We start from the raw sequence: 287,551 nt of genomic DNA on the forward strand, positions 1-287,551 counted from the left end.
GTAAAGTCATGACTTTTTTGTCTAATGACGTTTTCATTACTGATAACAGAGAATAAAATTTGTAGGCATATGTTACCATTGTCAACTACAAAAGGTTTTTATTGAGTCAATTATTAGGGAATATAGTTAACTGGAGACCCAAACTCTGAATCCATAATATTTAACTGTGACGATTTGCTACATTCATTAATAACACTTACGCTTTTGTGCAGAAAAAAGTTCAATTCAACCAAAGACACATTTTTACAGATTTATATTCTACAATCGTTTGTATCTAACTATGTAAATGACTTGAAAGCTTAAAATTGTCAATTTTCGTCATTTAGTGCTGTCAATGACGATTTTCTTTTATTCATCCATAACGAATTAAGATATCTCTTAACAGGTGTTAACTGACTACTCTGTATTAAAGGCGACGGATTATATCTGAAGCGTTCTTCAGATATCCTTATTTAATATGAAGTGGTAGTATTTCTATGATCTGAGAAACTTTTTGATCTAATCAATTATAACTTTGATAAAGGTACGTTCTATTAGTAGTTAAATTTAAGATCTTCAAGTAAATATGTCAACTAAATATCACACCAGAATATAAATGAATTAACAGAAAATGAGTGTTGTTAACAGATATGAAAGTAAAAGATAAAATACTGAATTTCGCGGAAAAGATAAAATTCAAAGTTTACATAACATAATGGAACATTTAAGTACAGAATATAATGTGTACTTGGAAAGTGGTAATCTATTCTGTTTATGTATAAATGAAATAGGCGACATATTTCACGTCATTTTCAACTTTATAAAGAAAGTTCATCAAAATATATTTAGTAAATCCAAAAAAACATTGAAAAAATCCAAAAAGATGCATATAGTAACATCACACTTCTAGTTTCCAATGGATTTTCACATGATAAAGATAGGAAGTGTAGTTTTTAACCTGGAATTCCCTCTTTCTATGTTAATTATTGGTGTTATATGAATCTATGGTATATATATAAGGTTTCTTCAGTGATTTCCAGTTTGTAACACAAGATTGATATTTAGAATAGAATCTGTATAATAGTTAGATGATTGTATCAAACTGCCAAGCCGGGTTCTTCCAGCATTCATAACGAAATTTTATATTTGACCTACAATGTAAATAAAATTTTCTCAAGAAATTGTTTTTTTTTCAACAATATAATTATTCAACGTATTTCCACTAATTCACGTGTGATGTAGCACACTTATTCAGTATGTTTAGAACTAGTATTTTGCGTCTTCTGAAAAAATGTCTCATTTATTATCAGGTGAACGGCATACATAGTGTTTATAAAAGTGTTATGGTACTAAGCTATTCAAATGTATGAAAACGAGTGTATAAATTCTAGGATGAATTGCATTGTCATTGAATTTTAATAGCTTGACAAGAAATCGGATTTTCAAAGTTCATAGTTTAAGTACAATCCACATAGTTTTTCATTCTTCATAACAAAATGAATATAAATGTTTATTTGATCATAAAACACTAATTGTTATCAACGAATAATGAACTAGAAAATTTTCACGTTGCCCATAACGTTGTCAGAAAATGGACTGTTTACACGTAATGAAAACCAGTAATGTCTATGACAATACTGAATGTATCCGGGGGCAATCGATTGATGCTTTTCATATTATTGAGATGAATCTAACTTATCTGCAATTATTTCTGACTGAAAGCTGTCAACTGATAAAACTATCAATTATTATTACTATTATTTACGTTTTGTTTTCCTTTGTACAGATTTCAGAATATTTTCAGTGGTATATTGTCAAATTTGTTGATAACATTTGTATGTCATTTTTTCATATTTAGAGAGAATAGTGATTTAGATAATTAACAAGTTTTTATGTCCTTTTTTCTTATTCCTCTTTTAACGTAAATAAACGTGTTGCGTAAATATCATTCATTCGCAGTTATGAATCAAGGGTTCATTTAAAGCTAGCATTTATGATCAAAGCAACCCTGTAATCCCGAAGGAAATGATGCTCTCCCATATGAATCTGACATTTTGCCTTGTATTATTTAGGTTGTTTTTACTAGTTGAATTTCATATTATAGGCACTTCTGTGGAATAACTATATTATTATCCTTTTTGGTAGGAATTATAATTATACTTTGTTCATGAAACCAGCATTCAATTTGTCCTACGATGTGATCAGAAAGAATGCACAAGTGATGTCATGACAAAAAATTTAATTTAATTCAAAATACTCTAACTACTGATCATTACTTACAGAAAAAATGTCTTATTTGAGAATCGGAATTTTTATTATGGAATGATAGAGGTTTATAGGATGAACTAAGATCTCGACTATACACAATGTTTATTATTTACTTATTTATTTATTTAAACACATAAACATTGGTATAAGCAGGTACCAAATAGATACGCATCACTTAAATCATTCGATTTGTGTGAGATACTTCCTGGGTGCCCAAACCGAAACAGGTGGTTTTCTTAGGGGCCACTCCTCTAGCCTTTGACCTAGAGGTCTAATTCACAAAACAGTGAAGCGACGTATGAAGATGCCGACCCTTGGTAGCCAGTGATCAACGACTAGTTCACTCGCCATTTGTTCCTTCAGGATACTGGAGCTCATGTGTACCATTGGTTTGGAATCAGGGTTTTCCAACTCCTCTAGGTGGACTCTCTGTGTCCACCAACCAGGTTAAAGAGCCGGACACTCGCTTTCCGTCCTCTCAATTTCGTAAACAATAGTAATGTCTTGAGAAGGCAGTGAGTAGGACTTCCCTGACGGTGGTTTTATGTACGTGGTTATGTGAGAGCATTTAGAGGAAGAGAGAGCTGACTGTCCCCACTCTAGGCCATATTAGAGCAGAATCTGTGAGTGAACCCAGGAACATTGTTACTTAGACTAGTTATCCATCTGTTCCCAGCACTTCCGGACCGCAGTTATACACTTGGAAGTACAAACATGATAATATGCTGGTCTTTCAAATGAATATGCTATCTAAATTCACTATTATTTTATATTACAACACTAAAAGTAACTCACTCGAATACCCTTGCAACACTATCAGTTTGTAATGACCACTTTAGTACACTGCTGTTGGTCGTTTATTGAGCCATTTCCATTAACTCATGTATTTACTGGGAAGACTACTTAGAGCAACCATCACTTATCGTTCGTGTATTTCTGGCTCATATCTCGACTGCCATGATACATCAGACTCCCAGTTATCTAGACTAATGTTCTCTGCAATTTTATTCAGTTTTTCGAATACAAAATAGATTCTGTTGGGACAAAACTAGGAAGTTGTAGAGATTATAAAACGTACAGATATGATTGTTTTGTTCCAAATTTAGCAAAATAAGGTTCACATGTCTTCAGGTTATATATGTATTGAACAGGGTGGTACATATATATATGTATGCATATTCCTGGTGAAACTGTTAGTTGATTAACAGCTGTCCAGTAATTCTTCGTTTGCACTGATGGCTCAGCTGAAGTTAGTTCGTGATTTAAACTATGAAAGTTGAATTTCAGGTCAGTGAGTTTAAAATTTAGTGATCTATGTATTCTCAACTCTAGTCAGCATATTTTATACGGAAGCGTAATAATCAGTAGGACATTGCATATTCAATTGTAAATAAGATATTATACAAAGCTTATTATTATGAGTTAATATAATACTTTTGTTTACCTTTGACCTATATATATATACATATATATATATATATATATATATATATATATATATATAGTATAAACTAGTCTGGACTTTAGTTTTACTTTTTCTTTATCCTCATTAACGTTGTTTGTTTGAATGTTTTCACCTCTTTCTGTGATTGTTATCAAAACTAGTTGTTTCTAAAGCTTTTCTGAAGAAAAAAGTTATGGTTTGACCTAACTTGTCTATTTTAATGACTAATGACCTGGAAAGAGAAGAATTAATGAGTAAACTAATCAACAATAATTTTACAATACACATAGATAGAAGCAAATTGTGGTAGTAATACAGGAAATCATAGTTCTGATTACTTTTCAAGAAGAGAAAAGGATATTGTAATCTAATCAGTTATATAAATAACTTTTCAACTTGTATCATTCATCACTGGGTTAATGGATGATAGATGTTTTGACATGCAGTGGAAATGATGATATATTATGTATTTTTACTACTCTGTTTATTATCAACAATTCATCTCTTACCGATAAACCGCTAAAATAAAACTTAAAAAAACATAGGTTAATTCACATAACAGATGCGCTGCATCTTGGATGGGATGAGTCACTTGAAGAGTTGAAACCTTATGGTTAAATTTAGTTAAATAGGAAAAAATCGATAGTTACTGTTAAAAAAACTAAACTATAACAAAATACTAGCCTAGAACTTTATGTTTATCCATTTGAAGTTAGTAAAATCAAACTAGAATCTGCTGATGTTTAATTTCATCCTGGAATTAAACACAATGAGCCAATTACTTATTCTGAAATGAAGGAAATATTTCTTTAAATCACCAAAATTTTAACTGGTCAGTCACAGGTTTGAATCTTCCTCCTCCAGCCTAGTAATATCACTATTCCTAACACAAACAGTATTGCTCAAGTTCAAATGCATCAAGCGTGTCCATTCCTAATTAGTATCATTTTTCTCAAAGCATCCCAAATGATTTTCATATACAAGGAGTACTTAAATCCACGACCTATTTATCTACAAATATTAAATTGACCTAACAGTGAAAATTTATTTTGAAAATAATTAGTATTGTTTGATGCAAGAAACTTTGAACATTAGAATAATTACGGGCTAGTAATTATTTCAAATATATGGTTCATTACAATACTTAATCATTTATGACCATAATAATAAATTAGTTTCTGTTACTTGATTCTTAAAAATCATAATTTGAATATTTTTAAACTTGTCAAAGAAACCATTTAGATTGCTTTATGTACATATGACTTCATGTATCATCATAAATAAAAAGAAAAATTGAAACAAGTGGCTATCAGTACTCAGTAGCTAAGTGGATAACGCGATAGCGCTTGAAGTGAATGGTACTTGGTTCGAGTCCCAGAGTGAATATCAACTCTGAGACGCAGGTACATCCAGCTGACGAGTCCCAAATAGAACAAAACGCGTGTCCCAGATTCCACTACTATCCATCTTTGCTTATGGAACAAAATACTTTGAATTCGTTTTATTTCGTTAGGTTCTCGCCATCTGCTTGAAGTCCATAGTATTCAGAAATTACAACTACAGAAATTGTTTATTTTACAAACAGTACACAGTATAAATACATATAAGATTTTTCATATATATATATATATCAACAAGTTTACTCCTAATAAGTGACTATAAGGTTTCTCGATTTCTAAATTTCATGAAATTAGTGACACAGAAGTGTGAATTACTGAAAATTTATTTAAATTATCATTCATAGTTATTTAATCCATCAAGGAATCAGTTCACTTAGTAATATCACTCACATTTGTATCTTAAAATTTCGTAAGTACCTAATTTAGAAAATAATAAGAAACAAATATATACATTTTAAAATATTCATTTGATATATTATAACCAATCAGTTACGATAAGGAATGATCTTGATGACATTCACAGTAGTAAAAATATTAAAAACCCCAATATTGATATTACTGTATATCATCTAATATATTCAGATATAGGCTTCTAAACGTTATAATTTATGTTTCCATACATACAGTCATCTCGAATGGACAGTCAAATGAATGACTAAATACTGAGATATATTCGCTCATTCATCGTTTGTAATTTTTGAACTCGAAAATTTCGTTAGAACATTATATTATGGACGATATGGTTATTTTTAAATAAGACATCTTAATAATTTGTAATCACTTATTACAATGGATAAACAGTGAACAGGTTTCAGAGTGGTTTTTGAGAAGAAAGATTTTCAATAGTTGACATCATGAGCCATTTCAAGCTAGACCACCATAGAAGATCTGGAAGCACTGGACGGCCGTTTCGTCCTGTTGTAGGACTCTTTAGCAGTTCTCATCCACGACCCAGCCTCACGGGATTCGAACCCAGGGCCTATCAGTCTCGCGTGCGACGGCTTAACTATTAGACCACTGAGATTTTGTTAGGAATAATTTTCAGCCGTTTTCAAAACATATATATATATACCACTCTGAAACCTGTTCACTGTTTATCCATTGTAATAAGTGATTACAAATTATTAAGATGTCTTATTTAAAAATAACCATATCGTCCATAATATAATGTTCTAACGAAATTTTCGAGTTCAAAAATTACAAACGATGAATGAGCGAATATATCTCAGTATTTAGTCATTCATTTGACTGTCCATTCGAGATGACTGTATGTATGGAAACATAAATTATAACGTTTAGAAGCCTATATCTGAATATATTAGATGATATACAGTAATATCAATATTGGGGTTTTTAATATTTTTACTACTGTGAATGTCATCAAGATCATTCCTTATCGTAACTGATTGGTTATAATATATCAAATGAATATTTTAAAATGTATATATTTGTTTCTTATTATTTTCTAAATTAGGTACTTACGAAATTTTAAGATACAAATGTGAGTGATATTACTAAGTGAACTGATTCCTTGATGGATTAAATAACTATGAATGATAATTTAAATAAATTTTCAGTAATTCACACTTCTGTGTCACTAATTTCATGAAATTTAGAAATCGAGAAACCTTATAGTCACTTATTAGGAGTAAACTTGTTGATATATATATATATATATATATATATATATATATATATATATATCGACGGATTGATAGATAAATCTAGTACAGCGGATGTTCATTTATTTTTGTAAACAATAAATTGATCTATTTATCAAACATTATTATTCTGGATATCAAAAATGTTACTCATAATTAATTTCCACTTTGATGAACATTATGATAAACAGTTAATATGAACATGTTGTTTAGAAAGAAATCATGTGAATTACACTCTGACTAGTTTTTATACATTGTAGTTTATTACTATTTTATTTCAGAACTAACAAAATTCGTTCATTATTTGTAAAAAAAAATTTTTTATGACAACAAATTTAACAGAGAAAAACCTTAAACAGTTAATAGAATTTATTTTTTATTTAATGTTCATTATAAGGTAATTAATAACTAAATTTATTGAACTGGCTTTTATTGAGATTGTTTAATTATAGAAAGTTATTGCTGAGGTTTATATGTATAGTGATTTGTTACATGAACTCCAATAGATATTCGTCAACAAACTTGATCAAATATTTCATAACAAAGTATATTGTTACTCTCTTGTTAATCAATATATGCAGTAAATGTTAAGAAAGTACTTTATGGTAGTTTGAATCTTTTCTAAAGTGTACACTTTGTTATTGCTTATGAAATCTGACTTAAAACATACTGACAGATCATCCATGCTTATGATGAACATATACAGTAAACTAATCTTAGTCGAACATAAAGCATGTTAATAGATTCAAAATCATTATGTAGTGATATTAATGCTGTATTGATCCGATAGTTTATACATCTAAAAATTCCAGAGTTAAAAATAGCCAGTAATCCGATTACATCATTTCCTACGGTTCAGAGACAAACAAGACGTGATGTACGACTGTTTTCCTTCAAGCATACAATATGAAATTATTTTGATAAGAAATTGTTTATGTTTAAGGTTTAAGATATTCATTAATCTGATTTACAAATCACACACTGTAATTATAGTGTGCGTTTAATCAAGACTAATTTGTTATGAGAATAACCATTCGAAACCTCAAAGTTCTGTGTGCAAAGCTGAGAACTATGACATGAAAAGCAAACCGAAATAATATTTAAAAGAAAACTGAAGAAATATTGTACGTTCATAAATAAATAAATCAACAAAAATGTACGGAAGTAATACTACTTACTCTCTCATACGTAGAAAAGACATTTTTATATGCAAGAATTCATGATAAATTAATTGTATGGTACAGTAAGTAAATAACGTTAACTTGACAATGATTGATTGGAATATAGTTTGATATTTCTATTTGATAATAAATTTGATGATATTAGTAATAAGAATCGATTCAATAAATGAAATTATAAAATAAAAGTTTTACATTTAAACATTAACACCATTGGATGCTGGCTCAATGGTTTAGAAGTTAACGTCCTGGATTCCACTGCTAGCCACCATCCATCTTTGCTTAGAATGCTTATGACTTAAGGCAATATCGAAGCAATCCTCACAGGATGTACACATGTCAATAAGAGACTGATCATCTGCATCCTAAACATCAATCGGAAGATTCAAACAAACAACACAAAATTAATTAAAACTTCACCCCATTGCACAGATTCGTGGTTATCTGGACTCAGAAGCTAAATGGATAATTCAATGGCGTTTGAAGGTAACGGTACTGGGTTTGAGTCTTGGAGTGAAAATCAACTCTGGAATGCAGGTACATCCAGCTGACGAGTCCCAAATTAGACGAGACGCGTGTCCTGGATTCCACTGCTAGACACCATCCGTCTTGGCTTATATTTCATAACAGGGTGATAGGTATAGAAATAAATAATTTTTCTATGAAACGTCTCATAAATTAGAATATTTAAGTGTTTGATTAATGTAATTGAAGTTACGTGATAAAGTATTACCGATTTGTGGGTGTAAAACAATTAAAAACATATCGATCCTTTCTTAGTTTTAAAACATTTCTATTAACTGGATTATTCATTCAAATGACTTCACATTAAATAATAAATGAATATTTTAAGTAAGCTTTAATCTATCTGAATGAAATATTAAATAGTAACAATATTACTTAATAATATATCTTACTAGTTATTGATAATCCATATAAAACTTTGATACATAATATCATGTTAACCAGCTTATTATTTAAAACCAAGGTACTTTATATTCATCCAGGACCGTTTACCGTTACTTTCTCATTGCATAACTAATATCTAAAATTATTTGATAATAAAATATCTTCGTTGACGCATTAAAGGGAATTTTTTTCAAAACTACCTCACTAATGGAATAAACTTTTCACCCTATCTTCTAATTCGTTTCAAAGTATAATACTTACCATTAAATATGAGAATTTGACCTTTTTGATCTCATGTTGGATTATAGCTACATACTGTTGGATAGTTCTTAAACTATAACTAAATAATTGTACAGTGTTCCCTGACGAAACGTTTTCTAATTAATATTAATTCACGAAAAAAAAATTTGATTATGATAACCAAAAAAAGCTCTTCACAAAATTGTCTAACTTGATAATTTATTCAGATCAATTTACTGATTGTATGGAATTTATTTTCTACCATCATAATATCATGACTTACTATACATTTTCTTTTTCTATATTTAATGCGTAATAAACAGTTATTAAGTAGACAGTGATAGAATGAGATTCATTTATATATTTTGTTTAAAATACCCAATTTTACTTATCATTTTGTTAATCTATTTATGTCTGTTATTTTATTTAGAAATGGACCCAACATTTTTTTAGCTGAAGTAACGTAATAAAACAGTATCAAACCAATGAAATCAAAGAAGCAGAATTTTATCTCAGTTCCCTCTAAATGACTAAAAATCATTTACGAGTATCCAATATGAATTAAATGTTTTACAAAGGCATCTAGCCATATACTTTCGAAAATGTTATAACTAAATAGGCTAATACAACGTCTGAACTGTATATATATATATATATATATATATATATATATATAACTCAGAGTTCCTTTTGTCACGGAGTCATTTACCTACAGATACTATACCCTCAAACATTTTACCGCAATCGCTGAAAATTTCTAAACAGTAACAAATTCACTTTATGTAGAGTGAATTTCTTTTTGAAAAACTAAACTTAGATACCTAAGTAATTGACCAATTTGAAGTTTGGTTATAAGTGGAAGACATAAACAGGCAGCTGTTATAAATACATTACAATCTTTTACATATCTGTCGTTTGTAGAACAACTAGTTACAATTCGTAATGGGAACAGTGACGTAATGACTTGATTAACAGCAGTTTCATTGTTAAATGTTCAACACTTAACAATCCTCGGAATGAGCTAGAATTTCATATATTTTCAAATAAATTTAGCATTGAGATTTATAGTATGAATTACTATAACCTTTTCAGTTTGAACATCTTTCATGAGTAGGGTTTTCATGAAAATCCACTGAAGTCTATGAATAACTTTACAGACGTTTTCTGGGTTTAGTGAGTAAGCAGGAGAAACCAAAGTATCTGAAATGCAATTATATACGTTTCGTTTCTTCATTGTAGATCACAATGGATATTTGTTAAATGAATAATTTTGAAAGCTAACGTTCAGTACAGACAATTTAAATTACGCTGCTTTTGCTTCTACAGTGAAGTTATTAGATACTTAGATACATATAAGATTAAACATAAATAGTGGGTACTCTACACCAAAACAATAACGAAAACTGGAGAAAATAATTTGGAATTTGATACTATAGGACGTTCTCTATAAGGAACGTGAAAAAAATTGGTATTTCTGCAAAAGAATTTTAGCTGAACGAGAAATTTACTATACTGCCTTATGAAGAACCACTGATAAAGTAGTTACCAGGATATTGTTTCATAGATTTTACGTGAAATCCCCTAGTTATTTACTAACAATTGAGTTATTCTTCCTCCTAGTATCAAGCGCTCACGTAATACTAATTTCAGGACAGAAGGAATAGGATTTATTTTCTTCTTTTAGTTTATCTAAACGTATTCGACCGTAAAAATTCCCAGTTTGTTTCTATAAGACAAATTAATTTGTTGATTTGAAATTGTCATTCAGATTTTGAATTGGAGTCGTTGGCTAACGTGAACGTGTTTGTATCAAGTGGTTATTATCGTGTTGTTGTATATTTTTCATGTTACTTTTCGATGATAAATAAATTGTTTAGACATTTCTTTCATAAAAATCAGAAAACTGATTTCGCCTTTTTATGAGATTTGTGTTTTTTAGTTTTGGCCTATAAGGATTTACGACAAAAAGTTATGATGATCAACCAATAATCAAATCTGATGGTCTATTTATTGTAAAGGATTTGAAACAGTGATAACCAAATAATTAACGACAATCAAACCAGGTATATAAAGTATCGTGTCGATCAATAGAATATCCACAAGAAGGGAAACCATAGTTATGAAAATAGACAAACAAACAGACATTGTCACAATTATTCACAATAATATTATACTAAACAAAATTTATAAGAATTATAAAGTGAGCAATAGGAAATCATTTTTATGATAAGTTTTATGAGTGTGGTAAACTATTGGAGGAAAGGATGTGATGAGTTCAATCAAGACGGATGTTTGACCATATTTTTCAATATATGTACTTTAGATTGCTTGTACAACCAGGATTGTCAATGCAGTTTGACTAATTCAAAATTCAAATGCAAGTCACACTTCAATTTATTTATAAGTTCTGTTAGTTATCAACTCCGCCTGCAGCTCTTCTAGAGTTACTGCCGGTCCCAAACCCTTGTAAAGGAGGAGGGTTGGGCATGGTGTCGGCAACCCCATCCCGTAGAAAAAAACTCGCTAAAAAACCGACCAGCTCAAACAAATTAAACCATTTAAACTGTGTCCTGGGAGTTGAAGGAAGAATTATAACGCGTCATGGTGAAAGCCGAGATTCTTCGGAAGAAAAATCATAAGGGTTCCTATAGTATGGACTCATTATTTATGAGAATGAAATTATTATTATTATTATGGTTGGACATCGATATATTCGCCATTTTACAATAAAAGTTCCTTCCATTCGTCTGCCAACACGCACGTTGAACTCACTTTCATATATTGAATATACTCATCATTTCAAAATTCATAGTGGTTGATTGATTGCATTTACACGAGGAACTAACATTTTAAAATAACTGTATATTTCAAAAAAGATTATTTGTAAAAATAGTTTCGTTTGATGACGTACCTATTTTCAATGCTCTGTAGACTTTATTAATTCTCTTATTCTGTAATGTTTCTTAACTTCAGTTTGTCATGGGTCCAGTCAATAGTTATAGTCTGGAAATGATCTAACGGTGTTAATTGAGATGAAATTGAATATTTCATTTTTTTGGTTAACTTGTTTACTTATACTTATTTGATCGCACGAGATATAGTTTTGATGTCCAGTGGTTATTCTATATCACGATACTGATGAACCTTTAGTAGTCATGATCAGTATACATCTTCTTGCAATTTTTCTGACGAAATGTCCAGCTGTCGTCAACTGGATGTATATGTTTTCATTTCATCTTTCATTATCTTTTAAGATCCAGATTCCTTTTAAAACTCATTTCCTATATGTACATTTTTTTTCTGAGGCGAAATCATCTAACAAATTTACAGAAACTAATTGATAATGCCCAGCGTGTTCAAGTTCGCTTTTGAACCTTCTTATCAGTTGATCTTGTTGACTTTTTACTGGATTTTAATAAATAATTTTCCGGATATTTGAAGAAATATATTAGTCTCAAGCAAGTATTATTCAATCCTATTGGAAATCGAAATCGAAAATACTACAGAAGTAGGTGAAAATATTATGAATATCATAGGATTAATCTTGAATAATTCTTTTTAATTATCTTTTAATATGATGTTTTGATTGATATCATGAATCCACTGATGTTAGACCACCATTGAAAACACGGAAGTACTGGATGGCCGTGCTTAATAGTGACTAGCTTGGTAAGGGAATTCTTGGAGTTCTAGTGAGTTGTGACCAGTGGAGCTAATCCATTTCAGGGGGAGATAGGTATCTATTTCAGTACAATGGAAGATGGTCGCGCAATTTTGTGAATCGGTCGAGGTTAAACGTTACCACCTTTAGATGCCGGCTCAATGGTCTAAGGATTAAGCGTTTGCACACGAGACCCAAGGTCCTGAGTTCGAATCCCGTCCCATAATAGGACGAAACGGCCGTCCAGTGCTTCCACGTTTTTAATGGTGGTCTAACATCAATCGATTCATGAACTCGATCAAAAACTTAATAATCTCCACAACCCCATACTGATGATGTTTTGACTTGAAGTATTATTTTATACGAGGCATATTACCACATCATGCAGAACAATAAAAGTTGTTGTTTTGTGGATTATACATATACTTTCTCTCCTTTAACATAATTTACACCAGTGTGCTTGTAAAAAATGATTTATTATTGTGCTGATTGCACATTTGGCATAATTTCAGTGGGGAAAATCAACCTCCAAAGTTTGGCTGTTTAATGATATAGGTATTTTTTTTATCGACATACCACAATGTGCCTATATGTATATATGGGATTGATGCGTCATGCTCGGCATAGACACACACTAAGAACACGTGCGAATGTTCTTGTGTGTGTTTATTTGTGTCTTTTATTTCTCACATACTAGAGGTCAAAGCTTACTGATATGTACAGCATTGGACATCAAAACAGACTATGTAAATAACATTGCTGATTGGTTAATACTAGTGGTCAAATTGAAACGGGAAAGAAATAATTCATCTTTATCTGGCACATTACCTTTAAAGGTTAAATAGCATTACTTGAAATATGCTTCATCTTAAGTGTAATGTTATGATGTAACGTACCTTCTCCATCATAATGTTCAAATGAGAATCTTCATGTAGAGACTGACTACTTTAATAAACTACTTTTCAGTGTATCAAATTCACCACTTAACAACTATGTTAAATTTACAATTATTGTATTTACTTATTTTTTTTACAAGTTATGCATTATCGTCATCTTACAAAGAGAATAAAATTGTTCAGGATTTATTATTATATCCACCGGATTCAGCCAGACTATATACACACATTAATCGTGGAAGTTATTTTGGTTATTCTGTAGCAACATACATTGGACAGTCACAACCATCATGTTTAGTTGGCGCACCGAAAGCAAGTCATGGTAGTAGTAGTAGTAATAGTATAAATGAATCAACTGGAGTTGTATATCGCCTTGATATGGATCTTACATTTCCATTTTGTTCAGTTGTACCAATTGCAACTACTGATGAATTAAGAAAAGAAGTCGGTACACCAACACCCGGAGGTAAGAATTACTAGCGTAAAAATGATTGTTCATATTCCATTGAACAGTTTATAACAGTTCATTTTATTATAGCTTGTAATTATAGATAAATGGCACTAATGATGATTCAGTATTAGAAATATACATATTTTTTTCCACACTAGCGAATAGTCACAGTTTTGAATATTGATTATCTCTACGATTAAATATCCATCGTTATTGTATGTTGCTGAGTGTTCACGATGATGAATCAAAGTAAAGATCCAAACACTAAGTATTTATTCCTCTTTTGTCAGCTCAATCACAATACCATGACAATAAGACTAGGCCAACGTGAACCCTATAAAACCGCTTGAACTGAAATTCTTCACTTAGAAAACGAAATTTATGCATGATATTTCGATTTATTATTGTTTTCTTAGTCTAACATTTTTAGATTTATTTTGCATACTTCTCAGTATCCTAGTTTACCGAATTTGTAGAAACTTATAAATGCCTATGTATAAGATATTGATAAAAATAAGACTGAAGAATGTCCAAACTGAACAATTACTTGGCCTTAGTTGTATAATTCGTTTATCATCTATAGTGATTGGTATAATCAAAACCTTTAACCTGGACAATGTGTTTTTTGACCAAATTGTTCACTGTTACTGATACGTAATCCAAATGATTACGCAATACCCGATTCATCTTTTACATCCATATCTTCAACTGTTCTTGAACCAACGCGGTTAATATTTTCAAAGATGGTTAATTAATAATAATTGTCCATTTATGATCAACCGTACTTGGTTTCTGACTCACCCTTGGATTAATTAGTGTTAATATTGATTTATCTAATCTTTCGATTCTGATATGCATGAATAATGATAAAATCATTACTAATCCCAGTTCCGTGATTAACATATAAAGTTGATAAACTTTTCTATTGATTATGGTCAGGTTTGGTACAAAAAATTAAACTTTGCTTGGACTGATAAAAAAATACCACATTTCTAAAAATACATTAGTTTCAATACTTCGAACTAATACTTATAAATTTCCAAATACATCAACAGACAGTGTATTTATGTAGTTTACAATTAGACTGTCGGTATGGAGTTGTGGAGGTTGTTTGACCTGTAGTGGAATCACGAAGCGATCTAAATTAGACGATCACTGAAGACCTGGAACCACTGGATGGCCTGCTCGTCCTTATATAGAATTCTTTATCAAATCGCATCCGGAAGTCGAACCCAGAATATTTGGTCATGTGCACGAATGCTTAATTTCTAGACCACTGAACTGCGATCCGGTGGTGTAAAAGCTAACCCCGATCAATCCACGATATTGCACAACCATCTTCCATGGTGTTCTATGGGTAAATTCCTCAAACCCGACACAGCTGAATTCTACTGATCACCGTTTCTTACAAGAATTCCAGAAATTTCCTCCAGAGTTTGTCACTGGAAAACAGATGATAATTGTCAGTGTAGAGTTATAGGGGCTGTTGAATTTTATTGAAATCACGAATCGATTTAAAGTAAAAGCCATTTCATTTATAAAAAAAAACCCACAGAGGTCTCTGACAATAAGTTCTATTCGTGCTAATAATTATTAATTTTGCTGTGTGAGATTTCAACTAATATTTCATAATACACAACAAAACATTTATGCAGACAACAGATGCAAATTAAAGTCTCGCTTACTCTCAGATATTTTGAAAGGATATGTCCTAATCAGGGAACTATATCCACTTTCTTGATTTGTACCGGTTAAGAGATCTTGTATTAGTGACAGTTTACATATTTTAGTAGATAAAATTTGTAGGCCGCCAACTGGAGTCATACGTAGCTAGGTCCTTTTATTTTAGACAGTTCTATGGGATTGTCATTCGAATTTATCAAGTCGGTGGATTCTTTTCTCAGGTAATGTAGTTTATGTATATGTGTTTAGACAAATTACCCATTCTACTGTTTATACCACTTGAGTAAGTTGGTCTTTATAAAAAATATTCTATTTCAAGTATATGTGTGGATCCAGTTCGTGATGCAAAAAGTGATAGATGAGACATTAGCCATACGAACATGACATCTACAAACTTAATCAATACACAGATTTCTAGTAAAATTCAACACTTTTAATGATAATCATTAATATTTTCTATTTTCAATGTGTTTCACTATTCTCTGCTGAATATGTGTGGTGTGACTTGGTTACCTGCAAATAATTATTGCATCCTCATTGACTTAGTCAAAAATAACTCAACATATCATTTCAAGACACGATAGATGAATGATCTCGAGTATGAGTTCATTCCACATCTGAAAAATGAAATTTATGTACAGCATAACAGGAAAGGCAATAAATTTTATGCAATTGGTTCGCTTTATGAATTTAAATAGAGCAAGAACAAACATTGATGCAGAATAGTATGAATTCATATTATTTCGAGGTTTCTCGTCAGCTGCTTACAAACCAAAATTGTGATAGAATTTTTTACATGGAGATAGTGTGAAACAATTGACATGAGTGTAAATAACTGGATTACAATAATAACTATATATATAGCATTTATCAATCTATATATTAGAATCATGTTTTGTTAGGGAAAAGAAAGATAATTCAACTGTGACATAAATTATACCATGCATAGAATTATTCAGAAATGTTTTCTTTCAATAAATTTATCATAGAACTATTTTTCTTTAACATTTATCCTACATAAGGAAATCACTTCTATCAGTTCTAATAAAAACGTTGGGAAATAAATAAGATATTAAAATTAGCAAGTAATCAATTGTGAAGTTAATTATTTTCCCAGATTTCATGTCATACGTTTTACAAATTTTACACTAGACCTTAATCGTACCAATATTGAGGACAATCAAATCTTATTTTATTTACACTGATAAGGAAATGTACACAGTTGAAAGTGGTATAGAAAAGTTCGTTTCTCACGATTTCAATACTGACGCCATATTCAGAAGATGAAGTTGTAATAATGTGGATAAAATTTGTTCTTGATCAACTTTTGACATTTAAACATAGTCTAACTTAATTTTTTTGGTTAAATTCCTGAACTACATTCATTCATTGTATATCAAAATTGTCTTGATGAAAGACATTTGAAAACTGTTTCATTAAATGTATTTAGTAGATACTATTATAATGGAATAAGTAGCTGACTAGTATTTGTACACTAGTTAACAAAGCTCGTATTGTTATGTAAGACTGATCAAATACACTTTGTATCCAGTCGAAATTACAGTGTCTAACCCAAAAAAGATGTTATATTCTTTGAAAAAATAATACGTATATAGCAATGGAATAGATTATTGAACTAATTGATAATTGGATTAATTCACTTGATATTGTTTTACTTGAATCTTCCCATTGATGTTTTTGGACTGAAATTGATCAGTCTCTTATTGACATATGTGCATACTGTGCGTATGCCTCGATATTGCCTTAATTTACAAGCATTATAAGCAAAGATGGATAGTGGCTAGCAGTGGAATCCAGGACGCGCGTTTCGTCCTGTTTGGGAGTCGTCAGCTGGATGTACCTGCATCTCAGAGTTGATGTTCACTCTGGGACTCGAACTCAGTACCGTTCGCTTCAAACGCCATCGCGTTATCCACTTAGCTACTGAGTCCTGATAGCCACTTGGATTGTTTAAAATCAAAATAAATTTTGGTTGACAATAAATGTTTTCTACTAAGAGCATACATGTTTAACATAATATTTCAATAATTCTTAGGTAATATGTTGTTTGTTTTTCCTTTACTAATTCAACTTAAATGTGTATGAAAAGTATTTATCCTTACAGGTGAGGGTGTTGTACCCCGTTTTTGTTATCTCGTAACATTTTTCACATTAAGATCCAAAGAAATAAAATAAATTAACATATTAACTCTACTGATTTTGTATTCATTCATTAAGTGTTACAACACTGTCCCGAAGTAGATGAAACCTGTATTCTGATTTTAAGGAAGTTATATAGTATAGAATGAGTATAGACTAGGGTGAAATTCACCTAGACGCGTTGTGATAATATATAGTTAAATAACTATAATTTTTTGAGAGCAGATTGCTTATTAATGGTTCAAATTATGTTTTGATCTCAGCATAAAGTTGTGTAATTTGTCAGATACAGTCACTCAAGTTTATCTCATATGTTCCCGTCAAATTATCTACAAGAGTGTTTTTAACTTGATTAGTAACGTTCAAATGTATGCTAACAGTTAGCTAATCCTAAATTTGTCGGATATATTATCAGCATTAATAATAGTTTTGTCATATCCAACTTGAAAAACCGGTGTGAGTTCGTAGTAATCGGGATATATTTAGAAAATGAAATATGCAACTGTGTACAAATTTACACCGGTCCGAGGATCTAAGATTTACAACGCACAAGGTGATAAAATTGGCATAAATAAAGAAGTGTGAAATAAATAAAAAGGAGTATAAGTAAATCAAAAGATGAACAAAAAAAACCAGTAAGTAACTGTTGCAAATTTAAATAAAGGTAAGTAATGATTACATATACATCATTCTCATAGATTTTGCATCTTAGATTCTTAACGCCTTTTGGTTTTTTGTACAACTAATTATAAAAATGCAATTATCCTCTTTACTCACTTTAAGTTTCACTCTGAAAAGTAACGATAGACACGGAATATTGATTACATGTTTACATACAGTATTTAATATTTGCTTGGAGTGTGTTAATAAAGGTTATTGATTGTTAGGTGTCTTATCCTATGGATAAGTATGTCACGTTAAATCAAGTCGTGGTTATCACTGCTATTGTTACTTTAGTCACTACTTGCTCGCGTGAATAACAATCACTCAGAGTTCGTAGATGATACATAATGACAACTAAGAGTATGAACGCATTTAAGATTAATTATTTAAGTTATCATAACATTTTGGAAATTTACGTGTAATTGATGCATTGTAACTACTTTCTATATATAATCTAACATAGTTCTTATTTTGTTTTATATACATTAACTAATTTGCATTGTTTTCAACTAATTTATCATTATATTATTCTTCAATAGTGGAAATCATGATTCAATTGAAGCAATTCAATTCAGCAAACTAGTTGTACGAGTTATTACTAATAACATCTTAAATGCAAGTTTAATCGTAAGTAAAATTAAGTCAACAACTAATTCATATTGACTAAGTTGATTTACTAAAGTATACCTCACGATCATATAACTCTCTGTGTTGTAGTTTCATAATTTAACGGACTGTGTGAAACTATGATATAATGCAAGATATACGTCAAAATTTGTATTATGCATGATCACAAGGATCAAGGATGTGGTTAAAGTGATCGACTCATTTTTATTGGCTAAATCACTACAATTTAAACGAAGACTAATATCAGAAGGAATTTTGTGGAGATTTTAGAAATTTCAATAGTTAAAATCATGGTCAATTAAAGCTAGACCACCATGGAAAACCTGGAAGCACTGGACGGCCGTCTCGTCCTGGTATGGGACTCCTCAACAGTACGCATCCACGATCCCGTCCCACCGCGAGGTTTGAAGAGAATGGTATACGGTGGCGCAATTTCGTTGATTGGTTGAAGTTAGATATCAACACCGTTGGATGCCGGCTCAGTGGTCTAATAGTTGAGTGCTCGTGCGCGATACTGATAGGTCCCGGGTTTGAATCTCACAGGGGGTGGGATCATGGATGCTCACTGTTGAGGAGTCCCATACCAGGACGAGACGGCCGTCCAGTGCTTCCAGGTTTTCCATGGTGGTCTAGCTTTAATTGACCATGATTTTAACTATTGAAATTTCTAAAATCTCCACAAAATTCCTTCTGATATTAGTCTTCGTTTAAATTGTAGTGATTTAGCCAATAAAAATGAGTCGATCACTTTAACCACATCCTTGATCCTTGTGATCATGCATAATACAAATTTTGACGTATATCTTGCATTATATCATAGTTTCACACAGTCCGTTAAATTATGAAACTACAACACAGAGAGTTATATGATCGTGAGGTATACTTTAGTAAATCAACTTAGTCAATATGAATTAGTTGTTGACTTAATTTTACTTACGATTAAACTTGCATTTAAGATGTTATTAGTAATAACTCGTACAACTGGTTTGCTGAATGATTGTAAAAATAATTTCGATTATACTCTCTTCACAAATATTGAATAAAACATTTTTTTTAAATGTTTGTTTATAGATTAACTAATCTTTAATCAAAATCTATCTCCTAGCTATTTCAGTGAACTAACAATAACTGTGATCATATTAATGATTATAATTGCTTGTAGGTTGCCTATTTCTAAATATCCTTTTTAATACCGATGTCCTTAACTAGTTCTGACTATTAGCTAATCATATATGTTGACCTTATATTGTTATTATCAATACATATATAACCGATTTAGAGCAAACCAAAATGAGATTTTTCGTTCGACTGTTTAGAAATCCACTCCTTCCAATGACATATAGTATACAAAAATAACAAAAGTGAAGAGTAGAAAGAATCGTTACAGCGATAAACAAATACGTCTTTTTTTAATAAATGTATCTATATACGGAAAAATAATTTTGAATAGTTAGATGAGATTTAATAAAAAAAGAAAACTAAAAGAAAACTCAAACTTCATGTTTATAAAATGTATGAATTAACGTTAGAAAAATGATGGTATCACTATATTTTCATTTCATTATGATTGTAATGTAGTTTTTAAAGCTAACCAAATGATCGATCATGATAATAACTAGGAATATTTGTAAATGAGTCTCATGGAGTATTAGTTCAAATATTAATATAATATTTTTGGAGTCTAACAACTCGACTCTTGATCATAATTACACTAAAATTTTGTTACACTAGAATTCGTGGATAAAAAAATTGAAAATACTCTCTCAAACTTGACATTTTGTAGTCAATTGAAACTGTATGTCTAGTAATCTTTAAAATTTTGAAAATTCACTCATTGAAAGGAGCAAATTGTTTTCATCCAACATATTTGATAGAATGTACAATTTTTCGACATCATTCATGAGAATCTTATTCGCTGTACCATACGGTGATTCAACTTTAAAAAGTTATATAAACAATAAAATTTGATGTCAGTCAGTCAGTCAGCTACAACGTAGGACCAGGCACATATATGCATCGATCCAAGTTGCCATACCTCATTAACACAAGAAGATGAACACCGGACTCATAAAAGTAGTTAATTCAGAGGTGGTAATATGTAAAAGAAAGATTGAATATAAGGATATAGTACAGGAAGAAAGAATTAGTTCGTAGAAAGAAAGGTATAAAGCAATTTTAATCTCACGGTCCCGACCGAAGCTGCTACCTTGACGCGGTGGTCGGGCTTGTCTATCGTGATGACCCAACCGAGCTATATTGGCTGGAACATATGTTCCTGTAGTTTCTACTACGCCAGGCAGGTCGATAGGAGGACGGTAAGACTAAAAGCAGCAGCTCAAGGTCTGGGGGCGAAGTCGTACTGCTGACTGTAGAGGGGTGTGACAGCAGCAAGGTGTTCCCCCAGACAACCAGCATCTGCAGCAATGCTGCCTTCCCACAAGGAGGGGTGGGGTTAGAAAAAGTCAACCCTAAAAGTGTCACACCTCACCTTACCTCACGGATTTCCGTCTCCGGCGGTAAGGCCCTTTGAAGAACGAAGCTAACACATTAAAAACCTTCCACAAAAGCCGTGCGCGACCGGCCTCAAACAGTTGCCCCTTGGGCTCTGTGGTCACGCTCACGGGTAGTCAAGACCAACACTAATCCAATTTCTTTTTCAGGTTCCTCAAGAAATACCCTTCCACGGTGTGAGAAGCCGGGAAGTGACATCAACCCTCATACCCGTAACAGCACACGAGACCAAGTTGGTCACATTCAAATCCTTCCTACACCTCCTAATACCTCTCTTATCTCCATGACTAACCCTCCTCACGTCTCTTTATCACCTCGCACCGCTAGGGCAAACGATTCGAGTGCGCGGAACTCTATTCCTGGTCTCCTGAAACCACATCTAAACTACACGTAGAAGCCTTTAACGTCCGAACACTGTGCCAAATAGGACAACAGGCTTCCTTAGCTAAGACTTTAGAATCCCGCGCCATCGATGTGTGCTGCGTCTCCGAAACGCGCATACAGGATTCGAGTAGCGTCATTCATTCGACATCACCATGCCAAAATAAATAACCGACTCGATTCACGCTTCGTGTAACTGGAAGCCCTGATTCTGCTTCCCATGGCCTCGCCGGCGTGGGTATAGCATTGAGTCTTAGGGCAGAAATAGCTCTCTTAGACTGGATCCCAGTAGACAGTCGTTTGTGCGCTGTCCGACTGAACGGAACAGTAAGGATCCGGAAAGATAGGGACACTCGTCGTTGGCTCTTCGTCGTCTCTGCCTATTCTCCCACTGACTGCAGCTCAGACGATGTAAAAGATGAGTTTTACAGAAAGCTCTCCGACCTTCTCCGAAAAGCTAAGCGCTCGGATGTAGTAATAGTGGCCGGTGACTTTAATGCTCAAGTAGGTAAACTAAGCGAAAGGGAAAGACACCTCGGTGGATCTTATGGTGTTGTGGCTCAAAGAACAGATAATGACGACCGTCTGTTGCAGCTATGCTCAGATAACCGCCTGTTCCTTGCAAATACTAACTTTAAGCATAAGGAAAAACATCTTTTAACATGGCGACCCCCTAATTCGTCCCAACGTTGGACCCAAATAGATCACATCGCTATCGACCACCGATGGAGGGGCTCGATAGAAGACTGTCGCTCATTCTGGAGCACATGCTTAGATTCAGATCATGCTCTAGTGAGAGCGCGTATTTGCCTGCGTTTTACTGGACGTAGGAAAGACGCCGCAAGGAAACCTCTTAGGGTCCTGTTTAATGATAGTCAAACTAAGAGTATATTTCAGGAACAACTAGGAAAACAGTTAGGCAGCCATGTATGTGATGCCCACCCCGAGGCAGCATGGAATGATATCCGAAAAGCTGTGGAAACAGCAGTGATATCTGCTAGTAAGGTAAACCAGAAGGTTAGGGAGCAACACTGGATCTCAGTAGCATCTATCGCACTGATAGATGCTCGAAAACTCATTCCATCTGGATCTGAACATAACGAAGAGCGGAGTTAGCTTAAGCGCAAGCTGACAAGAAGTCTACGCAATGATCGCGAACAGTGGTGGGTAGCGAAAGCAAGAGAGATGGAAAAGGCAGCGGCAATAGGTAATAGCAGACAATTGTTCAGACTTGTTAAGGAAACCGGTATTAGGAAACCGACTGTTAGCGAAACACTCTCAGAGAATGATGGACATATTATTCATTCCCAATCCAGGAGATTGGATCGATGAGCAGAACACTTTAGGGATCAGTTCAACTGGCCTTCATCCACACTTCGGTTTCCCACGATCTCCAGTCAACCTGAATGGCAAGTTAATGTAGGTCCTCCGTCCCTTTACGAAGTTGAAAAAGCCATAGGAAATCTGAAACGAGGGAGAGCAGCAGGCCCTGACAGGTTTACTCCTGAGATTTTTAAGGATGGTGGTTCAGTATTAGCAGTGAGATTAACTGAGGTCTTAGGTAGAATTTGGGAACTGGACGTAATCCCATCTGACTGGTCTCAATCACTGATTGTGCCAGTTTTTAAGAAAGGTCAAAAGTCCTCTTGTGACAATCACAGAGGAATCAGTTTGACTAATATGGTGTCTAAAATGTTAGCTTCAATAATACATCGACGCCTAACCAAGGCTCGTGAAGACCAGACGCCCCACAATGGTAGTATTTCTCGACATTAAGGTGGCATTCGACTCTGTTGATCGTGAGGTCTTATGGCAGTGTTTGTCACTGAAAGGAGTACCAAAGAAGTACACTAACCTTATAAAGGCTCTCTACTCGAACACAACTGGTCGAGTAAGAGCTTATGGCGAACTGTCATCAGAATAGATTACCTCAAGTGGTGTTCTTCAGGGCTGTCCACTCTCTCCATTCTTGTTTAACTTTGTCATTGACGTACTTTTAGAGATAACACTTTCCTCATCTAAATTTACAGGGGTTGAACTTCTACCAGGAGATTCACTTGTTGACTTGGAATATGCCGATGACATAGTTCTATTTGGTGAAAACGCTGACAAAATGCAGAGTCTTCTGATCACTCTAAGCAACAATACACGCATATTCGAGATGCGATTCTCCCCCTTGAAATGCAAAATGTTGCTTCAGGATTGGGTTGCATTGACACCCGAACTGATGATAGGGAGTGAAGTAGTTGAGCGTGTCGACCACTTCACTTATCTTGGAAGTCTGATCAGCCCTTGTGGTCTGGTGTGTGACGAAATCTCAGCACGGATACAGAAGGCTCGACTATCTTTTACCAACTTGTGTCATTTATGGCGTAGGCGAGATATCCGTCTATCAACCATTGGAAGGGTTTGCTGCGCAGCAGTTCGTTCCGTCCTACTTTATGGCAGTGAAACATGGCCGGTAAGAGTAGAGGATATTCGTAGGTTACTAGTATTCGATCATAGGTGTCTTCGAAACATTGCTCGTATATCCCGCGACCATCGAGTAAGTAATGCAGTTGTTAGGAAATGGGTATTGGGTAAGGATGGCAAATCGATTGATGAAGTGGTGAAAGTTCATCAGTTGAGATGGCTGGGACACGTGTTACGTATGCCCAACGACCGACTGCCTCGATGTGCGATGTTTTGTTGTATAGGAGTATGTTGGAAGAAAGCTAGGGGCGGCCAGGCCAAAACATGGCACAAGTCCATGAAGTCACTGACAAGTGGACTGAGTCATGTTGATAGGTGTAGACTACCTGGTTGGGGACCGCGAGATGATAGCGACCGATGGTTAGAGACCCTGAATGACATGGCTGAAAATCGTTTGCAATGGCGCAGGTGCATCCACTCTTTGTGTTCTCCCAAATTCTAATCTTCTGAATTCTTCATGTCTCTTTCTTTTTACTCTCTCCAAATTTATTTCACTGGATTATACTGCTTGAATCAACCACTGCATCTCTGTGCTAATGTAGTGTGGCAACTCGAACTGATGTACGTATGTACGAAGTTCTACGCTGTTACTGACTGACTGACTGAATCTCACGATTTAAGGGAAGACAAAGTGCGTATACACCGACGCCGTTGTGATCGATTCTTATCCATGTCACACCGAGTCTCCAACCATTGGTTACGATAGTTACGCGGACCCCAACCAAGTAGTCTGCCTCTCCCAACATAGCTCAGACTAGAAGTTAGTGACTTGGTATACGAAAACTTATTGAATTGTGGAAAATAAATTATCATGGTTCATTTTTGTTAAACAAATTATTTTGTTACTGTGATTACCGAGTAATTATATATATAAATATATACATAGTAGCTTAGTTTTTTTGATAGTCAGTCAGTAAAAATGTAATATAACAGTTTAATATCTACACGTTTACTTGGTGTTTGACTCAGTCATGAAAAAGTTCATATGTATCTGCATTATGAAACTATCATCATGACATGACTGTCAAAAAGAGACGATGTTAGCTAGATTTTTGTGATTTCATATTAATTCTTCCTTCAAAGGGTGATCTCAATGACATTATCCTAATTCCTATTTACTCAATAAAATCTGATGTTACATGAATGGTTGTTATCTACTTTGTGTGTCAAGGTCATAGACTATTACTATACAACACAGTTGTTGCTTTTCAAAATTCGACTTTCGTATAGAAAGCAAACTTATCCTGAAAGTCCCGCATCCCCTATCTCTATTGGCATGTAAATTGTTAACCTTAAAGTGTTGTCGTAGGACAGACATTCAGTTTATTCCAGTCCCCATTTATCGAGTCATATTATAATAAACCTCAATAATTAGTAAATGGTACACAGAAAATCCAATACCTTAATCGTTTTTATCAATATTTAACAATAACCGATTTTTTATTTTACTTCAATTTTTTTATATTTAACTGAAACCATTGAGTTTTTTAGCAAACGAATTTTTTATTAAAAACGTTTCTGTGTCACGAGTGCTGACATGAAAGTCTAGATTGCCATCGTAATAAAAATTAATTGAAGATATTTTGAGTACTTTGATACACTCATCACTGTCCCTCATGACTTCTGCAAAGATAACCAAATACATATTAGACTGTTTTTGAAAACTAAACAAAATTGTTGATGCATATTTTCACTGATAGATATTTCTTTGTTACAAGTCTCAAGAGAACTTATATCGTCCTATGGTGATTATCAACTGATATACTTTTGTATTCAAATCCCCAAGTATTATTACATTCGGGGGATGATAACCAGTTTATTGTTTAATACAAGGTTCCAGAGTGCCTTTGCAAACTATGAAAACTATACATTAAATACATTACTTGCACATCTTTCTTCAGTTGTCCTTTACATGCTTCAGGATTCCTTCGATTATATTATTATTACAATTTCTCTTTGTTAACATTCCTTTTCTCTTCAATTTAATCTTCTCAATCTTCTGCTGCTAGGCATTCAACTTCTGATAAGTGCTACATAGTACTTATATTTGTCAACATGAGTAGCATACGTTACAGGTATTTTGTTGTTTCAGCAGTTCTAGTTGAAAAGGTGTTTAAACAATATAATACAACATATCTCGGTCGGATAAATTCACACTGATCTGTTTTGATTTATTATATTTGCTCATTTGAAAATTTACAATTTGTGTTTCCCATTTGTCAAAGTTTAACTTCATTGGATCTCTTATCGATATGTAAACATGTATAAAGTAACTCGACTGCGTATTAAAAACTCCAAACAGTTATATACAAGACACTTCAGTGTTCATCTTAGGTTATACTATTCCAATATATCTTGTTTCATATATTACTGAATAAGACGGTTCATATTTGCCTGCTGAACAATGTAATTTTGAATTGCAGATACATTGTTATCACATTGAATATCTAAATATCCTATTCAAATTTCTATCAGCAAGCTAAAAATCTAAGGTTAAAGGGTATTATGCTGCATATCCCTAACCAAAAAATATCCAGTTATAACATATATAGATAACATATCTAGAACATAAGTATAATTCACATACTTTTTTAAATGGAAAGTACTAATAAGATCATTCGTTTTATAGCTTAAAATAAACTTATCAAACATTTAGTTATCTGGCTTTTTTGCACAGGCCAATGTTTCATCAATAAAATGTAACAAAACGTAAGCATCAGTTGAAAGAAATAAAATGTGTATTGAGAAAAAATAGTGTTAAATCAAAATGAAAGCAATAAACAGTGCAATATAATGATATGTATATTTCATTAGTTAGTTTTAATAGATTCCTAGTTGGAAGAAAAGTTAACTACTCCATCTGGTCAGTCATCAAAGAGAATAAATTCCGAATTTACTATGTGCTTATTGATTATTCAATAAATCTAGTAAAACATTTGACACTATCTTGATTCAGAATGTAAAAACAATAATACACTATATAAATGACGATAGAGAAACTATTATGCATACAGATTTTCTCCCATAAAAGATTACTTTTGTACTAAAAAAAGAAAAAAACAACACTATGTTAATTTACATTTCCAGTTGTAACTGAAAATATTATTCAGTTTATCCTGTCTATATGATTACGGATAACTATGATAACCGGTAAAAGTGATGCTTAGAAAGTTGCCGAATAAATAATTAGTAAGACAATTACAGAGTGAAAATAGATCTGGTCAGAAATGAAAATTGTTTTATTTACATAGTATTATTCACTAAAATTATACTCATCTCATGGAAAAAAAATAACATTTCAATTTGTAGACAATAATATCATATAACAAATGATTTGTAAAATTCATCTTGATAATTATGTTGTAGGCAGTTAGTTATTATAGTTTATATAACGTGATAGAGAATACATTGTCTTCCTGATTATTAGATTTATATACTATGAATGAATTTTATCACCTTTAAATATGTATAGAGCGACTAATTTTACAACGTACATTTAAAATACACGAACAATAATTTGATTTATTGTAATATGTTACTAAGTAACATGTGCATTATAAACTAATCATACGAAACTCTTTGTCTAACGAAGCAAGCATAAGCCTGAGCAACGAAAATTAAACATTTCAGTGGTCAATCTTTTATATAAGCATCACTGGTATTCTTTCACGACCATGTTGTCTTACAATATCATACACAGTAAAGAGCACGTATACATTAAACTCGACTGAGATATCAGAAATTTCAATACATCCTGATGATAGAACTTATCGAATTTCAGCATCAACACTGCTTAGTTTTGGTAGTTAAATCAATAATATAACATCTGCTGAGAACACTTTTTGTTCATTTAGTACTTTTCAATGTCAGCTAGATTGATATACACACAATTTAGTTTAATAGTTGGGCAGGTAAGGAATTACCAAAGGCTTACTGATCACAGCGAATGAGTTCCCTTATTCATCAATTTTAAACTTTTCAGTTATAACGTTATTTTATATATTTCATAATTTCTTTTGCGACCAACTGTTCAAGGGTTTGGTGCTTGTTACTATTAGTGCAATTTTTATGAGTTAAAAAATTCCATGCTATTGTGCTGATGTAAAGGCATGACAGTTTAAACAAATACAATTTTATTATCATGTCCTGGTTTGTTTATGAATTACCAGCTGAAAACAAGGTCAACGAACAGGGATAAGTTCATGGACTTACGCTAATTTTTGTATCACAGCACCCTAACCAGAAAGAGATAGATCAAAAGGATAAATATATAAAATATCTGTTATTCAAATATTGAATTAAGTTAAAAAATGACTAGTAGCATTATTTTTTTCGTTATCACCTAAACTGATTTACTTTTTACTGTGAAGTAGAAAGCATGTTACTGATACAGGTAAAAAATTTACTAGTGAATGCGTTAAGAATGGAAAGTATAAGAAAAACTGTGACTGACATTGTGAAATACCTCTTTTGATGAATTTCTCCATAATCTGCAGTTTAACATACCTATCTTATTCATCTCTAGTACCATTAGTATCCATAGCCTTGAACGTGATATAAGATTCACTCAAATTTGAAGAACAATTTCCCTGGTAAATGGAAAAGGACTCCTGTTTTATCAGCACTGTGCATGAAACATTCAAATCTACCCATTTAGTACTTTATATTTTACTGTGGTTTAATGTATGTTCATCAATCCACCTCAACACTTGTGCTCATCATTTATACATGGATGTGCGAATGCACAAAACAAATGTATGAATATTAATTATTGCTATACAAAAACTTTAAAATACGTTAAAGCCGTAATATCAGACAATATCGGAAAAAATCTTGAAAAACTTGGGCTAATAAGAGGGTTACAGTGGAATCAAATATATGAGAATATAACACACACTAAGATGTTATTTATTTCAATAAGATTATCTATTTGGGTCTGACATTTTATTGGTAGATTTAATTACCAGTACACTGAAAGATATAAAATTAGAAATTAGTCTGAATAACACTTACCAATATGTCAGTAGGATCTACATTCAAGAGGACAACTTCACTTTTCTTACTCATGTATCATTAGAGATTTCGTTATAAAACTTAAGGATTAATTGTATTGATGAATTAATTAACTAGTAGAGTTGTAACAGTATACTTGGTAGTTTCAAATGACATGGTTAAAATTGTGAAATCCGCATAATTAACCTAGTGTTTTGCTAGAGGGAGTAATTAAAATATTCTTTTGATAGGTAAATTCAAGTGATATGATAATAGTATTTTGTATAAATGAATTATTCTTAGTTGAAGAATAATTTGATATCTAGTTATAAATAGAATCGTTTGTCCAATTAAATGCAACATTTATTTATTCTGTAAGTAAAGCAATAATAAGAAAATAGATTATGGTAGTAGCATTAATTAAAACAAAATAATTTTAATGAGTTTTAAAAAAAATAATAATAACAATACTAAATAAAGAGACTAAGTGGTACAAAATAACTAACATTGTCAGATTTAATTAAATATGTTCAGTTGTCAAAAGCTTTAAGTAGAGAATGGTTGATACGGTTGTTGCTTAATATTTACAGTTTAACATTTATTCTCTTACGAATATATATAGACTTAATACGTGGTGATTCATTTTCCGCATAAAAAAAACATTTACAATAAAGTCGTCGTATACTTTGACGAGATTGCAATAGAACCTCGTTTAACTTACTTTAAGAACACAATGAAGAAACTATTTAACAGTTTTGTATGTAAACAATAAAAAGTGAGATTTGACAGAGTGAATTGTACAGTTGTCAGTGGATAACATAAGAGTTGAAAATTTAGGTTTAGATTGCGGATAGTTTCAGGTTTTCATACATTTTACGGAATTTCATACTTAAACAATACAGCTGTATATACATGACAGTAAACAAAACAGCTTCGACACTAATAAAATTATTTGTTTGTTTAATTTTTATTTTTATGTTTTGCCTAGCGAACATTAACCTGTCACTATTGGTGTATAGTAACTGCCTTCATATATCTAAGGCAATTAACCATTAGAAATGATATTTTCTACACATATGAATATGTGTTTCTAGATTCGACATCGTTCAGAACTTTGTGGAACCCAATTATCTTTCATATGGTACTATGTTTTTCTTGAAATCTACGCTTTCAAAAGTGAATGAGAAGTCACGGCTGTCATAAAGGATTAAAATAATCAACTTCATTTTACAATCTAATTTACTACAACTGATTATTCAAATGTCGGTAGTTAGGATTGTATGACAAGATTTTAGTTTGAATTTCTTAGTATTAGTAATATCTAGACACCTGTCTGATTATATTTCCTAGTTTTAGGTATATTTTACATGTTATGAACCAGAAGTGGATTATAAAAATAAAAATAACATGTTCGCTGTCCTAAATGAAAAGTTTTTAATAAAATTAGTATATTTATAACTAAATCCGATTGACCATTGACCAGTTGTTTTAAAAGTAAATATTTCAAAGCGTAGCCAAGAGTAGTCTTTTTTATTTGGAGGTTTTCTTAAAATTTACCACACTTTTTACAAATCAAACAGAATCTGTAATTTTTTACACAACTATTCAAATTATACTGATTCAGTTAGACACGAAGAAAAGCGAAAGTTGCAAAGATTGTGCATAAATCCTTCAATCTATCCATTTATAATTATACTACAACTAATGGCACTATCGTGCGAAGAAGACATTATTGATCCAAATGTCAACAACTCAGTATACTGTTGATTAATATGTTATTACATCGTTGTATGTTTTCTGTGATTCATGATAACCAAAGTATGAAATTTACAGTGAATTTGAATCGATTAAATATGTATATCATTTGTAAGACAACAGAAAAATGTTCAGATCCTTTCAAATTTCTTTGTTGTCATGAGAATTATTTTAATGGTTGATAAATCTTCGCAAAAATTAAATATAATACTAATAACAATAATGATAAACAGTAAAAAAAAACAGAACTGATCATTTTCTCTTAGTTAATAATTCTCACTGATACCCTACCCTCAAAATATTGTCTATTACTCAGAATTGTGTAAATGATTATACTTTTTGTTATGACTTTTGACAGTTAAATATCACGTGATTTATTCGCCAATCAGAATACTACTTGTACATTCTTAACACTGTGCCACAACAATAACGTATTGGCCGGTATGAGCAGCCTAGAGCCCTTATTAGTCCTTTTCCTGCCTAGCCGTACCTGTTGAATCCAGAACGCTAATATAAGCTTCCACTGTATGAATCACATATTTTGGACATACTTGGTTTAAATACAAGCAAACCAGATCACATCATATTATAAAATTAAAAATAATGTTTATACAAGATCAAGCCAATAGGTGGCTTCGAATGTGAGAGACTTTAATTAATAAACTGAGCATAACTTATGAATAGTAATTCGTATAATAGTAGTCTATAGATCGAAATATAGCTTATAATAAGAGGAATATAAATATACTTAACCTAGTTATTCAATAGTTATGCAATAAGAATATATGTATAATATTAGTTCATTAATAGCTCTCAGAAGTTACTCATAATTTATCTTCTCTAGGATATAACACTTTGACAACTAACAATATTGATCATTATATAGATAGAAGCAAATTAAATCACTGACATAATGTTTCCACAAAAATAATGGACTAGACATGAATATTACTCATTAAAAGACTAGACACATACACCCACACACAGAGATGACTAATCTCATCAACCCAATAAAACTTTTTATAAACTTTAACGAATGACAATAAAAAACTAATAACCTTAGTAGCAAGTCAATGTATATGAATAATCAGGGAAATTGTAGCTATGGTAATAATAATAATTATTATAATAAGTTAACAAGTTTAATTATTCAGAGCTCTATCCTAATAATGATGATAATAGTTAAGAAGCTGGCTGATAAGTTTCAACGAAACTACTTAATTCAATGTGGTTAAAATTTCGTATGGGCTCTTCTATTACATCATCATAAACTCAGATAATTGGATTTGTTAACAGTCCATCACACATTAACCATGGATACTATATCCTAGCAAAGATGTCATTATCTAAATATATTACCATACCACCTAAGGCTTAACCATTCCTTGAGACAAAGTTGGTTTAAAGGTGATCTTGACTAGTTGAGTCTGGAAATTTCTGAATTTGATCGGGTATTATCATTTTTCTTGTATATTGCTGTCTAACTTTAATGATTTTATGGTTAATTTCATTTATGCCACATACACTACACACTGCATACAATAAATGTTTAAAGTTCACCATTGAATTAATAAAATAGATGAACAAATCAATTTACAGTTAATTTTGTTTGAACACAACTGAGTGGTTTTTTAAGACAATTTTCTTACATAATCAACACAATGACAATATTAATAATTTCATTACAGCCATTAATTATCATACATCATTTCTTATCAAAATATGTGAGTAATCGTATTTTTCCATAGTTATGTGGCAATGTGGCTTTACTTAGTACACTTTTATCATCAACAGTTTATCCGCATCAGTTTTGTACGCGTGTAAAATAGAATCCAAGAAGTAACTAGGATAGTTTGGTGTAGACTAGTATATCATAAAAACTGGTTATATATGAATCTGTAGAACGTAAACTATGGAAAAACTACATGACAGAAGTCGAAATTTCTGAACAAATAATACTCAAAAATTGTGAATGATGTTTTCATACTGGACTCAATTAATACTAATATTTGGGATTTCCGGAGAATGTGGGAGTTTCACCGCTGAAATCACAAACTAATCTCAGTCGGATCACATTGGAAAACCTGAAAGCATTTAATAGCCAATTCATCATAGTGTGAGATTTCTCAACAGTGTGAGTCAGCGATCTCATACAAGAGAATTGAATAGAGGAACGTCCGTCTCACATTTAAACGCTTAACCTCTAGACCAATGAGCTGATATACAACGGTGTTAATACCTAACTTGAATCAACTCACGATATTATGCAACCTTCATTCATTGCATGTGGTGGATAACTGACTCAAATCCGACGCGTATATAAGTCTACTGCTTACAGCTTGTCAGTAAAACTGCAAATGTTACATTTCGCAGCTATTCACTACTGTAACATGATTATTATTGACGTGGTACTTGAGACGATTATAGAAGTTTTTAGTTTAAGATGTGAACTGATCTCAGGTAGTATGATGTCATGATCAGTGAAGTTTCCTGTTTAACATATAATGGCTTCATGGTCTAATAATGTGTTTTGACTCAGGAGCCGTCAAACTTCAAATAGACTTGCTCCTTGGTAACCAACATTAGAAACTTATATAGGAAAAGACAACATGGTCGACATAGTTCTAGCCAACTTAGTGTCCAAAGGTTCATAGCCTCATCAATCAATTTACCATTCTTACTACTGTTTTATATCTAACATCAGGATTATTCATTCGGTAATTTTACTGTGATCAACAAAATAGTCTTACATACATAATGGATAAAATGTCAAATCACTTATCAAGTCACTGTATGTAGCATACCGTTCAAAACTTATCGTTAAAATAAGAAAACGTGACAAATAAATGTATATTGATTTCAATATGCAGATTGTGTACTTTTTCTACAAAAGAAAATCCAGTAATATTACTTTTTTGTCAAAAATCAATAGTTCTATATAAATCCATATATACTTCTTATTGCTAGACAATTTTGCTTCACACACAGAAATTGTTCCTCAGGTGTTTGAGATGAAAATAAATAGATTTGTTTATATTACCTTTAATATCTATTTTTCTTCATCATTTTGAACAAATATTCTTAATGTTGAGTGTGTACGTGCGTGTATGTAATAACTAGGACAGAACTACTTTGGAAATTCAAACATTATTGATGATAATAAACATGGGACAATTTCTCTATCCCTTTCTCTCTCTCTCTTAATATATATATATATATATATATATATATATGCCTAGAGTTCTTCATAGGTAGTCGAACTGATAAATTTGCTTGCATTACTGATAATTAGATAGTCGGATCAAATAGCTTCTTCCACTATTATTATGTTTAAGTTTAATGTCCGATATATAAAAATTGTATTGTTTATTTGTTTTTTTCGTCATAAATTTCTCGGACACAGACCTCTAAAAGTTGAAGAAAGATGATCCAGAAAATTGTGATCTTGTGATGAATATGTGAAATTTAATGTTCATACATACGTATCTGTAAATATTTGGATTTATTAAAGTAATTTGATCGTCGGCCTTTTTTCCAATTTGAAGCGTTTTGTTTATCCTAAAATATTTTTTCCCAGTTAACATTAAATATACAGATATGCTACATACATATCTAAAGTGAACAGTTTATTTTGAACTTAAAAAGAGAATTTTATTTGATACCTTAACAATAATTCTGCACAGTATTTTAGTAATGTTTGCTAATCCTTGCAATAGGCTCTCATCATAGATAATTGAACAATTCAATGTGAAGTAAAAGTAATTGTAAATTTTCATAAAAAAAGACAAAACAGTAAGCAATTGATGTAAATCAGTTGTACATCATCCGTAGTTATAATTGAGGCTGAATACTTAAAAATATAAGTTAGACAAAGCTAACTCGGTAAGTAATAAACCGATTGACATTAATTGATGTGTATTTATGAATTTCATAATGGATCAAAGTGCGTGCTATAATGTACGTCAGTTTCAAAGCTGAATCGCATTCCCACCTCTTATGATTTGGGTTTAGGATTAGTATCACTAGTCTTCACATTTAAAGCGTGGCTCGAAGCAAAGTCCACTGACTAACATTTACTAGTAAATGAGTTGTTCAATATGCAAAGCAAGTTTCATTCAGCTAATAGTAATACAATTATTTGTAAACAGTTTATATTTCTAGGCATTCTAATTTGTTTTCCATTGAATTTATGTTTTAAAAAAGATAACTTGAAGAAATTTAATCCAAGCATTAAGCTAGATTGTTACATTTTTCGAGATATGTAGTGAATGAAGGATGATTTTCTATGTATGTTTACTAAACTAGTTTGATTAACTGCAATGGAACATGATTACATGATGTCAAAACTGTAAATGTAGAAAATGAAGAAAATGAGTCAATAAAGTGAATTTTCTGATAAAATTAATAAAAATACCCTTGATTGTATGATTTTCATTTTTTAACCAACTTGTAGATCCATTAATGCTAGTTAGTTGTAGAGACAATTCAATTCGTAACTGCAACTGATTATTTACAATGAATTGATCATTGAGTACTTACCAATGTCTATCGATAACATTGCAACTTGATAGATGGAATTCAATTAGGACTGTAGGACGTCACGAACATGATATTGGTCACTATTCAATAATTAATCCGTTGCAAATCTCTCAATCCTGCAGGACGACAACTGCAGTTTGGATACTTCAGTAATTATGTCTCAGACCATGAAGATAGTTGACGTAGTTTCAAATCTTACAGAGAGCATCAGTTTTCCTAGGACTACAGGTACAGCCTGATGATGAGTGTCACCTAGTACGAAATCGAAGTTAAGTAGGTTTTTTTGTTATCTACATTCAACCACCTTATATTTGAAACTAATTTTGTCAATTATTTTTATCATTTCAATCGGATTAATCAATTGTTCATTAGAAATTAATTAATTTCTCTGAGTGAAATAGCACTAATGAAAAAAGTGATAAACCGATCAAACACTGTACTACACTGACTATACAAATTAATCATTTTGGAAGTATGAACAATAATTTAGCTAGACCTTTTATCAAATCAACACCGTTTAAAATGTGTAGGATATCTTATAAGAATTGACATTAAATTTCCGATATATATATATAATATTAGGTAAGATTTACGTTATAAATAACTGAAACAAAAAATCTTAAATAAAATATTCTATAAACAATATAGTAGCTGAATTTTTCTAAAATTGATTGGTTAGCCGGTTCTAATTTTCAGTGAACGAATTCGCATTACATTCAGGATGCTGATCTAAGTTTTTTTCTCACTGAAGTGAAATATAACAATTAGTAGTATGTGAGCTAATAATCACTATCGATTGGTTGCACCTGAATTATGGGACCATACATTGAATTGTTCTTTAGTATGGAGATCCATTAATAATAATAATAAAATTAGTGGTCACTGCAACTCGATCCACTAAAAAAACTAATTAAAATCAAAGCCATTGGAAACGAAATGTTTTTTTATTTATCGCAATTTTTATGATAATCCCTAGCAAAAAATTGTTCAATTGAATTGAATATGATGGTTAGTTCATTATGAAGTGTGTTTATATTATGAACTGATATCATTTTGATAATCACTGAGAACTTGGAAGCACTGGGCAGTTGCTTCGTTCTATTCCGAAACATATAACAGTATATACTCATAAGCTCACCAGAAGTCAAATCAAAAACCATTAGATTTCTAAGTGATCCCATTAACTCTAGATCGAATAATTCATATTTCTAACTTCAGCTTGGTAGGGACTTTCATTCATTATAACCGGTGATGACGAGTACAGAGTTATTTCTGATGTCATATAATTTCAAAGCAAGGAGTGTGATGATCGTAAGTTGTAGAAAATAAGATAAAAACCACAAAGATAAAACTAAATTTATTTCATTTTAATCGCTGAAAAATTCTCATTATATTAAAACACAATTGTATGAACGAAGAATATTCTTTTCAATAATTTCTCATCAGGTTCTACAATTATAAATCCAGATTAATAATCCATAAAATTGGCCAGATTTAAGGCAAAATACATCATTTGGAAATTGTAATATGTGAATCAGGAATTGTTTGTTATATAAATAAAATTGTTAATGTTGGGGCTGACTAATATGAAGTGTTAACTTGAATCAGTTTATAAGCGAAATAAAATTGTGAGATAAATTATCAGAATAAATATGGTCAACATGGGGTAAGAGAGAGAGAGACTGCGAATCCTACAGACGGCTGAAGCAATTGCTATTCGAATCAAAAAGCCAGAGCTTTGTATCCAAAAGAAGTACGTTCAGCCACTCCTTTTACCCTGGCCAACTAGCTAATAATCAATCTTATAATGTGGTGACGTAATCTGGTTAATGTTCATTTTATGTCCCAAACTTTATTATTATTATTATTATTATTATTATCACTGTTATTATTATTATTGTCTTTACACTTGATAACCCCCTTTTTGATGAATTTATTCAATATCCACCCCTGAATCTACTATAGTTGACCTAATTATTTCACATATTACGTAATTTCCGATTTGTAATCACAATATTCTCTCTCTCTCTCTCTTACCCCATGTTGACCATATTTATTCTGATAATTTATCTCACAATTTTATTTCGCTTATAAACTGATTCAAGTTAACACTTCATATTAGTCAGCCCCAACATTAACAATTTTATTTATATAACAAACAATTCCTGATTCACATATTACAATTTCCAAATGATGTATTTTGCCTTAAATCTGGCCAATTTTATGGATTATTAATCTGGATTTATAATTGTAGAACCTGATGAGAAATTATTGAAAAGAATATTCTTCGTTCATACAATTGTGTTTTATTCCATTTTACAAAATGCTATTAGTTGCAGTTTCTTTCTTTCAAAATATTCTTAATAACAAGTGTTTACTTTAAGTGTATTTCGACATGGTTATTTCGCTGTTATTTCTCTGGGAATTAATACGTCAAAATGAGGATTTATGGAGATTCTAGTAATTTTGATAGTTGAATCCATGAGTTCTCCTAGTATGGGACTCTACAGCAGTGCTCATCCACGATCCCGCGCGCATGACTCGAACCCAGAGCCTTCCGTCTTACGCGCGAACGCTTAACCTTTAAACCATTGAGTTAGCATCCAACAGTATTAATGTCTAACTTCAATCTGCCCATCATAAATCGATTTAAGTTGATCATTAACACCGTCGGATTTCGGCTCAATGATCTAGAGGTTAGGCGTTTAAATGTGTGACAGACGTTTCTCTATTCGATTCTCTTGTATGAGATCGTGGAATCGCACTGTTGAGAAATCTCACACTATGATGAATTGGCTATTAAATACTTTCAGGTTTTCCAATGTGATCCGAATGAGAATAGTTCGTGACTTCAGTGGTGAAAATTCCACAATCTCCAAAAATCCATATACTGCTATTAATTATAAAGGTCAATAATTTGGGATTATTTACGATTATTCATTGACTAATGTGTAATTGTATCTTAGAACTACGGAATTTTCAACTATTTTGTTGAATGACTAAGTAATTACTACCTTATGATTTAACATGATTTCACATACATTTTTCTAGATAGCCTTACAGCTGACTACTAATAAATTGGTTAGATGTTGATTATTGGTATTCTTCATTTTACTTTTACAATACACTTCACAACGCATGTTCTTTATTTTCATCCTTAAAAATATTTCAATCTTCTTTAATTCTTAAAATGAACATAATCGTTAGAAATCATACGCGCAAGTTAATATTAGGTATTGTAAAAACAACTTACTATTTTTGTTTTGTTTTAGAAATATGAATTAGTTAAGACAATTTAATTTGAATTAATAAGTCATTCAAATGCTTTCTTTTTTTATTATTAACATGGTAACATAATTGTTTAACTGAATACACTAATGCATGTTTCCTTCATTTATTGTCTTTTCCGTCTATTTGTTCTAATAAACATGACACACTGCATTTAATGTGAATTAAACAGTTTGAAATTTAACAACGAAATGATTCACGTTTGACTGTTATATATTAATCTAAGTTAAACAGTATTGTTTTTTTCTTCTATTATTTTACTAAACTTATACAAGATTTTCTTGAACTCCAGGGTATGATCTTATTGTTTCACCAGTTATGATTAGTATATTTGTTTTGTTTTCATTTGAAATAAACAGTATGTAATTACGCGCCAAATCATTCACTACTTACATGTATATTCAATTAGTATTAACTATGTCCAATATTTAGTCCAAACAAATGTAAGATTATTATCATTATTTAATTAATCAATAGAAGTAATAGAATGATGTGTTATTCCTATCGGCAAAATGTTTAAAATGTTTTTCTGAAATGACTTACTAAATAGCTTATCCGACATACAAGATGACAATTACTTATATAACTGACTCACTATTATTACTAAAAGCTTTAACGGAATGTTACTAATGTGAGTTATGAAAATGAAATGTTAATAATGAAAAAAAATTTGTTCTTACTGTTAGGAATCTTCAAAATAAATAATAAACCATGTTATTTTGTCTTATGCTCATTTTAATTCTAATAATTACTGTCTGAATACAATTTAAGGATAAAAGATTACAAGGTATAAAGTTTTATCCAATTATAGAATTTTGTGATTGTTTTGCCTAGTGAAGAAAAATATTTATTTAACGCTGTCAAATAATTTAACATTTTATTTTAGTGATGTAATCACACTATTACTTGATTTAGACAACCATTGAAAACCAAGAAGCACCGGTCAACAGTTTTATTCTTGTTACGAGACTATTCAGGAATACACACTAATAACTCCTTTGGGGGTCGAACACATATTATGTCATGCGACGAACGCCTAGTCTTTAAATCGCCGAGTTGGCGCCGAATGTTTTATATATTTAACTTCAATCAACTTGTGGCATCTAAACTATAAAACTCAACAATGTCCACAGTTGCTTTGCATTACTACTCAATGTATTAGATAAGTAATGAAAACTAGCATATAGAAGTTTTAGAAATGTTTCTTTGTTTATTGTAGTCTATTCATTTATTTCTATGAAAAACAAATTAGTTAACTATTATTGGTTAGTACAAAAAGCCATCTATGTAATAACAATAAAATCAATTATGTTCGACTTCAACTAGGTATAATCCAGTGAAAAGTAATTGTTGACATATCATATTTCTGAGTGTCTACCACACTGGTTATTAATCTTTTTTATTGACACTTCGTTTGTATAAAGGTTGTTCAGTGAACGAAGTAAACACTTCAGTGAAACTGTTTATTGTAGCTATAAAATTGTATTTATCTAGCAGTATATTAAAGAATTGAGTAAAAGAACGACATAATACCGAAAATAATCTATTTTATCGAAAAGTAGTCAAGCGAGTTTCTGCTTAATGAATTTAAACGAAAAAATTAATTAATTTCAGAAAATGTTTTTGCAAATATTATAGTAATTTCAATCGTTGAGATCATGAGTCAATTGAATGATGTAAAATAGTTAACTATTAAATTATTAGAGAAAAGTGTAAGGAATTAATGAAAACTGATTATTCAGAATAGAAAGAAAAAAGGGGTTTAGGATGAATATAGGCGGAGAGACTAAATATATTGCCTTCATATACAGTCTAAGCTACTCTCAATGGATTGCTGATATCCTCTTCAGTGCACTCAAGTTTTTTATTCATACCCTATTTGAGCATTGGGTAGATTGTTATAAGTAAATAATATATTTTTAATATCCCAATGAGTAGAAAAACTAGATTTTCTGACGTTTCGTGACTCAGTGTAAGCCACTTCTTCAGAGAATAAATAACCAAATTAAAATTAATCCAAGTTTGAAAAGTACGACGGAACAATAATAATATGTGATCAATCAAGTCGAACTTGTTCAGACCTGATTTTTGGTTGATCACATATTATTCTTATTGTTCCGTCGTACTATTCAAACTTGGATTAATTTTAATTTGGTTATTTATTCTCTGAAGAAGTGGCTTACACTGAGTCACGAAACGTCAGAAAATCTAATTTTTCCACTCATTGGGATATTACAAAGCTATTACTAATCACATTAATAGTTGGTTCCGTTTAAATCAAATATCATATTAGGGGATATGTGGAGATTGTAGTATTTTCAAAATTGAATTCTCAAGCCAATCTAAGCTAGATCAACATTAAAAACCTGGAAGCACTGGACAACCATTTCATCCTAATATAGGACTCCTTAGAAGTGAGCATTTACAATTCCACACACATGACTTGCACCCAGAAACATCAGTCTCAGGCGTAATCCTGCATGCGTGATCGTGGACAAGTACTGCTTAAGAGTCCTATACTAGGACGAAACGGCCGCACAGTGCTTCAAGGCTTTCATTGGTGGTCTAGCTTAGATTGAATCGTGGAGTCAACTTTGTAAATCAAATATGTTAATGAAAGTTTATGTCAAAGTGATTTTTTTAAAATTTAAATTTCAAAGCATTTATAAATTAATTTCTGTATGGTAAATTTTCAATCCGGAGTTTAATCTTTTGTTGCTGTTAATATTTCAGTATCTCATTGGTTAGGTGGGACTGTGGCAGCTGCAAACAATGCTGTTGATGGAATACAACTTGGTTGTGATTTTCGTTATTTATTGAATTCTGACTTATTGAATGAAATTCCTAATGATTTAACAGTTAATTCGGTTGATCAATACAAATCATCAGTAAAATCAAAAAGTTCACTTGGAATTGGAAATTGTGCTTTATATACTGGAACATCTATGCAGTATGTTTCTGTAGATCCTTGTCATAGTCAAGAAGAAGGTGCATGTCTTGCTGGATTCAGTGCAGATGTAAAAGCAGGTGAATGTTTTATTTATCTTTTATTTAAATCTCAAGCAGACTATATTTTAAGCTGTCTGATACAAGAATGGAGAACAATTATTCGAAATCTGATATACTTGTTTGAAAGTTAGTTTAACATAGAAGTGAGACAAGAACTCACTGCTTTGAGTCATTAAACTGGTTAAAATTAAATAATGTTAACATTTGGCTACCGAGTCAGTCGTGTTTAAGGTATCTTGTTGATTGTGAGATGAGAATGTCATGAGTTGAATTTCCGAATGGATGTTGGCATATGCCACTGAATAGACTACAATATAACGATACGGATGTTCTGTATTCCACAGTTTTTAGACGTTTCTCACTGGATGTTAATTTTTGGTATAGGCTTTTTCAAAATTTAAATAAACCACCTAGGTAGATTATTTAATTTCAGTTGGACAACATTGTCAAAAAGAAACATGTGACTCCAAAAACATATATGCATACAGATGTTTGTAGGCGACAAACTGAAGGCCATACATTTTTCATAGCATAATTCATGTGAAATGGTTTCGAAATCCAACATAAATGTCCTGCTAATCAAGATACATAAAATAAGATTGTAGTAAATATTGTTTGTATTTACGAGCTATCCATAAAAGATTGAGTTTTCTGGAATTATTATTGAAGATATATTTGAATGCCCAAATGGTGGCTTCATACTTTATAATAATTTACCTGATCTTTCAAAAAAAGCGTAGTCGCTGCTACTTTCTTAGATTACTTCGAGGACTGATCTTAGTTAGATAACCATTGAAGACCAGGAAGCATTAAGCAGTCGTTTCGTCCAATTATGTAGCTCCTCAGCGCGGACCTATGAGAGATCGAAAATACGTAACACAGAGACAGCTTGACCTTCAAGCGATTAAGTCGGCAACAAACAGTTTACATATTCTTAGTAGGAAGTGAACATTTAAGAAACACATGTTACTGATTTATATTGATTTACTAATAAACTATCTGTTCAGTGCTACTTACAACAGTTCTCCAAACGATCTCAATCCTAAATGAAAACGAACATTCAGTGACAAAACCTTCAGAACATCTCATAGTTTCTTTAGAAAGATATTCATTTGATCCATTTATCTGCTTTCTTTTTTGACATTCTTTACCAAATAGGTAATCAATCCGGTGAAGCATTAGTTGCTTTAGGAATGCCTGGAAGTTATTTAACTGAGGGAAATATCTTTCTAGGTCGTTATCGTGGTCGTGAATTAATCAATGCAATTCGATTGAAAAGTTCATCACATGATTTAAAGCATAAGGGTTTTGGTTTAGGATATGCTATTGCTTTAGCCAAATTAAATAATAATAATAACGAACTTAGTGGACAAAACAAACATATACAATCAGATGATCAGCAACATTTTCAGTCAAATATTAACATCATTACATCAAGTCCAATGTGGATTGATAATGAATATCGTGGAATTATTATGATATTAAATCAAGCTATGGATTTAGGTGGAGTAAGTATTGAATATTCTGACTATTTTTTATACTATTATTGGTTTGTACTCAATGATGTAAAAATATATGTTTACTGGTTTTTCAGAAGTATCAGGGAGTTTTTGCATTCTACTTTTAGACGTCTCTAATAGTTTTGACTTTCTTGCCATCTGTATAAACTTAATATTTACCTTAATGACAATTTTTTTTACTTATCAATAGCTAACATCTAAAACAAAGTTTTCCCTCATGTTTGATATAAAAACAAGTCAAATTTACCTCATACAAGGTAGTTCCGTTAAATAACAATTCGGTATTAGTTGTACAACGTTTCCATTGGACGTTTCTATAGTAATGAAAAAGTATCAAATGTACCGTAACATATAAATCTTCCTCCAATCAACGAGTCCAGCACATAGACCAACTAAAAATCAGGTTATTTTGTTATGAACAATAGGATTTATGAGACACAGTTAATCTGATTTGTGTAACTTACATAAAGGAACGTGTATAATTCGTAAAACAAACCGAAAAACTTCCTGTATCTATTCTAAAGTTTTATTTTTTATAGCAGAATGAACATCAAAGTGATTGAATTCGGCAACATTCATACTATATTATGAAATGACTGAAATTGCAAGCAAAAATCTTTTAATTCCAACTATGTATTCTAATGGTAACTTGTCTTACCCAGTTTTTGAAGGTGTCTTGAATGTTAACTGTGTATACAAAAATTTCTGAATAGGATGAAGCAGATATCAGATGTACTATAACTTTAACTGACCAATTAATTCTAACAATGAATTCCAAACTAATCAATCCGCATCAATCTTCATTTTTCAAATACTTGATTTAATACACCCAAAAGTCAAATTTTCAAATCTGATTAACCGGTTAAAGGTGTTTAAATACATGAAATAATATTATCGGTAATCAGCAATAACAATATTGTTGATAGTAATATTATTACGAATTCAAACGATAATGACCAGATTTAAAGTCCTGTTTATTTTAGTAGACATAGAATTCAAAAACAAACAAATAAATATTAGAAAAGAGACATAACATCTTGAGTGTTAATACCATATGTAAATCAGTGAGGAATGCGAACAAAAATACAGAAGAAATGGGATTTATAATTATACGTTTCAGACAATAGAAGGGATTTTACCCATTAGTCAATAGTTCCCCATTTATAACAGATCATAAATCTTAGTTAGGACAAAATGAAATGCTCTACATGCATAAACATCAGACTATAGGTCAATAAGTATCAGAATGATGTAATTTAAAGGAGGTTAATTATTATAACATTTTATGATGATTGGCTGGGAATTCACAGTTTTACAGAAGATATAATTACCAAGAAACTAATCTTTCAGATCCGAGTTGTTTCTTAATGTTTCTTTTAATAAATGGTAATATACTGTATAGTATGAACTATTACATTTAATTATCTGAAATTTGCAGATTGAGGTCACTTTATAACTTAAAGTAGCAAGAAGAACAAAGTACACTTTGTAATTGATCATTGGTGTACAGAAGTTTATTCGTAGAAAATCACTTACTAACTGGGGTACTGAATGATACATGTTTGAATCTCAGAAGGATTATCTATTCTCTTGAGATTTCTAATACTTCATACTTTTAAGAGATCTAGATTTGTAGCTTTCTAACCTTTACTGCCTAACACTAAAAAAACCAAAGTTCTCTTTTTTACTACGAGTTTGCTATCGGACTAACAAGTTTGGGAACGTAACAATATGTTTGTATAGTCAGCTTTAAATCACGTTTTGTACTTGAAGGCTAATGTAAGTAATCAGTCACTCAGGTTAAAATTTTGTGGAGCAGGGTCAAAGCTAAAAGCTAGTAGTTTAATGTAGAATGTTTTAAAAATTAATTTATCACTTCCAGTGATAAATAGTGTTGAACAAATATCGTAGATTTGTTACATCATGAACTTAGTAGAAAGGTCTGGGTAAATAACAATCATTTATTCAACTCAGCAAACACAAAATCTATTTAGATTAAAGTTAATTTTCATTAATGACTAACATCAGCCTATAACTAAATAAAAACTAGAGGGCTTCAGAAATCCCATCTTTTATCCAGTGTTCGTAATTGGCAGACAACTACAAACATGAGATCTGATACGAACTGTTGAAGGGTTTACATATTTTTAATAGTTTAAGTAATCGCTCTCATTTTATCATTAAAACTTATTTTTCGGTGAAGTCAAAACTTATGATTATTTCTTGTGAATATAAATATTTTCGTCACATTTTGATTATTTCGTCTTATGATTATGAAATATATTTATCATTTTATGTCAATTAAATGGTCTTCAAGTAAAGAAAATTCCATCGGAGAAAATTATATTTTAAACGAAATCATTTACTTAAGCTGTATATTCGTATTTATAGTTTTATGATAAATATATGTATATAGAAGGATAGAAAAGATTGCATCATAAATTGCTTCGAGAATCTGGGAAAATATCTTCTCTTACCCCTTGATTAATAAGTAACCTCACTTGACGATAAGAGTTTCGGATAAATCTTTTCTATCCTTCTATAGACATATATTTGAAATCAGTGAAGAGCTTTTGTGGATATTATATTAATTTAATAGTTGAATTCATGAGTCGATTGAAGCTAGACCAATATGGGAAACCTGGAAGCACTGAACGGCTGTTTTGTCCTAGTATGGGATTTCTCATTAGTTCACACCCACAATCTCACCTCGCGAGATTCAAACCCAGAACCTATCAGTCGCGCACAAGCGCTTAACCACTAGACCACTGAGCCGCCATCCAAAGGTGCTAATGTCTAATTTCAACCAACCCAATATTTAAAAGACAACTATAGACACCATTGTACAGCTTAAGTAGATGATTTCTTTAAAAGGAAAATTTTCTTCTCTTGAACTCTTTTTATTTTTATTTAACGATACATAAGTCTTCAAGTTTAAGGTCTAGACAACGAAAATACCGTAAAATCATACTGTATTCATTTTCAATCTGATGTATGAATTGCTCCATATTAAAATACCAGTTGATATCCTCAACTATATTCAATGTCCAATACAATTAAGTTTGCACTGTTTAAATATTTAACCTGTTAAATAAAATAGTCTGGGAAATTTATTTTGTTCATCAAAGTAAATCAGTACGCATTTTGAATTTGGTGCTAAATGGCTGTAAGATATACATACCATTTGCTTCTTCTTTTCGTGCAAGTAGTTCTCTTGATAAACTTTTAAAAAAATACAAAGACAGCAGACATGATGGGATAAAATGAATACTTCTAGACACTTTATATACTGTAAATCATTTACAAATTCTACGATTTATATTAATAAACATATGACGTTATCCAAATGTAATTGGTGGGTAAAATGTATAAATTCTAGTGAAAATATATCAAAAAATCATCGCTGAAAAAAGTTGTAACTACTTTCCGTATTTATACAAATTAATGGATAGACAAACGAAATAACTGAGAGAGCGAAAGAGAGTGTGTGTATGACGTACTTGAATGTAAGGAATATCCGCAAATTGTTATGATTACGGTAAGCAGCGTAATAAAAAAGAAAATAATTGCAAAAAAATAATGACAACGTAACCATGATAGTGGCGATAGTAATTAATATAGTGTGAGAAAATTAATTTAATCGAATGACTAAATTGATAGGGGGTCAAACATTTTATTAAGTAATCTTAAAATAATAAAACTATTTATAGTAACCATAAATTAAATTGAAAACTTGACTGAAATATATGGTGAAGTTGTTATTAGGAATATAGATAAACAAATAAAATGAAACATTAAGGAAGGGAACTGTTAGAGTAAGCTTGTCACTACACTAATGACAGATGTATACATGGACTACAATTGAGACGAATAATAATTATTGCTTCTATAAAACGTAGATGTTCGCCATTATTTCGGCTATTTATCGATTACGTCACATAGTCTCTCATCTATTCCGTCCGTCAACAAATTAAACTTGTGTGAATATGAAAAACCAATCATAATTGTTTTTCACTGGTGAACTGATATAACTTTATGCATGTTACACATAATATTGTATTTGTATAACATTTTATTTATTTATACGATTTCGTAAGTCTGTGAAAGAATCCAAGTGAAAGAAATAATGAAATGAATTCACTTCAACCTACAAAGCGTTTTATTGTCACTTTACTAAATACGATATTAAAAAATATACTGTTGCATTATTTGCTTACTTACCACTTTACGCCTGTTACTTCTCGTGAAGGAGCATCCACCGGCAATCTACATCCAACTCTGTCAGAGACAGCCCTTTCCGATTGTTTCCAGTTGATATTCATCCTTTAGATATCTGCTTCCAAGTTTCAATACAGTGTGTTCTTTGGTCTTCCTCTTTTCCGTTTTCCTTAAGGATTTCAAATTAGCGCTTGTTCAAGTGATGTAGTTTGATGATTTCCGTAATGCATTTCGTCCACTTTCAGTATCTTTTCCTAATTTCCTCTTCAGATGGAAGCTAATATGTTCTCTCCCACAGTAGACTGTTGCTGACTATTGTATTAGACAACTAAAATTTTTTAATCATGATGAAATCAAGAGTTTACGCTTATCATATGCTCTTTAAGTAATATTCAAACATATATCCTACATTAGTTGACCTCCTATGATAATTTTCGAGATTGACTTATAATAGTCAAATAAATGTGTATATATTTTTTTAAAAATAATAATTTTTCGCTCATTTTTCAAATGATTAGATCACAAAGTTTTATATTACAATGTTTTATCTTCGTTACTATTTATATTTTATAAACAGATAACTTATTTGAAAGATAAATGGAGTCATGTTGGAAGTTATTTTGGATATAGGTAAGTAAATTAATAATCTTAATATTTTATCTTATAATTTTTAATAGTATTTTCAATTATATAAAAAAAAGTAGGAACTTAGACGTTTTTTTTAAATTGACTTCGAAATTTGTTTTAATTGCTCTGGCCAAATATACAAATCAGAAGATCAGTAATATAGATTACGTAATCACTACAGGAATTCTACTTCGTCAGTCATGTAATTATTCATTTTATTTTCATCAATTATTACAACTTATAATAAAAAGCCTTCCTCCAAATAACATTTAATTTAGTAAAACAAAAACCAATTATATATCATTCAGTGTATTAAACCATTCAATAATACTATGTAGAGTTTAAATCAGTTTTCTGTAAAGGAAAGAGTTCCCTTTGTGAGGTAATGTCCAAACTTAACAGCCTATATTTATTTGTATATAATATATCACTACATGAAATGATAAGCTGATTAAGAGTTAAGTAATAAATTTTATTAACATAAAGGTTTAAGTGATACTGCTTTATTCCAAGTTAATTTTTACCACTAATCAACATTACTGAAGAACTATAGAGTAATGAATAATATTGTCGTTACGTTTTACAACTTCTCAGTTCAATCTAACATTATCACCATAAATATAAGTCTCAACTTAGTAATTACTGTATGATTATATGTAAAGAATTCATGATAGATATTCGATTTAAAATTAGTTTTAATGAGTAAACTAATGTTATTTGAGTGAACAATACAAAGAAATATACTGTTTAATGATTTTCAATTTATCTATCATTACAATAAGCTTTGATAAAGGGAACTATGTGTATGAAATAAGCTTTGAATTAATTAGTGATGAAATTAAATTTTTAGAGAAAATACTTTACAATTAAAATAATGAGGTTTTCAAACAATTAAATGATAACAGTTGAATTAATAAGTCGATCTAAACTAGACCATCATTGAAAGCCTGAAAGTGTTGGACGTTCGTTTACCCCTTGTATGGAACTCCTCAGCAGTGTACATCCATAATCCCACACTCCGGACTCGAACCCAGGAGTTTCGGTCTTGAACTCAAACGCTAATGGCTCGTGAACTCAACTGTTAAAATACTACAATCTCCAGAAATATCCATACAGAGAATAAAATGATAATTAACAAAATATTCTATCATTATTGGTGCATCCTTCAATATTGTTAGGAAGTATAGGAACTATAGGACAACTATTCAGTCCTAGTATGCAACTCAGCATTAAGTAAATACGACCTCAACGGCATTTAAACTCAGAACCTTTGAGTTTCACTGCAAGCGCCTGACCTTTAGGGTTTTGGTGTAAATTTGTAATATTGTGCCATCAACTTCCAATATCAAATAGTTTTTTTTAAATGATAATACTACTGTAATAAATATTCATATCAACGTGTAAGTATGAAATAACTAAGTTACAGAGTTTAGCTCTCTTGTTTTGAGATTTAAGTCAATAATGTTTGCTTATGAATGACGCGGTTTAAGGTAAAACTTAGCGCATGATAATATACCTTTGTCTGTTCACTATGCAACCAAACAATCCGATTTTTCATAATCAAAACCTAATATATAAATGTTCAGTTCTGAAATCCTTACCATATGTAAAAAGCCATTCCAAACCTTATTGTTGATAAAGCCTTACATCTGGCCTATCCAGGTATATAATTAGTATAATTTCCTTTCTACATGAAATCCTGGACAAATGAAGTGTTAAAAATCGTTAAAAAATACGATGAAGTACGCTTCTGTGTGACTGATTAGCAGTTAGCCAATCAGAAACGAAAATGTATGTTATTTTTTATAATTCATTTTCGATTTCAATAATCATTTGAATGTCTCCATGTCTAAATTTGATTTCGTTTACTAGACCTCCTGATTTTGTAACAACTCTCAATTCTTATTAGTGGGTCGGTGAGAAAGTCAAGTAAGACCATCACAGTTTCATGATAATTATATTTTAGAAAAAAATGAAAACCTGAAACAAATTGTTCTATATTAATAGTGATTACTTTGGACGATCTAAATTTGGTCATCTTTTACATTAAACGTTGAACTAATGACCTATGGACTTTTATGACAGAAACTATTTGAAGCATAACTGAACCATATTTAATAGCAAAGTATTGAAATATGGATTAGTGAATATGATCTACCTAATATCTTTTCTATAACGGCATATCATTTCCTAATTATACTCCACTCAATGTCTTCAGTTCATGAACTAAGCAAAGCTCAATCTAACCATTAAATATTTTAAAATGTCAGTAGATTTCTGACTTAAAGTTGATGGTTGTTAAACTCCAAGTGTTTCAAACTTGAACAAATAGGACAATCTGTTCGCCCTGGTTGTAAAAATGATGCTTTTCAATAATAAATACTAACTTCGTTTCTTTTGTGAATAAGTAATTACCAACAAAATACAGGATAATATTCACCAATCCGTTTTTACTAGTGTTCATTGCTTGAAATAGAAAGTTTAGGGCTCAGAAGTATTTTTTTTTACTGAAGTAGCATTTAATGAACTTTGAAGCAACAGCGTAATTAACTTAATTATGTACTTTCGTAAAACTTCCTACATTTTTCTTTATTAATTTATATTAAATAGGTTTTACCAAAATATCTTTTATAAAAATGTTAATTACCGCACTTTATTTGTATGACTAATTTATGTTATTTCCTACAAATACGTAAAGGTAGATGAATACGTGCATTTTATTTATGCATTTATCTAATTCACCAATTAATTCATTAAACATTTAGTTAGAATTCAGACTAATTAATTAATCAGTCTAAGTAATAACACTTATTGTTGACAAGTCAGTGTATTATTTTCAAAATATTTATCACTTCCACCATTGTTTTATCCAACTCGTCAAGATAACCCCTTTTTCATTGTCTGAAGGTTTTTAATCAGACAGATTTATATGCCTACTATTAAGTAAATCTACTACATATTAGTTGCTAAAAGGTCATATATTGGTTGTTAAAGTATGCACATTTTATAGAACATCAATATAATGAGTTCATGATGTAGTTATTAAATTTGATCATTAAAAAGCTTAGAATATTCCAGTTAGTAATATATAACTGAAAGTAACATGTGAAATCATAACAACGATCTTACAAATAACCAGTATGACCATAACCAGCGGAGCTAATCCGTGTCGAATGTTAGGCAGTTAATCACCAAAGATGGTTGCTCAATATCATAGACTGATTGAAGTTGGACATCAACACCGTTGAATACCAGCTTAGTGGTCTAGAAGTTAAGCATTTGTACGCGAAACTGGAGATTTTGTGTTCTAATTCTGCATGAGGAATAGTGGATACATAATATTAAGGCGTTCTATACTAGAACTAAACGACTATCCAGTACTTCTAAGTTTTCAATGGTGGTCTAACATTGACCGTTTCATGATCTCAATCAAAACTCAGTGATCTTCACAACCATGAACTAATAAATAACTTGTAATTGATGAATCGGATTTTTAATAAGATCTCATTCCTGAGGATTATGGACGTATGAAGATATAGGTGTTCAGTGCTTCATCATTTTTAACAGTTTTTCATATGATATAATTTGTGTGATATAATCTACTTCTCAAATATGCAGATGTATAGAAATAATCTAAATGAATTATTTTATTTAGTTTAGTAAATTGTTGAATAACAAAATGGGGATATTTCAATATGTTTATCCACACAGATGTTTTAAGGAGATAAATAAAAAGTTATAAATAGTTTACTCTTAGACACATCTGTTTCATAGATAGTAATATTCACTATGAAATTTCACGATGTGATTATATAATTGACTATTGAATTCCAATTGGAATTCGGTAATTATTTATTAAAATGAATGCCATTGAAATATTTTATAATAATACTATATACCAGATAGGAATTTCACTAAGAAAAGGTATTCAACATTTGTAAGAATGCGTTTAAATATTGTTTAAATCTTATAAAAAATCTATTATAAATCCGTTGAACTTTAATTAAAATTTATTATCCGTGTTTATATTATTTTATAGATAACTTGAGATAATTAATTAAATATTCGGATGATCAGCTTGTAAGAATTTCCGAAATAAACAAAACAAAAAGGAATGTGAAAATAACCGAATTGTATTGATAATACTTTCCCACCTTTATTTCTAAACAATCATTTTAAAGCAGTTTATAACGTTGACATTCAAATGTAGGTGAATGAATAACAGTTTTAATGAAGATTATGAACCAATCAATATTAGACCACCATTGAATACTTAGAAGTACTGGATAGTCGTTTAGTCCTAGTATGGAACGCCTTAATATTGTGTATGCACTATTCCACATGCAGAATTAGAACACAGAATCTCCAGCCTTGTGTACGAATGCTTAACTTCTAGACCACTAAGCTGGTATTCAACGGTGTTGATGTCTAACTTCAATCAATCTATGATATTGAGCAACCATCTTTGGTGATTAACTGCCTAACTTTCGACACAGTTGAACTCCACTCGTCACATCTTCTTACTGGAACTCCGAGGATTCCCTCTCAAATTTAGTCACCAGTGAGTACATGATCGTGGATGCACAATGCTGAGTCCCAGACTAGGAAGAAACGGCCGTTCATTGCTTCCAGGTTTTCAATGGTGGTATAACACTGATCAGCTCATGATCTCAATTAAAACTCAACAATCTCCTCAATCCTATGCTGATTTTAACATTTCTGTTTTAATTCAAAACTCATCTATTTAGATTATTAGGGCTATATCCACTTACAAGTTGTTGAATGTGTTTTCTTATTCATTCCCTTTATATCTATCTTGTAAATTTATACAGTCTGAAAACAACAAGTAATAAACTCATAGTCAGATAGATTTAATCATAAATTTAAAAGAAGTTGAATAATTGGTTAACCGTAGGAATATTTCAAAAATGAATATACAAATAATCAGATTTGAAATTGGTCACAACAATCTCATAAATATTATATTGATTAGAGAGGTCAACCTGAATTTATTAAAAATGATTATAATCTTTCATTTTATAAATGAATTTATTAAGAAGTGATTAATTTTAATGTTAAACATTTAATTTTTGTTTTTTTTCAGTCTTGCTGTCGCAGATCTTGATGGAAATGGTCTAGTTGATATTATTGTTGGTGCACCATATTTTACTCGACGCCAAAATCAAGAAGGATTACAAGATACAATAAATTCAAAACAATTTAATCATAATGAAGGTATCCAATGGTCAAATCTTCTACCTGACATTGGAAGAGTTTATATCTTTTACGGAAATCATTTAAATTTATCTAATTTACTTAGTGACTCTAAGCAAAGACCAGAAATCCCAGATTATTTCACTCAAGATCCTGTGATTTTAGACGGACCAAAATCCCCTAAAGGTCGATTCGGTCATGCCTTAACAAATATTGGTGATATGGATGGTGATGGAACTGAGGATTTAGCTGTCAGTTGTCCTTATTGTGCTGATCCTGATGGACGAACAGATAAGGGAGCTGTTTTCATTTATTTAGGCAAGAAAGACTCCACACTGGATACAGAACCTTTTCAGGTAATCAGCTATTCAGTTATGAAATTTCTAAATATGTTTTAACTTTAAGAACCATAGAAATAATTATTTAAGTATGGCAAGTTTTAAAAACAAATTTACAGATTAGGTCTGTCTTGTCAACAACCAATTTTACAGTATAAAGAAAAGATCCTACCTTCAATCTTCACAGGATAAAAGATGGTTATGATCGGATTAATCTTCTTAGAAGTGGGAATAATATATTAATCAAATTTAATATTAATTATTTTAATTTAGTTCTGTATTGGTTGTCTGAGTTTTCCCATTGATGCAGGTGTATCCAGCAGACTAGTCATGAATAGGACGAAACCCGCGTCCTGAATTCCTCTGCTAGTCACCATCCATCTCCGCTTATTAATTGTTTTGTCATATAGTCCTTCTATGATTTCTAATTGGTCTTTGTTCGTATGGGTAATAAGTGATTTACTCAAAATTTATATTGTAATTAATATAAAGTGTCTAATGAACATCAACAACTATCCAAATATATATCCATATCATCCACTATTCGTCAACGTTAGGAAATTATATGGAACCGTGATGTGAAAGGTGGCGTTGTAGGATGGATATATGGGTCTATCATTATTCTTTAACTGTAGTTTTAGATTTGGTACATCTTTGGTACTCTTTCAAACAGGGCTCCGAATAGAATCTAGGAGCGATCATACTATAGCCCTTTGTTACATCTATCATAAAATTGATAGGAACTCTGTCTGCTTTGGTTTTAATTTTTTATCTGAGCAGTATTTCCAACCAAATATTTTTCTCAATTATCCATTTACAATCGACAAATTAGGTAAGTATTTGATAGTTTTCAAGCATGAATATTTGGCTCAAGGTTTTTCATGATCGCCAATTTAAATGAAAAGTCAAATAAAATTTGAGGCGTGACTATAATTTATAGGCGAGCCAATCAAAAGCGTTTGAGGGATTTTGAGGTCATAGCGTCAATATCAGTGCCTGATGCTAACGGACGATGGGTTCATAGCGGATTTTAGAGAAAACGTGATAATTGAGAGGCTACAACAATTGAGACTACTAAGATCGTGATAATCAAATGATTTGTGGTCCTTGTGCAGATTATCTTGATGTTGTCTTTCGATGTAATATGTGTTTGACGAAGCAATCTGATAGAATAGGATTTTTCCGCTCTATCGAGATTGAGACTAAGGCCATTTATGACAATTGTTGCGATTTAGATGATAAAAGCACCAGTAACACTGGCTGCAGCCAGGTACTACAATATATACGGATGATTGGAGAGCGTTTAGATGCCTACATGAACTTAGTTATGTGCATCGTGTCGTTATCCACAAGTGGCATTTTCTGGACCCAACCACCGGAGTGCAAACAAAATCTATCGAAGCTATGTGGTCGAAGCTGAAATAGATTTTGAGATCTTATCATGGCTCCAGAGACCGACTATTATGGAGCCATATGGATGATTTCCACTACCGTATGTATTGCGATTTTAGAGCCTTTGAACCTTCTTCTAATCTTGACAAGATTTTGAACCATGTAGAAGTAGTGTATCCACTTTAATTCTTTGCTTTTGTATAATGTATTTCACTCTATACTAGCTGTTTTGTGATTGGCTGACATTTCTCAAGGTCACTTAAGATTCGTTCAAAGGTCGTCCATAAATTATAGATAGTCTCGCCGAATCGGAAGAATAGCGAAAAAAAGAAATTTATTATTAACAATAGAATAGAATGGGATTTTTATTAATTTTGTCCATTGTTCGACAATTATAAAATTGTCCCTCTATTGTAAATTATTAATTAAGATTATGGATTGAACAATGTTAGACTACTACTAAAATCTTGGAAATACTGGACGGTCGTTCAGTCCTAGTATGGAGCACGTCAGCAGTACGTATCCACTATTCTTCATGCAGAACTAGAACCTAGAACTTTCAGTCTTGCGTGCGAACGCTTTACTTCTAGACCACAGAGCCGGCATCCGACGTTGGTAATGCCTAATTCCAAACAGTCCATGATATTGAGCGACCATCCTCCAGTATTTTTGGTTCTCAATGGTGGTTTAACATTGACTGGTTTACGAACTCGAGTTAATTATCAGACAAAATAGATCTGGCTAATTATGATTTACAATAATAATATTAATAATAATAATAATAATAATGGTAATAAAAAACAAACTTCACTAACATTTACATGAATTATATTTCAAGAAAGTAACAACACTATTTAATATTCATTTTAGCAACAATATTGCGTCATTCATTTAAGTTAGATAAACAACTCATTGCTTAGTCACAATTTACATGAGTTAACTAGAATGAATCATTTGCTCACACATTATTACATTCAATAAAACACTCGATGTTGATCTCTACGACATAAAATTCGTATTGAACATTTAATTTACATTTAATTATATACTATGAATTAATTAAGTCATCATTAATTTTATGTAAATGTTTAATTTATAGAAATCTTCGTCTAGATTTCTTATAAGTAATAATTATTGAATTTATTCTTAATTTTTCTCAAAAATATCAAATTGAAGTGTATTCACGGTTATGAAAATTTTGACATTAAACTTTGAATGGAAAGTATTTGATCTATTTTTTTCAGTAGTTTATTTTCAGTATGAGGTTGTGAAGATTATTAAGTTTTTGATTGAAATCATGGACCGATTGATGTTAGACCATTATTGAAAACCTGAAAGTACTGGACGACCGTTTCGTCCTATTGTGGGACTCCTCTGCAGTGAGTATCCACGATCCCACTCGCATGATTCGAACCCAGGGCCTTCGGTCTCGCGCACGAATGCTTAACCACTAGATCTTTATTACTTGTATAGCAGCTCATATGTTTCAACCTTTTCTATTTAATCCTTTCGATATAATTCTGCCTAATATTTGATTATAGGCCCTAATGAATGAAATCATTGTTTTGGAAATACTAATTTCTGTTATATTTAATTTCATATAGTAAGAGTTCAATTCTGTTGCCAAAAGTTGATTTTTTGGGAGTAATTCTAACAAAATAAATTATATTGTGATAACGGAAATTCAAGAACAAAACTATTGATCGATGTAGAATGTAAATTATTCACCAGATAATGGTTAATACCATGTATTTTGTTTATTTTTTTATCTACGTATAGATTAGTGATATTATTTAGTTGTTCAGACTAATTTAGGCTGAATGATGTGTAAACCTCTGATTCAACAGATGAGAACTAAATGATTTGTTCGTTAAATGACTTTTCATTATAAAACTGAAATTACCAAACAGTATTTATCATCCTAATTCAATATAAATTGATGTGAAAAACTCCCAGAATAAAATTGAGAATATTTAAACGAGTACAAAAACTTAGAATAACTAACAATGGCCTTCCTGTCAACAAAAAGAAATGTATTATGTAGACGATTTTTATAGTTAGTTGCGTTTTCATATTCCTCAATATTCAATATGGATGGATTGAAACCTTTGAAAGTTTGTTTTAATTAGCTATTTCTCCGTGATCTAAGTAGATAATGTTTCTTTTTTTCTTAAAAAGGAAGCGGTTGATTTCATAATGAAAATTTATAAATAATTATTGTTATACGTTTTTATAGGCGATTATTTTGTTGGTATCCTTGAATTTCACTGCCTAAGTTGATTTTTTGTTTCATAGACTGTTCATGACTTGTGAAATTTATTTTAACAGATTGTTTTAAGAAATATATTTCGCTTAAATAAATCTGTTTTTTAATCGAATAATAATTCGTATTCTTTAAATAGTTACATTAATTGAGATGGGATAAAAGCTTGAATGAAGCTGATCAAAACGCCATCTGAATCAAGAGATTTATATAAATTAAGAAAATGATCAATTGATGTAGTCAAACTTTTAAAAGTGAACACAGTTGACTGAATTCACTTAACATTAACTAATGAATACCACTGGTTTAATTTGTAAAATGAACTTATTATAAATAGTTTTCATTGTATGGTATGGTTTGTTGTTTGCCATAGATACCTTTTCTATCAAAGGTTATCGACGATCTGATAAGCTAACAAGCTTTTTTTAAGATATGTATACACAACTACATCAATTATTTTTATCATAGAGTATATGGCCTTCTGACTTACCTAAACGATCTCCAGTAACAATATGTGGCAGTACTGATTTCACCAGTGATCATGCATCAGAAAGCCCACGTTTATTCACAGCATTTGGTTGGAGTTTATCTGGTTCATATGATTTAGACGGGAATCATGCACCTGATCTTGTAGTTGGAGATTATGAAAGTGATCAAGTATGTGATTCAATTGAAGATTTTCTTGGGGCAAGGGTATCTGTTTTTCCTTTTTTTATACATCTTATTTATTAATCTGTATTGCTTTTGCTCTACAGATTACTACAAATCATATTTCATGTAATTTGTTAAAAGTGCCGATTACTTCATACTTTATTTTATACTTTACAACATATAAACACTAGAAATAACTTGTTTCAAACAGAAAAGGGTTTGAGTAAACGGATCTACGCGTTGGTATACAGTATTAAATTCAACTGATAAGGTAAACTGAACTTAAGGCGCTATTTTCTTTCTTTAAATCTAATTTACTGGTCAGTAGCCTTTTTTAGTGAAACGATGAAGAAGAATCAAAATTACAGTGAAAAAGCTGGTGTTGGTCAAAAATGATTCAGAAACAAGCAGTGTAAGAACCGGTTGAAAAATTTATATCTGTCCAAGTTACCAAAATTTACACCGACATATCGAGATGAAATAAATAAGATGAATACCAAAGTAATAATAGTAGTATCAGTGTAAGCAAAAAGAGAACAAAAGCAGATAATATAGATTGAAAAGAAAGAACGTATTCGCCGAAAAAAAGTTGTGTTAAAATCACGAGTTGATTTAGCTTAGGCAACCATTGAAACCCTAAAAGTACTGTACAGCCGCATCATCCTAGTGAAGATCAACGACCCTGCCACCGAGGATCGAAGCAAAGACCATCAGTCACACACACGAACACTTAATCTTTCGACCACCGAAACAAAATCCAATGGTGTAAAAGTTTGACATCAATCAATCCATAATATTATGCTCCCAGCTTTTCAATAGTTGCCTTACTGAGATCGATCGATGATTTCACTAGGATTCAACAATATATTGACAAAAGGTATTTGTTAACGCTAAGATATAAAAAGATATTCCTGTCTAATTTAAAAACCAGCGATGAAGTTTACCTGTAATACGTCTGTTTTCGTAATGATTATATTGTTTATTTGTATAAACCATTTTATTCACAAGGACTATTTCCATAAATAATTCTTAAACTACTGTTGAGACTTCTAATTATGGTATACTATTCGTTTATAGTGTTTTTAAACATATATCTTTCTACTAATTTATTACACATTAATTATCAATTAACCAAATTGATATTTAACAACTAATTGTTCGTTAAAAATATACAAGAAAACAAATTATGTTTTATGTGGAGGGAATTCGGAAAATCAAACGTCAAAACATTTGTGAAAATGTCAAGTGTCAAACTTTACGTTATTGTTCATTCATTTATTAGTGCATAGTATTTGTGATTTTATTTGTAGGCAGTTGATACACTGGGAATATGTTTGATAGAGGAAGCAAAAACATTACAATGAAAGCAAAAACACACGCAATAAATATAATCGTAAATAACCTAATTTGGAAGTTTTTGTTGCGTAAGGTCATGTGAATTACCCTGTGGGATGATTTTTTTTCCATTTTTTCTTATTATTGTCGAGGATTTATAAACTAGTTAATATTATATAATCATAACCTTATTTCACTTCATGTCCAAGAAGCCGTTAACGCTAGATAATTGTTGCGGAATATATTCAAAATTATTTCCATAATTTTTTATATCATTCGCCTTAACAGTTGTTCTTACCATAAATTCTAATGTTTCACAACTTCTGGAAGGCAATTCAATGATGCGACAGTTTATTTCAGTACAGGTATAAACCATACAACTAATAATCATACGATATGAGAGAAGAGTTTACGAATCGATTAATTGACGAGAATAAGTTAGTGGCTTAAATGACAACATCCTTCTGTTAAATGAGTTATTTAAAGGACTTGACAAATTTAAAAAAGTATACAAAGTCAAGTAAAAATGAGGACGCTACACGAAGTGTTAACTTGAATCAGTTTATAAGTGAAATGAAAATGTGAGATAAATTATCAGAATAAATATGGTCAACATGGGGTGAGAGTGAAAATAATGGAATAAAAATCAGAACTTACGTAATATGTTGAATATTATGACTTAGGCCAGATATAGTAGATAGGGGTGAATGCTGAATAAATTCCTCAAAAAGTTTATCAAGTATAATAATAACAACAATGATATAGATAATGATAATAATGGTAAAGATAATAATAAGATTTGATAAGTTTGGGACATAAAAATGAACATTAATCAAATTACGTCCCCATATTATAAAATTGATTATTAACTGGTTGGCCAGGGTAAAATGAGCGGCTGAACATACTTCTTTTGAATGCAGGGCTCTGGCTTTTTGATCCGAAGAACAATTGCTTCGGCCGTTTTCAGGATTCCCAGTTTGACAAAATTAGGTAGACTGCTGTTAACACGATATATTATTGCAAAAAATTGCTCCATGTTGGTTGTATGTCCCGTCTGAATTAAATGGGTGAAATGGAGCTGTTAACCCTTTTGACTACACCTTTGCTTAACCACACTGGGAGATGTCACGAGCCCAAATGTACAAATTTCTAGAACATCTCCCAATATAACTTGATCCACAGGAACAGTCGAATCGATAGATACAGAAAGAGGTAGCTAGTCTAATCGATTTATCTTTCAACCTTGGAGTGATTTTTGAACATGTGGAAAACGTTAATTGTAGTTTACTTGTATTGAAACTTCTTTGAATTTATGTGCTTAACTTCAGTCTTAGCATTTCACTCGGCGCCTCGCCTCTGAATTGTAAGCGTATATACAGAAGCATTTTATTCAAAGTTAGGCACTCTCTATGCTTTCTTTTAGTGGCTATGTTTTTATTTATGAATTTCTCAGGATATCCATTTTCTTTCAGGATCGTGTATAATTCCTTTGTTTCATCTTCGACCGTACCTAGAGAGCATATGGTCTTGATTCTATGATGCGGTGTCTTAATAAGGTTCCTTTTGTATTGCCGAGGAACAAAACTAAGAAAGTTTGTATATTGGCACGTCCAAGTGGTTTTCTTGTTTATGTTCCTTCTTAGTGAACTGTCTTTCTTCTTTGTAAGTAGAACATCTAGAAAGGCTACTGTACCCCCATTTTCCTTCTCACATGTGAATTTTATGAACGGGTGAACTGTATTGAATCGTTCGACTGTTTCGATGAAGTCCGTATGGTCGTTACGTAATTATTGTGTTTAACGTCTCATTGTAAAACGCGACAAAATATGGAACAATAATTATAAAAAAACAACCAGTTATTTAAAGTTTACTGCCTATTAAATTATTTTCTTGTAGTCTTGTTTCATCTCTGTAATTTGCACAATTATTATTTGTTTGGAATAAAAACAATGAATAATGTAAGTCGTTACTAAGCTTAGTAAATAAATTGTAATATTAACTAGAAATTATTCCATTAAAACCATGAACTAATCAATTTTAGACCACTATTGAAAACTTGGAAGCACTGAACGATCGTTTTGCCTCATCATGGGACTCAGCAGTGTTCATCCACCCAGAACCTTTGGTCTCGAGCGCAAACACTTAACCTCTAGACAGCTGAGTCGGCATTCAATAGTGTTAATTTCTAACTGCAACCAATCCGCTATGTTACTCGACTATATTCCGTTTTCATTAATGTCATTTCATTTCCAAATTGTAATTTTATTTGACCGAAAAATAGTAAACACTTATTCATTGTTCGGTAATTTTATGCATTGTGTTTCTTTTAACTTGCCTACGAATATGTTTTATCTGTGAATGCAAATCAATTAATTTTTGACAAAACCGACTGAAAAGATAACCGTTAGTACTTTTCAGATTAATAAAAATAATAGTACATGTATTACTGATAAATATAATAATAAAAATGATCATAAATAATAGTATAGATGAAATAATATTCATATAAGTAAATTAAATTTCAGTAATAGTTTTTTTTAACTTAAAATTAATCTTTGAATGTTTAAATTTAATTATTGACAGGGATTTATTGTTATAATATATATTTTATCTATTAGAACTACATACTATCAACATTTCATGGAAGATTATTTTGTTAATAGACTGATAATTAACAGGTAAAGAAACATTCAAAACTATGGAAGACTGAATCAATGTTTTTATTCTTCGTTTAGAACATTTTAGATTTCTTCAATAATGACACATGAAAAGATATTTATGTCATATTATGAATCTATTGTCATTTTACGACTGAGTATGAATCTGATTGTTTGTTTTTATCAATGTGTGTTACTATCTGACTAACAAAAAATTTTTAAGTTCAGAGGCCGTGATTTCTTAATAGAACTTTCGAAAATCAATGTTGAAATTATTTTGTAGTAGTCAGACTGTTGAATTATATATATATATATATATATATATATATATATATATAAACATGTAACCTAAATTAAGGTTTCTAGTTTTGGAACTTTTTCTGTGCGGTGGTGATTCATGTACTACCACAGTCTTTAAGATGAGTTGTTTATTTTAAAAAATGAAATTTTAATGTTCTCACTTAAAAACTGGTTTATATCTTCTACATTGGGTTTGTCAATCTGTAAATCACAACTGAATATCAAAATTTAAATTTAAAATCTTATCTAATAATTATCTTGAATTAAATAGGTCGTAATGCTTCGAGGACGTAACACTTTATGGTTTGATTCACCAATTTGGGAACTCCCAACACAACCAACCTTATCATGGCGATATAAAGATACTTTAACCTGTGATGAACAGTGCTATTTTCCAATTCAATTATCTGCTCGAATTAATGGTAAGCAACATTTATTGAAACAAATTAAAGATTGGAAACTTCGACTATTGATTAATTTGGATTCAGATGTTGAACAGCCTGAAAATAAACGTCTCGCCATACAAACAACACGAAAACAAATGATTTATCAGTCAACTGATAAAGGAATTATTGATATGCTTGTGGAATTGAAAACGGATGAATTCATAGAAGAAAACTCTAGTCGGATAACTTTATTTGATTTTATTGTTAAACCTTTAACCTCGAAAATAAATGCACTTTTATGGAAACCTGTACGTATTAATGTAACACTAGACCCTGTACATGAGCCAATGTCCTTTGTTGAACACAAATCAATATCATCATGGATATTGCATCCATTCTTGGGCAGTCGAAATTTTATTAGTCGTTCAATGCAATTTGCCAATCCAGCCTGTGGCGTTGATAATATATGTCGACCTGATTTACAAGTTCAAATGATCGATATCTCTGAAGGTCCAACTGATAAATCAATTATTTATTTTAGAGAGCGTGTTAGTCAAAGAAATATTACTGTTCATATTGGGAATTTAGGTGAAAATGCTTATTCTACTCAATTACACATGATATTTCCTGATCAATTGAGTTTTAGTATACCAGGAGGTTTATCATGTCAAACTGTGACATTGAATGATTTGAAAGTTAGTTTGTACTTTACTCAGATGTGTTCATTACAATAATTTTAATATTTCAACAAACAGTTATTTTAAATAACTTCATTCCTGTGTTTTTATGGTTACATATCTTCGTGTTTTATATTACGATGATTAATATCTCGCATATAAGCTTAAATTGACCTATTCAGTGTTATACATCATGCATACTTTAATTGCTTACAAGTGAAGTGATGAGGTTATACTTAAAAAATACCAAGAAGAACTCATCAGATTATTGAGTCGACGTCATTAGAGTAATAATAATAATAACAATAGTAATAGGATATTCTGATGTCTTGTAAATTGGAAAGGGTCGATAATGAGCAAACAATACTTCATGTGAAGGAGAGGGTAAAAATTGAGAGTTCATACTATCTGAGCGACATGACTGAAGTTGATTAAGAATCACATCACATTATTTTATGCCTAAGTCAAGAAGTTGTGGAATACAGCTCTTCCTTATACACAGATTCATCTTATCGCAAGACCGTCTATTATATATAAGAGGATGTTAACTTGGATTCAGTTGATCTTCAACAAGATTTAATTCTTTTCCATTAAATCATTCCTCCAGTTTTCTTATCAGTAAATAAGATCTTCATACGATTCGTATAGAAAACCAGTAATCAAGTATATGATTGGTGTACTATGTGTTTTAAATTATGCTTATGATAAAAAAAGATATAAAATTTTAACTAGCTGCCTTAACAAGGAAAGTTTAACTATCCAATAAATTAAAGAGGAAGAATGTATTTGTAAAACCTCAGCGAATGAATTTGAAATAAATCCAACATTTTGCCTAGCAATCTGGTCTAAGCTTTTTCAAGGAATAAATAAATTTAAATCTCGGTTATAGAAACGTAATAATATATTTTCAAGCTTTTCATTTCGTTTCATTGTAACTCATTTGATTTGAATTCTTTTCTATTTATGGCTATAAAGATTACATTGTTTATACAAAATAAAATGTAATATGTTTATATTTATCTGTAATGTGTATAGTTCGATACTAAAAATTTTCCGATAACCTCATTTGATTATCATAACTATTTAACTACTTATAATTATAATAACCAATAGTCAATAAGTACTTTGAAATATTCAGTAGGAATAAAGAGAATTAAATAGACAAAATTTTCTTCCCTATGAAATCATTTACTTAAACCATAAATTCGTGTTTATAGTTTGATAAATATATCCTTTTCTATAAAATGAAAAGAGATAATCTCAGTTGAAATCATGAGTCGATCTCTGATGCAACACCATTAAAAACCTGGAAGTACTGGACGAATATTTCGTCCTACTATGGGACTCTTCGCCAGTGCGCGTCCATCATCCTACATGTAGGACTCAAACACATGATCTTCGATATCACGCGAAAATGCGAGAGCTGGCATCGAACAGGGTTAATGTCTAAGTTCAATCAATCTTACGCAACCCTTCATCCATTTTTTGAAGTGGATAGCCGTCTCACAACTGACATGGATTAAACTCCACTGGTCATAGCTTCTCACTATAACCTCAACAATTACAGCTTGAAATTAGTCACTAGCGAGTACATGATTATTATCAGAGTGAAGATTTGTGAAGATTGTAGTATTGTAGTAGGTGTGCACTGCCGAGGAGTCCCATAATAAGACTAAACCGCCATCCAAGTGCAAAAATACTCTAATTTCAACGGATTCTTATACTGAAAAAAGGAGATTATACAATAAAACGATACGAAATTTCCTAAGTCAAAAGAAGGCTATATAATGTTCAGAATATAGTGAAAATTCCCATTTTGAAATTTGGTAAATAAAGAAGGAATGAATTGAGCGAAGAAATTTCTTTTCAGCCATGATGAAAAACTAATTGAAAAGAAATTTCTTCGCTAAATTTGTTCCTTCTTTATTTACCTGATGTTCAGAAGGTTAGAGGTGAATAAGAGAATGAAAATAAAATTTACGGGTCAGAAATACGAGTGATAGTTATCCATCTGATGGACATTAAAATGTAAAGGTGTGATGTAATCTATCTTTATACTTCCATAAACTCAAATATTTAACAAACAATAATAAATGCAAATGTACCACTTAAGTAAGTGCTTTTGCCAGGAATACAATTTTCATTACATAATAGTCTTCATTTATATTCAGTGACACAATCGTTTACTACAAAAATATTCACTACAGATACTGTTACTATTGAAATTATTTTAATTTTCAGAAATTTTAGATGAATTTAATATACATATACAAATATACTGGTAATTTGCATTTCATCAAGAAAATCCACGAAACTAAGTATCTAACCAATGTTTTAATCTCACTGTTATTATCAACCTATGATGTTGATTATTATATTTAAATAAGAAAACTTTCAAAGTGTACTTAGAAATAATTTTCAACATTTACGTGATAGCATCATTCTATAGGCTTCGTATTAGTTTAATGTTAAATAATTATTTACATCACTAACACTAATTTTTATATTTTATAGTATTATTTATTAGCTCTACACGACAACAAACAAATTCTTGTAATACAATTTCTTATCAATGAAACAATGAAATCTTCTTTTATAACATTGGTTTTTCACGTATTATTCACATCTTTGATTACATAACTTTCATGATTTAGTGTATATACTAGGTTAAAAAGTAAATGATGAAACTATTTTAAGGTGAACTGGAAAAACAAAACGCTAACCACTGAACGCGACTTTTTGTCGTCTAATTTTACTGAATTATTTATGCATATATATATATATTTATTTATTTAGGCACCATTTTTTCCCGAATTAATAATTTATATTTCATTATTAGCTAGCTTCCAAAAGAAAAAAACATAACTTTTATTATTTTGAAAAGATCCAATGAATATTAATTTCTGTTATATATATATATATATATATATATATATATATATATTAAAACAATGAATTGGGATATAAAATCGATAAAAAAAAGCAATAAATTATATAAGTTTACCAAAAAATACATTTTAATTGCTTGATTTTTCAGAAAAAATTGAATTTCGGGAATGTAATAAAAAAATTATATATATATACGTTATACAACTGATGATATTCATATAAACTTCTATTAATGACTCATTTATTATTTATAAGAATGATGTTTTATTTTATTACACTAATCTATAAAATTTGAATTTGAAAAAAATTTAAATCGAATAAAATAAATCTCAAGGTTACAATATGTCAATTATCATTTATTTAAAGTTTCATATATTTGAACATCTTTTACACATGATATCTTAATATCACTTTAATACAATTGATCAATAAATATGATTTTAAAATTATTGCCTCTTTCATTTTTTTTCTCTATAATGAGTCATGCTACCAAAATACGAATAACATTATCTTCTTCTAATGTTATGTGTATAAATAAGGCGATTGTATAAGAAAGAAAGTGACTGAAAATCTTTGAACAGTTGTTCACTTATCAATTTTGTTCTATTTCTAACTTGTATTTTCTACTCAATATTATTATTTTTTTAAAAATTCCAAGCTGGAAATCTGATTGACACACAAAATAATGATGTTGTATGTTACATTTAACAGTATATACAATACAAGTCTTGATAAATTTCAAATGTATAGATGTGTGGAAAAAAAGTGATTACTCTGTGGGTTGTCTGTTCAGCTTTTAGCAAAACTTGATTCATTTCAGGTATTTGATCAAAGGTTTCACATTATTTCATTTCTACTACATTGGGTTATAGTTGAATGACATTTAATACAGGTATTAATGTAGACTCTGTTAAGTTTCATAGCCTAATAGTTAAATCTCTAAAATAGGCACATTTTTCAAAGACTAATATTCTTTTTTTTCATTTTCTCTCCATCCTCTCCCTTGTTATTCTCTAGCAAACTCAATTAATTTGTAATTTAGATGATCCATTGAGTTATACAGGAAATGATCATTTTTATTCATTCACTTTTCAAATAAATACAGCTGGAGCATTTAGACAATTAGATGAACCAATAAACGATCAACCAGAAAATATTTCAGATCATGATCCTTTAGAAAAACTATATTCACATAATTCTAATGATGATATGAAAAAACTTGATTCATTATCAAAAATGATCCATAAACCAAACCATAAAGATGATAATGAAATGAGAACGGATGATTTTTTCATACATTCATCGTCATTAAGGGGAGATAATAATAATAATGATGATGAATATGAGGAATTACACGTTAAACCTATATACCATTCATATCAATTTAAACGGAATAAACGTAATACTTTGTCAATTCCTAAAGATTTAACAATAACAGCTGAAGTGATAAGTGGAAATACAGATGACAATACAAATAATAATAAAGCAAGTATTACTTATCAATTAAAATTGGCTGCTAAAGTTGAAGTAAGTTTAAAACAAAAGCTTTTATTTTAAAAATAGTAATGTTGATGATTAGAATAGGAATAGCATAAAATGAATCATCAACGTAATTTATTTAATTTACATGAGAAGAAAATTGTTCAAGCAATGACGAAGGTGTTCTTTATTATATACACATTTCGGCTATTGACCATGTTATGACTTTTAAATTATGAACAGGGACTTCTTCTTTGGTAATTTAACCTGTACCGTTATTGAGTCTAAGATATAATCCGTTTTTCCCCCATAATTTTATTGCTACTACTTAAAGTTCAGAAATCTGACTAAAGAAATAATTTGTCAAAAATTGTATATAAATATGATGTAACACAACCTGACATGTGTGTTTTAATTTAAGAAATATCACTGAAGTACAATATTTTGTATTGAGTAGGAACTCAATAGTCGTAAAATAATATTAAAAATATGAGAGATTGTAAAGATTATTAGATTTCATAGTTTATATTACGAACTGATATTAATTAAACAAGCACTAAAAGCAGAAACCATTGAACAGTTGTTTCGCTTAAGTAATGGTCTTCTCAAAAGTGTCGATCTACAAACCAACTAGATATCGAAACCAGGACTAATAAAAAGAGTTTAGTTTTCAGATCAATAATCTAGGATCCAATGGTTTACATGCCTCATTCCTATCAATTTACAATGATCATCCAAACTTGTCGTCAACCAGTCCATGATACAAATCATCAAATAATAACATTGAGAAATTTATTGAAGTACAATAAGAAGTTTAACATCTTAATATTTGATTCCTTTAATTTCACTTGCCAAATAGAATTTTCAATTATTTCTAATAATATTTAAGATACACTATTTTAGATGTAATAATTCAATTTTTTTACTGATTAGATTTTAGTTAATCTCCTTAAATTATATGTTAATCAACAGATAAGTAAATGTCAATACTTTCTCTGTTTCTGTGTATGTTTAACAAAAAATAATACTAACACTGAACAAATCATTGAAATTTTGACATGAATAGTTTACAATATCAATGGAATGTGACACCTACAATTTATGGTATGCCGTTGTGGTTCAATGGGAAAAAGGATAATAATGATAATATAGTTTTCATTGAAGTAAAAATCCATGATGATGATGATATTTACTTCTATTTTGGCAGATAATTCAAAAAGTACACACAGCAATCTTGTATATTGTAACTTGTTTGTTGTAATGTATGATAATTAATAACATATGTTTAATTTAAACTGAAAGATAATAATAGGAAATATGCTATGTTCAATGTCCAAAGACTTATCTTATGATGAATTGAACAGTTTTGTTATGATTATTTAAAAGGTTTGTTGTTTGTTTTTCAAGCTGTTAGAAATAAGTTATCATTGTTGTTATGTCTACTACATTCCACTGGTTATTGATACTAAGAATAATGAACAATGTAGGAACACATTAGAATCAGTTATAAATATTATAGAATCAGGGGTAGATACGCATAGATTCAATACAATAAGCTATGATTATTAATATGCTAAGCCAATGGGTATCAAAATGAATTTACCAATAAGGGTAGTAAAAGCTAAATACAATGAAATCAATCAGTGATATGCCGGCGACCATACCACGTTGAAAGCACCGGTTCTCGTCTGACTGACTAATTTAAAGTTAAAACCTGAAAGTTAAAGAAAAGTAAATTACATATTTCATTCATATCACTTCAATCTGGGAAGTTGGTTTTCTTCTTCCTGAAATCATTGGGTTATTAAATGCAACTTGTTTAACACAAACTGAACAACTCGATGACTTTTCATTTGTATTTGTTTTTAAAGTATGAATTCACAGTTTTAAATCTAATATACTACGATTAGATTAAGATTTGACTGCTCTTTTTTCGAAAGTTGATTGGTTTTATGCAATTCTGTTGTAGTTAAATAGATGCTATTATTATTATATTTAAAATTCACATTTATTTAACTGTAAGTATCACGCTAACTGCCAACTTGGCAGTTACTTTATCTAAGTGAAGTTTTTTACCCATCAACTATTCATTTCATGAAAATAATTATTTTTTAAAATAGATAATCAAAAACTTAGAAAAATATTACCGTTATCAAATGTTCTATTTCACAGTAATCGTACATCAGCCCTTATGTTTTAGGATGTGTAATCAAGATAAAACCGACCATGGTCAAGATAGTCCCTAGTTCAAGTTGACACAACGTCAGTTACCATAATGAGAAGGAAAATTTATAAGTTGAGAAACAAATGAAAGAAATTAATTACAACTTCAGTGAAAATCAAACAACGGAGATAGAATAGAGCAGTATTACTGACTTTTGTAAATGGTAGTCATTTTACTCGAATGAGTAAATATTTTATAAACAATTAAACATCACTTTAGTAAATATATGATATACAGCTAACAGAGGAATCAAGGATGTGCCTCTTTTTGTCTAGGACTTGGTGGCTTGATACCTTTACTGAAAAGCTGATGTTTACACTGATGATGGAGCTCATTATTTTTCATTACAAATGCCAACATACTGTTGATGTATATTAGCGTTATTCACATTTAGAATTGTATACTATCCTGACAGAAATAATCAGTCTATTACGGTATCAGATATTCAGCTACAAATACGTCTACTGAATAAATAATACAGGTATCGGTTCTAGATCTAATTCCTGGTTGCGAGATCGTAGATGTACACCTCTGGTGATTCCTATACTAGAACAAAACAGCTGTTCAGTGCTTTCACGTTTCCAATAGCTTTTTTACATAGATCGGCTAATAATCGCAATAAAACATTATAGTGATTATCATTTAGCAATTTCTTTGTGTTTATATGTCTGTGTGCATTTTCACGTCAAGAAACAAGATATGAATAGATTCTATCAGGTTATGATCTTAATCCATGCATCTATCCAAATATAAAAGAGACGATTCATGAAATCAAAACATCACTGAAATATCAAAGAATAATTTGAACCAGTTTTAATAATTTAAAATATTATTATGTTTCTAAATTAACGGTGATATTTTGATAATGATAAAACCATCTGAGCGTGGCTTTTATTTTTCGAAATTATAAGTTCCCCAACTTATTTAAGTTTTCCTTTCTAAAAAACATTTTCCTTTGATTAGCTTTCATCATCTGCGTTGGATCGTACAATTATTGATTTTCGGAATTTTTCTGTACAACCATATGAGATGCAAAGAATTCATCCAGAAACAATTGGTCCAGAATTGAAACATATTTATCTTGTTACAAATGCTGGCCCATCACCATTGGAAAACTTTTGGGTTAATTTAACAATTCCTGTACAAACAAGAGATGGTGAATATTTAGTTTATCTATTAGATCGACTTAGATATCAGGCAGAAGATGGTGGACCTCCACGTTTTGAAAATATATCGCCAGATGTAAGCTGCTTATATTAACCCGGAATGAAGTTTGATTCGATAGTTATTTTATTAAGTCAGACATAACTAATCTAATGGACTTTAGTTTTATTTTTAATAGCTTTATTAAACATCTTATGAATTGGACTGTCTTACTAAAATTTATTTGTCATTTACTATTTATGTATATTGTTTACTTAATCGGTTGTACTCCATTATTTGATATAGCTAACGAACAGTCAAACATTATTAGTGATCATTCTGAGATCATTTTCTTATTAGGAAACCTTCAAAAACCAGAGCGCACTAGATCGTTATTTCGTTTTGTGATTCATCAGGAATCATATGCTTTCGCCTTAGGTCTTGTGTCGAATACTGAAAAATTATCCAGTGCTTAATATATTAAACCTCACTCGATTTATAACATAACCGAACGCTTGTAACTTTCTGCAAGAATATAAAGCAATTTATCCAACAGTTAGTGATGAAAGCCAATAATTAAAATTAATTGGTAACCATCTAAAACCTTCAACCAGTGGCATGTTATCAAGACGGTTATCTTCCGAAAATTACTTTATTTAATTTTAACTATTTATTCATATAATCCCTTTAAAAATAAACCGTATTCTAATTTTCTGAATTTGCATATATAATAATTAGTTAATAATAATACCAATCAAGAGAGTATCTAATCAAATTTATACAGGAACAAACATTGTAGAATAGTGTTTTGTAAACAATTAGAAAAGATTTAAAATAAGTTCCCTTGTAATATTTGATCAACTTTAAATCACACAGTTATGAAGTCTACCGTTTGTACTGCCAACACTATTTTTACACCTAATATAATCGTATTCAATATTCGTGTGGTCGAGGTTAGTTGGGGTTAAGTTTTATACTTTTGCTTAAATGTAGAAGTGAAAATTGATAGACGAATAAATACGCAAGTAATTGTGCAAGTATGTTAGTTTATATTAACCAACATCCTTTAGACACCCTCAGTAATAATTTAAGCCATCTTTATCTTTGAAAAAATGAATAACGCATTGAATTGTTCTCGATAAATTTATAAAGATATCTAACCCTTGGCTAACACTTATCATTTGTTATTAAATTATACCAGGTTGTTAGCACAGAAGGTCATGTACGCGGATTATGTATAACACCTGAATGGGCATTGAATCCTTTACGTTTAAATGCAGTTCATCGTAATCGTGTAGACGACTTTCCTAAATCACGATCATTAAGTCGAAGTTTTCGATCACAACTCTCCATAACAAAATATCGACGTTCGGTGAATAGGAAAATAAAAAATAAGGAATTATTTTACCTAAATGATAAACACAATTTCATTGACGATAATCAACCAATTAATTCAAAAGATACAATTAGAAACGCTAGGTCAATTTTACATGGTGTAAGAAAACGTCAACAAGAAATTATCAAATGTGGTGAAAAATTTTCTGATTTGGGATATCCGGTTTGTGCAGTTGTAAGTTGTGGTTGTTATTGTTGTTTAACAAGAATGGTCTTACATGTTGATAATGTATAGCTTTACATTAAACGGTACTATTAAATAAGTTAAAGATCATATATATATATATATATATATATATATATATATATATATATCTTTAATTGTAATTAGTAACACAATAATCTACTTGATAGCATCCATAAATCAGTTATAACTTTATCCAGTTAAACAGTGGAATCCATGCAATGATAAAAGATGAAAGGGGTTATTGATGGTCATTTTAATAAATGGATATTTCAACGATTAAATTCATGAGTCGACCCAAGCTAGACCACTATTAAATTCAACTGTTAAAATACTAGAATTCCCATGCTAGTAAATGGGTATTTGTTTGGGACTACGCAGAGGAGAATGTCATTATTATTGTTATCATCAGTTCAATTTTTCAGCCACATTTTTTTATATTTAGTTTTGATGGATAATGATGCATCCAACGAATAGCTTCAAAAAAATACATATCACTACCAAAATATTGGATTGTTAATGTAACGAAAATTCATACTGATTCTACTCATTACTTGATGATTAAGTCAACTACATAGTTTAATTTTTTTAAGATTCATATCTCTGACTTTCTTCAGTATCATCACCAACATGACTGTTTTTAGAAAAAATTCTGAAAACTTACTCAATTCTGTTTGCTTTTGTCATCCGTTATGCAATATCGTAACTGTAGATGTTTATAATGTGTAGGCATTATTCTTAATAGATCGATCGTATATAGACAACTATTAAAAATGAGTGAGCAATACAGTTAGAAGCCTAATAATCAAACGCTCACTATAAGAGAAATGTAGTGAGTTTGAATCAGTGAACCGATTTTTAGTTTATTTTTTAGCCTTAGATATTTTAAGTTACAGTTAAAATGAACTCTCATGTGGTTTATCATACATTTCTCTGTAACCATAGAAAAGCTTAGCCCAGAATTACTTCGTCAAAATAAAGAATTTATTATATACAATTATGTGACAAACGCCATCTCATTATCTATTTAACTACTGCGTCCAAATAGCCACTAGCTTGTGTAATGAGAGACTGGTCAACTGCAGTCCTAAACATTAATGGAAAGATTCAAACAAACAATACAAAAATGAATTAAAGTTTTTTCATTAGATTAATATTGTCTTAACTATGTTGACTGATTACATGATCACTTATTACCAATTACTAATTATTATCGACTATGTTCTGACTTCCCTTAATTTGTATGATTACATTTTTAATGCAGAAATAAGTAACAATTTTTAAATAATTTACTCTACTAATGTCTCATTTCGGAAATCCATTTCAACTTAATTAACTAATGAATACCAAAGATTTATTTTTTATAATACTATTAAAGAACAAATATAAGGATGAAAAATACTGTTTTCAATTCATTCTTATAAGTTTCTTCAACTACAAATCTGAATGACTAATCAATAAGGGTAACCAATTTAAGGCGAACGCAAAGATAAAATTTTTTAAATAATCATATTCTTCAAAATTTTAGACTATTCATACGAAAGATTCTGGAATATTGAAGCATTACAAAGCCAAGAATGAATGGATGAAGGCGAGGTGACTGAATTAAATGTCTATACATTTAGGTAAACACAAATTAATGAGAAGTTCAAATAGAATGATATATGACTTAACCTTAATTAGTTAAGATTCTAATAAACAATTACGAACTAACAAATGAATTGAAATGGCAACTATTTATCAGTAAAGGGATTTGTGTAGATTGGTGAATATTATTGAAATCGCAAGCAAATATAAGTTAGATAACGTCAACTTATGAACTCAATGATGATGATAATAATAACAATCATTCAGATAAATGCTCTCTTACCAGAATGAATAGAATATCTATAATTTTGAGTAAAATAAATTATTTCAATGGAGTTTGATTGTTAAACCTTTATTTAAATTTAAGTAGCTTACACTTTATGTTTTTATTCACTTCAATTAATTAAAAATATATCTACTCAGTGTTTTGTATCTGTCAGATACTTAGAAGTGACATTGTTAAACGGTTTGATTCTTTACGAATGCAAACATGATAGAATATTGCAGTAATTTAGTCGGTTACTTGTATAAACTAATATCCTTTTTCTTCGATTGTTTAATTACATAGATTTCCCACCCTGTGCTTACACACACTTTTTATTGGACAATCTTGTTCAGAGTAAAAACTCAAATGAATAAAATTGAACAGGTCAAATAATTTATGTTTATTTGTTAAGCACGAAAATAGACAGGAATAATGTATATTTATCGCCAGAAGCTACAAAGTATCATTAAGATATATATACATAACCTTTAACTTCATTTGCATCTTTTGTCGTGTTTTGACGTCTGAACTGTCTTTTCGTTTGGTTCCTAAGTGTTCTGCTAACGCCGTGCTTTCGATTCACTAAGACTTTTCACTGCATCTGACAATCGTAGCAACTTTGACGTCACGTTTTGCTACATAGTACATACAAACAATCTTGTTAGTAGCGTCCACTACATATGTAAATTAGAAATTAATTAATCGAAATATTCGACGCGTAAAAACATTGAATTAATCATCATAGTGTTATGTGATGGGGAGAAAAACTAATCAAGATAATATATCTTTGTATTATATCTAAAGGAAACTAAAAACAAACATACTAGAATGTTTGTAGAGTAGACAAAAGGAGATGAAAAAATGGAGAATTAAAGCAAACACAAACTACAAAGAAAAATTCACAAACGAAAGGATTTTCACAACATATATCACATACATATTTGTGTGATTGGAATTTGTTAAACTACATTCCTAACACAGTTGCATATAACCTGATTTATCAATGTAAAAATTTTAAAAAAAGTAATCTAGGGATTCAGTCTTTTGTGACTGAATGCTTGTTTTTAAATAGACACTTATTATCAAATATCTTGTTGACAGTAGGAAAAAAGTACGATTCCCTGGAGAGTTTTTGTGTACTGAATGTATGTTAGACAATTAGCTGATAATATTAACAATTAAAAATTCAATAAAAGTAATTTTTTAGTGAACACTTGAAAACATTTTAATTTCTTTAATACTTGATTGCAACATTTATTATTAAATACTTCTAACTGGTTAAAGAGAGTTATCAAAGTAACATCATTACATTGTTGTTAATTTACTTAACTTACATACACTTCATCCAAGTAATTGAAATACATGTTAATAGATAATAATCGTAAACAAAGATTATATCACAATTAGCTGTACTGAAAACATTCCAGTTATTAAGATCTCTCATGTGATGATGTGATTATTGCTTAACAAGCCGTTAGATATTGGTCAAATACACGTGGATTTATGATCGAAATAAATTATTTAATTAATCACTAATAGATGCCAGTTGGATGGCCTAGAGGTTCGGTGTTCGCGCGAGACCAAAGGTCATGGGTTCGAGTCCCATCTGCATAAAATAAAAGACAATAATCAAACAAGATCAAGCCCAAAATGGCTGTGAGTGTAAGAGACTGTAAATAACTACTTAGGGATAACTTGAGAATAGTATGTCGTATAATGGTAGTCAATAGGTCAAATGAAAGTTTGTGATGAAAGGAATATGAATATATACATAATCTGGTTACTTAATAGCTATCCAATAGCAATATGCGTAATAATAGTTCACAAATAATCCCTAGCAGTTAAAATTCATTTATTCTTTGTTCGAATATAACATCATGCTTGCTCTGTAAATGAGATTATCAGAATTTCATTAAAATAAAAAATATCCATATAATATAAACACCTATTCATCAGATTAGTGATTCTTCTAATATTTTAAATATTTAAGGGCTATATACCTATATGAATAGGTAAATTGTTTCCACATTAATGCGATCTCTACGTTTTTTTATACTTTGGTATTTAAATATTTCTAGAAGTAAATTGAAGTAAAGTTGTAAATGAAGAAATAATCATGAAGTTATGTAAAGTATTCAATAAAATGACAATAATAATCTCCACAACCCAATACTAAAAATGACAATAATCAGTTGTTTCTTCTATATAAAAGTTAATAAAAAAGGATACATTTTAAAGAGATAGACAAATCCTAAAATTAGATTCGAACTATTATGTACATTATTATTCTTTAATTAATTAAAATAGATGAAACTATATGATTTAAGTTGTATAGATAATGCTGTAAAAAAGTGAAAAACAAACTTTTTATGGTGAAAAAATACTAAAGATTCGATATCTTAGAAGGGAAATAATTATGATCGTATGCAATAAAATAAGAAATATCAATAAACATACATTGGACCCATCGTAAAATCATTCCAATAAACACACATTATTAGATAAATTTGTATTTTTCACTTCATTAGTAAAAATCAGTAGTTTATGAATGGATAAAGATGGTTGCCAGAAGGTTAAAATTGAATGACTGATTGTTGAAGTTTGGCAATATGGATTTATGGATTACACTACATGGTTAATTCAAATATACGAATATCATTTATCTCCCGGTTATTTTGTTTAGCTTTTTCTAACAAAAAACTTCCAGCCTATTTTGTTCAGTGAAATGATTAGTATTAACATGCTAATTATTGGTTGCTGATTTCTGAAAAGTGATAAAAAAACGTGAATATCCCTCAAGTGATCACCTTTTCTCCAAAACATGAAAGTAACCAACAAGGTAGTAGTGTGTGTACTACTGATGTCAACAGATATAAGTTGTATATATCATCAATCGGAAGTGAAATGCCTGGAGGCAGAAGGTTAAGAAGATCAAAGGAAAGAGAACGAAAACAAAGAATGATTGGTATGGGAACGAAAGAACAATGAAGTCTAGGACGACTGACTGATATTTCGCAAATGAAGTATTTACTCTATGGTTCTCAGATTTTACTAAGATGATTCAAATACATCTGATTATCCCCACTTGTGTTCTCGTTCACTATATTGATACTATACTGTTTCGAACGCTGTCAAGGACACTGATATCGTATTCTTGAGTACGTTCAATCTGATAGCGTTCCAATTATAACAGTCGTCCTTAACACATGAGTACACATTTTCAAAACAAGTTAACCAATCGCTTGTTTTTAAATCTTTTCAATCTCACTTAGAAAATTTTCATCTCTAGGGATTATGAATCACAATAACCGTGCTATAAATTTCAGCTCAAATAGACATATTACATATTTATTAACAGGTTTTAATGCAGCCACATCTTATTTAACAGATGTTAAATGTTAAAAATATACTCTACATAGATCAATTACCATTGAAAAAACAAAATTTTCCAAAAACATATCTAAGGAAAATTCGTTAATCTTCAAATGGTATAATTACCAGTAGATTTGAATAGAAGTAGCTAAAAGAATCTTCTAACTATTAACACTAATAACTTTATTCCGAACAAAAGTGCAGAATAGCTTATACGTTGTTATTTTATGATGGATTCTATAGTTATTTGAAACGCTCTTAATCACTTCTTTGTATAAAAATTTCTGATTTTAGCGGGTAAACCTATAAAGAAAACGTTTCTATTGATTAATTTACCTTACTGTAGTTGTCTGATTAAAAATCTAAGTAAAGGAAAATTCATATTCACCAAAAATAGTGCTTAACATGACATTTTAAACTCAGTTTGTTTTTTCCATAGTTACCGGTATTATTTGCCATCCCAAAAATAAAATAAACAAAGAAATCATGTATACCTACACCGATGAGTCACGTTTTTTGTAAAATGTTAATATAATATCAAAAAATATGTAACTCGACATTGTGTGCACTATATTGTGATGTTATGTAGTTGGAGGTAGGTAACAGGGGACTTTTCACTTAGGTTTTGTATTATTTGGCACTTGTCAGCAATGCAAACATGTAATCTTATAAGGTGCTTGTGCTTTCTAGTAAATTCAAACCTCTGTAGCTCAGTTTCGCAATCTGATCAGTCTTAACAAGCACGAGACATAGGTTCATAGTTAACTGCCAACTTCTTCCTAGCACATAACATCTTCATATAGTACTCGCCATGTCAAGTCACTTGGACTAGTTACTATACTACAGCTTGATCGATGAAATTCGATTAACACTAAGTGATTAGATGAACATGATATTGATTACTATTCAGTGTTCAATCAGTTGCGTATTTCGGACTCGCAATGAAATTGCGAAATGCTTTATTTGTAATATTTTAGTTTTAATTTTTTCGAAATGCAAAGATTTTTTGTTATTTTACAATAATCAGTTAACAATATGAATTTCATGGTAGACTATATTTGTTAAACATTGCTTGTCTTATTATGCTCATTATTATGTAAACGTTTTTGGTACAAAGTGACACACTCACTAAAAGTAAATCAACTGAGTAGATAATCTAAACAATAATCTTTATTAATTATTCATATTTCTATATTTTAGATAACATGTCGTGTGAATGGATTATCACGTGGTGATGCTGTACGTATTGTTTTACGAGGTTGGATATGGGCTGATACATTTTTTCGTTATAAAATATCTGACTTTGCAATTGTCAGTGAAGCGAATGCTAAACTTGAAGAAACTGCTTTTGGTATAAAAATTGACAGTAATTTAACTATACAACCATTAGCTATATCACAGAATTTTGTTTTTGAAGGTATTAATGTATCATTATTTCGTGAAATTCCATTATGGCCATTTATACTTGGCAGTGTATTGGGTTTAGCGTTATTAGCATTATTAATATTTACAATGTGGAGATGTGGTTTCTTTCATAGAAAACAGATCTATGATAACCAACTTCAACAATATCCACATAATAATAACAATATTAATAGTAATGGAAACAGTATTAATCCAATATTTATTGAACCGAGAAAAATTTAATAAGATCAATATTAAAAAAATAGGAACAATAGAATCAAACAGTGTTATTCGTCTTCTGTATTGTTAATAGCCTTGTGACATATATATATATATATATATATATTCTGCTTTTAGTTTTTACATGTACAGTATGTTCAGCATTTAAGAAAAATAGTTTAATTTCTATTTTTTGGGTTCTTTCACTGTTATTCCTGGAAAATTTAATTGTACTTCATTTTATCTATGCTTAAACTTATCTAGATTTAAACATAATATTATGTAACCAAAGAACGTGAATACATGTAATTTAATGTGTCCTGTTTAAATATTGCAGCAAACATTGTCATATGTGTATATTAATATAAGTGTAAGAGTTTATTTTTTAAAACAAAATGTAAATTATGATTTATACCTTGGAAATTTATTTCATTATAATAAACTACAAAAATACCAAATTCCTTTTTATTCATTGTCTTCTCGTTTTTATTATTATAATCATTATTACTTATTATATAGAAAAACATGACGTTTGAAATATATCTTTTGTTTTTTTATAAGAAAAAGTTCAATATTCAATGTTATTAAATTTCCTATTTGTTTGTATTTAACAAAATTGGAGTAATTCTTCTTTAAATTTGTCAACTATGGTTACAATAAACAATTGTTTATACATAAACAAAAATATATTGTTATTTTTGTTGTTGTTTTGATGTCACTATGTATAAAATATGGTTACACACTTTATACTTCCTTCATCTTATACTTCTCATTTTCACCTTTTTTTTCTCGTTTATACTTGATTACCGAAAGTGCATTGAATTTGAATTATTGAAAATAAAATGTAATAAACTATTTCAGATTAATTTTGTAATATTTTTTACAGAAATAAAAAAATTGTAAAATACAATTTTATCCAGTTGATGACAATTATGAAACATGTATCATAGTTGATTTGAACGAAACCAATGATAATAGTTATTATTATTATTATTATTAGTAATAGTACTGTGTGAATATCAATTAAGAATCAGTTTTCTATTGTTCTATACAATTCAATTCGTTATTTGCTTTTATCCTATTCATTTATAAATTAAATACAGTTATCAAACTGTAGATTTAAATATAATGTCTGTATGAGAATTTTTCTTCTCGTTTAATCATGAATATTAAATAGACAACAATTGAACATAATTAAGAATTATGTAATTGATTACAATTTAGGGATTTATTGATGGCTTGCTTTATAAATTATGGTCAAATATCTTCATATTACCTCTCTTTATACGTGATTTATATGTCTTAGTTACTTTTTTTTCTATTCATATTATAAAAGTACTGAAATTGTTTTATGTAAACCTTTTTGTCATCAAATCTAAATATTAACTAACTAATTGTATTTCTAAAATTCATTTTTGTACATCATTTAAAAGTAAATTTGTCATAAAAAGTCTAATTTGTTCATTGTAACATTCTTTTTTCATCAACTAAAGACTTTTTTTATATTTTCCATATAAACACATTTCTATTTAGTGGTTATGATTCAACTTGCTGGTTTGTGTTCTTTTTGAGATTTAATTATTTCGTATTGTCGTTCAAATGTCATTCGATGACTTTGATTTCGATTCTCGTAAGCCAAATAGTTCCCTTTTTTTACATAGCAGTCCAAAACATACTTATTTCACTTTCAATCTGTTTGAATTATACAGTCACGGTTTCGTACCAACAGAATATTGAGAACGCTTTAGGAAGTAGATTGATGCGAAGTACGTGATCATTATTAAGATAAGAGTTGTATCGACCAATCAATTTGAATAATGTTTACATTCAAGGAGTGATTATATTTAGATAACCAACAAAAACCAATCAGTTGTCTATTCTAGTATGAAAATTTTTTAAGCGATTCACACTAACTATCCCACTGAGGATCGAATAGCCCCCTCTTAGATATTACAATCCAATCAATATAATAATCCAAATTTCCAACTTACGTCGTTTCATGCTATTGTAAAACCAGAATCCACGGATATTGATGATATCCATCTTTATTCTTATCCTCTTTGAATTTCACTAATCACAAAGAAAGTAGTTATTATTGACTTAAAACTGTATGAATTAAGTCTTCAAAGTTAGATAACGTCTCTCAATATTTTCTCCCCGATTAAAATATTAGAAATATACATATATAATGTATGTATAGTATGCCGTTTTCATAAGAATTAATCCACTTAAAATACGAAAAAGTGTTTTTAATTAAGTTGTAATAGTAATTCATGTTGCATTTGAATTACATTTTTGAAATAAAAATAATTAAATAAAAGATAATTTTCTTTCAATTTAAGTAATCATTGAACAAGTATATTTATTTAATATATTCCAATAATTTTAAACATTTTACTAGACATAAACATATTGAAAATATTGAACTAACAAACTTAGGTTAGGTCAAATTGATGTTTTTTTAAAATATTTAACAATGGGTTTTGTGGAGATTTTAGAAATTTCACTGGTTGAAATCATGAGTCAATTGAGGCTAGACCACCATGGAAAACCTGGAAGCACTGGGCGGCCGTTTCGTCCTGGTATGGGACTACTCAACAGTGCTCATCCACGATTCCGCACCCCGTGAGATTCGAACCCAGGGCCTATCAGTCTCGCGCCAGGCTCTTAACCAACTAGACCACTGAACCGGCATCAACAGTGTTAATGTCTAACTTAAACCAATCCACGAAATTGCGCCAACGTACACCATTGTTATTACCATTAACCTTAATTATTCAACCATGAGCTAGATAAAATTGATTATGCTTACATAACAAAGTAATTTATTAAGAATGCCAAGTGGATATTACTAGACATTTTTGTAACCAGTTGATATTTGTTAGTTTAAACATGTTAAACGTCTATATAGATTATTGTTTGCAATTTTGACGTTTTACGTCTTTTAAATAACTTTCTGAATCTTCATGAGAATTTTTAGACCTGGTAATCTGTGCATTAATGTCAAGATTATCAATCTAGTGTCTAAAACTAATAGCATGAAGATTTAAAAATCTTCATACATTTCAATAGAAGAAAATCTTATTGACTTATTTTTTTGTAACACCACTTCTTTCCCATCATTTGACATTCAACGTATCTTATAAGCTTAAGGAACTCAATTGTTACCTTTATATAAAATAGAGATCATGGATTCTCATCCATGTGTTTTTAGAAGTCAATCTTCACCGATGATTTCAGTTTTTTTTTAATCACATTTCAGTGTTTATCTATTGTGGAGTATAAATTTAAATAGCTTTATACACTGCTGATGTGTTTTCCAAGATTATTTCTATCATGAAATGAAGATTGAAAGAGAAACATTGTAAAAAATAAACCATCACATATTTGGCACTTTCTGATGCGAAGCACTTTAGCTGCATAGGTAGATGATCACATATACTGCGACAGAAATTCGAATGTTCTCGTCAAACTTTAACCAATGAGGAACTAATTGACAGATTTCAAACACAGTAATTGGTGTTATCTATCCTAAATCGACCCATGGCAAAACTGATAAATCCATGGAATAAATTTGCCTTCTGTCTCTGAGTATAAGAATATAATGGCTCACAACTTTATATTAAAGTTCATAATTCAGTACTTAATCACTCATTAACAAACCGATTATCCGGAAATGTACAAGGATCTACTAAAGTTTCTGGACTTTATTTATCAAAGAAGTACAACTGTAGTCATACTTTCAAAAGAATTTATTATCATATATAGCTTCTGATTGAAAAAATGAATAACAATGTTCATTTTTAAAGTGACGAATGGTGCTTGTCAGTAATAATCTGACTGACTATATCAAAGTCATGATAATCACACGCAGCGAACACTCAAATACGATATATACATACGATTGGCAGCTGTCATTAGTAGCAATCAAGCTGGTCTATAACATCAGTTCACGTAAGCTAGAAAATAAATGAACTTTAAGGAACTTTGCGAGCTGATCCACTATGGTATATTGATTTGAGACATTAATATTGAACATTTTTGTCTTCGGAATAGTTTGTGGGTTGGGTCAACAGTTATTAGGGACGTAGTATTAGTTCGATCGAGGAGTATCACATTGTTTTATATTCACTGTCGAATTAATATTCGATTATGTAGTTAGAGTAAAATTGTAACGTCAGTACAGCTATGATAAAATGCATTAATAAACATAATAAGAGTAAATTCATTATTAAAAGAAATCTCGAGAGACTGTCTCACAAAATGTATGTTTATTTGTATAATCTAATTAAAAGTTCATTCGGTAATGTTAATTTAAAGAATAAGAGAAAAAGGTACTTAGAACAACCGATAGATAAAAACATTATTCTATGAACAATTGGTAAAATTGTAGTTATCTTTGTATTTTTGCAAATAAACATTTTTAAATCAAAAATAACTTGGTATGTAAGTGCTTTTAAGTAAATAATAACATAACTAATACTTTCTTGGATCGTGTTTTATTGATTCAGATGGATGACATTTTTCCCTGTACTTTTCTAATGAATCTCTCACTGAACGATTACATGATTTTGAACAATCTTCACAAGTATTAGTCCAAGCTTAAGGGAAAAAAAGAAGCAATGTTTATAAGTTAAAAGAACAATCATTGAACAAGAAATACTGAAGAAACAAACGAATGGAAGACATGTCCTCTAGTTTTGTAATTCAAGTATATTGTATACCAATAATTATTCTTAATGATCCAACTAAGACCCCTTATGAATTGTTATACGTACAATAGCATAAAGTTAAAGTAACATCTTGGAATAAAATTTTCACATGGTTTGATTCTTGAAATTGCCAAACATTTGTCCAACTCTTCAAAAGTGGATATCTACGAATACATATCCGGAAATCAAAACCATGATTTTTGAAATCGCGCATGAACGCTTAACCCTAAGACCACTGAACCAGGATCCAATTGTATACAAGTCCAACTTCAATTCACGATGTTCTACAACCGTCTTCCATTGCCTATGGTTAATAACTGCCTCACACTTGACTTAGTTAAACTCCACTGATCACAACTTCACACTAGAACTGCAAGAATTGCATCCTAAAGCTGAACACTGGTGAGCACATGATTATTATTAATATATGAAGGTTTATAGAGATTACAGAAGTAACCACTAGAGTCCAATCATGTTAGATTGTGAAATAGTTATCTACCACAGACAATAGACGATGACTGCGTAATATCATCAACTGATTAAAGTCACTTAGTTTATGTTTCAAAGAAAGAAAATGTAATCATTTTTATCTACATTATATGCCTTGTACACTCTACATAATGTTCCACATTTTAAAGAGCGAATTCTTTTCATCAACATTCATTGTACTAGATTTTTAACTGATCGAAATAAGTTAATCTAATTACTGTACATGAAGTATCTTGAATTTATATAAAAATATCTATATTCATAGATCTTAATATACTTGGCTTTTCTCAATGAACGAATATTATTCTATACTGATAAACAAATAAATGAAAAAATATGACTTTATCAAATAAAAAACGGGAAAAGGATAATTAAACTTATTTTTATTGCAAAAATATGTTAGTATGCATGAAAAAAAAGACAAAACCAATACTAGGTATTAAAAACAAATGAATAATATCACATTACCTTGATAGTTAAAAGAATGATTAAGTGGAAATATTATTAAATAGTACTATAATAAACACTAATTTTAAATAATATGCAAACAAATTTACCCAAAAATTTAACTTTCTAAGTTTGATATTGTTCATTCTTCGAATTTCCCTAACAACTAAGTTGACATGTATTATGTTCAATCAGAATCAAATTCATTCAAATCAATGATCAGTTAAACGTGTTTAAGGAAAAAAACAGAAATCTATTGACGATAACTACATAATAGTGAGTAAAATTGCTATAGTTTCATTCGGGTATATGATTTGTTACTAGTTAGATAAGTGACGATTTTCTCGATTGAATCAATAAAAAACTGTAAAAGTTACACACAAGACAGGATTTTATAAATTTTCTGTTTGTTAGATCAAATTATCAATATCTGCCATGAAAAATGTATGTACCAAAATAAATAAGTCTACATTACAATGTCTTTATTCATTTAAGTGCAAATCAGTAACTGATCATTTGAGCTCGATTTGATTGTTATCCACTATCTATGCCTAATTTCCTAATTTCTATTCAAATTTATTATAGTGTTTTTGTTAATATTTTATTTTCTACTTTTTGATATTTCAGAGAACCTTCATTAAACTTCAGAAGTAACAATTATTTTGGGAAGAGATATTGAAAATCTGAAGGATTTAAGATTACAAAAACTCTAAGATTCTTTCACAACTTGAAGGACTATCTAGAAACCTTTTGCTATTCAATCAATAAAAAACGCTTGGTTAATAAATGTACTTAGGGATCATACTAATAAGATCAAAATATTTTATGTGATATGATATAAGATTACAGAAGTCGTGAAATTTCTGTATTTTAGAATTACAATAGACGGTTTGATATAAATCACTTACAATGTTTTTAATTAAGTATAACACCAAAATAAACTTGTTTAGATCACTCTAGAGTAATTTATTTCTTTACTGAGCTTCTTACGATTGTAAGAGTTCGTAATGCTGAAAATCTGCAAATTTTTAATAATAACTAACTGATAATGCTGAATGATAGTACTCTGCCATTTTAACTTATCTTAAGTCTTAGATTATCGTATTTTTTTGCCTGAAATATATAACATTCGTGAATAGACAGTTAGTTATTATCAATAACTTTTTGTTGTTGTGATATTTCAGTATGGTCTACATGCCTAATGAGTGTTCGGTTTACAATTTTTCTTGTTGTTCTCTATCGAAATGATCTAGTCGATTGAACTACGCTTGCACAGTTCTTCGAACCCATCGCATAAGTATGATCAATAAAATTGGTGAGAATGACAGATAATATTTTATTTTGTGGCTTTTATCTTGATCAGTCATCTGTATACGTCGTCCGATAAATCAGACATTCTTGACTGAGCATTTTATGATATAAACTGTAAATGTAATTTCGCTGTGGTATATATTCAGTCATTTAACTACTAGTTCTGACCTCTGAAATTTATTTAATTGGGATTTAATGATCGGTTTCGTAAAAAAAGGTGATTGAGATGGTTATCTAGGTTCTCCAGTCAATTGTTCTGTTATAACAACAGTCCACTTGTACATTAAAACCGAACTAACTGAGAGGCTTTACCCTATATTATACCCAATACTGAAATTAATTCCTCATTACACTGATTTATGAATTAGGAAACATAAAAATTTCTCTAGTGACCAAAAGAAACATACTATAACAGATATATGTATATGTTTAGACATGAATGCAAGAAAAAACACAAACAGTATCTTACCTTGTTTAGATCTTGTTTTAGCTGTATGTGGTCCGGCCATATAACAATCTGCCGTTGTATTTCGTTGTAAGCCTGTATCTTTAGTCAATGAACTTGATTTTCTATTCGGTGAATGTGCATCGTTCATATGTGACAACATGGAATTATCATGAATAAATTGATGATGTGTAATTATTGTTTCTAAACGACTGATAATATCATAATTAGGTACTGTTAATAATTCTGTATCTAAACCAAGAAGACGACCAACAAGTGCTCTGAATTCCAGAAGCTAGTATCAACAAAACATAATATTTTGAAAATATAATGAGGACGAAGTTGATCGTAAATTGTGATATGTTACCTCAACGAATTACAAATAAAGTATTAACTGATCACACATACTTGTTTCAATAATATATTTTACTTTCGAGAAGCTTGGCTTTCGAATCTTGGAGTCTTTATAAGCAAGTGATGCTAAATGATTTAAAAGTTATTTATGGAAATCTCTCACTAACCTCGGTGACATAGTACGATTACTCATTCCTATGTATATATGTCCACGTACACATGTGAACTGGTAAGTAGGCTAGGATATAATTTTTGAGTTTATATGGAATCATGGACTTAGTCATCTCAGTAACAAACAGTTTGGGAGCATAACATTTATTTCGCAGTTTTTTCAGCCTCCATTTCAAAAGTACATTAGCTACTGATAATCATTTTTAGACTTTTAAGAAGATAACTGTTTTATGTTGTGACTTTTTTCAAACTGATTATTCATAATACGAAAAAGATCCTGAAAATTCAATGTCATATGTGTTGCCTAATCTGATGAAAAGCTATGAAATAAAATTTGCTGTTTATTGAATGTATTAGTTAAAATAAACTGAAACCTTAAGTAAACTCGTGAATATTTACTGATTTGAATCTATATGGTTCACAAATCCACAAGGATTGAAAAGTTCGTTGTTCATATCATCACAGATCATAAATTTTTTGAACTCAATTTATGATAGTCATAGTCCTACAAGGGTTATGAACCATGATAACAATATCGATTGATGAGGTAAGTAGAAGTTTTACCTAAAAATTTATTTATTTGAAAACCCACTCAACGGTATTAAAAATGAGTTTGGTTCCATGGATGATACTGATACTTGGCAATTATTTAGTAATAGTGTTTAGTTTCTAAAAAATCTCCTTTCACATTATTAAAAAGCTTAATACAATCTTTTTAAAATTTTCTTCCATAGTTATATGACTTGATTGTTGAAAAGTATATGCAGGTGAAGTGTATTTGACACAAATTACTTCAATATGTTCTTCATATGCTCGAGACGTTCCAAATCAATAATGCTGTATATAATATTTCAAATCTTAGGCAAAACTAAATCACTATATGCAAAAACATGGTCACAAATTTAAGTAAATTACTCAAATTTTCAGCCCGAACATGAATATGAGACAAATTTGATTTCTTTTTACTATTCGAATAACTTAAAATTGGATACACAGAATCTGGAATTTTATTTAATAAATAATTTAATTAAGTTTAGTTACAATTCGCCGTTTAAATGTTTGATCTGCTAAATAATTAATACCGAACTATGGTTACCTGGACAGATCAACGAAATATGGATTGGTGAGTCTAACGTTATTCACCCTTTATCATGAATTCATTCAGACTAAACAATGACAATCATCTAATTATTTCATAATAGTTTAACAGTGATTAAATAACTAAGTTTTCCTGGCTTCTGAGGTTTTTTCGACCATTTACTTGTTAGAATCAAAACAGCGTTTAATATTTTCTGGTCAAATAGTAACTTAGAGGTTAAAACATTGAACTATCAACCACTAGTTTTCAAGTTGAAACCTTGACCCACTTACTTTGATCTGGATAGCTGATCAGTATTATTAGTTTTCTCATAAAATATTTGACTCAAAAATGGGGACAAAAACTTGTAATTTTTAAATGAGTTAAATTACTTGCACTCTCTAATCTACAATCTTTCTCTCAAGCAAAATTTAATTCATGGTGAAAGCCGAATTCCCGCTTAAAATAGTAACTTTTACATAAAAAAATAGCTACACTTATTTTATAAAGTTTTCTAAAAATTGAAGTAAGAAAAGTACATAAAATTGAAAATCTCGGTATACCTCTCTTTCAGAACGTTGAAGTTGTTCCATTGACTTTCTAGTTGATTGTAATTCATTCATTAAACATTTACATTCTTCTTCTAATCGACTACGGTTATCACTATCCTCATTTGTTTGCAATTCCATTTTTTCTGTTAACTCAGCAATTTTGTTTGCTTGACTTTGACGTATACTTTCCAGTTCTCTGTTTTGTTTAGTTAGCTCGGCCAGTTGTTCTTCACATTTAACTACACTAATCTAAATAAATGTAATTTGGAAATGGAAAAGTAAATATTTAAAAAGAGCGTTGTTTGTTTCTAAATCTTGATAATTCATTTTTTAATTTTACTTATATTAACATGAATTTAAAAGAAAACCTAAAGATTTATAGGACAATAGACAAACATATTTGTTCTTTCTAAATAAACATTTTAGAAATAAAGAGAACAATAATTAACTTAAAAATCTTTAAAATTTATCTAACAAAAGCATTCAACATGCCATCCATATTCTATTAACCAATACCACTAAAAGTAATAGATAAAATTATGCTGGATACTGTGGTGTGTGCTACTTATATTGACACAAGTAGTATGTAATGTGAGTCAGGAATATAATGTCTGGCAGCAGAAGATTGAGAAGACTAAGAAGAGAAGAACGGGAATAGAAAGCAATTGGTATGGAAATGCAGGAACAATGAAGTCTGGGACAATTAACGGACTTTTAGCAAATAAAGTATTAGAGTATAGTCTTTCTATTTCTATTAAGTTGTTCTCACCTGTGTTCTCCTTCACCGCAGGTACCGTAAGTGTACACACTTATAAAAGTAGATAAACTGTTACCATTTATATCCTCATTTATCACGACTGTCAATACAATTTTATTTTCCATAACCAGTTTACTTGTATCAATCAAATGGGGAATACATTTACTGTAAGCTGATTTTCTGATTAGAGATGACTTTGACAGTATCAAAAAATATTCAGTTTGGCAAAATCTAGTTGATAAACTAGAGGAGAATCTGCTATTACAATTTCACTGTTAATTCAAAAAACATATTTCAACAAATTGCAAATGGTAAATAATGATGACAGGATGAGATAGTTTATCATTACAACATATTGGGAAATTAGACTTAAATGTCAAGAAAACAGAAAGCTTTTAAGATATACATATAGAAATAGATTGGTATGAACTACATATATATACATATTATGAATTTCAACTATTGATAATAAGTTATATAATTTTAGTTTAGTCAGTGTTAATTTAAACGAGTTTTTGAACTTGGAACAACTAAAAATGAAGCGAAAATCGGTCACTGAAGTAACCACGTGGATTATTCACTATATACCTAATAAAACATTGAGACATTACATATATGTATACTTTTAGAACTGATGTTCATCATGAAGATTTAAATACTGCAAATTTCTTTTAAATTTCTTAAAAAAGATTATTTGATTTGACTTGTATGTACGTAATGTATGACATAAATTTAGAATTGAAGTAGCTAACACTGTATTTTGTTTTCAGTATTTGATCTTAAATCCCCATTTCATCACTCAATAATTAACAGTGACATTAAACAAAATGTCAAAGAAATGTTATTTTAAGGAAACAAGCTAAAAACTCTTTACCTACACTATCATATAGGATTGACGTATGAATGAATATGCGAAGTAATACTGTGGTGTGAGCTACTTATATCCACATAAGTAATATATAACGATGGTCAAACATAGAATGTATTTCAGTAGAAGATCGAGAGGGAAAGAGTGGGAATGAAGAGCAATTTGTATGAGAATGCATGAACAATGAAATCTGAGACGATAGGCTGAGATTTGTTAAAGGAACAGTCAAGTTTGAGACAATTGATTGATATTTTGCGAATTATCTATTCACTGTGTGGTTCTCAGATTTTAGTGAGATGTTTTGTAATTTCGTGCTCAAATACATTCGGTTATCTCCACTCGCGTTCTTGTTCACTTCAATATAACTAGTTTTCAAAAACAAATCTCTAGATTGCTGAAGAGATTAATCATAAAAGCCAAAGGAAGCAAACTCCTGCCAAGCGACAAAATAGTTCTTCACAAGCAAGCTACAGTTAGCCTACTAGACATTAACAATTAATGCAAAACGGTTATCAACAAGCTTGTATGAGAAATAGAGAAAGTTTACAAATACACTCAATTAATTGATACAGATCATATTACAAATTTACATTATATTAGAGTGAATTCATTAATGCATTAATAGTGACAAACAACAAAATCAATAACAAAATATTATTTTCAATTAACTACTTACTTTAGCGTCACTAAAATCTAATAGTTCCGCTTTTAAACGAGTTAACTCATCTTTTAATCTTGACACTTCTAATTCTGATCGTCTAGCATCGATAGCTGATTTCTCCGCTGCAATTTTATTTGCATGAGCTTTCATTTCAGTTTCATTTATACCGGACAATTGGTCTTCTAATTTACTAGCTTTCTCTTTCCACAAACCTAATTGTATTTCTCTACTTGCTAGTTGATCTTGTAATCTTTTCACTTTACGATTTAAACCATTTATACGATCAGCGTTAGCTTGAACGTCACTTAGCATAGTGTATTCACCACTAATTATTTGTCCGATTCTTGCTGTATACAAAACATTAAAAACCAATGAAAATGATTTACTGAACATCTCTTTAGTAGACTATCAAGAAATTATCGATCAACTTTTGAAAAAAACAACCATTATCAGTAGTTGAAGGTGTTTTAAACGCTTGCTTATTCACAAAGTATTATTCCTCATAAACTGATATTAGTAAGGGATGTACATTTACATTAGAGTAAAGGGTAAAAAATAGTATAATTTTGAGTGTTTATACCAGTAATTATCTGTATTCTATTGTGAATGATGTCCAAAATTAAAACGGTTGATGTTTTTCATTTGTCTTTCTTTGTTCATATTCTTACTGTGGTTTATGAACCCATTCTTTGATACAGAAATGTTACAGCATACTATTTTTCCAATTCATAACCGTTTTGATCTTTTACAGTTCTGTTATTCAAGGTTATATTCCAACCATTGAGAAGAGTTTAAATGTTGTAAACGATTTCCATGTTTCATTCAATCCGATAATTATTGCTATTGCTATTCTGTATTTCATTGAAATATGTGAAAATAAAGGATGATTGCATAACCCGCTGTTCAACAAATTAAGAGTAAATTTCTTGGCTCCAAAATAAAATAAAAAAAGATTTTGGGTACTTTAAACAACTTTTGAGTAAACTTATAGGATAACCAACCCGTTGCAACGCACAGAAAACCATATATTTATAAATGCATACTGATGATTTAATGTGCAATTTGCATACAGACTATTTCAAAACATATTAAGTTCTATATATAATAAAAAAACATAATAGTTAATACATTTTCGTTTATGATATACAACACAAACGTATAATAGATAGATTTTTACTTTTATTAAGAGTATGAATTGCTTAAAAACTCTTAATAAACTTTTTGCGCTGATAATAATTAGAATGAAATGTCTATAAAGAAATTTCTTCAAAGTACTTGCAAAAACTTAGTAGTTTGTTTCAACATTATTAACACTAAATATTGGGATAATTTTAAAATTCCTAAGAAACATCTATTTCATTATAATTTTATTAACAATTAACTCACTCAAAAGAACTTCTTGTAGTTCGTCAAATCTCATTCCTGAAGCAACTTTTTCATCTATTCTCACTTTTGCTGCAAGTTTACAGAGATACGAGAAAATCTGTCAACACATAAGGATAAAAATGTCATATTATTGATCAGAACATTAAAAATTTCGCATGCTAGACAAAGTTAATTCAATTACAAAAAAAGGAAGATACCGTGTATAATAAACTCCCAAGTGTTATACAGTGAAAGATCTCGCTTACATCTAACCAAATTATAATAAACTGTTCTATGGTTAATTTTTCTTCAAAATAAATGAGTATCTCTTTTCTATTATTCAAAACACAGCACAGATAATTATGTTTCATTAATATTCTTAACAGTTACTCCAGTTCTCAAGACATTAACCGTTAAAGAGCATATGAATGATGTTTACGATATTTGAACAGTGAGATTCGCAGGCTAAGATTGCGCCTTCCAGGACAAAGTCAGAAAGTAAATGGGTACATCAAATGTTCACGCAATAACTTAACTGTAAATAAAACTATTAACTCCTCCTGGAGTCCCTACGGAGGCTCCTGCCGGTCCCAAGCCCGGATAAAGGAGGAGGGTTGGGCATAGGGTTAGCGTCCCCATCTCGTAGAAAAATAACTCGCTAAAAAAACGCTAACCAGAAAAAATTATTCGAACTCTTTAAACTCTGCCCTGGGAGTCAGAAGGTCTTCTTTTAGAAAAACTATGACGCCTCATGATGAAAGCCGAATTCCTTCGGAAGTCACGAGGCCGATGCCCCTTCTGACAACCAGAGCAACCATTTATTTAGGCACATGGAATGTTCGTACAATGTGGGACACCGGGAGAGCCTTCCAAATTGCTGCAGAAATGAGAAGATACAACCTACAGGTACTTGGGATCAGTGAAACACATTGGACGCAAGTTGGACAACAACGACTAACTTCAAGAGAGCTTTTGTTATAGTCTGGCCATGAAGAAGAAAATGCCCCACATACACAAGGAGTTGCATTGATGCTGTCCAAACAAGCAGAAAATGCACTTATAGGATGGGAATCTCATGGACCAAGGATCATCAAAGCCTCCTTCAAAACAAAGAAAGAGGGCATTTCAATGAACATCATCCAATGCTATGCGCCTACCAACGACTTCAATGAAGAAGCTAAAGATCAATTCTACGATAGGCTGCAGTCAATCATCGAGAAGTGCCCAACAAAGAACCTGACCATTCTGATGGGAGATTTCAATGCCAAGGTTGGAACGGACAACACTGGATATGAATACATCATGGGACGACACGGACTGGGAGAAAGGAACGAAAATGGTGAGAGATTTGCAAACCTATGTGCCTTCAATAAACTGGTCATAGGCGGCACTATATTCCCACATAAACGCATTCACAAAACCACATGGACTTCACCGGATCACTCTACACAAAACCAAATCGACCATATCTGCATCAACAAAAAGTTCAGGAGGACTATGGAGAATATGAGAACCAAGAGAGGAGCTGATATAGCATCAGATCATCACTTGCTGGTCGCCAAGATGAAATTGAAACTCAAGAAGCACTGGACAACAGGGCGGACAATATCACAAAAGTTCAATACGGCCTTTCTTCAGGATACTAACAAACTCAACAAATTCAAGATAGACCTCAGCAACAAGTTCCAGGCCTTTCATGATCTACTCAATGGAGAAGGAACTACTGTGGAGAGCAACTGGAAGGGGATAAAAGAGGCAATCACTTCAACATGTCATGAGGTCCTGGGCCACAAGAAGCACCATCACAAGGAATGGATCACTGTTGATATACTGGATATGATTCAAGAGGGCAGCAATCAATATCAGCCGAACAAGAGCAGAAAAAGCCAAGTCACAAGCTGAATACACAGAAGTAAACAAACAAGTGAAGAGGAGCATCAGAACAGACAAACGTAAATATGTGGAAGATTTAGCAACGACGGCGGAAAAGGCTGCAAGAGAAGGAAACATGAGACAATTGTATGACACGACAAAGAAACTCTCTGGAAATCGCCGCAAAGCAGAACGACCAGTGAAAAGCAAGGAAGGCGAGGTAATCACCAACATTGAAGAGCAACAAAACAGGTGGGTAGAACACTTTAAAGAACTCTTGAATCGACCAGCTCCACTGAACCCACCCAACATCGAAGTAGCACCCACGGACCTCCCAATCAATGTTGGCCCACCAACAATTGAAGAGATCACCATGGCCATCAGACAGATCAAGAGAGGCAAAGCAGCAGGACCAGACAACATTCCAGCAGAAGCACTGAAAGCAGACGTAGCAATAACTGCGAAAATACTCCACATTCTCTTCAGCAAGATTTGGGATGAAGAACAAGTACCAACAGACTGGAAAGAAGGACTGCTGATCAAAATATCAAAGAAAAGCGATCTCAGCAAGTGTGATAACTACAGAGGCATCACTCTCCTCTCAATACTGGGTATTGTTAAACAGGATGAAGGACTGCGTCGACGCCCAACTTCGTGACCAACAGGCAGGATTCCGTAAGGATAGATCGTGTACAGACCAAATCGTAACACTACGGATCATTGTGGAACAATGTATTGAATGGAATTCATCACTCTACATCAACTTCATTGACTACGAAAAAGCATTTGATAGCGTGGACAGGACAACACTATGGAAACTTCTTCGACACTACGGCGTGCCTCAGAAGATAGTCAATATCATACAGAGTTCATATGATGGATTACACTTCAAAATCGTGCATGGAGGACAGTTGACAGACTCGTTCGAGGTAAAGACCGGTGTCAGGCAAGGTTGCTTACTCTCACCCTTTCTCTTTCTCCTGGTGATCGACTTGATCATGAAGATGTCAACATCTGAAGGGAAGCACGGGATACAATGGACATCTAGGATGCATTTGGACGATCTGGACACCGCAGATGATCTGGCCCTTCTATCCCAAACGCAACAACAGATGCAGGAGAAGACGAACAGTGTGGCAGCAGCCTCAGCAGCAGTAGGTCTCAATATACACAAAGGGAAAAGCAAGATTCTCCGATACAACACAGCATGCACCAATCCAATCACAATTGACGGAGAAGATTTGAAAGATGTAAAAACCTTTACGTATTTGGGCAACATCATTGATGAGCAGGGTGGATCTGGTGCAGATGTGAAGGCGCGGATCGGCAAAGCAAGAGCAGCATATTTACAACTGAGGAACATCTGGAACTCAAAGCAACTGTCAGCCAACACCAAGGTCAGGATTTTCAATACAAATGTCAAGACAGTTCTACTATATGGGGCAGAAACCTGGAGAACTACGAAAGCCATCGTCCAGAAAATACAGGTGTTTATTAACAGTTGTCTACGCAAAATACTTCAGATCCGTTGGCCGGACAATATTAGCAACAACGTACTGTGGGAGAGAACAAACCAGATCCCAGCGGAGGAAGAAATCATGAAGAAGTGCTGGAAGTGGATAGGACATATATTGAGTAAAGCACCCAACTGCATCACAAGGCAAGCTCTCATTTGGAATCCTCAAGGCCAAAGGAGAAAAGGAAAACCAAAGAACATATTACGCCGAGAAATGGAGACAGATATGAGAAGAATGAACAACAGTTGGATAGAACTGGAAAGGTAGGCCCAGGACAGAGTGGGTTGGGGAATGCTGGTCGGCGGCCTATGCTCCATTGGAGGTAACAGGCGTAAGTAAGTAAGTAAGTAAATAATACTGTTAATTAATATATATATATATATATATCAGAGCTTCGATAAAAAAGCAGTGACAACTAGTGAAAATGAATCAAGCATTAGAGTTCAAAATAAACAATTTTTTCAGAACAAACAAATCTCAGTAAGTAATACATGTAGTATAAGTGTAAATGATATTAAAAATAAGAAAACGGGTGAAAATGCAAAATAAAAGTATATTTATTTAGTAACGGCAGCTAATTGTGGTAGGTGAACAACATTCTTTACAGGTTCTAAAATTGATCGAATATAGTATTGAGTAATGTATAGTGTGGTGCACAAAAGTAGTAACCAAAGGAAAATGTGAAAAAACTGAACATTTCTACTTATACTTTTGTAAGTAACTAAAACATTTCTATAAATAAAACATATTAGTGTTTCAATGCACTCTCTTTTTAGAACCTAAAATACATGTTCAATTATTCGGACTCCCACAACTCCCACCAGTAAAATGAGTGATAATTAACTCAATGGAGTGCAAAGAAGCTCAAAAAACTGTACCAATGGTAGTAGATAATTTGACATGATCAAACCGACCAAATAAAATATACAGTAGTGTTTGAATCTAACTTATTGGAATCCATCAAATTTACATTAAATTTACAATTTATTTTAAATTTTCAAGTCAAAATGTGATAGTATACTATTGAATGAAAAAAATGTCATTGAAGTACAAAATTTAACGGAAGATTAAAAAACTGGATGCATCCATACCACTGTGACTGATTTTGAGCCATATGACATGAGGTCTTAAACCTTAAATCCCGGTAATCTTGTGAGCCGAGACTATACCACGTCAAGGTTAACTTCATTATTCAGTAAATCCACGGGCAGACAGAAATTTTTTGACTGACCCTCTCTTGTTTATTTTTCAACCCGTTGCCATACTACAAAACATAACAGACTGACAAAAGCGGTGATTATATATACAAAACACTTTCAGCTGCCTTAATTATTCAAAACACCAATATGCATACACTTATCTTTACTCATTAAGTGACTGATTATTGTTTTACGGGAATTTCTAAGCTAAATAAATTGACTGAACTAGTTATATCAATTAAACGCTTATGAAAAAGCAAACCAGATTGTGATATCTGTTGGAACCGTAACAAACTAGCAGCTTTCTTTTCAGACTAAAAAGCACTAGACTTAAGTTACTCATCAAACCTTGGAGTATAACAGAGAATACATCGACCACAAGCTTTTGACAAAACTAGAACATTGTCAAGAATTAGCTCTATAACTAATATTAATTTTTGATATAAGTTTCTAAAAATTTTCAAGTTGGAAAGCATTATTTTGCGTACGAATCATTTGATGTCACCAACTGGTTTTGCTTAGTAAGTATTACTTATTACTCGTAAGTAGCAAAAAAATAATCAACATTTGTTTTTTCTACAACGTATCAGTGTTATACACAGATACTTACTTTTAATTTATCTGAGCGTTGTTCTTGCTTCACCAAATCAGAATTTATCAAATCTGTTTCTAGACGTCTAATCTGTTCACGCAGATCAAAACATTCCCGTTCCGTTTTCTCTAACATACGTTCCACTTCGTGTTTAGAAGCTTGTGAATGATCTAAACGTCTTAATGTGTCTGATAAACGAATTTCAAGTCTTGAATACAACTAGATAAGGGATAAAATAATTAATCATAAATTAAACCAACTAGTTAGTCATCAGAGTTGTTTAAAAGTAACAGACTTAGTATGATGAGTTATCACGAAATGAGCCGTACAAATGGAGAAAGTCAAATACTAATAATATAAATAGCTCAGGTAAAAAGCATCATCGAGGGAGATTTCATTTTAAACAAAGTATAGTTTATTTTTAATTCGGAAAGCAAAAGTAAACTCAAAATTATTGGCCACTAACTCCATATTTAGGCTAGTACTTGTAGAATTGCCAAACCTATGAGTTAGATAGTCATTATGAAAGAAATTTGTGGTTGACTGATGATTTAACACTATAATTCTATTGTCAAATGTTCGAAATTGACCGTCATACTGTTTTTACGACTATTTTTAGTGTTAATAAACAACAATTGCTATGAAAGCAGCTTGAATATCAAACATTAAGCATGATGAAGCTATCAAAGCCAACGTTCTAGAATGATTTCATTCGCTGTTTACAGGTCTCTATTACGTCCAAGTATAACCTTCCAAATTTTAACATAGCCCATATATTTTTTTCAGTTAGTATAAGCAGTCCTACAAAGGAAGAAAAACCAATATACACCCGTCTAAAATTTGGATACAATCTTGACCTTGTCTGAGCTACTGATGAACATTTTAATCACTTGGAGGAAAGCACAAATCGTACGAGAAGTTCTAATATTAAACGATAGTATTTGCAACTCGCTGAAAATCTATCATTCATCAAAATTACCTGAAATGTAAACAGATAAACGTTTGGATTTGTCTAAGCAAGCAAGTCAGTTCACTGTTATACCTCAGTTTCATCAGTAAACTAGTAATGAATTGTCGTACAACATTCAGGCATTGTGTAAATTTGATAAGCTCCCTCTCTGATGAAATACGTTTAATACCTTGTCTTATGAATAATATCACTTAGTTGAAATTTGAATGATCTAACTGAAGTGTGGATCTTTGTTACTAGTCTCGAGAATGCATATCGAATACAGGCCTATATATATATATATATATGAATGAACCATGATGGCTTTATCGATTATATGTGCCTTCTAGAGTTAGTACGACTCATGTTTTTAGGTGATCTCTTTCAGTGCAAATTTGCTTCACATGTTGAACCACCTACTCACTTTGAAACAATATTCGGTATCGGAGAGAACCTCGGTATCATATATATTCTCACATTAAAGTAAAATTGACAACATTTTGACTAAACCATTTTACTAGCTGTAGACTTTTCTTACAAACACCACTTCATCAACCAATTGGGTTGAATCGGGAGGACTTTTCGTAAGTCCAAAGAAAACTTATGACTTTCTACGACTGTATTCTCTTTTTGTAGTTTCAAACTATCCTGATTAAAGGTACTATTAAACATTTAGCTAGCCAATTGGTATTAAACCTATAAAGAGGACATCTGTTATTTTATATGTTACATAGAAATCCTCAGGGATATCTAAGGTAAACCAGGGGAACACCTATTTATGTAAAATATTCTTTCACACCATAAAAGTTGTTGTAAAGAAAATTTGGCTTCACATTAAAGACCACTTTCTAAATTAGTCAATGATGAGGATGAAGTTGAGTTTATTCATTTATCCTAAGTCCATTTTAACTTATGATAATGGTTTAACTTCACTTTCACTATTTAACACGGACAAACTGAAAACACTGCACTGTGACCTAATATGGCAGAAACAAAATAGACCAGATATTCTACCTTGAAAACCATACTGACCGCTTGGTTATCTTTGAAAACGGTCAACTCTAGTTTACTATATGATATAGTTGACTCCCTACATACAGGTCGTTGAAGTTTATTTAATAATTTATAACTATAAAGTGTTCGCACATATTTTATTTGAAAATAACAATTCTTTATTTATGATATGAAAGTTAAGTGACACTTCCAGTCAAACATCTGACAATATTTCAAGAAATTACTGGTCTTGGAACAGTCAGATTTATTGATCTTAAATGTAAAGGAAGATAATAAATTCCTGTATGAATATAATTTTCGTAATCTGTAATAATTAGAAATAACTTTATTCAACCTAACATTCTTATAATTCATTTCCTGTATTATAAAGACTTGTTGAAGGATCCAACACTATAGTAATCATTTCTATGAATAAATAAACTTTAAAACGTACTTTATTGAATATCAAAAAAGTTCAATATGAATCTACCCAATATATAACTAATAATCGAATTATTGTTGTAATTTTTTAAATATTAATTAGGTTTTTTATCAAACCAAATACTTAATACAAATAACTTACATCTTTTTGTTCCTGCAATTCACTCATAAACTTTCTAATACTTTCTTTGATTGATATTTCAGTTGGATTACATTGGAAATTATTATACGATAGCAATGAAGCCAATGAATTTCTAAATGAAGATTACATATACTATGCTGATGAATCGATTTAAAAGTATTATAAATAATAAATTCAGGTTTATGCATACAATTATTTTCGATTTATAAATATTGTTTACGGTAAATAAGTGTCTGTAGTTTCCGATTGTAAACATTTTTGAGCAACAGACACTTGGTCCGAGTCCCTGAGTGAACATCAACACGTAGACGAGTGCATCCAAATGCCCATCCTGCACTATACTGCTGCTGATAGCCCAAATAGACAAAAAAATTGTTTGTTCACTTTACATAGTATTTAAAAGAATTAAGATATGACATTAGATTGACAAGAAATGTAATGGTGTATTAGAGGCGCCAGCTATTTGCTGTAGTGGATGGCAGTATTGATGTTTCAAACGAAAAGATATAAGGATAATAGTCGAATGACAATTATCTATTTTCACTTTATTACTTCTTAAGTCACAGAATTTCGCACGCTTCATTGGTGCTAGATATACTACAAGTAAGTGTTTCGTACTAGTTCGAGGCATTTTCAGTAGTAGGATATTGCATCAATGTCATACGGAAATGATCTTACAAACCTAAAATTTTGACTGCCATTAAATTGCAATTTAATATAAAGATTAAAACATGTTCATCACATTCTGGTTTCCAACCATTCTCTAGCTTGATGTCAGTCTATGATTAAAAAACTGTAGATATTGTTTATTTCACGATGTCAGATGATTTATTCTAAAAAACAACACAACTACAGTACATAATATTCATTATTTTTTGTACAATGAACATTTAATATTTCTTCAAAATAAATGATTTAATCAAATCTCAGTGATAGGTTAATATCAATAAAAGCTCAGAGAACAAAACTCCATCAAAAGTCAATCAAGTACTTTTTTAAAACAAGCCAGTAACTATTAATATACAAAAGATTAACAAACCGAAATAATAAATTATCTTCTTCATATTTATTTTGATTACTCCAATGTAGTTTCTCGTTTTTACTCATTGTATCTTGTAACTGTTTATCTAATTCTCTTATATGTAACTGAGAATCAATTAATTCTTTAGTCAATACACGAATTCGTTCTTCCAAAGCTTTTTCATTACGTCGAATATTTTCTAATTCCTGTTAAATTTATATTTGAATGAAGAAAAATATAATCAGTTGGTTAGTCAATGAGTAGCGAAAAACTAAAAATTTCATGTTTTTTAATCCCTTAATGCCGATCATATTCTACCCGTTAAGTTACAATATGGTTACTGATCAAAGTGACTCGACATTACCTACATCATTTGAGTTATTAAGTGTTTATATTACAGTCGTCAGAAAATCTTACACCTATTTTTTTGTGCTATTCAACACTCGTTAACGAGATGTACCAGTAATCTGGAAAAATGAATTTCGGATATCTTAAGTGTCTTAAATCAAAAGTTACTAGTCTACCATTCAGTTAACACATAAAATGAATGAAATCGTTTAAGTAGTAAAACGTTAATCTTCTGATTGAAAGCGTTCTGCATACTTTTACAAGAGTAAAAATTTGTTTAATTTTTCGACTGAATTCATTAAACTTGTTAAAATATAGAATTATTATTACTTTAGTAATAATAATAATAATAATTTATCGGTAATAACAAAAAACGTTTTATTTAAATTGATAAATTAATACCTGATTTAGTTTTCTGTTTTCTTGTTCATAACAATCATTTTTAGTTAATAATTCACCTAAACGATTCATGCTACTTTTGTGATCAGCATTTTCATTTTCATGTTGTTTTAATCGATCTAATAAATCTTGAATATGTCCTTTATTTTTTAAATTTTCATTAACGACATCTTTAGCCTATTTAGTTAAAGGAAAATGGATTAAAACAATGAGAATACAGCTAAATGAAATAAATAAACTAAATTAATGTACGAAAGTTAAATAGTATTGACGTTTTAATAATATTTTGAATTTTACAAATAAAATGTGCTATTTCAGTTGTGATATTCCAGAACTAATACAAAAAATCTGTCTAAAGCAATACATTTGCTTGGAGCTACATATAGATTTGATCATTCTTCTTTGTATTGAATAACTTTCAGGCAGTGTTAGTCTTTCATGATAACGGTATTCAAGTATTAGTGAGACTAAAGAATGTTAAGACAACTGTTAGAACGAAAGTAAAATGTTAGTAAAAAGGTTAAGTTTGAGAGAATACATTTAAGCTACTTAATAGTAGTATGCTTCCGATAGTATTTTTAACCAGTCTACTACGTTCAAAGATGATGTGAAAAAGGGATGTTGTAAAAAACATACTTCACAAATAGGGTTTGTTTAAGATTTTTTGTACGTATTCTGACGAGATAGGCGACGGAAATTAAAAATGATTTAAGAAACGATAACTGGTACTCTTTGTGAATCCTCAGTCACTTTAGTCGACAAATGTTCCTCATCATCTTATCTAACATCTTAAACTAGAACCGTACATCTAGAAACAGTATTAATCGATGGTTTCTAAATATGCAGAGAATATCTATTGAGTATTTTTGATCACGTACTAGCAGTCTATGTACTTCATTAAACCATAAAAAGCGCAATAAACATTCGAAGAGGGAGTACACAGTAAAGCGTCATACAGTATATCTGTCTCTTGGTAGACAGAAAGCTGTATCACCGGCGCCTTGTGTGGCGCAAGTTATTAAACGTTTAGTTGATTCCTAATGAAGTACAGCACCTCTAGGAGCATATGGATGACAAAAGTGAGTGAAAATTGAGAGAAAGGCTATTTCTGATGGACAAAATGTAAATACCCAAAATATTTGACAGCTGACTACTACTACTACCTCTGACACAGCTAATAGTATTGGATCAAAGCGTATCCGTTAATCCTAATTACATCTTTGTTACACCGGTCAGACACAGCCACAAAACCTCTTATCCAACAGAGTTAACCATCACATTTAGGTTGTTTACACACTATCAGTTTACGGTACAAAATATTTTCATCTGATAAAATGTCAATTTAGAAAAGCCAGTTGAATCAATAAATATGAATGTCTTATACACTAATAGAAATCTCCTTAGTTGAATCAAACTTTTTGTAACTGTCTAATTTAAATAAGATACGATATAAATGGTAAAGTTGGCAATAAATCCTCATAACAATCAAATTAACAAATTAAAACAAAATAAAGAAAATTTACTTTAATTATTAAATCTTCTAAATTTTTTTCATCTTTCCAATCAATAACTAAATGTTCATCATTTTGTAAAAATGTATCAAATATATGAATCATTTTTGTAATGAAATTTTGTAAGCGTTTCTCATTTTGTTCAAGTTGATAATTGGATTTCTCTTTTTCTTCTATCTGTTTACTAAACATCAATAAAGTGAAATATTTACCAGAAAAAAATTAACAAATAAATTGTTTAATCATAACAAGTAAACTAACTAGACTAAGTAGATTAAGTTTGTGCTGATGATGTCGTTCAGAAGAACGTTGAAAGCTCCACGACCAAACCATCCAGCTCAGAGAACAAAACTCCATCAAAAGTAAGTAGTTGAGCAACTAAAGTTTATATAATTTGAGTAGATCATTTAAGTTAAATAATGTAGATGTAAAATGTTTAGATCTACTCAAAATTCTACATGTATTTATGAAGTTATTTCTTGGAACATTTTTACCGTAAGTTGTTATTTATTGGGTTTTGGTCTTTTTTCCCGATGATAAGTTTTCGGAATTTTTCTAAGTCAGATAAAATATATATTCCTCAATGTATTTTTTGTTTCATTTTGTTGATTTAACTGTGATACTCTTGTTTTTTATCTAAACGGGTTAAATTATTTAAGGGTTTCATTTAATGCATTTAATCTGATCAACATGTGTTTTAGTTAGATGGTACCAAGAGGTCTATCTTTACCTTAGTTAAATAATAAACAAAGATGTGTTAAACTGCCACCACATACTATAATATATATTTGCAAGCCCTGAAATGATCAATAATAGAGTAACTTAGATTTACAAATAATTATATTTCGATAATGATATTAGAAGACGAAGATTATCAGAACTATGTGATATTAGTTCTGATAATCTTCGTCTTCTAATATCATTATCGAAATTTATCAAAGGGACTAATTGTTTTAAATAATTATATTGATATACACATGGGACTATGTTGATTAGGTTTTATTTCATAGCAGAGGATGTGACAGAGACGTCAGTTAGTATGACATCACATTGATTAAAATTAACAGAGTTAAGCATCAACATTTTGATCTGATAGTCAATCAGGCAGAAGTTTCCTTACCTTAACTTTATTGATCACATTACTATGAAACCTGAATAATAGTTTCCTTACATGTCGAATTGAACAACCCAAAATAGCTAACCAATATACCTGCTGTCACTTTAGGTTGGTTAAGAATATATGAAAAAAAAATTATTTTGCTCAACAATAGTTGTTCGCAATTCTAGAACATTTATTATTACAATATTTCTGAAATTCCAAAACACATAATATTTCAGTGGCAAAACGGCTCTGTTTTTCCGTTGATCGTATATTATTATTACTTTTAGTGGCTTTATTCAATATTCTATCTTTGGTACAATATAGAATTCTCAGCACAAACTGTTTCGACAAGTTTCCTTTTCTTATTTCTTGATCGAACCTGAAGTTAAATATTTGGTAGTCGCCAGTTAAATGTTAGCAGTTCAGGAGTCGATGTCTGAATAATGTATATTCTTTTCGATGCATTCTTCCAGCAACCACGATGTCTCTGATTAAGCTCTTTTGTAACTTGTACAGCGAAATGTCGTATACTTTTCATGAACGCACCTGAATAGGTTATAAGACTAATAGGCATAATGATGTGTTAAAACAAAAAAGAAAACAAATAACTTATAGAAATATCCAGATGGCAGGAACAGGTAGCCCAGATATTCAAGCAAGCCGCTTTATGTAGAATATAGCCTGTTTGTTGCTATTCTATCAGAACATTCCATCACACGCTTTTATGTTTTTTTTGTAACAATAAGTAATTATTTTAAAATTTTCATCAGGTTCTTCTATAAGTTCTACATCCTGCAACTATCAGCCTCAACTTAATATCCGAAAAAATGAACTGATAATTAAACATAGCAGAAATATAACTAAAATGTGTCCAATATTCATTGATTCGAAAAAAACATATTTCATAAAAGCACCTATTTAATTAAACAAAATGATAACTTACTTTAAACGCTTTTTTAATTCATCTATCTTATCTTGTTCACTTTTCAATAATTGATTTGATTCATTCAATTTTTTATTGCATATTTCATATTCAGTAATTTTTGTATTAATGCTTGTTGTATAATCATTTAATTGTTTTTTTAATTTTTCATTTTCGGATATTAATTCATTGTTTTTATGGGTTAACTTAACAATATCTGTTTCTGCTTTAGTTAACAGTGTTGATTTTGCTTTTAATTCACTTTCTTGATTTAATGTCTGTAAATTTAAAATAAAGTATCCGATATTTCATTCATTTAACATTGAAAATTGAATGTTCTATTTATTTTAAAGACTTAAAAATAGTTCTTTTTATATTTGAGTGTCAAGAATCACGAATAACATGAATCATAGTTATACCCAAAAGTATAGATGAATTACTCTCATATGATCATCTGAATTATGAATATTGTGCAGTAAGATTTTAGCAGATTTAACAGTTTGGAAAGTGATAGTAGAGGAAGACATTTTTTCATATAAATTTTTATCAAATTACTGAAGCATAAAAAGTGACACTTCCTTTTTCCAAAAAAAACTTTTACCAATTTTTGTTAGATTCTGCTTGTTCTGTTCTAGCAGATTTTATTATAATTCTCATTCATTTAGTTGATTATTATGGAGTCATTAAGAACCAGGTGATATTGAATAGATATCTCATCTTACTTTGAAACTGTTATCACAAAGTTAGTTAAGTTAACTTGTCAACTCTGAAATAACTACAAACAATGTAGAGTGACTATCATCTTATAAAAGTACAAACAATAATAGCTGAGTTGTAGTTGATCAGATGATCACTATGAAAATAAATCTTCTGACAAAAGTATGTTTTATGCTTTAGAATCCACTTCTATTCTCTATATTGATAATAATAAGTTGCCTAACAGTATTTCTCTTACATTTAATTTAATATTCCTCAACAGACAAGTTGTACTGGATTAATTCCCTTTGAATGCGATTTTTTATGAACAAATAAATGCATTATTTTACTGAACATGTTTTAATTAGTATGACTGGCTGACTTGATTTATAAATCGGCCCTCTATCTATGGACTGTCACTAAGTGAAACAAGTCGTAATATTCTGTTTTATGATCAATTGTTACTCGGTTATATTGTATCAATTTGTAGCATAACCAATCTAAATTCTATAGATCATTGCAGAAATTCAAGTTGTAGTTATAATCCATAGTATGAATATCACCTTTATACTGGAAAAATCTGTTTCGTATATTTTATGCTCAACCATAAAGTGTACCATTGATAATAAAAATTATTTACTTTTTCACATAATTGTCCAACCTTGCTTCGTAATGTTGCAAGTTCTTCACGTTTTATACTTGTCTGTTGATATTGTTCATGTTGTATACTATTACTATGATCAGTAAGTTTCTGTTCAGTAGATTTAACTTGATCAATATCCATACTAAAGGAATTAGAAAATTGACACAAATTAAAATATCGAATAATTAGCTACCTGGATAATTTTTGAATTAACTCATCCTTTTTAAGGATTTCATCTTCATACACTTTTATCTTTCCTTCTAACTAATAAATCAAAAAGTAAAGAAATTGTTTTACTAATAAGCTTCTACAATATTAAAATAATAAATTTTAAACAAATAAAAATTTACCTTCTTTCCTAATTCACTTAACAGAGTAATGCTATATTAAAATTTTATACTTTAGAATAAACTTAATCACTTACTTACGCCTGTTACCCTTCGTCCAGAAGCATAAGCCACCCACCAGCATTCTCCATCCAAATCTGTTCTGGACTCGCCTTCCTACTTGCTTCCTGTTGCTATTCATCCTTTACATGTCTGCTTCCAATTACCGACACAATGTGTTCCTTGTTCTTCCAATTGTTCTTTTACCTTCAGGATTCCAAGTTAGCACTTGTTTCGTGATGCACTTCGATAATTTCCGTAATGTATTTTCTATCCGTATACTACATCTTTTACTTATCTCCTCTTCAGATGGAAACTGGTCTGTTCTCTCAAACAGTAGACTGTTGTTGATGGTTTCCGGTCAACGGACGTTCAGTAGCTTACGTAGACAATTGATTATAAATATCTGTACCTTTCTGACGATGGTTGTGGTAGTTCTCCAAGTATTCACTTACAGTATTCACTTACTTAACAGGCACCAAACTATCTATCGGAACTAAAATTCGATGATTGATTGTCTATGGCGGTTTATAAACAGAAGGTGCGATCATACAGCTGGTGAAGATGGATAGAATAAAGCGATCTAACACTGCATTACGAACCAAAAAATAAAGTACTTAACAAGATATTTTGAATCTATGAACCGATATTTCCATGAACCGAACTGAACTTTACTTGTCATTACTAAGTCTTGGATGCAAAATATCAACATCGAAACTATCTATCGACTCAGTATATCACATTTTGGCAAACCAATTTTTTGATGAAATAATGTCTGAACAACTGTTCACTTGACTCATTGGTGTACTAATTGATAGTTTGGTTTTTGCATGGCTTCCTAGATGATGCAATGACATTTTTGAAGAAATACCAGGTTATTTATTTATTGTTATTGTACATGAACAAAATATCGGGGCGGCTACTTGGTATAACTGCGGTCACGATTGATTCCCTGCCTCCTATATGAGTGAACAAGGACTAACACTTCTCGATATAAAAAACGCATCGCTGCAGACAACAACTAATACACGCCACGAAAAATTCTACGACAGATACAACCGCAAATTTTAACACCGATCAGAAAAATATGTCAAAATAAGTGGAATTATAAGTGACTTATTTATTTGGCCAGTAGATATGTTTGTAGTATATATATATATATATATATATATATATATAAAGGTGAGTAATTGATTAAAAATTTGCGACTGACTACATCAAATAGATTGAACCGCAATAACTGACAACATGAACTACTTAGTTGTATGCATGCCGCTTACTAAAAAGTGAAATCATTATTATCACATAAGCATAACTTCTTAGATATATAAACCAACTATATACTTCCTACATTATTTTCTATCATTTAAACACTAAGGACCTAAGTATAATACCAACATATAGAGATAGAAAAAATTGTTCATTGGAGTCAACTGTCGCTTTTAATGAAATTATAACTTGAAAAGTCCTATATATGCCAATGTATACATTGGCATTCTGAAGTACGTTGAACAATTTTATACTTTGGAAGCTAAGTATGAGTTCAGAACTATGGATTATTCTGAAAAAAATCAAAACTACAAAAAATAGTTGTGATGAGGTTGTAGGTCATACTTACTTCCTTTATTTTCGCACTACTTTCCATTATCAGTTAGAGTGAGCGCCATATAAACCCTCGTGTTTCCATGTTTATGGGCACATAAACAAATCAAAAGTTGTGCGGCTATTTGTACTAGAATTTATTTTGCAAAAAAACTAAGAACCTCATAGTTTTTTATTTCACTGATAGAAATGAATTTCATAGTTTGTATTCTTTACATAACTGGATTAATCCAATTCTCGCTTTTGATAATAAGTATGTCTAGACCATTTGATTATTTTAACAGGCTTGGAATCATTGTGATTGGAACATCAGGAGTTTTTGCTCGAAGCGTTCCGTAACTAGTAGTATAGATCTGTAGTGGTATTGGATCCTAACCACACGGTCTTAGAAGCTGGACGTACAATTACTAAGAAGATTCGCTTTCATATTGTAACACTAAGAGAAGTTTAGAGATGCTGAACTCAGAAGCATTGATTAAGTTGGATGACAGGATTGAACTTTGCAGACGTGGTCGTTATGTGAAACTTATTACTATCCACATTAAATATATTGTTCTATCCCCAACCCAAATGGGTTCTTTAGAAGTACGAAGTATCATTTTCTCAGTGGTCACGAACGATGAGTCAGTGTATAATATAATAATACAACTTTCACGTAAGATTAGGCTGAAAGCATCGTGCAGTATCATATCACCTATAATTGCGGCACATAAGCACTTTCCAACTCACATCTCAGATGTTTATATTACCATACAAGTGAATGCAGGTCACAAATGCGGCAAATGTTTGTATTTGACTTCCTTCGCTCGACATTACAGTAAGAACTCAGGCATACGAATAAAAATGCTCGAACGAATAAACGCTTGACAAACCATCATGGGATTCTCCGTTGAATCCTTTAGAAAATATAAAATCATCTCCTTTTTCCGAGGAAGTTTCCTGAACAACATTAGATGGTAAGAAATAATAAGACATCTCCACTCTTGAAGGGTTGTAGTTATGTTCACAGGTTGACCTCCTACACCAGACATCTATCCTTAAGGTTTTACACCTCAAATCAAAAACGTACTTACACGTCTTGGTTTATCTCCAGAGGATCCTGCAGTGTCAAAATCAATTATCAAACCAACCCCGAGTCTCTAGTAGCTGTAAATATTCACCCAAGGTAAGTAGCTTTGACATATTTCTGTACCGATCTTGCTGAACACGCCACTAGCTGAAGGCTCTTATTCAGGCGTACAAATCAGACCACATTTCAATGTGTCATAGGGCTTATCTAATCTGGTAACAAACTAGCTTAAGATTTAGACTTCGCGGTATATCAGTTTACCACAAAAGTTTTCTAAAATAGCACTTCAAATTTGTTAGTCCAACATTCAACACCTAATTTCAGACCCCAGGGGATTAAGAAACTTTAACGTTGTTCGGCTTGCGATACTTCGAATGGAGATTTATTCAAACAGAGAACGCAGTTTGCTTTTATCCAAAAAAATACTTTGTAACTTCTAGACATAAATGCGAATCAATTATTATCCACCAGACTTGAAAACTTATTTGAGTCTTACCGAAGTTCTTTGCGAGCTTTACATCGTTGCCATGAAGAAACATGTGTATCACTAAAGCAGGCGGCCTTTGTGAATAATGACGGGCCTACTCGGATTGGGAAGAAACAGTTTGACCTGGAATACGTCGAAATCAAAACTCGAAATCAACAGATCACCTAGATTATGCTATCATGGTGACCATGTGAATTAACTTCCTAAACGACTTGCTAGAACAAACGCTCACAATAAGCATCAGCATATGTTAGTGTCAACATGTTGTAGAAATTCGTATGGAACTGCTGCCGTATGAGACTGTTCGTGACACAAAATTGATTGATACGTGTTGGTTGTGGTTGACAATAATGAGGATCAGTAAATTGGTTGGCATTCACTGCCCAATGGATGATTTGGCTACGGCACGATTACCTTCCATTAGCCCCACAAACATTAAGAAAGACATCTAAGGTGAAGATCGCTTACGAATTCCATAACGAGCGATGGCCTCAGCACTTATTCCTGAGAACCCCGCCAAATCTTCTTCCTTGGAAGATAAATAATTTCCTTAGACAGCTACAAACGGAGCTGCAGACAAAAACTGTACATCTTAACAGTGTACAGAAAGAAAAATCACTGACTGGTAGGACAATTGCTCTGACTTCCTTCGAGTATTGAAGCGATGTGACAACCTCGATTTTACTAGGTCTAAATACCGGGTGAAGAAATTGGGCACCACACAGATTTGTCAAGATAGCAGAATATTGAGTGTGCAGCTGGTGTGAAACCGAGTATGAACCAATGAGCAGACCAACCCCACCCATTACTTCGGTTTTATTACTACTGAAATGTAAATGTGCTTTTTGTTTGTTTTTCAACAAGAGGCTTCTTGGTTGATCGGTCGTCACCAAGGTCCTCTACTTAGTAGACTAATTATTGCTTATCAATGTTATGTCATGTATTGAGGTATTGTAATGTCTTTGAGAGCATTTGGGCCTTAGATAACGGCTGATGTCTAATTGTCCGGAGTGCCTGGCTGTCACCAGTGATTTTCGCTGCATGAGGGACGGTTTAGTTGCCTGTGGTCTATAATCTACGAAGTCAGTCGTCAACTGTTCAGTCACATCACTAGCACTAGCCTAACTAAATGTATCAATATCTGGAAACTTCTGCAGTTTTCACTGGGATTCTGGTAAATTAAATGTAACATGGCAGAGATACGTAAACTGTAGTGTTTGGGCCTGTTGGGGCGTTTACTTTGTTAGAAGATTGAGTACAGGCTGAGTAGCAGGTAAAGTGAATTTGCAAGATTAGAAAATTTACCGCAGTTCGCTTGGTCCACAACATTTACAAATATACAGTGACAACAAATAAAATACCAAATAGTGTCGAAGCAATAAAAAATTCAGAGTCCTTCCTGGATGCAAAATATTTGGTGAGACGTTTTCTTAGAAAGCACTTGAATATATTTTTTGTCGGCGTTAGGTTATAAGAGGTGAAGTTTCTTCGACAAAATATATAATCAGTTTAAAGGAAAGCAATCATAAGCACCATAATAATTGTAAGATCCATTTGGAATGTTTTGTGTGTTTGTGAAAATCCCTGCATGTGCATACTTGCTCTTTGTTCCTATTGATCTCTTTAGTTGTACATTGTTAGTTTTGGATTACATTTGAATTGCTAATATTTGTATTTTATTATAGTTTTTATTTTTACTACACCTTCACTAATTCCCCGTGTTTCTTCCCGAACTGCACTTATGTTGTTTTACTTTATACTCAGTCTTGGCGGCAGCCATATTGGTTTGTTCCTCCTTTTGATTGCTTTACCTGTGTTGACTGGAATTGTGCATTTTGGTTGTGAATTGAGGCACTCTTCCAGAATTGAAAACACTCTGTGTTATAGAGAGACCAATTATTACCTTTTGAACTAATCTGTACGTGGTCTATCCAGACAGGATAGAATAACATTTATTTGTTGTGATTGATTTGATCAATTGAACAATTATTGGTTGGATAGCTGAGTGGTCATACTTGTTTAGAACCGTCATCTTACCCAATTACTTTGTTTTCGTTTCAAGTGGGCGAGGGCGCGTATCTAACTCATCCAGACAGCTGTCCATTAGTCCAAACCGTAGTTTGGATCTTACAGTTCTAAACAAATATTTTGGTCGAATTCGTTTAGCTTTCGTTTCCTTGATTCCAATCATTGTCTCTGGAAATATTTGGTCGTTCGCTTGCGATGCCAAACAATAGTTGAAGGAAATTAAGTTCAAGGCTCGTGGATGCTAAAAGAGATGAACAAAAGGATGGATCTCCTCAATCAAGGCAAATGCCTTTTGATGCTTCTATGTGTCATGGTTCATATTCTAATGGGGACGATTGTCATTATAGTGAATCTAGTTGTGATATAATGGCAGATGGTATAGAAAACCCTAGTTTAGACGTGAAGCAAGCGAAAGGCGTGATGCCTACGGCGCCTTTCGTAGGTCCAGAGTTACCAAAGGTTGAGTTAAGTTATTTCGACGGTCAGCCAAGAGGTTACTGGAAGTTTTTAAGGGAGTTTGAGACCTATGTAGAAACAAGGGTCAAGGATGATAGTCAACGCTTGCTTTATTTGATACATTATTGTAAGGGTAAAGCGAAAACAGCCATTGAGGGTTGTGTTATGTTGGAAGCCTATTCTGGTTACAAGAAGGCCAAAGAAATTCTAAAACGGTTGTTTGGACAGGCGTATGTAATTGCTCGAGAAACTTTAGAGGACTTATTCAAAACTACAAATGTTGATTACAGTTATCCTGAGCAACTGACAAATCTAGCTATAAGGATGGAAAATTGCTCCATGGTCTTGAAACAGATGAAGTATACGGCCGATTTAAATTCCCTAATTACTTTAGAGAGGATAGTAAGACTCTTACCTCAATCTATGCAAGCCCAGTGGGCGGACTGTGTGGATGAATTGACTGAAGATAATAGAGAACCGATTTTTGACGAGCTCACCCAGTTTATAGCATCTCGCGCGAGAGTAGCTAATAGTAGGTTTGGACGGTTAGCGAATCGTCCGAGAAAGGGACACAACTTAAAGACAAATTGTTACTTGCAATTGTAGCAGGAGAATAATTCGAGAGAGAGAGAGCTAAATGCAATGTGTGTTCCCAGGACCATGCTATTTATGAATGTCCAGAATTTTTAGCGCTTACAGTTCAAGAGAGATGGTCTCACGCAAAAGTTAATGGCATCTGTTTTGTCTGCCTTAGGCAAGGACATAAAGTTAATGAATGTAAGCTGACAAAGCGTTGTAACGTTAATGGTTGTGAGAAGAAACACCATTCTTTGCTGCACAGCGAAAATGATAAACCTGGTATCCCTAATTGTTGCGGATAAACTAAATCACTAATCAGTCAAGTGTGTTTAGGAATGATTCCCGTACGATTGAAATCGCGAAATGCCGAGATTGTGGGTTATGCTCTGTTGGACAACGGTTCTGATGTGACACTGATAAAATCAAACTGTTTAAGGTCTCTCGGGCTGAACAAAGACCAAGCATCAGTGGTAGTTGAGACTGTGGGCGGTAATAGAACAATAAAGGTCACGAGTGCGCCTTTTGAGGTATATTCTTTAGATCGATCTGAACATGTTACGATTGAAGGAGCTCTGATTGTAACAAGTGTATTAGGTCATAAGCCAACAAAGTCAGCAATGAACAACCTAGTTAAGTGGCCGCATTTAAGTGATGTGCCAATAGATAGCCTAGACTCTGAAGAAGTTTTACTGTTTATTGGTTGCGACGTACCAGTAGCACATTGGGTGTTAGACCAACGGTTGGGTGGAAGGAAGAACCCGTACGCTGTGAAAACGTTGCTTTGAACCTGCGTCATATTCGGAATATAGGAAGAGTTGTTTATCACACCAGTAAATTACAGACTTTGGAGAACGAAATACGTAAACTTTTTGATGTAGAGTTTTCTGATGTTTATTCAAATGATAAATCAGTATCAATAGAAGATAAGGCGGTTATAAGGATTGTGGAAGGGGGCACGCTCTTCGAAAATGGTCATTTTGTAGTTCCTATACCATGGAAAGTGAATCCAAATATGAAAGGGGGGAATTATGAAGTGGCAAACAGTAGATTACAGAGTTTGAAGCGTAGACTGTTGAAAGATGACATTCTGCATATCAAGTATACTAAAAGTATCGAAAGTAATTTTATTAAGGGCTATGCGAAGATCCCTGAAATACAATTGCAACCTAGTTATCGCCCCCGGTGGTGCTTACCTCACCATGCAGTGTTAAAACCGAAAAAGCCAGAAAAACTGAAAGTGGTCCTCGACTGTGCCGCCAAGTTTGCGGGAGTTTCTCTAAATGATATGATTTATCAAGGACCCGACACCACTGCTGAGTTAGTGTGTATATTATTGCGTTTTCGCAAAGAAGCAGTCGCAATCCCTGCGGATATTGAGAAATGTCCATGCAAGTGAAGGTCCCTGAGTCTGATCGAGGAGCTTTAAGATTTCTGTGGTGGCAGGAGGGAGACATATCGAGGGAACCATCCGAGTTTCAAATGACATCTCATCCATTTGGTGCTACATCATCGCCGTTTTGCACGAACTTTGCCTTGAAAAAGACGGCCCAAACATTCTCTGACTGTTATGATGGTTATGTCGTAGATGCTGTTAAGAATAATTTCTATGTTGATGATCGCTTGTTATCTTTTCCCACTTGTGATCAAGCAAAGAGTTTCGTTAAGCAGATAAGTGAATTATTATGTAGAGGAGGTTTTAAACTAAAGAAATGGGTTACCAACTCGGAGGAGGTAAGGACCATCTTGCCTGATGTATGTAAAGAAGAGTCCTTGATAGAAATGTCAGTGAGTTACGACACCGCTCATTGAACTCTAGGTGTAGAATGAGATTTTAAACAAGTTGTAATTGAGTTTTACCTTGATGCACCGGAAAGGCCTCTTACTAGGAGAGGTATTCTATCTATAGTTTCTTCTCTGTTCGATCCTCTGGGTCTAATTGCTCCAGTCTGTCTTACTGCCAAACTCCTCTTGCAAAAATTATGTAAGTCCCAAATAGGCTGGGATCAGCCTCTCAACGAGCCATACATGTCCGCGTGGCTAAATTGGGTAAGTTTTATGCGTCAGATAGGTCACGTTACGGTAGCTCGGGGTATCAAGAAGAGAATCGACGAACCCGACGCGAAAGTAGAATTGCACTTGTTCAGTGATGCTTCAGAGATTGGTTATGGAGCAGTTGCGTACGCACGAGTCAGTTATTTGGAGGAACCATCATATTGTATCTTGTTGTACAGACAGTCTAGGGTAGCACCTATCAGACAAGTCACTATACCGAGACTTGAGATGGCGGCAGCGGTGTCAAGTGTGAGGCTTAGTGAAGTATTACGGAGAAGTCTGCCTAATTTTTTCTGCAATGTAAACTTCCATACAGATTCCATGATAGAGTTATACTACATTAAGAATATCGAGAACCGATATAGCACCTATATAGCCAACCACCTCGCTGTGGTGCACCAGTATACGAAGGTTGAACAATGGAATTATGTAAAGTCGTCACAGAATCCAGCTGATTGGACCTCAAGAGGTATACAAAAAAATGACTGATCTTGAATCTTCGTTCAAATGTCCTACCTTACTGCATGACGAATTTTGTACAACAATCACTGACTGTCCGGAACCTACTCCTGACGATATTGAGTTTAGAAAAACTGCTGTGGTTAACTTGAGTAGTATAAAGAACAACATGTCACCTATTCTCTCTTATTATTCCGAGTGGTTGAAATTAGTCAGGGCCGTAGCCTGGCTTAGATGGTTCATAGAATTCCTGATGGTACTTCGTTCACCGAGTCATGAAGTATCCGTTCATCTAGGACGTTTAAAGGTCAAAGAGCTTGACACCGCCAAGCGTAAAATTTTATTGATGGTTCAGAAAGAAGTGTATGGAGAAATGCTTAGTGGATTTAAAAACAATGGTAAAGTAGTTAGTCGCAATGATCTGATGGGCTTATCACCGATAATGCTTGATGGGTTACTCTGCGTTGGAGGTCGACTAAGATACTCAGATTTCCCAAATGCCTTTAAACATCCAACAATATTGCCCAGTCGACACTTAGTGACAGAAATGATAATTAGACATTATCATAAGGAACAAGGGCACACAGGAACGTCACAAGTACTGGCCACGATTCGAAAAAGGTATTGGATAATAAAAGGAACCAGCACGGTTAAGAGAGTGATAGGAAAGTGTGTGACATGCCGGCGGTTTACGATGAATACAGGGCAACAATTGATGGCACTACTTCTAGCTTATAGAGTTCAACAAGGATGGTATAGCTTCTCAGCCGTAGGAGTAGACTACTTTGGACCCTTTTTTGTTAAGAGGAAGATCATTAGAAAAAATATATGGATGTTCAAATTCAAATGGTTCAAATGGTTGTGGACGGAATAGAAGAAGCTTTCGCTTAACAGGCTTCCGTGTCTAGTAGCAGGGGATCGCCAAATCCTCCAGGCAGGAACCTAGGTATGTTAACAAAAAAAGAGGAAAAGAAATTGGTAAATCATAGTGTGATGTTGTCCTTGGTCCTTAAGAATAGGTCAAGTTGCCTCTTGAAGGACTCCTGAGAAGTCGCTTGGACTAGCTCGGCCGGCAGCGAATTCTAGCATTTGACAACTCTTAAGGAGTAGAAGCTGTGTCTACATTCCGTCTTGCTATGTTGTGTTTCCAGTTTCTGGGTGTTACCCCTTAGGTTATTATTCGAACTAAGCTTAAGTAGGTGTTTAAGAGGATGTCCAGAAGTGTTAAGAATACTATAAGCCATTATTAAATCACCTCAAAGACGCCTATATTCTAATGGGTAAAGGTCTAGTGAACGGAGGCGTTCTTCGTAAGGCTTAGATTTGAGTCCTCGAACTGATTTCGTGGCTCGCCGTTGGGTACGCTCCAAAGTGACCTTGTCCTTTTGGAGTGAGGGAGGGAGTACTATGTTTCCGTACTCTAAATGGGGACGGATGAAACTATTGAAGATTGCGTGGAAAGTTCGTCCGTCAAACTGGCCAAAAATGCGCCTCAATGTTACCAGTGCAAGGTTTGCTCGGAAGGCATTTTTGTCACAGTTAGCGTAAGACACCAGGACTCCTAAATCTTTTACGACTTGGGATACTACTAGAGAGGAGTTTCCTAAGTTGTAACTGTAGTTTGCAATATGTCGCAGATGGACTACTTTACACTTTGAAGTGTTAAAGGTAAGTCCGTTATCGTCTGCCCAACTTTGAAGTCGCGTCAGATCCTCCTGAAGTGCCTGTGTATCGTCTTGGTTGCGTATCTCTCCCCAAAGTTTCACGTCGTCGGCAAAAAGTAATAAGTCTGACGTTACCTGTTGAGGAAGATCATTTATGTAGATCAAGAAGAGAAGAGGCCCTAGTACTGAGCCCTGGGGGACCCCACTAGGACATTCCATAGCCTGAGATAAAGTGAAATTAACCCTAACCTTAAAGTGTCGATTTTTTAGGTATGAAGTAAGCCAATCCATTAGGGGTGGTTTGATACCTAGTCGTTTGAGCTTGTTGATAAGACACAAGTGGTTGACCTTATCAAAAGCTTTTGAGAAATCAAGGTAAATGACATCAACCTTTCCCTTGCAATCGAGGATGCTTGTCCATCTGTCCACCGCAGTCAGCAGATTGGTTATACAAGAGTAACCCTTCCTGAAACCATGCTGTTGGGGTGAGAAGAAATTTAAGGACAGTAGATAGTCATTTAAACCGTCGCATATCAGGGACTCCATGAGTTTTGAAGGTAATGACAGAAGAGCCACCGGCCGATAACTTGAAGGTTCATTGCGTCGACCTCCTTTGAAAATTGGTGTGATGTGAGCCAACTTCCAATTTTCCAGTAATTTGCCTCGGCTAAGCGAGTGTGAAAACATCACGCTAAGCGGCGTTGCCAGGATTGAGGCTGCCTCCCTCAGTATGGCAGGATGAACCATATCCGGGCCAGGAGAAGTGTCTAGTCTTAAGTGCTGCAATTTCCGGAACACCAAGTCAGCACTTAGGTCCACTTCAGAAAGTCCTGTGGAACTGCAGATGAAACTGTCGTCAATAAAGTTGATGTCAGCCGGTTGAAATGTTTGAGAGTGATATGCCGCCAGAAGGTTAGCGGCGTCGCCATCGTTGTTGGTCGGGCCGTTAAGACCTAGCAGTTGAGAAACTCCTGTTTTGGCTTGACGAAGAGAGGTTGCATAACGGAATAGGCTTCTAGGGTTAGAGGCGAATTTGTCCATAAGCTTTGTTTGGTACTGAAGCCTGTCTTCTCTTATAGCCTTCGTGCATATGTTCCTGATGTGTATCTACTTGCCTGCAAACCCGAGCAGTACATATTGAAATGACACATAGTTTGAATACTGATTCGTTTTATTGGAAGAATAGGGAAACCTGCAGAAATTTACAGTGATAATGGGTCAAATTTCGTGAGTGCGGTCTCCGAACTAAGATTTGTGCAACAGTTGAATCAGCAGAAAATAGACAAGGAACCGTCAGTTAGGCAGAGTCAGTGGCATTTTAACCCGCCCTCATCCAGCCACAGGGGTGGAATCTAGGAAAGGATGATTAGGTTCATACGCCGACTGTTATTATTGATAACTAGAGAGCAGACTTTTACCGATGAGACCTTAAGCACTTATTTGATTGAGATTGAAAGGATATTGAACGATCGACCTTTAACTCTGATCGTTCAAGATGCTAACGATAAACTAGCCTTGTCGCCAAATAGTTTATTATTATTGAGAGAATGTGACGGAATAGTCGAGGAAGGTAGCATCAGAGATAAATATGACATACGTTGGAAACAGGTTAATCATCTTGCTAATGTGTTTTGGAAAAGGTGGTTAAGAGAGTATTTACCGTCCCTACAAAAACGTCAAAAGTGGTTAGTTGAACACCGCAATTTTCAGAAAGAGGATGTGGTGATCGTGGCTTCGGACATATCGACCCGTGGAAAGTGGCCCTTAGGAGTAGTTGAAGATTGTGAAATAGATGACGACGGAAGAGTTAGAACAGTGGCTGTTCGTACGAACGGTGGATTAGTCAGAAGAGATATACGTAAGTTATGCCTCCTTGAAGGCTCGAATTAGTTCCTCGTATTATCAATGTAGGTAGGTCGAGTAGGCGTACTGTTGTAAGTCCTACTCGTTCCTATAGTATAATATGTCATACAATGAACCATGACCATAGGCATCAATGTAGCTTGTGTGGTTTGGAGGGACGTTGAGGGCCGGTGTAAGATCCATTTGGAATGTTTTGTGTGTTTGTGAAAATCCCTGCATGTGCATACTTGCTCTTTGTTCCTATTGATCTCTTTAGTTGTACATTGTTAGTTTTGGATTACATTTGAATTGCTAATATTTGTATTTTATTATAGTTTTTATTTTTACTACACCTTCACTAATTCCCCGTGTTTCTTCCCGAACTGCACTTATGTTGTTTTACTTTATACTCAGTCTTGGCGGCAGCCATATTGGTTTGTTCCTCCTTTTGATTGCTTTACCTGTGTTGACTGGAATTGTGCATTTTGGTTGTGAATTGAGGCACTCTTCCAGAATTGAAAACACTCTGTGTTATAGAGAGACCAATTATTACCTTTTGAACTAATCTGTACGTGGTCTATCCAGACAGGATAGAATAACATTTATTTGTTGTGATTGATTTGATCAATTGAACAATTATTGGTTGGATAGCTGAGTGGTCATACTTGTTTAGAACCGTCATCTTACCCAATTACTTTGTTTTCGTTTCAAGTGGGCGAGGGCGCGTATCTAACTCATCCAGACAGCTGTCCATTAGTCCAAACCGTAGTTTGGATTAAACAATAATTGCTATGAATTTCAGTAATTTTTGACCACATTTCTTTTCTATCTGAAAGTAGTAAGCACTAATCAAAAATTGGTAACGAAGTGGTCGAAAGAAAAGGGTAGTCCACAATGCAAAGAAAGATGAGAAGTCAGTTCAAGACAGTCGTTTGGTCTTTACCCACATACATCGCCGACCCTAATGCTTCTATATTTATTTGAATTTATAATTCCTATTGGTCTATATCTCAACAAACTAATTTGATCGGTGCATGTGAATGCTACCAAAACTCTTTAATGAACTGTAATAGCCAAGCAAAACTATAGTTGATTAGCAATTTGTATCCATCGATTCGGTAAGCTGAATCTGAATACCAATCCCTACTGAAATACGACAATGGACTAAGAAGTAAGAACAAATATATGTGATTGTAATAAAATATGAGGATGCACAACAAATTACATTTCCTTAGTTGAGCCCATAATCAAAGGATTTAGGTTTTCCTGCCTGTAGGTAACCCTCGTGCTATTGGTAGAAGAAAGCAGACTAGTAGTGAGTAGGTCTTTATTTTCATCTTCGCACAGTCACAATGGAACGTGGGATTATCTGTTCAGATAAACAAAGCCTCTCAACATGCAACATAAGATAACAGGAAATATAACGCCTATACAAAATAAGGAAGTGAATGAATACTTTAAATATATTGTTATGACATATGCTTAGTTGTTTGAGGTCGACTATTAACCAACCAACCTAAGCTGTTACAAGGTCACAGGTCGGTATCGGTGTACACATCAATGGTACTAGAGTAATAAACCAAATCTAATAATGTGAACCTGGAGCGATGTGACTGCCTAATCTATATAACCTTACTTCGACGCAAGTCGTATTTCTATCTTGACATGCATCATCAAAGTTGTCAGTGTAAGGCTTTGTAGGAACTTTTGAAGAATAGATATAATATTAGCGTTAAAATATATTTAATAGAAGGACTAATGATACATATAATTATTGCTCTAGTCTGACCGAATCATGCCACCTTAGCAGTCTTTTCACGAGGGCCATTATCAACCCCTACTATGTTTCAGTTGTCATTCAGGGTCCGGAAGTAAAATATATGAGGTAGGGTACATTCGGATTACACTATCGTATAGTTAGCACTCGGTGTTATTCCCCTAACAGTACTGATTGATCTTAGATAAACATTCTTTTTTCGTAAATCATTCAACATTGAAAAACACAAATTAATCAATCGCATTAAAAGAAGAGTTACACAGTCGTGAACACGTTAATTATCTTAATTACAGTGTAAATTGCTTCACTCTACAGCCAACCCAACTACCACTGGGTGTTATATATCAATGCGGATTTACAGGGTCCTTCAGAAATAAAAAAGGAAAACCCTGCTATTTCGTTCTAAAAGTGGAATAATATATCTAATAGCGTATCAGTGAAACCGTCTGAGATTTTCCAAGCCCTCAACAACTACCTCACATACCCAAAATGTTTAGATTCTGAAGACGTCTGAGTGTAGATCCAAATCAGCGTTACGAGGCAATAGTTAGGAGGAATATACATTTAAGAACACCTGCGAGACATCCCACAACATAATTCAAAATATCAGAGACAGTGTATAAATTATAAAACGTGAATATTATGTCACTGGAACCCTGGTGCTTAATTATGTACATCCAATCAACATAGCCATTAGTAAATAGCACTGCTTAACATCTGTAGAAATAGCCACTGTTCTCGAGACTTGATCACTGTCGTGACTTTCTTATGATCATGATTATTTATATTAATCCAATTTGTTTATATGACTCACTGACTGACAAAGCGTCAAGGTCTCTTGGACTAGGTGGGCTTTATGGACTGGGCCGTCTTGGTGAGTTTTATGGGTCATATTTTTGTGGTTATTTAGTTTCTAAGTCTAAATTCAAGTGGATGGCAATTTTTCATAGTGACCTTGCGTTCTTATATTAAGTGATTCTGTTACACTGTTCAGATGTGTATTATTTTAATTTCCATATCTTCCTCAGAAATACGTGCTCAATTCTCTCCTAAATTGAATTAGTTGACTTCTAAGAGACATTTTTGCAACATATGTACATTCTTGTCAAACAAATCGCATCGTGACTCGCGACACTTAGTTGTCTGCTAACTGATCGTTTTGTTCGGGTTTATTTCAGAACTGTTACTTATCTTTTTACTTCATTTGTCCTAATTGGGTTATTCAACACATCGGCTTTTATGAAGAGGTGTAACCAAATTAACTTTGGCCTTGGTTCCTCGTACTTAAACCTCATTTCATATGTTTACCAACGTCCGGTGAATTACTTATTATTTGTTTATCTAAACACAAACATTGGTACAAACTTTACTTTACTTACGCCTGTTACTCCCAATGGAGCATAGGCCGCTGACCAGCATTCTCCAACCCACTCTGTTCTGGGCCTTCTTTTCTAGTTCCCTCCAATTCTTGTTCATTTTTCTCATGTCTATTTCCATTTCTCGGCGTAATGTGTTCTTTGGTCTTCCTCTTTTCCTTTGATCTTCAGGATTCCATGTGAGGGCTTGTCTTGTGACGCAGTTGGGTGCTTTCCTCAATGTGTGTCCTATCCACTTCCAGCGCTTCTTCCTGGTACAAAGGGGCCCATGATTACCATTGGTTTAAAATCTGAGGTTTTCAATTCTCTTGAGAGAATCCTCCGTTCTCAGTAACCTGGTTTAGTGGCTGAGCATTTGCTTTTCGTAAACAGCACAGCCACAGGAATGCAGTGAACAAGACTTCACTGGCAGTGACTATATGCACATGGCCATATGAGAGAATTTCGAGATAGAATGCGGACTCTCTCCAACCTTGGCCATACTGTTGCATTTGGTGGCTAGTAAAGTTATGCATTTACAAACATCATATTTGTTGCCAGTTTCACTACAAATCTTCGTGAAACTAATAACCGATTATATTCTATTTACAAGACCAAAACTACAAACTATAACATTCCACAAGATTTTAGCTTCGTGAAAATCAAGCTCACCGTGGACATATCTCATTCATGCGGGTATAACTTAATCACTCTACTCCACGACTGTTGTTGCGTTTCTTCGCCATACTGCTTTAAGGCAGAAGCGTATGCCTAATAAACACAGAGTACGTAAATTATGTATTACCATATCTCTTGAGAGGGTTTTCAAGTTATCACTGTAAACAAAGTACCTGCTTCAGTGCTTCATCATATTATTCGTATTGTATCAATTCTTTAAAAATGATACCACCTCAGTACTTGTTACTGAATATTTTCAACAAACATTAGCATTCACAACTAAGAAACGAGTCTATGCTAATTAACGAAAGTTTTGAATCTTATGGCATCAATTGGGTTTGTTCCAGCTAGTTGTCTATTTATGCTTTGTTAGCTGTTTGATCACCTGGCATTGTACAGTATAACAATATCTGCTATTTCAAAAGACATCTCAACAAATTGTTTGTTAAAACTTCTGTTCCCGAAGATGTGAACAAAAGCTGCATCATTCTGTTGACAGGACACAGTCCGATACACATTCCACAATAGTTGTGTTGGTACTCTGTTTAGGGTTTTATCGACATCCTCGAAGATGATCACAAAACGAATGTCAGATTCCATCTTTTTTCCAAGAAATTACTTTTGCATGGTACAGTTGCTTCTTAAAGTTGTCGAGTCTTTTGAATTCAAGACTGTTTCCTTTGAAAGTTGAAATATCCTTTGATGTACTAATCCGTTAATCTCTTACTTCGTTTAATGGAAAATAGTTCTTTATGCGTAGTGTGCTCTAAAAACGTAGAAATGCCTTTTCATCTTGTTGACCCGAACGAACCCGTTATGTGTAAAAGCGTAAAAAGTAATAAATATTCAGTTTTTATTAAATAATTATTTTTTAAAGCTCTAAGTGATTTTAGCTAACATCACTATATCATCCTGTAAGTCATTATTTTCACGTTTCGACAGATTGACACAAAGTTTGGAGTTCAGCATAGTTTTCGTGCTATTTCAGTAACTCTTAAATCTAGTGTCAATAACAGGTTGTTCGGAAAATGTTTTTACTATTGAAACTTCGGGTAACTCTGAAAGTTGGTAAACAAACGAACAAAAAATTTCTCTCAAGTACCTTTCCTTAGTGCAACAACCAGATAGTATCACTAGCTTCCACACCTGAACTGCCGCTAAAAGCCACGTACACGGATATGTACATGGTAAAAGTTTCTCCTATGTGTGAGGAATTTCGCTAAAAGAAGTATTTTAAAACAGACGGAGGTCGAATATATATTGGATAATAGGGCTTAAGGAAGTTAAAGAAACATGAGAAGCGAACATATCACTTGTTATTTTCAAACCACCCTATTCAGGCTTTTTTTACAGATTCCTAACATCTCAAGGATTTCAGACAAACTTCTTACACTTCCACATGAAACCTGGTGGTCGATGCGTGTTAATGAGCTGGAAGCAGCAGCTGCATCTGGTAACTACCGGAAGCTCTTCCAACTCATCCGAGTCACTGGCAGCAAAAAGTCTGGTGTGAGTGAAACAATCTACGAGGATGATGGGATGCCAATCACTAACATCCATCGACGTCTTGGACGATGGGCAGAATTTTTCGAAGGGCATTTCAAATGGCCTGCTGCTCCGGCAACATCGGTCAGACTGTCCTGCCCTCCATGGCCGGTGACGACCGATCCACCAAACGAGGAGGAAGTCCGCAAGGAACTCCAACTCTTGAAGCGTTACAAATCACCTGGCCCAGATTACTTACCCCTGGCTCATTTTAATGATGATGGTGACTTTCTGGCTAAGGAACTGACTGTGTTCACAAAGGTCTGGGGACTAGAAAGCGTACCAACGTCATGGAATGAGTCGATATTTGTCCTATCTTTAAAACGGGTTCACGTCGTTCCTGTAATAATTATCAGGGGATTAGTCTACTTCCAACTGAGTCCAAGCTATTGGCTTCCGTCATACTTCGTAGGTTGTTCAAAACCCGAGGAAGATTGACTCGCGAGGAGCAGGCTGGTTTTCGTTCTGGTCGAGGATGTATTGATCATATCTTCACCCTCCGCCAAATGTTAGAACACCGCCATACTTATCAAAGGCCAACAATCGTAGTGTTTATAGGTATTATTACCAAAGGGCTGGCTTGTATTGGTCCTTCACGACTCCCTGGCTGGGGTCCGAGAGATGATGCGACACAATGGCTAGAGACCTAATTAGATATGGCTCAGAATAAAAGCCAGTGGCGATCATGCTATAACCTTCTTTCACTTTCTTCATATAAAGTGGTTGTATCTTCTTTAACTGAAAGAATTCTTCTGGTTGTACCTTTCCGTTTCCCCCATTATCATTATTAATATTATTATTACCATTATTATTATTATCATCACACTTCCTTACACTAATCTGGTCGTTATTGTTCCTCTTCTTCTTTTTTGCTCTTTTACGCCCCTTACCTTCTTTTTTTCTCCTACCATTCTGATTGTTTTGTGTGGCGCGTATATATTTGGTGCCCCCTTGCACCAATATTTGTGTTCAAATAAATAAATAAATAATAATTCATATGGAATCAAGGGCTTTATAAATTGATTCAGTACCATTTTTAGTTTTTCTAGCCTTTTCATTTCCTAGTTATCATTATAGATTTCAGCATTTGTGAAATATAATTTATCGGTGTGTGAAGTATGAAAATAGACTCTTACTTCATAAAAGCGATCTCACTAACTAATCACTGTTATGAATAACAAAGGAAATAACCTTGTGTCCTAACAATAGGTAGTTTCCTAAGTCATGAACTTGAAGACCGTCCTCCATATTTATTCCTTATTTATTTTATTCTCGAACTGTCAATAACCCAACACATCTTTCGCCCAAGTTGTTATTGCTTTATTTCTAAACGACCGTCGCTTAACATGAATACGTACTGTACTGGAATACTAATACTTAGTGTATATTTTTTATTGTAGTGCTTTATAAGTTGGAAGTATCATTTAAAACTTAACACTTATGATATCTCAGCAATTAAATAACCATTGAGTATAAAGTTAAACTTCATGCGAGTACGTGATTATTTTAATTTGCTAAACAACCTACTCAAAATTTTGGGTTTTTAACAAATTTCTTTGCCTACATTTTTCTTTTTCTTTTAGCATTTATCATTATGAACCACTAGTGTCCACTGTATTCCTGCTCTTATTACTGTTGCTCTTCATAAAGTGCCTCTGCAATGATTAGCTTTGAAGTTATGCGAACTTCCGGAAGCATTTTACTAATAGTGACATTGTGCACATCAGCATATGCTCTTGATTGCACCACCTTCAAACAAGAATGGATGAAATTACGGTATACTATACTAACAGGAGTTCATAGTTCAACTATCATTGGTAGGATACAATAACTTTTATTTTTAATTTTTTAAGGTCCTACATCAAACATTTGTCCTGTAACCGGTACTTCCTGTTGTGATGTAAGCATGGAACATGAAATGTACTCAGTGGGTCAGCGTCAACTTATAAAGCAAACCAACTCATGGTTACAAGTTGCCTGGAAAATGAGCAATGATAGTGCCGTGCTTGAATGTAAGTCTTATGCCATTCTGGTCAATGAAGTGTTGGAACACTGAATAACTAGTAATAATTGTTAAATAAAGCTACTTTCGTGTTCTAAAATATACATATCCTACCGAATCTGCTGACAACAATGAGGAAACGGATGTATATTGAACCGTTTCCTGTAAATGTTTGACTTTTTGTGCTTGTCATCTAGTCTCGGAGTAGATCACGACTTCGCTTTCTTCAGACAGTTTCCTTAATGAATAACTTTAGCCTTCATCTCTTCGACAAGTTTATGCAGTTGTCTGTTGGTACCTATCAATACTACCTCTTCCATTTCCTTTGCTTTTCCACCCTACCATTACTACTGGTCATTTCGCTAGCTTTCTGTGAATCCACGATCGATATTCCTTGCTACTCATCCTATTCACACCCTTCTAATATGAGTGTTATGGTATCTGAAATCTATTGGTCTTTCTTAACCTTTCGACTTTGATTGCTTACATAGGTTAATGCTATTTTTACACCAGACTATCTCAGGGTGAACATCACCTTTGTAGTAGACTAAGTTCCTTGTCAGTTTTTCCTTAAAAACAACCCTTTACATTTCCTTTTAGCCAAGTCCAAGAATGTCTTTTTGCTGCAATTTTCATCCTTTTAGTAAGGCTAAGACAAATGTGTGCTCACACTAGAGAGTGGTCTAGGCTCAGATATATACTACAGGAGTAACAGCCTTTTGTGCAGCCTTTTCAAATAGGACCGATAGTAATATAGTTTGTCTGTCTTTTTCTGTAAGTATATTGCATTCACTAGATTAGAAAACGTTTCTTTCCACGTTTCAAGTCAGTGTTTTTCAAAAAAATAGGTATCTGAACATAAATTCAGTAGACGACCAGTGTTATCTTCACTCTATCGTGAAATACCACAAGTTCCCGCCTAACATTTTGTAAACTCGAGTCGTTGGCAATGATTACACATGAAATCAAGTCAGAGCAGAAGGGTAGATGATAAAACCAAAATTGTCAAAAGCCGGGAAAGTGGTTCGATTAACAATATGATTAGCTCCGGTTCTGTTAAATTTGTACGGGTAGTTTACACTTCTTGATTACCCATTTCGTATAGTAGTTGTTCTTGCAGGGTCTGAAAAAACATTGGCTAGTAGTGGTGGTCAAGGTGCATCAGTTTTGAGGCCGTTCATACATATCATCTTTTGAGTAGTTTTTTCTATCTTAAGTATGTATTTTTTAAACCACCACCAGCCATTCATATGGAATGGTTGTATCATCTTAGTAACCAGCCTCTAACCCCTACTTCTGTATATGGAGAAGTAGAATGGAAATATAGGGTATCTGTAGGAAACGCCTTCCTTTGACCACACTAGTACAGATGTCAGTTCAACCCCGCTGTTTGACTTAAAATGTTTGTCTTTTGGGATTACAACAGGTATTCTCAACATAGTAGAACTTCAGAACAAGTAGTCCAAGGAATATAACTTTATTGAACCATCACGGTATACAAGCCTGACCACTATCAAGGCAACAATCGCGGTAATGATGGACTCAGATTTTATCAAGAGTAAAGATTTCGTACATTTTATTCTCATATAACTCAGCTGTTCGTGGTGCTGAGAAAATGGTCTGCAGTAACTCGAAATATTTTACCTCCTTTGTTTATTATCTTTTAATTCTACACAGTACAGTTAGTCGGTCTTCATTTATTTATTTTTCTACACAGCAATTTTTCAAGCTGATTTAAAACAAGCTAAAGGACGTTTACATCAATTTTTCAGTCGGATTTATGGATACAATTATAAATTGCATAAAAATTTCTTCTTCGGGTTTTTCACCGATTTAGAACAATATATGGCAGGTCAGCAGGGTCAGCTCGGTGTGTTAATCAAAAATTTCTTCAGTCAACTTCGTGACAGTATAGTTAGTTTGATTGAAAAATCTGGACAGGTTAATTCCAGTCCTCCTTTCAGCTCGATTTCGCCTAACACTGGCTCGTTTGGTAACAGTCTTCCTGGGGTTGGTGGTACTGATGAAGCTAGTGAATCTAGGCGAATTCGTTGTTTATCTGAAAAGATTGCACAGTTACATCCGTTTGATGATGTAGATGTCCGACTTCACGCTCGTATGTTGGAAGCTTATCCACCCGCTCGTATGTTGGTCAATGTTTTATCTGTTACCAGCAAATTATTACACTATCTGGTTGATCAGGTATATGTTTATTTCCTTATTTCTTTGATGCAACACAAACATTTGCTTAATTTTTTGTTCGATGATAGTTCATGGATTTCATCTAAGAAATAAGAAAACGTTTACTTGGAAGACTTCATACTTCAAATACTACATTACATACATGTATGTATAGTTTCTTCACTGGTCCTAACTAGGATAAGTCTAAGGAAAACGAGACATTTCTTATTATCTTGCTTTCTGTCAATCTTTACAATCACATGGTACCATAATAACGTGAAAAACAATTTTCACTCTCAATATGATGCGAATTTCTGAAGTGTCTATTTGAAAGTTTATTATTATTAAAAGTTTTTTAGTGTTTATCCTAGTTTGAAAACCTAGTGGTTTTACAGTAAACAATAATAAACTTCTTACTCTACAACTAGTGGTGTCAGTTGTTAAGATACTGATAAATTTTGTTAATTATGTTAGAAAACACCGGTTATCAACTGTATAAAGGTAATCTGATCTACGGATTTCCATGTTCACATACTACATTGCAAAGATGACTAGATTCAATAAAAATATTTTTTCAATTGAATAAGAGAAAAACGAATATCATTGTAAACTGCTAATTCAGAAATTGAATTACAATCTGATCATTAAATCACTCTTATTCAGTTAGGTGCTGATTGTTAACAAAATGTTAATGTAGTATACGTTACTTGTTGCTTTTCCCGAAAAAAATCATGATACTGTAAAATGTTCACCAAAATTGTACCCTTAAATTATTTATGTTATATGTAACATCCAAGCATATACTTTCTAATACGTTTTAGTGTGTAAATAAATATTTTGTTAATAACATTATCAATGTTTAGTTGATCTGTTCACTTCAAAAACTAATATATATACTAGATGTTTCCTCAAAACTAAAACTATCGGGTAATTTGGTGCAATAAGAAATAAAGTCGAAACATAGATATCGTATTAGTCAGCACATCAACCAGGTACATATGCAATCTTCAACAAATAATCCAGAATATTCGGACGTGTTTCATGTTAGTTGACACTCATCAACTAGGCGTATCAGTGATCTTGAGGAAACTTGTGCTCACTTTGTGACTTGGTAGTCATCCAGTGAAAATCCCTCATTCATGCTGTAAGTCCATCACTTCCCGAGTATCTGAGTTATAGTGTCTCCAACTACAACTGTAATGTTGGCTCTATTGTCACTGGAAGCACAATTTCCCCCAAGAATGTATATATGCCTTGTCAGCGAGTTGTAGATAACATAAAACCTAGGTTTAAAACTTCCTACTGATCTACTTCAACCACATTATAACAGAATAATCCACAATATTGTGCTAAATGCCTGTCAAAGATTTGTAAGTCCTTTTTTAAGTCAGTAACTACATAGTCAGTCGCAATTAACGTTTAATCTGCTATAGATGTTCATCAGCTCTAGTTGTCATACCACGACATAGCAAGATAAAATTAATAAAATGAATAACAAATGAAGCTAAATAATAGTAGTGTGGTGTGTGCTACTGAGATTGACAGATATAAGTAGTATGTATCGCCAATCGGAAGCGAGATGCCTGGAGGTGAAAGGTTAAGAAGATCAAAGAAATAGAACGAGAACAAAGAATGATTGGTATGAAAACGACGCGGCGCAGACTCGACATTTTGACGGGGAATGTGGCACAGACTGCAGAAAACAAGAAAGTGGTACGGTGAACAGAACTACTACAAAAATGGCCACTTTAAAGGAGGGACGAGTGTGGTGTATGCTACTGGTGTAGTGAACGAGAACACAAGTGGAGACATTCGAATGTATTTGAACGCAAAATTACAGAACGTCTTAGTAAAATCTGAGAACCATACAGTAAATACTTGATTTGCAAAATGTCAATCAATCAAATTAATAATAAAGTTCTAAATCTCGATGACTTTTATGTTCTTGGAATAACCAATAATTTATCTCAGGTTGAACAGAATGTACTAAGAACGTTATTATATGGTAGTATTTATCTAAATCGTATTTAATGTATCCAAGCTTCTATACCACTCAGCTGTCCAAAGCCAACTTTCGCTCGAATTTATTATTCAATTCTAGATAGTTGTATACGTTTGCTACCGAGTAACCCTTTAATGATTTCTCAGCTTACAATTCTCATCATCAAACCAACTTGGATAATAAGCGTTATTAAATAAATAAAAGAACTACCAAGCAAAACCCTAATCAAACCATCAATGTTAACTTATCATCTCTTTAATACAAATCAAAGATAAATAATTTTTGAAATCGTATATTTTAGTGCAATTTTCATGGAGTTATTGCGTTTGACCGGCACAAAAATACTTGAATAGTTACAGATAAAATTCGCAATTGTTTTGTAAATAATTCCAAAGAAGCAGTTTTCCAAGGAGAAAAATTCCAGTGTTAAGTACTTTTACTGATAAGACAAAAAAATTTTAAACTACATATTTTTTGGTTTAATGATTAATAAACAATAATAATGCAATAATAATAATAATACACGTTTATTTTCTTCCTTCATTGTGTCTTCATCAGGTTGTAGCTCAATCTCAATGTATTTTAGGCATTACACGTTATCGATTTTGTGCTATATGCGAGGCTCAGTCACTCAATAATGTCTGCCCTGAGAGTTGTTCACAATTACTAGCCGGATGTTTACATGTTGATGGTCCAGATGAAACACAATTGGCGTATATTTGGCCTCAATTAATTGGTATGTTGCTTCGCACTTTATCTTTCACTTAGAATGTTTTTTCAACTGATATCACCTGTTTTCGTACTTTTGTTTATAGCGAATCATTGTAAATCATCGTTGTTTGATAACCTGTGTTTTTAGTTCTCTTTTATTTTGAACATCTTTATTGTTCTAACATTGTGGTTTAAATATTCTCTTAACATACCGATCACATAAAAAATACACACTTAGTTTAGCCTATCCATGTAGATTATTTGATTTTTAGTTGATAATTTACATGTCTTTAAAGTTGAACCTTCAAACAAAGCAAAAATGAAACACTTGAAATGTAGACAATGAGGAAACTTTATTTATTTATTTTTATTTATTTGAACACATGAATATTGGTACACAAGAGCGCCAATATATATGCGCCACACAAAACAATGAGAATTCGAAGAGAAATATATAAAAAAACTAAGGAGCGCAAAAAAAAAAGAGAACAATAACGAAGAGATTGGTGTAAGGTAGTGTGGTAGTAACGAGGCAACGGAAAGGTACAATCAGAAGAAATCTTTCAGGTAAGAGAGACACAACCACTTTTTATGAAGAAAGTAAAAGAAGGTTACAGCAGGATCGCCACTGGCTTCTATTCTGAGCCATATCTGATAACGTCTCTAGCCACTGTGTCGCACCATCTCTCGGACCCCAACCAGGGAGTCGTGAAAGACCAACACAAGCCGGCCCTTTGCAGCTTTGTTTCATACCACGACACCATGTCATACACTGACCACCTCTCCGCTTTTTCCAACCAGTTCCAGAGTTGACAAATAATACACGACGTGGAATTCTCTGGGACGGCATTCGTAGAACATGTTCAAGCCACCGAAGTCGGTGTTTCAAGATGGTGACACCAATTGAATTATCATCTCTGTGCCCGAACACACGATGCCGAACCTCTGCATTACTGACATGGTGTTGCCACTGAATGTCAGCAATCCTTCGGAGACAGTGATGACCGAACACAGAGAGTCGTCTAACATCCTCAACTCGAAGAGACCAGGTTTCACAAGTGTGGAGGGGAACTGCTCTCACCGACGCGTTATAGATTCGACGTTTTACAGTCAGACTAACATCACGAAGGCGCCAAGGATGGCCCAGATTGGCATAAGCCGCTCTGGCTTTCACTGTACTTGCATTGATCTCATCACTCACGCCACCACCAGCACTTATGCAGCTACCCAGATACACGAACTTCTCGACTACGTCTATCTGCTCACCATCCAGGGTGAGTACAGGATTGGAATCCTGCCAGTCTTGTAGAAGTACTTTGCACTTCGAAGGTGCAAAGCACATACCATACCTATCGGACACTGATTGCCAACTGATTAAGTGCGGATTGCATAGCTTGGGCATTATGTATCGCACAGTAAGACAATATCGTCTGCATACTCAAGGTCGAGAAGTCTTTCTCCAGGCAACAGATCCACACCACCATTACTTACATTCATCAGAGCTGTTTCCAGAATGTCATCGATGGCAAAGTTGAAGAGGAATGGTGAGATTGGGCAACCCTGCCTAACCCCACTGCTCGAATGGAACAATGGAGAGAGATGGTTGTATGCCCTCACTCTGCCTGAGGTGTTTTTATATAGGGCTTTTAGGATGTTAATAAACTTCTCAGGCACACCCTTCTTCAATAGACAATCCCAGAGAACAGTCCTATCCAACGAATCGAAGGCAGCCCTGATGTCAAGAAACACTACGATTGTTGGCCTTTGATAAGTATGGCGGTGTTCTAACATTTGGCGGATGGTGAAGATATGATCAATACATCCTCGACCAGAACGAAAACCAGCCTGCTCCTCGCGAGTCAATCTTCCTCGGGTTTTGAACAACCTACGAAGAATGACGGAAGCCGCTAGCTTGGACGCAATCGGAAGTAGACTTATCCCCCGATAGTTGTTGCAGGAACGACGTGAACCCTTCTTAAAGATAGGGACAACTATCGACTCATTCCATGACGTTGGTACACTCTCTAGTTCCCAAACCTTTGTAAACAACGTCGTCAATTCCTTAGTCAAAAAGTCACCACCATCTTTAAAAAGAGCCGGAGGTAAGTCATCTGGGCCAGGTGATTTGTAACACTTCAAGAGTTGGAGTTCCTTGTGGACTTCCTCCTCGTTTGGTGGATCGGTCGTCACCGGCCATGGAGGGCAGGACAGTCTGACCGATGTTGCCGGAGCAGCAGGCCAGTTGAACTGCCCTTCGAAAAATTCTGCCCATCGTCCAAGACGTCGATGGATGTTAGTGATTGGCATCCCATCATCCTCGTAGATTGTTTCACTCACACCAGACTTTTTGCTGCCAGTGACTCGGATGAGTTGGAAGAGCTTCCGGTAGTTACCAGATGCAGCTGCTGCTTCCAGCTCATTAACACGCATCGACCACCAGGCTTCTCGGTCCTTACGCAAGCTTTGCCCAATTTCCTTACGTAACATCCTTCGTTTATGGTCAAACTCACGGTCATTCGCAGTAGACCGACGGGCTTCAATGAGTTGTAAAGAACCAGAAGAAACCCAGTGCTTATAAGCGGGACGTTTCGCGAAGCCTCAAGCGGTTTTACCCTCCATTTTTATGGCGTCATGCAATTGCAACCAACGCTCATCTATACTTTTCGGTGGAATGGTAGCTAGCCTAGAGGCTAGCTCGGTTCGATACTTACTAGCAACAGAAGTTGCAACCAGCTTGCTAATATCAATCCGTTGATGGCGGTCACTTCGTTGTTCACTGAAAAGTAAGGTAAGATTGGCGCAGACCAAGGCATGGTCAGAGTCCAGATAGGTACTCCGAAACGAGCGGCAGTCTTGTACACAACCACGCCAGCGGTAGCTGATCGCGATGTGATCAATCTGAGTCCATGCTTGAGATGCAGAGGGAGGACGCCAGGCAGCACATCGGCGATGACTGTGCCGAAAGTTAGTGCTAGCCAGAAACAGGTTGTGGTCTGTGTACAGTTGCAGTAGACGGTCCCCGTTATCTGACCTGAGACCAACGAGTCCCCATCGGCCACCTAAACGACTCTCTTCTGTGCCTAGACGCCCGACCTGAGCATTCATGTCTCCGGCTAGTACTACAATATCTGTCGAACGCACTTTCTGGAGAAGAACAGATAACTGGTGGTAAAATTCATCCTTGATTGCATCCGGGCTGCAATCTGTCGGGGCATAGGCGGAGATGACGAAAAGACATCGTTTCTCACGCCGATTTCTTCTCACTTTGATGAAACTTTCCAATCTAACAGCACATAACCGACTGTTAATGGGGATCCAATCGATTAGTGCTGCCTCAGCTCTAGCGCTTAGTGCGACACCAACGCCAGCAAGACCAGACGAAGATGCCACAGGGTCCCCGGATAAGCGCACGTGAAACAAGCTTTTCGAAGCGACAGATGGAGATCGAATTTGTAGTTCTTCGCCAGAGTCTTGAATACGGGTCTCGGATAGACAACAAATGTCGATATTAAGGCTTTCCAAAGACATAGCCAGCCCTATCTGTTGTCCAACCTGCATAAGTGTGCGAACATTGAAGGCAGCCAGTTTGAATGGTGCACGTGGTTTCAGAAAAACTGCTTCAGTACTAATATTCGGTGGTAGCATACAATTTTCAACTGGACAGTGACTCGAGAACGTTTAGATACAGTCTAATTTCCACCAAAGACGAGCCGCTGTATAAGTATAAAAGAGGGTGAATAATGTGGAAAATAATAATAATAATAATGACAATAATAGTAATAATAATAATAGTATTAATAATGACAATAATTTTAATGATAATAATTTGAATCAATTGATTGTTTTTCGAAGTGAGAAAAGTAATTTCCATAGACATAAAGAGTTCATCATTTGTGTGTGGGCTGTGATACTGCCCGGGTGCCCAAACCGAAGCAGGTGGTTATCTTAGGGGGCCACACCCCGAGCCTTTGACCTAAAGGTCTAATCCACAAGGCAGTGGAGCATCGTAAGGAGATGCAATCCCATGGTAGCCAGTGACCAACGATTGGTTCATAGGCCATTTGTTCCCGCAGGATACTGGAGCCCATGTGCACCATTGGTTTGTGATCCGGTTAAAGCGCCGGACATTCGCTTTTCGTCCTCTCATTTTCGTAAACAACACCCCCACCACGAGAAGGCAATGAGTAGGACTTCCCTGGCAGAGGCTGTATACGCGCGGCCGTGTGAGAGTATTTCCAGAGGGAGAGCGGACTCTCCCCACTCTCGGTCGTACCAGGGCATTCGGGGGCAATGAGGAAACCATTGACATTCAAAACAGCATTAAGACGGAAAAAACTACGTTTCATTGATACAAAACAATCATAATATGATCGTGGATAACAGATGATGTTTATTGACATTATTCAATAAACAACCAATCAGCTAAACAGTAGTAACCAACATATGATCTGGATCAAACTAATAGACTAATCAATATGTTTTTCTTTTACATTAGTAACAGTGTGGTTTAATACAATGAGGAAACTAATCTATATTGTATTAAACCACACTGTTACTAATGTAAAAGAAAAACATATTGATTAGTCTATTAGTTTGATCCAGATCATATGTTGGTTACTACTGTTTAGCTGATTGGTTGTTTATTGAATAATGTCAATAAACATCATCTGTTATCCACGATCATATTATGATTGTTTTGTATCAATGAAACGTAGTTTTTTCCGTCTTAATACTGTTTTGAATGTCAATGGTTGTTAGATTTTAGAATAAGTTATAAATAATACATATAGCATATGATGTTAATTTCTCAATTACAGTATACTGTCTGATTTTTTATAAGTCTATATCATGAATATTGGTTTAGCTTTATTAAAATTATTATTATTCTTTCACATTATTTTGTTTATTCCCCTTGTCTCCTCTTACCCTCTATTTCTAGTCCAGTTGACCTTTTAGTTTTATATATAAATGTTCTTAACAAGTATATGTATGATTAGATTGTTCGAAATATATTGTACTAATATATTACATAATTATGATAATCTTCGTCTTCTTATTACACTATCGAAATTTATCAAAGAGACTAATTGCTTCAAATTATTCTTCTAATTAAAAAGTAAAATTGTCGATTTACTTGACATAACAGTTTAAAAAATAAGCATTGAATGGACATATTGTAACAATATAAATATTTGTCGAATACCAACAATAACTGCGAATAACTGTATTGGTAATGAAGAATTAGCACATAAATTTGTTATTAAAGTTGATTTGCTTCGAATTAAATTGCCTGGATTGGTAATACTTAGGATTTAAAATGACTAACTGTTTTTTTACTTTAGATTACTGTCCTGTAGTTTTATTAGTGTGTTGCCTCAATTTGTCTAGTTTCACTAGGCAGCCTTCAACCAGTAGGTAGCTCGGTACTATTATTAGCCCTTACACAAAAAACGTACATTGAAACCGAACACGAGAATCTGTACACAGGAATTGGGTTTCATTTAAATTTTCGTCTCCGTCTAGCATTTTCTGTGTTTTTTCTTTACTAAACAGATAACTCATTTTTCCAAGTACATGTTTACGTACTCATTTCTTTGGTGGTTAGTCATATCGTCCTGGCTCACTCGAACTGAGCTAGGTGTCGTGAGGCAACTGGTTTCTAGTATGTGATAGTGTTTGCATCAATAAGGAAAGAAAAAATTAGTATGACTTCTAAACTATTTATGGGTCATCGAATAGCTTCTTTTTTCCTCCCTATCGTTGTACTGTTCATCTTCAATTTTAAAACTAAGTTTGTTTGTTTTTTCAACAAAAGTTAACAATAGTTATCTTATGTCACATTTTATTCCTATCAAACCGCTTAATACTTGTCTAAAAATATCACAGTAAATTGCCCTTATTAATGCAAACGTGTAATTTACCTGTGAATTGAAATATCCTATAGTAAATGCATTGAAAATCATAATACGATAACATGCAGAATAATTAGGAAAAAAATATCCATTGTAGTAATCGTTCATTTATAGGCCATTTTGATAAGTATACACAATTGAGTTATTGTCAAGTCTATTGTTGACTCCTAAAATTACGTATAATATACACTTCTGAGCACACCAATGTATGCAGCATAATCGTTTAGAGATGATAACTGCTTCTGAAAGGATACAAAAAACTGTCCATCTCGAATATTGTGGAATTAATTTGTTATTAAAATCTTTTGTTATTCTTGATTATATTTAGTGACAGCTAACAAAAAGCAATCCAACATGAGCGTTTTCTTCTGTTTGAATGATACTAACTTGAATACGTGATGTGTGTGATGAAATGTCTGATATTCATTCGTTCTTTTTTCTACTGAAATTCGTTTTGTGTTGTTGGAACATGTATGGCTGTTTTAGTGCACTGACTCAGTAGTCAATGCGTTCGACTTGTGTCTGTTAGGTCTCAGGTTCTTACTTCAGTTCACAAAGCTCGGTAGCATCACTAGCTCTCGTGCAACTTCTACCGCACCTCATAAATTTCTACTTGGTAAATGAGTTACATTTGGTCAAGTAGTCGTTCTAACCAATCTGATTCGCAACATTGCATAGATATTTGTATCTAGATGCCGAATCTCTCACTTTCTATACAGCCTAGTATTTGGTACTGATATTGCATACTGTAATTATCATTAATTTTTACGAAAAAGTCTTCATATACGCGTTTTTTCTTACAGTAATTCATCTGTTCTCTGTTGCTCTCATCTAGATACAATCATCATGGCAACTAATCGGTTGGAAAGATCATTCAACTTTCCTGCAGTAAATCGTAATCTTCAAATGGAAATATCTGAAGCAATAACTAGTTTACAAACACGTTATAGTGAAACAAAATCTAAGGTAAATTTTCTTTCAGAATTCTTCCGCCTCTTATATTTTATTGTTTTATTACTCTGCTGCTATTATTTCGATTCCTTCACTGTTCATCATGTTAACTTTGTCGCTGATGTGACATGGTCACTTGGACTGATATACATTTTCCCCAGCTCTACGTTCGTTATGCGCAACTGATGTTCGTTCAATGCGCTGTGAAATTACTGAAGAGATTTCCAGCTAGATTTAGAGTATTAGTTGGACACGTTAAGTCATGTTCTGAAGTTTGGTGGGTTTGATGTAAAAAAAAAACACCCCATCTAATTGTGCTTTTGCCCAACTCATTCTTCTTACTTGGGCGTTAAATTCACATGCTACCATTAATACATCTAAACTCCTAGATTTTCGAAATTAGCCAGAAAACTTTCGGGATTATCTATCTTTTATTTCATATGAGCTATGATCGTTTGGAGCGTGGGTTAGTGGTTCTTATAGTCCCATTTAGTGGAGTAATGTATAATCAACCGTCAACTTTAATTCAATCTAAAAATCCCTGTTCTGCTTTAGAATTTAATAAATCTTCGCCTTTGAGGTTACAATAAATTGCTGTTGGTTCTCCAGATAATTAAATGATGAACCATACTATTTCCTCACACTGGTTTTATAAATTTAAATCAATAACAACATTTAAGCCTTGTATGATACTTTCGGAAACACTAAATAAATTTATGTCACTCAACCGTGGAATCTTGCCTGGTGAAGTCTGTTGTCCAATACAACAAAGATGGAATATTGAAATGTTTAATATGTTTGAACTCGCGTTCTAGATAATCAGAGGTGACACTTTTAAGCTTAAATAATCAACACTGGTTACATTCGCTAATGAATTTAGTGAGGTATTGTTGATAGAATGTTTGAAAAAATCAACGAAACAAGAAAGGAGGTTCTCGGTTAACAGAATAAAGCAGTAGATACTTTCTGGTCCCATGTACCGTTGAGGGACAAGAAGTTGCATCAATACTGACGACCTCATCAACCTGGAAAAATGAAGTGGTAGAGCCCAAAAGTTGTTTATTGGCATCAGAATGGTAATGTAAAGTAGGTAAGTACGCGTGGGTGCTGTTGTTTAGAGATTTTTTACGTTTAGTTATATTAATAGTAAAATTACTTCAAGTATATCTTGTATTCTAACGATTTTTTCATCTTTCAGTTTGAATCCGAATGTCGATTTGGTTCTGCCGGTCGACGAATGCCAACATTGTTCGATCCTATTGGACCCCCTCATAGCAGTCAGGAAAATCGTGCAAATCACTCAGACATCTCTAGATGGTCAATGATATCTGATTTGAATAGACGCTTAAATAGAATAGCTCGTTCATCATCTTATCCACAATCATCAACTGTTTCTCAAGAATTCCTTGACTGGCAAACACGACAACGACCATCCCAAGTCACTTCTAGTAACAATCGTCCAAAAAAAAAAGATTATAGTCAACAAAGGACTAGCAGAGCATCTGATGACTGGGATGCCTCAGACAACGAGAATCCTATGAATGCTCCAAATGATCTCGTTCGTCAAGTCAATGAAATCAAACAAGCTGTAAGATTTTCCCTTTGTTGTACTTTTTTTCAAATTTCAAGTTCTATTATCATTTTCATATACTTCAATTATTTTATCCTAATGAAGAATACACTTCATATGTTTGTTAACATTATTCGATCACTTGTCATCAGATAATGACCGTGTTTTTCTTCCTGTTCTTCGCACTAAGATCACAAACATCAGTCGCCTCTATTTCTGCAAGCTGGTAGTTTACTAGTTAAAACAGGGGTTCTAAACAGTAGGATACAGGTTCAAGTCGCATTTCACCAACCTTGGTTCTCTATGGTCGATTAATATCACTAGTCTTCACAAAAACCTTGTGACTCGAAGCCGAATACGTAAACCTCTTTTTAATAAAGGAGTTACTTTTAATATCTGAAGCCCCAAAAATGTCTTTTTAAATACATAGTCGTATCTTTTTATATGGTGGTTGTTTAAACAAGTTAACTACAACTTCCATTAGATGCAACATTCAGGACACGAATTATATATAAAAAAACTTGTCTAATCGCATGTAAACACCATTATTTTGCTCTCAAAACAAAAGATTTGATAAATGCTGTCTTGCTACTGAATGATTACTCTCTGTTCTGTGAGTAGTATTCTGTGAACTATGTGCAGTTTCTGATTACTTACAAATTGCAGATATTTGATGTTTTTTGTTCTCTTAGCTAGATAGTTTAATTGGTGAGCTCCTACTGTCATTATTCACAAAATCTTTCATGTAGAACTGAACTTCCCAGCTATTTTACAATTAATATATGAGTTCATTCTAGTTATCTTGCTTGCAATTGGCTCCGAGATTAAACCATCTATCTCAGAGAACAAAACACAACATCAAAATCATTTATCTGAACCACGAATTTCCATTACCAGCAGATACAATTTCATTTTATGAATGTGTCTTGAAGTTATTCGAGTTTGGTATTCAAACATAAGATATTTGTATTGGTTTTTTGTATCCAGTCATAATTGTTATCCATTATTGGAGAATGTGAATCACAAACCGATAAATCAACCTATGTACAGAAGTCGTTGGGTTACACTAAGGACGTTTTGAATATTTCAGTAGTGAATGTTTAATTAGGACAATACAAATTTGTGAGCTTTCTATTTGAACTACATATTATATTTTTGACAAGATCATTGGCTAACAGCATTTCAAACACTGGTTATTCTTTCGGTTCATCGATATTTGTGCGGTTGATCTACCCTCGTAATTTCTAATGATTTGCGTCGATTTTTGTTCAAAAATGTATTCTAGAGCTTTTATTCTAATAGTTAGTGATTGATATTTTTTTGTTTTGCATTTGAAATACTGGGGGGGGTGATTGATTCAACATGTTTATTACTCGAGTTGCAAATAAATGGTCTGATTAGTCAACATAACGATACCGTCACCTAAATTTTATAGAAATCGAAGGATGCTAGTATACCTACGCGTTCCTATTATTTCTTACTTTTGTAAAGAGGGAAAATCTCTGATAAAGACTTCATGAGAGTTTTATTCGAACTGTTTTATTTAATTTTATTGTCTGTTACTGTTCCTATGACTTTAATAAAAAGTATCAAACTAACTTTATACTCCGAAGCATTTTTATCAGGTTTTTCTCTGATGCTCCTCTTTGAAAGGCTTCATTTCGTAGAACGGATCTTAAGCGATAGTATAAGATCTTGTTTTAATTGTTCCACAGTGAATTTCATGAAACTATAATTGTCTCTCATCTTCCATATACATGGTTATATCGATTTCGGAAGAGAAGCATATGATAATTTGGAGATAGTTATTATTTTAAAAACTGATATCTCTAATGAAAAACTAATAAAAATCATAGGGGCACTGAACAACTAACTGCTTCATCCTAGTATTGTGAATCCCATTCTCAGATTGTTGAGTTTTAATTGGGATCATCAACCCATCAAAACCTGGAAGCACTGGACAACTGTTTCGTTCTAGTATGGGGCTCCTCACTAGTGCCCATCCACGATCCCGCACGCGAAAACGTTTGACCTCTAGACCACTGAGTCGATTGTGTGACCATCTTCCATTGTCTTCTGTGGATAACTACCTCACACCCGACAGTGTTGAACTCCACTGGTCATCATAACTCCGAAATTCATTCTCAGAGTTAGAGGTAGGCGAATAAGTGGGAAAGGTGGAATTATTAGAACTACTGTATGACAACTTATCATTTATATACTGATTCAATATTCATTAAATATTTGGTTAACGGTATTTTTATACTGTCCTAATTGTAAACTTCATTTAAATCATTAACTGTTGATATACATAGTTTTTACCGTTAATATATAATTGCGCCACTTGTTACGCAGTTCTGCATCAAAAACGGCCTAATTGTGCATAGATTGTGAATTCTTACTTGTGACGCATTTTCGTATTGTCATTGATGTATACTATATCATCATGTGAGTTTTTGAGTCTTTTGGGGAGGTTAGATCTTCAGAAATCACTTAGTAAATTAATGTAATTCTATTTTAAAAAATTGAATTTCTGGTTTTCGGGCCAAGAGCGCTCATTTTTACCTTCATGACCTATTTCTCACTTGGGAGGATCTTAAACGCTATTGGTTCGTTGTGTCTTTTAGCATCTATTTTGTAACACTTTCCAATGAAATTTTATGCTATATATATCTGCTTGAGTTGTGCTTGTTGTTTTTATTCGTGCTTCTGGCTGCTGTGGAATATATTTCCCTCTTCAGAACTTGAACTTCTCTCTCTAGTTAGCTGGGCTGAGACGCGTCGGAATAACTAATCTATCTGTATCACAGAGTCTTCGTTCCGTTCTCAGATTAGGTGAATTCGTAATCTCTTCAAACATAGTAGAGTCATAATAATGGAAGTCAAATTATATTGTTCTCGTGTTCTGACTGCACACTGTCGCAATAGCATGATTTGTGTGGATCAATAGGCGTGAGAATATCCGGTCATTGCTTGTGGTCATTTGTGTTATTGACAAAACGATTGTCATCAATGTACAATTAACTCATCAATAATGGACCCAGTAATTTAATGAACTTGTTAAACGGTTATGTAGAATTCGAATTCAAACACCTAGTTACTAACTTAGAATCTAATAGTCCAGATTTACCAGTATCACTTAATTTCAGTATCAATATAAAATTCATCTAGATCGATTAACTAAATACGAGTCAATGTACCACTTGACGTTAATTCATAGTATTTGCATATAATGGCTAATATTACCAACGTAGCTTCCTAAATTGATGTAGATGAAGTGAAATTTGAACCTGTGCCTCATTGGTTGACAACTGAGTGCTTTATTCATTAAACTATTATTTCATCTTCGTCTTATACAATCCGTTTTTTTCTAATTATATCCATATTCTTCTTAGTAATTTGGTCAACTTAAATGTATCGTGAGTTTTTTACTAGAACATTGAATCATCTTAAAGCAATTCCTATTAATCAAGCTAGTTTTTTGTATGACTTGAGTTTAATTTATTCATCTTCATTGATTTGTCCTATTTAACGCATGAAAATCCATCTACTCTCATAGATGGTTGCTTTAAATTCTATTCACCTGGGGATAAAATCATTTTTATGTTGCCTTTTTTGAATTCACCTAGTTTTTTCCCCATTTAGTATCAATAATATCCATAAAGTTTTTATACTGGAATAAATAAAGAATTGAATTGCTTTTTTGGAAATAACACGGTTTTAATAGTATTAGCATTAATAATAATAATAATAATAATAATAATAATAATAATAATAATAATAATAAGTTATCCCAATTCTTTGTATTTGTGCTTAAATAAGTATCGTAAATAGAATATAAATAAGGTCAATCTGTTATTTCTTAATTAACCGGCTACTGTCTGATATTGTTCATTTGATACATTAATTTCACAATTACATAAGAATATATGCCAAAAATGTAAATCAATAATTACATGAATGAATTCCATACTGTTTTTTTTATTGTTTTATTATCATCAACTTTATTCAATATTATGTTTTTGGTACAATATAGAATTCTCAGCGCAAAGTATTTCAACAAGTTTCCGTTTCTTTCTTCTTGGTCGGTCCTGGCGATAAATATTGAGTGACCGCCAGTTAGATGTTAGCATTTCAGTAAATGAACATCTGAATAATGTGCATTCTTTTCGTTGTATCGTGCCAGCAACCACATTGTCTCTTATTGAGTTTTTTTGTAACTTTGACAACGAAAGGTTGTACACTTTTCAGAAACGCAGCAGAATAGGTTATGCGATTAAAAGACATAATAATATATTAAGACAAACAAAAGTAGAGAACTTGTTGAAATATCTAGATGGCAGGAACAGGTAGCCCAGATGCTCAAGCAGGCCGCCCATGAGGATTAAATTATTTTGTTGAATATTAAAATATAAAAAGAATTTTATTAAAGATTTATTCTAATTTTTCAACAGTAAAATGGTTTACTTTTCTGTTTTTAGTTGGTTAGTGGGATAAGTAAATTTCGACCAAATCTTTCTCTCTCCTCCGATTACTTACTTAGTAGCAATGCTAATTACTATCGATATTTAGAGAATTCAAGTAGCAACTTTATTTTTTGGTCAATAGTTTTTTTTTTTTGTGTGTGTGTTCTTCAGTTTATTGAAAATGAAATTTCAACAAATGGTCGATCCACCTCTTGACCTACACCTAAATTTGAATGACCTTTCTTATAGATTAAGAAAACGAAGGAAGTTTAGAATGAACCAATCAATTTTGATGATAAATAAGTATAATTTATTCGGTGACTCATGTGTGATGGATTTCTTACCAGTTTATAGTTCTTTAAATGTTTCAGATCTCAATAAGAAAACATCTAGCCAACATACAACTCACCAAATAAACCAATAATATTTACAATTAATTAATCAAATCTATATATTTAATCTAGTGAATATGTATGACAATATAACTCTGAAAATAAGGTCCATTATGTATTTAAGATTAATTCAACCAACTCATTTCATATTCACTATATTAACTGAATCCATAATTCATTCGACTCAAAATATGCACATAAGTATCGAGTTCAGTTTATATATTAAATTATCTACATTCTTACAAAGTAATTAAACAAAGCAATGTTTAAATGAAACATGTAGTTTGTCAAATAGAAATGTCATTTGTTCTTTCTAAAGTTGGATAACTATAATAAATTAACATTTATTACACAAAAATCACTATATACCTAACTATCTTGTTCTGTATAAATATGCAAAACAGAAGGGGCAGTCGTTCTCAAATATACATGAATATCTATGAAATGTATCTTGTTCATTTAATCTTTATTCCGTCCTTCCCTAACGTACTCTTCAAATAGTGATTACTGGATTTGACTAAACGCAATCAACAATTGAAATAAACCAGATACAACATGATAAAATCTAAAGAGATGCCAAAAAAAGCTTAAATGTTTAAAGAAAGGAATACAAGTGTTTATTTAATGATTACATGGATTTATCTTCTAGCAGCTTCTGAAATCGTCTATCAACAGTGATTAGTTAAAAAACGACTCATCACCATATTCGGATGATTCTCACATTAATTACATGAGCTAACAAATCAGTTTATCTTTTTAATAATCTTTAGGGTTCATGACAGTTTAAACAGTTATTGATAGTTCCTTTAGTACAGTTGGTGAATAAATACCCTCGCCCACTTATAATACTAAACAATAAGTTAGAAATTTCAGATAAATATGAAAAGAATGACACGCTAAAGCTATCTACAACCTACTAGGTGTGTATATACATACGTAGAGCTTCATCCAAGGTCTTGAATCTAATGATTATCAGGATATGTAAGTTGTATAACTGCATATGTCAAATGCACGAATGCACTCATTTCATTTCGTTTAAGACTTGTCAATAGGATGTAATTGCCTCATAGTGTGTTTTGTTATCTCCACTGACACTAATTTAAACGCCAAAATGTTATCTTCCTTAATACTTTGGATACAATAAGCACTTTTTATTCAATGTTATTATGATGATTAAGGAAATCGGGTTGTTTTTATTTTCAATAATTGCATCGATTAACATTTGCAATTGTTTTCTCCGTAAGTTAATTAGTCTCACGCACATGCCCACATTACACACCCAATATTGTTTCTTTCTGTTTTTAAACAATCAACTTTCTGCTTACAACATTATTACTTCATCAAAGTTGTCTTTGTTTTTTTCTATCATTATACATAAACATGTAGCCCTTTACTGTAATTTTACTTCATAATTCGGAGACGAAGTCGATCAAGATACATAAAAGGGACTAATTGCTCTAAATTTCTTGATAATGATTTATTATCCTTAATATTATTTATCTTAAACTTGGATTGTTCGGTTTTGTCAAGTTTTCTACTCTCTTTTTAATGTATATATATATCTTGTGTCATTTTCAATTTGTTTATCTTCACTGAAAGGTGCTTTAAAAATGTTCATACTAATATCATAATGATGATTTTGGCAAGGTAAGCTGTTTTTCTACTTCTTGTCAACAATGTTAGCTAACAAACTGCTGTTATAATATATGCATTTATATATTCTCATAATCACTGATCTAGTTTGGGTGTCCGTTTTCTGTGATTCGTGTTTAATATTTTCTGTCCTTCGTATGAATAATAAATCCGATTCCGTTGTGTGTGTGTGTTCTAGTTCAAGGCAAATATGATTCTGTTCTATGTTGGTGGTGGTAGTTGGTATATGTGTGTGTGTAATTTGTATCAATTTGACAGCTTTAATTATTCTTGTGGTTTTTCTTTTAGCCACTCATTTAATTGTGTTCAGTTAATGTGAAAATTATGTTCATGTTTTACTTGATTTAATTGCTGTTCCATCGTTCTTTCATCTCATACAACTGGTTGAATTATTTTTAAAGAATAGAAATTCATTAAATGAATGTTGAAATACAGAATATTGGATGCAAATGTAATGATCCTAAGATGATTTGTTTGTCTTCAACCCTGAAGCTGTTTGGCTCGATCAGTTGTGGAATTGTTGATATGCTGAAGCAGTTTATCTCTGGTTTTCATTATTTGATTAACTAACATCGGTCTATAATGATATTTATTTTCCAATTGTTCAGTATAAAATCAACGTAGTAAATATAAATGATCATTAAATGGTGCCGGGATCAGAAGTCTTTGAAACCATAGAACCTTCACAAAGACTTAAATAGACAATGACATCATCAGAAATTGATTTATATGTGTATCTATGTTTGGATGGGTTTTCTCGCCTTCAACTATTTTTTTTGTTTGACAATATACAATTCGTAAACCTTTGATTTAAAATTACTCCCAAAACTTTGCCAATAAAAGTGACTTGATTTCTTGATCGATCCCTAACCATTTGTTCATAGCTAATTATGATTGTCAAGTACATTGGGTGAATTTGTGAGACAATAAATTCAGTTTTGTATGTTCCGTATTTGCAAGTATTTTTCCCATATATTCACATGTTAGTTATTTAAGTTTACCATAATTCCAGCACTAAAAATTATGTGAAATTTATATTTTACTGACATGATTATGTTTTCAGCTTGGAAAAAATTTCCACCAATTCTAACTATGATAATTTAAAACAGAATCGATTATCTGTACTCAACATTTCAATGGGTAACGCTCTGTGATTTCACTTGTGTACTAAATGTATAAAAACTTATGTTCATAGATTGTTTCATTGTATATTAAGTGACTATCGTACAAATTCCTACTATCTCTGTTATATACGTAGTAACTTAAGTTAACTATTGATAACCAAATAAATTCAGTGTTCACTATTTTTAATCTTTGTAAGTATATTGACAAATAGTGAATCAATTGAATAATTGTTAATTGACACAAATTCAAATGTTACCCTGTTATTTTATTTTATCAACGATTCATGCATTCAATCTACTGTTTGTTTTTAATTGATACACTTTATTCTTTGTTATCAGTTAACTGATCAAATATCATTATTAATACCCAAATAATATGATGTAATGTGATTATTTCTATATTGTTTTTATTTTTGTCTCATCCATCAACTAATTCATCATTTTCATCATAACATTTAACCAATTATTTTCACTTTCTTGAATAACATAATTGTTAATTATATTTTTTTCAATGTTTCTTAAAGATTTCATTATAGTGATTATCTTTATTGTTTTTGGAGTTCAATATTCTTTTTCTCATATCAGTGAAATACATATATCATCATTGAGTAGTTCATCGTAAGTACTTTAGTCTTCAAATCTACTGTCTACATTTTTAATTCTATACTGTTTGTAATATTTCTAAATAGAAGGAAATCTTCTGGGACATAAACAGACATCATTAATGACACTAGTTAAAAATCACACTAAATTACAAATTTAATTTGGTGTTATCAACCATTAATGTTGTATTTACCATGTTCACCACAATACTTAAAGGTTTCGGGTTCAACCGTTTCTAGGGTCAGGATGTAGTGAACAAGAACACCAGTGGGGACAATCGGATGTATTTAAAACAAAATTACAGGACTTGTTTGTAAAATCTAACAATCATAAAGTAAATGCTTAGTTTTCAAAATGTCCACCAATTGTCTCAAAATGACTTAGACTTCATTGTTCTTGCATTTTCATACAAATTGCATCCTGTTTCCATTCTTTACTGTTTGATCCTCTTGTCTCTCTGCTGCCAGACTTTCTGTTCACAACTAACATCATATAGTACTTATGTCAATATAAGTAGCACACGCCACAAGGACACATAAGTGTTGCTTGCTCGCTGGTTTCCACTGGTCCTCTAGATAAGGCTAAATCGTAAAAAATTGCACCTATATATATATTCTTTAGAACAGATCCAAGGGATATTTGTAATATAATGAGACTAAATTAATACAACATATTTTCCTTTCTCATTTGATATTTTTATTAATAAATATAAGCAATTTCCAATCTAACAATCATCTCACTACACTTTAATCTATGAGTTGATGATTTTTGGGAAGCATTTTTAGATTCCAATTGTACATGCCCTTTTTCATCATATAAATCATATGTACATGTGTCTGAGTGTATGTACATGCTCCCTGTTTGTAAATGTGCCAACTGTTGTTTAGCTTCGTTTCGTTTTTCTCTTGTTATTCCTATTTTCATGTTGTATATTATTTCATATTTGTGCCTACTTTCCATTTCTGAACAATTATGTTCTTTTCTCTTTTACACGTTTTACAAATTTCATTGATCAGCTATTCATCTTTTGTATTTACACTCTCTCACACTTTCTATCTCTCGTTATGGGTTCTTCACTAATTGTATTCTATAATTTTGTTAGCTTGTAAAATATACACTCTCGTCTATATCTCTAAGGGCACATATAAGCAACGTGGCTAAATAGTAAAATAAGCAAAGAAAACAGTGTAAGTTTTAATATTGATTTTACTTTTTTTTCGACGAATGCTTTTACAGTTTGATTGAATGCACAGTATGAAATTTGAAACGACAGTGAGGAAAATAATAGTAATAATAATAATAGTGATAAAAACATCGGTAATGAAACACATACACAAGTACTTATGTGTGTAGTTTGCTTTTGTTTTTTATAATATTTATCTTTGATTGGGTGGTTTTACCGTCCGGTTTTGTCTGCATTTTTCTTCAGTGCTGTGTGCATACATATACGTTGTTCTGTTCAGTGATTTTTAACCCAATTCAAATTGCTTTTTTTGCTCACACGTCAGCTCATTAATCTAATCTTATATATATATATATATATATATATATATATATATATATATATGAAAAGCAATTATTTTGACGCTGTTTATGATTTATTGATCGGTGACGTTGTTTTCGTGTGTATGTTAGAGAGACAGAGAGAACAGCAGTATCTTTTTTCAAGTGTAATTTAATAATCGAAATGAGAAGCACAATTATTTCCCATTATTTTAGCGTTAAAGCTCATAACAACTACCACAGTTTGATTTTTTTTCCTCATTTCAATGTTGAATTGTAGACATGTTTTTGCTAATCTTGTTCAATCTATTTTTTATGTAGTATTCATCTCTACGTGATCTGTTCAGTGGTGCAGCTGGTAGCTTATGTCCTACTAATTCAACCACTATGAGTAATGGGAATTCGTCTCATGTTAATCAAAGCACCCATTGTTGGAATCCACCTCGTATACCCGAGTAAGGATTTGTTTTTGTGCTTTATTCTGTTCTGAAAGCTGTCTACTGATTTTGTCTATTTATAACTTCAGGCGAATGTCAGCCAATTTTGCTGCTTCCTACTGTCTGTATGTTACTTGATCTATTCCCCTATTAAACACAATCTTAATCATCCATAGTTACCCATTGTCCTGGGTTAATAGAGTACGGTTATATGCTATTTCGACTGTACATCTCTTGGTAAAACATCTGATCAGCATGTAACCTAGAATTATTTCTAGGTAAATGTATGGTATTCTCATGTTAGTTCAATATAATTGTTCTATATGAAGCTAAATTCACGTACCTGTTCATACTTGTTAGCATGATTTACCTATGGAATTAAGGAGAGACTCATGTTCTGTCTTAGACTTTGACTTTCATATGGATTCTTTGTTGATTCAACCAACATTCATAAATCACTAGCTTTGTACACTATCCGACTGGTTTCAAAAGTTACTCAGTAAGTAAAATCGATCCATTATAATAAAAAGTTACTTAGTATAATGAAAATACAACTGTTCTCAGCACTAAAAACCAATAAATTTAACAATAATTACCATCTGGCAACTAATAAATACATTATTACACATAAAAACAATACTTCATGTAAATTATATTATAATAATGATTTATATTTTCTGAAAATAATAATTACAGAATTCACGCCAGTTTACAGGCATGATCAATTTGATATAAATAGTAACATTAGATGTACAGAACAAACATGTGATAGAAGATAGTTTTAAGTATACTAGTTCAGTAGTTGTTCAGGTAGTACATGTATTAAAGCGATCCAATGTATCAGCCGGGAATTTTTAATATTTCTTAAATGGGCAGCCTGTTGATTTATGAACGGAGTAATTAAGGTCATTTCGTGTGCCAGATCGAATTAATGATAATTATAAGGCTTTTTTATTTCGTAAATTATTGCTGCAGCTGTTCATATCTACTTTACCAGTATTTAGTAGAATATCCTTATTTTAAAGCATCAATGTGTTGTTATACTCTGTAATTCTATATTCTTATACAAATTCTTTATGATTTTCCTCATAGTCTTCACTACCAGATATATGTATGTATATTTGTGTAATGGTTACTAATTTTTGTTTATGGTTGATTGAGTTAATGCACCAAATTGTTTGTAAACGAAGTTCCACATAACTCTAGAATTTAACATGGTTAATAAAATGAATTCTAAATAGTTAATGTTTACTGTTAACTACGATGATGATCTCTAGAGTAGTAGTAGATCGATCATCCAATATATGAGGACTGTGTAAATTTGAATCAAATAATTCTCCAATACTCTGTAGTGTTTAACTGGTTTTCCAACTGGAGATTTTCAAGTGAAAATTATCTTTAAATGTATGAACAGATTTTAGGGGTGTAACAATATCATTTGTTTGTCACTTATGTACTTACTTACACCTGTTACCCCCAATGGAACATACGTTGCCGACCGGCATTCTCTAACCCACTCTGTCCTGGGCCTTCCTTTCCAGTTTTATCCAATTTTTGCTCATTTTTCTCATGTCTGTCTCCATTTCTCGGCGAAATGCGTTCTTTGGTTTTCCTCTTCTCCTTTGGCCTTGAGAATTTCATATGAGAGCTTGCCTTGTGATGCAGTTGGGTGCTTTCCTCAATATGTGTCCTATCCACTTCCAGCGCTTCTTTCTGATATTTACATCTGCTGGAATCTGGTTTGTTCTCTCCCATAGTAGATTGTAACTGATAGTGTCTGGCCAACGAACCCGAAGTATTTTGTACAGACAACTGTTAATGAACATTCGTATCTTCTGGATAATTTCTTTCGTATTTCTCCAAGTTTCCGCCCCATACAGTAGAACTGTCTTGACATTTAAATTGAAAATTCTGACTTTCGTGTTGGTTGACAGTTGTTTTGAGTTCCAGATGTTCCTCAGTTGTAAATATGGTGCTCTTGTTTTACTGATCCGCTCCCTCACATCTACATCGGATCCACCATGTTCATCAATGATGCTGCACAAATGTGTAAACGTTTTTATATCTCCGTCAAATTTGATTCGATTGTTGCATGCTGTGTTGTATCGAAGAATCTTGCTTTTCCCTTTGTGTATATTGAGACCTACTGCTGCTGAGGCTGCTGCCACACTGTTCGTCTTCTCCTGCATTTGTTGTTGCGTTTGGGATAGAAGGGCCAGATCATCTGCGAAGTCTAGATCGTCTAACTGCATCCTAGCTATCCACTGTATCCCGTGCTTCTCTTCAGATGTTGACGTCTTCATGATCCAGTCGATCACTAGGAGAAAGAGAAAGGGTGAGAGTAAGCAACCTTGCCTGACACCGGTCTTTACCTCGAACGAGTCTGTCAACTGTCCTCCATGCACGATTTTGCAGTTTAATCAATCATAGGAATTATGTATGATATTGACTATCTTCTCAGATACGTCGTAGTGTCGAAGAAGCTCCCATAGTGTTGTCCTGTCCACGCTATCAAATGCTTTTTCGTAGTCAATGAAGTTGATGTAGAGTGATGAATTCCATTCAATTGATTGTTCCACAATAATCCGTAGTGTTACGATTTGGTCTGTACACGATCTATCCTTACGGAATCCTGCCTGTTGGTCACGAAGTTGGGCGTCGACGCAGTCCTTCATCCTGTTTAACAATACCCAGTATTGAGAGGAGAGTGATGCCTCTGTAGTTATCACACTTGCTGAGATCGCTTTTCTTTGATATTTTGATCAGCAGTCCTTCTTTCCAGTCTGTTGGTACTTGTTCTTCATCCCAAATCTTGCTGAAGAGAATGTGGAGTATTTTCGCAGTCATTGCTACGTCTGCTTTCAGTGCTTCTGCTGGAATGTTGTCTGGTCCTGCTGCTTTGCCGCTCTTGATCCGTCTGATGGCCATGGTGATCTCTTCAATTGTTGGTGGGCCAACATTGATTGGGAGGTCCGTGGGTGCTACTTCGATGTTGGGTGGGTTCAGTGGAGCTGGTCGATTCAAGAGTTCTTTAAAGTGTTCTACCCACCTGTTTTGTTGCTCTTCAATGTTGGTGATTACCTCGCCTTCCCTGCTTTTCACTGGTCATTCTGGTTTACGGTACTTTCCAGCGAGTTTCTTTGTTATGTCAGACAGTTTTCTCATGTTTTCTTCTCTTTCAGCCTTTTACGCTGTCATTGCTAAGTCTTCCACATATTTACGTTTGTCGGTCCTGATGCTCCTCTTCACTTGTTTGTTTACTTCTGTGTATTCAGCTTGTGACTTGGCTTTTTCTGCTCTTGTTCGGCTGATATTGATTGTTGCCCTCTTGAATCATATCCAGTATATCAACAGTGATCCATTCCTTGTGATGGTGCTTCTTGTGGCCCAGGACCTCATGACATGTTGAAGTGATTGCCTCTTTTATCCCTTTCCAGTTGCTCTCCATAGTAGTTCCCTCTCCATTGAGTAGATCATGAAAAGCCTGTAACCTATTGGTGAGGGTTATCTTGAATTTGTTGAATTTGTCAGTATCCCGAAGAAAAGCCGTAATAAACTTTTGTGCTGTTGTCCGCCCCGTTGTCCAGTGCTTCTTGAGTTTCAATTTCATTTTGGCGACCAGAAAGTGATGATCTCTTCTACTTGTTCTCACATTCTTCATAGTCCTCCCGAAATTTTTGCTAATGCAAATACGGTCGATTTCGTTATGTGTAGTGTGATCCTATGACGTCCATGTGGTTTTGTGTATGCGTTTATGTGGGAATATGGTGCCGCCTATGACCAGTTTATTGAAGGCACATAGGTATGCAAATCTGTCACCATTTGCGTTTCTTTCTCCCAGTCCGTGTCGTCCCATGATGTATTCATATCCAGTGTTGTCCGTTCTAACCTTGGCATTTAAATCCCCCATCAGAATGGTCAAGTCCTTTGTTGGGCACTTCTCGATGATTGACTGCAGCCTATCGTAGAATTGATCTTTAACGTCTTTATTGTAGTCGTTGGTAGGCGCATAGCATTGGGTGAATTTCATTGAAATGCCCTCTTTCTTTGTTTTGAAGGAGGCTTTGATGATCCTTGGTCCATGAGATTCCCATCCTATAAGTGCATTTTCTGCTTGTTTGGACAGCATCAATGCAACTCCTTGTGTATGTGGGACATTTTCTTCTTCATGGCCGGAGTATAACAGAAGCTCCTTTGAAGCTGTTCGTTGTTGTCCAACTTGCGTCCAACGTGTTACACTGATTCCAAGCACCTCCAGGTTGTATCTCCTCATTTATGCAGCAATTCGGAAGACTCTTCCGGTGTCCCACATTGTACGAGCATTCCATGTGCCTAAATAAATGGTTGCTCTGGTTGTCAGAAGGGGCATCGACCTCGTGACTTCCGAAGGAACTCGGCTTTTATTGTGAGGTGTCATAACTCTTCTGGCTCTCAAAGCGGAGTTCAAATGGTTTGAATAATTTTTTTCTGGTTAGCGTTTTATTAGCGAGTTAGTTTTCTACGGGATGGAGTCGCTAACCTCATACCCAACCCTCTTCCTTTATCCGGGCTTGGGACCAGCAGCAGCCCCAGAGGGGCTCTAGGCGGAGTTGTCACTTATGTAATTACTTCAAGTTATAATTCCAGGTATATCTTTTAAAAATGTTTGAGTTAATCAAAATTATTGACTTCTTGAATGATGTTTTCTTTCTAGTTCGTAATGAATGTTTGCAAAAATGTTGTGCAGCATCATTTATGCGCCATAAAACATTTCCATTGTTTCATCATTTACACTACGTAGTTGAAATGTTTCACATTTTTCATAGGATACTAAAGTAGAGCAAATCACTGACGAGAAAAGCCTACAACAGCTTCTGACCGCTTGTGATCTTTATGTTATAAAACAGTCACGGATACTTCAATTAGTGAAGTCGTAAAAATTAGATGAAGTTCTCAAGCAAATGTCTCTATAAAGTTTGCTGTATGAGGTAAAGCAGATTTTAAGTGTCTCGGATGTCCATCACTACCAATTACCTAGCTAATATGGCCAACAAGGTGTTTTTTTCTTTATTTGAAAACATAAATATTGGTGCAAGGGGGCACCAAATATATACACGCCACACAAAACAATCAGAATGGGAAGAGAAAAATGAAGGTGAAGAGCGTAAAAGAGGAGAAAGAAGAAGAGGAACAATAACGACCAAATTAGTGTAAGGAAGTGTGATAATAATAATAATAATAATAATAATAATAATAATAATGGAGGAAACGGAACGGTACAACCAGAAGAAATATTTCAGTTAAGGAAGATACCACCACTTTTTATGAAGAAAATAAAAGAAGGTTACAGCAGGATCGCCACTGGCTTCTATTCTGAGCCATATCTGATTACGTCTCTAGCCACTGTGTTGCACCACATCTAGAACCCCAACCAGGGAGTCGTGAAGGACCAATACAAGCCAGCCCTTTGCAGCTTTGTTTCATACCACGACACTATGTCATACACTGACCACCTCTCCGCTTTTTCCAACCAGTTCCAGAGTTGGCAAATAATGCACGACGTGGAATTCTCTGGGACGGCATTCGTAGAACATGTTCAAGCCACCGAAGTCGATGTTTCAAGATGGTGACATCGATTGCATTATTATCTCTGTGCCCGAACACACGATGCTGAACCTCTGCATTACTGACATGGTGTTGCCACTGAATGTCAGCAATCCTTCGGAGACAGTGATGACCGAACACAGAGAGTCGTCTAACATCCTCAACTCGAAGAGACCAGGTTTCACAAGTGTGGAGGGGAACTGCTCTCACCGACGCGTTATAGATTCGACGTTTTACAGTCAGACTAACATCACGAAGGCGCCAAAGATGGCCCAGATTGGCATAAGCCGCTCTGGCTTTCACTGTACTTGCATTGATCTCATCACTCACGCCACCACTAGCACTTATGCAGCTACCTAGATTCACGAACTTCTCGACTACTTCTATCTGCTCACCATCCAGGGTGAGTACAGGATTAGAATCCTGCGTCTTGTAGAAGTACTTTGCACTTCGAAGGTGCAAAGCACATACCATACCTACGGATACTGATTGTCAAGTGATTAAGTGCGGATTGCATAGCTTGGGCATTATGTATCGCACAGTAAGATAATATCATCCGCATACTCAAGGTCGAGAAGTCTTTCTCCAGGCAACTGATCGACACCGCCATTACTTACATTCATCAGAGCTGTTTCCAGAATGTCATCGATGGAAAAGTTGAAGAGGAATGGTGAGATTGGGTAACCCTGTCCAACCCCACTGCTTGAATGGAACAATGGAAAGAGGTGGTTGTATGCCCTCACTCTGCCTGAGATGTTTGTATATAGAGCCTTTAGGATGTTAATAAACTTCTCAGGGATACCCTTCTTCAATAGACAATCCCAGAGAACAGCCCTGTCCAACGAATCGAAAGCAGCTCTAATGTCAAAGAACATTACGATTGTTGGCCTGTGATAAGTATGACTATGTTCTAACATTTGACGGATGGTGAAGCTATGATCAATACATCCTCGACCAGAACGAAAACCAGCCTGCTCCTCGCGAGTCAATCTTCCTCGGGTTTTGAACAACCTACGAAGAATGACGGAAGCCAATAGCTTGGACTCAGTTTGAAGTAGACTAATACCATGATAGTTATTACAGGAACGAAGTGAACCCGTTTTAAAGATAGGACAACTATCGACTCATTCCATGACGTTGGTACACTCTCTAGTCCCCAGACCTTTGTGAACACAGTCAGTTCCTTAGCCAGAAAGTCACCACCATCTTTAAAAAGAGCTGGAGGTAAGTCATCTGGGCCAGGTGATTTGTAACGCTTCAAGAGTTGGAGTTCCTTGCGGACTTCCTCCTCGTTTGGTGGATCGGTCGTCACCGGCCATGGAGGGCAGGACAGTCTGACCGATGTTGCCGGAGCAGCAGGCCAGTTGAACTGCCCTTCGAAAAATTCTGCCCATCGTCCAAGACGTCGATGGATGTTAGTGATTGGCATCCCATCATCCTCGTAGATTGTTTCACTCACACCAGACTTTTTGCTGCCAGTGACTCGGATGAGTTGGAAGAGCTTCCGGTAGTTACCAGATGCAGCTGCTGCTTCCAGCTCATTAACACGCATCGACCACCAGGCTTCTCGGTCCTTACGCAAGCTTTGCCCAATTTCCTTACGTAACATCCTTCGTTTATGGTCAAACTCACGGTCATTCGCAGTAGACTGACGGGCTTCAATGAGTTGTAAGGAACCAGAAGAAACCCAGTGCTTATAAGCGGGACGTTTCGCGAAGCCTCAAGCGGTTTTACCCTCCATTTTTATGGCGTCATGCAATTGCAACCAACGCTCATCTATACTTTTCGGTGGAATGGTAGCTAGCCTAGAGGCTAGCTCGGTTCGATACTTACTAGCAACAGAAGTTGCAACCAGCTTGCTAACATCAATCCGTTGATGGCGGTCACTTCGTTGTCCACTGAAAAGTAAGGTAAGATTGGCGCAGACCAAGGCATGGTCAGAGTCCAGATAGGTACTCCGAAACGAGCGGCAGTCTTGTACACAACCACGCCAGCGGTAGCTGATCGCGATGTGATCAATCTGAGTCCATGCTTGAGATGCAGAGGGAGGACGCCAGGCAGCACATCGGCGATGACTGTGCCGAAAGTTAGTGCTAGCCAGAAACAGGTTGTGGTCTGTGTACAGTTGCAGTAGACGGTCCCCGTTATCTGACCTGCGACCAACGAGTCCCCTTCGGCCACCTAAACGACTCTCTTCTGTGCCTAGACGCCCGACCTGAGCATTCATGTCTCCGGCTAGTACTACAATATCTGTCGAACGCACTTTCTGGAGAAGAACAGATAACTGGTGGTAAAATTCATCCTTGATTGCATCCGGGCTGCAATCTGTCGGGGCATAGTCGGAGATGACGAAGAGACATCGTTTTCCACTTTGATGGAACTTTGTAATCTAGCAGCACATAACCGACTGTTAATGGGGATCCAATCGATTAGTGCTGCCTCAGCTCTAGCGCTTAGTGTGACACCAAGGCCAGCAAGACTAGACGAAGATGCCACAGGGTCCCCGGATAAACGCACGTAAAACAAGCTTTTTGAAGCGACAGATGGAGAGCGGATTTGTAGTACTTCACCCGAGTCTTGAATACGAGTCTCGGATAGACAACAAATGTCGATATTAAGACTTTCTAAAGACATAGCCAGCCCTATCTGTTGTCTGACCTGCATAAGTGTGCGAACATTGAAGGCAGCCAGTTTGAATGGTGCACGTGGTTTCAGAAAAACTGCTTCAGTACTAATATTCGGTGGTAACATACAATTTTCAACCAGGCAGTGACTCGAGAACGTTCAGATAGAACCGAGTTTCCACCATAGACGAGCTTCTGTATAAGTCGAAAAATAAGGGTACATAAAGTGGAAATAAAACAGAGTGAATAAATGACGTGGTAAATAATAATTATTATTATTATAATCTGAATCGTTTGACTGTTAATCGAAGGAAAAATAGTATTTTCCGTAAGCATCGTCATTTCATTCTGTTTGTGTGTGGGCTGTGATACTGTCCGGGCGCCCAGACCGAAGCTGGTGGTTTTCTTAGGGAGCCACACCCCGAGCCTTTGACCTAAAGGTCTGACCCACAAGGCAGTGGAGCATCGTGAGGAGATGCAGTCCCATGGTAGCCGGTGACCAACGATTGATTCATATGCCATTTGTTCCCGCAGGATACTGGAGTCCATGTGCACCGACAAGATGATGATGGTATATTCAGGTGGAAGTGTAGTTAATGCTTTGTATGTACCGACGACTACTACAGACTTAACTAACAATCTAGCATCGCTTCAGCAGCTAGTTAATCTCACCTTGAATTTATTCGATCAATATAATAGCATTTTGAAATCTATTTTCTTAAAAAGTTCATTTTGTTACACCCAGCAAGAAAATAGTTGTGATTCAAAAAGGCGTATAAATTCACTGGTTATGTAAAATCTTTCCGCAAAATATATAAACATTCAACAAAGGTGGTCAGGTGTTACAACAATCCTTCTCTACTTACTAAATATACATATGTACACCAAAACACTGTTAAACAATAAAGAACTAAAAAACTTTTTAGAATTAATGGTGTATATATACACTTCAATACTTCAAGTTTGATAATCGCTAGGAAATAACCATACTACTAGGACTACTGCTCATGAGTTAAATTGTTTGAATAAATATTGAGATTTACAAATTAGCAATTGATACTCTAGTGTTAAATTCATCAATACAGAAAGTAGATTAAAAATTGAATATAAAATAGTAATAACAAAATGAAAATTTTTACTACATTAAGTAATAATTTGATTTTTAAAAATAAATAAAAGTGGCTTATTCTATTCTTATCCCTTTGCTCACTACATAGTAGCTCATATGACTTATACATACACTTTGTTGTTCAATTAGGAACTTTCTAATCAAATATATGTCCATGTTTCTGTTTCACACTAAGCACACCTTAGTATTTATCTTCATAGAAATTGATTGTCTTATTTGTTTCAACATATTTTCAATTGGATACATTCACATGTTATAGAAATTCAGCAAAGGCTCACTTCATTTTTAACATCCATTTTCAATAAACAGGTGGTTAGATGTAGATTGATACAACAATAATTTGATTATCATCGCCTTGTTAATTTTTTGTTACATTTGTAAATTATTATAATTTTTCTTAAAAGTTACACCATATTAATTGTGCTAAGTTTATATGCAGTCTCAAAAAGGATGGAATGCTCATCGTTGATTCTTGTTTTCTCCGCTAGTTCACTTCAGTTAGAACATACACCTTCAAACCCCCAACTGTTGCGCAGGTAAAATGGTTGTGAATGATAACAGACCGTTAATGTTAAAACTAAGTGGTCTGTATATATATATATATATATATATATATATATATATATATATATATATATATATATATATATATATATATATAGTTGAAGTGAGACTTCCGATTCCAGTGCTAACCACTATCCGAAATATAATAAATAATTTTTAGTTCAATGAAGTGGCTTTTTAGTGTAGATCGCATTAATGTATCTTGGTAAGCTATTACAGTAATACTCCTTGAATACCACCAATTATATAGTAGATAAAATTGCATATCAGTGTTTTAAACTTTAACAGATGAAACGAGATTTCAAAATAGATGACAGTAATTAAAATTGAAGCTCTTAAGACATATTCACAACTAATTCTTTAAACAGTAACTTAAATAATATACTGCTGAAATGATGAAGTTTTTAGCTGTAGTTAATATATTTGCCATTGTTGGCTTCGCGGTTGGTCAGTTTAGTTATAAATTTTTGTGGTTGTTCTGGATAACAATTTCAGTGCCTATTTCAAACAGAGGAGTGTAACTTATAATTACTCCGCAAGTATCATATCATTTTCTTCTGATCAACCAGTTACTGACTGATTGTTTTCACATAGACTCATCACTTGTGGCTTAATTCCTAATATTCTGTTCTATTTCAAATAAGTTCTAATTGTTTCCAGAACTACAATTAAACTTCTGAAGTCGGAAGATACATCATTGGCGAATAGTTCGTCTATTTTATCTTGGTGACTTTTACCGACTAAACACTACAACGCGTGCGCTAAGTTGTTATACAACTGAATATATTTGTGCATTGTGTTTCATTTTATATATTCATAACTGTTCTGTAGAAAGGTATTATAGCATGTTTTCCGTATTATTAATGTTCTGAAATCTAAAAGGAACTTGACTTCTCTCAGAGATTTGAATTCATCGTTTAACATTTCAGTCAGTAAACTATACAAAATTAAACTAATCCCTTTATATTACCATATTCTCATGTATAATATGAGTTTGATCATTGATAGAATCCTCTTAGCTTCTTTTTGTTTAAAATCAATAGTTGAACTGGTTAAAAACTGTTGTGAATTAATCCACTAAAACAGTTTCATTTATTTTATATTATTTAATGACAAATATTATACATCAATTTGTTCATTGAAAGCATAAATTTCAATCAGTTTATAAACACACTTTTTATTACAGTCTATTCTACCCATTATTAATATGAGAATATTTAATCGTAAAAGTTATTCCATAGATATTGCAGTGTTTATTACTAAAAGTGTAAAAATTAGATTCATGCAATTCGTTCCTTTTATGGATTGAAATAAGGCCTTATTTAAATTAGATTCAGTAAAACATTAGCTTTAGGAGTAAAGAATATTTAATTGAGTACATCATTTACAAATAAAGTTTATATTACATTAAAATGTTTATCATTGGAATTTTTTAAATAAGAAGAAATACCACTCAACAAAGGTTGTCAATAATCCATAAAATCAAAAGATAAGTATTGTTTTAAACAATTACATAATCTTGTAAATATGTCCACACTGAATTAATAACCCAGTCAAAGATATTTCAAATAAGTCACCGCTGTTTTAAACAAATCAAAAGTAATAAGGATCTCTGACATAAAATGTAGACCAATGAATTGATTTTTTTCAGTGTTTGCTTAATATAATGATAATTACTTTCAACCATAAAATATAACTGCCGTTCCTGTGGTTGACAGATATGTTTTCAGACGTTTTCAAACTGACAGGCATCAATACGATAATGCCTAGTACATATATATGTTAGCCCAAGTGGCCATACCTCATTAGCACGACGAGATGATCACAAAACGGATCAAAATAGTAGTAGTAGTAGTAGTAGTAGTAGTAGTAGTAGTAGTAGTAGTAGTAGTAGTAGTAGTAGTAGTAGTAGTAGTAGTAGTAGTAGCAGCAGCAGCAGCAGCAGCAGCAGCAGCAGCAGCAGCAGCAGCAGCAGCAGCAGCAGCAGCAGCAGCAGCAGCAGCAGCAGCAGCAGCAGCAGCAGCAGCAGCAGCAGCAGCAGCAGCAGCAGCAGCAGCAGCAGCAGCAGCAGCAGCAGCAGCAGCAGCAGCAGCAGCAGCAGCAGCAGCAGCAGCAGCAGCAGCAGCAGCAGCAGCAGCAGCAGCAGCAGCAGCAGCAGCAGCAGCAGCAGCAGCAGCAGCAGCAGCAGCAGCAGCAGCAGCAGCAGCAGCAGCAGCAGCAGCAGCAGCAGCAGCAGCAGCAGCAGCAGCAGCAGCAGCAGCAGCAGCAGCAGCAGCAGCAGCAGCAGCAGCAGCAGCAGCAGCAGCAGCAGCAGCAGCAGCAGCAGCAGCAGCAGCAGCAGCAGCAGCAGCAGCAGCAGCAGCAGCAGCAGCAGCAGCAGCAGCAGCAGCAGCAGCAGCAGCAGCAGCAGCAGCAGCAGCAGCAGCAGCAGCAGCAGCAGCAGCAGCAGCAGCAGCAGCAGCAGCAGCAGCAGCAGCAGCAGCAGCAGCAGCAGCAGCAGCAGCAGCAGCAGCAGCAGCAGCAGCAGCAGCAGCAGCAGCAGCAGCAGCAGCAGCAGCAGCAGCAGCAGCAGCAGCAGCAGCAGCAGCAGCAGCAGCAGCAGCAGCAGCAGCAGCAGCAGCAGCAGCAGCAGCAGCAGCAGCAGCAGCAGCAGCAGCAGCAGCAGCAGCAGCAGCAGCAGCAGCAGCAGCAGCAGCAGCAGCAGCAGCAGCAGCAGCAGCAGCAGCAGCAGCAGCAGCAGCAGCAGCAGCAGCAGCAGCAGCAGCAGCAGCAGCAGCAGCAGCAGCAGCAGCAGCAGCAGCAGCAGCAGCAGCAGCAGCAGCAGCAGCAGCAGCAGCAGCAGCAGCAGCAGCAGCAGCAGCAGCAGCAGCAGCAGCAGCAGCAGCAGCAGCAGCAGCAGCAGCAGCAGCAGCAGCAGCAGCAGCAGCAGCAGCAGCAGCAGCAGCAGCAGCAGCAGCAGCAGCAGCAGCAGCAGCAGCAGCAGCAGCAGCAGCAGCAGCAGCAGCAGCAGCAGCAGCAGCAGCAGCAGCAGCAGCAGCAGCAGCAGCAGCAGCAGCAGCAGCAGCAGCAGCAGCAGCAGCAGCAGCAGCAGCAGCAGCAGCAGCAGCAGCAGCAGCAGCAGCAGCAGCAGCAGCAGCAGCAGCAGCAGCAGCAGCAGCAGCAGCAGCAGCAGCAGCAGCAGCAGCAGCAGCAGCAGCAGCAGCAGCAGCAGCAGCAGCAGCAGCAGCAGCAGCAGCAGCAGCAGCAGCAGCAGCAGCAGCAGCAGCAGCAGCAGCAGCAGCAGCAGCAGCAGCAGCAGCAGCAGCAGCAGCAGCAGCAGCAGCAGCAGCAGCAGCAGCAGCAGCAGCAGCAGCAGCAGCAGCAGCAGCAGCAGCAGCAGCAGCAGCAGCAGCAGCAGCAGCAGCAGCAGCAGCAGCAGCAGCAGCAGCAGCAGCAGCAGCAGCAGCAGCAGCAGCAGCAGCAGCAGCAGCAGCAGCAGCAGCAGCAGCAGCAGCAGCAGCAGCAGCAGCAGCAGCAGCAGCAGCAGCAGCAGCAGCAGCAGCAGCAGCAGCAGCAGCAGCAGCAGCAGCAGCAGCAGCAGCAGCAGCAGCAGCAGCAGCAGCAGCAGCAGCAGCAGCAGCAGCAGCAGCAGCAGCAGCAGCAGCAGCAGCAGCAGCAGCAGCAGCAGCAGCAGCAGCAGCAGCAGCAGCAGCAGCAGCAGCAGCAGCAGCAGCAGCAGCAGCAGCAGCAGCAGCAGCAGCAGCAGCAGCAGCAGCAGCAGCAGCAGCAGCAGCAGCAGCAGCAGCAGCAGCAGCAGCAGCAGCAGCAGCAGCAGCAGCAGCAGCAGCAGCAGCAGCAGCAGCAGCAGCAGCAGCAGCAGCAGCAGCAGCAGCAGCAGCAGCAGCAGCAGCAGCAGCAGCAGCAGCAGCAGCAGCAGCAGCAGCAGCAGCAGCAGCAGCAGCAGCAGCAGCAGCAGCAGCAGCAGCAGCAGCAGCAGCAGCAGCAGCAGCAGCAGCAGCAGCAGCAGCAGCAGCAGCAGCAGCAGCAGCAGCAGCAGCAGCAGCAGCAGCAGCAGCAGCAGCAGCAGCAGCAGCAGCAGCAGCAGCAGCAGCAGCAGCAGCAGCAGCAGCAGCAGCAGCAGCAGCAGCAGCAGCAGCAGCAGCAGCAGCAGCAGCAGCAGCAGCAGCAGCAGCAGCAGCAGCAGCAGCAGCAGCAGCAGCAGCAGCAGCAGCAGCAGCAGCAGCAGCAGCAGCAGCAGCAGCAGCAGCAGCAGCAGCAGCAGCAGCAGCAGCAGCAGCAGCAGCAGCAGCAGCAGCAGCAGCAGCAGCAGCAGCAGCAGCAGCAGCAGCAGCAGCAGCAGCAGCAGCAGCAGCAGCAGCAGCAGCAGCAGCAGCAGCAGCAGCAGCAGCAGCAGCAGCAGCAGCAGCAGCAGCAGCAGCAGCAGCAGCAGCAGCAGCAGCAGCAGCAGCAGCAGCAGCAGCAGCAGCAGCAGCAGCAGCAGCAGCAGCAGCAGCAGCAGCAGCAGCAGCAGCAGCAGCAGCAGCAGCAGCAGCAGCAGCAGCAGCAGCAGCAGCAGCAGCAGCAGCAGCAGCAGCAGCAGCAGCAGCAGCAGCAGCAGCAGCAGCAGCAGCAGCAGCAGCAGCAGCAGCAGCAGCAGCAGCAGCAGCAGCAGCAGCAGCAGCAGCAGCAGCAGCAGCAGCAGCAGCAGCAGCAGCAGCAGCAGCAGCAGCAGCAGCAGCAGCAGCAGCAGCAGCAGCAGCAGCAGCAGCAGCAGCAGCAGCAGCAGCAGCAGCAGCAGCAGCAGCAGCAGCAGCAGCAGCAGCAGCAGCAGCAGCAGCAGCAGCAGCAGCAGCAGCAGCAGCAGCAGCAGCAGCAGCAGCAGCAGCAGCAGCAGCAGCAGCAGCAGCAGCAGCAGCAGCAGCAGCAGCAGCAGCAGCAGCAGCAGCAGCAGCAGCAGCAGCAGCAGCAGCAGCAGCAGCAGCAGCAGCAGCAGCAGCAGCAGCAGCAGCAGCAGCAGCAGCAGCAGCAGCAGCAGCAGCAGCAGCAGCAGCAGCAGCAGCAGCAGCAGCAGCAGCAGCAGCAGCAGCAGCAGCAGCAGCAGCAGCAGCAGCAGCAGCAGCAGCAGCAGCAGCAGCAGCAGCAGCAGCAGCAGCAGCAGCAGCAGCAGCAGCAGCAGCAGCAGCAGCAGCAGCAGCAGCAGCAGCAGCAGCAGCAGCAGCAGCAGCAGCAGCAGCAGCAGCAGCAGCAGCAGCAGCAGCAGCAGCAGCAGCAGCAGCAGCAGCAGCAGCAGCAGCAGCAGCAGCAGCAGCAGCAGCAGCAGCAGCAGCAGCAGCAGCAGCAGCAGCAGCAGCAGCAGCAGCAGCAGCAGCAGCAGCAGCAGCAGCAGCAGCAGCAGCAGCAGCAGCAGCAGCAGCAGCAGCAGCAGCAGCAGCAGCAGCAGCAGCAGCAGCAGCAGCAGCAGCAGCAGCAGCAGCAGCAGCAGCAGCAGCAGCAGCAGCAGCAGCAGCAGCAGCAGCAGCAGCAGCAGCAGCAGCAGCAGCAGCAGCAGCAGCAGCAGCAGCAGCAGCAGCAGCAGCAGCAGCAGCAGCAGCAGCAGCAGCAGCAGCAGCAGCAGCAGCAGCAGCAGCAGCAGCAGCAGCAGCAGCAGCAGCAGCAGCAGCAGCAGCAGCAGCAGCAGCAGCAGCAGCAGCAGCAGCAGCAGCAGCAGCAGCAGCAGCAGCAGCAGCAGCAGCAGCAGCAGCAGCAGCAGCAGCAGCAGCAGCAGCAGCAGCAGCAGCAGCAGCAGCAGCAGCAGCAGCAGCAGCAGCAGCAGCAGCAGCAGCAGCAGCAGCAGCAGCAGCAGCAGCAGCAGCAGCAGCAGCAGCAGCAGCAGCAGCAGCAGCAGCAGCAGCAGCAGCAGCAGCAGCAGCAGCAGCAGCAGCAGCAGCAGCAGCAGCAGCAGCAGCAGCAGCAGCAGCAGCAGCAGCAGCAGCAGCAGCAGCAGCAGCAGCAGCAGCAGCAGCAGCAGCAGCAGCAGCAGCAGCAGCAGCAGCAGCAGCAGCAGCAGCAGCAGCAGCAGCAGCAGCAGCAGCAGCAGCAGCAGCAGCAGCAGCAGCAGCAGCAGCAGCAGCAGCAGCAGCAGCAGCAGCAGCAGCAGCAGCAGCAGCAGCAGCAGCAGCAGCAGCAGCAGCAGCAGCAGCAGCAGCAGCAGCAGCAGCAGCAGCAGCAGCAGCAGCAGCAGCAGCAGCAGCAGCAGCAGCAGCAGCAGCAGCAGCAGCAGCAGCAGCAGCAGCAGCAGCAGCAGCAGCAGCAGCAGCAGCAGCAGCAGCAGCAGCAGCAGCAGCAGCAGCAGCAGCAGCAGCAGCAGCAGCAGCAGCAGCAGCAGCAGCAGCAGCAGCAGCAGCAGCAGCAGCAGCAGCAGCAGCAGCAGCAGCAGCAGCAGCAGCAGCAGCAGCAGCAGCAGCAGCAGCAGCAGCAGCAGCAGCAGCAGCAGCAGCAGCAGCAGCAGCAGCAGCAGCAGCAGCAGCAGCAGCAGCAGCAGCAGCAGCAGCAGCAGCAGCAGCAGCAGCAGCAGCAGCAGCAGCAGCAGCAGCAGCAGCAGCAGCAGCAGCAGCAGCAGCAGCAGCAGCAGCAGCAGCAGCAGCAGCAGCAGCAGCAGCAGCAGCAGCAGCAGCAGCAGCAGCAGCAGCAGCAGCAGCAGCAGCAGCAGCAGCAGCAGCAGCAGCAGCAGCAGCAGCAGCAGCAGCAGCAGCAGCAGCAGCAGCAGCAGCAGCAGCAGCAGCAGCAGCAGCAGCAGCAGCAGCAGCAGCAGCAGCAGCAGCAGCAGCAGCAGCAGCAGCAGCAGCAGCAGCAGCAGCAGCAGCAGCAGCAGCAGCAGCAGCAGCAGCAGCAGCAGCAGCAGCAGCAGCAGCAGCAGCAGCAGCAGCAGCAGCAGCAGCAGCAGCAGCAGCAGCAGCAGCAGCAGCAGCAGCAGCAGCAGCAGCAGCAGCAGCAGCAGCAGCAGCAGCAGCAGCAGCAGCAGCAGCAGCAGCAGCAGCAGCAGCAGCAGCAGCAGCAGCAGCAGCAGCAGCAGCAGCAGCAGCAGCAGCAGCAGCAGCAGCAGCAGCAGCAGCAGCAGCAGCAGCAGCAGCAGCAGCAGCAGCAGCAGCAGCAGCAGCAGCAGCAGCAGCAGCAGCAGCAGCAGCAGCAGCAGCAGCAGCAGCAGCAGCAGCAGCAGCAGCAGCAGCAGCAGCAGCAGCAGCAGCAGCAGCAGCAGCAGCAGCAGCAGCAGCAGCAGCAGCAGCAGCAGCAGCAGCAGCAGCAGCAGCAGCAGCAGCAGCAGCAGCAGCAGCAGCAGCAGCAGCAGCAGCAGCAGCAGCAGCAGCAGCAGCAGCAGCAGCAGCAGCAGCAGCAGCAGCAGCAGCAGCAGCAGCAGCAGCAGCAGCAGCAGCAGCAGCAGCAGCAGCAGCAGCAGCAGCAGCAGCAGCAGCAGCAGCAGCAGCAGCAGCAGCAGCAGCAGCAGCAGCAGCAGCAGCAGCAGCAGCAGCAGCAGCAGCAGCAGCAGCAGCAGCAGCAGCAGCAGCAGCAGCAGCAGCAGCAGCAGCAGCAGCAGCAGCAGCAGCAGCAGCAGCAGCAGCAGCAGCAGCAGCAGCAGCAGCAGCAGCAGCAGCAGCAGCAGCAGCAGCAGCAGCAGCAGCAGCAGCAGCAGCAGCAGCAGCAGCAGCAGCAGCAGCAGCAGCAGCAGCAGCAGCAGCAGCAGCAGCAGCAGCAGCAGCAGCAGCAGCAGCAGCAGCAGCAGCAGCAGCAGCAGCAGCAGCAGCAGCAGCAGCAGCAGCAGCAGCAGCAGCAGCAGCAGCAGCAGCAGCAGCAGCAGCAGCAGCAGCAGCAGCAGCAGCAGCAGCAGCAGCAGCAGCAGCAGCAGCAGCAGCAGCAGCAGCAGCAGCAGCAGCAGCAGCAGCAGCAGCAGCAGCAGCAGCAGCAGCAGCAGCAGCAGCAGCAGCAGCAGCAGCAGCAGCAGCAGCAGCAGCAGCAGCAGCAGCAGCAGCAGCAGCAGCAGCAGCAGCAGCAGCAGCAGCAGCAGCAGCAGCAGCAGCAGCAGCAGCAGCAGCAGCAGCAGCAGCAGCAGCAGCAGCAGCAGCAGCAGCAGCAGCAGCAGCAGCAGCAGCAGCAGCAGCAGCAGCAGCAGCAGCAGCAGCAGCAGCAGCAGCAGCAGCAGCAGCAGCAGCAGCAGCAGCAGCAGCAGCAGCAGCAGCAGCAGCAGCAGCAGCAGCAGCAGCAGCAGCAGCAGCAGCAGCAGCAGCAGCAGCAGCAGCAGCAGCAGCAGCAGCAGCAGCAGCAGCAGCAGCAGCAGCAGCAGCAGCAGCAGCAGCAGCAGCAGCAGCAGCAGCAGCAGCAGCAGCAGCAGCAGCAGCAGCAGCAGCAGCAGCAGCAGCAGCAGCAGCAGCAGCAGCAGCAGCAGCAGCAGCAGCAGCAGCAGCAGCAGCAGCAGCAGCAGCAGCAGCAGCAGCAGCAGCAGCAGCAGCAGCAGCAGCAGCAGCAGCAGCAGCAGCAGCAGCAGCAGCAGCAGCAGCAGCAGCAGCAGCAGCAGCAGCAGCAGCAGCAGCAGCAGCAGCAGCAGCAGCAGCAGCAGCAGCAGCAGCAGCAGCAGCAGCAGCAGCAGCAGCAGCAGCAGCAGCAGCAGCAGCAGCAGCAGCAGCAGCAGCAGCAGCAGCAGCAGCAGCAGCAGCAGCAGCAGCAGCAGCAGCAGCAGCAGCAGCAGCAGCAGCAGCAGCAGCAGCAGCAGCAGCAGCAGCAGCAGCAGCAGCAGCAGCAGCAGCAGCAGCAGCAGCAGCAGCAGCAGCAGCAGCAGCAGCAGCAGCAGCAGCAGCAGCAGCAGCAGCAGCAGCAGCAGCAGCAGCAGCAGCAGCAGCAGCAGCAGCAGCAGCAGCAGCAGCAGCAGCAGCAGCAGCAGCAGCAGCAGCAGCAGCAGCAGCAGCAGCAGCAGCAGCAGCAGCAGCAGCAGCAGCAGCAGCAGCAGCAGCAGCAGCAGCAGCAGCAGCAGCAGCAGCAGCAGCAGCAGCAGCAGCAGCAGCAGCAGCAGCAGCAGCAGCAGCAGCAGCAGCAGCAGCAGCAGCAGCAGCAGCAGCAGCAGCAGCAGCAGCAGCAGCAGCAGCAGCAGCAGCAGCAGCAGCAGCAGCAGCAGCAGCAGCAGCAGCAGCAGCAGCAGCAGCAGCAGCAGCAGCAGCAGCAGCAGCAGCAGCAGCAGCAGCAGCAGCAGCAGCAGCAGCAGCAGCAGCAGCAGCAGCAGCAGCAGCAGCAGCAGCAGCAGCAGCAGCAGCAGCAGCAGCAGCAGCAGCAGCAGCAGCAGCAGCAGCAGCAGCAGCAGCAGCAGCAGCAGCAGCAGCAGCAGCAGCAGCAGCAGCAGCAGCAGCAGCAGCAGCAGCAGCAGCAGCAGCAGCAGCAGCAGCAGCAGCAGCAGCAGCAGCAGCAGCAGCAGCAGCAGCAGCAGCAGCAGCAGCAGCAGCAGCAGCAGCAGCAGCAGCAGCAGCAGCAGCAGCAGCAGCAGCAGCAGCAGCAGCAGCAGCAGCAGCAGCAGCAGCAGCAGCAGCAGCAGCAGCAGCAGCAGCAGCAGCAGCAGCAGCAGCAGCAGCAGCAGCAGCAGCAGCAGCAGCAGCAGCAGCAGCAGCAGCAGCAGCAGCAGCAGCAGCAGCAGCAGCAGCAGCAGCAGCAGCAGCAGCAGCAGCAGCAGCAGCAGCAGCAGCAGCAGCAGCAGCAGCAGCAGCAGCAGCAGCAGCAGCAGCAGCAGCAGCAGCAGCAGCAGCAGCAGCAGCAGCAGCAGCAGCAGCAGCAGCAGCAGCAGCAGCAGCAGCAGCAGCAGCAGCAGCAGCAGCAGCAGCAGCAGCAGCAGCAGCAGCAGCAGCAGCAGCAGCAGCAGCAGCAGCAGCAGCAGCAGCAGCAGCAGCAGCAGCAGCAGCAGCAGCAGCAGCAGCAGCAGCAGCAGCAGCAGCAGCAGCAGCAGCAGCAGCAGCAGCAGCAGCAGCAGCAGCAGCAGCAGCAGCAGCAGCAGCAGCAGCAGCAGCAGCAGCAGCAGCAGCAGCAGCAGCAGCAGCAGCAGCAGCAGCAGCAGCAGCAGCAGCAGCAGCAGCAGCAGCAGCAGCAGCAGCAGCAGCAGCAGCAGCAGCAGCAGCAGCAGCAGCAGCAGCAGCAGCAGCAGCAGCAGCAGCAGCAGCAGCAGCAGCAGCAGCAGCAGCAGCAGCAGCAGCAGCAGCAGCAGCAGCAGCAGCAGCAGCAGCAGCAGCAGCAGCAGCAGCAGCAGCAGCAGCAGCAGCAGCAGCAGCAGCAGCAGCAGCAGCAGCAGCAGCAGCAGCAGCAGCAGCAGCAGCAGCAGCAGCAGCAGCAGCAGCAGCAGCAGCAGCAGCAGCAGCAGCAGCAGCAGCAGCAGCAGCAGCAGCAGCAGCAGCAGCAGCAGCAGCAGCAGCAGCAGCAGCAGCAGCAGCAGCAGCAGCAGCAGCAGCAGCAGCAGCAGCAGCAGCAGCAGCAGCAGCAGCAGCAGCAGCAGCAGCAGCAGCAGCAGCAGCAGCAGCAGCAGCAGCAGCAGCAGCAGCAGCAGCAGCAGCAGCAGCAGCAGCAGCAGCAGCAGCAGCAGCAGCAGCAGCAGCAGCAGCAGCAGCAGCAGCAGCAGCAGCAGCAGCAGCAGCAGCAGCAGCAGCAGCAGCAGCAGCAGCAGCAGCAGCAGCAGCAGCAGCAGCAGCAGCAGCAGCAGCAGCAGCAGCAGCAGCAGCAGCAGCAGCAGCAGCAGCAGCAGCAGCAGCAGCAGCAGCAGCAGCAGCAGCAGCAGCAGCAGCAGCAGCAGCAGCAGCAGCAGCAGCAGCAGCAGCAGCAGCAGCAGCAGCAGCAGCAGCAGCAGCAGCAGCAGCAGCAGCAGCAGCAGCAGCAGCAGCAGCAGCAGCAGCAGCAGCAGCAGCAGCAGCAGCAGCAGCAGCAGCAGCAGCAGCAGCAGCAGCAGCAGCAGCAGCAGCAGCAGCAGCAGCAGCAGCAGCAGCAGCAGCAGCAGCAGCAGCAGCAGCAGCAGCAGCAGCAGCAGCAGCAGCAGCAGCAGCAGCAGCAGCAGCAGCAGCAGCAGCAGCAGCAGCAGCAGCAGCAGCAGCAGCAGCAGCAGCAGCAGCAGCAGCAGCAGCAGCAGCAGCAGCAGCAGCAGCAGCAGCAGCAGCAGCAGCAGCAGCAGCAGCAGCAGCAGCAGCAGCAGCAGCAGCAGCAGCAGCAGCAGCAGCAGCAGCAGCAGCAGCAGCAGCAGCAGCAGCAGCAGCAGCAGCAGCAGCAGCAGCAGCAGCAGCAGCAGCAGCAGCAGCAGCAGCAGCAGCAGCAGCAGCAGCAGCAGCAGCAGCAGCAGCAGCAGCAGCAGCAGCAGCAGCAGCAGCAGCAGCAGCAGCAGCAGCAGCAGCAGCAGCAGCAGCAGCAGCAGCAGCAGCAGCAGCAGCAGCAGCAGCAGCAGCAGCAGCAGCAGCAGCAGCAGCAGCAGCAGCAGCAGCAGCAGCAGCAGCAGCAGCAGCAGCAGCAGCAGCAGCAGCAGCAGCAGCAGCAGCAGCAGCAGCAGCAGTAGCAGTAGTAGCAGTAGTAGTAGTAGTAGTAGTAGTAGAACAAAAATACTATACCTTAGTAATATGGCTTGAAAAGACTGGAAATGTTTGGATGAATGAATACTGCAATTCAATATCGTAAAGTAAGATAAAGAAGGAATGCATCTGCACTGTTGTGAATGACTCACAGCCATATTAATTAAATTCTCCAAGAATTGGTTACGATGCCCACGTGGACCCAAACCAGGTGGTCTGCATCTGTTAAGATTGCTTAGACCAACAGTCAATGACTGATCCCACTTCTAAGTTTGCCCGCCCCCAACTTTCTTCCAACCTATTTGTATTAAAGTTGATTTTCCAACAGGTGTGATTAAGTCTAATATACAGTAAAACAACTATTTAATTATTTGATCACATTAAATTAACCTGAACATTTATCAGCTATTCGTTTGTCAATGCTATATTGACAGAAATCCTAATACTTACGCTTTCCGCAATCGAATAGAAGCATATATTCACAGCCTTGATAGATTAAATAAATACTTGCTTTCAAATCTTAGCATCACTTACCATTTCGTCTTCTATATTTACACAAAAATATACCGCTAAATCTATCCCATTCCTTGAAGTAAAGTCATCCAGAGGAAGGACTTATGTTCATTTATCCTAATAACCTCTATTTGAAAGTCTAATTTCCAGTTTGTTGCTAAGTAATTAACTATTTCGTGCAGTGTCAATAGCTTATAATTTTGTTTTCACTGTGATCAAATCATCTGACGTCAACGTCTGTGCAAAATATACTATATCACGTTCGGATCTTTTACTAAAATTTCAATCGTCTTTTCTTTAATTGATGTATTTAGTACGGCACCTGATGCTGGAATTACACAAATTTTAGCCCAACTTTATGAAGCTTCCAAAAGATTGCACGAAGCCTCAGCCAATACTAAAGACCCAGATACTTTAGTTGTCAAACCGCCTCCTAGATCGAATTCTGCTCCTAGTACTTACTCAAGAAATGATCAAAACAGTTATTTGTCAGCCAGTTTAACTGACCCTCTCTCAGCAAATCAATTTCTTGCACAGGACCAATGGCAAGATCCTAAGCAATCTAGAGTGGATAATTCATACGAAACGGAGAGAAATATTAGAATCAAAGTAAGCTCATTATGATATTGATCACATCATTATGTATCAGACAATTGGAATGCAATTGTCATCAAAATCTAGTTGTTGTCTTATATCCTAAAGCAATTTGTACGCATTTGTATCTGTGAATATTCCAGTTTACTTTTGAAATGCTATCATATATTTCGAAACTAACTTATGTTATTATTCCTTCGTAATGTGGTATAATGTTTCTTCCCCTTGATATAACCATATTTTGCATACAATTTAACACGAGAAATATTTCAAAGTTAAAATAATTTTAGTGAAACAAATTTTATCATTAAAACAATGATAATAGTTCTCAATCGGTTTTATTACACTTTGATGTCATTATAACTTGAGAAAATACCTTCCTTATTCAATGTATTCTTGTTAATTTATATAGTTTTATGACTGTACAATTATTGGAAATGTTACTTTTGATACATAAATTGAACATCAATTGTAACTCATCATTTTTAACTTCGGCCATGTTTATACATGTATATGACCATTCAGTGAATGATTCATAGCCTTATCTTAATCGAAGCTGCACAAATTCAACTTTCTGATCATCACTGATACACTCAAAGGTACTAAATATGTTTGCAATTACTGATTTTAATTCTGTAACACAGTTAACATTAAATTAGTTACTGAAATTAATCCAAACATCTTGGTTATATTTATTGTTTATAAAAGCGTTGGCGGAAATATGTTTACATAATGAACTTACACAAAATTCATAATTGTAAATGAAACTATCACGAATTGAACTGACCGTCATCATGGACTGAGATTAGCGTGAATACTACAGAAAAGCAGGTCTATTATAGTGTGAAGCCAGTGATCCATATATCTAACTTCTGTCAATTTATAACATAGCACAACCATTATCTAATTTCATCAATCACATTTGTCTCAATTACGATCTGCTAATTAGTGGCAAGTTGTGGAAGGTGAATATCTGAAGTTTTATTAGGAAATTGTGATTAGTGACGTTCAAAATTGGGACAGATACAACCAATGACATTGAGAAACAATCGCGGTTTACCGCTAATTGATTGGAGTTGCGAATATCGACTGTTCTGTTCCAAGTCAATGTTCTTAAGGTTAAGTGTTCATCATGGGTTGAATCGTGTGGCGTCTTGAGTATACACTACTAAAGAGCCTCAGACTGTGACGAAACAAGCTGTCCAGTACATACTTTAAATTCAACTTCTCTGCGCAGACCATCGAACTAGATTAGTATTTTTAATCTTAGATATTTAAATTTTCTAACACGTAATAGAGAATGTAACTGGTTGTTTTTGCAACAAAAAATAAATTATATAATCTGTTTTATTCAGTTATCTCCATTTACAGATTTTTAAAACACAAAAACATCGTATTTCATAGCTTTTTACCTGTAAATATCTACACCTTATACCAATACTCCGTTTACCACATAGATTACTTTGACTTGTTTCCTTCATTTTGTAGAGTGGAAGTGGAAATCAACCGAATACTTTACAATATCCAGATGATTCTCTCTCCCAAACTTACGAGCAGTCATCGAGTCGATTCAATAATATGTTTACTGACGACCTTCAAAGTAAAAACGATCCTCGTATGTACGGTTCTGTTATGAATGCTGATACTAAAAGAACAGGAATTAATCAAGGTACAGATTCAAATAGGTACTATGATCGAAAATCTGCACAACAATGGTCACAGAAATCTAGTGGGCGCAATAATTGGGGTAATGTTGATCATCAAAGAAATAAATGGAAATCTAGTGGTTCCACAGACTTCAACATACCAATTTTTCAAGAACTCACAACCGAATTGGGACACTTAACAACGGAAATGACGACAACAACAACTATGACGACGACGTTTTCTCCAACTACTGTTACAGCTTCCGCTGTGTTACTAACCAATGCCACGAGATTAGTTACAACATCAAGTGCATTAGAAAAACCAAGTGATTTATCATCACTGGAAGTGAAGGATATTGTTACAGAAAGTGTTACAAGACAAACACCTCTTACTGTCCGGACAGATTCTGCATTAGATAGGCATCCACAAACTACAACACAACGTTACATAGACCCAACGTTGAAATCAGGCACATACACGGAATCACTTTTACCGTCAACTGACCAATCAAGCAATATTGGATTTTTGCCAGACGATGAGGACAATACTCAAGTGATCTCAAGACAAATGCCTTATCAAACACCTGGTTCTCAAAATATTAATTCTTGGCATCAAACCTCTGAGGTTTCTCAACGTTTTGGCGAAGTGAGTTTTTGAATGTTTGAATATCGAAGACAACACTTATACAGTTTATTCTCTTTCATTCCTTATGACAGATCATGAGACAGTAAAAGTGTATTCTGTGTACTTTAGCTTATAATATTTATCTATGTGGTGCATATGATTTCGATACAACTCTTCGTTCTGTTCCAGCATCTTTATCCTGGACTATTATAAATTGTCTGTAAAATATTAATAGGTTTCATAAGATCAGTATTTTAACTTGGCGACCGACCGAGTCGATTAAGGTCATGACATCTAATATTTCAGTAATGTAACAGCTAGTTATGTCCTCAGGGAAATAACATGAAAACACCTAATTATTTCATACCAGTTTCGCGGTACTGATATGATGTGGTAACCTGAAGCGATACATATATGTTCCAGGTTCTGCTTGACTGAGCAGTCAAGTACTGAATGTTTTTCTATTGATCTATGATTACCAATAAACCCTTCACTTTGTAAGAAGTTTGATATTACTAAGTTAAAATACGTTTTGTCTGTATGGTATAATGTATATTTTTAAAACTAGCCACGTTAAACATCTAATGTAGTATTCTTTTTATGTGTAACCATATATATATATATATATATATATATATATATATATATATATATATATCGCTAACAAAATTTGGCAACTTTCCTTTGAATATTTTTTAATTCTTATTAGCGACTTGTGTGGTATACAGAATACACTTCAAAACGTTATTATATAAGGCTTATTCGTAAACAACATGTCGCTTATTGAACAGTCTTTAAGTTTCATTTATTTTTGCACATTTAGTAGTCTTAAACTTAGAAGCTGGTTTTCGTGGAATCTATCTACATGTAAGTGATTCAGCTCTCCACCTGGAAATCTGAATTATGTGATTATACAGTAAAATACTATAGATATTGTTCAACATGCTTCTTACGTACAATATAGTACGAAATATAATATTGTCTTCCCATTCTAATTAGTCAGAATCTGAATAGGAAAACTTATCTACCTAAATGTTGTGTAAATTTCACCAGTGCAATAAAAAATAATGTGAATGAATAGCTAGCAATCACAACAACCTGTTACCTCAAAATGTTAAACTAAGATGCTTCTCGAGGTTCTAGGTCTTTTGGTTAAAAGACAAGATTAAAGCAGTTGTGCTACCCTGCCGTATTTTACATTGCTAAGCTTATAGTTCAAAGTAGCGAATGATACTACAAGTAAACGTAACCGCTCATAGATGCATCATAAATTAAACTAGTTACCAAGGATTTCACTGGTTCCGGAACATACGTTTATTAGATACCATATCACGTGACCTGATGCACTGCTTTATTTTTATTTATAGGGCTCCGGAAATCGAGGCAGTGGTAAAGCACCATCAGTCCTTACACCACAATATCAAAGGTCCCGAGATTTATGGCCACAGTCCGGCAGAGAATCGGCAATCCCCAACGCCGCAGATACGCGTTACACTGAAGACTTTATTGATCCCCAACCAGACAAAAATTTAGCTTTCTATCCAAGCACGCAAGAGCCAGAAAATCGAGGGGATGAAGAAGCTTGGAACGTTTCTCCCGATAAGTTAGCTTCAGGGTTTCTGGAAGGAGTTAGTGGAATGGGCCCCAACATAGAGTGGAATGAGGACAAAAACGATCACCACAGTAAGTGTCTTAAACCTGTTGTGATACACATAATTTGGGATGAACTTAGTATCTGTTAATTCTTTAAACGAACAAACTACTTTTGTTTTGTTTGCTCGTTATTATAGGAGCAGATAATTTTCATGTCCAGTTATTTATTATTTCGCACGTAGGGCCGATGACTTAATTAACAATCATTTGGCATCCAACGAACAACAACTGAAACCTTAACCCGTATCGGAACTTGAGTTTCTTTAGACCAATTTCCAAGACGAAGTTGTCAAACAAACCTTTTCTCTGTTGTTCAGCAGTTTGTTGTGTGACTCAATTCGCACATTAATATAGAGAAAGTTCTTAACCACACATCAACATAAATTGGAAATCACAATGTGCGTAGAATTACTCCATAAGTGAAAGATTTGTAATTTTTTAACATTAACTTAAGAAAGGCAATAATAATTTAAACCTTGAACGGAGAACATGAGCATGAAATAATCTGAATGCCTAATAATTAATTCAAAGCTCTCTCATGATGTATCCTGTTACAACAATATCAGTTTCCAATTTTTGTTAATCTGAACCGAGTTTTTTTCATTTCAGCAGGCTCGTCACAGTGGCAAGGTGCATCGGGAAGTAGTAGGAGTGGCAACACAGTTCCTGAGGATACACCCATACTGCATCCCCCAACTCAGCCAACGCAACCACCTATTCCACCGCGGGTCGACAATATTCCGGAGACCCTTCCACAACCACCCCTGCCACCCCCAGAAGTGTGGGTACCAGCAAAGTTAAGTCCCGGACAGCCGGTGCCACCCATATTGCTAATACGAGAATATAGTGTTGAAGGTCCCCTATACGAAAAGGAAGACACTGTCTCTCATACCTACAACTCAGCATCCCACCAACAGTTAATCACGTCTATATTTTTACCTCTAATCATTATATTTATCCTTTAAACCGAACAATGACTTTCTCAGTTACATTTTCTTGAAATGTACATAGGCACATTTGATAGCCTTTGCTCAAAATGTATTTACATGTATCTTGTTAACATTTTGAATTGCTTGTGTTCTCTTAATATTCATTTTTACTCCATCGATCTAAAGCTTTGCATTTATACAAGGTCACATGTTTAAAAATATATATCCTACACAGACCTAAACTCGCATTTACATCTTTTTCAGAGGATCTAAGCATTAAATAAAGGTGACTTGGCGTAACAAAATCATTCTTTGCATTTGAAAAAAAAGAAAGACGTCATTAGTATAATATAATGAGGTTATATTTCGACGTTTGTTAAAGGGTCTTCTGATGCAACTGTGGAAGCTCCATTTATAGGAACCCACGGTTTATTTGAATCCAGAACACAACGGAAGATCAGTGGACCAAGTCCAAACCAACTTAGGGAGTTAGGACAGTGAAGCCTTAAGCGGTGCACAGCAATCTGACCTTCAAAGTATGTTGCAGGTTCTTGCTCAGGTGTTGTGGACCTAGCTCGAATTTCTTCAGATGTTATTTGCGTATTCACAAAAGCTGGGCGAACGTACGGGAAAGGATCTATGGTCAGGTAACCCCTTTCTGGGTTGAATACGTTAGTTATTTCATCTGAACCTACATAGTCTAGGCGTAAAAGTCTTAACGCAGGAACAGGTCCACGTGCTTTCCAACTTATACGAGCAGGATTTATTTGGTTGGTTTTGATATTGAAGATAACACCCAAAATAACAGGTTGTGATTTTCCACCACTAGAGCTAAGGATGTTATTTTCACCGACACAGCATACCCCAAGTTCATAATTGTGATCACTACATATTAGTGATGAAAGTATTTCAACTAGTACAGAATGTGAAATGTTTCGTGGATCTGGAAAACCCCCGACTATGTGGACTGTGACATTAACACTTTCTTTTGAAAAGAAGAAACGTTCGGAATTTCTGAAAAATGACCTGGCGCGCAATGGAGTATCCAGATGTCCTATCGAACAACCAACCGGACAACGTAAGACGACAATGTAACAGGACGTTGCATCATCAGAAGTTGTGTATTCTGGAATGATATTGTTTGCAGGTACATTGGTGACCAGTAGTGGTATAGTGGCCATTTCACCTTGATGGACGTAAACTGAGGAAAGACAATCCTTAACGTCGATTAACTCCCTTTTTTTGAAATCATCCGCGATGCTCTTAATGAATGAACTTGTCGAGAACAATTGAGCGAATACGTATATCGACGACTTTTCGCAATTATATCTCTTCCCATCGAAATTAAGCACCATTCACTCTTCAAGCAACCTAAAACTAATGTTGAATAGAACATCAGTAATAATCTAAAGCGATAAAACCATAGAATTATGAATTGTTAGCAATTTTGTTGTATTTCAACAGTGTACAAACTAGCGAGCAAAATGTTATTATGAAAATAAGGCCGTTTCTGAAAGAACATTTGGGGAATTTATACACCATGTACAAGATTAATAATAAACCCTCAGTTATTTACATCTGAAAGTATTAAGTATGTAAAAGTTTTATACAAAATAAATTAAGTAGATCATAATATACAGATCGATTTGATCAGGACCACCCATTTAACTGAATATGGTTTATTTTAGCGGTCACCTGATTCGATTTTTGCAAAATAACACGATCTTTCGAATTCTCACTTTGCAGCAACCATGTTCGCCAGTCGCTTAGTAAAAAATATAGACATGATCTTCTGAATCTCAAAGCTTCTGACATCAACATCGAAACCACAGCTTCTCTTTGTCCAATTGAACCAGTGAGTTCATTCATACGGTCAAATAACAGTACTGCATCTACTAAGTGGAAAAGATTAACGGTTAGACAATGTAAACGAAAGAACTAAAAGTCCTTGTACATACAAACCTACCTGTATAAGGCTGTCGAACCAAATGAATTAATTCGAACATAATTTTCTTGTTTAATTTAAAACTTTCCAATGACGATGCATTTCTAGTATCAAAAGTATTTGTTTTTTCAATAATTGCTTGGTTGGCGAATCTTGAGTGGTTTATTAAGGAAGGGGAATTGTCGGCATATGTGGGAGATGAAATCGCGCTTGATATTTCTTCACTGAAAGTATTATCCGAAGATCTAGGCGATGACAGCGGTGAAGATTTCGGCGAGAAAAAACGCCAATTTAGGTGATTAATATACGGAGGTAAGGGACCTAAAAAAAGTTGACTGGCTGAATTCTATCTTACCTTTGACTCTTGCTTGAGGATTTTTGGTGGTTTGTGCAGACTTTTTCCGCCCAAAATTGAGCAAAACTGTATTCGGATTACAAGAATTAACTTGCAATGAATCCATCTCATCAACGAAACCTTCATCCGCGACGAAGGATGTAGACTTCCGTCGGAAAGGGTTTCCGAATGTATCCGACCGTTCAGGAGTTGGATTTATCTCCCTCAAAGGTGTTTCGACCTGCCGGGAATTTCTGTAGTTAACATAATCACCCATTAAGGCGACTGGTTGTTGATGAATCAAGTCAACTGCTCGGATGCTAGATGAACCATTTAGGAGGTTATCAAGTTCATGCCTCATTTTTCCCAAAACTACGCGCAACTTGGTTCGAGATATATTACAAGGTCGGAGAGAATTTGAATGAAGACGCTTAGGTTTGATATACATCGATTTAAATTCACGTAGCGGCCACAAAGGTAAAGGCAATAAGGCTGATGGTAACTAAAACAAAACAAATAACTAAGGTATTTACTTACAGTAACAGTTGGGTTTGTGGGGCTGTCAGTTTGCGTCATACGCACGAAGTTATCGTATTCAATTTTAGCTGAATGCCGAAGCTTTTGCAAAGAATGTTTCAATTGATAAGGAAGTGCACGGTCAATAGCTTCAGGCTTAATCATCCCGACAAACCCTATTCGTTCAAACGCCTTCGCTAGGGGCTTTAAAAATCAGTAAAATCACAAGGAAAATACCATAAAGTAATATTTCGGTATGGTTCCTAGATAGTTCACAAACTGATGACCCCAGGCTTCTGTCATACGTTTATGATCACATATATCACCTTAAGATTTCATAACATATGCTGTGACTTACCAAGTAACTGAAGAAATACAGGATAATTGTAAGGAAGTATATGCAGATGTACTGACTGGAGATCACTTGATACTTTTAAATAACCAAACGGTGCATTCTGACTCTTTTTGATACCATAGCTGAAACACCGCCAAACCATATTTTGCTCCGACGAATTTAGAAATTCTTTCGTAAAATGTGATGGAGTCAACTCGTAACGGTCGACGGGGAAATACTCGGGCAACTCAGGTTCCACCACAGGAACTTTAGATACAAGGACTTCAGGATGTGCACTTCTAGGTGGCTTCAATGGAAATATAAAAATACTCTCGACATACCAACTCTGATGCTAGCATCTCATCATCAGGCCAAAATTGTTCTGGGATAGGCCAAGACGATGACCTTCCCATTAGCTTAACTGACATCAACTGCTTTACGAATTTCTCTTGGAGAGCCGCATCAACGCAGTCAGTAGACCTTCGTAATTTCAAAACCACGCCAGGTTGGCATTTTGTGACAAGACAGTCAAGACATTGGTGGAGTTCCCGACCGTCGTAAACATCAAAACTTTCACCGCCAGTTTTCTCCGCAAGTCTTTTAAGCGGCGAGATTGTTTCTGATCTTATGGAGCTACCACCATGAATATTACTGACAAATGCGGGAAAACGAAGTACCAGAGAATACATGCGGTAATCCCAACGGAAAGTCTCTTTTGTCAAAACATTCCCAAGAACGGCAGATTCTATGGAAGTTATAGATGCATCCTTTTTAGCATAATTAAAGAAATACGTCAAACTTACATTGAAAATTTGGCCATCAAAACTGTATGAGCCTATGCTAGTAGTAATACATATTATTACAGAGGGTTCAATACATGATGGATAAATCCCCTTAAAAAATATCAACTGATAAATGTTAAATACCATCCCATAATTTTCCAGTCCGAGTTGCAATCTATTTATATTTAACATCCGGAATGTTCTTTGAATACCAGTTGACAAATCAACTAAGCCGTCTGGTTTTATATTATTTAAGGCAGAATGAAGTAACTGAAGATCAACATTCTGCTTCCAACCGGTAAGCTACAACAATTAAGAAGATTGTGATGACATACTTTGACATAACTTATGTCAGAATTCAAAGTAAGCACAAAATAACGATCTACTCTTGATTTGCTCATCCTTATCTACCAGTTAATGTTATTAAGATTATTCCATAAACAAACTTTGAAAAAAATCTCTATCGCAGATTTGGCTACGTCTAGTAACGTAGTGCCTTGAAAAGTGCGCTGGTTCATTGCTGCGCTGTTGTCAAGCAGAAAAACAATAACTGTCATCTCTAGCTACTCAAGGTCATGCGGGCAAACCAGCCAATCACGAGGACACAACCACAACGCATACAGTAAAGCGCAGCACTCCTAATGCCATGATAGCCTGACACTGCATTATATATTATATCGAGCTGACAATATTGCATCCTGATTGGTCAAAATTTACAGCAGAGGCTCATATGGATATATTTGTTAAACACGCTGTTTTTTTAGCATAAGGTCTAATTTTCCTTAAATTATGGAATTTAATAGCAATAGATAATATGCGGAAACAATAGCTTCCGTCAGTAATACATATTTTCAGTTCTAATTTAATCAATAATGTATTCGGTAATTATTTCCACTCTTTATGAGCCTCCAACAATCATATATCTATAGATGTGGGCCGTATGACTGAATATATTCATCTTTTACTAAAAAGACGAAGTGTAATAATTCGTGTTCTATAGTCGTTATTTTGATTTACATCTCTAATTCTCATCCATTACAGTATGCTGACCTACAATTATTTGGCAACATTATGGAAACATCAGTTTACTTGCACCGTAGGAACAGCTACCATGGTAATATCAGTTTTTTAGACTTATAAATTAATAACTCTCAGCTCAAAGAAAGAAAGTTAGTTTTTTTAATTTTCGATGGGTTTCAGAATTCGAGCATTAACGTTCATATTGATATTGGAGTTTTAATAGTAACATTTTCTTACTTCTAAACGTGTCTGCATTTGAAATAAAAGGAATCTTATCACGTTTCTTTTTCTGCATATAAGTGACAGTGGAGATTATATCTCTATTACGATGTATTGGTAAGTTACTTTCATTCATTGAATGATACCTGGGATCTTAAATTAATATGACCATGAATTTAAGCAAGCACTTTTCTCTGAGAGAATTCGAAAGTAGCCTTGTGATGAAGAATTCAAATATCGTTAACCATACGTAGCTACTTATAAGTAGTAGGAATGCTATTTGAAAAATCAACAGCCTGGCGTTTCCAGTCATTTGTTTTCATTGGTTGTCTACAGTCGTCCGTTTTTGGTAAGCATCTTTTGATTTTCATTGTCGAGTGTACAGACTTCCTTATTTGATATACCAGGCTGACCTACGATAAGGGAATGATTAAAAGTAGACTGAGTTTTATCTCACGACAGTGATGTTTAATCTATACGTGCGTTTGTCAAAGTGTGAGTGAACACCTCCATAGAAAATGGACTCCAAGCATGTGGAGAACTTTAAATTCAAATTCACTTTATCCGAATTAAACAACCATTACATAAACCTGACTATGAATCATGGATTTTGAATTATTATATTAATCGATTTTATCTGTGGTAGTCTTTAAAATGTTTATAAGCCTTATAAGATACCTATATCTCCATATAAATCACATCACTTGTCTGAAAATTAAAGCTAAATAAACGAGAAGTGTTTAATCATTGATTCAAATATCATAAGTGTTTGAAATATGCGTACCTTTTTTTCTATATTCTATCCAAGTTCTTAATTATTCATTACACTAATTTTCCAATATAAGCAATCACATGAAAAAAAAATCCATCTATTTAAAAATGAATATCCTCTGTAAATTGATAGTTTCAAAAATAGATTTTGATTATCATAAATTATCAATGAAGTAAATAAAAATAATATTACAAGAAGTTATCACATCAGATCACTACAGTCAAAGTGAATAAACATTGTAAGATCATTAACCACTTATCAAAAACACTGAATGATGATTAGATTACTCTGTAGACATTTAACACTATTATGATAGTCTCTACTTACTCTTATCATTCCAGGTTAGAGAGATGTAATGGTTGCAGAAAATGATATTTCGAGACCCTGTGTAGACAAACGATCAAGAAACTGCATAAAATCAATTTTACATAACAAATTTTCAGTTAATCGTATTCTTCCCACATGGTTAGGTTTCAAGTATATTATCACAGTTATCTTCTAAGTCGCTCTTAAATATAGTGGAACAATGAAGCAATCCTGAGGTTATATTTAAGATGATGTCTTTATGAACTAAAATAGCTGTAATATGTTACGTATGCCCGATAACTATTTATCTCCACGTACAGTATTGGTTCGAGTAAAAGTAAATTAGCCCCCAAACGAAAACATGGCATGAGTTCATGAAATCTTTAGCTTCCGGACTGTGTTGCGTTAGTAGATGCATAGGATTTGGTTGGAGTTCATATGAAAATCGCGATCAGTGTTGAAAAACTTTAAGTGACATGAATAAGAATCGGTCACAATAACTCAGATATATCCACTATTTTCAACAACTACGTTTTTAAATTTAATTGGCGTTGTTTGGTTGTATCTTCCCATTGTTGTTTAGGACTGCAGTTGATCAGTCTCTTGTTGGTATATGTGCATCCTGTGCGGATTGCCTCGATATTGCCTTAAGTCACAAACTTTATAAGCAAAGATGGCTAGCAGTGGAATCCAGGACGCTGGTTTTGTCCTATTTGAGACTCTTCAGCTGGATATGCCTGCATCCCAGAGTTGATGTCCACTCCAGGACTCAAACCCAGCACACCCCATTGCACAAGCAAGTGGCTATCAGGACTCAGTAGCTAAGTGGATAACGCGGTGGCGTTTGAAGAGAATGGTATTGGATCCGAGTCCCGGATTGAATATCAACTCTGGGATGCAGGCACATCCAGCTGACGAGTCCCAAATAGGACGAAACGAGCGTCCTGGATTGCATTGCTAGCCGCTATTCATCTTTGCTTATGAAACACTACGTTTTTAGTTTCGACTCTGTCTAATAAATACCTTCTTTTCATTCTGTCTTTTCGAAACATATTTCCGATGTTTAGTCTTTCTAACTATCATTTCTTTTACTAATAATTCAACCCATTTTTACTAATCTTGTTAATTTCATCTCTCTGTGCTGATGTGATATGAAAAAGTATGTTAACGCTAATCTTCCCCAGACTCTACACCGGCTATTACTTGAATAGACAATAGCTATAAGTGACGGAAAATCCTTCACTGTTAAGAATAATAATATGCTAGTGAATATGTATTCTGTCGTATTGTCATTGTTATTCTACCTCTATAAATTACATTGTCAACCTTTTTGATTAATGTGCTTTGAAACTCTTCCGGCAATTCACCTCTGTATACATTCAGAAATTTGCATTGCGACGACAAGTATATTTTTTGAGAAATAGCTGTTTGTTATGAAGAGAAAATTCGTGAAAATACAAATAGAAAGTACCTATTGAGGAGAGCTATTTTTCTATCGAGTGTGAAAATTATTAGCAGTGATGTAAATGCTTCTTTTGATAATATTTATCATCTAACTTCTTGTTTACTTGTTTATACTTATATGCTTTCAGTAATTAAAAGATACAGAACACATTTTATTCAAACTTTAGGTTAGACATGAACACCGTTGGATCAATCAGTTCATGATCTCATTTACAAACGTAATGATCTCCACAAACCCATACTGATAATTAATCTTATATTCAACGAGACCTCAACATGTTCTGTAAGTCTTCAGATATCAAATTTATACACATTAGAATACAAATTTATAATGTTTAATCCCTATTCAAAGACAGTTGCTTATTCTCGGAACTTCGACTTCCCGTTGGAACTGTTCAGTTCTTTCTGTTTAATGTGTTCGAAATTCAAAGGAAGGAAGACGATAGATTTCCATTTCCTATCACTAGGTTAGAATTCCATAGTGGATACTTTTTAATTTGCGGTACGGAATAATTTATTACTGCATTCTAATACCCTTCTGAGTACTTAATTTATAAATAGAATTGACTTAGTAAATATTACTTACTTTTTAATTGAAAAATCTAATAGCTAGTTTCAGTGGATGACAGTAAATATACGTTATGACAGAATTTCGGTAATACGATGCCAATGTAGCAACCTCATTGTAATTAGTTTCTGTTGCCCCAGATCTCATGAGTGACTACTTGTGAAAATATCTTAAACAAGATGATACAACTAACCACTTTTAAAAACTTGAAATTAATTATTCTTGTTTTATTTTCATCTTGTTACATGTTTGATTAATAAATGGTGTTTTCAAACAGGTATGAACATGATCTCTAGCGTCTCTGAAAAATCATATTACAGTAATATCTTATGGATAATGTAGAAAATTATATGGATCTTATGTATGGGTTTATCTGAACCTGTCTGATCTCAACACATCGATTATAGTGCAACCTGGCATCAATATTCTTCATGTAGTCAACTTTTTGAAGAGTACGTTTGTATGAATTACCTCAAACCAATATTAGCTAATAGTCGGTTGTTGTAATTCAAACTTTTTATCGTTAATTTTTGTAACAGCTAACAAAGTTGTTATGTTTAATTGTAAAAAATGAATTACAGCACTTTAAACGTATTATTTAAACGTATTCTAAATAAAGAGAAGGCTATTTGTTTTATAATCATTTTCGCAGTGTTCTATTTTCAATACTTTTAACTATAAAGCATTCATTGTTTGTTCAAGTAACACTACCAGCATAAATTTAAACAAATCCACTAGTTAGATATTCTCTTAATATATTAGGATGATTTATAATGATACTATGTAATTTATATGTGCTGATAAAGTACATCTTATGTATAAAAGAGAACATTTTCACTAAGATAATGAAATTTGTCCAAGTAACTCTCTTAAGGACCATCGTTAGCTTTTTGGATCATAGTGAGTCTTGAAACCTTATATGTATGTCTCGTCCCATTTGGGTCTCATCGGTTGAGTGTACCCGTTTCCCAGTGTTCATTTTCACGCTACTTTGAATATAGCACTTCATTTACCTCCAGTCTACATGTTTATTTATAAACATTATACACAAAGGAGAAACGAAATAATTCAACTGATAATGACAAAACAATATGACATTAAATGAATGAAAAACGATCATTCTTAACAGTGAAACAGATAACCTGTACACTTTTTTGTGTATGATGATTCATTTTCTCCGTCTTTTCAATAAACCACTTCATCAACAGTGAATATTTTTAAATTATTGATTTTGTACAGAAAGGGAATTTCATATTACTCAAAGATTGAATCGGTATAATTTGGGGAAAATTCTGTTTAAAACATCTACTTACATGTGTCTGTTGCCCCACGTGGAAAAGCATAGACCGTCTACTGCCATTCTCCATCCAAATCTGTTCTGGACTCGCCTTCCTACTTGCTTCCTGTTGCTATTCATCCTTTACATGTCTGCTTCCAATTACCGACACAATGTGTTCCTTGTTCTTCCAATTGTTCTTTTACCTTCAGGATTCCAAGTTAGCACTTGTTTCGTGATGCACTTCGATAATTTCCGTAGTGTACTTCCTATCCATATATCACATCTTTTACTTATCTCCTCTTCAGATGGAAACTGGTGTATTCTCTCAAACAGTAGACTGTTGTTGATGGTTTCCGGTCAACGGACGTTCAGTAGCTTACATAGACAATTGATTATAAATATCTGTACCTTTCTGACGATGGTTGTGGTAGTTCTCCAAGTTTCAGCTCAGTACAGTAGAACTGTCTTGACGTTCGAATTGACGATTCTCACTTTGATATTGATTGACATTTGTTTTGAGTTCCAAATGTTCTTCAACTGTAGGAGTGCTGTCCTTACTTGCCAATCCTCGCCCTTACGTTTGCATCCCACCCTCCTTGTTCGACGATGATGCTGTTCAGGTACGTGGAACGTTCCACCTCTTCCAGAGCTCCTCCATCAACTGCGATTAGCCTGGTGTTCTCCGTGTTGTATTTCAGTACCTTGCTTCTTCCCCTGTGTATGTTGAGGCCTACTGATGCAGAGGCTGACGCTAAACTGGTTGCATTTGAGCATATTCTCATTACCGCCAATTCCGAAGTATCAGATATGTGGTGTATGGAAACAATGTTTACACACTATATTAGCTTCAACCTTGCCTATTGGGAATAACGAGCTGTTTTAGTTGGAATCCGCATTTTGGTAGAACAAAAACATTCTTAATGATGGAAACGTATGTTCCTTGTTATGTTTTTGTGAAACGAAATACGTTATCTACTCTCAATATTCACTAAGTGCGTTTAATCCTGTATTTTTCTACACTTTAGCGGCTGAGTACATCATGTAAGAATGCAATTTTTACAATGTCTGTATATTTCGTACAGTATGTTAGGATGAGCAACCCTCGTATGCATAACTTGAAATGAAAACTTAAATAGGGATCACAGATTTATGTGCACACAACTAGTAAATTTGACGAGAACCGCGCCAAAATACTGTACACCATATCCTTATTTATCAGTAAAAAACGAGTGCATCGATACCTATAAGGCAAAATAAATATCATGCTCTCTTTCGAGAGATTCGAGAGAAAATGCCTTCAGCAAAGCTCACACTATCTTTTTGAGAAACTCGCTGACTCTAACCATGGAATAGTTTGTATATATATTTTTTGTGAAGTGTTCTATCATAAAATTGAGGGGGAATCGAGGTCCAGATGCGTTAACATTGATATATCGCCAAGTTTTTTCAACTCATTAATAACTTTTATAGTCTCAGAATTTTGACATCGAATTTACTCGTAATGCTTTCATAATGGAAGGATACCAACCTAGTCAAATCAGAAGTCACGTAAGAATGAGTTCGAAGATATATTTTAAAGGTTTTTCGATTTGTTCAGTAGCATTTGATATAAGCTGACTAGTAGTTACAATAGATACGTAGCACCGTATACATACTCGTGATGTGGTGTGAGTGCGTGACCGGGTGCCCTCAGTCAGTATGTGTCCAGTAAAATTAATGAGGTCGGCATTAACGTTGTGGACTTACAGAACCATTTATTTTTCGGATTTATTTGCCAACGCAGCTCACCGCACCTCGTGGGGTAGTGATGACCGTAAGATGTAGATAGGCAGAAGTTTAAACTAAACGAGCTTGCAATCGGTGAACACTATTTGGATAGCTTGCAGTCGATGAAAACTTCTGACAGCTTGCTATGTTTAACAGCATAGGGTCGTCTTGCACTTATATACAATACAGCGACGAAAAAATTACTAACGAAAGTTTCTGTTAATGATAAACTTCGTCAGTTTTTCATCTTTTTCAGCCATCTTAGAAAACAAGAAAGAAGCATGTCAATGTCGAAATACATATCCAAAGTCTTTTACTCATTTCCTTTTTCGATGTCAATTAGTTTGTTCTCTCAAACAGTAGACTGATATTGATGGTTTCCAGTCAACGGACATTCAGTAGCTTACGTAGACAATTGATTATAAATATCTGTGCCTTTCAGATGAAGGCTGTATTCATCGGTATTCACTTGTGTGTATGGGATAGAAGTACCAGGTCATCTGTGAAGTCCAAGTCGTCTAGTTGCACCCAAGCTTTCCATTGTATTCCGTGCTTCCTCTCAGATATGGAGGTCTTCATAATCCAGTCGACCACCAAAAGAAAGAGAAAGGGGGAGAGTAAGCAGTCTTGCCTGACTCCGATCCTCATTTAGAATACACTGGTCAGCTGTCCTCCCTTGCACCACTTTGCACTTGGTCCGTCCTATGAATTCCGTATGATGTTGAAGATTTCCTCACCTACTCACACCATATTGTCGGAGAAGGTTCGATAAGGTTCTCCCGTTCACGCTGTCAAATGCTTTCTCACAGTCAAGGAATCGGATGTGACAAATCTCATTCGATTGGTTGCTCGACAATGATCCGTAGTGTTGCGATCCGGTCTGTTGGTCTCGGAGTTGGACATCTACTGAATCTTTCACCGGTTCAGCAACACTTTGTAGAAGCCCTTCCTGTTACCGATATTAGTGTAATACCTCTGTAGTACTCACACTTTCTCAGATATCCTCTATTGAAAATCTTTCCTGCTATTAGGTCTATCGCACTGATAAATTCTCGTAAACTCAACCCATCGGGCTCTGAACACAACGAAGAGCGAAAGGAAGTCAGGTCTACGTTGAGCAAAAGTCTATGGAACGACCATAGGCAACGAAAACAAAAGATATCGAAAAGGCAGAGGCTGTAGGTAACGCAAAACAACTTTTCAGATCCATAAAAGAAACTGGAACTAATAATGTAAGTGTAAGTGAGACATTCTCGGAAAAGGAAGACATTTTAAGGAGCATATCAGCTGGCCTTGAGCGATTCTACAACTACCCACCGTTCCCAAACAACGTGAATGTGGCATTGAAGTAGGTCGCCCGACTCTATCTGAAGTTCAAAAGGCTATAGTTAATCTGAAATGAGGAAGAGCAGCTGGTTCAGAGGGAATGGCTCCTGATGTCTTTGAGGATGATCGTCCAATTTTAGCCATTAGATTAACTAACAGTTTAGCTAAAATCTGGGAGTTGGACGTAATCCCATCTGAATGGACGCAATTACTGATTGTCCCAATATAAAAGAAGGGGTCAAAAACACCCTGTGACAAACAAGGAAGCATTAGCTTGACTTATATAGCATCTAAAATACTAGCTTCAATAATTATCGGACGCCTAACAAAGACTCGTGAACTGCAAACACGAGAAAATCAGGCTGACTTCAGACCTAGTTGTGGCTGCATTAACCACATATTCACCATTCGTCAGGTTATAGAACACAGACATGCTTATCGGCGTCCGACAATCGTGGTCTATCTCGATCTTAAGGCAGCATTTGACTATGTAGACCGAGAGGTTCTATGGTAGTGTCTGTCATTGAAAGGCGTACCTCAGAAGTACATAAACTTTATGAAGGGTCTTTACTCGAACACTATTAATCGAGTGACAGCTTGTGGCGAACCGTCATCTGCTTTTGCAACCTCAAGTGGTGTCCGTCAAGGCTGTGCACTTTCTCCATTTTTTGTTTAACTTCGTAATAGACCTACTGATAGAAATAACGCTCTCGACGACTGAATTTTCGTTCATTGATCTCCTACCAGGAGGTCCACTTATCGACTTAGAATACTCAGATGACATAGTCCTGTTTAGTGAAGACGCTGATAAAATGCAGTCTTTTGGTAGCACTAAGCAACAATGCCAGAATGTTTGGAATGCGCTTCTCTCCCTCGAAATGCAAGTTTTTGCTTCACGACTGGTCTGCGTCAACACCTGAACTAAGGATAGGGAGTGAAGTAGTCGAACGCGTTGACAACTTCACTTATCTCGGAAGTCTGATCAACCATAATGGGTTGGTGTCTGACGAAATCTCAGCACAGATTCAGAAAGCTCGTTCGACTTTTGCCAACTTACGTCACCTATAACGAAGGCGGGATATCCGTCTATCAATTAACGGACGAGTATACTGCGCAGCAGTTCGTTCTGCTCTGCTTTACGGCTGCGAAACGTGACCATTAAGAGTAGAAGATACTCGTAAGCTACTAATATTTGACCACAGATGGCTTAGAAATATTTCTTGCATCTGTTGGGATCACCGGGTAAGTAATAGTGAGGTTAGACGTAGGGTATTAGGGAATGATGGTAAATCAGTTGATGAGATTGTGAATCTTCGTCGACGGAGATGGTTGGGCCACGTGTTACGTATGCCTGAACACTGACTATCACGAAGCGCATTGCTGACTATTGTTGGGGATGGTTGGAAGAAAGTTAAGGGTGACCAAAGCAAAACATGGTATCAGTCACTAACTTCTATTCTGAGCCATGTTGGTAGATGCAGACTACTTGGTTTGGATCCGCGTAACTATCGTAACCAATGGTTGGAGACTCTGTGTGACATGGCTCAGAATCGATCACAATGGTGTAGCTGTATATACTCTCTGTCTTCCCTTAGACCGTGAGATTGAAATCGCTTCGTATCTTTCTTTCTACGAACTAATTCCTTCTTCATGTACTATATCCTTATATGCAATCTTTCTTTTATATATTACCACCTCTGAATTAACTACTTCTATGAATCCAGTGTTCATCATGCCGAGCTACTGAGGTGTAGCAACTTGGACCGATGTATATATGTGCCTGGTCCTACGTTGTAGCTGATTGACTTCACCTTTCCAATCACTGGTTAACCGTGTGGACAGTTGACGATGAACTGTGTTTGGAAAAGTCATTTGTGGTTAAGAATGTTTTAGAGAAAATAAAATGTGTAACGACAAGACAACTTAAGAACTTCATCTGTCGAGACCCCCATAGATGTTTTGAACAATGGAAATGGCGAAAGGAACTCTATTTCCGAAACGTGGAGTATTTCTGAGAGAAATAAGATAAACGTACACTACAATTTGTAAAAGAGGCTTATGACATTAGTTCATGCATTTATCGAACATACCACTTAACCATATGGATAAAATATATCAACAAAACATAAAAACTCAGCGTATGTCATCGTATGATCTCTACTATTCGTGGTTTTTAAATAAATGACTCGTTTAATGACAAATAAAATTCCTCCTAGTTTATGACAGTTCGGCTAAAACAACTGATTTAACTCAGGATTCTTTCAGGAAATTTCAAAAAGAAAAATAAGACAGTTATTAAGCGATTATATGTTACTAACTACTAAAAACTATTTGGACGATAACAATCCTGTGATCACAAAACAATATCATCAGAATACTGAGTAATTATCAGACAGCTCATCATAACAGAAAACAATAGTGCTTGTGACAGACTGATCACTGAGTGGTGATAAATGTCATGTATGTTAGGTCCTTCTTAGTTGAGATCAAATCCTATCGACCAAGTTGCAATGTGGCCACTAGTTTAGGTGACTCGAAATTGAGTGCACAATGTTGAGATAAGATGGTGACTGGAGGTAGTCGACAGAAGACCCTTGATCTGGACATTGATCACCACCCACTGACCAATCAATTGTAAATATGTCCAAGTCATAGAGGTTGGATGCGGCCCGGATAGCCCGGTGGTAACAACCCTGAATGTGAAGCTGGGTGATACGGGACTGAATCCGTCAGGAAGCATCAGTTATCTCAAGATTGCTGAAGAGAGCCAAATGACACGAAACCTAGGTCTAGAGTTTTCTGTCGACTACCTCCAACTACCATATTATCTAGACAATAGTGTTAAATACTATAAATAATTATGCATAACAATTTATATGAACCGACCATTTAAATTCACTAATAAATTTGTAAAGATTTTAAAGAGTTCGAGTAACTCAATTTACGTCAGAAACCAATTTTTATACGTCAGATAGAAGTCTAGTTACATAGAGAGCATACAATTATAAAATGTTGAATATTTTTAGTAGTTTGAGCATTGAGGTTAACACTGTTTTGAGTTAATTAGATGAAAATAAAACTAGATAATTTCCTTCCGGAATTATTGTTTTCTTTACAAATGCTGTACAATATCTACTCAATTTTCTTCTATTATATACAGTAAAAATAATAATAAACAACGAAAATATTCACTAGGAAAAGTAGATAATAAGTTCAACTGAAAACTGACGATTTCAATATCAGATGTCCCCAATTCACTGGTATATAACAGGAATAGATTTATACTTATCGGAGTATGCAACGATCTTTAAAATAACACTGTAACTGAGAATAAGTTTTGACTCAGTGATTATTAAACGATACTAAAAAAACAATTAGTCTTTTGTAAAATCATTGTAATAAATTTAATTGGTCAGTCATAATTGATTTTTTTAGTCTTGTACATTTTTGGGAATGTATTGATTAATAAGTTACAGATATATTGAGAATACAACCAAATCTCCACAACCGACAGGAAATCATTAAGATTTGTCTTTTTTTCTAGAAATTTCCGAAGGACCCAGAGAATCTCCATAAAAGTTTATTTGAAGAAATCTCACACAATTTCTTTATTATTATTTCGAACCAAGTGAGCAAATAAATAACTTTTAAATGTAGGCCTAGGGTTTAAGAGCAGATGAGAATCGTATGGGTGGCTGAAGGGGAATGTTGGCAACAGATCGGATAACGCTGACCGATTTCTAAAGCTCTGTGAGATTTACAATCTATTTCAGATCAGCACCAACTTCTTTTCCTATTATCGCCTACCTCTTTGCTACCTGTAATTCTTGCTCTGCTCGAAGTCGTCGGTTACCGATAGGGTGGCTGTGTACGGAACTGGAGCACCTATCCGTATTGATACTACAATAATATCCCCTTATCTTTTGTTTTAGAGTCCAACAAATTCATTGTCCTAAATGGACTGATCTAAATAAACTAGGTACAAATCCTGTTAAAACCAAATATCATAGTTATGTTCAAAGACTAGTTTTCGACCCACTGACCACATCTTGACTCTCTATCAAATGCCAGAGCGCTACCACATTTGTTTCAGGATAACAATCATTGTTTCCTGACATCAAGGTCGATACCAACCTGTTGAATACGACTGCGTCCTGATATTGTCCATTGAAGACAAATGTGTTCAAGAAGTTTATTAACATGTTGAAGAATAAAAAAGCAATAGAGATAAAGTGGCAGCACAACCAACTCTCCCCATTTTTCTAACCCAATAAAGGGATAAATATCGATAACCTTAAAGAAACAACCCGAGAAGTATAGTGGTTTAGACCTGTTAGTTGGTAAGAAACTTTTCAACCTCAAATACGCAAATGGCACTACCTTATAGTGCGGTGATATCCATTCTACCCCAATAGTACGTAATTATTAGACAGTTACCGCCCTTAAATACAGCATTTAACCTGTACGTTCAAAATTAAAAGTACTTTCACAAGAACGCTACGAGATTGCGAACGAACTAATTTATGATGGGGAATGTGTATTTTTGTGTAGCTGTCAGTATCGTTAGTGTTATGTCATTTGAATTCAATCTATAGGTAGTGAAGATTAGAGCGGCTTAAACTAATCTAGGTTATTTCTGCACCTGTTATTATTTTAGTTTGATCCTAAAGGTTGGGATGTACAATGTCAATGGGAGTATTTCTGATCTACGACGAAATACTGACCCCTCCAAGTTGAAGATGCTCGGTGACTTTCTGCACTCGAATACCATTGAATTCAATAAATTGTTCACACATAGAGACGACACTTTGTTAGTTATCCTAGAGCTCAGCAATGTGTTCGAGCACTGTCACCATCTTAACAGATAGGATTCAGTAGCTTGGTTACGCGTTACGCATGTCACTCTAAAGGCCTCCACAGTTCCCATTATTTGCCGACTCTAATTAGTATGAAAAATAGCTTCATACGACTAGCAACTTCAGGTCCAACAAAACTCCCTGATTGTGAAATCAAGGAGAGATTATGGAAACTAATGGTTTGAGATATTATAGAATATGGTTCAGAATAGTTTCCGATTATTTTCATCATAAACAAGAAGTTATTTGTCTCGGTTGGATCATCAACCGTACAATACCCTTTATTAAAAAGTTAACTGACTTAAAAATTGTAAAACCTTTCCATTTTCAATTTCTTAAAAATACTACCATTTTACTTTGTACGGAGCGTTTCTGATGTTCTAAAGCATCAGAATTTACGCGTAATGTATAGAGAAAGTGATTGAACACACAAACATATATTTACTTCTACGCATGCCGAATAAATCTAGCCCAAATGGAAGATAATGAAATCATACCAAACCGTTAGATTTATTTAATACAAAACATTTCAAGATTGGATTTGTACAGAATAATTTGGTAGAAAACAAAGAAATGCAGCCAAATATATTTACATAAATGTTAATAACCATCGACCACTTGTAATTTTAACAAAAACTGATTGCTTCCTTCAAATATGAAGACTACATTTTACTATACATAAGGAAATTATATATATATATATATATATATATATATATATATATATATATAACTAGTTGGTTTGACCAATATATACATCATTTTTTTATTCCTAAAGAATGTTCTAAATGTTCTCTATCTGTACCGAATTGATAATAATGTGGAGCTAATTCCAGCAACCAATCTGGTTGTATAACACTGACACCACTGATACAAGTACTTGACAGGTCATTCTTATTATTATTATTTGATTTAGTATCATTATTATAATCTAAATTAGGTGTGAGAAATACATTTGTAAATAAGATATAAGCAGGCCACCGTGTTGTAGATGAGTATAAAATACAGTTAGGATGTAAGCGTAATTGATGATCTCCTCTTACAGTTAAATAATGTGAACCAGATGAAGCGAGACGAGCAGCCTTTTGTTAATAGAATGTAAAAAAAAACAAATAAATAAATAAACTACATGAAACAAATACACTAACTAAAATGACATTTAACAGGCTATCATTCACATACATCACAGAACTGAACCTCATACACATTTTATCAATATATATACACTTGTGTGATCTATAGAGATTTGTTCGTTTTAAAGATGATCGGTGCGAAAAGTTTATATTAACTACAGAACTGGGAACTAGAAAGAGTTGAGTAGATATCGAATTCTTCTTTCAAATTCTTTATAGTGCATCAGCCTTTTTCAGGCTTTCTATTCGAATATTAATGGTTAAGTTAGAGCTGATAACTTCAAGTGGTGTTTATCAAGACTATGCAATTTTCTAGTTTTTATTTAAATTTTTCACAGACATTCTTTTAGAGATAACAATCTCATTATCTGGCTTAAGATGGGTCGATATTTTATCAGGAGACTTCCTTATTGACTTAAAATACGTAGATAACATAGCACCATTTGGTCAAGAGGCTAACAAAACTCAGTCTTCTTACCGCCCTAAGCAGAAATATAAGCATGTTTGAAATGCGACTGTATCCCTCCAAATGCGAAATGCTACCTAGAGACAAGCCTGAGTCAGCAACTAAATTAATGACAGGAAGTGAAGTGGTTAAGTGTGCTGGCCACTTAATTTGCTTTGGAATTTTCATCAGTCCTCATGGTCTAATGTTCGGCGGAATCCCGGCCACGGATTCAGAAAGCTCAACTGATTTTGCCAACTTGTGATGTAGGTAAAATACCCGTCTGTCAATCGAAGGATGAGTTTACTGAGCAGCAGTCCGCTATTCTACTTCATAGCTCATAAACATGACCATTAATAGTAGAGGATATTCGTAGGTTACTAGTATTCAATCATAAGAATCCTCCAACACATGGCTCGCGTATTTTAGGACCAACGACTCAGCAACGCCGAGGTTAGGGGTAGGGTACTAGGTGAAGATGGCAAGTCAGTTGACAAGGTAGTGAACGGTGATCAACTAAAGTGGTCGGAATACGTGTTACATATGCTTAACCATCACCTAACTCGATAGGCGAAGTTATTTAGTGTAGGAGTAGGTTGGGAGGTTAGGGGTGGCCGGACCAAAACGTAGCACCAGTCATGATCTTCAAGTGTTGAGACAAGCACAGTGCCATTAAACCACTGGGTCGGAATCTAATTGTTTATTATTGTGTCCCTGAGAAACCCTAAATCAGGGTCAAACATCGATTCACTGCTACTTCGTATCCATCGCTGATATTACTTATCTAACTAGTCCAGAAGTACTAATCACATTTCATTTAAATATACCAAAAAGATATTTGGATTACCCTATATACAATGTTAGGACTATGAATGTCTATATCCAAGTGTTCCTCTCGTTGTTCATAAGAAATCAAAATCACACAATGTATATTCCAGTTGGGTAATAGATTAGAATCTACTGCTTATTGTGCATTATTCTGGTCACTACATATTGCAATATTTGAACATAAAGTATAATTCTTATATCAAATATCGCTAAATTTATGAACTGTATAAAAAGTTCATTTTATATATACGCTGATTTGTAATAATAAATGAAATGTTTGACAAATTTAATTTTGTAAGATACACTTTATTATATTTTTGGGTAATTATTATCACTTTCATTTTTCTCATAGTAATCATGACAATTTATACATATTTTTGATATTCAATCATGTCATAGTCTCGCTCTCTTTCTCGTCTATTCATGTCATCGATGACTTGAGGTTGCACGAATATGAAAATTATTTGTAATTATTTGAAACCGGTGTAGTAAATGACTTTATGGATTTCACACATAGTATTACATACATCTAACATTTCTTTATTTCTAAAAATCAGTTAGTATGTGGAAGATTTAGTACACGTGAAATAATGAAATACATCCAATGCATCCCACAATATTTGTTGTTATTACTTTACAAAAGTTTATCGAGGGAACTAATTGCAATAATTCATTTATATGTATACTCAAATTTAATTACATGAGATTATCTTTTCTAAAGAAAGATAAACTTCATCCAAGCATTGGATATGCAGTTTCGTGATAAACAACAATTATGAAAACAAACAATTAAATAATTGAACATATGTAACTTTAACGAAACAAATTGATTGTCATAGAAGATACATAAAAGTATGCTTTGAAACGGAGAATAAATTTCTCCACTTATCACAAAAAATCATTGTTCACTGAATGAATTTAAATTGAAACAACCATGTCCAGTTGTGAGGATGTCGAGGAAACTGCCGTATCTGGGTTCGAAGTGTCACTACAACAATTGCAGTTACTGCAAACCATATCAGAATAATACAGTTAGTTAGCTACCCACCAATGGTAATGGATATTTGTCTAGCAATATGTGTGAATTCACTTAATTTGGAAGTGAACACTATTGAATTCCGATTTACTGTTTATGAATGGGATAGTTAACATTGGATAACCTAAATGTTCATGGTTTGATCCAGTATGGATGCGTGAGTTTTGCTTAGAAGTGCCAGTTAGAACAAAATATCTGTTTTTTTTCTTTTAGCTAACACTAGTCCGTAATGAAAAGCATCCGTACAAAGGAAAAAATATATATCATGAATTTAAACTTTACGGTTGCAGAAAACTGGTACTAGTGGCTGAGGTTTTCTAAAAACAATTAAACACTATCCTAAAAAAGAATTATATAAGGTTAAAAAACAAAAGTTCAATGAGACAAATTGTTACTTGATGAAAAAATCCGCGAACAAGCGCCCTTAGTACTGGATTAGGATTTCCTTCAGGCTCTGCTTTTACCCAAGGCAATTTTAAACGATGAAACATGGAGCCAATTCGATCACGTAGTATAACTGCATGAGCTAGCCCACGTTCATTTAAACCTACTTCTCGACACCAGGTTCGAAGTTCCGACTTTGACAATAATTTTGATTGGTTCTCGTAAGCAACAAATGCATTTAACTCTGTTAAATGATCACCTTGCTGACAACCGAACGTCTGCCTACGAATACGATCACTTGTGTGTTTATAATCAGAAACCGTAAATATTCGTTGAATCTAAAAAGCCAAGCAAAAATACATAAAATATTCACGAAAATTCATAGTTATATAAAAGTCTCAGTATGATTTTATTACGTACCAATAAATAACAGATTGTAATTACTGGAATGTAAAGTTATACCAAATTAATTACTCACTTGCATTAATGAGACAATCGCAGCAATCTCCTGAGAACATCCTTCATCACAAGCACCTAATAATGCAGCTGCAGTTGAAGGTTGGTCTAAACCACACGTTGTAGAAACTTCTGCTAATTTTAAACCACGAGGAATTGTAAGATGACCAGAACTAGCATCGAGAGCACCTAAAGCAACAAGTCGTTCAGCAGACTGACCTACATGTGATGCAGGTGGTGGATCGAGCCAATCAAACTGAGCTAAACGATCGATACCAAGCGTTTTTAAGCGTAACAAGGCACCAGATAAATCAACACGTAAAGATTCTGGTAGTGTAAAACGTGGCAATAGTTTATTGTATGCCTCTTCAGTATAAAGCCGATAAGCCTGTAATATCATCATAAGTGACAGAAAAAAGGACTATAATTTATTGTAAATATTAAAATCAATGATATTTTAATTACACACAATTAGTTATTGTTATATCTTGTAGCTTGTGCCCTATTAATATATAACGTAATGATACCGTCAACTAGAGAACAGTGACTTATCGACCGGACCAATGACGCATAAACCCATACGATCAGTCTAGAGTCCTTACCGGTCCTTCTTTCTGCCTAGCCCTGCCCATTAAGTCCAGAACATCAATCTCAGCCTCTGAGATATGAATCATGTACTTCAAACATACTGGGTTTATATACAAACCAAGCAGACAGCATCGCACCACAAAATAGATCACAACATTTGTACAAGATCTAGCTAAAAGTGTCCGTGAATGTGTGAGACTGTAATTAATAAATTGGGCATAACTCAAGAACGGTAAATCGTATAATAGTTTGTGGGTCAAAATAAAGTTTATAATAGGAGGAACATGAATATGCACAGTTTAGTTACTTAATAATTCTACAATAAAAATATATGTATCGTATTGGTCCACAAATAGTTCTCAAAAGTTACCATTCATAATTCTCGTCGGGATATAACAGTTATTACTTAGAAACTATTATCGATATATGATAATAAACAAGGACTTCTATGGCCGCTAATACTGTATGAGGATATTAGCACTCAAATGAGTAAACGTGACAGTCACAAATCGAAAAACAGAATAAAGAGCGAGAAGCGGTTATTGAGTAAGTTTTAAAATATGTACAGGAAAACAGGGGTATTTATGGTTTTTAGTCTGGGCTACATCATTATAATCCAACCGATCCGCTAGTAGGGACTTATATAATGTTCAGTAATGGCATGCCATGTTGGTATTCTAGAAAGTTCTATCGACTCCTGTAGTGCCTCTGGAAGCTTCGTCGCGCTTTCTGGGAGGTGTCCCGACAAGGATAAAGATGTAACACGACTAGTGTTATTGTATGTAGACGTGATTTAGTAATATATACTTACAGTTTGCTCTTCGAATCAGATGGAAGCACTGTTAGTGAACTGAAAGTATGGTTAATTTCCGTTTATTCAGTGTGTATTTTATTGTACGCACGTGAAAAAAAGAACTTTATGAATATCATAATACAACTTAGATATATGGAAATAATCTCATGGTGAACCAATTTGATTGGTAAATATGTATATTGAGAGTTTTATATGATCGTCTTTACCTACTACAAATAATATGCTTTCGCTATTACATTCTCTTAGCACTAACATCAACTAATTGGAAAAATTAACAGAAATAATTTAAATGGGTAGGGTAGCTAATATACTTGCTAATAGCGAGTTAACAGACTTTAAAACTATTATTATTATAAATGAAATAACGATGTAAATAAAAGTGTAGCCAAGAGATATAGGTAACTCAACCATATTTTGCTAACCTGTCCAGTTCTTGTACGTCCGGCTCGACCAGCACGTTGACGTGCTGAAGCTTGAGATGTAGGTATAGTAACTAAAGCTTCAAGCCCATTAACAGGATTATACGCTCGAATTCTTGAAAAGCCACAATCAATCACATAAGAAATCCCAGGAATTGTAACTGACGCTTCCGCAACATTAGTGGCCACAATAACTTTACGACAAGACCGAGTTGGTCGTTCAAAAATACGAAGCTGTTCATGTTGAGGAAGGGAACCATGAAGCTGTAAGCAACGTAAAGGTGGGTAGTTAGTAGGTAACTTTGTTTTGGAACTTTGTTGCTGAGTATTTAAGAAACGCTCCTTGCGGTTCCGATATTCTTCAATTAGATTGCCAACCAGTTGGGAAACTTCATTCTGACCTTGGGAATCAAAATAAAACTGAATGTAAGTATTTTCCAAAAAAGAAACACGAATCAAAATCGCAAATGAGTTTAATGCCACCAAATTTCGTTTCAGTACAACTTCGTACAAAAACGCACACTAATAAGATAAACAGGAATACCCACAACGTTACAGTTACAAAATAGCCATGTTCATCTAAAACTACAACCAATATATAATTTCAGGTTGAAAGAACTATATATTAACTTAATCAGCAGCAAATTTATTCAAATTTATAACAATTATTGTGTTAGGTCATCAGTTAAATTAGTATGTCAACTGAAACTTGTCAAATCTATCAGTAATGCGACCAATGAATAGAAAAGAAAAATAAATAATTACTGAGTATATACTTATCAGTTATCCTTCAAAACAGAACAACCTGTCGACTACAGAAATCTCAATATGCATAATCATTACTAAAAAACTTATGTTAAGCAAAAGTCGATATCTTTATATTATCATCAATTCCTAATATCGATGTCCAATAGGAACAGATTTCTGCAATTTTCGTATATTGTTCAACATGATGTCAACTCAGTTGATTATGTAAAAAAAAACTTAAAAAGTTGTGGAACAAAGTATAAATACGCACACGATGTTATTGCAAAAATATGATAGCATAAAGTCTTAACTGATAAAAAAGTACTTCTATTATGTTTTCCTCTCTGAAGTAGTATGTAGCGGGAGATAAACAAAGCACACCAATCAATAATGGAACATTGAAATAAAGTGTATAGTACATCTACCTCAAAATAAGCAAAATATTTTGATGCATAGACGTAATCTTAAATACTGCAGCTAAGTAATCAGGTCATGTGAACAAGCCTAATCACAATAGACACAATAAAGTCTAGACTAATAATTGTAATTAACAGAGACTAAGGATGAAATTTCCTTGTCTATAAGACATGATTCATAACATATCCTAACAAAGTAGATTTTATGACGTACTATTTAGAGATAAAAACTGAAAAAAACAACTAATTGGGACAGACTGATTGTATTTACTACTTAGCAAGAAAAATACTGAAATGCGAACAAAACTGAGTCGAGTCAGTAATGTGAGTAGTAAACAACATGTTGAATTTGACGGAATTGGTTCCTTTTATAAATTTGAATAAAGCCAGAACAAACATTGATGCAGAATAATATGAATTCATTATATTTGATAATTCACTTTTAACGACATATCTGAGTTTACTTTTAACAGCAGATATTTGAAAAAGATTAATTTTTATCATATCGATTGTTAGTGTAACAATAATTTTTTTAAAGCAAACATTATAGTTAATGCAGGGATTTGTTGTTAATTTTTGTGGACTATATTCATTGAATGTAGAGTTCACACTTGACCTTTGCTATATGACCATGAACTTTTCACCTAATTTTATCTTTGTAACAATTGAATATTGCAGTTTTGGGGAATTTTTACTCATAGGTCAAATAATTTAAACTCATTATTATCTTTTAGTCATACATAAAAAGAGTATTATTCAAATTTACAACAAAATGTGTTTATTGTGAGATTCAGTGAGAGGACATAGTAGTAGAAGTAATTTATTTGGTCTATCTTAACAAGCATCTTTCAAGTGACTATTTAGAATCCATCGATTATGATATTAAATTTCCGTTTCCGAGCACGTTCCAAAGAACGTGGAACTGAGAGGTGCAATAGATCGGCATTTATTTGACACAAGACATACCACTGACATTTCATAAGCCTTCAAAATCATTAGCAGACGAAAAAACGCAGTTTTTTGGTTTGCCGAAACAATACCAATAAAAGCCGCAAACCTGACTTCTGTATCTAGAAAGAAACAGTAATAAACTTATCACTATCTTGGTAAATTATTTTTTCATTATCATTATTTTATTAGTGCTTATTTTGTTATGGGGTCTTCTCTTAACTAATTCTTATTTTATGTACACCAAAACCATTCCTGCACTTATACGTTTTCATTCACTTAATTCTCGCTTATTCATTTTTCATTCCAGTGATCTTATGTAAATCCATCATAACATCTAAAATTATCAAACAAGCTATCTTATCCGTCTCCGGACCTCATTTAATTAATGCATCACCTACCCCTTATGTTTTTGAATCCCAACTCCAAATGACCTCTTCTAACCTGTTCCTGCATTTATATATGTGGATATTATTACTAATCTCATATGGCAAATATTTACTTTCGCAGTTCTATAAGCTTCCTGGGAAAACTTAGTGTCAAGTCTATTTATATATCAGTATAAGATATTTAATACGATACCAAAATACCGATAAAATGAGAAAAACAGTTCCGCACAAAACTTCATTGTGTGTGTTACAACTTATTAATCAAAAAGCATTCTGCACGTTAATACTCACTTGTTCATTTCGCTCAAAAGGTTTAAACACCAATTTTCATGAATATATATATGCCTGTCGGTGTAATAAACCACATCATTATTCACTACAAATCGGTACCTAGAAATACCAGCTGATTAAAAACGATCAATAGAAAGCCCATATACATCCCAGAACCAATTTATACCACCGAGATATTTTTGAAATCTTTGAGGAACTATTGTCACTCTCAGAGATCTAAACCTACATCACTAAGAGACAGAATGTCAGTTTTATGAAGAAACTAATCAATATTGATTTCATTCAGTACAAATGTATAACTAGGTTATGAAGAATACAAAAACAAATTACAGTAGAATTATTACTGACTCATACTTAAAGTTAAGTGTGATAATCTCTTAACCCACTGAGCTGTAGTGAAATGTTATCAAATGTTAATTCAACGCAGCTATCTTTCATTCTGTGGTACCATGTCACAAAATGCTCATCTCTAGTTTTCAATCCCATTTTAGTGGCATTAAATGCTTACAATGTAAACTATTAGAATGTTATACGTAAAACGTGTGCAAGCTATTAGTGCTGAAGTCAGGTGGGTGATAAAATGTTTATTAACTGGAAGACAATTCTCACTGAATACACACGTCCTTTGAGAAATAATCGAAAATCTCTAACCTCCAGACAGGTTAAAAAGCAGTTCATTAGTACACACCGAAGAGCTAGGTATCGTTAGGTGTGTGAGATACCGTTCACTTATGGAGTTAAGATTTGGCAGTTTTTTCTTCCAAATTATATTTAAGTTGTAAAAAACCCACATCACTGCTATGTACAACTCTTATCGATCATCATGATAACTGAAGTTTCATCGTACACAGTGTATTGACTATGTTGTGACATATCAAAGAATCGAATAAAATCAAAATAACGCAAGTAGTGATGAGATACTATTCAACTTTTTTTTGAAATCTCTTTTGGATTAAAGATTAATGAGAGTAAGAAAAACAACCATTATTCCTTGAATACACACAGGTTTCAGGTTTCTCTAAATTACAATCGTTCTGTTGTATGCTACAAAAATTGTCAATGATTTTTCTAACTGTATTTTTTTCTCATTTGCAACTAATATGTTTCTGCAATTCTGAATTGTACATTAATATGATGTGAATGAACCTTTCCTTTGAAATTTCTTGTAAAAAGTAAAGTCTATCATACATCACATTTAGACATCTGTGAAAAAACAGTCAAGAAAATTTTGTACAGCTTGAGTAATATTCTTAATTTAACAATTATTTGCATCCAGAATGTTTACCTGTGACAAAGACAAGTATATCACCACCTAATGGTTTTGTTTCATGTATCCGAAAAACAGTCTCTTTAGCTGCAAATAAATAACAAGGAACGGGATCAAGTGAGTAAAATATGGACACAGGATATTGACGTCCTTCCACATTTAAATGTGAAACAGGAGTTAATTTTAGCCCTTGATTTTCGGTTTCAACTTCAGGTATCTTCATTTTTGAAAAATACTCTATAAATCTAAAAAAGAAATAATAGTTTTTCTTTTAAGAAAAAAGGACATCAGACAAACAGTTTTCATCAAATTTATTACTTACTTACGCCTGTTACCGATCGTAAAGTAGCATAGGCCACCCACCAGCTTTCTCCATCCAAATCTGTTCTGGACTCGCCTTCCTACTTGCTTCCTGTTGCTATTCATCCTTTACATGTCTGCTTCCAATTACCGACACAATGTGTTCCTTGTTCTTCCAATTGTTCTTTTACCTTCAGGATTCCAAGTTAGCACTTGTTTCGTGATGCACTTCGATAATTTCCGTAGTGTATTTCCTATCCATATATTACATCTTTTACTTATCTCCTCTTCAGATGGAAACTGGTGTATTCTCTCAAACAGTAGACTGTTGTTGATGGTTTCCGGTCAACGGACGTTCAGTAGCTTACATAGACAATTGATTATAAATATCTGTACCTTTCTGACGATGGTTGTGGTAGTTCTCCAAGTTTCAGCTCAGTACAGTAGAACTGTCTTGACGTTCGAATTGACGATTCTCACTTTGATATTGATTGACATTTGTTTTGAGTTCCAAATGCTCTTCAACTGTGGGAGTGCTGTCCTTACTTTGCCCATCCTCACCCTTACGCTTGCATCTCATCCTCCTTGTTCAACGATGATGCTGTTCAGGTACGTGGAACGTTCTACCTAGTTGTTTCATATTTCCTTCTCTTGCAACTTTCTTCGCTGTCATTGCTAGATCTTCCACATATTTCTGCTTGTCAGACCGAACTCTCCCCTTCATTTGCTTGATTGCGTCTCTGTATTCAGCTTGTGTGTTGACCTGCTCCGTTCTTGTTCGGCTGTTTTCAATTGATGTCTTCTTCTTCTTCTTCCTTTCTTGAATCCTGTCCAGAGTTTCCACGGAGAACCATTCCTCATGATGATGCTTCTTGTGACCCAGAACCACTTGACACGTTGTAGTTAGTGCCTCTTTCATTCCTTTCCTCCATAGTAGTTTCTTCGTCTTTGAGTGGATCTTGTAAGGCTTGAAACCTGTTGTCGAGAGCCATCTTGAATTCGTTGAGTTTGTCATTATCTCGAAAAAGTGTCTACTGACCCTTTCTTATGTTATTTGTCCAGTTGCCCAGTGCTTCTTTAGCTTCAGCCTCATCCTGGCAACCACCAGCTAGCGGTGATCTTAAGCTATGTCAGCTCCTCTCCTGGTTCACACGTCTTCTATTGACCTTCTGAATCTTTAAGTGATGCAAATATGGTAGATCTGGTTCTGTGTAGTTTAACCCGATTGAACACATGTAGATTTGTGTATGCGTTTGCGTGGAAATACTGTGCCGCCTATAACCATTTTGTTGAACGCACATAAATTTGCAACTCTTTCACCTGGAAGTGCCTGTATAGACCAGATATTCACACTATATCAGGTCCTAGAACATGTAAGTCCTCCAACTCTTAAAGAAGTTGAAAAAGCTATAGGAAATCTGAAGCGAGGGAGAGCAGCAGGCCCTGACAGGTTCACTCCTGAGACTTTTAAGGATGGTGGTCCAGTATTAGCAGTCAGATTAACCGACGTCTTAGGTAGAATTTGGGAACTGGACGTAATCCCATCTGACTGGTCTCAATCACTGATTGTGCCAGTCTATAAGAAAGGACAAAAGTCCTCTTCTGACAATCACAGAGGAATCAGTTTGACTAATATAATATCTAAAATATTAGCTTCAATAATTCTTCAACGCCTAACCAAAGCTCGTGAAGAACAGACTAGAGAAAATCAGGCTGGTTTTCGACCTGGATGTGGTTGTATAGACCAGATATTCACACTACGTCAGGTTCTAGAACACAGACACACATTCAGATGTCCCACAATGATAGTATTTCTCGACATTAAGGTGGCATTTGACTGTTGGTCGTGAGGTTCTATGGCAGTGTTTGTCACTGAAGGAAGTGCCAAAGAAGTATATTAACCTTATACAAGATCTCTACTCGAACACAACTGGTCGAGTAAGAGCTTATGGCGAATTGTCATCAGAATTGGTTACCTCAAGTGGTGTTCCTCATCTAAATTTCCAGGAGTTGGACTTTTACCGGAAAATCCACTTGTTGATTTAGAATATGCCGATGACATAGTTCCATTTGGTGAAGACGCTGAAAAAAATGCAGTCTTCTGACCACTTTAAGCAACAATGCAAACTGTTGCTTCATGATTTGGTTGCATCGACACCTGAACTAATGATAGGGAGTGAAGTAGTTGAGCGCGTCGACCGCTTAACTTATCTTGGGAGTCTCATCAGCACGGATACAGAATACTCGACTAGCTTTCGTCAACTTGCATCATTTATGGCGTAGGCGAGATATCCGTCTATCAACCAAAGGACGAATTTACTGCGCAGCACTTCTTTTCGTCCTACTTTATGGCAGTGAAACATGGCCGGTAAGAGTAGAGGATATTCGTAGGTTACTAGTATTCGATCGTAGGTGTCTTCGAAGCATTGCTCGTATATCCTGGGACCACTGAGTAAGTAATTCAGTTGTTAGAAAACGAGTACTAGGTAATGATGGCGAAACAATTGATGAAGTAGTGAAACTTCATCACCGACTGCACCGACGTGCGATGTTTTATGGTGTAGGAGTAGGTTGGAATGAAGCTAGGGGTGGCCAGATCAAAACATGGCACAAATTCACTGACAAGTGGACTGAGCCATGTTGGTAGGTGTAGACTACTTGGTTAGGATCCGCGAGATGATAGCAACTGATGATTAGAGACCTTGAATGACATGGCTCAAAATCGCTTGCAATGGCACAGGTGCATCCACTCTTTGAGTTCCCCCAAATTCTAATTTTCTGAATTCTTCATGTCCCTTTTTTTCCTCTTTCCAAATTTATTTCACTGGATTATACTGCTTCGATAACATCTTCAAACCCTAATGTTTCCGATTACTGCTTACACTTTTACTACCTCTACCACTATGAGATTTGAATTGACAATTGTACCTCTGTGCTAATGTGGTATGGCAACTCGAACTGATGTACGAATTTCTAAGTTGTTGCTGACTGACTGACACCATTCTTGTTGCTTTCTCCCAGTCGGCCTATGTCGTCCCATGATATCTTCATATTCGGTGTTGTCCACTCCAAATTTTCCTGCTTTTATGAGCAGCACTAGTGAAACTCCTTGAGTGTGCAAAGCATTTTCTTCCTTATGGTCAGAGTACAACAGCATCTCGACTTTCACCGTGAGGTGTCATAATTCTTCCACCAACTTCCAGGGCAGAGTTTAATTTGTCTATCCTGGTTAGCGTTATTTTAGCAAGTTTGTATTCTATGGGATGAGGTTGCTGGTCCCACGCCCGACCTTCCTACTTTACCTGAGCTTTGGACTGGTATTAGCCCTAGAAGAGCTACAGGCGGAGTTCATAATGATTGCCTAGAAATAACTAACAGTGATGATCTAAAATTAAGTACAGAGTGGAAAGTTTAAAAATATATTTGATTGTTGTAATTAATATTAACTCCAAATGCTGGTGTGTGCTTGATTTAAAGAAGTACCGAGCCTTTTAATGAATGTTAGGTAAGCATGCTACATACTATATTAATTTTTATAAAACTTTGGAGGATATATCTATTCATCATTTATATATATAATTGTAAGCATATAAAGTTGATTGATTCAGTGAAATGAGTAGATGAATAAATTATGAAAGGGTGATCACTGGCAAAATGATTAAATTACTACAGATTATGTCGGTTATTTTTACTGACGCTGAGATGATGAATTTTACCGAGTTACAAAAGGTTTTTGTTATAATCGAACGAAGAATAAATGAATGGTAACTGCTAGAGATTATTTGTGGATTATAATTATTATACATATTCTTATTAGATGACTATCAAGTAACTAGATCATATGTATATTCATATTCCTTTTATCATAAACTTTCATTTGACCTATTGACTACTATTATACGATTTACTATTCTCAAATTATTAGTTACAGTCTCTTACATTCACAGTTATTTTTGGCTTGATCTCGTATAATTGCCCTTCTCTATTTTATGATGTGATGTGGTTTGGTTTGTTTGTATATAAACCACGTATGTCTGAAATATTCGATTCATACAGTCGAGACTGAGATTGTGTTCTGGACTCAACGGGCAGGGCTAGGCGGGAAGGACCAATAAGGATTTAGAGTTGAGGCAAGGCTGCTAGGGTTATTTGACGTGTCATTGGTTTAACACAAGAAGAAGGTCATACAAGTCGGTATTTTGATCGATTTTGTCACGTGACAATTGACAGGAGCAAAAGTCATAACAGTTTTACTTCGATATGGATTTGTTGATGTAGCTAATGGATGTGTACAGCATAGGAGAACTACAAATGGATAATGGATTGGTGCATTAATGATTAAGGAGTTTGAATCGCATACACTATGCAAACGTCCGAACTCTATTTTATCTGCTTTAGTTTGGGCAAACAGGTAATTCATCAGCCTTTGTTAGCGAAGCCAGGGATACGGATTTTTAATTGGTAAATGAGTTTAATAAACAAATGGTTTAAATTCACTGCCTTTGAAGAACGAATTAAGCCTGATGATTTCATTGAGCAGACAGTTTCTAAGTTATATGTAGTTGTTTTTTAGTAAATGTAATTTTGAATGTAAGACAGCCACAGTAATTAAGACCTGTGATGGACAGATCACTTAATGATAACCAGATTAAAAAGGATGCAATAGGTGTTTCATAACGGTTAATGAAATAAATATATGGCATAAAACAAACACTTTTAAAAACATAAATAAGGAGAAACTGACTTTTCAGCTTCTAAAGTAGCAGAAGAGATTATAACTCGCAAGTCAATTGGCCTTTTACGTAATACTTTCTTAATAAGACCCAACAAAATATCTGTTTGTAAAGATCTTTCATGAACTTCATCTAACATGATTACACGGAAGCGAGTAAGAAGCGGATCACGCAACAGTTCCTGTATCATCATACCCTCGGTAAGATATGAGATGACGGTTGAATTTGGTGTCCAACATTCCTTTTTCAAAAAACATTGTGAAAACATATCCATATATATTAAACCGAATTTAATTGAAAGACAGATAAAGGAATTGATACTGTTAGGTTTTTTGCAAGAAGTTGGGTACAGGAGAAACGGGGACTCGTTAGACACACAAAAGTCTATAAATTTACTCGCGTTTAAAATGGATTACATATTTCTAAAGCATCATAAATTTCACAGATCCGTAGACTGACTTTCCAAAGTTACAAGTGGAGCACACTTCACTCCTGCACGATTCAAAGTGGATATTAATCCTTTAGGTAGGCTAGTATTTGAAGATTTAATATGAATAGCGAATCCTAAGGACACTCTTTATTACTTTTGTTGGAAGAAATACGAATATTACCCCAATCAGTTATGGGATGATGTTTTGGGTTCCAATCCCATCCCCATCGCCAAATTTGTTAGGTTTGAAGCTATTACGAGTTCACTTAGTATGCGAACGGAACAAACATTTGTGACCGAAGACCAATAAGCTAGATATTCTGATGCGTCCCAGCCCCGCTAACTAGAGGAAGTAGTCCAAGCTTGGAACGGGAAAGTATATTCCGTAAGCCAGAAGCACGAGTGAATAATAACAGACACAAATCAAACGTGTATGTACAGCATAAAACTGTCCTTGAGAAGCGTTGCAAAAATAGCATACTAAAAATACACAACGGACCAATAGCGTTAAAGATTCTCCCAAGTGGGAAATACGACATGAAGGTGAAAAGAGCGCTTTTGAGGCGAAAACAAGGAAATTTAAATTTCCAAAATAAAATTATAAAATTAAGGCATTTACCAAGTGAGTTCTGGGGATCTAACCTCCCCAACAGTATAGCATTCAAATTATTGAGACAAACAACGCAATAGCAATAATTATTCGAATACAGTTTAATATACACATAATAAATTAATCAGAACGGATGGGTTGAGGAAACGAACCACTGTTTAACCTTCTAACCTATTATCGTTTCGTACACGAATAGTAGGTATAATACACTGAATAAACGTTGGTGTTAATACACAAATAAATAACCCTGAAGTATAATCCATGCAGCCTGTGGGCTAATTGTGCCAATTTAAAGAAGACATTAGTTATGCTCCATAAGACAAATATTTTCGTCCTTTTTAAATTACAATCTATAATTATATTTTATTCAACAATGGGATGAATCCCAAATCTCTGTGTACAAAATATACTTGTACAACGGCTTTCAATACTTTGAATATCAACATATTCTAACTACCTTTTAATATGTTAATCAAACAAACTAGAGTGAACTAAAAATGAGCTATTACTCCTCCCACTTTCCTAATTGCCATTCTTGTCCCTTTACTCTTAAATAACCATTGTCTCCAACACTTGCCGCCAGTCATTAAATAGTCTGTTAATTTATAAATACATGTTTCAACTTATTTATTGGATAATAGAGGTTGAAAAAAAGTAGTAAAATTATCCTATTAATTTGCATCTTTTAATCAGTCCCTTGTTTATCAATAATTTCAAAAACCTTTCGAATCCGAAATATGTAGAGTCATGATAAAAAGCTAATTGGAAAAATTCCTTTGAAAAGTTAACTATTTAAAATGTCTAAATAGCTTTCGCTCTCAACAAATTAAATAATTTCACGTCGACATTCAAAATGCGAATTGAGCAAAGAAATATTTTTCAGTTAGATTTCCACGACGACTTCACTCAAATTTCCGGAGCATAATAATTTGCGCTTGTTTCGTTTAAGATGGAGTACTTTTGGTTTATATCCAAACAATTGCCAGAGATTAAAAAAAGAGGAATAACCCAGTTTGGAAAGACTCTTATACACAAAAGTCAGCGGAAAAAGCGACGACGTATGGTAACTCTTACTTCAAAACGTATGATATATCCAACTTGTTTACCGATTCGCCAATTTTTCTCTTCAGCTACACGTGTAGCCAAACTTAATGCAGCTACACGCCTTGGCTGTGTCACAGCCATGGTAACTCCAAATGGATTAAAATTATTGGATTTTGAGTCCAACCAACCGGCTTCATAGACGTATTGAGGAAGTTGTGTAGACTTTCCGCTCCCAGTCTCTCCAGTAACGACTAAAACCCTGAAAGAAGATTAATATTGAAGCATCTACATTATTTATTCTTTATTTCAAACATAATCTATACTAAAAAGTGAATATTATGAACTATTAGTCAGATTTGATGACATGACTAGCTGTATTAGTGTAAATACTTGATAAAGCGTATAATCACAGCCAAATAAAAACAATAATGGATGTCTATTAAATATTTAAAGTACATCCATTGTATGGTGACTATGTGAAAATAAACATATATCATGTGAACAAAATAAATGGTCAAATCATCACTGGAGATATCACTCGACTGCTCGAATGGAATTGTCCTCAAATTGATATAGAACTTCATCTAAATGCGACCAATCCAAAGAGACTAATAGCTTAATTGTTGTAAAAGTGAATTCTTAAGGTGTGATGTAAATTCCATAAAAGGCAGCATGTAAATTACAAGCACCGCCTTTAAATTAGTACGTATTGTGATTAAAAACATGAGATTTTTCACAGTGTTTTTTTCGCTGTCTATATTTTCAATAGGTGACCGAGTCATCTAGTGTATGAATTTCTAAAATGGTAACAGTGAGAATAATTAACACAAAGGCACTTGAAAATCGATTTTGCTACTACAACGTCACAGGATTAATCTGAAACAAATATAAAGCAATGAGCTAGTAATTGTAATTAGTGCACATCATCCCAAAAGGTTTTGCTATGAAACTATGGGTCATGTGGTTATTAGTCAATAGAAAGTAATTTTGGTCAGCTTAGAGGTAAAGACTTGATAATAAATAATAACTATGAAACATTAAAACAGTACCATAACAGATATACCAAACAAAATAAAAAGTACACTTAAATGCAAAATAAATTTTATCATAACACAACAAAAATTCAAAGAATAATTAAGATGACCATAACTACCTGGAATTTTCAAGGAGATATAAGAACTGACTTCTTTTGGTGAAAACAGGAAGGTGTTGGCGTTGTTGCTCCACAGAATGGAAAGAATCAGAAGTCGAAAACTGTAGAATAGAGCTACCGCAACCCCCGTCCTCATTGGGTTCAGGTACTTCTTCTGACAGGTCGAAACCAAGTCTTTCTTCACTATCTGGATGGATAAAACGCAAGTTCATAACTGCAAACGTTATGTTTATTTTTCAAGATCTCGGCCTAACGCATGCCATAAGAGCTGAGTAAGAAATAAAGAGACAAGAATAAATGAGATTTGACAGGAAAATCCACTGACAAAAAGTCCGTTAAGCTAGTGGAAACGACTGGGCAAATTAACATATAAGTTGACAACATAAAATGCTACTTAAGTCTATCATATTGACCCTTACCACGGTTTTAGAATAAGTATCTAGAATCAGTCGCCCACGGACAATGTAAGAATTGGATCCCCTTTACGAATACAACAGTAACCTCTTCCTTGGTTAATACCAAATCCGAGTTAATCATTAGTGAAAATTTTATAAATCATCATAGCGAAGATTACGGATTCGTCGTTAAAAAGAATGTAGGGACAGGATATGGTGAAGCAATGGCATCGTATATTATTGTGATTGAGAATGATATTACTTTAGAAATCGGACCAGTTATGTGATTTAACATGCTTATGTTCCGGAGAATACTTCCCGGGCTATTTTCCAAGTTTTAAAGGTGAAGATGCTAATGAAATGATAGGACTCGTTCTGAGGAATATATTGTGTAATGGTTCTTTCAAAGTCAGAAATTTTTGGTCATCAATCAAACTGTGGTAGGCGACATTACACTACAATACATGAATCATGGGGATCAGATGAGTAGTGTTAATAGTATACATAATAATGCCGAACACTATCAAGAAGCTGAACAAAAATAGTACATAAACCATACAGATCACGAGGGTATCATTGACGATATATTTGTTAGTAAAATACAAACAGTTGTCTAGAACTGCTTTTGTTTAGATAGTTTTTACTGATTTATTAGATTCACATACAATCTAACACAAGTGAGCAATAAAAATATACGCGGTACACAAATAAGATAACACTGCGAAAAAACAAAGGGGGGTAGAGGAATAGGATCTGAGGCATTTTTGGTCCCATCGTGATGTTAGCCTGGTTGTAGCAAGTCCGGTTTACGAGTAAGTGAGAACAGTTCTGCCCTATACTTGTGAAACCTGAACTCTCCAAGGATGTTAAACATTTCGTGTTTGGTCACCGTTGTCTCTAAAAGTGTTGATAGCCAGCGCTAACACCATGTTAATACAGCTGAAATTCAGCAATTTGCGTTCGGGCATAGTGACGATAATTCAGTCGGTGTTACCATCTTGGAACACTGACTACGGTAACTAGAGCATATCGTTTTAGCGACATCTACCTATGACTGGAAATTTTAGACGACACCGGCCGGAATTTGTGCTCATTCTTTAAATTTTCCCAAGATCCAAACGTGATGGCTTTAATCACTTGCATTTTTAGATTAAATCCTTGTTTAGCCTTCACTATCGTCGATACACATATTTAGATCTCCATTTACATTTTGTGAAAACCAAGTTCAGTGAACCAGGCATTTGTATGGATGAGCCAGTTCTTATTTATAACAGACTGAGCACCACTTTAATGATTCGAAGGCAACTCTATTAAATGTCCGCAGTGATGCTGCCTTCCCACAACGGGGAGTTAGGAAGGGTCGGTCCCGAAACTGACACCCCAGTTTGTCCTAAAATTTCCGTTCCTAGTCGTAAGGTCTGAAACTACTCACCAAAAAGTCATGTGGCCGGCCTCAAGAAAGCGTCCATTGAGCGCTGCGACCATATTCCCAAAGTCCTCTTCTGTTCAGGTCTACAGTGTAGACGACCAGGAATCGGTAACAATCTTTGTATGTTCAACAACAATTGAACCTTACGAAGACAATTAAAATTATTCTAAGCACCAGAACATAAGGTGGAAATTCTTATGAAATAGCACTTATTCTTGGCAAATGCTGTCCAGTAATAGTGATTCACATCTAACTACGCTAAGCATCAATTTACTCAAGAGTTATGGAATCTATTCATGTCTTCGATAGCAATATGGTCATACCCGTCTATTTTCCTTTAAAGTTATCAGCATTTAAGGTCTCTCTGGCCTGTCTTATGAAAACAAACTGAGACGTCTCAACTTGTTTCCGTTATCTTATCACAGGTTACGAGGTGAATTAATACTGGCTTACGGTATACTGAACGATAATCTTGGTATCATGTTTTACCTTTTTCCACTTTAGACTATTATCTGGGAGGACATTCCAATAAATTTCAAAAAGCCGAGGTCAAATAGTTTACGTCTAGAGTCCCGTTTCTTGCACAGAGTAGTGAATCACTGGAATTCTCTACCAGAACACGGAATATCAGAACCTTCTACAGATACTTTCAAAGACAGATTGGATCTCCACAGCAGTACAAATTGCAGTGATTCACAAGCCTCGGCTGACCTTATATCCTTACTATTGAAGACTGATGTATGTGACATGCTAATATTTTATTTCAACATAAATATAGGTACATAGATGCACCAAATATATGTGCGCCACATTTCGTCATTCGATTTGTGTGAGGGCTGGAATACTGCCCGAACGCCAAACCCATGCAGGTGGTTTTCTAAGGGGGCCACACCCCAAGTCCTCGACCTAGAGGTTTAACCCATAAGACAGTGGAGCAACGTTAGGAGATGCAGCCCTATGATAGCCGGTGACCAACAATAGGTTCATACGCCATTTGTTCCCTCAGGATCCTGGAGTCCATGTGCACCACTGGTTTAAAATTAAGGATTTCCAACACCCCTGAGTAGATCTTCTGTACCCATCGACCCGGCTAAAGCGCCGGACATTCGCTTTTCGTTCTCTCAATTTCGTAAACAACACAAGGTGAGTAGGACTCTCCTTGTAATGGCTGTATACGCGTGACCATAAGATAGTATTTCAAAAGGTAGGGCTGATTTTGTCCACCCTCGGACGTACCAGTACATTTGGATCTAGATGACTTGATTAAGATGCTGCGGTGGGTTGTGCTCGAGTTTTGGCTTGATGATCATATGCTAACGGACATGGTAAGCGAAAAAAAAAACAGACGAAGACCTATGGGGCTTAAACCGCCGTAGCACAACTCCAAATCGATTGTTATGAACTATTCTACGACAATAACAATTATGACGGCCGCTTGTATTTTACTCACAACAAAACGAAATTAGGGATACCTGGACGCGGTTTGTGCAAAGATACTTCCTATAGTTCTGGTTCGAGCAACCGTATTTAGTCACGACGATATTGTAAATTGTGATCGTAGAGTTAGCAAAGTTTTGGGAGGGTGTAATGACTGAACTTTGACTTTTCAATACGCAATCTTTCGCGTGTGATTGGTGTTCTGGTATTTATATGATCATTATCCATAATTTCAGACTAAGCAATAAAAGGTGCGGATCAAAAAGCACCCTAAATAGGGACTTTTAAATAATCCTAGATGACTAACAACCTACAGTCGAGCAGTGATCACTGTGCCAGATTTTTTGAAAGACCTGGGGACACTTATTACGTGATACTTTTCCTGACCAGTTAATTACAGTAAATGAACATAAATAACTGGTCCATGGAACTGACTTGAAATAATAGTAATAATAATAATGCTAAGTACTATGGATTACCTATAAATTTTGAAAGCTCAGCGACTGGGATTTATGAGGGTGGTCTGCTTGAATAACTGGGCTACCCATTTCTGCCATCCAGATATTCCATCAAGTTACCTGTTTTTCGGTTTCAACAGATCATCATGTCAATTAATTGCACAACCTAGTCGGGTGAGTTTGTGAAAACCCGAGCTCCCAACTTTGGAGAAAACTTGGCACATTTTGAAGAAATGGCACAAAAACCCCAAAGTTTGAGGAAGGCTATTTCACTTCGGGGATTTTCCCAAAGTTGGGAGCTTTGGAAGGTGACGACCTTTCGCTGTACAAGTTAGGGAAGAGCACAATCAGAAACATTGTGGTTGCTGGTAATATACATCAAAAATAATGTACATTATTCAGATGTCGATTTATAAACTACTAACTTTTAGTTGGCGATCACATTAATTATCATCGAGATCAACCAAGGAATAAGAAAAGGAAACTTTTTGAAATACTTTGCACTGAGAACTCTATATTGTACCAAAAATATGATAATATATTATTACGTTTCGTGTTATTATCTTCATAAAGCCAATAATAATAATAACATCACAGGACTAGCGGCTCTTTATTACTTTGCAAACAGAATTTAAAAACTACTTTATGCCAAAAAAGTTCGAATATTATTGGACATATAATATACATATTATAGATAACCAAGTAATCAAAGACAATAAGCAAAACATGAACAAAAACGCCTCAGGGGTATCGTCGACTGTGAAAATTGCTGAGCACTTCAGTTTCAGTTTCAATTTCAGTTTGGGAAGGACAGGAGGCTCGATGGCCTATGTTAGTCCTGGCAATGGTGGTCTCTCAGTTGATCCAACTTTCTTTTGAAAGAGTCGACGGATGGAGCCTCAACCACGTGCTGAGGTAGTGAATTCCACTCGTTGATGATTCGATGGGAAAGTCGATAGTCAGCTGACAAGTAATTTGTTCTCGGCTTATGAACTTTTTTGGAGTGTCCTCGTAAATTCTCTGTTTTGGAAGACAAGAAAAATGAGGGCATGTTAGGTGCAAATTTATCACTAAGCAATTTGTAGACTGTAATCAAGTCCCCTCTAGTTCTGCGATGTGACAACGGGAAAAGGTTCAGCTTGGCCAGTCGAGATTCATACGGAAGCTTCGCTATTGCGGGAACCAGCTTAGTCGCCGTTCTTTGAACCTTTTCCAGAAGCTCACTGTCTTTTTTAAAGCAGGGGCTAGCCGCCTGTATGCAGTACTCAAGTTTAGGACGAACGAACACTGTATACAAAGTCAAAAACGTCTTAGTGTCGACATGACTAAAAGCCCTACGTATTGACCATAACGTTCTAAAACCTTTGGCGGCTATTGCACGGCAGTGTGCAGTAGTCTTTAAGTCTTGACTAATGATAACTCCTAAGTCATTATATGTCTGGACGACAGGTAGCTCAGTGTTATTCATCGTATATGTATCTGTGCCTTGATGACCGATATGCATCACAACACACTTGGAAGTATTTATCGGCAACTGCCATGTTTGAGACCATTCAGATAACTTCTTCAGGTCATTTTGAAGTTCTAAGCTATCACTCTTACATCGTATCGTTCTCCATATCTTGACATCGTCAGCATATAGCAAGACCGATGACGATAGGAGACAAGGAAGGTCATTTACATATAAGAGGAATAGCACTGGCCCCAAAACTGTACCCTGGGGCACTCCACTAAGCACAGTTTCCCAGCTAGATAACTTTGAGTTCACCCTTACTCTTTGTTGACGCCCAACTAAGAAGTCTTTTATCCACATCAATAAATTACCTCCAATCCCGATATGTCTTAACTTATATAACAGCCGGTTGTGCGGAACTTTATCAAAAGCTTCACTGAAATCAATGAAGGCGACGTCTACAGGTAGCTTTTGGTCCTTAAGAGCACACCAGCTTTCACGAGCCACTAATAAGTTAGTGAGACAAGAATAACCTATTCTGAAGCCATGCTGCTTCTCCGAGAGGATCCGGTTTTTATCGAGATACTTAAACAGCTCCTTCCGAATAATCTTTTCTAAGATTTTAACAACCACACTAGTTAGGCTAACGGGGCGGTAGTTCTCAGGTTTGTGTTTCGTACCTGTTTTGAAGACAGGACTTACTATGGCGTTTTTCCAATCTTTCGGTAAGCGACCCTGCGTAACGGATAGGTTAAAGCATGTACTTAAAGGGTTCGCAACGAAGTTAGATAATTCCTTCAGTAGCCTAGGATGTAATTCATCGGGCCCCGTGGATTTACCTATGTCAAGCTTATTCAGCAGACCAAAGACATCGAGTTCTTTAATGGTCACGCTATCCAGTGTATGTATGGGGGATCTGTATACGCTGACGAGAAGGGTGCTTCTATGGTATACACGTTGCTAAAGTAGTTCGAGAACGCTTGAGCCTTACCAAAGTCGTCCTCCACTAATGATGAAGCAGTACTGTCTCCCCATAGAGCAGGAATATTTCCTTTTCTCCTTGTCCTTTGGTTTATATAGGAATACAAGCGTTTAGGACATTCTATGGATTCCTTAACAAGTTTTTCTTCGTACAATTTTCTAGACTTACGGAGGGTCGAGGCACAAGTGTTCCGAGCCTTTCGATACTGAGATTTTGACTCATCAGTCCCCAGTAACCTAAATCTATCCCACGTTTTCCTTTTCTTACGGAGAAGGATACGGACCTCCCTACTGAACCATGGTGGTGAGTTTTTCGGCCCCTTTGGTATAGTCCAAGGGATGTGAGGTGTGGTAACTTTTAAGTATGAATTTCGAAATGCGTCCCAGGCCGTTTCAATTGAGGACTTTGGGTCTATTGTCCAATCTATTAACGATGCTGAGTGCATGATGTCTGGTATGTTTGCTTTCCAGACGTTGGGTCTGGACTGGACTGACGCGTCCTCATGACTGGCAGTTATATGGAAGTCGAAAGTTAAAACTGCGTGGTCACTTTTACCTAAGGGTGGCATATGGTGGAGGTTCGCAACATCATCCTCATAGTGAGTCAGTATAAGATCTAATAAGGATGATTCAGTGTCCGGGTCGTACCTTGTCGCTTCTTTCACATGTTGCACTAGGGCACATGTGATAACCGCATTAACTAGTTCCTGCTCGAAGGAATTCTCCGACGATTTAGTTCGCAGATTTTCCCAGTCTACCATAGGTGCATTGAAGTCCCCTAGGATTAGACATCGACCACTTTGGGACCAAGTATTGAGACTGCTTAACAGGATCTCATTTGCCTCACAGCTTGGACTGCGATAGACCAAACCAATCAGCAGCTCTTGTCCCTTGCATTTTAAGCGAAGACTAACTAATTCACACGTCCCACTCTCATGGGATACACTATCGATAATGGTAAATGGGATAGCATTCCTAATGAATAGAGCTACTCCCCCTCCTTTGCGCTTTTGTGTTCTGTCGGCCCTTACTAACGTAAAGCCCTCGAAATCAAGTTCTATACTATCTATAGCCTGTGTCAGCCAGGTTTCTGTTACTGCGATTATATCTGGCTTTATAGAGTCAATCTGCACACCTAGTTCCGATCGCTTATTAAGTAAGCTTCGCGCATTGGTGTAACAGATCCGAAGCCTGTTTAAGTGCCTTCGTGCTTCACCCAGAGCGGCTTCGGCATCATTCTCTGTCGAAGTCTTACAATCCGAAAATTTACAATTTTCAGGTCCTTTTCGCCAGCGTCTAACCTATGTTGTAGTTCTTTCTCGGCTTCCCGTCTTTTAACACGGTCTGCCAACGGTAGGTCCTTTCGGATAAAGACTCCTGAACCCTTTAATTTGTGTCCATTTTGTAAAATTAGGTCACGTTCGTTTGAAGAGCCGAATACTACTTTAAGCAGTCTGGAATGATCGTAAAATGATTGCTGCGTCACCTCGACAATTAGTAAGGCCTTGTAGAATTGGTCATATCAAGAAAATTTTAGATTTGATTTGAGTTCAGCCACATTATATCTGATAACATCAATCCTTCAAGTAACTAAAAGGACGCCATCGTAATGATGTGTGATATAAGACGAACTTTCAATGATATTATATTATCACGACGATAGCAGTGGGTCACCGTTACCTTCAGCTAGGAACCTAGGTATAATATCGATAAAAGAAGAAAAAGAGATCAGTAAACCATATTAAGATACTATCCTTAGTCCTTAAGAATATGTCAAGTTTCCTCTTTATGGACTCCTGGGAAGTCTCTTGGACTGGCACAGCCGAAGACGAATTTCAGCATCTGACTACTCTTAAGGAGTAGCGGGTTGGTCTACATTTTGTTCTGCTGTGTTTTGTCTCCACTTTCTTGGTATTACCCCTTAGGTTTGTGTCGGAACTTAACTTAAGTAGGTGTTCAAGAAGATGCCCAGAAGTGTTGAAGATGCTGTAAGCCATTAAAATGTCACCTCTGAGACGCCTGTACTCTTACAGGTAAATGTTTAACGGTTGAAAGCGCTATTCATAAGGCTTGAATTTGAGTTCCCGAACTGATTTCGTGACTTGCTGTTAAATACGCTTCAGAGTGTCCAAATCCTTTCGGAGTGGAAGAGAAAATACTATGTTACTGTACTCTAAATGGGGAAATGGAAAGTTCTTCCGTCAATTTGACCCAAACTCGCTTCAATGTTACCAGTGCAAGGTTTGCTCGAAAGGCATTTTCGTCGCAGTTAGCGTAAGACTTCAAGTCGTAGGACACCGGGACTCCTGAATCTTTTTCGACTTTAGACACTTCTAGAAGGGAGTTTCCCAAGTTGTGGCTGTAGTCTGCAACATGTCTCAGATGGACTACTTGACAGTTTGAAATGTTAAAGGTAGACCCGTTATCGCCTGCCCAACTTCGAAGTCGAGTCAGATCCTCCTGAAGTCCCAGTATGTCCTCTTGGTTGCGTACCTCTATCCCAAGTTTCACATCACATGCAAAAAGTAATAAACCTGACAATACCTGTTTTGGAAGGCCGTTTATATAAATCATGAAAAGTAGAGGTCCTAGTACTGAACTTCGGGAGACCCCACTAGGACATCCCATAACTTGAGAGAAAATGAAGTTAACCGTGACCTTAAAATGTCGATTTTTTGGATATGAAGTGAGCCCATCAATTAGATGTGATTTAATACCCGATCGTTTAAGCTTATTGATAAGACATATATTTTTGACCCCATCAATAGCTTTTGAGAAGTCAAGGAAAATGATGTCAACCCTCCCCTTGCGATCGAGGATGTTGTCCATCTGTTCACAGCAGTCAGCGGGTTGGTTATACAAGAGTGACCTTTTCTGAAACCCTGCTATTGACGTGAAAAGAAGTTTATGGATAATAAATAGTCGTGTATACTGTGACGTACCAGGAATTCCACAATTTTTACGAGTATAGAGAGAAGTCATACCGGTCAATAGCTTGAAGTTTCGCTGCGTCGATCTCCTTTGAAAATTGGCGTGATGTCAGCCAGCTTCCGAATTTCCGCTAATATGCCTCGGCTTGGCGAATGTTAGAACATCACGCTAAGTGGTGTTGCCAAGATTGAAGTTGCTTCCCTCAGTATAGCAGAGTGAACCATATCCGGATCAAGAGAAGTGTCCTTGTTTAGGTGCTGAAGTTTCCGATACATCACATCAGCGCTCAGGTTCATTTCAGAACGTCCCGTACAATTGCAGATGAAGCTTTCATCAGTATGGTCAGTGTGGATCGGTTTAAATGTCCGAGAGTACTGTTCAGTCAGAAGATCAATAGCGTCACCGTCGCTATTGGCCGGGCCGTTAGGACCTAGCAGTTGCGAAACTCCAGATTCTGCTTGTCAAGGACAGGCTGCGTAACAGAATAAGCCTTTCGGATTAGAGACTAATTGATCGATAAGCTTTATCTCTCACTGGAGCCTGTTTTCTACCATTGCCTTTGTGCATATGCTCCTTATCTGTTTGTATTGCTTGTGTGCGCCGTTGCCACCAGTTCGTTTTTATTCCGCCCAGCAGTGATTTTCGCGGCTTAGCAGGCGAAGAGTGCGGTTCTTGATTACTGTAGTTTGCTTGTCGTTTTTGGGGACCGTTCGGGGAACAGATTACTTTGTAGCACATAAGAGCATGTGCAGTAAGAAATTCCAATGAGCATCCACATAAAGTTGAGAGTGAACATCCCAATCCACCTGTTGTATATAGCCTTGTAAAGCTGACACATTCAACCGTTTGAAACTTCAGAGCCTGTTGTTGGTAGGATGTCTTAGCTCAGTTTTGCTGATAAGACTGAAGGCTACAAGGGTGTGATCATTTTTCCCTAGGAGAGCCAGGGTTGAGAGGTTGTCAGTTAGGAATCTTTCGTTTGTAAATAGCCAGCATAAGCGCGACGGTATCAGACCTTTTCTCCAACGAGTTGCCGACTTCACATTTTCGAATAATCCCAGATCCCCAGTGAGGTTGGAGGTCCGAGCTTCAGTAGAGTTTTCACATCCAATATATGTATGTTCCGCGATATTGACTTTAGGAGGATTGAAGTCCTCTAGAATCACGATATGAGTGAGTAGAGCAGGATAATCCTTCTAGCATACGATTGTCCTACTCGATGTCAGCAGTATGCTTCCGGTAGATAACTGCAACTAGACACCTCGATGTGGTAGACGATCTTACTGAGAACCTTATGGATTCATCAGGATTGGTAAACCCTTGGTTGTGAAATTGATGTACCTCCAGGCAAGATCGTAAGTACAAGGCTACTCCGCAACTTATTCCTGTCTTTCTGTCGTTGCGAAACAAAGACATCTCGGGTATTGCTAGCTCCTGGTCCATAAACTGAGATGATATCCATGTCTCAGATGAGTACTATTAGCATTAATGAGTTAACTCAGCTCATCCATTTAATTCGGTAAACTCGCGGAGTCCATGTACCAGCAGTTTATGCCTTCAATTTGAAACGCGTGAGCTTCCCCGTCCTGTTTTTCTGTATGAGCCTCAAGTGAATGGAAAGGTACACTACCTATACAAGGTTTTCCGAGTTGATAGCCCATGTCTGTTTCACACTGTTTTACTATCGAGACAGTTCACAAATGGTATAGTCAGCCCCAACTTGCTTTTGTGCTTGATCCTTTCATCATATGGCCTATCCGGATGCATATAGATCCCAGTTGGCAACCGACGTCTGTTGGCACGAAATGCTTTCAGAGTTGCAGCCGCCGTGTGGGAGAATCGGAAGATTATTTTCATCAGCCGGGGTCTAGAATCTCCATCCTTCTTGGCTATTCTCATCACTTGTTGAGTCAGTATGTTCTCGAGCTTCAAGGACTGCCTGATGAATTTCCGCTCTCCTATATTAGAGTTTGTGTGGTCAGGGTCCGTGTTTTCTGTTGCACCTTGCACAATGATATTTCTTCCGTGGAAAGTCTTCTCGCGTGATCCCTTACGGATGTTCCGGATGAGATTGCGCTCAGAATACGGTATGTCACGTAGTATTCTTACATTTCCAACTGATTTCAGTAAGCGACTAGCTAGTAGGATAACTTCTACGTCAGTAGAATTAGTGAACGTTATACGAAGTAGCCTCGGGTGGTTTTACTGCTTAGAATCCCTTCCCTGGGTGAGCCGTGTGACCGCCAAAGGCTCTATTTTGGGAAGTTCAGGATTCTTGATTAACTCTACTCAGAGCTGTGCTGCGAGACCCAAGTTTGCTGAGGGAGCCTGGTACAATCAGTGTAATGATGGTGCTGAGCTCAAGCGTGTCCTTACTAGTGTCATGGCATGTTCCATAGATACTAGTGTTCGCGAGGTCTCACTTCTTGCCTACATTCCTCTTCTTTGTTTGTTTACCCGCTTTTGTACTGCTTTCTTCGGGTATGCTGACAACGTATCCTCAGATATGTCAAGAGAATGATGATATTGTCAAGCGAATCCTTAGGATTTATGCTGCACGTGCTACATACCCACTTACGATCTGACCGACAAAGTCTTGTGTAGGCAGTAACTGTAAAATCAGTGCATGCTTCATGGAATCAACCTTTGCATATGTCACACTGCATGTCAGAGGTAACAGCAAAATGGCTTCCGAGTCGCCTGCATGAATTCTTCATGACTATGGTAATGTAGATTGTCTTATAGATCCTAGTGAAATTCTACGGCCGTAAAACCAAAAAACGGTACACTTAAAATGGATTAAAACTGGTTATACAAAAAGTTTTGATGAGCCAAAACTGGCTTTGATATGAAAAACTGAAAAACCGAATATTAAGCTGAGGCAAAACCACAGTCAATAATCCACCGAATGCAAAGCTCGGGGAAGATTCTTTGGAACAGACATGGCACTTTGTATCGTAAGAACACAGCAAAAATTTGAGAAATGTAAATCAAGTTAGGACTTAACTTCCTGTTTGTAAAGCGCGCGTTGTTGTTAATACATGAACTTCCGTCATGGATTCGGCAGCAGCCGAAATTTCCGAGGCACAGCCTATACACAGTCATGCCGACATAATACTGTGATCGTTCTATATCTTTGGAGCACTTTTCAGGGGTGTAAATGTTACCTATGTAAATTATTTGCTGTTCGCAAATGCTTGGAACATCCCGTGCAAACTAGGCTATCTGACATGTGAGCTTCACTTTTCATAGTGCTTTATATTCAGACTTATTCAGAAGCGCGAGTACTTGAGAACCCATTTCGCACGCGCCCATGATTACATATGAGATCACAGAACTGCTGGAAAGTCAGTATGGTTTCGCTTTTACCAGAGGCATGTACCAGGTCTGGGCAACCAGACGAATAAGCGTGTGGAAAGTGCTGATTAGCACTTAAAAGAACGTCTCAGAAGAAGTGATTCTCTTCTGTTGACGTTCTGGAAAATCTGAAGTAATTCAGACACTGACCTACGTTTACGTCCATATGACTCTATAAGGGATGCCCAACGTTTCCCGGTGCTTGAGGTACGAAATCTAGTTGAACGTATCATTATCCTCACGTTACAAAGCCATTTCTAACTCTTTTATACGATCTTACCGATTTCGCAGCTAAAATTTTAGCTATAAGTTGTTAACATGTTAGACAAATTAGAAACGACTTCAACATGCACGATGAGATTGTGATAATTTCAAAGACTAAATGCTGCTCTGTTGTCATATTTTCTGTGCACATTCCAAAGATTGAATTCCTGGAGATGTGTGTTGCTTTTTCTTTATAAGAATTATAGATTTATTCCAACATACATGCCAGTGGACAAGCAACAACCTAGTGGACATGTTTTGTACGTGTGTTGAACAACATGTAAATCTGCCACTGAATGCATGCCATTAGTGAACCAATAGACAGAAAAATTATTCGTTTATGCCTCGAGAAATCGAGTAGAGGTACATAAATCCCCAAAATCAATAATTCTGTAAGTCCTCGACATTTGATTCTGACCGCATTAGTTTTAATAGACCCACCAAGTTGAAGGTGCTCAGTTATGATCCGCACCTGATCACGAGTGAGTACTCCGTGTTCCAATTCTCCTATAACCTCTAGCCAGCTCAAATTAGTCACTTCTTGATATATCGATATTCTACCAAATATATCTTTGATCTTTGATTCTGACTTCTGATTTCACTGATTTGGGACGTTTCGACAATGGAATGTGTTACTGGTTAAGGAGTTGTCAAACTCTAATTACTTGTGGCATGTTTATTGGTGAGCCAGACGTGATCTGATACACCTATTCGTAAACTGTGGGTCTTTTCCTTGTAAGGACTCTATACCTCATTTTTTTACTCTGTGTGGAGGTTGTACAAATCTTCCACCATAGTCTTAATGTCTCATAATTTTGTCTTCACACTCTTGTTCATTTGCAGGCATTTTCTTGCCCTTTAATCTTCTCCATAAACCTCATACTTCCTACTGGTTCATTTCCGTGTCCATAACCCTCCTGATTACATTTCATCGCAATTTCAGTATTTTATCTTGTCATACTGAGCAATTCTTACCAATGATAATTTCCCTTTCCATCTTTGTGATGAATATTTAAGCCCTTAACAATCAAACAAATATTAGTCTCCTTGTTTAAAAATCTGTTAATACCTTTGTTCGCTTCACCTCACTGTCACCATGTCTAACAGAAGTTCATTATCATCATAATTGTAATTATTATCATCCTGAAAAATAAGTATTTATATATTTGAAGTTGTACAGCTTTGAAAATAAGTTTACCGAGAAGAGAACTCTTCGTTGAACCAATCCTTCTTATTCAATTTCTCAGTAGACGCATACCACTTATTAAAACAGAGTTCTCCGTAGTCAAGGAAATTATCGCAAAAGCAAGCACAACCACACACAAAGACGTCAAAGCACACATTAGTGTCACAGTAGACGAATCCGACCAGTCAGTCGGAGAATTGTACTGAAAGCGGGTGGAAAAATCCAAGCAATACATAACTTCAGCACGAGTTATATTCGACAGCCCTGAAACTGCGCGTTAAACAGATGAAAATAGGTAAAGAAATGTTAAAATGCAACAAGTCCATAAGAAACATACGTTTCCATCATTAGGAATGTTTTTGTTATACCAAAATGCGGATTCCAACTAAAACAGCTCGTTATTCCCAATAGGCTAATATAGTGTGTAAACATTGTTTCCATACACCACATATCTGATACTTCGGAATTGGCGGTAATGAGAATATGCTCAAAGGTGTTGGTTTCGGATTTAGAGACCTGTCATCGAAGTAGGTGTAAACCTAAACAAGGTGTCTTATCGCTTTGCGATGAAAATGGAGATGTCATTATTTTCATCAATGAATCTTCCTCAAATACGTGCAGGAAATTCAAAGTATTTCCTAGTTGTTCTGAATATTGAAAATGTTTCAGATCTCAGCAAACATTGAAAGGCTATTCACTAATCACGTTAGAGTAGGAAACCTGACGATTCATCTGAAAATTCCCCCTAAATTTATAATGATTCATCAGGTATATTTGTTTTCCTGCAGACATGTTTGCTACTGATACTATAACTTATGTTCTTAATGTTTGGTTTCACTTCGTTAGTATTTCACTCTGCATTCAATTGCTTATTGTATGCGAGTTCACTGTCCATTCTTAAGAGCAAATATCACGATGGTTGTGACGTTCGTTTAGACAGTGTCAAAACATCACTGTTGTCAATTAGCTGTACCGTATTTAGCTATTACATTATGAAGGTACACTTGTGGCTGACGACGAATTCATTTTTCAATCTAAATTAGTTCACTTATGTTTCTTTCTGTCTTTAATCATAAAGGTAACGTTAACCATTGCGTTCAGTTCGACTTTCTTATTTTTAGTTTTGGCAAATCCGACAAGAAGCTTCTCACTTTGAGTCAGTAATAAGAAGGGAATCTTCAAAATCGGTTAGATAGAGGGATTTTCTCCTATTATTGTCCTGACTGGTGTCTATTTGGTACATTTATGATTAGTCAATAATTAAGAATTGTTTACATCAAACGGTTCCCGATTGAGCCATATTAATCATCTGATTATATTCAGCATTCTTGCGACTACTACACAGTGGAGTTATGCTTACATAATGTGCAAAAATGTACAGATGTAAATACACTTGTTTTCTGACACATTAACAAGTACCAAGGACCATATGTTAATTTATCTCCTTCAAGTTCGAAAGTATTTCTAGATATGTAGTTGCGTATGCCTGAACACCGATTACCACGACGCGCAATGCTAACTGGTGCTGGGGATGGTTGGAAGAAAGTTAGTGGCGGCCAAACCAAAACGTGATATCAGTGCTTGAAGTCACTAACTTCCAGTCTGAGCCATGTTGGTAGATGCAGACTACTTGATTTGGATCCGCGTGACCATCGTAACCAATGGTTGGAGACTTAGTGGCATGGCTCAGAATCGATCACAATGGCGTAGGTGTATACACTCTCTGTCTTCCCTTAAGCTATGAGATTGAAATCGCTTCGTATCTTTCTTTCTACGAACTAATTCCTTCTTCATGTACTATATCCTTATTGCAATCTTTCTTTTATATATTATCACCACTTAATTAACTACTTCTATGAATCCAGTGTTCATCTTGCTGTGCTACTGAGGTATGGCAACTTGAACCGATGCATATATGTGCCTGGTCCTACGTTGTAGCAGACTGACTGACTAATATGTTGTAGTCCAATTTTTGAGTTTGTCTGGGTAATAAATCCACAGGTTTGTTGTTTCACTGCTTTTAATGTATTAGACACAAAGAAATCTAATAAAAACGAACTAGTTTCCCACTACCGATTGTTAGAGCCTTGGGATTGTACCACTTACTGTTACATTTTAGTACTTATTTGTCTGACTCCTGTATTATCGAACGATATTAGCGCTTGTAAAACATATATCCTAATTGATTTCGTACATGTCTTGTCGACCTAAAAGTTGGATACGAGAAGAATTTCAGACGCTTGTATTTCAGACATCCATTAATACGAGCAGACGAGAGATGCGAGTTGCAGAAGGTAAACTGCCCTACTCAATTTATTTAATATATAACATTTATAGGCATGAAAAATACGAGTACATAAATACTTTTGTATTATCATAAAGACATGTTCAATATCACGAATCTAAATAATACAATGAAAAGATAAAAGTAATTTATCTGTTAGGATAGATTATACAGGTGTTTAATTAGATAAAGTCGCTATATCTTAGTTTTCTTGTTTGTTCTTGGTAATTCATATGAAAATAGTTTTTATACATCTTCTATTAGTTCACCAGTTTGTTTGCAGAAGCCTGTATATAGACTTCTGGACTAACCCATTCTTAAACCCCGGTCTTACTGAAGCTTATTCCACTTTTTTTATCATAGGCTGAACCCTCGAAATTGATGAAGCTAGTAAACATTTTAAACCTTATAAAATCGGGTGACAAAATACCTGTTGGAATTCTTAGCAACAGGCCTGCTACAAAAGAAGTATATCATTTTACAAGTCAGTAAGACATTTAGGTTAGGAAAGTAGGTCATCGCCGGCTGGTTATAACAAGAAGAGAGGACTATCCTTTTTCTCAAGGCTTCAGTGTATCTCTGCATGAAGTAGCTGCAGCAGGATTGAGATTGCGTCAGTTTGATACAAGACTTCTCAAACTATACAGTTTGCGCTTCCTTGACCTGAGTGCTAATTTACTGGAAACAATTCCTCAGGAAGTACAATATCTCAATGTAGCTCATTTGTGTTTATGTAAAAACCGCATCACCCAATGGCCGTCAATTTCCGAAAGTTCACCACTAACTAAAACCCTGGAACTTATCGATTTGAGTAGTAACAATTTAACTTGGTTGCCAGATGATTTTTGGGTCCTTACGAACCTTAGAAACGTCAACCTTTCAAGTGAGCTTCATTTAATTTATCATATTGGTAGTCATTTAATTTCATCTTAAATTATTTGTATGCGTGATTCTTACCTAATGGTGCTTCAAAGTTGCAATATGTTCCAACTAGACATTATCTGGATTTTTTATACTCTTATCATAATAATAGGTCCTTCAAGGTAGGCGTTTTCAGTTGCTTATTACAAATCCGTGTAATTTCTCATCGAGGTTGTTTTTTTTAGGTTAAAATGTATATGTATCTATAGAATTCCACAACCACTACCCCTTTGAAAAATAATGCTTTCTATGATTATAAGATTATATACATGATTGTTCCATCGGGCATCAACCTCAATCCGTTCGTTTTCAAGCTTATATTTTTGAACTCGAAACACCAACCGTAAAAGTAAAGCTGACGTGAATATTATAAAACGATCGTAAAAGCAGTCTAGTCAACATAAGTTGATAGAAATTGTTCGCTAGTTTGTGCCTGAGCGTCTGATGTATCTATTGTGTTAGTTAAAACATGTTCTTAGGCCTTCAATATGGCAGATGTATTCACACACAAAACTAATGTTAATAGTCTATTTAAACCTAGTAGAGATTTTCATTCTGTAGTAATTGTTTCCCGAATATGGCTAACAAAACTTAACCAGAGAACATTTTACTACTTTTAATACACAGTCACATAGACCCGATCGTAAAATGCATTGTTTATTGAAATGATACATAAACTAACGTTTCATAACAGGCATTTTTTTGTGGGCTGGATCGTTGACTGTGCAGAACTCAGAATATTCTGTTATTGATAAAACGATCTTTCAGGTTCATTTAACTTTTAAACATATATTTCAATCCTTAGATTGCTGGATGTCAATAAGGTTTATAGTAAGGGTAAACAAAGTAATTAGCATATGATAACGAGGATTCGAAACTTAATCTGTTTGAACCGAGTAGAACTAAGATTTAAATGGCTGCACATCTAATAAATAGAAAACTAAGTATCAACGTAATTTTAGGAAACAACTATAATTGCACATAATTTTGATAACCTTCGTCTTCTCATTGTATGATCGAAATATATTTGAATGATATGGTTGCAAAGTTAAGGCTTATGATACAAACTCTTTGGAAATGACTATTATTTAGCTCAAACATTGTTAAAAGAAGACTGGGATGTTTTTTGTACCCTTCTATCGTTCCTTACAAAGTACAACTAAATACAATGACTAGTAAACCTTACAACCATCACTTATAGGTTCGAAAATGTTATTCAGTCATCAGCAGCGTGGAACTTCATACGTACGTAAATCAGTTCGAGTTGCCATACCACACCATTGAAATAATTAAGAAATTATTGTGTTCATAACAGTAGGCGAAAACGATTTTCTATCAAGGGTCTTTTTTATTCTGCCTTATGTTCTATGGCTCGAATAAAAACTTTCTAATATCCATGACTGTCCTATAATTGGGATATAGATCGAATTTAGAGGAACACTAGAGTAAATGAGATTTTTCATCAGTCCTTGTCCCCACAAATATTATGATATAGTCTTTGCGAATGCACCTTGCGTTAACTGGAAAACCAAGGATTCAGTGCTTAACTACACCAAGAGACCTCTGTTCAATGAAAACAGTTAGAAGTGGAAGTAGAGACATTAATAAGAATCAAACATTTCTTCAGTGGAGATCTTTCTATTTACTTCTTTGTCAGCGAATTTTCAAAATCGTAATACTATAGTGTGCTTTTCCTGTACTTTTACGACAGATAACAGACTGAGAGGTGTCCCAGTTGCTTTCTTGCACAAGTCAGACCGGCTCTCTGTGCTTATTTTGAATGATAACAAATTGGACTCTTTGCCATCTATATTACCTTCTCGTCAACTAAACCAACTAGTAGTTTACAATAATCCGTTTTTACCTTCCGATTTGGTTGTTAAACCGAGTGATGTTGCCCTAACGTTACTCAGCTGTGCGTCAACAAGTTTCCTTCGTAGTAATTGGTATGTGTTTCTGTACTTATTTTTCTTATTCCAGTTTCGTAAGATGGAAAATTATCAGAGTATGTTAAGGTATTTCATAATTATTTGCTGGTAGTAGCCATTACTACTAATCGTTTCCCTACAATCTGACACTTGCTAGATACTCAGTAACTGATGAAAAGTAGTTCATATCTTTGGATATCAAAATCTACGTTTACAAATATAAACAACTACAAAGTTAGAAATTAGGTCAAAGGCGATGGTAGTTGGAAGAAGTGCAAAACACAACACACGATGGCAAAACGATTCAGTATTGACAGAAAATACTAATCACTTGTGGAGAAATCCTAACAATCATCTTCATTCTTAGGTATGCGCTGATGATTTACTTCAGGACAATAAAAGCTTTGCAGTTAAATCATTCAACTCAGAAACCCAACTTCACTAGTATGACCAGTTTGTGGGTTACTTATTTTGCACATAAGCCATCCTGTTTCTATCAAGATTGTTTTTGTGTGCGTTTAGTTGGTAAGAAAATTACTGTATGCACATATTTTAAGAAAATCTCATCCCCACTTTATATATGGCAGTTTAGCAATGATAAACATTGAAAATCGTAGACTACCACAGTGATGATAGTCGTTCTTCGTGCACCACTTTCGATTATATATGTCCAGACTATCATGCTTTTTTTAGATCCCACTACCTTTATCAAATAAAAGTACATCTATACTGAAACCCTCATATTTACAAATTAATTACTTAGAAAAACCTTATTAATTTTGAAGCTTTAAGACTGTGTTTACACCTAATTGCGTGTGCGGGACTCATAACATAGTGTACACTTCAAATGACAGTTACCTAGTACGATTCAGTAACGCTTAGGTAGCGATTCCATGTTCTTAAAACTCCTTTTGATTGTTCTACAGGTACCCCTGTCTTGAAAGTATCTTACCTTGGAGTTTGCGTATTCGCTTGGCAGTATTTAGAACTTGTTTATGTTGCCGTTTAAGATGTGGTGTGAATCCTTACCGCATTCTTGTGTCGTATAAAAGTTGGATGAACATTTCTTGTGATCGCCAGAGCCCCCCAAACATTTTGGCCTACTTATGCAGCGAAAGATGTCTAACAACTTTCAGTTCCAACACTTGGAAATACGCTTTAGATTAGTTTTCGAATAATGGCTCTTTTTCATGTTGTAAAGTTCGAATTACTTTTTGGTCAAGGCAGTGTCAGAAACCTGTTTATTAATGATAAATAGTACTGATGAATCCATACACTTTCTTAATTTCAGTTTTTGATTTTACTGAGAATGGTTAGTCTTAAAGGTAGTGAATATCCCCCAAATGGATAAAGTTAGTAGGCGCACAGAACTGTAGTAAGAATTTAGCATCTAATTCACTGGGTTTAGAAAGAGTAACATCATGGTTGTTCATAAAGTATTCGGATTTCGTGCATTGGTAACTCGGAAATTCCTTGCACTTCGACCTAGAAACTTGTATAACTATGAGTAAAGTGTACTCTTTAATAAGAGGAAAGATGTACGAAAAGTAAAGAATGAACAACTTGCATTTATTTGTCTGTCTCAGATAAGCAAAATACAAATGCTAGACAAAATAGTAGTCAAAATTTCTGAACATTTGGGTCAGTAAGGTCATTGAGTTCCCACACTGTCTTTGTTAAAATGCGACGTAGTTTTTCGAGTTCTTCTGTTACTGTTAGCAACCTTTTGATTACTTTTTCACGAGCTATAATTAGTTGCTTTAATTCAAGACTTGGTTCTCTGTTCATTATCGGGGTATCCACATAGGGGACAAGATCAGAAACGTCAGCAGGAAGTAAGCGGTCACAGCTTTCTTTTACTACATGAAAGGCCTAAAATAGAATGGGGGATGGATCACGTTGATCCATGTACACAAGTTACATTTTACGAAATAAGCAATGCAAAGCTCAACGTATGGAGTGGTTTCGTACTTGTCTATACTGACTTTTGAATAAAGAACATGAGCGATCAAATCTCCACACTGATTTGTGAATTGCTAATCTAAAGGAACAAAGCTCATTTAAATTTCGATCGCTGAGATTATTTTAAATATATTTTTTCCACATATGACTTCTCTATACCCGGCGCCCAATTTTTGTCGAACTATCCGTTCTAATATTGATGAATATTCGTATAAAGCGTATAGTGGATTGTATGCAGTGGGAGTATGTTCAATACGAGGGTTGATGTTTACATTGCTTGTACAGATAGGGTCTACGAACTGGTTAGTTCCCACAACTCGATGCATATTGGCATAGAATATAGAATGAAAGTGAAACAAATTTTCGATGAAATGAAGTCCAATAAGTCCGTAATGGACAAAAAAGTGCCTCTACTGAAATTTAGTATCTACACTAAAAAGTTGAATCAAAACGACTCTAAAGCTCTCCAAGTATCCGACATCTTTCATAAGATGTTAAATTAGCTAGAAGTAAAGGTTGGTTATACCGTTATTACAGACAGTCTGAATGGAATTGTGATTTTAATGCATCATTCTGTCGGAGCTACGCATATATTAGTATTTGATGGGTTGGTGTTCCACATAACATTTGGCGGATAGCATGCACTACTGTACACTGTAACTTGAAATGAGGGCCGCTTATCTTAAATCCAAATACTTATAATTATTCCCTAAACAGCTGAAAAAGAGTATTCGAATACATTCTGGAGCAGGCATTTTTACCACAAGTAGGATGAGACAACAAGTCATGTGTATGACAGCTATACGAGGTTAACCCACTCTATGAGTCGAACACTGTAACCAGTGGCATATCTTTGCAATTATTTAGCCTAAGACAACAACCGGTGGTGATCCACTTAATTCTTCTAAACTACTTGGTTTGTTAGTGCTTCAAAGCTACAACACTAGCCATCATATACAACGGTCCACCTGACAAAAATTCCACCGTCACTAGTAACAGTACAGAAAACGTAAATGGGACCCTTATAAGCTAACATCTAAAATTATTTGACAGTAATACCTGTTGAAGAAGTTCTTTGTTGCTTTGCATGTGCTGCAACGTTTCGACGCATTGTGGTCCAGCGATAGATGCTTGGTGAGTACTGACTCCTCGGGTTTTAGGATCCATGCACGCGTAGAACAGCAACATTAAGTCTCTCAACCCGCTTAACATATCCTGCAACGCTTCTTGACCGCATTTCGACGCATGTATAGGATTCGATAAATCTTTGGTATGTAGCCGACCTTCTGGTTCCTAAAACGTAGATTTTTACAATTTATTCACGTAAACATATGGGGAATCAAGAAAGTAAGATTTAGTACTAAACATTTATTCTTTAGAAAATGGACTGCCTTTAGTATTAAGTATATCTACGTAATAACCGGACCTTCTCGCTAAATGCAATCGATTTTTCACCTTATCGACCGGGTCCCATGATTCTGAACGGATCTTCCAAAATTCAAGCAACTGTTGTAATTTGCTTTCCTCTTTTTTTTCACGCATCATCTGTTCCTTTCGTATCAACACAGCATGACGCTTATGTAGCCTTTTCTTCTGATGTCTCTTCATTTTTCGCCTGCGAATTTTGATATCATTTTTTAATTTGATGGGAATAGCATTTGGTAGAGATGGCAATGTAATGGATTGGCTCAATACGATAGTGTTCACAATAGGTGTTTTAAATTCACTTATGCCGTGATTGACTAGTTTGACAGAGTCAGGAAGGATAAACTTAGTATCAGCAGACTTGGGTTGGAAATTCATTATGTTATGTGAGCTTATCAATTGTTGTTTATTTGTAATCGTTTGAATTGGATGTACATAGGTATGCACTAATCTGGGGAGAACTTTTAAAAGTCTGAAGCGCTAAAATGGGTCTTTTATAAGGACGACGTAGGTCGTACCTGTAGCATTTCAAGCATTTGAAAACCAAAGGCGTGGACAGCAAACGTCAACTTGTGGTTGGGATTCGCTGCGTCGCCCCGACGACCTTGAGCAGTTAAATTCACTGCGGGCTGTGTGTTTTAAATGTTTAGGGTTGGTTGAACGTCTTCAGAATGGTTGAATATTTAGGTGTTCTGTTGGCATCAGTGAATCACTATCATATTTCAGCGTTAGACAACTCTTTTTATTTGGATTAAATTTATAAGGAGTTGTTAGTGTGACCTGGTTTCTCAGAAGGTATATAGATATGGGACAGCTGTTTCATGCAAGTGGTTGTTGATGAAATGAAAATTGTTTATACCTAGTTACATCTCCAGTGTAGAGGCAAATAAATCCCCCTAATAGATACTTCTCAAAGTCCACAACGTTGATGCTGACCTCATTAATTTTACTGGACACATACTGACTGAATGCACCCGGTCACGCATTCACACCACATCATGAGTGTGTATACCGTGCTACGTATCCATTGTAACTACTAGTCAGCTTATATCAAATGCTACTGAACAAATCGAAAACCTTTAAAGTATATCTTCGAACTTATTCTTACCTGACTTCTGATTTGACTAGGTTGGTATCCTTCGATTATAAGAGTGTTACGGACGAAAGCGTTGTCGAACTCAGGATATCTGTATTGTCTTTAGCGCAGCGTTGACCTGATCTAGTGCACCAAATGATCAACTGTAAGTTTTCATCATATTTCGCTTTCTATTTTTACATGCTTACTGCCTATAATGCATCATTCAGATATCATCTACAGGATGACGTCTGCACTTTAGCACTGAAAGACTGTTGACCTCAAATGAGCCAATGCTTTTGTAAGATTGCAGTCTGCGGCATGTGCTCCCACACGATGTATGGCAGGCGAATGTAAGTAATATCTTTGTTGAAAAATTACCCTCCAAGAACTTATGTTCTCTACAAAGATCTGTAGTGGCACTGGCTCTGACCACATAATCCTCAAATGTGAACATGAGACAACTGGGGAATTAGATATTCAACATTTAAAACTGAGACAAGGCCAGCATTTGGGAATGCGGAAATATCCTTTCAATTCAGTGAATCGGATGGCATGGTTCAGTCTTGCAGACGTGGTTATTTTTTGCATCACTTATCTCATTTACTTACTTACTTATGCATGTTACTCCCAAAGGAGCATAGGCCGCCGACCAGCATTTTCCAAACAACTCTGTCCTGGGCCTTCTTTTCTAGTTCCATCCAATTCTTGTTCGTTTTTCCCATGTCTATCTCCATTTCCCGGCGTAACCTGTTCTTGGTCTTCATCTTTTCCTTTGTCTTTGGGGATTCCATGTGAGGGCTTGTTTTGTGACGCAGTTGGGTGCTTTCCTCAATGTGTGTCCTATCCACTTCCAGCGTTTCTTCCTGATCCCCCCCTCCATTGGACTCTGGTTTGTTCTCTCCCACAGTACGTTGTTGCTAATAGTGTCCGGCAAATGGATCCGATGTACTTTGCGTAGACAATTGTTAATAAACACCTGTATTTTCTGGATGATGGCTTTCTTAGTTCGCCAAGTTTCCACCACATACAGTAGAACTGTCTTGACATTTGTATTGAAAATCCTGACCTTGGTGTTGGCTGACAGTTGCTTTGAGTTCCAGATGTTCCTCAGTTGTAAATATGCTGCTCTTGCTTTGCCGATCCGCGCCTTCACATCTGCACCAGATCCACCCTGTTCATCAATGATGTTGCCCAAATACGTAAAGGTTTTTACATCTTTCAAATCTTCTCCGTCAATTGTGATTGGATTGGTGCATGCTGTGTTGTATCGGAGAATTTTACTTTTCCCTTTGTGTATATTGAGACCTACTGCTGCTGAGGCTGCTGCTACAATGGTCGTCTTCTCCTGCATTTGTTGTTGCGTTCGGGATAGAAGGGCCAGATCATCTGCGAAGTCTAGATCGTCTAACTGCATCCTAGCTATCCACTGTATCCCGTGCTTCCCTTCAGATGTTGACATCTTCATGATCCAGTCGATCACCAGGAGAAAGAGAAAGGGTGAGAGTAAGCAACCTTGCCTGACACCGGTCTTTACCTCGAACGAGTCTGTCAACTGTCCTCCATGCACGACTTTGAAGTGTAATCCATCATATGAACTCTGTATGATATTGACTATCTTCTGAGGCACGCCGTAGTGTCGAAGAAGCTTCCATAGTGTTGTTCTGTCCACGCTATCAAATGTCTTTTCGTAGTCAATGAAGTTGATGTAGAGTGATGAATTCCATTCAATTGGTTGTTCCACAATGATCCGTAGAGTTGCCATTTGGTCTGTACAGGATCCTAAGGCGGCCTGCTTGAATATCTGGGCTACCTATTCCTCCGATCTAGATATTTCATCAAGTTATCTGTTTGGTTGTTTGTTTTAGCACATCATTATGTCTTATGTGCGCACAATTTATTCAGGCGCGTTTATGAAAAGTTTACAACCTTTCGCTATACGTGATACAAAAAGGTACAGTCAGCGACATCATGGTGGCTGGCAATATGCATTGAAACGAATGAACATTAATCAAATGTGGATTACCGAACTCCTAACATCTAACCGGTCATCATTCAGAATTTATCGTCACAATAGATCAAGGTATAAGAAAAGGAAACTTGTTGCAATATTTATGCTGAGAATTCTATGTTGTACCAAAAATATAATGTTGAATAAAGCTTCTAATAATAATAATAATCTATCCTTAAGGAATCCAGCCTGTTGATCACGAAGTTAGGTGTCTACGGAGTCCTTCATCCTGTATAGCAATACCCTAATGGAGACTTTTCACGGTATTGAGAGAAGAGTGATGCCCCTGTAGTTATCACACTTGCTGAGATCGCATTTCTTCGGTATTTTGATCAGCAGTTCTTCTTTCCAGTCTTTTGGTACTTGTTCCTCATCCCAAATCTTATTGAAGAGAATGTGGAGTATCCTTGCAGCTACCGCTACGTCTGCTTTCAGTGCCTCTGCTGGAATGCTGTCTGGTCCTGCTGCTTTGCCACTCTTGATTTGTGTGATGGCCGTGCTGATTTCTTCAATTGTTGGTGGGCCAACATTGATTGGGAGGTCCGTGGGTGCTACTTCGATGTTGGGTGGTTTCAGTGGAGCTGGTCGATTCAAGAGTTCTTTAAAGTGTTCTACCCACCTGTTTTGTTGCTCTTCAATGTTGGTGATTACCTCGCCTTCCCTGCTTTTCACTGGTCATTCTGGTTTACGGTACTTTCCAGCGAGTTTCTTTGTTATGTCAGACAGTTTTCTCATGTTTTCTTCTCTTTCAGCCTTTTACGCTGTCATTGCTAAGTCTTCCACATATTTACGTTTGTCGGTCCTGATGCTCCTCTTCACTTGTTTGTTTACTTCTGTGTATTCAGCTTGTGACTTGGCTTTTTCTGCTCTTGTTCGGCTGATATTGATTGTTGCCCTCTTGAATCATATCCAGTATATCAACAGTGATCCATTCCTTGTGATGGTGCTTCTTGTGGCCCAGGACCTCATGACATGTTGAAGTGATTGCCTCTTTTATCCCTTTCCAGTTGCTCTCCACAGTAGTTCCTTCTCCATTGAGTAGATCATGAAAGGCCTGGAACTTGTTGCTGAGGATTATCTTGAATTTGTTGAGTTTGTTAGTATCCTGAAGAAAGGCCGTATTGAACTTTTGTGATATTGTCCGCCCTGTTGTCCAGTGCTTCTTGAGTTTCAATTTCATCTTGGCGACCAGCAAGTGATGATCTGATGCTATATCAGCTCCTCTCTTGGTTCTCATATTCTCCATAGTCCTCCTGAACTTTTTGTTGATGCAGATATGGTCGATTTGGTTTTGTGTAGTGTGATCCTGTGAAGTCCATGTGGTTTTGTGAATGCGTTTATATGGGAATATGGTGCCGCCTATGACCAGTTTATTGAAGGCACATAGGTATGCAAATCTGTCACCATTTGCGTTTCTTTCTCCCAGTCCGTGTCGTCCCATGATTTCTTCATATCCAGTGTTGTCCATTCCAACCTTGGCATTTAAATCCCCCATCAGAATGGTCAAGTCCTTTGTTGGGCACTTCTCGATGATTGACTGCAGCCTATCGTATAATTGATATTTGACGTCTTTATTGTAGTCGTTGGTAGGCGCATAGCATTGGATGATGTTCATTGAAATGCCCGCTTTCTTTGTTTTGAAGGAGGCCTTGATGATCCTGGGTCTATGCGATTCTCATCCTATAGATGTTTTCTGTGTTTGTTTTGATAGCATCGATGCAACTCCTTGTGTATGTGGGAAATTTTCTTCTTCATGGCCGGAGTATAACAGGAGCTCTCCTGTAGCTGCACGTTGTTGTCCAACTTGCGTCCAATGTGTTTCACTGATACCAAGCACCTCCAGGTTGTATCTCCTCATTTCTGCAGCAATTTGGAATGCTCCTCCGGTGTCCCACATTATACAAACTTTCCATGTACCTAAATAGATGGTTGCTCTGATTGTCGGAAGGGGCATCGGCCTCGTAACTTCCGAAGGAATTCGGCTTTCATCATGAGGCGTCATAGGTCTCCTAAGTGAAGACCTTTTGACTCCCAGGGCAGAGTTTAAAGGGTTAGAATAGTTTTTTCTGGTTAGCGTTTTTTTAGCGAGTTATTTTTCTACGGGATGGGGTCGCTAACCCCATGCCCAACCCTCCTCCTTTATCCGGGCTTGGGTCCGGCAGTAGCCCCCGAAGGGACGCAAGGCAGAGTTAATAATAATAGTGTAATGAATATCGAACTCTGAAGTAAACCAACAATTTGGAAAAAATCTTTAATGAACTCGGATAAACGCATGTAGACTTATGTAATGGTATATAGAGTAAAACTTGATATTAGTATAAACTTTTGTGCAATAATAATTTAAAATGGTGCTGTGAAAGTCACAATTAATTGCAAAGTATAAGCAAATATATGTGTGTGGTGAAAATGAAATGAATTCGAGAAGTTAATTTGTTTGAGTGTAACTTAGGATAATTTGTTATTATAGACTTTGGGTGTTTGAGAATAAAATATGTTTAGAATGAAATGAAGGCTGATCAACTAAGGCCGATCATGAGAAGCTCAAAATGTCCTAAATCTTTGTGACTTGTTCAATGTTTTTTTTCTTACCCTGAAAAGTTTACAATCTTATAATCTTTCATATCCTTTGATCTACCATCAGTCCTCAGCATCTTTAAACCACATATGATCTAATCTGTGTTCTTTAAAATTCTACCATAAGTTATATTCATAGCAGTGTGATATACTAAATGGACATCTAGCCCATAATACAAATGCTTTAACTATCTGATTTGCTCGTAATACGGAACTAGTAGAGACAGTGCATTCTAACTGTGGGCTTTGATTGAAGCGGAATTCACACTTACCACAAACGTAAAAGAGCCTAACATCACAAAAGGAAGGAGGGTGACCTTACTGACCAGCAAACATGATGGTGGGGAGTTAAATTCATTCCACCCATGTGTGTAGGGCAGAACATTTTGTCGAATTACGGATCCTAACGATCACTTGGGATGTCACGGACTAACGGTATTGATGCTGATTTATTACATAAAATACCTCATTAAATCGTGTTTGTGACGTTGAACTGGTTTCACTTCCTACCGAATAATCCTATTACAAGCAAACTAGACATTTCGCTAAAAACAAAGCCTGCTCAAGCTCCTATATAATCTACAAAACAGATGGGCTCAAATAGCTTTGATAAAAAGGGAGACAGCCATTTATATATCAGAATATTGTTTTCAGCACTATATTTTATAAGTACACACAATCCCATATTTTCAGCTTCTTTCTGAACTACCTTTATTTGTGCAGTTCTTTATCCACTCATACCTTGTTTACACCTATTTTCTTTGACATATTGGAATGCTCTTGCTTAATAACTACCTTAATAAAAGAGAATTAGACTGAGTAGTCATATCTTAACTATTTCTCTGCTTCTCGTCGTTTCTTTTCCTTACACCCTTCTTCAGCCCCCTTGAGATATGCCGCCGAAAACACATATGGAACGGGTGACTTCGTCCTAAACCATCAGTAAAGCCTCAGATCTTCCAAAGGGATATAAGGTTGAGGTTTCCAGAAGCCCCCGGCTTCACAAAGGTCTATTCTGGACCATCAGTTGCACGTCGCAATGCAGCCTTCATAAAGCTCGCCGACTGTGATATTGACAATACGATGCTTACAGAAACCATCTAAATTCATATCTTATAAAATATCAACCTAGCTGAGTAATTTGTTACACTGAACATTGTACATTTTGTAACAGGTTGGTCTTGCCTGTAAACTAGCATGCCTCATGTAACAAAATGTTACTTGAGAATAAAGTATTATTATGGTCACATCATGGCAAATATACAATTTTAGGATTATTTCTAGTATTAAGGCAGTACCTATAACAAACTAGACCATAATTCTCTAGATGCTTTGATGTATACTTTAATCTATTAACGAGCGGTTGTCCGGCAACTTGCAAGGCGCAATGATGGTCTCAATTTTGATGACAATCTGCAGTGTACTAAACGTTATAGTTAAGTCATCAAGAAAGATTAGTTGTCAAGATGGTGGCTATCAGCTGGGGAGCCCCCCACGTTTTAGGTGGTGCAAGAGCAACTGCATGAAGCCTATTTCTTTGATCGTACTTCAGGATTGTGACTGTTAGTTTAATTGAGGATTTGTGATTTATTTAGTTTGTTCCGTGGATTTCCAAACAGCACTTCAAAGCTTTATGCAAAATGGTTACGAATTTGACTACTTTTGCAGCGAACTGTTAAAAACTGAAACATGTTTGCGAAAACTATCAGCCTGTGTGTATTCAAAAGGAAGCTGAGTTCATGGAGAGATTTTATTCAGAGCTAGCTGTGTTGGTCCCAAATTATCCATATAAACCGTATTATCCAATTATTGATAGGTGGGATAAGTCCAGTCTTAGTTACAACATGTTACGTCGAAGTTTTTGCTCGTTCCCGTTATGGAAGTACGGTATATAGATCTATTTTCAGTTAACGGACCCAAATTAACAATAGAACCAAACTCCAATTTATATATCAAAGTTTATTCGCGATTTACAAATAGTCGACCCAAATGTCGTTCTAACAACAATAATTATGACAATTACAAAACAAACCTTCAATTTTGTAGGTTCCCAGAGCAAAAACTCCAAAATGCCAAACCGATGACAAAGAGAAACCAAAATTTCCGAAATTAATGATATAAACAGTTTCAAAAGTTAATTAAAACAAATACACGCAAAAACACAGTAAAATTATTAATATACAATAAAAAGTTTTAAATCAACCAAATGTCTACAGTTCTCCCGTCACACAGCATAGTTGGTTTTATACCCTCGAGATCATTCGTGTCATCTGTAATATTAACCAGGAGAAGACTGTTATTAATACATTCAGGCTCTAGCATGAATGTTTCAAGGTAATCATCTGCTAAAGTCTGTTCATTAACTAAGGTACTAAGCACCCTACAAACAGAGTGAATTTTGAGTTCTTAGACTCCTCTTCAGTGATTATCAGCAGCGAGACTGAAATGCCAGCCAATGCCTTCTTTGAGCAAGTCAGTATGTATGTGCTTTTATATCCAACCCCAAGAACATCTCCCTAAATAACGTTCAGTTCCGACCAACTTTTATCCATTAGCACTACATATCTATCTTAAACAGTTTCCGCTGCCATAAAACCTCACCAGCGTTTTGGTGAACTAGTCAGCAGTAAAACTGTACACCGTCTTTTGATTCATAGCTCTCAATCCTAGACAAGTAAATACACATCTGTAGCGAGTCTCGAGACTTCTGCCTTTCCTTACCATGGTCGGTCGAAAGTTATCTACCCCAACTGATAAAACGGTCGGTCACTATGACCGATGGTGATAGTCCAATCAGTCGCTGAACAGGACAGACGTCCTTTCTTTTGCAACAAGCATAATTTCTCACCAACCTTTTCATGACTTGTCCCCTATTATTACCCAAAACCTTTTTCTGATTGCTACCATTATCTGTGTACAACCAATATATCTTAACTTACGATAATACTGTGAAGTCAAATCCGTAACGTTCCGCTTCGATGATATCTGAAAATTTATGGATTCGTCAACAACGGATTTTATGACTATTAAAGGCGTGACAGTCACTCTCTTTAGTTCTAATAGATGGAGGTCAGGACCCAGTTTGACGTCGGAAAACGGCCATCACACCTTAGATCTCTTTGGGGAATCTTGACTTTCCCTTCATACTCTAACATCACTGATCTCAAGCCTAGTCTCTTTGGAAACAAAGTCTACCATATCCTACTTGGTAGGTGCACATCTACAGTGTTTTGGACGGTATTTTTATTTCTTCATTCTGTTCCCCGATATTGTACCTTACTTTTGACCCGAGACTCTTGTAACGACGTTTTATATCGTCCATCATTCTCACTCTCAGCGTTTATTCTTTGACTGTAGTTAAGATTTAACTCCTCCTGTAGTTATCCTAGGGCTACTACCGATCAACGCTCGAGTAAATGAGGGGGGCCAAGAGTGGGGTCAGAATCCTCATTCATTAAAAAACATCCTTGAAAGAAAAACACTAAGCAGTATAAACATATTAAATCATTTAAAATCTGACCTTGTGGTTGAAGGAAGAATTATGACGCCCCATGGAGGAAGCCGAGATTCTTCGGGATTCACGAGGCGGATGACCCTTCTAACAACCAGGGCAAAAATCATTATAAGTGTTACGACTGAACTGCAGAACTAACGAACCCAGATTTATTCGATTAGACCAGACTACGTTTTTCTATATGGCGTACGAAGCGTTTTTGTGTTACTCGTATTAAATTATATCAAACCACAAACTCTGTGCTCATTTTAAAATACTCTAGTTTAGGAAATAGAAATAATTATATCAGAATACAAAATACCTCAAACGGTACAACCTGTACTATACAGTCAAAAGTTTCACTAACACAAATTAGCGTGCTAAACAACAAAAGAAACAGTAAATACAAGGGAGTTCAATACTTGATAGCCAGTAAAAACATTCCCAACAAGACGGGATCAGAGATCTATCTGCATGGATTTCAGTAATCCTCCCAAGCAGACAGTTAGAGGTTAACAGTCACACACTGAACCACACTGTGACCTTGAGCTTAGTCAAACACAACCTTACTGTCAATAGTCCGGCAACATGCAATAGAAAATTGGGTGTCAAAAGATAAGTCTTTATAAAGTCCAAACAAGCATCGGAAACATTAACGTTTTCAGGGAATTTCAAAATATTTGCATGATTCAAAATATTAGCATAAGTATTGACCAATGTTTCTGAATAGAATGGTGTAACACCATAAAGCATGTCGTAAATAACAGCATCTAATGCCCACCAATCCACTTCGAATCCATAACTCCCACCACCAATTCCCTGTGATAAAAGAACTTCTGGACTAAAATAATCTGGTGTTCCAACAGCTGCATCACAGTGAATTAATGAAGTTTCCGGATCAACACGTATAGCAGTACCAAAATCAGCTAATTTTAAATGACCACCGGCATCTAATAATAAATTGTCCGGTTTTAAATCACGATGAATAAATCCCATTGCATGTAAACCAATTTAGGCAAGAATTGTTTCAGCTGCATAGAATCGACAAGCTGCTTCTGACATGAACTCCACTTCATCCATCCAACTGACAAGATTACCGCCGGGAACATATTCCATAATCATATAAATTTTTTAAATCTTGATAAGCATAATATAATTCTACAATCCGCGGACTTTCACCATGCGACATAATTTCTTTTTCGGCCCAATAATCTGTGTGTTGTGCAAGCATTCGAGATTTGTTTATTACTTTCATAGCACATACACAACCTGTTGTAATTTCACGAACAAGTTGAACACGACCAAATGCGCCGTGACCTGATGAACTGATAAATGAAAAATCTTCCGGTTTACGACGATATGACTGTAAACATACTGCTACATTGAGAAATCTTTGTAAAAATGCTAACATGTTCTCATTTTTCACGTTTTTCAGTTTTTGTACATTCTGTGACGCATGCCACAACCACATCAAGAAGACTTTCAACATAACAATCTGAAAAAAGGGTCCGATAAGTGCCTCTCCAAAGCCACAAGTCTTTCCTTGGTGTCTATACTGATCAGTATGGATTTCGCTAAGATTTAAGCATGACTTGTTCACGACGACTACAACTTTGGTAAACAGAAGTAGCGTGTTCATTTAACTAGCCACTACTCGTGACCTCATTTTGTCTTTAATCAAAGTCACATGATAACAAGTCAGAAGAGGAAGACTGAAGAACGCAAATTGTGGTCAAAAGATATCTGAACAAAGGTTAAAATAAATGACAGTACTGTCCAACAAAAATACTTTTGGGGGAACTTCAGCGTCCTCCTTCCGTTACAGTGAAGGTACGGAATGTTCGGACAATATGGGAAACCGGAAGGTCAACCAAGTAGCTACGGGAATGAGGGACAAAACTAGGCGAAACCAGCGAAACCCATTGAACTCGAACTAGATAGCGAAGGTAATGTACGGAAGAGATGCTGCCATATCCAGGGCAAGAAGAGGAGAATGCTCCGTACACTCAGGGAATTGCTATGATGTTGCCCAAAGAACAAAGGAAAGCACATGCAGGAAGGGAATCTGATGGATCCAGGAACATCAAATCATCTTTTAAAACAAAAAAGGGAGGAATCACAGTAAATGTTATCCAGTGTTATGCACCCATCAATGAAAGCAATGGAGACAACAAAAATCAGTTTTATGAGAGGTTGCGACTGATCATAGTGTAGTGCTGAAGAAAGGAACTGACCATCCTGATGAGATCTAAACGCCAAAGTTGGAGTGGACAACACCGGATATGAAGATATCATGGGACGGCATTGAACGACTGGGCGAAAGGAACGAGAATGATGAGAGAGTTGCAAATTTATGTGCGTTCAACAAAATGGTTATAGGCGGCACAGTATTTCCATGCAAACGCATACACAAATCTACATGTGTTCAATCGGGTTAAACTACACAGAACCAGATCTACCATATTTGCATCACTTAAAGATTCAGAAGGTCAATAGAAGACGTGTGAACCAGGAGAGGAGCTGACATAGCTTAAGATCACCGCTAGCTGGTGGTTGCCAGGATGAGGCTGAAGCTAAAGAAGCACTGGGCAACTGGACAAATAACATAAGAAAGGGTCAGTAGACACTTTTTCGAGATAATGACAAACTCAACGAATTCAAGATGGCTCTCGACAACAGGTTTCAAGCCTTACAAGATCCACTCAAAGACGAAGAAACTACTATGGAGGAAAGGAATGAAAGAGGCACTAACTACAACGTGTCAAGTGGTTCTGGGTCACAAGAAGCATCATCATGAGGAATGGTTCTCCGTGGAAACTCTGGACAGGATTCAAGAAAGGAAGAAGAAGAAGAAGACATCAATTGAAAACAGCCGAACAAGAACGGAGCAGGTCAACACACAAGCTGAATACAGAGACGCAATCAAGCAAATGAAGGGGAGAGTTCGGTCTGACAAGCAGAAATATGTGGAAGATCTAGCAATGACAGCGAAGAAAGTTGCAAGAGAAGGAAATATGAAACAACTATGTGATAAGACGAAGAACTTTGTGGGGAAATATAGTGAACCAGAGAGACGAGTCAAGCACGAAGAGAGCAAGCCTGTCACCGAGATTCAAGAACTGAGGAACATACAATGGAGAATACTTCAAGGAAGTCTTGAATAGACCAGCCCCATTGAATCTACCGGACATTGAAGCAGCACCGACAGAACATCGTATACCTGTCACTGTAAAACGATGGTAGAAATCAGGATGACCATCAGACAAGTGAGGAGTAAGAAGGCGGCGGGACTTGACAACATACCAGCCGAAGCACTGAAGTTGAACATAGAAGTAGCCGCTAACATGCTCCATGTTTTATACAGAATGAATTTGGAGGAAGAACAATATACAGAGAAAGGATATCTGAGCAAGTGCAAGTACTACAGAGGCATCACACTACTATCGGTAACAGGAAAGGTTTGAACCGAGTGTTGCTGAACCGATGAAAGATTCAGTAGATGTCCAACTCCGAGACCAACAGACCGGAACGCAACACTACGGATCATTGTCGAGCAATCAATCGAATGAGATTTGTCACTATACATCCGATTCCTTGACTGTGAGAAAGCATTTGACAGTGTGAACAGGAGAACCTTATCTAACCTTCTCCGACACTATGGTGTGAGTAGGTGAGGAAATCTTCAACATCATACGGAATTCATAGGACGGACCAAGTGCAAAGTGGTGCAAGGGAGGACAGCTGACCAATATATTTTAAATGAGGATCGGAGTCAGGCAAGACTGCCTACTCTCCTCCTTTCTCTTTCTTTTGGTGGTCGACTGGATTATGAAAACCTCCATATCTGAGAGGAAGCATGGAATACAATGGAAAGCTTGGGTGCAACTAGACGACTTGGACTTCACAGATGACCTGGTACTTCTATCCCATACACACAAGTGAATACCGATGAATACAGCCTTCATCTGAAAGGCACAGATATTTATAATCAATTGTCTACGTAAGCTACTGAATGTCCGTTGACTGGAAACCATCAATATCAGTCTACTGTTTGAGAGAACAAACTAATTGACATCGAAAAAGGAAATGAGTAAAAGACTTTGGATATGTATTTCGACATTGACATGCTTCTTTCTTGTTTTCTAAGATGGCTGAAAAAGATGAAAAACTGACGAAGTTTATCATTAACAGAAACTTTCGTTAGTAATTTTTTCGTCGCTGTATTGTATATAAGTGCAAGACGACCCTATGCTGTTAAACATAGCAAGCTGTCAGAAGTTTTCATCGACTGCAAGCTATCCAAATAGTGTTCACCGATTGCAAGCTCGTTTAGTTTAAACTTCTGCCTATCTACATCTTACGGTCATCACTACCCCACGAGGTGCGGTGAGCTGCGTTGGCAAATAAATCCGAAAAATAAATGGTTCTGTAAGTCCACAACGTTAATGCCGACCTCATTAATTTTACTGGACACATACTGACTGAATGCACCCGGTCACGCACTCACACCACATCACGAGTATGTATACGGTGCTACGTATCTATTGTAACTACTAGTCAGCTTATATCAAATGCTACTGAACAAATCGAAAAACCTTTAAAGTATATCTTCGAACTCATTCTTACGTGACTTCTGATTTGACTAGGTTGGTATCCTTCCATTATGAAAGCGTTACGTGTAAATTCGATGTCAAAATTCTGAGACTATAAAAGTTATTAATGAGTTGAAAAAACTTGGCGATATATCAATGTTAACGCATCTGGACCTCGATTCCCCCTCAATTTTATGATAGAACACTTCACAAAAAATATATATACAAACTATTCCATGGTTAGAGTCAGCGAGTTTCTCAAAAAGATAGTGTGAGCTTTGCTGAAGGCATTTTCTCTCGAATCTCTCGAAAGAGAGCATGATATTTATTTTGCCTTATAGGTATCGATGCACTCGTTTTTTACTGATAAATAAGGATGTGGTGTACAGTATTTTGGCGCGGTTCTCGTCAAATTTACTAGTTGTGTGCACATAAATCTGTAATCCCTATTTAAGTTTTCATTTCAAGTTATGCATACGAGGGTTGCTCATCCTAACATACTGTACGAAATATACAGACATTGTAAAAATTGCATTCTTACATGATGTACTCAGCCGCTAAAGTGTAGAAAAATACAGGATTAAACGCACTTAGTGAATATTGAGAGTAGATAACGTATTTCGTTTCACAAAAACATAACAAGGAACATACGTTTCCATCATTAGGAATGTTTTTGTTATACCAAAATGCGGATTCCAACTAAAACAGCTCGTTATTCCCAATAGGCTAATATAGTGTGTAAACATTGTTTCCATACACCACATATCTGATACTTCGGAATTGGCGGTAATGAGAATATGCTCAAAGGTGTTGGTTTCGGATTTAGAGACCTGTCATCGAAGTAGGTGTAAACCTAAACAAGGTGTCTTATCGCTTTGCGATGAAAATGGAGATGTCATTATTTTCATCAATGAATCTTCCTCAAATACGTGCAGGAAATTCAAAGTATTTCCTAGTTGTTCTGAATATTGAAAATGTTTCAGATCTCAGCAAACATTGAAAGGCTATTCACTAATCACGTTAGAGTAGGAAACCTGACGATTCATCTGAAAATTCCCCCTAAATTTATAATGATTCATCAGGTATATTTGTTTTCCTGCAGACATGTTTGCTACTGATACTATAACTTATGTTCTTAATGTTTGGTTTCACTTCGTTAGTATTTCACTCTGCATTCAATTGCTTATTGTATGCGAGTTCACTGTCCATTCTTAAGAGCAAATATCACGATGGTTGTGACGTTCGTTTAGACAGTGTCAAAACATCACTGTTGTCAATTAGCTGTACCGTATTTAGCTATTACATTATGAAGGTACACTTGTGGCTGACGACGAATTCATTTTTCAATCTAAATTAGTTCACTTATGTTTCTTTCTGTCTTTAATCATAAAGGTAACGTTAACCATTGCGTTCAGTTCGACTTTCTTATTTTTAGTTTTGGCAAATCCGACAAGAAGCTTCTCACTTTGAGTCAGTAATAAGAAGGGAATCTTCAAAATCGGTTAGATAGAGGGATTTTCTCCTATTATTGTCCTGACTGATGTCTATTTGGTACATTTATGATTAGTCAATAATTAAGAATTGTTTACATCAAACGGTTCCCGATTGAGCCATATTAATCATCTGATTATATTCAGCATTCTTGCGACTACTACACAGTGGAGTTATGCTTACATAATGTGCAAAAATGTACAGATGTAAATACACTTGTTTTCTGACACATTAACAAGTACCAAGGACCATATGTTAATTTATCTCCTTCAAGTTCGAAAGTATTTCTAGATATGTAGTTGCGTATGCCTGAACACCGATTACCACGACGCGCAATGCTAACTGGTGCTGGGGATGGTTGGAAGAAAGTTAGTGGCGGCCAAACCAAAACGTGATATCAGTGCTTGAAGTCACTAACTTCCAGTCTGAGCCATGTCGGTAGATGCAGACTACTTGATTTGGATCCGCGTGACCATCGTAACCAATGGTTGGAGACTTAGTGGCATGGCTCAGAATCGATCACAATGGCGTAGGTGTATACACTCTCTGTCTTCCCTTAAGCTATGAGATTGAAATCGCTTCGTATCTTTCTTTCTACGAACTAATTCCTTCTTCATGTACTATATCCTTATTGCAATCTTTCTTTTATATATTATCACCACTTAATTAACTACTTCTATGAATCCAGTGTTCATCTTGCTGTGCTACTGAGGTATGGCAACTTGAACCGATGCATATATGTGCCTGGTCCTACGTTGTAGCAGACTGACTGACTAATATGTTGTAGTCCAATTTTTGAGTTTGTCTGGGTAATAAATCCACAGGTTTGTTGTTTCACTGCTTTTAATGTATTAGACACAAAGAAATCTAATAAAAAACGAACTAGTTTCCCACTACCGATTGTTAGAGCCTTGGGATTGTACCACTTACTGTTACATTTTAGTACTTATTTGTCTGACTCCTGTATTATCGAACGATATTAGCGCTTGTAAAACATATATCCTAATTGATTTCGTACATGTCTTGTCGACCTAAAAGTTGGATACGAGAAGAATTTCAGACGCTTGTATTTCAGACATCCATTAATACGAGCAGACGAGAGATGCGAGTTGCAGAAGGTAAACTGCCCTACTCAATTTATTTAATATATAACATTTATAGGCATGAAAAATACGAGTACATAAATACTTTTGTATTATCATAAAGACATGTTCAATATCACGAATCTAAATAATACAATGAAAAGATAAAAGTAATTTATCTGTTAGGATAGATTATACAGGTGTTTAATTAGATAAAGTCGCTATATCTTAGTTTTCTTGTTTGTTCTTGGTAATTCATATGAAAATAGTTTTTATACATCTTCTATTAGTTCACCAGTTTGTTTGCAGAAGCCTGTATATAGACTTCTGGACTAACCCATTCTTAAACCCCGGTCTTACTGAAGCTTATTCCACTTTTTTTATCATAGGCTGAACCCTCGAAATTGATGAAGCTAGTAAACATTTTAAACCTTATAAAATCGGGTGACAAAATACCTGTTGGAATTCTTAGCAACAGGCCTGCTACAAAAGAAGTATATCATTTTACAAGTCAGTAAGACATTTAGGTTAGGAAAGTAGGTCATCGCCGGCTGGTTATAACAAGAAGAGAGGACTATCCTTTTTCTCAAGGCTTCAGTGTATCTCTGCATGAAGTAGCTGCAGCAGGATTGAGATTGCGTCAGTTTGATACAAGACTTCTCAAACTATACAGTTTGCGCTTCCTTGACCTGAGTGCTAATTTACTGGAAACAATTCCTCAGGAAGTACAATATCTCAATGTAGCTCATTTGTGTTTATGTAAAAACCGCATCACCCAATGGCCGTCAATTTCCGAAAGTTCACCACTAACTAAAACCCTGGAACTTATCGATTTGAGTAGTAACAATTTAACTTGGTTGCCAGATGATTTTTGGGTCCTTACGAACCTTAGGAACATTAAGCTTTCAAGTAAAATGTATATGAAGCTACAGAATTTCACAAACTCCGTAAATGATGAAAAACTAACGACATTTCCGATGAATAGTGATTTTTATTGTTTTCTTTTTTCATTGTTATGTTTTACATATGGCCACTTATGGTACAGAGAGACGACAGAACGCTGTTGATCATAGCAAGCTATTGGACGAGTGTTTACCAAATAAATAATCGTTGAGTATTAGCTCCTGACTGACCACATCGAAGGGTTGTGGAGCCAATGAAATGTCACCGACCCCCATACAAATCATTCGGTAGTTGAGTAAGTGAATATCGGACAGATCGTCGATCCCTGTCAACCAACGCTCATCAGTTAATCGTATGCCATGGACTAGCGCATGCGGTGGCGGTCTCGCTATATTTTCTGTCCTCATTTTTACTAATATATTTTTATGATAACGTCCCTTGTGTTATGCGGTGTTCAAAGCAGCCATAGTACTCTGATACGACGAAGGCGTAATCCACGTTAGATGCTGACCGTGAGGTGCGACTTCGAAATTAGTCGGTTCGACATACCGTTCCCGTCTAACTCGAGTAGACATCCAATCATTTGACATAGATTATCTATGTTCGTAATCTACACGGTCATTACTGGCCCACTAGGGTGGCGAGTAATCTGTTTAGATAAATCAACAAAATCAACATTTCTGCAAGTATTCGTCATTTTATGCTGAGCGCATTGGTTTGAATAGCTCACAATGACCGCACTTTTCAAAATGACAGTCATTTATTACTTGTAGTTATTGTCTTTGTTTTTGTGTACTTACTGCATCAAAAAGCATTCTTGGTCTACTGTAGCTAGAAGTATTATGGTTAGGTTTGAAATTTTGATAAACATTTACTTGTGGCAGCTTCTTTCTGATTGGCTCTGACACTTATGTCCATATTGTACTTTAAACATCCCTAATTCGAATACAACGGTTGATAGTACTAATAAATAAGGACAGCGAAATAGTTTATTTCCCCTGGAGGAGGGAATGAAATGTGATGAGCGTAAAAAGTGGTTCCATAAGATGTTCATCCTCTTAAGTCCCACCTCATACAAAAGAAGCCTTACTCGCATTCGCTTTCTCTGTTTTGCTTCACAAATAAGACGTTACTGATCCAGGAGCCTATGAGTATCTGAGATTTGGCCTGTAAGAATAAAGATGGTGGTTGTGCTGGTAACACGATTACTGGCAGTGAACAATGTGTCGATGTAGTACGTGTTGTTACGAGACGTGCCAAACAGCCGACTGTAGTTGACGGGAAAGTAAAATCTCATTTGGAAATAACGAGGACTGAAGTGCCACTTGGCATCAGAAGTCATGCTTCTACAGTAGAAATCGGGGACCCGGGTAAACCTGTCACCATTCCTAATAGTCTCGATGTGGCTGTCCTGAGTGATGAAAAATGGATGACCGTACGGAGACAACGAAGTGGTAGACATAGATATAGGGAAGGGAGTAGAGTCCTCATATAAATATCTGCTTCTTTGCTTGCGTATCCCATGATAGTGGAACTCCTGAAATCATTAACCGTGAACTCACTGCTCACTGCTGTACATTAACACTCCGTGTCATCTATCACAGCCTAATCTGCTTAGCTAATAAATATTCTAGAGCGCATTCAGCTACGGAGTTCAAATAGCAGATGCTTGATATTAGGAAACAATGATGCACCTGATAGTTGAACGGCGATGGCCACACTAGGATCTATAAACTCTCTTGACGATGAGTTCCTGATAACGGTTATGGAGAATACATTAGTACAGCATGTTTCTGAATCCACACGTTTCGGTACAAGCCAAGGTTCTTCTTTGCTGAACTTGATGATCATTTATACAACTGAGGATATTGCCAACCTGAATATTCTTCCACCGTGAGTGAATGGCGATCACAATGTCTTAGCATTAATGTTTATAGCTAGTGACATGAAATGCGATCATGTTAAACCTCACCCAAATGTGTGGAGAGCTAAAATATCAGCCATTCAGGAGTGCGCTGCTAAGACAGATTGATTAGCAAATATTAGCTCATTAGTATTTATAATGGCGAACTCAGAGAAGTGATGGAATTCCATGAGTTTTGATACAAGAAGCGATGATATCGAAAAACCTGAAGGTTTATCGGAATATTTTATTAAAGTGTTTTCTTTCAGTAATGAGGAACGACCAACGATTCATTGTGATTGTGACGGCTTGTCGAAAGTTCCTGTAGTTATTGAGAAAGGTACTGTCCTAAAACTACTTCAACATCTCAAACATAATAAGTCCACTGGTTCTGATGATATTCATCCTAGATTTCTGAAAACCCTATCGGCTGTAATTGCTGAACTTCTAGCCATACCTTTTGATATGCGTATGTGGCAGTCCAGACTGCCAAGAGACTAGAAAGACGCAATAATTAGTCCAGCGTGTAAGGTGGGAAGTAGAGATATAGTTAGTAACTATCGAGCCGTTACTCTAACCAGTGCAGTTGTAAAACTAATGGAAATGATTATTTGGATGGCTGTTATAAACTATGTGGAAGTGCATAGTCATTTATCCAGGAAACAACTTCGTTTTTTGAGAGGCCTATCACGTTTGATAAATCTGCACATTGCAAGAGAAGATTGAGCTGCGGCAAAACACCTGAATATACTTGTAGAAATTATTTTCATAGATCTGAGTAAAGCCTTTGATAAGGTCGGTCATTCGGGTCTTAACTGTAAATTGGAAAGTTTTGTAATACATTGTGAGGTCATAAGCTGGTTAAGTGACATTCTCAATGACGGGAGACAGTGATTAAGGGTAAATGGAGCTCTCCCTTCATGGGAACCTTTGAAAAGTGGAGTTCTTCAAGGTATTATTCTCGGTCCTCTTCTGATCCCACTGTAGCGGTAAATAAATCCCCAAAAGAAGTAGCTCTGTAAGTTTTCGACATTGGATGCTGGCCACATTAGTTTTAATGAACTCATCTGGCTGAGGGAGCTCGGTCATGCATCCGCACCAGATCACGAGTGGGAACGTCGTGCTCAACATCGCCTGCAATCGCTAGCCAGTCTAGATTAGTCGATCCTCGATATATTGGTAGCCTATCAAATATATATTCGAACCTCTTCGCTTCTGCCCTTTGATTTCGCTTGGTGGGTACGATTCACAGTAGGTGTAACTGGTTAGAGCGTTATCAAACTCCAAATACCTGTGGCATCTTCACTACCTCATGTAAATGAATTGTCAATTGTAGTAAAGTCATCCGTCACACTCTTCGCCAATGACAGAGATTTGGGGATCCATACACAATATGTCAGATAGAATGGTATTACAGGATGATCTCAACTCATTGATGGCATGGATGGACGGATGGTCACAAAAAGTGGCTCCTCACAGGAGTGTCGTGATACAACTGAATAACTACGATTAATCGTACCACCACACAATACGTGAACTTGTGTTACCCAAAGCGATGGACAGTAAAGATTTAAAAGTCATAATAAGCACAGATCTCAAAACTACTAGCAACTGCAAGGCTGCTGCTGAACAAAGCTATTGGGCATTGTGAACTGTTCGTGGGTCATTTCATGTTTAGATTATTACACCCGACTTTCGTGAGGCCGCATTCGGAACATGGGATCCAAGCTGATCGTCCCTGTTTCAAATATGGGGCGGATGTGCTGGGACGGGTCCAACGACGAGGAACTTAAATGGTAAAATGCCTCTCTGGTCTATCTTGTGGAGACAGATAGACACCTCAACTTATTTCCGTCACCTTACCGTAGAATACAGGGTGATCTAATATTGGCCTATCGCATACTGAACGATGACTTTAGTACAAAAATGTCTTATCTTTTCATTCCGTCTAGGACTGATCATCTGAGAGAACATTCGAAGAGAGTTCAGAAACCGAGATCAAATCATCTACGTCTGGAATTGCGTTTCTCACACAACGTAGTGAATTACTGAAATTCTCTAACAAAACACGCAATATCAGCACTTTCTGTTGATACATTGAAAAAGAGATTGGACCTTCACAGCGTTACAAACTGCAAGGATCAGTATACGTCGATAGAACTTCTATCCTTATTAATGAAGATCTAGCTGAAGGCGCTCGATCATGCATCCGCACCAGATAACGAGTAGGTACGCGGCGCTACACGTCTACAACACTAGACAGCTTAGATTAATCACCTCCCGATAAGTCGATAACCTGTCTAATATATCCCCGAACCTCTTCACTTCGGACTTGTGATTTGACTGGGTTGATGTACTTTGATTATAATAAAGATGGCACAGGTGTTCAGTGTTTGTACCTCGATTCGGTGTCTAGCAACCGTCTAGAGAAAAATGCCAATGGTTGCCAGGAGTTGTTAACCCATTGTTGTAAAACTCCTCCGACTGCTGAGTTGGATGCGTCTACTGCGATACTAATGGGTGCTCGGGTGTCCTGATGTGCAAGCATTGTTGCTTTAACGATGAGTTCCTTAATTGTGAAGAATGCTTTTCGTGCGGTGTCGTCTAAATTAATGGATTTCGCATTTCCACGAAGTTGGTCGGTAAGAGGTTTCATGAGTAAAGCGCATTTAGGTATGAATCGTCTACAGAAACTTACAAGGTCGTTAAACGTTCGTAGTTGTTTGATCGTGGTCGGTTCTGGGTAGTCCAGAATTGTCGCCAATTTGGTCCTAAGGGGTCGAATGACTTGAGCATCTATAATGTGTCCTAGGGAGTCTAATGAGTCGGTTCCAATTTGGCATTTCTGAACGTTTACAGTAATGCCATGTTTTTGTAGTCGTTCGAAAACAAGATCCAGATGCTTAAGATGTGATTCTCTGTCCGGACTTGCGATTAGACAGTCGTCAACATACGCGTGTACGAAGTTGAGACCTCGAAAAACGTCGTCTATGAACCTTTGGAATGTTTGAGCAGCGTTTCTTAGACCGAAGGACATTCGCAAAAATTCATAAACTCCAAAGGGAGTAATGATAGCTGTTTTCGGAATGTCGTCAGTGACCATGGGGATTTGGTTATACGCTTTGACCAAATAGATTTTCGAAAAGACAGTTGTACCTTTCAAGGTAGCTGTCAAATCGTGAATGCAAGGCAACGAGTAACGATCGGGTATGGTTTTCGCATTCAATCACCGATAGTCACCAGTTGGACGCCAATCGTTGCTGTCCTTTTTAGGGACCATGTGCAACGGAGATGCATATGGGCTACTTGACGGTCGTATGATTCCTAAGTCTATCATGTAATAAAACTCGTTTTTCGCTGACCTTAGCTTTCTGGGGGCTAGTCGTCGTGCTTTAGAGAATATAGGTGGTCCTGTAGTCGTGATGTGATGTGTAACGTTGCTGGTTACACACGGTAGTTTCGGTTGCGTTTGATGAATCCCAGGATACTTATCGATTAGTGGTTGATAAAGTGGGTCTATCGTATGCTTAATTGCGACTGGGGATAATCTGCAACCTGAAGAAAAAGTTACGCAAACGGATAAATTAGTGTTTCCGTCTACTAGCCTCCGTTTGCGCGTATCGATGATCAGATTATGGTGTTATAGAAGGTCCATACCAATTGGCACAGAAACATCTGCAACAACGAAGATCCAGTGAATGGGTTTGCGTAAACCCACGTTAAGGTAAACGTACCTTTTGCCATACGTAGCGATAGGTTTTCCGTTTGCCTCCTGTATGTTTAAAGCCGATTCGTGAGGCCGGTCGTTGGAATTCGCTGGAAGAACACTAACTTCTGCGCCAGTGTCGACGAGGTGGCGAACTCTCGTTGTCACATCTGTGACGTATAACAGACGGCTATGTTCGCCGGCTACGGTTGCCCTTAACGCGTGCCGGCTTGGAAGTTTCCCAAGTTGTTTTTCGAGTCGGTCGGTTTCGAGTTGCAACATGTCCGTCGCAGAACCGTGTTGCAGGTCTATGTTGTTAAAGAGTTGGTCTAACCTTTGTCAATCGGTTAGGTCTCCTCGTTTAAGGATAGAACGCTTTAACGTTTCGTACGGTTCAGAAACATCGCTAGTAAACATACTAGGTGTTACGTACCTGTTGAATTCCCGCGGTGGTGCCTTGACTACTGCGAGGAATTGTGCACGTGTGTCGTTCTCGCCGTGCTCGTGGAAGTCGGCTTCTGCGTAGCAGAACCAGGCTTCGATATTGTCGGGCCAGAAGGGCATGAGTTGGAACGAGGGTATGGACATGGTCTTAATCTTAAATACCTCAGGAGTCTGTTCGGTCATAGGGGAATATTAAGTACGAGAATACGAGGAAAAATATAGAGATATCCTGAAACACGGGGAACAAACATCACAACGTATAAAAGATAAAAAATAAGGCAGTAATATATAAAAATCTCAAAAAGGAACAGACTCACAGTTGCAGTTAGGTGTACCAGATCACGTCGGTCTCACCGATGATGATGGCACAAGTATTCAGTGTTTGACAACGCTTTTACCAGTAACACCTTCTTGTATAACTCGTACCCACTAAGAGAAATCAAAAGACAGAATTGAGGAGATCAGAAGTCGTATTTGACGATTGCCAATATATCGGAATTATCTGATCTAATCCGGCTGGCGATTGCAGTAGCAGCTGAGCACGGTGTTCCCACTCGTGATCTGGTGCGGATGCATGACCGAGCGCCTTCAGCTAGGTGAGTCCACTAAAACTAATCTGGTCAGCATCCAATGTCGAAAACTTACAGAGCTATTTATTTCGGGGATTTATTTACCGCCACAATGATTATAGGTTAGGGTATCGTCAGACTCCAAATACTATCACCTTGAACGTGGTACTTGCTATCAAAGTCAATCCTTTCCACTCAAGTATGGGTTGCGTTACATCTAATATACAGTCAAGAATATAAATTATAGACGAAACAATCAGATTTAGGATAACAGGTCTTGGATTTTGAAGAGTAATCCATTCGTCCGTTTGGCTAAACAGCGTTTTGGCACTTTGGCTGATGTCAGTTCGCGATGTAAACCCTAAATCCAATTCCTAACCATCATTTGGGAATCATAATTCTAATTCCTAACACTGGTTTGTAATCATCATTTAGTCCTAGTTAGGTGGACATTCTGAAGGTCACTTTGGAGTCGCCCAAAGGTCGTCAATAAATTACAGGGTCAAGGAAAATCCGAAAAATTGAAGAATTTGTTGTAAGATATATTGTCTAAGTTTTCGACTTGTCAGGTTCTTTGATATACATGGTAGTTCTACACACTTGTCTTTGGCTTACAACGTTTAAACCTGCAAGGCAAAACGTTATAGAACATATGTCACTTTAGTTGGAAAATGCATGGATATTTATCTACTGCTACCCGAAGCAGTGGTGTCCGCACCTTCAATTGACTCTTTCAAGAGAAGACTGGGCACTCACAAAAGCATACTAGAAAAGGAATAACATGGGCCGTAGGCCTTCTGTCCTTACTACACAAATCTGAATCTGAGCTCCTACGGAACTAAAGTAGTCGTCGGGCTTAGTTTTGAAAGATGGTATAAGTCCCCATTACTATCACGTCCAAAAGTGGTTCAGTAGCTTACTGATTAAAACCACGAGAAAGTATGCACAAAGTTTTGCGGGAACGTCCGTGTTCTATCACATTGATGTTCTTGTTTGCGTAGTTTTGCACTAAAATGTATGTTACTTTAGTGAAGAGGATTATGAAGACTACGATTCATCCTGATGATATTCTCCTAATATTTATGCACCGCACAGGGCGAAAATTCAAAGCCTTCAAGGGACTGAGCAGGATTTATTATTTTAGTGTGAGTCATTGTGTGTTGCTCTGTTTTACATGTTTCAAGAGAGCTACATACTTCTTAAGAGACATAATACAGTTTTTCCCCAGGTAAGGTTTTGAGTAAACATTGAAAGCAGTTTTGAATAATTCTGGAGTCAACCAGTTCAAGTTTTCGAAAGAAACCTCAGGACAGTATACTTTATTGTGCCCAGGACAGTAATAGAAAAAGATACTTAGGGTATTACATTAAGTAATATGCAGATCGGTTGTTGTGCTTATGAAGGTAATACTTAAATCACCCAGAAACTACGACCTGCATGCACCACTGTTATTCACCATTAGCATCCTGCGTTTTCAGTTATTGAGAGTAGCTTTCTGGTGACCCAGTCGTATAACCAACTGTTTGTAAAAATTTGAGTTGTCAGAAGTATCTCATCCACTTCTCAGTCAGTCAGTTCATTTTTAAATCCCAAGACCATCTGGTATAGCAGAATCTCGGAATCTGGATTACAAAGTAGGTCGTTAATGGATAGTACGAAAAAGAGAATTCCAAAGACCGAGTCTTGTGGTACTCCCATTGTTTCTGTCAACCGCTCAGACAAAGCAGAATGAACTCTAACGCGTTTCGATCCCTCTTTTATGTAGTATAAAAGCCACTTCTCTAGATAAACCAATATAATTAATATAGTTTTCCCCCCTATATTCTTAAGTTACTGAGTTGTCGCAATACTTCTGTCATTTTTTTTCCGTACTATTTCCTTACACTCACTGTTTTACTTCGTTTCCCACTATCTATCAGTATGAGAGAAAATCTCCACATAAATTCAGTTATTTGATGAACACGCCTACAAACTCGATCAATCTGACTTCATTGTTGCATAATGTCTTCTTTTCAATATGATGAATTCAACTACAAGCTGATCGCTTTGACTGGCGTGAAAACTGCTAGGCAAAATACAAAACGAGAAAACCCTCAATTCAGTCTAGTATGTTAAATTGGTGGTTAAATGTTTTTGTTACATCACTTTGATGGCTTGTGTGACTGCTAACATGTTACTTGAGATTTGAGTCACTTAGAAAAACTTTAAAAATTCCCGTATTGTGAATAAGGACAACGTATATAAGCGAACAATATTGTTTTAAATTAGGTATTGATTAGGCTTCATACTAGTAAACAATTATATTTATGTACATAGACGAAATCATTAAACTAATCAAGGCAGCTTATTGAACATTGACTCGAACCCTTGTTACTCTTACTAAAGCTCCCGACCGTTGTTGCTACCTTGACGCGGTGGTCGGGCTTGCCTATCGTGATGAACCCATCGAGCTATACTGGCTGGGAAAATCGTTCCTCAAGGTCCTACCATGCCAGACAGGTCGGTTGAAGGGCGGTAAGATCAAAGGCAGCAAACCCAAGGTCCGAAGGCGAAGCCGTACTGCTGACTGTAAAGAGGTGTGACAGCAGTAAGGTGTTTCCTTCAGACAACCAGCACAACAGCGATGCTGCCTTCTCACAAGGAGGGGTGTGGTTAGGAAAGGTCGACCCTAAAAATGCACACCTCGCCTTATCCCACGGATATCCGTCTCTGGCGGTAAGGTCTCAACAAGTACGGAGCTAACACAAAAATTACTCATAAAAAGGTCGTGTGTAACCGACGTCAAGCAGTTGTCCCTTGGGCACTGCGGCCATGCTCTCAGGTCACTAGGACCACCCCTAACCCAATTTCCTTTTCAGAGACCTCCAGGAGCACCTTTCCACGGAGTGGGCAACCGGGGAATGATAACCGCTTTGATACCTTCAACAGCACTCAAGATCACTGTATTCATAATCAGCTTCCCTTTTCAATTCCTATTATTCTTCCTACATTGACTTTCAACACTAAACTTTCTCTTTTGACTTCCCTCCAAGTGTCACCATAGCCAACGATTCTAGTGCGCAAAACACTGTCCCAGGTTTACTGAAACCTCTCTCCAGACTACACATTGGCGTCTTCAACATGCACACTCTCTGTTAAATCGACCAGCAGACCTCCTTGTCTAGAACCCTAGGATCTCGTACTATTGATGAAGAGCGTAAAATAATAAAATCTAGGTTAACCAAAGGTTTGAGGAACGACTGTGAATATTGGTGTGCAACGAAAGCAAAAGAAACGGAGAAGGCAGCTGTAATACAAAAGAACTTTTCAGACTCGGAAAAAGACGACATTTTAAAGAGCAGATCAGCTGGCCTTCAGCGATTCTACAACTACCTACCAATCCAAGATAGCGTGAATGGAACATTGAAATAGGTCCCTCGACTCTATCTGAAGTTCAAAAGGCTATAGCTAATCTGAAATGAGGAAGAGAAGCTGGTCCAGATGGATTGGCTCCAGAGGTCTTTAGGTGATGTGGTCCAATTTCAGCTGAAATCTGGTAGTTGGACGTAATCGCATCACTGGTCGCAATTACTGATTGTCCCAATATATAATAGAGGGTCAAAATCATCCTGTGACAACCATAGAAGCATTAGTTTGACTAATATAGCATCTAAAATACTAGCTTCAATAATTATCGGACGCCTAACAAGGACTCGTGAACTGCAAACATGAGAAAATCAGGCTGACTTCAGACCTGGTTGTGGCTGCATTGACCACATATTCGCCATTCGTCAGGTTATAGAACACAGACATGCTTATCGGCGTCCGACAATCGTGGTCTATCTCGATCTTAAAGCAGCATTTGCCTCGGTAGACCGAGAGGTTCTATGGTAGTGTCTGTCATTAAAAGGCGTACCTCAGAAGTACATAAATTTTGTGAAGGCTCTTTACTCGAACACTATTAATCGAGTGACAGCTTGTGGCGAACCGTCATCTGCTTTTGCAACCTCAAGTAGTGTCCGTCAAGGCTGTCCACTTTCTCCATTTTTGTTTAACTTCGAAATAGACCTACTGATAGAAATAACGCTCTCGTCGACTGAATTTTCGTTCATTGATCTCCTACCAGGATGTCCACTTATGGACTTAGCATACGCAGATGACATAGTCCTGTTTAGTGAAGACGCTGATAAAATTCAGTCTTTTGATAGCACTGAGCAACAATGCCAGTATGTTTGGAATGCGCTTCTCTCCCTCGAAATGCAAGTTTTTGCTTCACGACTGGTCTGCGTCAACACCTGAACTAAGGATAGGGAGTGAAGTAGTCGAACGCGTCGACAACTTCACTTACCTAGGAAGTTTGACCAGCCCTAATGGGTTGGTGTCTGACGAAATCTCAGTATGGATTCGAAAAGCTCGCTTGGCTTTTGCCAACTTACGTCACCTATAACGAAGACGAGATATCCGTCTATCAATTAATGGACGAGTATACTGCGTAGCAGTTCGTTCTGTTCTTCTTTACGGCTGCGAAACGTGACCATTAAGAGTAGAACTAAACCAATAAAGGGAGTTTATAAGTTGGTGATAACAGTGGAATGAATTACGTTAGTAAACATAATGAATAAAAAGTACAAGTTGGTAGTGCAATGAAAGGTATGCTAGCTGTGATAAGTCAGTCAGTCAGCTACAACGTAGGACCAAGCACATATATGCATCGGTCGAAGTTGCCATACCTCATTAGCACAACAAGATGATCACCAAACGCATAGAAGCAGTTACTTTAATGGTAGTATATAAAAAAGCATTTCATATAAGGATCTGATACAGGGAGAAAGAATTAGTTCGTAGAAAGAAAGGTATAAAGCAATTTTAATCTCACGGTTTAAGGGAAGACAGAGAGTATATACACCTACGCCATTGTGATCGATTCTGAGCCATGTCACCAAGAGTCTCCAACCAGTGGTTACGATAGTCACGTGGACCCCAACCAAGTAGTCTGCATCTACCAACATGGCTCAGACTGGAAGTTAGTGACTTCATGGACTGATGCCACTTTTTGGTTTGGCCGCCCCTAACTTTCTTCCAACCATCCAGAACACCGGTTAGCATTGCACGTCGTGGTAATCGGTGTTCGGGCATACGTAACACGTGGCCCAACCATCTCCGTCGACGAAGATTCACAATCTCATCAACTGATTTACCATAATTCCCTAATACCCTACGTCTAACCTCACTATTACTTACCCGGTGATCCCAACAGATGCAAGTAATATTTCTAAGGCATCTGTGGTCAAATACTAGTAGCTTACGACTATCTTTCAGATTTAAGCAACTGGATAGTTTGCAAATATCGCTGGTGTATGCTTAAGAAAACTGGTAATATCTCGTGACTACGATTAAACGGATTTCTGGGACAAATTATTTAGTATACTTTGTGTTACTGGGATATTTCATATTAATCTACAAATCATAACTAAATCAGACGACAAATCTACTCATTACCTGATATTCCCTTAAGCAGGTTGCGGTCATTAACTCGTACATTTCGAACATCTTTCTGTTTCGTACTTGTTTATCTTGATTTCCTACCTTCATTTTTACTCCTATTGTGCCTTTATTTTCACGTAATTTGAGTTGTGATATCTTGAATCAATGCATCAATCACCCATTTAGTATGTTGCTGACCTTCATGCAGGATTAAGGGTACTACTGAACTGTTAAATCCGAAGTGACCAGATTGCGATGTGAATATTTGACCTAGTATTTGAGGGTTCTTTGACTTTTGGCTTACAGTACTGAATATCTTTAACCAGTAAGCAAACATTATGCATCGGTAAGGTTTTCTTAGTAATTTACGTATTTTCCTCGTGATCCAATGAAGCGGTACTCGGAACGAACCCACTGATTGTAAAACGAGTCCTCGAATTATTTATAAGAGCAGTGGCTGTGTATTCAAAGCGATCCAATTTTAACTAGTAGTTCCTAACTTCTTAATTTCGGGACAACCAAATATTACCAGTAGCCGCCACTTAAAACATTTTATCGAAATTCTAGTAGACGAGCATATTTTCATTTCTAGGTTAAATCTAAAAACCAAACATTTATTACAGAAGTCAGCAAAATGGTTGGTCACAGTCAAATAAATGTTGGGTAAAAATCAATGTATTTATTGAATATATTCTAATAAGGTTCCAATAAATATGCGATTGATAGCATAGCTTGCATCATATTGAGGTTTCTATTTCCAAGTTGCTAAATAAACAAAATTAGATTGTCTTTTTACGGATTCAAAACTACAAACCTGAAAATAATGGATATTATTTTTCTGGTCTAAACAGTTCTAGAAACCATTAAATCTAACCTAAATGTGAATATTTACAAACTAACTTATAAAAACTGTATATTATTTACCATGTTCTGTTAATGATTCAAACATGGTGTTTACTCACAAATTAATCTTTATTGTTTTTATCTGGTTTTCTTTTCAGTCTCCCATGCTTTCAACTGAATCTTCACTATATGAAAGGTTGTAGTTGTAATGAATAAGAGTACACGAAACCGACCTTTACTTGCCTTTTGCCATTGTTCACCTCTTAGCCGTTGCCCATATTCCAGGTCTGTTTGTGTATCGTCAACAGGATGTTTTCATTCATTGCATTTGGATTTATCACTAACATATGTGGATGATGAGTCGTATGGGTGTTTTTCAAATAATACGAATCAGGTTGACTTACTCTGCCGAAATTCAAAAGTTGGTAGACAATTATTATATTGTTGTTCTCCAGATGATGGGGATTTTTGCAATCGGAACTCGAGTTTGCTAGAATTAATCAGTCCTATCCGAATGAATGCTCATGCATTTACATGGAAATCTATTTTGACAGCAGTGTTGTTCCCTACCTTTGCACTGTTTTGTGGGCTTCTAGCGATCATGCTTTTTTGGAAGTGCTTTTTAAAAAAACGAATAGAAAACTACGATCGCTATGTCAATGAACTTAGCTACAAACGTCCCAGCTTCACTACAGATGTCTACAATTATCTAGTAAAACTCAATGAAGAACAGTTTTCGAATCGTAAGTTATCATCTTATGTCTCACCCGGAATGGGAAATAATCTTTCTTCAAAAAATTTGCATAATCCTGATCCTTCGTGTGGACTTATTAGCTGCACTAGTGGAAGTGGGAGCGGTCTTCCGTTCCTTGTTCAGAGAACTGTAGCACGTCATATTAGATTGACAATGTGTATAGGGAAAGGACGATTTGGTGAAGTTTGGAAAGCTACATGTCAAGGTGAAACCGTTGCTGTTAAGATTTTTTCTAGTCGTGATGAAGCCAGCTGGGCTCGTGAAACAGAAGTTTACAACACTGGTTTATTGCGTCATCCTAATCTCCTGGCGTATTATGCTAGCGACATGATATCAAGAGGTGGATGCACTCAGCTCTGGTTAATTACAGCTTATCACGCTAACGGATCTTTACATGACTTCATCAGTCACAGATCATTAAAACTACAGGATGGTTTGCGTCTGGCCAGCTCCATTGCAGCAGGCTTGGCGTTTTTGCATACAGAAATAAAAGGATTACATGCTAAGCCTTCTATTGCACACCGTGATCTCAAATCGAAGAATGTTCTTGTTATGAGTGATATGACTGCATGTATAGCTGACTTGGGTCTTGCCCTTGTGAATTTACAAAGTCTCCCAGTCGGACAAGCCTTCCTCAATTTATCTTCCTCAATGCTATCTAGTGGTGTTATGTCTAGCGGTATAACTCAGTCAGACAGATTGTGCAGTGGACTTTCTGGTCCTTCTTCTTTAGGTCCTCCTCCTGCCGGACCTAGGGTTGGTACTAAACGTTACATGGCACCTGAGTTACTTATGGCGATTGATATAGCACACACATCATCTAACTGCGGCAACAATACGTCATGTATAACTAATGAAAGTATTGATAGTCCAAACAGAAGTCACCATTTGCCATTTGAAGTTTACCAAGCTGCAGATATTTATGCGATGGCCCTAGTGTTTTGGGAATTAGCACGATGCACTCAGGGAATAACATCTGATTTTGTTGAAGGATATCAGGTTTGTACATTGACTTTTCCATACTTTGATATTCACTATTATTAAAGGCATTTTTCTGTTTATCTTACTAATATGAAAATTATGTATTGTAAATTAGTGCTGTCGTAAGTATATGAATTTCAGATCGTAATTATTGATAGAGTAAAGTGTTCTATAGTTCAATATTTTTACTCGTGTGCAAAAAGTTCTAAAGCACCAAATATATTGAAGGGTAATAGTTTCTTAGAATTTGAGAGGAAAATCTGCTTTTCAAATAATCAACAAACTATGTTTTATCAAAAGGGATCATATTGATTTATTCGGTTTCGTGTGACTCACATTTTCGCAGATCTTTTTTATTTAAATTATTTATTTATTTAAACACAAATATTGGTGCAAAGGGGTACCGAATACATATGCGCCACATAAGTCACTTGCTTTATGTGAGATGTGACACTGCCCGGATGCCCAAACCGAAGTAGGTGGTTTTCTTAGGAGGCCACACCCGGAGTCTTCGACCAAAGGTTTGATCCACGAGGCAGTGGAGTAGCGTCAGTAGATACAGTCCCATTGTAATCGATGACCGACGAGTGGTCCATACGCCATTTGTTCCCTCAGGATCCTGTGTGGTTTGGAATCAGGGTTTTCCAACTCCTCTAGGTGGATCCTCTGCACCCACCACCCCGGTTAAAGTGCCGGACATTCGTTTTCGTCCTCTCAATTTCGTAAACAACACCCTCATCGCGAAAACGCAGTGAGGACTTCCCTGGCAGTGGTTGTATACGCGTAGCCATAAGAGAGCTGGCTCCCCCACCCTTAGCCGCACCAGTGCATTCTGTAACATCAGTTTGAGTATTTTTGTTGATATAATCCCTAAACTGATGAATTTTATTATTTCTAAGTTCTTGTTTTGACTGTTATTATTGATGTTATCAGATCTTTTTCTATGAATATCCCCGTAGTTAATGAATATTTGTGAAATCTCAAGGGCAAAGCACAATAATTAATTATTTTTTAATCCAGTCATATGATTTATTAAGGCTCGTATACTAGTGAAAATCCACGAAATTTTACATTTTTGTTACGCAATGCTCTACGGTGATTCAAAGTTAAGGGTACATCACTGTGTCGCACCATCTCTAGGACCCCAACCAGGGAGTCGTGAAGGACCGACAGAAGCCAGTCCGCTACAACTTCCTTTCATATCATGACACATTATTTTTGTTAATGGCTTTATTCAAAGCCATCCTGCACTTCGTCATGTTTGCACATGTTGACAGACATTTGTTATGTCTGAACGGCTTAATATGATTTCTAAATTTTTAATGAACTAGTCGCTTATGGTGCATAAAATTTTTAAGCTCCGAGGATAGTAAACTCTGTGTGTTATGACATCAAGTAATTGCCAACAACTCAGCAACGTTTATTAGTAAATTTTTATGATTCCTTATAATTGTTTCAAATTTGAAACTTTTCTACAGATACCATTCTACGACATGGTCCCTCCTGATCCAACCTTCTCACAGATGAGGGATATTGTTTGTGGCAATAGTTTGACCATAAGTGATCAAACAAACCAATTGAACAGGAATAACTCAAGTATAAACACTAAATCCCCCAAGACAAGTCCAGATTACGACAATGTTCATTGTAGGCCTCGCATCTACCAGCGTTGGTTAGATGACACCTATCTATCCTGCTATGCACAGGTGATACAAGAATGTTGGCATGATGATTGGTCTGTACGCCTTTCTGCTCTTCGTGTTCGTAAACGTCTGGGACAGATCGAAGATGCAGTTAGGCAATCATTGGTCAGAAAAAGAGGAGAGAACATTCCTTCTAATGTAAATGAGTTATCAGTACTCCTGACCGAGGACCCAGAAACTTTGGCTTGATTTTCACATTTTCTGATATATCGAAGCTTATCTTTGAAATTTGCATTTAATTTTAGTGTTGTAACTTCCTAAATATTTTCACTTAATAGGTAATTTAATAATTCAAATGCTTTTCTGATTTTTTGATGCCTAAGATAGATGATTGTAGATATATAGGTTTAACTGTTGGGTAATAATTTTGTGCAAGAAACTTCTGATGCTTTAGGTCGGTGCCAAACTTGGCACATTAGTACAGTAGCTACTGGATTGATTTTGACAAATATATTTTTTCTGTTGTTTAGAATATTGAAGACAGCAAGAACAAAGATCTAAAATATTTACTATGTACCGTTTATATGTAAGTAGGCCTGTGATCTATCTTATCACCCTTCTATAAATGTACCGAACAAACAGTTATCGAATCTCACCGAAATACCCGATACTAGAAGGGTCATATTTTTGCATAAAGTATATGTTTATTAAATATTAATTAGTAAGTGTATATTTAACGGTAAGACGTTACGTTAATGGGTTGAACGCTACTATTGTTTAGGACTTGAAAAACATTGTACCCCTCCATGTAATTGGTTTCCTTCATAAATCTAACCAAAGCAAGGGCGTTAGTGTTTGGATCCTGTTATTGGGCGAAATAGCAAAACGTTTAGCCGTTATACGCCAATTCTATATGAGTACACTAATTACCGCTTTTAATGCTAAACCACCAATAACCAAGTTATTGTAGACAGGGTAGACGAAGCCGATTCGGCCATTCAAGTTAAATTTATTTTGGCAGAATGTCTTTCTAGTGGTAATCCTTTTACATTCACCAAAGCGCTTGGTGTTTTATTTCTTTACAAATGAGTTTTGTTGAGAAAATCCACCAACAGCTATAACACAGGAAGAACTAGTTCAGTAAGACAGTTGAGTACTACAGGGATAGAAATACACGTTTATCGAACGGCTACTACCTGGTAAATATGAAAAACAGTAAAAGATGCCACATATTACTAGAGCATCACCAAATGATAAGCTTCAGAAATAACACAAGAAGGCTATCAGTCATAATTTCGAAAAAGCACCCGTGAAATTAATCTTGGTGTGGGGTTATTGTGAGCTTAGTGCAATAAATGACTTTTCCCAGCCTCGTTAATCGCCAGGATAAGCCTTTTGATGGGTCAAGTGGGATTGATGAGAAAAGACATTCGACCACACTAAGTATAGGAGGACATCTAGTGTGTAAAATTGATCCCACTTGTTGACTGCTTCACATTGTGTTAATTAACTGTAATTCTAGTCTGTGCTCGCTTAACTCGGCGAGTGTTGTAGGAGTAGGCTGGAAGAAAGTTATGGGCGGCCAAACCAAAACATGACATCGGACCATGGAGACATTGAAAGTGGGACTCAGCCACATTGATAGATGAATAACATGGATCAAAATCGTTCACGATGGTCCATGTGCAGCTTCTTTTGTTTTCCCCAAATTATGGGCTGAGTTCCTCATAACTCTTTGTCTTTATTTTACTAATTCATACTTTCTTGGGTCGTTTCCTTGATCACTAGTCTTCTCTGCAACCACTCATTCTGTTATCTCTTCTATTCCGGGATTTATCCTGACGATTACACCTCCTTATGCTATTGGGTTATGAAGACTTGAACCAATGTACACACTTATCAGGTTCTGCGTCGAATCTCTTTCTCGATTGTTGCTTACTATAGGATTAGATAGTCAAAATCTGAAGACAGTTATTCAGTAGTTATATATGCATTCTTTATGACAAGGGCCTTCAAAATAGCCCAGATAGACTGAAATATGGCTAAAAACAAGTTAGTGGTGCATATGCATCTTACCCTTCGTCTTTACTTAATCATATCCTTCACTCTTGCAACTCAAGCCAGGACTCAGGTTGATCATATCGCAGTCAGCTGCAGCTGTGGTGGTTGTGTACAAGACTTATATAAACTCTAATTGAGCTAATCATACCTTGCTTTCCAGTGGCCGACAAATCCATCATCATAAACAGATTGGCGTAAGTAAATTGGTTGCAGCTCTCGTTGCAAATAAATATCAAAGCGAGCTAATGTTTGAGGTAAGTTATCATACCCATCGAAAAGTGCAGATCAGCACTAGCTACATTTGGATGACGCCATGAAAATGGGGAGTATAGCCACTGGTGGCTTCACGAAACGTCCGCCTATAAATACTGGGATTTCTACAACCTCCTTATATTTTCATGACGCACGTAGGTCTGCTCCGACCAGCTGCGAGTTTGACAGTAAACGTAAATTCTTATGTAGAAAAATTGTGTCAAGTTTGCTAGAGGACCAAAAAGCCTGGTAGTCAGAGCATGCTGAAGGGTTGGAAGCGGCAATGACATATTATAAGTCATCCGAGTCACAGGCAACAAGAAGTCTGGTGTGAGTGAAAAGACCTGTGAAGTAGATTGGACGACAATCAATAACACCTACAATCAGGAGTCTTTCAAGGAACGATCCGGTTAGTCTTCTGTCCTAGTGACATCGGTTAGACTGTATCGTCTTCGATGGCCGGTGATGACACCCACCTAACGAGGCAGAAATCTGCAAGAAACTCACTCTCGAAGCACCGTAAACCACCGGGCTCTGACGACTTACCCGCATATCGTTTTCAGGATGTCGACACACCTTCAACCAAGGAATTTGACTGAGTTGTTTGGGCTTCCGTCATACTCTGAAGTTTATAAAGAATTTACTCTCAAGAAGCAGGCTGGTTTTCGTTCTGCTCGGGGATGTACTGTTCATGTTTTCGCTTTCCATCAAATGTTAGGAGGCCTCTATACTTATTGCGGGCCAACAATCGCTGGCTTCTTGATCTCAGGGCCGCCTTCAATCCGTTGGACGGTACTGTGCTCTAGGATTATCTGCTGAAGCGTGTGCTTGGTAAGCTTCTTAAAATATTGAAGGTTCCATATACAAACACACGAGGCAGAAATAGGGCATACGAGCCCCTCTCCATTGTCGCATCTAAGCCGTGAGGTCAGGCGGGATTGCCCAGTCTAACTATTCCTCCCCAACTTTCCTATTGACGTCATTCTGAAAACGGCCTTGACATATGGAGGTTGGCGGTAGCGTGGATCGACCGGAGTATCCGGATGATACCGCCTTACTATTAGGTAGTGTCCCCATCATGCAAACCGACCTTAATCAGTGTCCGTAGACATGGCTAATGTTTCCCTCTACAAATTCAAAGTGCTTTTACGAAGCCCTGAACATGCGCTCACTCCTGGTATTCGAAAAGTGACTGGTAGAATCATTTTACATTTTGGGGAAGCTTTAGCGCCTTATGTCAACCCTGTTCATCTTTGGATCGTTATAATTCTAGTTTGGTTGTAAAAAGTGTAGTTTATAGTGCGTCGGTAAAGCAGTTTTATTCTATGCCCGTGGCCTCTCCGGGTTGTGGATGTAAGGCAACTGTGTTCGATCGTGGTTGACTCTGAAATATTGCTAATATTCAGCGGCAACACCGTATTAGTAGCACCGATGTTTCGTGAAGTGTGCTTGGACATAATGACTATTCAGTGTGTCACCTTGAAACACCAACTTTGGTGGCTCAGACATTTACTACGAATGTCGTCTCAATGATTCTCATATTTTGCATTGCTTCCCGACTGTGGGACTGGTTGGGAAAAGTGGACAGATGGTCAGTTTATGGAATGGTGCCCTGGCACAAGAGTAGGTGTATGGGACTGGGACCGTCCACAACTCTCTGGTAGGGGGTCCTAGAGAAAATCTAATTTGTTACCAGACATGTCTCAGAAGAGGTTAATGGCTGTCCACACTTCTTTAGCTAAGAGGATCTCTTGGGATTGATTTTATCTCAACTGAAATGGTTTTCCCATTAGTTTTCACTACTTCCATCCACTGATTCTTAATATTTGTTAAATAATTACGTACACCTTTATCGCTCCTCTCCTTTTAGCACATATTTCCGTGCCCGTTTTTACAAACATGTGTCCATCAGTTCGTCCGGTTGTAACTATCTATATCACGATCCCAAACATACTGTCTCAGTATAGTATTCGGCTGACTTTCAACCATCACTACAGACCGCGGACGTCAGTTCGAATCTGAACTTTTTCGTCGTCTGACTACACTATTAGGAATGACTCGCTTCCGAACGACCGTCTACCACCCACAAGCAAACGGGTTGGTAGAACGTTTTCACCGACAACTAAAAGCTTCACTATCAGCTGCAAACGTTTCACAGTGGACCGACGCCCTTCCATTTGTCTTACTAGGTATTCGCAATGCAGTGAAAGCTGACATTGGATACACTGCGGCTCAACTCGTTTATGGAACGACACTTCGACTTCCAGGAGGATTCGTGGATCCTTCATCCTCTTCAATGAACATGGATCTAACCTCCTACACGAACAGGCTTACAAACGCAATGCATTCAGTTAAACCTGTTTCCACTGGACCTCAATCAACTGATATTTTCGTTCAACCTGACTTATGGTATAGTACACACGTCTTCGTGCGTCGAGACTCGCATCGACGACCATTCGAACCAGCATACGAAGGACCTATCAAAGTTCTTCAACGCGAACCGAAGTACTATATAATCGATAAGGACGGAACCAACGATAGCATCAGCATCGATCGCCTCAAAGCAGCGTATTTAGAAGGAAATCCTATTCACGTCGATTTCCCTTCGGTACAATCACACAACACGACTCCTACGCTTATAATACCTTATCCGACGACAACCAACACGCACGATGGTACTTCGACAGTATCTGAAAATAAACTTAAAACAACGCGTTCTGGAAGAAGAGTAAGATTTGCAGAACATTTAAATGACTATTGCACGTAAGACACTAGTTAACATTTTGTTTCATCTCGATTTTCCATGGCATTATACATAATATAAAAAATCTTTAATATGCTTACATTTATTATTTGGCTACTATGTATATTAAAAAATGTTTTGAAGAAACATTTTGTAGAATTCGCTTTCACGTTATTTACACTTTTTCGCCCATTTTGTGTCTTAAAGCGCGTACGGGTTTATTTTGACATGCACTTACATATTCTTTTTTTATTTTCCAGGACGGCTGGAAAAGACGATAAAAAGAGCGATGAGGTTTACGAGGAACCAAAATTTTCTTACCATATTGTATTTCATGGTCCCTTAGAGTAAGAGAGACGACCAGACGCTGCTTAACTTAGCAAGCTAACAGAGGAGTGTTTACCAACGACAAAACTCGTTGGGTTTAAACTTCTGGCTGGCCACGTCTTAGGGTCATCACTACCCCACTAGGGGGGAGTGATCTGTAGCGGTAAATAAATCCCCAAAATAAATAGCTCTGTAATTTTTCGACATTGGATGCTGACCAGATTAGTTTTAATGGACTCACCTAGCTGAAGGCGCTCGGTCATGCATCCGCACCAGATCACGAGTGGGAACGCCGTGCTCAACGTCTACTTCAATCGCTAGCCAGATTAGATCAGACGATTCTCGATAGATTGATAGTCATCAAATATATCTTCCAATCTCCTCGATTTTGTCTTTCGATTTCTTTTAGTGGGTACGCTTCATATTAGGTGTTACTGGTAAAAGCGTTGTCAAACACTGAATACTTGTGGCATCTTCACTCTAATCCATATGAGAAATGAATAGTAACGAGGACTTAACCGAATAAACGTCAAACGGAAGCAACTGCACAGGCATATCCATTTTAGAGGGGAACTTTCGTAATTAAAACAATGACCTAAAGAGTTCGAAATTGCTGATTCTTGAATCATTCTACATGAAGTTAGGCAACAATGGTTATAAGAACTTTATTTCACCGAGTGAAAAATTTATTCAACGTCGCAAAAACGCACAATGCTAAAGCAGTAGGTACCAATAGCTTAATATCTTTTCTACTATAATAATAATCACCAAGTCACCTAGCGCAGTAGTAAATCGTCCGAGTTCAGAGGCCGAAAGTAAAAACCGTGACGTGCCATACCAAGCTTCAAACTAGAAAATCCAAAACCATTTTACCAGCCAGATGGGATAGCAATAAACCGCCAAATTCAACACATAACAAAACAGCGAGACAAGGAGAGACCATATTCACGAGGGATCCCAGCAAAATGAAGTATTCCGGACCGTCCCGATAATACTACATAACTGTACAAGATTACTTTCTTACGTTATGAATGGCTAAGTTCCCTATTGTAGATTCTGGCTTTCGCAGGCCATGAAATGATGCTTTGTTCGAAAATTATGTACTTTTTTTTACTAGCTTCCAGATAACGGTTGAGTCGGGAACTGCAAACGGCATTTGGTGGAAGCACTCAACATGTCAATTATCGTCGTGACTGTAAGACTAGTTTGCCTGACGAGTGAGTTATTTTAGATGAATAGGGACACTAAAAGTAGATTCATAGTCCCCAACAATGAGTCAAAAGCCAAGTACGCATGCCCCGATTAGCTTGCAAGTGCACTAACTGGGGCAAATAATACGAGACCTATCAAAAAGACAGTTCATACATGGAAGATGCTGACAACTAATCGCAAGGTCTAAACTCGACGGGGAGGTTTCGAAACGCCAAAATTTCACAAAGCGTCCTGCTACCTCCAACTGATTTCGTGTAAGAAAATTACTTGACTTAAAGTAAGGTCCAACTTAATTTATTAGACTTTTTGTATAGTTTAAATATGGAAAAGGACGTAAAACTGAGTGGTGAATAATTAGTTAGAAGCGTATATTTTTACGGTTTTATGGCTGGCGTTTCAGCTAGACTATATAAAATAAGTTATTTAACATTATCAGCAACTTTTCTTCCTCTTTTATAATTACTTTTTACAGTTAATTTTCCGTTTGGCGGCCAAAAAGTTACAAATAGTTTGTGGTAAATTATGTAACATTGCTAACAAGCTTATTCAACTACATAAAGCAAACGTACAGTATTAATACAAATTCTTTAGCAGCATACAGATTTCGACAAAATCCAGATTAAACAAAGGAATAACAGGTATACCTTATCAAGTTGAGCGATTATTGGATCTGTTTGAAAGACAAATGTTAATCAACTCATTTTTAGTGGGCAACAATCCTCAGAGTAGATATGGTTCTTACCGTTATCATTTGCTATAAACTTGACGATTTACAATAGTAGTGCTAGTGAATGGTGCCAAACAAGTGAGTAGGGTTTGAAAATGACCCTGATGTTATATAACCAGAATATAGGAAGTCAAGATCTTGAAGACAAAGACTAAAAGCATGTGAGCTACGGTGACTAGCACTGAGTCACTTTGTTTGCACCAGTGTCGTTTATATTTATTGCAGCAATGTCCTAAATTATCAATGACGAGATTTTACACCCAGTGTATTCACAAATGGAGAACTCGGAGTAGTTAATGAAAAATAATTATGAGGAAAAAAATTGTGCAACATATCGCGATGACGTTTTAACAAGAGCAATATACAAACGAGTAACAAAAGATTTCTAACTAAACAACTCGGAATATCAAGCCTTAATCGGTCAACTCTAATGACCAAAAGATCACCTCTAGGTGGCCACGAGAAAATAACCTAGATGGAATATAAGGTAAACCTGACAAAGACTAGACTAAATAGCTGAATTGACTAAACTACAAAATACTGGACCAACATTTTATTATAACAGACAACTATTCAGCAGCGGCTATTTCTTTTTTGAGTTGAGAGAGATAGTGTGTCTTCTTTTGTTGGACACGTTCCTTTCTTTGTTTGGAAGACAACTTTCTGCGATTGAATCTCTTCGGTTGAACCTCCTTCTGCTCCTTAGTAATATGTGAGGGGTCTGCTCGAATTGCTGCATGAGCTGAAAGGTACATTGCCTCAATTTTATCAGCTGTGATCCCATGTCTTATATATCCACTGAACTGACGCTGATAATCAGTTTCGCTTTCCTCTTGAAGTAGTTTCATATATTCAGCTACATGATGACCTAGTATACGGGCTCGGTGAACCTCGGCATTGTACTCTTTAGACGCCTGGTTGTAACCCGGGAATCTACTGGGTGAGTAAGGTATGTCTAGACCACCATCAACGGCACCTTTAAGAGCCCCGAAGATATTGGCACCGGATGTAGTCCTTGCAAGACCAATGTCAAGATGACACCTGAAAGCAGACTTTTCCCCGTCAACAGATTCCACATGATATTCTTGCCCATCAACTTTCTCAGCTCCAGCATAAAGACCATCCAGGCCTAGTTGCTTCAATACGCGCCTGGCACAAAGAAGACCTGTACAGTAGGCGGCGGAATAATTAGTCAGTCCCACCTTAACGCCATATCGAGGTAATTCGTGAGAATAGGCGGAGCACAATATTCGGTCTCCATCAATGCGTGCATAAATAATCTAGTTGATGTCAGTAGATAAAGTTAGACACTAACCTGACAGATTATGTCCTTATTAGTAAAACGGACCACCAGACGGTATTTAGGTGTATTGTATTTGTTTTTATCCTGCCAAATTAGCCGTTTGCGAGCATAGTAGTCAGTTTTTCCCTCTACATATTGTGTATGCTATGCCTAACGCATTTCTTACCTCTTCGCCTTTTGAATTTGACTTGGAAGCGTTTAAAATAAGCCTTATTCTTAACCAGTTTCACTATGGCCTGAAGAATAATGCAGATAAGCAAATCTTACCATGCCTTCACCTTTACGCGCTCAACTGTTTGCGATATCTACTTGATGCACTCCAACAACATTCAATGTCAATAAACAACTTTGAAAAGTGCTGTAGTTATTATGATAGAGAAATTGTATGTCAACTCGTTTGTCAATGAAAAATTGTCATCTATGGATATCGAACTTTGGTAGTTCAAACTATCAGACCAATTGTCCTAGACCGTCCGCGTCTGAAATGTGTATAATGGTTCCTAAATATGTGCTTTGGGAACCTGCTTATTTTGCTAATTGCATTCACAAATAAACCTCATAGATTTCGTCCCCACTGAATCCTCCTTTTATGTCAACTCTCGTCAGCTCACAACAAGTCACATACATTCCATCTGAGTTTCAACCCACGGAAAAGTAAGCACTGCAATTTAGTTGGAGTGACTCAGGGAAAGCCTCCAACTAACTTCTCTGATTACTGTTGGAGTTTAAGATTCTGTCGAGAATTGTTTTGAGAGGATCAGTAGGTGGCAACGCATTCCTTTCTGAAAGTGAGTTTAACACCCTATAGAGTTCTTGTCCAACCTTTTCATCCCCTACTCGTCAGAGCCACTTTCATGTGCGCTGTTTATTGGCAAAGTATTAAAGTGATCCAATAATATTAAGGAATTTAAAATTAAATGTAACGTGGTACTATACGATGGTGAAGTGTCCACCCTAGGCTCATCCCACTATATGTTTATCCCTCTGCAGATAAAGAAACATAAAACAATACATTTTTGGCAGTTGGGCATTTATTGAAGACAGTTCTCGGCATCTTAAGGGTCGGGATACTCAAGGGTTTGGAGTGACATTGAATTGTAGCGTATGTTCTGTTTCCGAGCATTTTCAATGATGATATGCACACAAAGTATCAGATAGGGTGAAATATACTTTCATTCCAATATTAAGTGTGATCCAGAATTCTACTAGTGTGTCAAAGGTTAGAGTTCTATTAATATCTCCTACTAACAATTGTAGACTACACTGTATAGTCTCACATGGAAGACAGTTGACAAATGCATTCTAAATGAGAATCGGAGTCAAACATTGATGGTTACTCTCTCGCTTTCTCTTCTTTCTGGTGGTCAAAAGGGTTATGATGACCTCCACATGTGAGGGAAAACACGGAATACAATGGACGGGTTGTATACAACCAGACGATTTGGACTTCGCTGACGACTCGGCTCTCCTATCCCATACGCACGAGCAAATGCAGGTCAATACAACCAGAGTAGTGTGAACACACCCAATCATATTTGATGGAGAAACTCTGAAAGAGGTGGAAACGTTGACTTACTTGATCAGCAAGGAGAACCGGATGCAGTCGTAAAGGCAAGAGTTGGTAAAGTAAGGGCAGCATTCTCACAGTTGAAGGACATTTGGAACTCAAAACAACTGTCAACCAATATCAAAGTGAGAATCTTTAATACAAACACCAAGACAGTATCGCCGTATGAAGCTGAAACTTCAAAAACTACTACAACCGTCGTCGAAAGAGTACATCTATTTATAAACATTCTTCTATGCAAGATACTCAATTTCCGTTGACCGGAAACCATCAACAACAGCCTACTGTTTGGGAGAACAAACCATTTTCTATCTGAAGAAGAAATTGGGGAATGATTTTGGAAGCAGACTGGACATACGTTGAGGAAATCATAAAACTTCATCACGAAACAAGCGCTAACTTGGAATCCTGAAGGGAAACGGAAAACCAGAAGGTGATAGAACACACCGCACTGAGAGTTTAAAACAGACGTGTAAAGGGTGAAAAGCAACAGAAAAGAACTGGAAAGAATTGCCAGGACAGAGTTGAATGGAGAATGCTGGTGAGCGGCCTGTGCTCATTCACGAGTGTAACAGGCCAAAGTAAGTAGTGAGTTGGATCTGCAAGAAGAGTATGTGTTTTAAGATCGTTGATTTTATTGGAAAGGAGATAATCGAATGAAAGAATAGTAAACTGAGGGGTATCATCAAGTTGCAGATCGTTAGTCGTAGTTTCGCGAATACTCGTAGTATTGGTTAGTGTAAGGACTGTGTCGCGAGGGGAAGCACATTCAATATTTTTTCATCATTTGTATTATGTTTGCCTGTAGAAAACAGAGAAATAATTCTTCTGATTCTTGGTGACCCTACCATCTTACGAATACATAGTGTACATCTTGGGAGCCGGACCAAGGAGGCTGTCAGGTCTATGCATGCGACTAAGTAGCCGTCAATAATTTGAATCATTTTTTATATACCGTAAACATGTAACATCTCTTAAGCATTTACTTGAAAGGTTCGTGATTTGTTTTTGCTTCTTTGTAACTCGTGGAGAACTGAATGTCTATACTCATGCTTTCTTTGGTTGCCAAGGTTAGAAAACATTCATGTCTGACACGTGGTCGGCTACATCATTTTTGATAATAATTTGCTCGTTGAACGTTACACAGTTACTACAGCTGGGTGTTACGGTGACGAAAACTATAACAGTATTATCTTAGTCATTATCAGCACAACTGTTTATGGTCAGATTTCAATCAACATTTTCAGAGGACATGGCATCGTTTACACTAAGGTTACGGCCTTCTGGGTTCTGAAATTCTAGAGATACAAGAGAGTTTATCAGTCGTAGAATATTTGCAACATCAGAGATTCCCAACGAATTGGGCTTAATTCTATAAGCTTTGGGATTAGAATGCGTTTGGGACCTTGATGCCAGTGGTCTTTAGCTAGCTTTTCCCGCCCTTTACTGGCATGGAATTCTGTCTGAAAGAGTCCTAATATAATGTTCAAGCGTATTTGAATTATTGTATGAACTAGGAATCACAGAATTAACGCAATTGAATCAAGAATTAAGACACAAGCACAAACGAATGTTATGTATTTGGAATTCGCAATCGAGCATAAAACAAGTACAAAGAAATCATTAGTTCGTTCAAACACCACATCCGCTACAGCTTAAATTAGAGTCTAGGTGTTTGTAATCAATCGTACTTCTTCTCAAATTCATTCTGAATCTGTCTGACATTGTATTGGATAAGGATTCTGTATTATCTAGAATGTACTCATTAGCATTTGAATTATCAACTGAAATTGGAACTGAATCACCTGGGTCCTGAAATCGTATTTGACCAACATGTCGACTGTGTGCACTTAAGTCATTGATGTCTAGAATTTGCACCATCGATTTTCCGACATTCTTCAGACCAATACCCGTAGATGGTCGAAGATCATTTCCTCGATAGTATGTAACTTCTGCAGACTCCAAACATTTCATATTTGACCGAAGAATTCTTCCTTTCAATAGCCTCGCTGGAGTCCCCTTCGTCACCGAATGTTTGGCATTGCTATATTGCAATAGAAAGGTATCTACTCCCCTCTCCAGCTCATTAAATGTTGAGGCGGCTATAGAATCAATAGCAGTCTTTAATGTCCTGACAAAATTTTCTGCCTGACCATTAGAACACGGATGTCTGGGAGCAGTAAACAGATGTCTGTACCCTATACCTTTCAACCAGGTAGTGACTGCATCTGCAGCAAAGTGATAGCCATTATCAGTCACTAACACCATAGGAACCCCTTCTCGACTAAACTCCTTTTTAATGCTTGGATTGTGAAATCAGAATTTGGTGAAGTTGTGAAAAAACTTCAGGCCACTTCGAAAAAGAATCAATAACTACTAGTGCATAGTATTTACCAAGAAACGGACCACAATAGTCAGCATGAATTCTTTGCCAGGCCTCAGACGATACTGGCCATGGAGTCCACTTCGAAGGATGATTTTTCAACTGATGACATTTCCCACAATTGTTCGCAGTACGACATATATCTGCATTTATCTCTGGCCACCAACATGTGAGCCCTGCCAAGGACTTCATTTTCTCAACACCTAAATGACCACTATGAAGATCTTCAAGAACAGATTTACTCAACGAAGGAGGAATGACAACACGACCATTTAAACACAGAATACCATCAGGAGTAGTAGATAGCTCATCCCGCTTTGAAAAATAGACAGAAAATCTACGTTCCAAATTAGCACTCCAGCCCTTCCGTGTAGCACTGAGTATACATCCAAAATATCTGCGAGTTTCTCTAATGAGGTGTGAACGTCTCACTGATAAAGGTTGCACTAACAAACAGTTCGAAGTATTAATAGGTCTATCTTGTAATGACTGTTGAGAAATGTAGTCAACATGTTGAATTTGTTTGGCACTTCTGGGCTAAACCGTATAGTCATATGCACTCAAAGCAATACTCCATCGTTGAACCATAGCAGCTGAGGAACGTGCTAAGGGTTTTTCAGGATGATAAATAAACTTTAAAGCTTCATGATCCGTAACAATAGTAAATTTCTTTCTGAATAAATATTTATGAAGTCTTTTAACAGCCCAAAACACAGCTAATGCTTCTCGCGGAGTCTGTGAATAACCTTGTTCTGTAACAGTAAGTTTGCGTGAAACACAGATAACTGGCCTACCTTCCTGTTCTAAAACTGCACCGATTCCCACAGGTGATGCATCAGTAAAATACACGGAATGCACATAAGGGGAGTACGTTCGAAGAACAGCATCACTTTGAAGAAACTTTAGTAGACTCCGTAAGCATGACTCTAGTTCCTTACCCCATTTGAATGAATTGGATTTCAAAATATAAAATAAACAATTTGCGCGACAATAAATATTAGGAATAAAACGGGAGTAGTATTGAAGAGCACCCACTAGTCAACGTAGTTATGTAAGATTTTTCGGAGACGGTGCATTAGTCAGTGGAGCTAGTCGTTTTATATCTGGTCTAAAACCATTACCATCAACTAGGTATCCAAGGCATTTAAAACTAGATACACAAAATGGACACTTATTTGGATTCACTGTTATATTCTTCTCAATTAAACGACGCAATAAAGCAATAAGTCTCTGGTCATGAACTACCTTATTAGAGCCATGAACAATGAGCTCATCTTGATAAACTTCAACACCTTCAAGATCACTAACTACTTTATTCATAACTTCCTGAAATATGGCTGGAGAACAACTTAGACCAAATGGAAGGAAATTGTATTTGAACAGACCTAAAGGAGTGTTAGTTGTCGTCAAAATAGATGAAGATTCATCTAAAGGAATTTGAAGATAAGCATCTTTTAGGTCAACTTTCGAGAACACTTTAGAAACATGAAGTCGGTTTAGAATATCTTCAGCTTCTACCGTCGTGCACGTTTGCTTCAACAAACGGGAATTCTGAGTTAATCTATAGTCACCACAAATCCTAAGGGTCTTTCCTTCCGACTTCAGTGGTGTAGCGATAGGAGTACCCCATGCTGAAGACTGAATCGGTTCAACTATGCCTTGGGATTGTAGTTCATTATGACGACTAAGCAAAGTATTAGAAATCCTCATCGACTGGATATCAAGTTCATTCACTGCTCCGTAGTTAATACATGCAGTTCTAGCATCTTGAAAGGAACAGTTTGGCATTCTTAACAGCTCTCTTTCCAAACTCGGTATGTTAATTCCTGCAATTAATCGATCTCTCAGTTGCACATAAAGTTGACCACCGAAATTACACTTGGCAGCTTGTTTCTGTAATTCAAGGATGAATTCCCGACCCTTTTGGTCATTTTGACGAACCATCTTATGAAACTTCGCCCTTTCACGGCATTCAAAACTGGTGCATTTTACATGACTTAATAATAGCTCTTTAAGAGTTGCATAAGGGAGTGAGATAGGTTTTTCTGGATATACCAAAGTTTTCAATAAGCTGTACGCTTCTCTCCCAATGAATGTCAGGAAATGTGCCACAATCTTATCACCTTTAACACCCTTCTTAGTCATGCTCCAGATTTCAAACCTTTCCAAATAATCCTCAAAAGCTTCCGAAGTTGAATGAATATCTAACTTTTCCATCGCAGGATCTATCGCGACGCCAGTATAATGTTCAAGCGTATTTGAATTATCGTATGAACTAGGAATCACAGAATTAACGCAATTGAATCAAGAATTAAGACGTAAGCACGAACGAATGTATTGTATTTAGAATTCGTAATCGAGCATTCAACAAGTACAAAGGTATCACTAGTTCGTTCAGACACCAAACCTAACATACCTGGGAATCTAGTTTCGAGATAATCAAAGAATCCCTCGAGTCTACAGATGTGTGTACTCCGAACAGTACCGGTGATTGCATATCAGGGTGACTTCTTTTTATTCTGGTGCATAGACATCGAACATTCGTCATGTCGCTGGCTTTAGACAACTTAGACTTGATGTTTTCCAGAACACGTATATCCGGCATATTTGTAGAATTGTGGTCTAGTTTGTTATTAGTACTGCTATAATACCAAATCTAATCCTAAAATTGTATATTTGTCATGATGTGACTACGTAATCTGTGAGATCTTATGTGGTAATCACATCACTGTATACCCTGACTCGTCGTGTCTTAACAATCAGTAATATAATATTCGGCATTTCTGATGAACACGTTTGAGCTGAAGATAATATATATAATGTGAATAAAGATAAGTTATACAGAATGACCACGTCTGCTAGGCTGAGCCATGCCGCGAATTGAATGAATTCAATGTTTCCGCGTTGATCACTGTTGGCCTCACATTCGTGTTAATTATTGAATATAAATCTATTCGGTGGTAATCGGACTAAAAAGGTTAAAAATACAATACAAGCACTAGTCTCAAAATCCACAAGAAAGAAGGTATTACAAGACAGACTTAAGCAAATTTTCAAACCTTGACCGAAGTACTTCAAGTTAAAGTAGACCATATAAGCTTTTTGATGCAAAAAGTATACAAAAGTAAAGCTAATAACAACAAGTACTAAATCACTGCTCTATGTCAAAAAGGGGTATTATTATTATTCACAAACATCTTACGGGTACGTAAGTGTTGTGGAGAAAGCATTCCAGGTTTCTTCAAAAATGCAATAATACACAAGTTTCAATGTTAGCATTATATTCGCTATATTCGAAAATGAGAAAAAAGATAATAATGATAATAGAATAATAATAAATCAGGTTTTTTGTAATTGAGAAGAATATTGAGTAGACTTTAAAGAAGGGAAGCGAGAAAATAAGGGAATAGAAATAAAGGAGACGTGAAATGCGCAAACAGTTTGATAAACTTGTTTATGAACACAGAACAAGAATAAACCACTATGTATGCATCGTCAAATTAGTAAAAAGAAATAAAATGGAAAATAATTGAGAAAAGACAACTTGTTGTTGCAGTAAGACATGACGCTAGAATAAGTGTTTGTGCAGTCATAGTTTCGAGTGATACTATGAAAGTCTCAATTAAGTGAAAAGGATAATCAAATATCAATATGTATGAGTCATATATGCGTAGTGAAGACAAAGCTAGTCTGAGAAGTTGATTTGTGTGTAACACAAGTTATTGTCTTAATTGCAAGCTTTGGAATCTTAAGAATAATATTTATTTAGAATAGAAATAGAGAGAAAAGAAGTGAAAATATAGTGAACGGGTTCAACCATGGTAATAACAATTGTGCAATGGATATCGACCTCTGAAGTAAATCAACAATTTGTAAAAATATTTTTAATGAACTCGGATAAATGCATGTAGACTCATGTAATAGTATATAGTGTAAAATTTGATATTAGTATAAACTTTTGTGCAATAATAACTTAAAATGGTGCTGTGAAAGTCGCAATTAATTGCAAAAGATAATCAAATATAAGTTTCTATGTGATATATATTTTTGGTGAAGATAAAATAAATCAGAGTAGTTAATTTGTTTAAGTGTAACATAGGATAATTTGTTTTGTTTTTTGTCTTTAGTTATAGAATTTGGATGTTTAGGAATAAAATAGGTTTAGAAGGACAAAAAGAAATGAAAAGAATATCTTATGTGTCGAGGGACGAATAATGCTATTGATAATAGTAATGCTCATAGATACGAACGTAAGCAGACTTTATATATTAAGATGAACAGAAAGGAAATAAATTGAAATAGACTTTAAAAGTTTCAAAGGTCACACTTTGCTTTTCAGTCAATAAGATGGATGACGGACTTTCTTTGTATAAATCATTAATAAACACATTGATATTCAATAGGTGACGCAATCCACTTTCGGAAAGAAAATCATCAAGAAGACCTCTGAACTGGGTTGTAGTTTCACTGCAACGGAGGTTCACTGGAAGTCTGTTCCACATGGTTGAGTAGCGAATAACGAAAAACTTCTGGTGTAAGTTTGTATGGGTTTTTGGAATTGCCTGAATATTTTCCTTATAACGTAGATTTAGGGATGATATCGTAGAGTGTGAAGAATTAGGAGCCGAAGTATTGAAAACTGTGGGCTTTTACTACCTAGGGCTTTATTTTCTATATTCATAATATACTGGCGTTTAGATGAAGCATTTCTGTCGATTAAATTAAGTATACTCTGAAGTGCATCCACATTATGATGCTCGTGAAAACGGTGTTTCAGTTTTTT

The 287,551-nt window shown here is 35.9% G+C and overlaps 13 protein-coding genes across 25 annotated transcripts; 6 read left to right on the forward strand and 7 right to left on the reverse strand.

The window, feature by feature from the left end:
- Positions 1-13,732: 13,732 nt before the first annotated feature.
- ITGA9_2 (Integrin, alpha) lies at positions 13,733-81,445 on the forward strand (the record flags this gene model as incomplete). 3 transcript variants are annotated; one of them, XM_035730783.2, is made up of 11 exons in its annotated part: positions 13,733-14,102; positions 41,892-42,185; positions 43,326-43,675; positions 48,483-48,535; positions 53,637-54,102; positions 58,208-58,396; positions 62,954-63,763; positions 67,652-68,161; positions 71,301-71,579; positions 72,682-73,050; positions 79,484-81,445. In XM_035730783.2, the coding sequence occupies 11 exons, from the start codon at positions 13,733-13,735 to the stop codon at positions 79,928-79,930; spliced, it is 4,137 nt and encodes a 1,378-aa protein (XP_035586328.2). In that variant the 3' UTR covers positions 79,931-81,445. The 3 variants fall into 3 exon arrangements, with proteins under 3 accessions (XP_035586328.2, XP_051074122.1, XP_051074121.1); XM_051218277.1 differs by lacking the exons at positions 13,733-14,102; positions 41,892-42,185; positions 43,326-43,675; ... (2 more) ...; positions 58,208-58,396; positions 62,954-63,763 and adding an exon at positions 67,045-67,454; XM_051218276.1 differs by lacking the exons at positions 13,733-14,102; positions 41,892-42,185; positions 43,326-43,675; ... (4 more) ...; positions 72,682-73,050; positions 79,484-81,445 and adding an exon at positions 67,045-67,454 and having other exon boundaries at positions 71,301-72,241.
- A 1,855-nt stretch (positions 81,446-83,300) lies between these two features.
- Positions 83,301-109,547, reverse strand: MS3_00009873 (uncharacterized protein). Its single transcript, XM_051218278.1, has 14 exons — positions 109,467-109,547; positions 107,656-107,726; positions 107,460-107,604; positions 106,145-106,401; positions 104,112-104,283; positions 102,592-102,765; positions 101,860-102,047; positions 100,821-100,932; positions 98,314-98,514; positions 93,137-93,233; positions 91,766-92,097; positions 89,477-89,713; positions 87,335-87,605; positions 83,301-84,507 (listed from the first exon to the last, which is right to left on the reverse strand). Exons 1-14 carry the CDS (start codon positions 109,491-109,493, stop codon positions 84,383-84,385), a joined length of 2,409 nt encoding a protein of 802 aa, XP_051074123.1. The 5' UTR covers positions 109,494-109,547; the 3' UTR covers positions 83,301-84,382.
- A 13,135-nt stretch (positions 109,548-122,682) lies between these two features.
- Positions 122,683-178,633, forward strand: MS3_00009874 (uncharacterized protein; the record flags this gene model as incomplete). Of its 4 annotated transcripts, XM_051218280.1 has the most annotated exons (13): positions 122,683-122,737; positions 127,025-127,258; positions 127,295-127,453; positions 129,161-129,645; positions 132,185-132,362; positions 139,085-139,215; positions 140,399-140,788; positions 147,228-147,275; positions 150,833-150,966; positions 173,204-173,498; positions 174,972-175,775; positions 177,122-177,437; positions 178,017-178,633. In XM_051218280.1, the coding sequence occupies 5 exons, from the start codon at positions 150,899-150,901 to the stop codon at positions 178,370-178,372; spliced, it is 1,839 nt and encodes a 612-aa protein (XP_051074124.1). In that variant the 3' UTR covers positions 178,373-178,633. The 4 variants fall into 4 exon arrangements, with proteins under 4 accessions (XP_051074124.1, XP_051074125.1, XP_051074126.1 ...); XM_051218281.1 differs by lacking the exon at positions 147,228-147,275 and having other exon boundaries at positions 178,020-178,633; XM_051218282.1 differs by lacking the exon at positions 147,228-147,275 and having other exon boundaries at positions 122,687-122,737.
- Positions 178,634-178,695: 62 nt separating this feature from the next.
- INTS6_1 (Integrator complex subunit 6) lies at positions 178,696-182,887 on the reverse strand (the record flags this gene model as incomplete). 4 transcript variants are annotated; one of them, XM_035730781.2, is made up of 12 exons in its annotated part: positions 182,694-182,887; positions 182,583-182,654; positions 182,392-182,550; positions 182,269-182,358; positions 181,807-182,232; positions 181,490-181,772; positions 181,369-181,457; positions 181,153-181,335; positions 180,637-181,117; positions 180,303-180,602; positions 180,032-180,228; positions 178,696-179,667 (listed from the first exon to the last, which is right to left on the reverse strand). In XM_035730781.2, exons 1-12 carry the CDS (start codon positions 182,802-182,804, stop codon positions 178,696-178,698), a joined length of 3,363 nt encoding a protein of 1,120 aa, XP_035586326.2. In that variant the 5' UTR covers positions 182,805-182,887. The 4 variants fall into 4 exon arrangements, with proteins under 4 accessions (XP_035586326.2, XP_051074128.1, XP_051074130.1 ...); XM_051218283.1 differs by lacking the exon at positions 178,696-179,667 and having other exon boundaries at positions 179,677-180,231; XM_051218285.1 differs by lacking the exon at positions 178,696-179,667 and having other exon boundaries at positions 179,765-180,228; positions 181,153-182,232; positions 182,269-182,550.
- Positions 182,888-194,018: 11,131 nt separating this feature from the next.
- DHX35_1 (ATPdependent RNA helicase) lies at positions 194,019-218,976 on the reverse strand. 2 transcript variants are annotated; one of them, XM_051218287.1, is made up of 10 exons: positions 218,523-218,976; positions 218,400-218,486; positions 214,256-214,523; positions 213,133-213,361; positions 211,030-211,259; positions 206,004-206,230; positions 201,931-202,328; positions 200,129-200,494; positions 199,662-199,988; positions 194,019-196,906 (listed from the first exon to the last, which is right to left on the reverse strand). In XM_051218287.1, exons 3-10 carry the CDS (start codon positions 214,465-214,467, stop codon positions 196,583-196,585), a joined length of 2,313 nt encoding a protein of 770 aa, XP_051074132.1. In that variant the 5' UTR covers positions 214,468-214,523; positions 218,400-218,486; positions 218,523-218,976; the 3' UTR covers positions 194,019-196,582. The 2 variants fall into 2 exon arrangements, with proteins under 2 accessions (XP_051074132.1, XP_051074131.1); XM_051218286.1 differs by having other exon boundaries at positions 194,019-199,988; positions 201,931-206,230; positions 211,030-213,361; positions 214,256-218,976.
- Positions 218,977-228,603: 9,627 nt separating this feature from the next.
- LRRK1 (Leucine-rich repeat serine/threonine-protein kinase 1) lies at positions 228,604-234,553 on the forward strand. Its single transcript, XM_051218288.1, has 5 exons — positions 228,604-228,673; positions 230,794-230,898; positions 230,932-231,313; positions 233,063-233,297; positions 234,206-234,553. The coding sequence occupies exons 2-5, from the start codon at positions 230,812-230,814 to the stop codon at positions 234,444-234,446; spliced, it is 945 nt and encodes a 314-aa protein (XP_051074133.1). The 5' UTR covers positions 228,604-228,673; positions 230,794-230,811; the 3' UTR covers positions 234,447-234,553.
- Positions 234,554-234,805: 252 nt separating this feature from the next.
- Positions 234,806-237,294, reverse strand: MS3_00009880 (uncharacterized protein; the record flags this gene model as incomplete). 3 transcript variants are annotated; one of them, XM_035730778.2, is made up of 4 exons in its annotated part: positions 237,185-237,294; positions 236,655-237,146; positions 236,301-236,534; positions 234,900-235,151 (listed from the first exon to the last, which is right to left on the reverse strand). In XM_035730778.2, the coding sequence occupies exons 1-4, from the start codon at positions 237,200-237,202 to the stop codon at positions 234,900-234,902; spliced, it is 996 nt and encodes a 331-aa protein (XP_035586323.1). In that variant the 5' UTR covers positions 237,203-237,294. The 3 variants fall into 3 exon arrangements, with proteins under 3 accessions (XP_051074134.1, XP_051074135.1, XP_035586323.1); XM_051218289.1 differs by having other exon boundaries at positions 234,806-235,151; positions 236,301-237,146; XM_051218290.1 differs by having other exon boundaries at positions 234,839-237,294.
- Positions 237,295-248,035: 10,741 nt separating this feature from the next.
- MS3_00000812 (uncharacterized protein) lies at positions 248,036-249,265 on the reverse strand. The gene has a single exon (XM_051208433.1). It carries the CDS (start codon positions 249,170-249,172, stop codon positions 248,843-248,845), a length of 330 nt encoding a protein of 109 aa, XP_051074136.1. The 5' UTR covers positions 249,173-249,265; the 3' UTR covers positions 248,036-248,842.
- A 1,935-nt stretch (positions 249,266-251,200) lies between these two features.
- Positions 251,201-270,057, forward strand: LRR1 (leucine rich repeat protein 1; the record flags this gene model as incomplete). The annotated part of the gene is made up of 6 exons (XM_051218491.1): positions 251,201-251,356; positions 251,395-251,493; positions 253,374-253,478; positions 253,512-253,893; positions 267,529-267,558; positions 270,029-270,057. 6 exons carry the CDS (start codon positions 251,201-251,203, stop codon positions 270,055-270,057), a joined length of 801 nt encoding a protein of 266 aa, XP_051074137.1.
- On the reverse strand, positions 257,500-259,313 carry MS3_00000814 (uncharacterized protein). The gene has a single exon (XM_051208434.1). The coding sequence runs from the start codon at positions 258,891-258,893 to the stop codon at positions 258,177-258,179; it is 717 nt and encodes a 238-aa protein (XP_051074138.1). The 5' UTR covers positions 258,894-259,313; the 3' UTR covers positions 257,500-258,176.
- ACVR1 (Activin receptor type-1) lies at positions 260,777-270,549 on the forward strand. 2 transcript variants are annotated; one of them, XM_012940124.3, is made up of 4 exons: positions 260,777-261,044; positions 262,429-262,615; positions 266,974-268,568; positions 270,029-270,549. In XM_012940124.3, the coding sequence occupies exons 3-4, from the start codon at positions 267,024-267,026 to the stop codon at positions 270,440-270,442; spliced, it is 1,959 nt and encodes a 652-aa protein (XP_012795578.1). In that variant the 5' UTR covers positions 260,777-261,044; positions 262,429-262,615; positions 266,974-267,023; the 3' UTR covers positions 270,443-270,549. The 2 variants fall into 2 exon arrangements, with proteins under 2 accessions (XP_012795578.1, XP_051074139.1); XM_051218291.1 differs by having other exon boundaries at positions 260,777-262,615; positions 266,974-267,558.
- A 4,010-nt stretch (positions 270,550-274,559) lies between these two features.
- Positions 274,560-275,273, forward strand: MS3_00009882 (uncharacterized protein; the record flags this gene model as incomplete). Its single annotated transcript, XM_012940125.3, has 1 exon — positions 274,560-275,273. One exon carries the CDS (start codon positions 274,560-274,562, stop codon positions 275,271-275,273), a length of 714 nt encoding a protein of 237 aa, XP_012795579.3.
- A 14-nt stretch (positions 275,274-275,287) lies between these two features.
- Positions 275,288-279,398, reverse strand: RPL5_1 (60S ribosomal protein L5). Its single transcript, XM_051218292.1, has 4 exons — positions 279,086-279,398; positions 278,985-279,054; positions 278,831-278,946; positions 275,288-278,795 (listed from the first exon to the last, which is right to left on the reverse strand). The coding sequence occupies exons 1-4, from the start codon at positions 279,086-279,088 to the stop codon at positions 278,085-278,087; spliced, it is 900 nt and encodes a 299-aa protein (XP_051074140.1). The 5' UTR covers positions 279,089-279,398; the 3' UTR covers positions 275,288-278,084.
- Between the last annotated feature and the right edge of the window lie 8,153 nt (positions 279,399-287,551).

This window comes from Schistosoma haematobium, chromosome 1 (assembly GCF_000699445.3).
Source record: "Schistosoma haematobium chromosome 1, whole genome shotgun sequence".
Classification (NCBI taxonomy): Eukaryota; Metazoa; Platyhelminthes; class Trematoda; order Strigeidida; family Schistosomatidae; genus Schistosoma; species Schistosoma haematobium.

Bases quoted from the DNA above. Each gene is read 5' to 3' on its own strand.
- MS3_00009873 (XM_051218278.1), bottom strand. From the start codon at position 109,493: ATGGAAAGTAGTGCGAAAATAAAGGAA. The intron at 106,402-107,459 runs GTAAATAATTTT...TTAAATTTACAG, and splicing joins TTGGACAATTATGTGAAAAA to ACATTAAATCAAGAAAGTGA. The intron at 100,933-101,859 runs GTTTGTTAATCT...ATCTTCATTTAG, and splicing joins GAAGATAATTTATTATTTCG to AAATTCATTGGCTTCATTGC.
- DHX35_1 (XM_051218287.1), bottom strand. From the start codon at position 214,467: ATGAACTTGCGTTTTATCCATCCAGATAGTGAAGAAAGACTTGGTTTC. The intron at 202,329-206,003 runs GTAAACATTCTG...TTGATTCCCAAG, and splicing joins TATACTTGTCTTTGTCACAG to GTCAGAATGAAGTTTCCCAA. The intron at 196,907-199,661 runs GTAACAATTTGT...TATTAACAAAAG, and splicing joins TTCGCGGATTTTTTCATCAA to GCTGCTCGTCTCGCTTCATC.
- LRRK1 (XM_051218288.1), top strand. From the start codon at position 230,812: ATGAAGCTAGTAAACATTTTAAACCTTATAAAATCGGGTGACAAAATA. The intron at 230,899-230,931 runs GTATATCATTTT...TAAGACATTTAG, and splicing joins ACAGGCCTGCTACAAAAGAA to GTTAGGAAAGTAGGTCATCG. The intron at 233,298-234,205 runs GTATGTGTTTCT...ATTGTTCTACAG, and splicing joins AGTTTCCTTCGTAGTAATTG to GTACCCCTGTCTTGAAAGTA.
- MS3_00000812 (XM_051208433.1), bottom strand. From the start codon at position 249,172: ATGGAGCATGTTAGCGGCTACTTCTATGTTCAACTTCAGTGCTTCGGC.
- MS3_00000814 (XM_051208434.1), bottom strand. From the start codon at position 258,893: ATGGTCACTGACGACATTCCGAAAACAGCTATCATTACTCCCTTTGGA.
- ACVR1 (XM_012940124.3), top strand. From the start codon at position 267,024: ATGAATAAGAGTACACGAAACCGACCTTTACTTGCCTTTTGCCATTGT. The intron at 268,569-270,028 runs GTTTGTACATTG...ACTTTTCTACAG, and splicing joins ATTTTGTTGAAGGATATCAG to ATACCATTCTACGACATGGT.
- RPL5_1 (XM_051218292.1), bottom strand. The intron at 278,947-278,984 runs GTAAGAAATGCG...CACAATATGTAG, and splicing joins CAAATTCAAAAGGCGAAGAG to AGGGAAAAACTGACTACTAT. The intron at 278,796-278,830 runs GTTAGTGTCTAA...GACATCAACTAG, and splicing joins ATAAGGACATAATCTGTCAG to ATTATTTATGCACGCATTGA.